Source organism: Prunus mume, linkage group LG2 (genome assembly GCF_029339155.1).
Source record: "Prunus mume cultivar Tortuosa linkage group LG2, ASM2933915v1, whole genome shotgun sequence".
NCBI lineage: Eukaryota > Viridiplantae > Streptophyta > Magnoliopsida > Rosales > Rosaceae > Prunus > Prunus mume.
The window spans coordinates 23,254,058-23,532,214 of NC_142699.1; the positions used below are offsets into that span (position 1 = coordinate 23,254,058).

Sequence of the window (278,157 nt, forward strand, 5' to 3'; positions counted from 1 at the left end):
TATGAAATACCAAGCTTTGTCCTTTTCGACAAAAGGAAAGGGAGCCCGAAGGAGCACGTCAACCATTTCATTGATGCCTTGGGACCACATGCTGGTGATTATAATCTCTGGCTTAAATTTTTTCGAAAAGCCTTACCAATCATGCTTGTACATGGTACATGAGGTTGACACCAGGCTCTATTTGTTCTCGGGAAGATTTGGCAAGCAGGTTCTCTAAGAAATACTTCCAATATGAAGAAAGAGTTACTACCATTCAACTTAACAACATTCATCAAAAACAGGGGGAAGATCCTGTGGACTTTGTGCGTAGGTTCTGGGACCTATCTCTGGATTGCTATGATGAGAAAGATGAAGAGGCGCTCGTCAAAATTTGCATTAGTAACATCGTGGCAGATTACAGAGTTTATTTGGAAAATATTGGCATTACCCAATTTTCTCGGCTGCTGACAGTAGTGAGGAAAACAAGCATTTCAGTCAAACTAAATGGGCAGGAAGCTTGGAAGGGTGAAGAGGAAGAACGTCACTCGGAGGCTTTATTTGATCAGCAAGATTATCGAGAGACTGCTGCCGTAACCTCTCACAAGAGCCGCAAATCACTCTTTGATTAGTGGGGTCATGAGTTGCATGCAAGTAGATCAGCAGCTGTGGCTCTGTTAAATAATTCTACAGAGCATAGCAGCCTAGTACAACACATGCCAAATACATGCCAACATAAACCATAAGCTTTCATGCTATTGCAAGTCATGCACGCTCCTTGGTCCTTTCATACTTGGGGGCTTAATTTGATAGGGGTATTTATCAATGCAAAATGGCTCAAAACCTTACTACTGAGTTGCTTTTGCACCTATCCTTTTGTTTTTGGTTTTTCAAATTTATTTCAAAGATGAACTCCTTTTGTGTTTTCACCATATGCTTTCACAACTTTGGTAGAATGCACCACCATTATTGCATGCCAATGTGTAAAATGATATTTGCAATGAGAATGGAATATTTTGGAAAAAGAAAAAAAATCTCTAGAATTCTTTCCTTACTTTTATCTTCTTCTGTTTTGCAAAACATGTTCTTTGAAAAGAAAAAAGAAAATAGACAAGCAAACTTCCCTTTAAAAAGCTAAGCCTCTCAATAGTAACCATGTCAAGCAAAGTCACTTGAATGGGGTCCCGAACCATCAACAAGCATCATGCTTAAGCAAAAAATAGCATAAGGCACGAGAAACCGATCTATTCCAAAGAAGCACGCAATCTTGAGGTGTAATAACCCAAACCCAAAATTAATATTTAATTATTAATTTATTTGAGAAAAAGACAAAAATATCCCTAGAATATTTTATTAGTTTAAAAGTTGACTTTTTGACCGGGAAGGAATTTGAGGATTTTAGTTATACCGTTGTAGAGCGCGACGAAACAAGTTCGTAGACATGTAGTGGACTTAAATCGGAATTGTAACGAAGGAGTTACGATCAAAAGAAGTTCAGTGGCATAATCGTAAATATTTCGAAGTTCAGATTTTATAAACCCAGATTTTTCTGGTTTTCGGGGAGGACAAGCCGACTTTGGGAGCTGTTTTCTCTCAGCTCCGACCTCCGATTCAGGCAAGACCAGTGCCAGACGAACCACCAAACATCCCTCTTCCAACTTCAGCCCTTCGCTACCTCTATCTGCCGCCATAGTCGCCGGAAACAGTCGCGAAACAGGCGGTGTTCGACAGTTTTTTTGTAAACTTTCGCCGGCTCCGTTCTCCGTCATCCGGCCACCATTTCCGGTGATCCAGGTATGGAAACTCATCTATTTCTCGAGCCCTAGCTGCTGGTCGGGTAGGATTTCACAAATTTCTAGCGTAGATAACTCGATCTTGGATCCAAAGTTTAGCCAAATTTTGGGTTGAGATTCGGCCACTTCCGGCCAGTTTTTGGGGTAGGTTCAAGAACAAAAGTGGCTCCAAATAGGGTGTTTTACCTAGGATAGGAGTCTTGAGCCGAGATGTTGAGATTTTTCGGGCGTTATCGCTTTAGGCACCACGCGCTGCCGGCGCGTGGGCAGCACGTGAGCAGTAGGGTGGAGACCACAGTCAGTCCTAGAGTGATCTCCTAGTCCTCACGAGCGTGTGGGATTTTGCGGATCTTAATTCGGATATCGTTTGAACCCCAAACGGATCTCGCATCTGTGCGATTTCCGGGTTCAATACGTTTGAACCGTTGGATCGTAGTTAATTCCAAGTATGTTAATCTAGACTTTCCCGGATCGTATGATATTTGACAGATCGTAAAACGGAGTCCCGGATACTCCAGAAATGTCAGCCCTAGAGTGAGGTTCTGATAAAACAAACCGATTCTGGTCGGAGCAGAGGAAAGAACTACGTGTGGCTTGATCCTCGAAAGGTGCGTAGGCGACCTACGATTATCAGTGCGATCCGAATCGAGTCCCTTAGTTGTATTCTTGTTTTGACATTTTAGTCATTTACGACCCACGTTTACAGGTGTCGATTTAAGCGAGTTTCGACCGGATTCCAAAGTAGAAATTGGGTCAGTCGTTTCAATTGGTATCGAGCATTAGGTTAACTTCCTGTAGACACTGCATTACTTATGCATCCGTATTTTCAGAATTGCTGGACAATTATTTGGTTGTTTTATTCCAATTGTTATTTTATTATGTTATTTTATTTTATTGCATTGGTGTGACTGAGAAAATAGATATCCAGAAGGATTTGAAAAATTTGTTGAGGTTGAAAAACTTGTTATACATGTTATTATATGCTTATATGTCGAGAACTGAGGTTTAGCAAGATCAGTATTTAATTATCGGTTTATTCATCACCTTTATATTTGTTCATGTGATTAATTGTGTTGTAAGGGTATAAATTTTTTATTGGAATGATATGCTCAAGAGAGTAAGGTGGTTAACCAACTAGCTAAGTAATTGATGCATAGATTCAAGGGGTTGAAAAGGAAGAAATTTAATTTTTGGTTTTCATCAGATTTTGGTGTGTGTATATATATATATATGGATATATTTTATGTTCAGTGGAAAACCAGTTTATTGAAAGTTTATGTAAATAACAGATTATGGTTTTCAAACCCACCATAGGATACCCCCAGTTGCCTTGAGACAGTTATTTTGCTCCACGAGTTCGGGGTGAACTGTGTGATGCCGATGTCTGATCGATTATTTTGCCCCACGAGTTCGGGGCGTCGGCCGTGTGGTGCGGTTTGCGGCTCGGATTGAGAGGTGTCTCCGAGACTGCCGATTCGGATCAGCCGACTACGGTCCCTGAATCCGCCATTTGCGGCTCGGGTTGACTTTGTGTCACCGAGACCTGCCAGGAATTGATTATCGGAATTGACGGATCAGATATGAGGGTATGCCTAGGTGGAGAGAATTTTAGTTTTGAGATGCTTTTAAACTAAATTAAGGATTTTATACAGTTACCACTATTTGCTTCAGTATCACAATTGTTTTACAAGCACTATATATATATATATATATATATATATACACATATATGTTTATTTATAAATCTTAAGTGAGGTCGATATAAAGATATTCAAAGCTTGCCTATTTTCTCTTAATCCAGTTTGTTTTAATTTATCTATGACTTTAATTGTTATTATTGGATATGATATTAAATATGTTGCCCCACGAATCTTACAGTTATCCAGACCGTGAGAGCGAATTGCGAATCATGTTGACCAGATGTCTCCTGAGTCCAGCCAGAATTACAGAACATGATGAGTTATACATTCAGTATTTTTCAGTAGAATTATTATTTGATAAGTCATGCATGAATAAGAATGCACAAGTTAGCATGTTGAATTGCCAGAGTATCTTTGTTGATCAAGAAGTTGAGATGAATTTTATTAGCAGATTGATTTATTTGAATTGTTGTGGCCTGAGGCCAAAATATTATGATGCTTGATTATTTGGATATGATTTAATGCATGCTTTGGCAGATGAGTTATATAAATATATATCCTTGTTTTACTATATTTTGGGAATGCTCATTTGAGGAGGCTCACGAATTTTCGGTAGAAGTCGCACTTGCATTTCATTAATTATAATTAAGAAGGCCAAATTAGTCTTTTGTGCCCAACATTAGCAGTGTCGATATTCAGAGGGAAAAATGGGTTTTAGCTGATTATCAGATTAAGGCAGCAGAGTTTTAAGTCTATCGAAATTCATAAATTAGCAGATCTTTTGAGTTTTATATTTCCTTAAGCCAGGTATTCAGATATAAATATGTGGCCTCAGATTTTATTGATTACCCTATAGATACTGATTCTTGAGATGCAAGTAGTGAGTACGGTACTAGAGGGACAGACTTGAGAACCCCGAGTAACAGATGTAGACTTAGTACCCATCATTCGAAAAGGTGAGGGTAGACAGATATAAATAGGTTGCTCTCGGATTTTATTATTTGAATTATAGATGCAGATACTCAGACTTATAGTTGCAAACGCAGTAGCAGTTGTGGGTCCAAGACCCTCACTCCTCTCCGTTAGAGGGAAAGTAAATTTCGAGGACAAAATTTTTGTAAGGGGGGTAGATTGTAATAACCCAAACCCAAAATTAATATTTAATTATTAATTTATTTGAGAAAAAGACAAAAATATCCCTAGAATATTTTATTAGTTTAAAAGTTGACTTTTTGACCGGGAAGAAATTTGAGGATTTTAGTTGTACTGTTGCGTAAAGCGTGAAAACGAGTTCGTAGACATGTAGTGGACTCAAATCGGAATTGTAACGAAGGAGTTACGATCCAAAGAAGTTCAGTGGTATAACCGTAAATATTTGAAGTTCAGATTTTGTAAACCCAGATTTTTCTGGTTTCGGGAGGACAAGCCGACTTTGGGAGCTGTTTTCTCTCAGCTCCGACCTCCGATTCAGGCAAGACCAGTGCGACGAACCACCAAACACCCCTCTTCCAACTTCAGCCCTTCGCGCCTTTATCTGCCGTCATAGTCGCTGGAAGCGATCGCGAAACAGCGGTGTTCGGCGTTTTTGTAAATTTTAGCGGCTCGTTCTCCGTCATCCGGCCACCATTTCCGGTTATCCAGGTATGGAAACTCATCTATTTCTCAAGCCCTAGCTGCTGGTCGGGTAGTATTTCACAAATTTCTAGCGTAGATAACTCGATCTTGGATCCGAGTTTAGCCAAATTTCGGGTTGAGATTCCGATTTTGGGTAGGTCCAAGAACAAAGTGGCTCCAAATAGGGTGTTTTACCTAGGATAGGAGTCTTGAGCTGAGATGTTGAGATTTTTCCGGTGAAGCGTTATCGCTTTAGGCACCACGCGCTGCCGGCTCGTGGGCAGCACGTGAGCAGTAGGGTGGAGACCACAATCAGTCCTAGAATGATCTCCTAGTCCTCATGAGCGCGTGGAATTTTGCGGATCTTAATTCGGATATCGTTTGAACCCCAAACGGATCTCGCCTCTTGTGCGATTGGGTTCAATACGTTTGAACCGTTGGATCGTATAGTATTTGACAGATCGTAAACGGAGTCCCAAATACTCAGAAATGTCAGCCCTAGGTGAGGTTTACATAAAACAAACCATTCTGGTCCGGAGCAGAGGAGAGAACTACGTGTGGCTTGATCCCTCGAAAGTGCGTAGGCGACCTACGATTGTCGTGCAACCACGAATCGAGTCCTCGGTTGTATTCTGTTTTCAAGACATTTTAGTCATTTACAACCCACGTTTACTGTGTCGGTTTAAGCGGGTTTCGACCGGATTCCAAAGTGGAAATTGGGTCAGTCGTTTCATGAGGTCTTTGGAACAACATCCGGGAGTTTTATAAAACCTTGGTAAGAATCATGCACACGCTAGTCTGGCCCTTTTAAGGAAGGCAAGAAGCTGCTTTTCAAACCCAGAGGCTAGATAAACCATGCAAAAGAAACTTTAGAAATTCCGCTCCTGTCGAAATTTTGGCAGCATATATCTTATTTTTAAGGATATCCAACCTGTCAGAAAATCTCAAACAGTTCACAAAGACAAATTTTGCCAACCAAACTATATATATATATGAGACATGCGAATTACAACCTGCCTTCAGCATTCAAAAAATTAATACAAGCTTCAATGGTTCAATGCCAAATTACAAAGTCATAACAACGTAGTCGTTAGAATGTCAAAAGAAAAAAAAAACTACAGTCAAAGCACGATAAAACTATACATGCTAAAGATCCATGCATCCTATAGTCTCAAAGGAAACAGAACCATGCGTTGATTTCATGCTATGAGTAACACCGCCATCAAAGAAGGCTTTAAACACCATGAAGGAATTGTCCCAATCTTGCCAAGACATGCTTTTCTCCGATAAATGCCCCACGGAGGTGGAAGCATCACCGTCCTTATGGATGTCATCAATAATCTCACCACGAGGCAGCACTACTGGAAACTGTAGAGAGGTGCCGGCAGCTATGTCGGGTGTGCCTAGGCAAGGAGAAGTTGGAGGCAGCACTGCTGGAAATTGTGGAGAGGTGCCGGCAGCTATGTCGGGTGTGCCCAGAGCAAAGAGAAGTTGGAGGCGTGCTGGGAAGGCTGCGAAGAGGTGCGGGCAGTGTATCAGTGTCCCAAGGGGAGGGGAAGGAAGCGTATCCTCTGCCCCTTGTGAGATGCTCTTGATCTAAAAGAAAAGAAGGAGTTCAAACAAATATGCAATTTTTGACCCAAGTTCGTGACAAGCAAAGTTCTCATTCTGTGAGTCAATAAACATGACAAGCAAATTCTCTTTCGGAACAAAAATCAAGCATTGCAAGACATGCATTCTTACTTCTCGGAACCGAGAAGAAAGTCTATAATTAATCAAGCATATGTTCACAAGGGGAGTAAGCCTAGGCCATGCACCAGTCTATGCTTATTTCTGGAACATTCAAATTGGCAGAGTTACTTACCAAAAGATTAAAGCAGAAGCCCCAAATATCCAAGTTAAAGGTTGGAGATTTGAAGGTTCTAGCAGCAGAAACATCAAGGTTTCCAGCACCTACCCCACCTATGCCTGAGACATGTGCACCTGCACACAAAAAAAAACAAAAAACAAAAAAACAGAGGTGCCATAAGCATATTTTCTTCCATTCTTCTAGCTCCTACTCTACAAGCAAAGAATTTTTGGCACTTTCCTTATTTCAAATCTTCTTAGCCCCTGTCCTATTTCAAACATCATGCTAGTGTATATGCTCATTAACCCCCAAAGCTCAATTTATCCTTGCAACAATTCAACAAACTCATTACATCCGTGAAAGTAACCAAAAACTCACCTTTATTCTATCAAGTTCCCAGCAAATCAGTAAGAAAATGACATTCCTCATGCTTTGGAACCTCTCAATCAAGCCTGAAAAAGAAACAAGGGAGTACGTTGACCAGATTAGGTCTTTGGAAAGGAACTCGAAGCGAAAATGGGGTGCCGGAAGCGTAATCACTATTGAAGCATAATTTTTTCCAAAGACAAGTTGCAAGCAGCCAAGACTCACTTACATGTTATCAAAATCCTAGAAAATTAGACTTCTCATGCTTTATCATTCTTTGGAGCTTCTAAACAAGAGACTGCGTTAGCCAAAATCATACGCCGGAAAGGTACTTATACACAAAGGAAGGCGCTGGAAGCATAAATTTCTCAAAGTGCAAGCAAACTCATCTATCAAGCATTAGACAAAATTCATAGGGCGTGATACCAATCCACATACCAAGAAATTTCATTTCATTCAAGCATTCCAAGCAATTCGGGCATTTCAAGCAAATTGAAGAACTCATGCTCTTACGACAATACCATTCCACTTCATGCTCTCACGACAATATTGCTCAAGAACATGCTCTAGAAATACTCAGATCAGCACTCAATGCCAACAGAAAGAACATGCTAAATTCCCAAGCAAAAGCAACATGCCAAGCAAAACTTATACACAAGCTTTCCAACCATCTTAGCTAGAATATCCCACCTTTAGAAAATCACTATAAATCAAGCTTACAACCAACAAATCCCAGACTTTCTAGATTAGAACTAGACATATCAAGCTTCATTTTCCCAAAATTTCGTTGCATTTCGAGCTAGGGAAGCATGTCAAACAGATTTCTAAGACAACCCATGTATCAGAAACTGTACAGCTCCAGCACCTTAACCCTTACTTTGAAATTCCACCGAAAATTCATTTTTTCTTCAAGTGATGCAAAACCAATTCCAACATAACCATTGAGAAGTCCATTTTTATGTCTCAAAAGCTCCAACTCAGATTCGAAAAGAAACATTTCAAAAGTTCAAAAAGCAGCAAGCTACTTTGAGATATTTTGACAAACACTTGGCATGCATACCCAAGTGAGCTTGTATAACTCTTGCTTATCACCAAGCTAGAATCCTAGATCAAAAGCTCAACCTTAGAATTCGATTTCTAGATCACAAATTCTGGGAAATACAGAGGAACTCAAGCATTCAAGCATAGAAGACAAGCATGCAACAAAGGCATCAACATCAACTCATGAACATGCTTTAGAAAAATGGAGGCAGAGAGCACTAGAATGGGTGGATGATCCTCAATTTTGGATATGTTATAAACAACATAATTTCAAGAAAATTTTGTTAAGCAAGCGTAATCATATGAGCATCATAAGTTAAAGACACATGCAGAAGAAAAATCTGCAAAAACTCACCAGCCATGGATGAATGCAGAAGTTGCAAACCAGCTTTGAGGTATCAGAAAAATTCAAAAAATTCTGCAAATTTTACTGGCTATAGTACTCAAACAGATGAACAACTTTGATCAAGGAATTATTCGAGCTTCCGAAATATAACTTATGTACTGATGCACAATACCCACGGGTTTGAGTCTTGAAAAAGAAGAAGAAAGAAGAGAATGAGAGAAAATCATAAAATAAAGCACATCATGCCAAGTTTAGCCTTTTCATATACAAAAAAGAGGTCAGAGCAAGATTAAAGTAAGAAGAGGAAAAGGGAGAAACCCATACCAACAGTTTTGTTCTCACGGAAATTGGCACCCTTCCAGCAACTCGAGCAAATCAAAGAAAAGGGAATCCCAAAGATTAGTGCGAGCCCTTCCTTGCTAGCACCCACATTGTAAGCACTCACGTTGCTGCAATAACAAAATAGGTCAAAAGAGGGTTTGATGCTTGACTACCAAAACAAAGGGCAATATTCATGGATGAAGGGAACCCAGCAAATTCCTCAATAAAGCCAAGAGAAAGCTAGAGAAGGGACATACCTTGCTAAAATCCCAACGGGTGACTTTGAATATACCAAGAAGGGAGCGAAATTGAGAATAATAGAGGAAAACCCACACAAAGGGTCCCTTCCAGCAACGGCAGAAGGGCTTCTTTGAAGGGAGAAGGGCTGAAGGGTTTGAAATCGACTTGGGCTCTTTTCCCAGTGGAGGCAGATGCTTTCCACTTGATCTTACTCCCTCACTCAGTTTTGAGCTAGGGGAACAAGGGAAAATGAAGAAAAGAAAAGTAGGAAGAAGTTGGGTCTGGTGCAAGAAAAGGGAAGAAAGAAAGAAAATAATAAAAAAGAAAGGAAGAAGGCGTTTGGCGTTGGGAAACTGCAAATAACATGGGAATAATTATGACACGCCGTCATTTTGCACGCGGGAAGAAGAGAAGTTCTCTACAAATACAGATCTGATTTTTTGGGTCGGGTTTAATTATTCGGCCCATTCCAGCACCTGTCCTGTTTCAAATATCCTTCCAACACCTGCCATATTTTCAAACATCCTTCCAACACATGCCCTATTTCAAACACCTTGCCAACACCTGCTCTATTTCAAATATCCTTCCAGTACATGCCAATGTCAAGCATCCAAGCATACAAGCCAAAATCAAGCATACACGCCAATGCCAAGTATCAAGCCAAAATCAAGCATACATGCCAATGCTAAGCATCAAGCCAAATACCAAATATACAAGTCAAAGCCAATCATGCAAGCCAAAATCAAGCATACATAACTAATATTAGATACACAAGTCAATGCAACTCTTGCAAACCACAATCATGCAAAATCAAGCCTCTCTAGTCACTCAAGCAAATAAATCACTCAAGCAAATAAATCATGCAAGCTAAGTAGTTATCTTGGGCTAATCCATCAAGCATTTTCTTCTATATCATGCCACAAAATAGGTCAACTATTGTAACTTTAGTAAGTGACCTCCAAAATTACAGTGTCTAGGAAAATTCTTCAAGGCAACACCCTCGGTGTTTAAGAAGGATTAGGTTTTAAGCGGGACCATTGGACCCTTCCAACCTTCCCGGAAAAGATCTGGCTGTAATTTCAGAGACCCTTAATTGGTCATCCTTGAGCTGCTCCTAAACTCATGCCATGCCATGCCATTGCAATTTATTTTGGGCTGAAAATTCATTATTCGGACCATTTCAATACACATTCATGGCCCCAATAATCAAGGGGGCTAATGTTGAGGCCCAAAAAAGTCCACGGTTGGGCCCAAATAAGTTTTCGGTCCAATACGCTACTGTATTAAGAAAAATCACATATCTGAGTACACGAAGGCTCGTCATATACGAGTCACACCACACGCGCCATGCCAAATAAATAATTCGTCATGTTAGGAATCGAGATTAAGATTATAAAATGCATTATCTTCACAAATCCATGCAAATTATCCCGTCAAGCATAACAATTGAAAGCATGCCAAGCAATATGCCATGCCAAGTAGGAAATCATTATTATACACCCAACCACGCTACAAGTCTAAGTGGGCTCAAGCCACTCGAATGCCCGGGGCTTGCTTGAGTGGGTTGTGGTATGGATGGTAATAAATCAACATGAGGCCCATTGATGGGCCGAGAAATGGAAAGTTTTGGGTTGCTTGGGACCCTCGAGACTCAAACTCATTTCTTAGGTCCAAACATGTTGGTGAGTACAAGAGAGAAAAGTAGCCCAATAGCCCAAGCAAAATAACCTAACCAAAAATAACCCAACCAAAAATAAGCCCAATCAAAATAGCTTATTGACTCAACTAAAAAGCCCAAACGTTTTAAATAGCCTACTTGCTTGATAAACCATCTTGGCCTATACAACTACAATAATAAGCTACAAAGGCACCAGGACCTAGCTAGAGGAACAAAAGCCACGAAGGGGAGGTCTGGAGGTTCCAGCACATGGAAGGAGCAGGTTCCAAGCAAGAAACATTCAAAGTACCAAAGAATATTAGCTTGCGAGCTGCCAGAAGCACCCTTTGAACCAGCATGTATATTCAATTCATTCCTCATCAGACCTAGCCTTGGAAGAGGAAAGAAAAGAAGGAAGAAAGATGGCTGAAAATAGGAGTCTGAAACAGCCGCGTGAAAGGGGGCCTTGAGCTCCAAAAAAATCCTTAATTTTGTGCAAATGGGCAGAGAAGATTTCACCAAAAAAGGATGATTGAAGGGATGAAGGGAGAAAGGAAGGGAAAGACTTGACAAAATGGGATGGAAGCCATTAGGGTTCTTGGGAAGTGATGGTTTCCAACTGCTATAAATTGAGGCATCTTCAACCCAACGAAATCAACCCACATCTATAGAGCAAGCTTCATCTCTCACCATGAAATCTCTGCAATTTTGTGTCATATTCCTCCATCTCCTCCCACTTTCCATTCTGCCATGCCATTCTATAGTCTGACATAGCTTTTGTCAGGCTGCTGGAAACTTACCCAAACTACCAAATACTTCACCATTAGCCACAACTCAGACCCAGAGAGCAAGCTTTCTCTCTAACTAACAAAAACCCAGCAATCTCGTGCACTTTGTTCATCTTCTTCTCCATTTTGCTCTTCAGCATTCTTTGGAAGAACTCTGCTCTTCATTTTCCCTTTCCTAGCCAAATCTCTTACAAAACTTCTCCTTCCTTACCCTAACACTTCCTTTTCCCTCAAAGCAAGCCTAAATTTTCTCTTAGTGCTAAACTCATGTTGATTTTGCTCCCATGCCACATGCCACTCACGCTGAGCTTGAGAGTTTATTTGTAAGCATGAAGAAATTACCTGTAAGCTGCCATTATTTTGGTTGGTGAAGGTAACCAAAATACTTCCTAAGGCTCTACTGCCCTTTCGAGGTATTTTGGGACTTAATTTTCGAACTCAGGCAAAGGGGACAATTTCATCATCTGCCCTTTTACGATGCCCAGCCCATTTGCAGCTGCTGGAGGAAAAAGTCCCCTACAATAACGTGATTGTAGGTATGGCTTTCAGCTAAAAGGGTTGGTTATGTAAGTACTTGGATGTACACTGATATATTAATTAAACAGTTAAGTGCATAATTTCATGGCGTGATATTCAATTATATAGCAGGTTGAAATCAAAGTAAAGAACAATTCTAGAATTTCATTGTTGGTTTCACTTTGAATATTTATGTATTATCTTAATTATGATTCATGGTAAAAAAAATTAGCAAATTATTATTTTCTTTTAAAATAATTTAAATGTTTTTTTTTTAGAGGGTTATTGATTTCAATGGTCCCCCAACTATTGCTCCAGTATCATTTTGGTCCACCAACTAAATTTTTCATATCAATGGTACTTCAAATCTTCATTTGGTATTAAATTAGTCCTTAATTTTGCCGTTAAATTCAAGGGCGATGATTCGGGCAGTACCCTCAAAACCAAACGAATTCCTAATTAGTCTTCGTTTTCTTCTCTTTTTAGGGCAATGCCCTCAAAAAGAAAACCAAAAAATCTTAGACTGATGAACTATACATGCTAACTAGATTTCAACTGTCCTACTTGAGAGAAGACATGTTTAATGTCCAGATGGTTCAAAAATATTCCCCAAAAAAACAATAAAGCTTAGAATCTCTTGGAAACCTTTAAACATATTGAACTTGTGAGGGTTTAGAGAGCGGTTTCTGGTTGTGTTCTTCATTCCTTTCACCATCTGATTCAACAGACAGAGAGAGGGGGAAGAGATAGAGAGGAGGGAGGAGACAAAGAGAAAAGATGCTGGGGTGGGCTGCGATAGGTTGGGGTTGGTGGCTGTCGAATCATCAAATAGAAAGAAAGAGGGAGAGGTTGGAATGCCCTGAAAAGAAGGTTTTGCCCTTCAATTTCACAGAATAGTTGACAGACTTTGACTGCAGGACGATTTTGATACCAAATTAAGAGTTGAAGGACCATTGAAATGAAAATTTTAGTTAGTGCATCACAATGATACTGGAGCAATAGTTGGGGGACCATTGAAATCAATAACCCTAAAAAAATTATAATAAATAACATAAGAGAGAAAAAAAGTAGTCAAAAAGGAAAGGAAACCTTCAGAACACTCAATCTCCACCCAACCCCACGACGTCTAATTTGCATCCGTTTATGTTTCAGTCATTGTAGAAAGATATGAATTCTACAAAAGCATTTGGAGGGAGATGCTAAATTGCTATGCCTTCCTTACAGAGCAAGGGACATGTGGTTTAATTGATTAGGTATAGAATACAAAAGCTATTGGGGGGAGATGCCAAATTGCTCTGCCTTCCTTGCAAAGCAAGGGACATGTGGTTGAATTGATTAGCTTCGCAATGTGTGCATATTAGCCCCCCAAAGCTGCCACCAAATTAATTTCTGTGATCCAAGGTTTTGCACCATCCTGACTTGACCAATAAGGTTCAGTTAGAAAAGCTTTTGACCTTCGGATCCTTACTTTTAAATTGGTACTCTTTCTTTTTCAAGTTTGTTTGTTTGTTTGCACAAAACCAGTTCTAGTCAATTTCAAAAATAACACAGGCATTTAGATTTAGGTGCCTCGGTTTTAGATGATTGAGAGTTAATAACAACTAAATTATGAAATGCTGACATGAACAGAAGTCAAAGTGCCTTAATTAAAATTTAAAACTTAAAATTATTTAATAATAATAAATAAATAAATAAGAAAGGAAAAATTCAAATTTTTTGAAAAATAGCACTTGGGATGAATTAGACAATGAGTAGAGTGTTGTCGGAGGAGAAAAAGAGATGCTAGGGAGAAGGAAATTGAGAGAGAATAGGATGTGGCTCGATTAGAATGTATTAATATCATTGACCTGTAATGCCCCATTTTATAAGAAGAGGTATTTGGCTTCTTCTTTTTTTTTTCTTTTTTTCCGGGAGAGGTTTTGTGCTCTAAACAGCAGCACTATTATACATATATATGGGCATATGGGCCGGGCTTAAATGGGTGGGTTGGGCTGGGCCTTCTTGGGCTCAAATGAGCCGGCCGTACGGGCCTAGCTGAGGTTTACACACCCAAGCCGAAGCCTAGCCCACTAAACAATAAGTCGGGCCAGCACAAGTGCCATAACGAGTTGGGCCGGGCTTTTTCTCGATGGGCCGGGCAGGCCCCCATCGGCCCATGAGCCCATGGGCCAAATGATAACTCCTAATTTTATACGTTAGTTTCCACTTTCCTATATTTTATACGTTATTTTTCAAATAATAGGACATTTTTAATAGGGTTTGAATTACATAAAATAAAATAAATAAATAGAAGGAAATAAAGAGGATAACACATGTGGGTTTGAATTTATTTCTAGTCTTTCTTTTATTGGAAGAAATGATGATTTTGGCCAAAAGTCACATGTGGGTTAAATTCATTAGGTATAGAATACAATTGCTTCCATTTTCTTTGTTGTATTGGAAGAATTATGATTTTGGCCAAGTGTCACATGTGGGTTAAATTGATTAGGTATAGAATACAAAAGTAATTGGAGGGAGATGCCAAATTGCCCTGCCTTCCTTGCAGAGCAAGGGACATGTGGTTGAATTGATTAGCTTCGCAATGTGTGCATATTAGCCCTCTAAAGCTGCCACCAAATTAATTTCCATGATCCAAGGTTTTGCACCATCCTGGCTTGACCAATAAGGTTCAGTTAGAAAAGTTTTTGACCTTCGGATCATTACTTTTAAATTTCTACTCCTTTTTTTTTCAAGTTTGTTTGTTTGTTTGCACAAAACCAGTTCTAGTCAATTTCAAAAATAACACGGGCATTTAGATTTAGGTGCCTCAGTTTTAGATGATTAAGACTTAATAACAATTAAATTATGAAATGCTTACGTGAACAAAAGTCAAAGTGCCTTAATTAAAATTAAAAAATTAAAAATGTTTAATAATAATAGAAAAGAAGGGAAAAATTCTAATTTTTTGAAAAATAGCACTTGGGATGAATTAGACAGTGAGAAGAGTGTTGTTGGAGGAGAGAAAAATAGGCAAGGGAGAAGAGAGTTGAGAGAGAATAGGATGCAGCTAGGTTAGAATGTATTAATGTCATTGACCTGTAATGCCTCATTTTATAAAAGAAGTCTTGGGGCTTTTTTTTTTTTCCCCAGAGAGGTATTGGACTCTAAACAGCAACACTATTATACATATATATAACGGCCCATGGGCTGGGCATTGATGGGCGGGTCGGGCTTCCCCTTCTTCGATTCAAATGGACCAAGCTAGGCTTTAGACACCCAAGCCCAAGCCTAGCCCACTGAACAATGGGCGAGGCCAGCCCATGGCCTATAATGAATCGGGCTGACCTTTTTCTCAATGGGCCATGCAGGCCCCCATCAGCCCATGAGCCCATAAGCCAAATGATGACCCCTAATTTATATTTTAGTTTCCAATTTCATATATTTTATACTTTATTTTTCAAATAATATGACATTTTTAATAATGGGGTTTGAATTCCATTTAAAAAAAAAAACAAGGAAATAAAGAGGATAACACATGTGGATTTGAATTTATTTTTAGTCTTTCTTGTATTGGAAGAAATGATGATTTTGGCCAAAAGTCACATATGGCTTAAATTGATTAGCTATAGAATACAATTGCTTCCATTTTCTTTGTTGTATTGGAAGAATTTCTGATTTTGGCCAAGTGTCACATGTGGGTTAAATTGATTAGGTATAGAATACAAAAGCAATTGGAGGGAGATGCCAAATTGCTCTGCCTCCTTGCAGAGCAAGAGACATGTGGTTGAATTGATTAGCTTCGCAATGTGTGCACATTAGCCCTCCAAAGCTGCCACCAAATTAATTTCCGTGATCCAAGGTTTTGCACCATCCTGGCTTGACCAATAAGGTTTAGTTAGAAAAGCTTTTGACCTTCGGATCATTACTTTTAAATTTATACTCTTTTTTTTTTTCAAGTTTGTTTGTTTGTTTGCACAAAATCAGTTCTAGTCAATTTCAAAAATAATGCAGGCATTTAGATTTAAGTGCCTTAGTTTTAGATGATTGAGACTTAATAACAACTAAATTATGAAATACTGACATGCACAAAAGTCAAAGTGCCTTAATTAAAATTTAAAAATTAAAATTGTTTAATAATAATAGAAAAGAAGGGAAAAATTCTAAGTTTTTGAAAAATAGCACTTAGGATAAATTAGAGAGTGAGAAGAGTGTTGTTGGAGGAGAGAAAGAGATGCGAGGGAGAAGGAAATTGAGAGAGAAGCGGCTAGGTTAGAATGTATTAATGCCATTGACCTGTAATGCCTCATTTTATAAAAGAAGTCTTGGGCTTCTTTTTTTTTTCCTAGAGAGGTATTGGACTCTAAACAACAACACTATTATACATATATATACGGGCCCATGGGCTTGGCCTTCTTCGGTTCAAATGGACCGAGCTGGGTTTTAGACACCCAAGCCCAAGCCTAGCCCACTGAACAATGGGCGAGGCCAGCCCATGGCCTATAACGAGTCGGGCCGACCTTTTTCTCAATGGGCCGTGCAGGCCCCCATCAGCCCATGAGCCCATAAGCCAAATGATAACCCCTAATTTTATATTTTCGTTTCCAATTTCATATATTTTATACTTTATTTTTCAAATAATATGACATTTTTAATGGGGTTTGAATTCCATAAAAAAAAACAAGGAAATAAAGAGGATAACACATGTGGATTTGAATTTATTTCTAGTCTTTCTTGTATTGGAAGAAATGATGATTTTGGCCAAAAGTCACATTTTGCTTAAATTGATTAGCTATAGAATACAATTGCTTCCCTTTTCTTTGTTGTATTGGAAGAATTTCTGATTTTGGCCAAGTGTCACATGTGGGTTAAATTGATTAGGTATAGAATACAGAAGCAATTGGAGGGAGATGCCAAATTGCTCTGCCTCCTTGCAGAGCAAGAGACATGTGGTTGAATTGATTAGCTTCGCAATGTGTGCACATTAGCCCTCCAAAGCTGCCACCAAATTAATTTTTGTGATCCAAGGTTTTGCACCATCCTGGCTTGACCAATAAGGTTTAGTTAGAAAAGCTTTTGACCTTCAGATCATTACTTTTAAATTTATACTCTTTTTTTTTTTTCAAGTTTGTTTGTTTGTTTGCACAAAATCAATTCTAGTCAATTTCAAAAATAATGCAGGCATTTAGATTTAAGTGCCTTAGTTTTAGATGATTGAGACTTAATAACAACTAAATTATTAAATACTGACATGAACAAAAGTCAAAGTGCCTTAATTAAAATTTAAAAATTAAAAATGTTTAATAATAATAGAAAAGAATGGAAAAATTCTAATTTTTTGAAAAATAGCACTTAGGATGAATTAGAGAGTGAGAAGAGTGTTGTTGGAGGAGAGAAAGAGATGCGAGGGAGAAGAAATTGAGAGAGAAGCGGCTAGGTTAGAATGTATTAATGTCATTGACCTGTAATGCCTCATTTTATAAAAAGAAGTTTTGGGCTTTTTTTTTTTTTTTTTTTGCCAAAGAGGTATTGGACTCTAAACAACAACACTATTATACATATATACGGGCCTATGGGCTGGGCATTGATGGGCCGGTCGGGCTTGACTTTCTTGGGCTCAAATAGGCTGAGTTGGGCTTTAGACACTTGAGCCCAAACCTAGTCCACTGAATAATGGGCGAGGCCAGCCCATGGCCTATAACGAGTCGGGCCGAGCTTTTTCTCGATGGGTCGTGCAAGCCCTTATCAGCCCAGAGCCCATAGGCCAAATGATGACCCATAATTTTATATGTTAGTTTCCACTTTCATATGTTTTATATGTTATTTTTCAAATAATATGACATTTTTAATAAGGTTTGAATTCCATAAAAAAAACAAGGAAATAAAGAGGATAACACATGGGGGTTTGAATTTTTTTCTAGTCTTTCTTGTATTGGAAGAATTGATGATTTTGGCCAAAAGTCACATTTGGTAAAATTGCTTCCCTTTTCTTTGTTGTATTGGAAGAATTTATGATTTTGGCCAAGTATCACATGTGGGTTAAATTGATTAGGTATAGAATTCAAAAGCAATTGGAGGGAGATGCCAAATTGTTCTACCTTCCTTGCAGAGCAAGGGACATGTGGTTGAATTGATTAGCTTCGCAATGTGTGTATATTTGCCCTCTAAAGCTGCCACCAAATTAATTTCCATGATCCAAGGTTTTGCACCGTCCTGGCTGGACCAATAAGGTTCAGTTAAAAAAGCTTTTGACCTCTCGATCATTACTTTTAAATTACTACTTTTTTTTTTCAAGTTTGTTTCTTTATTTGCACAAAACCAGTTCTAGTCAATTTCAAAAATAATTGGGGCATTTAGATTTAGGTGCCTCAGTTTTAGATGATTGAGACTTAAGAACAACTAAATTATGAAATGTTGACATGAACAAAAATCAAAGTGCCTTTATTAAAATTAAAAATTAAAAATGTTTAATAATCATAGAAAAGAAGGGAAGAATTCTAATTTTTTGAAATAGCACTTGGGATGAAATGGTCCCTGTGCTTTATCTCATCGGCCAATTTAGTCCCCGAGTTATCAATTTGGCTAATTTAGTCCCTGTGTGTGTATATTTTAGCAAATGTGGTCCTTTTCGTCAAAATTCTATTGAAACTAAAGAAAAATAAATTAAATTGAATATAAATATTCAAATTCAAATAATAATAAAAACTTAATTATTAAAAACCATGCTCTTCCATTCTGTAGCAAAGAAAGTTATTGAGTCAATCGTATTTTCTTGCTATAATTATCTTCCTTCTCCACCACGAGCACACAATGTGTACTTTTTGGGGTTGAAGTGGGTGTAGTGAGAGTGGCTATGAGTTTAGGAGATGATTGAGGTTTGAGCATGAAATTAAGGGTGGCAAATATTTTTATATTAATTCCATTTTTAGATTGAATTTGAATATTTAATAATTAATTACAATTTTTTAAAATATATATTTTTTTTCAATTTTAACAAAATTTTGACGGAAATGATCACATTTGCTAATATATACAAACACAGGGACTAAATTGGCCAAATTGATAACGCGGAGATTAAATTGGCCGATGAGATAAAATATAGGGACCATTTTGACATTTAAGCCAAAAAGTTTTAGTTATGTGGGCCCACTGGCGGACCTACACATGAGCAAGGAGGTTCAGCTGCACCTCCTCGTCGAAAAACCCTTTGGGGCGGTCGGAATTTCTCCCTCTGCTGGTGTCCACCATGTGTTCAATTAAATGTCTGAAAAAGACTTTGTAATATTCAATTTCATTTCTACTTCACATAAACTTGTTGTCTCCCAAAATTCCCTTAATGGTGTATCTCTATTAAATGAATATCCATGAACTTTAATCCCCTTTATTTGGCATCTATCCTTTCTTAGTTTCTCAACTTATAATTTAATTTTGTTTTATGCAGATTTCACATTTATTTATTCAAAGTTTCTCTCTTCTCTATTGACTAATGTAGATGGGTTAATGGACTCCTTGTACTTGGATTTCCCTCACATACTTTTAGCCTTTAAAATGTTGCCCATTTCCTAAAAATTTTCTAAGTCAGCCAATGTGTGGGCCTATGTTAGTATGACACGGAATAAGTGCCATATATGTGAAACCATAGTATCACAACTAATTAATAAACCTTGGAAAACGATGGTGTGGATCCCCTGGAAAAATTGCTTTGTTTATGGAATTTGGATGATTAGTTTGTTGCTTACTAATGGCATAACGTATCTCACATGCAAGTTTAATTTGCTGGTTTGTCTCATCACCGGACAACACATCCCTTCTCAGCCTTGCTACGTGGCAGCAAATGGGGGCCGCTGACCCGACTCATACCGTAATTATGCAAATTTAAGGAAGTTACCGTTGCATTGGCCCGCCTGACGGTGCCCAAAAATTTAAAAAACTAGCCGTTGCAATTGCACTACTTTCGTTGATTTTCTCAATCCCCAAGTCTCTTTCTTCAGCCTCCACATCCCAAGAAACGTACAAACCGCTTTTTGATTGGAAAGTTCACAATTTTTCTTTCCTGCCTATTGGAATTGGATAGAATCCTTACTGGGTTTAGTGTGATGGCTTCAAGAACTGCGACCAAAGACATTATCACTCTGCGTGGTTCCGCGGCTATCGTCAGCGAGTTCTTCGGTAATTTTATTGTCTGTTGGATTTGATTGTCATTTGTCTTTGTTGGGCTTTGTTCGGTTTCTAAGAAATCTTTCGCTGATGTCTGTATTTCGTATTTCTATGCAATTCCTCTTTCAGGATATTCAGCGAACAGGTAATGATCACACGGGATCTTGATCTTTGTTCTTGTTCTTTATGTTATCTTTTGGGGGTTTTCCCCTTTTGGCGATTTACTTCTTGGATCTTGAAATTAATTGTGGTTGGATACATGGGTTTTTCTCTTTTAGCATTCTGTACAATAGAGGAGTGTATCCTGAAGAAAGCTTTGTAAAGGTGAAGAAATATGGGCTGCCCATGTTGCTTACTCAAGATGAAGGCCTCAAATCCTTCATCGCCAACCTAACTGCTCAGCTTTCTGGTAAGTAATACCTATTTAGGGTTTTATCGTTTGGGGTCTGTTTTGTGTCTAATTCTTAATTTAACAACTCAACTTTGAAAGTATGAAACGATTTATTCATCTGCACCAAATACAATTACATGGGTTGATTGAAATATGTTGTTCTTGGGTGACTGATATTTTATATTCTTCAATCTTGTAAAGAATGGCTGGAATCTGGCAAGTTACAGAGAGTTGTTCTGGTCATACTGAGCAAGGCGACTAATGAGGTTCTAGAGAGGTGGAACTTCAGCATTGAGACTGACAATGAGGTCGTTGAGAAGGGGTAATTCAATTCAACTTTGGATTTTTTTAACTGTGTCCCTCATGTTGCATACAGTTATCAAATTTTCAATTCTTTTCTAAATCTCTTCTCACTGTTTTGTTTGGTTTGATTGAAGGGAGTCGAGGCAAAAGAGTGACAAGGAAATCATGAGGGAGATTCAAGCAATCATGAGGCAGATTGCTTCAAGCATTACTTACTTGCCGTGCCTTGATGAAGCCTGTAAGAGCACACTCATTCACCCAATTGAAAAAAAAATGGTTATTTCTTTGACCTTGGTGTTTGTCATGTTCATGTGTTCTGTCCTATTGTTTGCTTTAGGTGTGTTTGATGTTTTGGCATACACGGATAAAGATCTTGCAGTCCCATTCACTTGGGTTGAAAGTGACCCCAAACTGATTGCAAATCCACAAATTGTGAAATTGCATTCCTTTGACACCAAGGCAAGTTCCAGAAATTGAATCCCATTTATTTAATCCATTTAGAAATCTCTTTACCATAAAAAGGGGAAATGGGTTTGTTTGGCTGCTGACTATATTTTTGTTTGCTGATCATGCAGATTCACAAGGTTGACACTCTAGTGTCCTACAAGAATGACGAATGGGATGAGCAGTAGCGGAAGGAGAGGAGAGGCGATATCCATGTTTGCTTGACTTTTGGAACTGTGAATGTTTAATTCACATTTGGTTAGAAAAACTAGTTGGAAAGAGAATGATGACTTGCCTTTTCCGTCTTGGTGTTTGCTACCATTGGATGTTGTATAATTTGTATGTGGTGGGAGGAACTTGTGTTTGAGTTGTGTTCATTTCATATAAGACAACTATCTGGCAGTTTTCATATATAAGGGATCTTGTAGTTTCCGTATTCTTCAAAATGCACCACATAGATCACTTAATTCGCACGAATAACAATGCTTAAAAACAGAGATATCTGCAACTGTTTGATTATTTATAAGGAAATTAATGGACTTAAAACATTTTAAATGGTTTGATGTTGAGATTTAACCCCTCAAATAAGGGCTTCACTCCAAACTCCTCATTGTAGAAGCTCTTGATACTTCAAGATCATTTATGCATTCATTCACCATAATGTTCGGCCAAATAAAATGAGGAGGCCTCACGCATGTGCCAATTGGTTTTATTTTTTATTTTTTATTTTATTCTTAGAATTAAGTAAAGATAATATAGGTAGTTATGTTCCATAAAAGTAGAATTTATTATCTTATTTTGTTTTTATTTTTATTTTTTTTAAATATGCAAAAACGTGAATTTACTATTTTATCCTCATTTAATTAATAATTTCAATTCTTTAACCAATGGCATTTTCTGGTATTTTAAATGTTTCACCATTCTCTGTTTTTTGCTTTATATATAGATAATGTTCGGCCAAATAAAATGGGCTGCCTCAGTTTGGGCTAGGAGAGTAGAACCAAGTTTGGGCTAGCATGAAACCCTAAAGTTGACAAAAGAAAAAATATTTTGGCATGAAAAATCTGACTCCCTTTCCCTCTTGGAGTAAGTGGAATGGAATCACTCCCATTCCCTTTAGCAAACATGCCCTAAGACTCAACCATGGTCCCTCACCAGCAGAAGAAAAATAATACAGCGCCAAAATTAGTGGTAGAGAAACGGAAAATTCCATCATTTTGGTCAAATCAGTGCACACAAAAGATACATTGAAATTAATAGAAAATAAAATGTTTAATCTGTCCAAAAATGAAGCATGGCAGAAACAAGAGAATCACGTATTTACACCCAAACGTAATTACTAGAAAAGGATATTTTTAATCTGTCCAAAAATGAATTGTAGAAGGCTTGAAACTTCTTTATATTTTGAAAAGTACATATTTACAAACATCAAAGTCCAGGCCAGTATGTGCAATATTAAAATCTGTGCCCGAGTGCTTTGTCCTTGTCCTTGTTCTACCATAACATAAAGTGCAGCATTAAACATGACTTAACAATATGGATCATCCGCACTTACATTAAGAAGGAAACATGATAAAGATCTGGTTCCCTCAACTCACACCACGGTATATTGCACCAGGTCGAAGATCATCCATATTTTCAATATTTCTGTACCCATCAAACTCCCTCAGACATGACCACCCCCGGCGGGTCAGAAAATCACGATAATCATCTTCAGTGTAGAAAATCTTCTCCTCTGTATGTACTGGTATATGGTCTGACTCATCATAGAGGCACACTTTGATGGCCACCCCTGAAATTAGGACTCTAGCATCAAGTTTTCATTATAAAAGGGGGAGCAGAACATCATTAATTTTTATGAAAATTCTATTAAATACTGTGAATAACATTTGCTACTTTTGTACCACTTTTTCATTTAGCTGATGTCAAAGGAACGTTTTAAATCATTATGGCCATTACGAAACCTATACCTTCATCAAGATGAAGGGTGTAATTCCCCAGAGGCATGTCCCTGTCAAGACTGCGGACTATCTGGTCTTCATCCTCCAACCAGAAGGCACGTTTTGTTCTCAACCTAAAAGCAGACTTAATTGCCTCCTTAATGGCATCGGCAGTTCCATCAATACCAATCCTTCTAGTATAATCACCCCAAGTGACTAATATGACTCTACCACATGATTGACCCTCCCCACCTGCCCAAAAGGCGAAAATAATTTAAAATAAGTGAACCATCTTACCACTGACTCATATCTGAGTAAGAAAAATGAAGATTTGAGTGCTACTCATCCGTACAAAAAATTTGGAGCATAAACACTCAAGACACATGTTGAGAAAATTTCACAACTACAATTCAATTTAGTTTTCTTACCATTTCCAGGGTTTCTCTCCAATTCCAAGGTGGAACTCCACTCGCTGTAACTGCATCAGCTGCAGTTATGGCAAGAGGATGACCATCATGATCCAAACGTCGTTCCAGATTGAGCGTCGGCCTCCCACTAGCTGTACACCAAGGAACTTAAGAGAGGACAGACACCTCTTTGAAAGAAATTGACTTTTAAAAAAATATGATGAAGCAGAATATAGAAGTAACATGCAGAAGAGTTCATATTATCCTATTTTGCCTTACTCCTTGCACTTCAAGAACTTAGCATTTCCGGCCAAAAGGAAAGTAAAAAACAGAATTGGTAATTGAATCATGAATTCTATCTATTATGCTAATATCCAACATTAGCCTTGAGATCAGCTATTTGAGATGCTTGTACCTGAATAAATTGTTCATTCCTCAAAAGATGACAAGTAATAAGTAATCATATTCTAACAGATTCTAACAGTGGTCATGAGTTATCAGGCAAACTAATAATTAGGTGATCAAATGGCATAAACATTTACCAGAATACAAAAATTCAGATTACATTAACAATACCTTCAACAGGTGCAAAAGAAATGCTTGCATCTTCAATACCTGCATGAGCAGAAAATCAGTCAAATGGTTGTTCTAATGTTATCAACACAACATAGATAAAGGATGGGTGGGGCAGAAGGACGTCACTTATGAAACTAGGAGACAAGAAAGCAGCATTTTCAAAATAAAAAGACTGGAGAACAATAATGCACTGCCCAAGTGAAGGAAAAGAAAAGAATGACTTGGAACATAAAAGGACATTCAAGTGAATCATGTACGAGAATCCCCATGCAGCATTTGATGCATAGGGAACGGGGACGGAACACTTCCTTCTAACAAGTGGCTGAGAGTTAGCAAGCAACCTTGGCCTCTTGGCAGGAGGTTCGCTGCACTGTAATAATAATTGGGCCATGAGAGACCTTATGGCAGGGGTCACCTGCACTGCAGCCCACCCCAAATTAGACACAAAATGGAAGAAACCTCTACGAAATTAAGGGAAGAAGGGCAGGGGGGAGGAAAACCCTCTAAGAACCAGTCCACCCAGGCCCCCCCATCCCTAACCTTCCCCCACCACAAGGTCAGGGCCTACCCCGAATTGCACTGCTGGTTGTTCCTGATAGGAACATTAAAATAGCATAACTTAACTGCTAAGTATCCCCATGGTCAGTTGCAAAAGATAAACATGACAGGTTTTCTCCTAACTCCAAGACATGTGTAGTTATTTGATAAAATATGCACAATGCACTGCAGAAAACGTAACAGGAAACGGTTTTTATACAGTCTATAATGTGTCAGGAAAGACTGCCAGAGTACCATGAGAGGGGGAAAAATAACTAAGTCACAAAATAGTGTAACTACACATGAAAACTTCCTCTGTATAAGATTTGTTTTGTACGAAGCCATATCATCGATATTTTACAAAATACTATGCAACTCTCATGCATATTCAACACTCTATAAAACCTAGCATATGACATCTCCATAATCAACAATTATAAGCAAAAGGACAAATTCAATGCTTTACCACATTAAGCTAGTACCTTATCCATCTTTTATTATATCATGCAATTGCAAATGGAGTACATTTCCAAAACAAGACCACTTGACAATCCAAAAATTCTTTCTTGCTTCTTCTCTCATCTTTCCGTTCATTTAAGTTAAGCACTAGATTTAGGGAGACAATTACTATTAAGTGCATTTCCAGTCTCAACATAAGTCTGCAACTGAGAAGAAATTGACTATTCACTAGGTTCCACTAATCCGTTAATCACCATCCACAGGTTTATAAGATCATGACCCTAAGCCTACCCCAACTAGTATTCTAGATATCTAAGCAAGCAATAGGTCTGCAACATCCTCAAAAGTAACTTACCGTACGGTCCTGTTTTCCAGATAACATCAGATTACTTATTGAGATTTTTGTATCTTTTATTTATCTTTAACCACACTCCAAGATGTTCCTGTAGATTTATCATATCTGTGTCTAAACTAAATGTCATTACTGCAGGAAGCACTCAAATCAGCAGTTTGAAGAGGATGACTTTATTAAGGTAAAAAGGACTAGAAGTTTCCTCAGTCCTCAATGATCAATTGTTACAAACCTTTTATACTCCAAATCCCAAATAATACCCATTTCCAGATACAGAAACATTTATAAATTCAAAATACTAAATGAAACCCTCTAAATTTAGCTTCTAATACATTATTATGGTACCAATCTCTTTTTCAGGGAAACAGGTAAGACTACAAAAATGGAAAACTAATGAAGACCAACATATACATAAAAGGTAGGCAATCATATTTTAGTCAGAAACCAAAAATCCAGAAAAAGCAAATACCTTTGTCCGAGAATTGCATAAAAGAATCAACCTTTGGAGGTGTGGGACTTTTGTACTGCGCGTTCTTGTTTCGCTCCTTCAAAATCTCCTCAATCTCCTTGTAATATGACATCTTAGCTGACCCACTTCCTCTGTCATGGTGCTTAGCCTTTTTGAACTCTTTAAGCAAGTTTCTCCACTTGTCGGTGCACATAGTAGGAGACCGATCGAACCCTTTCTCTCTCATCTTAGCCGAAATCTGCTCCCACAAGTGCTTGTTAGACTTGGAAGTGTTAAACAAACCGTCCATTTCACGGCGCAGAGCTATCAAACTCCGAGTCTCGTCTTGGACCCAAGTCTCGGCTCGCTTCTTCGGGGCCTTAACTTCATGGTCCTCGCCGCTGCTGTCCCCCAAAAGCATCTGCTGCTGCTGCTGCTGTGGTTGATGGTTGGGGTGATGAGTTTGAGATTGAGAGAGGTCGTCATTGGAAACCACCTCAATCATCATGTCTCGGCTGCCTTCCTCTTTGTAAAAATCGATTGCTCGAGGCTTTTCCGACAAGTACATGGTGGTTGGTGACTGGGTGTTGAAATTGAGAAACTGGGTTTACTCAAAATTGGGTCTTTAAATCCGTTGGGCGCGCGCTAGAGAGAGAGAGACTGAGACTGAGTTTGATTAGAAGGGGATGAGGTTCAAGAAGAAAGTGAGGGTCTCCATGAGCAGCAGCAGCAAGCCCATTATTAGAAGGTCTCTTGTGCTTTCTTCAGCGAGAAAGAGATGGAGATTTGGGCCTTGCTTAGGATTATTGCCTCCCTTTTTGCAGACGGAAGTTTGGGTTTTTAGCTGAGACAGAGAGCTAGAGAGAGAGAGCGTGAAGTAAAAGCTTTGCTTGTTATTAGCGAAGAAAGGAGAATGAACTCAGCTGGAACTCTCTCTCTCTCTCTTCTCTCTCTTCCACTGTGGTTAATGGGCTTTTATAGTTAGTTACTTATACTCAAAGTTCCACACGCTAAACGCTGCGTTTGGCAGCCGTTTTATACTTTTATAGTATCCTGTCAGACGACGACGTTTTGAAGTAGCTATAAAATACGTTTCATCTTGTAAAATGAAATGTTATCATTTGCTACCCCGCCTTCTCTCTCTCTCTCTCTCTCTCTCTCTGGGAGTAGGCAAAACCCTAGTAATGGTTGCCAGAAATTTGTGATAGATGAAGCTCCTTCAAATTTCTTCCTCTCATTCCATTGCTTCTCTTAAATGTCTCCATGGAAGGGTGCCCTCTCATAATATCAAACCAGCTTCTGCTTCCTTTGCAACTCACAAAGTCGGAGTCTTTAATTCAAGCCCTCTCTCAGGTATAAAATCAAACACCTTTGGTCTCAATTTTCCCCCCCATTTTTGAACCAAGGCATGCCAATGATGTGGGTTTTGTCACTCAAATTGAATTGGGTAAACTTAATATTGAGGCCTAAAGTTGTACGTTTGGGTTTTCTTTGTTTCCTCATTGAGCTGAGCCATCTGCAATTTTTTGTGTTCGAGCGTTTTGCCACCCGCATAGGGTTGGCATAATGCAGTGAGTAGGAAAAGCATTGAATTTTAAGTTCCTTCTTTGATAGAAGGATCAATACTTGTCCTGAAGGAGGAAGAATAGAATATGCTTCCCTTTGAGTTTTTGATTAAGGACAAGATCACTGCCTGTTTGTGTAATGTTATGTGTCCAACGGCTATTTTGCATTGTTTGTTAATTTTGTAAACAAATATCTCAATATTTTGCATATAAAAATTTAAGGAAGTTTCTTCAACTTGACTTTCAAGCAGTGTGTGGCTTTTGCAGGACCTCTCGTCCAAACAAAGTGGCCATGGGCGCCATTGTCATATCAGCAACGAGCAATATCTGCTGCACCAGATTCTGCAGCTTTCACCAGAAAGCTGTAGAATTTCTATCTTCAAGGAAAATAGGTGCAAATGTGATTGTGAGACCTTTTTCCACATGCACCTCACCGGTGATCTCTCCAATTTTCCCTCTTGTCATGCGTCCCCCATCGTCCTTAGTGATGGCCACCCAGATTTCACCATCTGATGCTCCCCAACGATCAGAGGAGTGGTTTGCTCTACGAAGGGACAAGCTCACGACAAGCACCTTCAGCACTGCCTTGGGATTTTGGAAAGGGAGCCGTCGGCCGGAGCTTTGGCATGAGAAGGTATTTGAATCAGAGAAACAAATTGTGGAAGCTTCTAAAAGAGCCATGGAATGGGGCGTACTCAATGAAGAAGTGGCCATCGGCAAGTACAAAAGCATCACAGGTCGTGAAGTGAATTCATACGGATTTGCAACCCACACAGAGGAGCGACTTGGTTGGGTTGGTGCCTCCCCTGATGGTCTTCTTGATGGTCTTATCGATTGCTTTCAAGGCGGTGGGATACTGGAAGTGAAGTGTCCATATAACAAGGGCAAACCTGAGAAGGGTCTGCCCTGGTCAACTATGCCGTTCTATTACATGCCTCAGGTGCAGGGTCAAATGGAGATAATGGACAGAGAGTGGGTTGATCTGTATTGCTGGACACCAAACGGAAGCACTATATTCCGTGTGTGCAGGGACCGTAGTTACTGGAACTTGATGCATGGAATTTTAAGGGAATTTTGGTGGGAAAATGTGATTCCTGCAAGGGAAGCTCTGTTGTTGGGGAAGGAAGAAGAGGCCAAGCAATATATCCCAACTTCTACACACAAGCAAACAGGGCTTGCAATTGTTAAGAGCTTGAAGTTAGCCAGTGAGGCCAAGTTGTTGTGTAGAGAAATTGCAGGTCACGTTGAATTTTTCTAGTGATGATGAGCCTCAAAGTTAAAGGATGAGTAAAGCTTACCCTTATCTTGTTGCCCCTTCCCTTGAGGCTTAGATTGTAGTCCATTGGTTCCCAATGTATTTGTCAATTGAATTAGATCGCATGGTGTATTTATACAGTTCGAATATTTGGATGCATAATATATACTTTTGATCTGAATGGCTATAACTTACAGGGCTTGGCATGGCATGCATATACATTTTAGCCTTGACTTGACTGCTCGTTGCCTCCTGTGAGACTTGGTCAACAAGAGGTTACTTACCAAAATAACCAACTTTAAACCAAATTTATCCCATCCAAAAAGGAAAAAAGACCGAATCTCTTACTCTAGTCAAATAAAGGACATAACCAAATTAAGAATCGAAGTTGGTTCGAGAAACATCGAGCTACATAATAAGTAAAAGACCGTTAGAGAAATTTCTAAACTTGTTCATCAGAAATAACTAACTTCGGCCAAACCTGTCCTTTCACTGAAATTTTAAGGAAAAGCAGATTTGGACCTTAAAATAAGCAAATAACCCTTTTGCCAAAGCTTTGCATCTAAAAGAAGTTCCAAACCAAGAAACGCAGAAGAGAAGAAAAGAAAAGAAAGAGGACATGGATTCTGGTATGTCCTGGGCTGATCAATGGGATAACAACCCCGACCCACCACCACCGGGATCATCAGAGAATGACAAGAAGAAGGGCAAGGATGGATCAAAGAGCAGTTTCGGGAAGGCAATTTTAAGCTTCAAGTGGGTGGAAAAGCTCCGGAAGAAATCTGCGAAAGAATCAGATTCATAGAACACTACATGTGTCGAACAATGTAGCCTCTTCCATCTCCTTGCAGCAAAAATATGCCACTAATAACCAGTTTAATCCCAATTGTCTTCATTTACTGTTGCACTTTTATAGCTGCATTTGTCACCTCAACATTGATTTAATAAATTTTAAATTTACAGTTTGCTCATTTATTCCTTCACATGGTACATAATTATCAAGAAGCCAGATGAGAGAGGGCAAGATTTGGTTAACGATTCGTCAAAAGAAATGTACTCATAATGAAGATTTGCAGGAACCAAAATGCCACTGGCAAGAGAATCTGATAGCAGAGTTAGCACACGAAAGAAATGCGAGCATATAATCATTGTCTTTGATGTGCTGGGACTTGGACCATGCATGCCATGAATGTCTCTCATTCTCAGCACAGCAGATTTCTGAAGTGCTAAAGAGAGGGGCATTGAAAACGTGACTTATGATTTATGATGATGACTTGATAACTTTAAAACCACTTTTTTTCCGAAGTTTGCATTCTCGTTTCTAAAAAGAGGCTTTGAAGGAGGAAGATGGAGTTTTTGTTTTTGTTTTTTTTTTTTTCTAAGAACCTTTCAATAAAAATGACTGCCCATCAGGTCAGGACTCAGGACAGACAAACATGCACCATCCACTTCAAAGTTGAACAGTCACAAAACATACTTATCTGCCATGCTTTGCAGAATAAAGTCGAGGAATGAAGTCAAAATCATTCCTTAAATAACTCTATTGAGACCTATCTGTCAATCCCACAATACAAATACTAGATCAACAAGGCAAGGAACTTGTGGTCTGATTGAATGATAAAGTCTTAAATAGGTGACTGCACGTGTGCTCAAAAAGTTTATGCAATGGCTTTGTCCACTTGAAATTAAAAGCATAAATTGATTATCAAGTACATTTTACAACATTCAGATGCATCCAAAGAAGCATACATAACTTCTGCTCAATGCACACAGTTTTAACTGCCAGAAACCATAACTGAAACCAACAAAACCCTCCTCGAACGAAATAACATGGTACAATTCCCATTTGAAAATAATACAATTCCCATTTGAAATGAACTAAGTGTTTCCATTGAAGGAAACATTCACAGCTACATCCATGGCGCTAAGGAAGAACGAAGCCACGAAATGACATTAAAAATATCAGTGTATATAAGCCAGGTGGAAGAGGTGCGGTCCTCTGCATGGGGCTTTAACCCAAATAGTAAGTCACAGAAGACACTGCCACTAGAACAGCAATCTTCATAAACCGCTGCACAGCTGGAACACTGATCGATAGACATAATTCATCGCATGACTGGAATAATCAACACAACCCCGCTTCAAGGCAGTATATGAGTGCTTCCACGGGCCAGCAAAGAGTTTATGGAGCACGATGGCAAATGCATAGTACAACAAATAAGTCACCTTCCCACTTTGCTCTTTACAATTAGTTACTCCTATTGTTGAATGTGCTGGTAGGCTACCTCACATCTGAGTCAAATGCAAACAAACTTCACAGCCTAATATTCACAGGCGAATCACCCAACAAACTCATAAAACTTTTATTTGTGCCAGAGCCAACAAAAAGAATCACCATTAACAAAACTTCATGCCCCGGATGATGGATGCAGAACTTTGCTGATAATGATCCTTCATCCCTCAAATTTCCATCTCCTTTGTTTTTATTTTTTACAATATTTTTTTTTTCTATTCATCATGAAGCAATAGCAGTGGGCTCAGAGCTTCAGATGAGATTCAAACAACCAAAGTTGAAGTCAACCAATAGGGCTAGACCCAACAAAGTCACTTGACCAAGTGATACGAGGTACAGGAACCATAATCTTAAAGTTTGTCATGATTTTTCTTGGTCAGATGCCCTAGTTACCACTTGCAATTTTCTCATCCATAACATGAAACCAGCAAATCTACAAAACCAACAGTATCTAGCCATGTTGACCAAAGCCATAATTCTGTTCATGGAGAATGATAGACTTGGATGGACCATACTTTCTATCCTGCCTCTCTTGAGACTTGTGCCTCTTCCCACAATCTGAGCAAAGCTTTTCCAGACAAAATGTTTCCTCATACTCATCATCAGTAATGCACCGACCACACTGAACACACCTCCCTATGCAAAGTGTGCAAGCCCTGCATACCTGAGTTGGATGTCTTTTCCCAGGACAAACCTCAGCAGGGCAATCATAAACCAGCCTCAGGTTCTGACATCTAGGGCACATTTCAATATCAATGTCGCTATCATCATCATTGGGCAGATAAAAGTTCCCTCTGTGATAAAAATGTGGCTTTCGGGGATTCTGCTTCATTTGGCTATCAGTGCCCAACAAAAATTTCAGCTCTTCAAAATGCTGCTGTGTCACACCATAGAGTCCACCAATTCGTAAATGCTTCAGATCTTGTGCACCCTTAGACTTGAAAGCCTTTAAGTTATTCACAATGCCCTCAATGCTGAGTTTGGTACACCCAGGCACACTCAACTGCATAAATGAAGGAAATGTTTAGGAAGGTCATTGAATGAACAAAACCATTATGTGGAACTAGAAGAAAGTACTCCATTCTCATAAAGAATGATAGAGTGAATTGAGCAGCAAAAATGAGGTTCTGGATTTAGGCATAAGAAAACCTGAGCTACCAAAAAAATTCAGTGCCAGAATGGCTAATGGGGTTTCAAACCATAAGGAGCAAGATACAGAAAAAGAATGGGAGAGAAAATAGAAAATAAAAACACAACCCAAAACTGTCGTCAGAGCATTAGGATAGTATGCTACTTCTTGGTTTGTTCCATTTAATAACTGCTAAGCCAAACGCAAATTAGCACCAAGATCTTAGTTTGGTGTATCTTCCATGCATGTCTTGTAACAACTCCATTTAATCTAGTCATGAACAGATGACTCAAAACATTAAAAAATGAGATTTAAACTTCAAATCCAGAATAGGGATGGGGAAAAAGTAAACCTCAGCTAGGGATTTATTCAATTTAGTTTATTTCAAGCTTACTATCATATTGGGGTTAAGATATGACACTGTCAACAAGAAATGAGTGGATCTCTATTCCTGACTGTACATTCATGTAGATGTAGAATGCAGGCACATTTGCTTGAAAATATAACTAACCATTGGTTAAAAAGTGTATCACATCCATTGGTAAAAGACAAACTTGCAGGCAAAAGATACCACGACCTATCATCTGGACAACTTGCGAGAGCAATTACTCTAAATTAAGTATTACGCATAGCAAAAACTACAATTCCAACTTCATCAACACAAAGAACAGAGGATAACCAACTCTAGGCGGTCTAAGCTGCATTTTATAGATAAAATAAAATATAAAATATCTCAGCAACAAACTGTATACAGAAAGTCACTTTGAGCACAAAGACCATGAAGTCTAAGGTAGAACATTAATAACAAAAAATGATTTCTTTAAGAGAAATGTGGTCTGGAAAAATATACTTCCTATAAAGAGACAATAATTAATCAAAACACTGACAACAGTTAAGGTAAAACGGACCAAACATTTAGGAGTCAGTCCATAAGCCAACAATGATAAAAGTCATACTAACCTTGGTTAGCCTAGGATTACTTTCAAGCACACGCTTCAGACCATCATCAGTGATCTTAGAGCACTCCACCAGGCTCAAGCACTGCAGACTTCGTTGAGCCCTGTTGGTTAACTGCAAAAGAATATCATCGGTAATCTTCTCATTCAATGGTTGATCTATGTGAATACTTCTCCACAAAAGGGGGTCACCGTGAACAGTAGAACGGAGAGACCTGCAAACTTTTCCGACAACAAAGAGATCCCGTACACCCAGATAACCAAGGGCAAACATCAAAGCACAAGGAGGAGTTCCTCCATCTCCATCTTCATCAGTTAAAATATCATTTCCATCCTGAAACTCTACATTTTTCTGATTGGAAAACCCACAACTTTCGTTGCCAAAATGCAAAATGTCAGCCACAGCACAAGCTGATCCAAAACCACCATGGCAGGAGGCATCGCCAACTCCCTTCTCTTTTGAACACCCAGCAAATCCATTTGCTACATTAGACTTGTGTTCAACCCCAATATTCCCAGGGAAAGCGTGGAACCTCATAGCATTATTCCAAAAAAAATTCAATCCTGCAAAAAGTTCATAATTACCATTACTTGTCCCCACATGGTGCCTTCCGTAACCACCATAGTCCACTTCCAAATCCTCAAGCCAGCCTGATATCGCCGTAAACGTGGTACTCATATCCATGCCGAAAGGGTCCGAAGGCAAAAGATCAAGAATGTCATTTGAAACTGGGTCCTGTAAGCCGCCCTTATCACATCTATCAAAGAAATCTTCCACTTGCCTGTTCGAATGCCATGGCCTACCGAAACCATCTCCATTCCTTTCTGGCATACCCTCCACGAGGCACCCATTGGCAATCCTCATTGGTGAAACCAAATTGTCCTCAGACAGATGTCCGGGAAAGATTGGTCGATAGGAAAAATTCAAGGCCATTGAATATACACCACAACCCAATTTCTCTACTATACACAAACCCTAGATATCCTAAACACTTTTTCTCAATCTCTCTCTCTTTTTTTTTTTTTTGGTTGGTTTTCTCTGGAAAGAAACAAGGGGAAGATCTAACAAGCAAACCCTCAATTTCTGATGGCAAACTAAAACGACGCCCAAAAATTTCACGGAGTTTCTTGAGAAGAACCTAAAAGCAGCTAGAAGGAAACGAAAATGAAAACAAAGGTACCGAAATTTATCTACAGGATAAGAATCAAAGAATTTACTCTTTTTTTAATTTTTTTTACTCAACTAACCTAGGGTTTATACGAAACAAGGAAAACAAATATTGAATATAGAACAGATCAAAGTAGCAATATTTTAACAGAATGAAAGCAGAAATTGATAATACGAGGGATAATCAAATGAATCAAAAACGAATCGAAACAATTACCACAACCCTAATTTGCACATACGAACGCAATCGACAAAGCCAAGCCTCTTGGTACGGAACCCTCACAGAAGAAGAAGAAAAAGATAAAAACTTTTTGTTCGATTCGACGGGAACTCTAGTGTTTAAGAGATTTTGGTCTTTTCCTGAGGTGGGAATCGATCCGAATAGAGGACGAGCGCTTGTCGATCGAGTTCAGGGAGAGAAACACAGAGGGAAAGGGAGAGAGATAGAGGGAGGACGAGAGGGAGACGAGGACGAGAAACGCCGAGAAAATTGAATAAAACTAAAGAAATAGTAAAAGCCCGAGAAAAATATTGAAAAAAGAGAGATAAAGTGAAGGGTAACGGTGAATTGTCCAATTTAGGACAGAGGGACGTGGGGAGAAGGACACGTGTCGGTTATGGCGGGAGAATAAATTCTTGTTGTTTCGCTCTGATTCTGAAGAGCACAAGCCACAAGAGCCTTCCTCGCCCATTTTAAAGCCTCTCCCCCCTACCCTTTAAATTAACTTTTAACTAAATTAATCACTCATTTTTTATTTTTTTTTAATACAAGCGATATTGTGATATTCTAACACAGGACTGTGGTTAGGGGCGGAACTAAATTGATACATATGGGAGGGCCAATTAGCATAATTTTTCAACCATTTGTGAATTATTACATATTATATATTTTCTTTCAGACAAACGACATTGGCGGGATAGAAAATCAAACCTAAAAAACTTTGCCTCTATGAGTCAAAAAGTAATGTTGTTAGTCACATGAGCTAAAAACTATTGTTTCTTAATCTATTCGTTTGTTTTGTAGGATTTAGATTTGAACTTGGACTTGTATTTGTGGCCGTCTAATCTCGATCGTGTGGAGGGTAAATGGGTCATTGTGGGTTTACGGTTTGGTGGGTGAGTGTGAGTTGGAGAGGGAAGGTGGAGGAGGTTGTGTATGTTTGGGAATGCGTTGGTAGAGTTGTGTTTGGATCTTTGTGTCCAAGCGGTCAGGGTTTGGTGACGTGTGACCCGGACCCACTTTTACGCGTGGTAGATTTGATTGGGCCTCGTTGGCTTTAGGATATAATCCGAATCCGACTTCTTTCACAAGTTTTTTTCTTCTTCCTTTTTTCCCCTTGGTCATATAACCCCTTTCGCAAGTCCTTTTCTCTTCTGGGTCATAAATAACCCCTTCCACAAGGTTTTTTGCTTCTTTTTTTTTCATAACCCCTTTCAGAAGTTTTTTTCTTCTTTTGAGCAAACCCCTTCTAGAAGTTAGGAGGTTTTTTTATTTTATTTTTAAAAACCATTTTCTCTGTTAATTAATTTGTTTGTTTCTTTATTTATTCCTGCGGTATTTTTTTAATGAATTCGGATCCGTTGCTCTCATAGGTGGCGTTTGAAAATAAAGTACACGCTAAACAACTTAGTTGTATATGGTCTAACCAGATATAACTAACTACGTTGGGTTTTGTATAAATTAAAAAAATTTGAGAAAGGGTTTTGTATAAATAAAAAAATTTGAGAAAGGGTTTTGTATAATTAAAATGAGAATCTTCATGTGAAATGTGGTATACAATGTGGTACGTGTATTATTACTCAGATCAACGTGTTCTAGGAGGTTTTGAGCCAAGATCAAAGGGACTGTACAGATATTATTTTTTTGGTTGATTGGTCATTATGATTGATCTTCAGTTAAAAGAGCAAAAATTAAAGCATATAAATAAATACAGAATATTTTATTCTCAAGCAAACAGAACACAGTGCATGAAGCCCAAGTGCCAAGAATTCTTCATAACTTGGTGGAGTTCTCAAAGAAGATGCTCCTCTTCTCCACGCATCTCTCAAGGAAATCCATAGATACAAGGCATCTCACATTTTATGCCAATAAACAAGTCCATTCTCCGTTGAAGCACCAAAAATGCTTCTGTCATTTCTGGTACATTCACACGGCATATAACGCATGAGAGAGAGAGAGAGAGAGAGAGTTGGAATAAACAAGATAAATTATCAATAGAACAGCCGAATTTCAGAGTCAAAGTCTGAAACAATTTCACTACCAAACTATTTCGTTTTTTATTGTCTTGAATCAGAAGTAAGCAGCAAATACGCCGAACATTAACTACCAAATCTCAGTTTAGTCACTAGGGAACCAAAATTAAATCATCTAAAATTCTGCAACATTTAGAAAGAGAAACCAACCAAAAACTTGGATCCTTTTAAGCTAGTTCCTAGACTTTTTTCTCGACTTAGATGAAGAGGGCTTGGATTGCTCTGCAACTGCATTCTGAGAGGCTCCTTTGGTGGTAGTTGCTTGGTTTGATTTTGAATTTGAAGTGTTGGATGTGGCACCAGCTTCATGTTTATCTCTAGCTACGGAACCCTGAGAGCCTCTTACCTGAGCCGCTCTCTTATCCTTTCTCTTAGGCCTGTAGCTTGACCTTTCTCTCTTGGGGAGCCACCTTTCTGGATCTGGTGGTGGCCCTGGGTTTGTAGGGTCAAACCCTTTAGGATACTTTGGCTTTCTCTTTCTCTTTTTCTTTGACTTGGCCTTACTCTTCCCCTCTTCATATGTCTCAGTGATCCTAACATGAGAAATTCCCTCATCATGTTTAGCCCCAGATGTCTTCTCCAAACTATTCACATTGACAGCCTTCAAACCTGGTAAAGGTTTCAGCTTCTTTTCATAAGCTTCTGCTTTCTTAACATCCACACGAGCAACTGTAGTTACAAGCCCAACCAATGCTTCCACACTTCCATGGCTTTTCACAAGCTCCTCATATAGACGGGCAGCATCCTCTTCTCGGCCATGCCTGAGCTTGAAGGAAGCAGCCTCTTGCATTAAAACACTAAGTTTGTTGTCCTCAGTCATGGCATTTGACCACCAGTTGATTGCAGCATCAAGCACGGCAGCTGCACCATCAATGTCGCCGGCACGCTCTTTAAGAGACACAAGAGTAGCAACAGTCGCAGGCATGTGCTGGATATCAGGTATCTTAGCAAGGGACTCAGCTGCAATATGAGGATGGCCAGCAGCAGCTGCAACCTGTGCCCTCGCCAGGAGAACAACCTTGGACTTGTCAGGAAACTTCTCTGAAAACTGCCCTAAAATGTCTTCAGCTTTCCCAGCCTTGTTTTCTCTTACAAAAACTGCAGCCTGAAGTAATGCAGGCGTCACACTGTCAGGAAACATGTCTGGCAGTGCAGCAACAAGTTCTCGAGCCTGGAAATTTTCAGCAATAAATAGATGTCAGCAAGGGGAGCTGGGGCACCCACAACGGCTTACTTTTGTTATATATTCACTGTATAGTACTTGAAAAACATAAAGAGCTAACAGAAAGACCTGATCCATTTTATTTGCATGGAGAAGTAAAAGGACCCGATTCACATATATTGATTCTCTTTGTTTTGAAAAAAGCTTCAAGTCTACTCCAGGAGCAAGATGGAAGTTTTGTTTGTCTTTTTCTCTTAGTCGATCAAATTTCCTTAGGCCATCAGAAACATCTCTTGGACCTCTCAAAGCAATGAGGTTGTTGACTGCCACAGCGATTGATAACTCATCTGCCAGATCTTGTTTAATAACATCCGTGTAAGCTTCAATGGCCTCTTGTTTGTGCCCAAGAAGCTGTTGGAAGAAGCTAATTTGCATTAATGGCTATTGAATTTTCAACTTTGCAACAAGTACAGAAATGAGTACAAAATTACCTGCTGAACATAAGCCAACTGGACAGCTATCGGCGCCAATTCATTTTCTATTTCGTCTTCAGGGAAGTTATCAGAGACCATTGTTTCCTGGCCAATTCTGAGAAACCAAGTGCATTACTTCCACCAGTTCATTCTCACTTTAACACGAGTTTTTTTAGCAGAATAGGTGAGATGGCATAAATACAAATATAGGGTGCTTAGTAATAAACTGATTTGTGGTTTTAAGGACACCGTTAAAGGGTGATGTCAAACTAACGTACAAAAACAATTGATGAGGAAGGGCATAATCAACATTTGAACATAAATTATGTATTTATAAAGGGCTTAGTGGAGAAAAAACAAGATCCACACAGCAAACCTTAAGCAGTTGTGATGCTAGGTTGAGTTGAGAGGATAAGTTTGTATGCCTTAATGCTGTCTAGTAAATCCATTGGGCTAAATTTTTCATTAAGAGATAGTCTTTATAAAATAAAAATAATAATAAAAGTCAAATAAATGAAAAAAAATTATGCCCACCCAAAAGTTTAAAATGTTGCAATAAAAATTAAAGAGTGAGAAATAATAGTAATAAACATAAAACAGACCCGTTACTTCCTGAAAATATCTCCTCAGTAAGTAGAATATGACTTGATTTGTATCATCAATTTCAATAAACAAAAATGGCATATTACCTTCTGGCTACAAGCAGGAGCTGTTCAGCATCTGTGTACTTATTCAGTTCAATGAGAGAACAGGCAGTGTTGTATGCCAGCTCAAAGCTGTTATTTGCTTTAACCCCAAGTTTGTCCATCATGCGTTTCACTTCAGAAGCCCTCCCAGCTGCAACCAAACCAGCTACAGAATTTACCTCTACAGACTCAATCTTGGGCTTCGGAAGGTTCTGATATATATCAATGCAAGCATCCATCTTGTTTAAGCGAAATAATATCTGGGATTCTAATAGCATGGTTGCAGAACTTCTCTCTTGGCTTTTCAAGGACTGAAGAGCTTCATCTAACTTGTTTTGTCTGTATAAGCAGTATGCCTATTTAGGAATATAAAAAGTAGAAAAGAACATTAATGAGAGACATCATGTATGTATTTACAGAATTATACACAAGTAACATGCAACCAGGACCATTGGATAAATTCGATAATGGAAATCCCTCAGATAAGTGGGATGCATCATGTAACATTGTTTTTATCGGAATAACTACTTATTGAGTAAGAGAGCAGCCATTTAATAATGTGAAAAACAGAAGAAGAAGAAGAAAAATAGACAAACATGCTAATTGGTATTCAACTTTGAATAAATTCCTTTTAGTAAAAACAATTGCAAATCATGCATCACAAGAAAGCACAAATCTAAGAACAGAAACACTCATACTTAATTGCTGGGAAATATTCAATCTCCCAACTGTCCAGCAATAAAAAAAACACTGAACCTGCAACCGTCAGAAGAGGACTTACATTTATTCAACTCAACTGAACAAAGCACCAACCCACATCTTGTAAGCATACATAACCTGCCGTTATTTTACTTTACTTCCTAAATATTTCGGCACATGAGAATGTCTTTAGAAAGTTAGAATTGTGATAATTTTGTTGAGCATGCATAACCTGCCGTTATTTTACTTTATTTCCTAAACATTTTGGCACACGAGAATGTCTTTAGAAAGTTCGAATTGTGATAATTTTGTTGCGCATACATAACCTGCCGTTATTTTACTTTATTTCCTAAACATTTCGGACCAAGGTACAAGTAGTCATCATGCAAACAAAACAGAATTGCAGCTCAACAAAATAATCACAATTCTAACTTTCTAAAGACATTCTCGTGTGAAATCTGAACCAGACCTCGATTAATATTCTCATGCACATTCACACAACTGCACCCCTGAAAATTTATAACTTACGAGAGTTTTTGTCATATCATTACGATAATTGTCCGAATAATACAATGCAGCGAAAGTGTCTCAATAATAAACCAACATTTACACACAAAAATATGCATAAAGATATACAGCTAACTGCTACGGAGTGGTTGAGGTTACTAAACCTCGAAGAATCTGAAATCCGCAGGAGGACTCTTAGAAGATCGAATTGTGAAAAGGGCGCCATCAACGTCATCGGCCTTGACCAAGGCCACGACCTTGCACCGAAGCGCGTCCTCATCGCCACGAGAAATTGAGAGAACTGCGATTCATTTCGAAAATCAAAATTCAGTAATTTAATGAACAATGAAATTTCAAAATTCGGGGGAAAATACGAAATTAAATTAACCTTGATCTGCAACTCTGACGGCTTCTTCGAATTCGGATCGCTCGATGTGCCTATTAAGAGAAGCGAAAAGATCTTCGAGTGAAGGCGGAGGCGGCTGCGGCGCGGGGGCCTTCTGCTTGTCTCTGGCTCTTGGAGGCATGGATTTTCTCGCTGGCCAAACAGAAGAGGGAAAGGTGTGCGGATGTGAAGAGAGGTTTCGGCTGAGTTTTGGTTTCGACTACACTCGACTGCTCTTTGCAGGTGAGGTTCCCAGCGGGTCGGGTATGGCCCAAATAAACTAACCCTTTCCAGATGAGGAAGGGAGAGTTAGCCTTTAGGCCCAATTTGAGGTGACTATCTGCGAACAACACGGGCCCGTGTAAGAGTTCATTTTTTGAATGGAAAAACTACATGAACTTGGACCAAAATAGAAACCGATCTTTTACGGAATTACACTTATGTTGTCTTCCACTTATAATGATTTAATATGAAATTTTGACGAAATTATAAATTGTTATATAACTAAAGTAAATTTGTAGAGAGAAATAAGGAGTACCGGAAGACAATAGAAATTCTATATATACTAAAACCTAATCCAACTAATCACTGTAGCTAAACACAGTAATTTTACGAAAGTGCTTTTATTTTTAACTATTAAACCAGCTCTTTCTCTTCTCTTGCACAGTAAAATCACGGTTTTGCTATTGGCTGATTGTTTTGTGTTTTCCTCGTTTTGCCCCCTCATTCCTTCGGATCTAACTATGTAGTTGTTTCTTCTTGAGAGGCGTTTGGTTCAATTTCAACTAGCTGGTTCGACAGCTTCAAGGGTAAAGATGGAAGAGCTAGGTTGGTTCTTCGATGTCTACTTCTAGAGGCTTCGACTTTTTACAGAGCCATTTGCCCAGACCATTAGTTTTGGTTTCCATTGTTCACCGACTTCCTTTCCTTCTTCTTTTTCTATTCGAAGATCAATCTCCATCTAAACTCATCTCCGTCTACTACTCGTTTGGTCTTAGCCTCTAATCTTTCATCCGTGTTTTCTTAATCCCCTGCTTCTATGATTAGTTCTTTTATCTTAACTCTATTGAATTTGATTTTCATTCATTGTCTTTTTCCTTTTTTATTATTGGGGTTTTTGTCAATCTATGAGTTAATAATCATGTTATTTGAGTTTATCAATTATGTTGTTTGGTAATTTTTTTTAAAAAAAAAGCTTTCTAACCATAAACCCTCTAATATCTGAGTATGTTGTTGAATCTTTTAGGTGTCTTGCCAAGGTTAATTTTAGGGTAGAGCAATAGATTAAAACATCTTAGCATGTTGTTGAATGTTTTGAATGTTTTGAGTTATTGAGCTTTGATGACTGTTGTTAGAATACAGATTCGAACTCCTATGTTTTTGTGAATGCATGCAAATATAAAATAAGTCTAATGACGTTGATGACTGATGGTGAGAGAAAAACATAGGAGAATAGTATCTGTATAGAGTTCTTTTTTTCATTGAAATTATATTTGGATATGTGGTAGGATTGATTTTTGATTCAATTAATGAACTAAGTATGTGTTATATTAAAATTTTCACTATGGTTATGAACCAGACATCTTCAGGCTTTAGTAATTTTTTTAAAAGAAAATTTATGAAATTCGCATGTTATTTTTTTTGTTAACCAAACTTTTGTCATGTGCATTGTCTTTAATTTTTATATACTATCATGGCTAAATGTTGAGAATAGTATATGTATAGAGTTCTTTTTTTTCATTAAAATTATTATTTGGATATGTTGTAGGATTGATTTTTTATTGAATTGATGAACTAAGTATGTGTTATATTAAAAATTTGGTTATGAACCAGACATCTTCAAGCTTTAGTAATTTTTTTAAAGAAAACTTATGAACTTCGCATGTTATTTTTTTTGTTAACCAAACTTCTATAATGTGCATTGTCTTTAATTCTTATATACTATCATGGCTGAATGTTAAATGATTTACTCTGTTTCATACATTGGGATTGCCCGTTTTATCATATAGTTGTGACATGTCAAATGTAAGTTTATCAGTTTCTAATTTCTAAAGGCAGAAGTTATGCTGCATGGTAAATTTGTAGTTCAACTGTTTCATTTTTGTTTTTGAGTTTTTGGAAGTCATTGTTTAGACTATTGTTTATGGAAAGTTTGATGATTTGCAGCATTTGTGATTACAGACAATTAAAGCACCATGATTTTCATTTATAGTTTTGTTTTTCGTTTTTCCTTTGTATTTTGTAAAAATTGATTTTAGTTAGAAATCTTGATTTCCATTTTAAAAGGGCTGTTCTAGAAAATACAAAATTGAAAACCCATTTGAGTCTTTCCAGATGCTGTCATTCTTGGTGTGCCCAAATGGTATACTCTTGAACTTATTGGAATGTTTATGGTCAGGGCATGCATTCTTCTGTTAGATCGGGTTACTGTGGACTTGATTTTGTAGAAGGCAAAATGTGTACTGTTGACTATTAAATAATAAGTCTAATTTGAGTTATTTAATGAGTGGAGTCCAATGTTTTCTTGATTCATTAATAAAAGCCAAAATAAGAAGCAAATATATGTAATGAGTGGAGTCAAATGTTCTTAACGTTAATTGAATTTTACCAAGATTCTCATAATGTTCAAATATGGATTGATTTGAGATTGGGAGTCTTGCACACTAGGTGGTCCAAACCGCCAAGGAGATTAGTTCCTATGAAATTAGGTCAACGGCCAGTATATGAATAAGGTTCAAAGTCAATGCTCTATATAGTTGTTTACACATGGAATCAAGTTAATTGCTTGATAGAATAATAGATATTTGTGATTATGAAGTTGTTTACACAAAACTAAATTCATGTTGCTTCCGTAGGCTGGGCTTCCCCAATTTTTTTAAAAATCACTTATCACCTCAAATAAGCAATACCAAACGGGCACTTAGTCTTCTCTTTAGTCTTCTTAGTTGCACTAAATTCATGTTGGTGTTAATAATAGCTAGAAATTCCTAGCATTGTTTAGCATTGTTATAAATAATCAGTCTAAGTGAAGGATTGTTGTATGAAATTTGGTAAACAAATATCTATAAATTAGCTTCACAGTTTCTTAGGTTTCATTTAATTTGGTATTTCTTTTTGTATGATATATTTCTCTTAGGGCGTGTCAAATGGTAAAGCTACAAGTAAACCATCTATTCCATGACATAATGCAATAGACTTATTCCAAAACATGAGTCTATTGTTTTGATTGCGTGTTTTAGTGTTCACATTCACGTCATTTTTAAACTATATATCCCTAATTGATTATAATTCCTAATATTTTTAATTAGCTGAAATTTTTATGATGAGTTATTGGATGAATGTTGATGATTTTGTTTGTGGATAATGATTTATTGGATTGGATTAATATTGATGATTTTGTGTGTGGATAATGATTTGTTGGATTAGGTGACTATATATGATTATTTGATTTGTTGGAATTTAGGGTTTATGATTTGTTGATTAAATTTTATGATGGACTTCTTTTCCTCTCTCTATTTGTGCATTTGTCTTAATTAAATTTGTTTCTAAAAAAATGATTTGTTGATTAATTGGGACTATTTGGTTCAATTAATTCATGTGTATGACAGAAAAGGTTGGGAGCTGCATTTGGAGTCTCATTTATTTAGCTTGCGAGCTTGATTTACTTCCCCAGGTTTTCATTCTAGTCCCTCTCAATCTCTGATTTTAATCTATTGGTTTGGAAAAGCTCATATTCAAGTAATTTTTAAACTCTAAATCCCTAATTAATGATAATGCCTAATATTTTTAGTTAGTTGAAATTTTTAATGAGTTATTATACGAATGTTGATGATTTTGTTTGTGGAGTTTTTGTTGAACTGGACATTCAATCCAAATATAATTCAATCATTTCTTTATTTCACAGCTTGGATACACCAAAAAGCAAGGGACTAGACATTTTGATTATGTTGTCATTTTCGAGGTATAAAAACTCATCCAATTCATTGTTTTGTTAAATTAAGCATTATTAGTCATCTTAGTCAATTGATTTTAATTATTTTCTAAGATTTTATTTTTTATTTTTATCGATTGTGCTTGCGTACAAGTTATTTAGAAGTAATCTTTATTCTGTTGATTGATACAAGTTGAATATGCTTTGATGCTAAATTTTTTCCCCTCTTTTAAATGTTTTCCCTTTGGTGTTCTCATTTAACATTTTATCTAAATCATTAATCTGGTGAGCTTGGTTGATTATAAATTTTGAGTTAAATATCTCAATTATACATATCAGTTTAACAAGGCTTTATATTAGTATATATATACTGTTTAATCATTATGAAACGAAGTTGGTTGTCCGATAAAATAATAGACATCTATAATTGTTATATTATATTTTAATTTTTATCCTTCTACAATTGTGTCTTTCTACAAATATATTTTGATCAAATAAAAATTAGTATCGCTGCTTTGTAATCATGATGCAGTGATATAAAACAATTTCTAAGTATGTATTTTCTTTATAATATGTATGCATGTATGTAAATACACACACACATATACATATGTATGTATTATTTTATGTTTTTGTTTCTCCCCATTATACCAATTTATATACAAGTTCTTTACCTATTCAATTATTTGTTTTTTTCCGAAGAAATTGATTAGGATTTGAGTATTTTGATTGTTTTCCACATGGTTAAAGCCTACAAGTTTTGAGTCTAAGGCAAGAAAGAGAAGAAGGAAAAGAAGGAGAAGAAGAAAGATGGAGGAGGAGATGATGGTTAAACTGATGATGAAAAAAACAGATGAAAAGGGAATAGGAGGAGAGCATGTGTTTTGTAGAAATGAATATTTAGCAGAAGAATATATTCTCTTTCTCGCCTAAATTGATTTATTTGTCGTTTTAATGATAGCTTTAAATGATACATCTTTAAGAACAACTTATTATTGTAATTACTAAATTGCTAATGTTTCGAATTACTTAAACTTTATTTATAAATTTTAAGTGATGTATAAAGTTAAATACTTTTGCTTTATCAATTTGATTATTTGGACTGAAAACTAGTAACAAAAATTGTTTCATTTTGAATAATATATTTTTAATTTTTTATATTCCGTATTTTAATAAATTATCTATGAATTACATTGCTTTCATGGATTCAATCATATTGAAAATAGTATTAAACAATTTTATTTAAATTAAGATATACATGTATATATGTTAGGTGAGTAAATTAATTTTTTACAACTTTTAATTTCAGTTTGAGTTCTTTTTGCTATAAAATTTCTTCTTAAAGACCATTTTTTTGGGGTTTTGTTTTCCATTTAATCCTTTTTAAACAATTGTTAAAACAAAAGAGGATCTCACTTTTATTCATTATAATTTAAGATAATAACAAAAGATTCATAAGTGGGCTTCTTTTTTTCTTTGTCTATATGTCATAATAAATTTTACTATATACTATCAAATTTAACATTTACTCAACATATATGAATTACACAATGACATATCACTTTGTTAACAAATATTAGTTAATACACGTTTAACATCAAATTTGCATATATGCCTATAAAATTGTTTATTTTAGAGAAAATCTTTTTTCTTAATCTTCCACATTTTAATAGATTTATTATTTGCTTATATTAGTTTGTTATTACAAATGTCAATCATTTTTCTCATAATTTTTCTAAACACAGATACTTTTATATATCTACAAAAACAATCATTCATTCTAATATATATCATGTCTTTATATAATATTCCAATTTATCATCTTTTTTTCTTAATGCTTATTTATTTAATTCATGTTATTCTCCTTTTTGTTCAAATACAAAACCAAAATCATTTTTATCAAATAATTATCCAAATTTCGTATTTTTCTTTATTGTTTTAACTTAATTTTGTTCTCCTACTTGTGTATTTTAGGTTGTTGTTCTCATCCTGCTTTTGCATACGTGTTGCTACAAGTGCTTAATAATTTCTCTCATTACATGTTAGTATTTTCTAACTTTTTAAAAAACTGTGCATAACATTTATAACTAATTGATTAGCAAATATTATATCATTTGAAGATTCGCTGCATTCTTAGATTTTAAATGTTATTAATAATGTGAAATATTATATATATATATATATATATCTTTCTAGACATCAACCAATTTTTGGGAAATTGAAATCTTCGTTCATGATGTCGAAGAGAACTAGAAATACCACGAAAAAACAAATCATACAGGAACCTCATAATCTCATCATTTCAAATTATATACAAGTCTCAAATAAAAATGTTTATCATATTGATGATAAACATCCAAGTGAGAACATTCATATCACCAGCCATCAAAACATTTCTCAAGCTGATAACAAAAGACAAAAATGTGTTGGAAATACATCATCTATCAATGTGAATACAATTGAAACAACAACAGATGAAATTGAATTTCATCATTTTAATCAAATGAGTAAAGGTCAAGCGATCTTTCAAAGAAATAAGCAAGGTGGGTGTTTCCCTTTGCTCCAAATTTTTCTACTAAACTCGAACTCCATTATTCTATTACTAATAACCTGCATTTATGTTTTCTATTCTCTTCATTCTACATTTTTCCCCTCTATAGGAATAATTCAAGAATATGCGGATTTTGGAGAGAAGAATCATAAGTGCATTTATTGTGGTGCACTTTTTTGGTTAAAAGAATCCATTAAACAAAGATCAAAAAACAATGAGCCTTTCTTTACTCTTCGTTGCCAACAAGGAAAAATTAAACTTCAAAGTCCAAAACCAACACCCTGTTTTTTAGAAAATTTGCTTGATCCTAATAAAGGGCAAAAAAGTGTATTATTCAGAGAAAATATTAGGGTTTACAATTCTATGTTTGCATTTACTTCAATGGGAGCCAAAGTTGATAAATCAATTAACTATGGATCAACCCCTTATTATTTCCAAAATCAGTGGTCAAGCTCATCATTTAAGGGGTTCTTTACTACCTCCTGAAGGTCAATGTCCTAAATTTGCCCAGCCGTATATATATAATACCCATAATGAGGTCATGAATCACCTTGATGTAGTTAATTGTAATATAAAAAAAAATGAAAAGCGTGATCAAAACATTGTGTAAGGTTTGATTCAAATGTTTGATCAAACAAATGAATTGGTTCAACTTTTTCGAACAATTAGATATAAATTTAAAGAAGGCTCTCTTCCTCCTCTAAAAATCACATTGTTAGGCAGACAATCTAATGATAGCAAACAATATGAACACAACATGTGATGAAATTGGTGGTTTAATAGTGGGAGATATAGGCCTTTTTGATTCAAATAGAGATATTGTAATAGAATTTAAAAATGGAGAGTTAAAACGTGTGACAAAATTAAATCCGAAATTCATGTCTTTACAATATCCTCTTCTTTTTCCTTTTGGTGAAGATGGGTATACACCTAGTTTAAAATGGTATTGTACAAGCCATGAATTTAAACGAAGAAGAATTCCTATGAGAGCTTTTATAGCTTATCAAATACAAGAAAAAATGTTTCAATTAGATACATTATTAAAATGTGGAATATTGTTCCAACAATTTTTAGTAGACACTTAAGCAACACTTAAAGAAGATCGATTAAATTATATTAGGAAAAAAAATATTAAGAAGTGAGGTTTATAAAGGCATTTATAATGATGCAAATAACATAGGTCGAAGAGTGATATTGCCTAGCTCATTATTGGAAGTGCTAGATACATGCTTAACAATTATCAAGATGATATGGCAATTTGTAGAAAATATGGAAATCCTGATTTATTTATAACTTTCACCTACAATGTCAAATGGCCTGAAATTGTAAGAAAGTTTAATACAAAACATACAAACAAAAAGATTGGCCTGATATAGTTTCAAGATTATTTAAAATAAAATGATATGAAGTAGGTAAATTTTAAAAACACACCATTTATACTCCTCTCCATTTTTATCATTTTATTAAATGATAAAACTAACTAAGAATTTTTTCCCTTTTCTCACCCAATCAACAACAGATATTTGTACTGTCGAATTCCAAAAAAAAGGATTGCCACATGCTCACATGTTGATCAGGTTGAAACAAAATTATAAATGTTATTTAGCAGTTAATATAGATTCTATCATTTCTGTTGAATTACCAAACAAAACTATAGATTATGCTATTTATGATATTGTTGCTCAATTTATGATCCATGGTCTATGACAAATAAATCCTAATTGTCCATGCATGCGAGAAAGCAAAGTGTTCTAAATCTTTTCCCAAACAATATAAAAGCAAAATAATTTTTGAAACAAATGGTTACCCTGTATATAGACATCGTGACGCCCCAACAAAATTTGTGATAAAAAATGGAATTCAAATTGATAATAGTTTTGCAATACCTTACAATTCTAAATTACTGCTTAGATACAACGCTCATATAAATGTTGAATCTTGTTGTCAATCAATGCTTATAAAATATCTTTTCAAATATAATAAACAAAGGTTCAGATAGAGCTAGAGTAGTTTTCCAAGAGAACCAACAACATGAAATACTAGTCTATCTAAATTGTAGATACATATCTCCATATGAAGCTGTTTGGAGGTTGTTTCAATATCCTATTCATTTTAGAAGACCCTTAGTTGAACGATTACCAATACATTTACCTTTAGAACAAAATATTATTTTCAATGGTGATCAATTACTTCATTCAATTGTTAACCAAAAATAAATATTAAATATACAATGTTAATAAGTTGGTTTGAAGCTAATAAAACTTTCTGTGAAGCACGAACATTAACTTATGCAGAATTCCTTTCAAAAATTTGTGTGGGATTCTTGCACTAAGATGTGGAAGCCTAGAAGAAAAAAAAAAAAAAAAAAAGATCCCTTGGTAGAATAGCTTATGTACATCCTGCATTTGGTGAATTATATTATTTAAGAATGCTTTTGAATTTGCAAAAAGAGGCCTTTCACTTTAATGACCTAAAAACTGTTAATGGGATCATATAACCATCATACCAAGCTGCATGGAAATCCCTAGGTTTGTTAGGAGATGATAAAAAGTGAATTGAAGCCTTAGCAAATGTTGTATACACAGCCACATGTCCTCAATTAAGACAATTATTTGTCACAATCATTTTATTTTGTGATGTAGGAAATCCTCAAATTCTTTTCGACACTTATTGGCAAAATATGTCTGACGACATTTTACACAAATTACGACAAACTTTCTCAATGCCAAATCTAATTGTATCTTCCAGCTCTTAAAAAAAGCATCACTTTCCTATGCCTGATGAATATAAAATGCTAGAATTTAGAAATAAATTGCTTAGAGAATAATTAAATTATGATTGTAATAATTTAGAAAAAGAACACTCAATTTTAGTTACATAACTCAACGAAGGTCAAAAAGATGTATATCATTGTGTTATAAAAACTGTTGAAGAAAAAATGTCAGGCCTTTTTTTTGTCCATGGTCATGGAGGAACAAGAAAAACTTTTCTATGACATACTATAATAAGTAAAATTCGATCCCAAAAAATATTGTTTTAGCTGTTGCTTCAACAGGAATAGCATCATTATTATTACCTGGTGGCAGAACAGTTAACTCTAGATTTAAAATTCCCTTAATTGTTAACAATTGCTCAACATGTCAAATAAAAAAAGGAACTCATCTTGCCAAATTAATTGAAAAAGCCGCTTTAATTGTTTGGGATGAAGCTCCTATGAATCACAAACATTGTTTTGAAGTATTAGATAAATCACTTTATGATATTTTATCACATATAAATCCTTTAGATAACAATGTTCTATTTGGTGGCAAACCTTTATTATTAGGTAGTGATTTCAGACAAATATTACTGGTTATTCTAGGAGGAACAAGAGAAGAAATAATATATGCCTCTCTCAATAGTTCTTATTTATGGCATTTTTAAAAAATATTCCATTTAAAAGAAAATATGAGACTATCTAAAAAATGAATTAAACACTGAAGAAAAACAAAAAATAAATGATTTTGCTATGTGGATTCTACGTATCGGTAATGGTCAAATTGTTGATATAGATGATCCAAATGATAAAGATGCGTCTTGGATTGAAATTCCTCAAGATTTGCTTATTCATTCATACACACATCCTATTCATTCCATTTTTTTTAGCAACATACCCAAATTTTGAAAGAAATTTCAACAATTTTGCTTATTTAAGAGAACGAGCTATTGTAACACCTTGAAACACAACTGTAACTGAAATAAATAACTATGCAATTGATTTATTACCTAGACAAGAGCGCATTTATTTAAGCTCAGATTCTTTTATGCTCATCGTCTGAAAATTCTGAATACCTTTCCATTTTATATCTTGCATAATTTTTATACAAACTTGAATTCAATGGTTTACCTTCATATTATTTAGCTTTAAAAATAGGAATGCCTATCATGCTATTGAGAAACTTAAATCAATCTTCAGGTTTGTGTAATGGAACACGATTAGTTATCGAAGCAAAAATACTTGCTGGTAGTAACATTGGTCACAAAGTTTTCATACCTCGAATAAGCCTTACAGCAACTGAAAACAAATGGCCTTTTATTTTTAAAAGGTGCCAATTCCCAATTAGACCGTGTTACACAATGACAATAAATAAAAGTCAAGGTCAATCATTGAAACAAGTTAGACTATATCTTTCTCAACCTGTATTTACTCATGGACAACTTTATGTTGCATTATCCAGGGTTGCATCAAGGCAATGTCTTAAAATTCTAATAGAAAATAATAAAGAAGCGCCAAATAATTACACTAAAAATATAGTGTATAAAGATGTTCTTCAAAATTTACAATGAGGTTCGAATTTTGATATATCCATAATTAAACATTTTTATATTTTTTTCCCATTACTTTTAATAAATATATACATACATTTTTATGCTAACAAAAAATAATTTTTTTTTTTTTTTTGCAGATTATTGTTTTTGCTATATTAACAAATTTCTTTAAATATTTTTTAGGACACTCCCATTTTATGCATAGCAGTTATTACGCGGTTTGACACATGTAACAGCTGGTGGTATAAAGCATGCCCATCTTGCTTTAAACAACTTGGAACTACTGCCCACCATAATGAATTCTTGTGCCCAAAACACAATAATCAAATTCCTCTCCCGTGGTAATACAAATCTCAACGATTAGTTTCATTTTATTTTTTCATAAAGTTTAAACACAATTATTTTAAATTATTAAAATATTACATAAATTTTATATACAGGTTCAAAGTGAGCTTAGTGCTTGAAGATTCAACTCACGAAACCAATGCAATCATAATTGGAAGAGTAGCAGAACAATTGTTTAGAATTTCTTGCAATGAATTGGTTGTTCAAAGAGGTTTTACCAACCAACAACAATTGTCAGATGCAATTCTGCAAACAAGATGACAATTCAAAAAATTTCAACTTCGATTTGGGAGCATGAGAAGTGATTCCAACAAAAATGATCTACTCATTCAAGCAATCTTCGACGACACAATGCCACTTCTTGAACCAACATCGCAATCATCTAACAAAAGTTTGGCTACACATGACAAAGAAAACATTGCTACCCAAATGGTTCCACCCATTACCCTGTTTCTCTCAAAGCAAATTCCAAGTGCATCTTCCACAAGCTCAACTGATGCTTCTATAACAGAGGCTACCCCAATTTTTTAGATATAAAGATGCTGTCAAAAGAGCTCTATTTACCTTTCGCCCATTAAAAAAAAAACCAACAACGTTAGAATTTATACAACAATTAACTCCTTTATATCAATATTTACTCATTTTCTAACATTTACCAATATATTTCTTTTTCTTCCATTTAGCATTTCTCTAAGTCATGTTCGAACCAAAAACAAATCTGAAGAAATTGTTGCTACAAAAAGCATGAAGGAAATTGTATCAGATTATGATTTACCAATCATTGGCTTAAAGAAGAAAACAAGTGAAGACAGTTTGGCAACCATTTCTCCTACCCCGAGATTAGAGTTTGTATTCTCTCTTTTACGATTCACTCATCTCATTTAAATACATATTACGTGCATAATATTCAATTATTCATATCTTCATTCTTCACTCAACCTTTATATATTAAATTGCAACAAATTGTGTTGAATTTGACAAAATCATCATTTTTCTGATATTCTGATTGATGCTTTGTTTTAATATTGTGTTCCTTTGAATTAAGGTATTATAAGATTATCTCTACTTATTATATAGGTCTAAAAACCATTTAAACCACTATTGAATTACATATAAATGAAATTTTTGCATGTTGAATGTTTGGGAATACTACTAAATTGTTATATTTACAGGTGAATTTTTTTAGGAAATGTCTGTTTTTTAAGGGGAGGCTCTGCCTATTTTTTAGCATAAATGTGAAACCTTTAAGTAATTTTAACTTTAATTAAAGGCAGAAGACATTTTAGTCATATGTACTTAACACATAAAAGAATTAAAAGCTTAAACATTATATTTACATCATTTTCTTCAATTTTTCTTCAATACATCCAACCATAATTATTTTACCTCTTTTCAATTTTTCCTTTAGATGAACATAGAATTTAAAATATGTTTACTTTGTGTTACTTCAATTGGAAAACCATCTACAACTTGCTCATTAGTTCTCTTACTCCAACATTAAAGTTTGTATTCTCTCTTTTACAATTTACTAATCTCATTAAAATACATATTACATACATAATATTTAATTATTCATATCTTAAAAGAAAAGAAAAACATTGCGTTCTTATTTAATTTCGTTACTTTGTGTTTCTTCGATTGGAAAACCATTTATAACTTTCTTATTAAATTATATTATTCTTGTTTATACATAATTAGATGTTTATGATTATTGTCCTAACTCAATTTTCCCCATTCATCAACATTAACACTTGCTATTTTCCCACTTTTTTATAATAGGGTCAAGACCTCCATCAAAGAGAAGAAAAGTCATGAAGAAATTGCCAAACAAAACTCACTCAATTAAACAACATGTTGCTCAAAACTATCCAAATTTTGCTATTTTGATAGTTGTTTCCCATTATTAACATCTCAATGTATATACAAACATGTCTACTATTTTAACATAACAAGCAGCTTGTAAAATATGTTATTACTTCCTTTTTTTGCCACTTATACTTCCTTAGTTAAGCATAATGCTACAAATTAAATCTCATTGTATATATAAACAATCTTATTTTGTCGACGTAATTTCAAAACCCGCAACATCGCGTGGGCTTTTTTGCTAGTTAGTCTCTAAGCTTGTTCTATCCATCTTTGATAAGCACCTATTAGATATTTAACCCACAAATTATAACTACTAATTACAATAATAAGAGTATAAGTTACAAACATGAAAATGTGAAAATAATGGGTGTTATGGTGGTCATCCACATTTTCATATATTTATAACACTCCCCCTTAGATGTCTAACATACAATGACATAGTTGCCTCATTAAAAACCTTGCTCAGAAAACCTAGTGAGACAAAACCTAAGTTAAGAGAAAAAAAGTACAACATTCTTCTGGATCATTAATATAGTGTTGGACGCGCTTATGTTGCCTTGTTAAAACCTTGTTAGGAAAAACCCGGTGGGACAAAAACCTAGTCAAAGGAAAATGAGTACAACACATATGTCACGTAAGTAGAAAATTGTTGAATGCTCCCCCTGATGAATTACTCGCATGATGACCACAAACGTGAATTATTTGAAGATACAACACAAACGATATTGATATCTCATTTTCCTCATGCTGAGCAAGTTTTGGTAATGCTTGTATAAATTTTTTTTCAATATCATCATTGGTGTGTCTTTCCTTTGAATCTCTGTTGAGGTTAAAGTAATACAAAAAATATCTAGATTACTTTCACAAATCCTTTCACATTGACAATTCTCAAAATAACATCATATTCTATAATATCATCAAAATAATAATATAAGCAAATTCATAATTTACTGTTACGAGGACAAGAGTATAAAAATTGCACGATGTAATAAGCTATTCATATAAACTTTTGTATATTATACTAACATATCATAGGCTTTTCCAGAGACCTAAAAATTATGATAACTTCTTTAAAAATTTGAACACGTTGCAATGATATTGAAATTGAATTCGAATTCATAACTCAATCAAAGTACTCACTCCAACAATTATACCATTTTCATTTCATATAAAATTGAGTACATACATTGAGCTTCAGGCTCATTAAGGCATGTTTGGTATTTGATTTGAGTCCAATTTTATAAACTAAAAAATAGATTTTAAATTCGAAGGCCAAAAACTCGTTTGGTAAGCCCATTTAAAAAAACCCAATCCCAAAACAAACTTAAAAAGACCCTTATTATTAAAAACAAAACAAATGCTTTTTTCTTGAATTCTTTTTTCTCGCGTCATTCACTGCTGGTTCGCTCTGCGCTACTGGTTTCTCACTCAAACATCAAGCTTCCATGGGAGAAGCTTGAAGCTCGCTTGCTCCCTCTCTCTCTATCTCTCTCTTCGTCTCTCTCTCTCTCTCTCTCTATCTCTACCTCTCTCCTCCTCTCTCTCATCAGTTCAAACCCTAGAATTTGGGGATTTCCAAATCAAAGATTAGTTTTCTTTTTCTATTCCTTTTGTCTTTTGATTTTTTGAATTTTTACGGATAGCTGGGTTTTGTTTGTTGGTAATGTGAGCTTTTGTTTAAATTTGATAATGGGTTCCTTTTGTCTGGTAAATAGAACCACCTTACTTATGGATACCAAGGGCTTTCAAGGTTGAGAGGTAAAAAGACAAAGAAATCTCTGGGGTTGAAGCTGAAAATGGAGATTGTAGTGGATCCAAAGATCTCAGCCGTTGTAGCAAGGTTTGACGACAATCATCTCTCTTTCTCATTTTACAATTTGTTTGGTTGCTCAGAACATTTTACAATCTCTCTTTCTCATTTTATTTTTATTCTGTATCTTGTTCTTTGATTTTATACTCAGACATATACTTATGGATGGGCAGATTGCTTCTGAATTGTTCTCCATTTCTTCTATTTTACTCTCTTGTGAAACACTTAAACCACTGTTATGTTTTGTCATGGAAAGTAATTAAAAGTTAAGTCTCATTTTGATCATTGTGTATCCTCAACTATGCGCTTATTGATGTGTTGATACTGTTCAGTTACCACTATATCATGGAATCAAGCCCAATTGAATGATAAACATTTTCTGCTGTGGTACTATAGAAATTGCATTTTTACCCAAAAATGTTTATTATTGTGAAACACATGGTCTTCTTCAGAGTCTTCGACTTATTGACATTTGAAGATGAAGATAAGAGGTGCCACGTTGAAACAAATCAAATCGGAAATCTGGATAGTTGCTCCTTGACTGACATGTGTCACTCAAAAATCATATTCGAAAAGTTTTTAATATTCCTTCAGGATAAGAGTGTCACGTGGACACAAAATCTTATCAGAAATCTTGGTAAATGCTTATCAACGTACACATTTTATATATGGAATATTGTCTCTAAATAGTAGTTTAATTAAATTAAACAATACATAGTTGTGGAATGTATGGGTTGTGCCATAGTTTTTCTCAAAATAATGAAATATGAAGGGCCCTAAAATATAGCCCTGCATGACTAGAAATGGAAAATTTTAACCCTACACTATTCTTTAAAAAATTACTATTTTGGAGGGCTAAATTTATAGCCATGTACTGCATTTAGCCATATGACTAGAGATGACATTACATGATTGAATAAGAACTGAGGAAATTCTAGTCCTCCATTAGTTGTATAAGAATTGAGATTCTTAAGTCTCTCACTTGACCTCACAAAGATTGGTGACATGAAATATCACGTTGATATTGATCTTTGCTCCTTAATGAAAATCTTGGATTTATGATAAATAACAAAATACAATTGAAATATTGTAAGTAGATAGACAAGATAGATGTTTATACTAAAAATGTCAATTTCTTTGTAAAATATCAAATTTCACATGCATTAGATATCTAAACGAAAATAAAAATAAAATAATTATTATATGTTTGGAATCTTGTTTTCAGCTTTTTTGTTGTTGATGCACTTCTTTCCATTTGTCAAAGCCTATGTAACAAGAGTTCTGTATTTGTGATATATAAGAGGAAACTTTTCTATTTCTCTAAGATGGAAAAACAAAATATCAAGTGGTTAGAGGCTCGTGCTGATAGCATAACGTGTTATAACTAAGGGAATTAGTAGAGAGAAATGAGGAGTAGGAAGACAATAGAAATTAGTCTCTAAACTTGTTCCATTCATCTTTGATAAGCACCTATTTATAGGCTTACAACTATAGGTACTTAACCCACAAATTATAGCTACTAATTACAACAATAAGAGCATAAGTTACAAACATGAAAGATGGAGATAATGGGTGTTATGGTGGTCATCTACATTCTCATATATTTATAACATAAATGAAATAGTTCTATTATTAGTATTGCTTCAATTACCTTCGATTTTGATAAAATTCTTTTTTCTACTTTAAATTTTTTTTTGACATAGCTACTCATTTTACGATATCAAAAATTTGAAAGTTAATATCTAAAATTTAAGCTAAAAACTTGTGCTTAATGAAAATTTGACATCAATAGAATAACTCAACTCATTATAAATTGTCTCTTTATCATGTATTAGATGGTTGACACACATCATATTTGTATAAACATAACATATATATGTAAAGAACTTATAACTCAAATAGTTAATATATACTTAGATACTTAACATGTATGTATGTAGACTAAATCATGTGCTAGCTCTAATTATGTTGTTTAGAGCTGAGCTACTATGTGAATTATGAAAATGTGATTCTTCCACTCCCTTACCTACAAGTCTACCATCATTCACTAAGCTTTCAATTCATGGCCATCACAATTGCAATAACCCTATCCTAAATTAATAGTTAATTATTAATTTATTCTAGTAAAAGACTAGTATACCTCCTAGAATATTTTAATGGTTTAAAAGTTAACTTTTTATTCGGGAAGGAATTTGGGGATTTCAGTTACACCGTTGCGTAAAGCGCAGTGAGATGAGTCCATAGACACATAGTGGGCTCAAATTCGAGTTGTACTGAGGGAGATACGATCAATTTACGTTGAGGGGCAAAATAGTAATTTGTCATGTCATATATTTTAAAACTAACTTCTCTCTCTCTCTCTCTCTTTCCCCCCCGGTGCGACCCAGCCCCTCCCCCATTCTCAGTTCAGCCAGTGACTTTCAAGAGCCACCGCAGCCACCACATGCCATAGTTGGCCATGAGATCGAACGCAAACGGACGACCACCCCCTCCTCTTCCCTTCCTGGCTTCATTCTCCATACTTCGGCCACCAATTCTGACGAGTGAGGCCACTTCCGGCCACTTTTTGGGGTAGGTCCAAGAACAAAAGTGACTCTAAATAGGGTGTTACACATAAGGTAAGAGTTTTGAGCCGTGATCTGGAGATTTTTCTGGCGAAGAGTTATCGCTTTAGACATCACGCGCTGCCGGCGCGTGGCGGCGCGTGGGCAGCAGGGTGGAGACTACAATCAGTCCCAGAATAATCCTTTAGTCCTCACGAGCGCGTAGGACTTTGCGGATCTTAATTCGGATAACGTTTGAACCCCGAACATATCTCGCCTAGTGTGTAATTTCCTGGTTCAGTATGTTTAAGCCGTTGGATCGTAATCATGTTTAGATATGTTGACTCAGGTAATTCCAGCATCGTATAATAGTTGTCGGATTGTAAAATGGAGTTCCAGATATTTTAGAAACGCCAGCCCTAGAGCTAGGTTTACAGTAAACAAGTCCGGACCGAAAGGAGTTATCTAAATTCTGTTATGGGATGAGCAGATAGTTAGTTTTAGGTTGCGGCCCTGATAGAAGCTGTATCTCCAAGGCCTCCCAGTTTGCAGATAAGGAACAGAGGAAAGAACTACGTGTGGCTTGATCCTTTAGTAAGGGTACGTAGGCAGCTTACAGTTATAAAGTGCAGCCACGAGTCAGAGCCTTTGAGTTTGTGTTATTGTTTTTCAGGGCATTTTGGTCATTTTTTACCCACACCCACCAGTGTGTCGTTATAAACAGGGTTCGGCCCGGATTACAAAGTGGAATTTGGGTCAGGTCATTTCAACAATTCTTGATAACTTTACTACATATTTACCTACTTACCTCTACCAACTCTTATATTTGTAGTTTCACCTAATCAAAAAATCTACACCCATCCTCAACAACAACAAAAACCGAAATCATATTTATAATTAATAGTCACTGGAGGCTACATTAAGAGGTCAAAGTGTCCACGTATTTTTCTTTTCCGTTGGTTATAAATATCTCAACCTAACTTTTACGAAATAAATATACGTTGAACTTGATATTATCTATGAAGTTATTAAGATAACAACTGAACCCTAAGCTACAAACCCCACAAATATCCCATGTATACAAAATGATATAGAAACCTTTTTGGTCACTCGATTTTATATGAAAAATCAATTTGGTCACTCATAAATTTTTTTAGCCAAATTGATCATTGTGCTTCTTAAAGTTTATAATTTATAAACATTCTTTTATTTTCCGTTAATTCTATTAAGTGCAGTTTTTTATTTCTATTTTTTTAGGAAGCATGTTTAGTCTTCTTATTCTAACTCAATGAGTTAAGGCATATTGTGCTATTAGGGTTTAACAAATTGGTTAGAAATCTTATGTTGAAATCGAAATTGTGAGGCATAAGGTCATAGATTGGATGCTATATTGAAGTATAAATCGATTGAGTAGGAACAACATTATGACTTCGAATGGCAAGAAGAAGTAATTAAGGGGATAGAGCACCAAAATATATTCATAAATTGTTGATTTCATTTTAATTTGGTTTTGATTTTTTATTTTCCTTATAATTTAGATTCAACTATGTCCCCCAATTTGTTAAACCCTAATAGCACAATATATTGTTGAGTTAGAGGAACAAGACTGAAGAGGTTTCCAAAAAAAAAAATAATAATAATAACTGCACTTAACGGAATGTCTATAAATTGTAAACTTTGGGAAACACAGTGACCAATTTGGCTAAAAAAATTTCTTATTAACCAAATTAAATTTTCATGTAAAATCCAGTAACCAAAAAAGTATTTAACCCTACAGAAAAAGTAATTTATTGTTAAATATAATTAAGAATGTTGATTGAAAAATTTAAATTTGGACCAAAATTGGGTTTTGAAAAAATATGTGCCGGTCCAGACATACCTTAGGGCCCAAGCCCACTTCAATTAAATAATCCCCAAATTGAAGCAATCAAGGGCCGAGATAACGATGGACCTTGATTGCGCCATTGATAAGGATAGACCTCCAACAAATTTTAAAATTTTGAATTCAATAAATGCAATTTATCGTACGCTTCCTGCTCATAAAAAAAGTGGCCAATTGCCTCTCTTTTCCGCCTATGATAAATTCCCAAATTTCCCTCCCTCGCAATTGCTGGTTGGTGAGAGAGAAAAGAAACAAACTTGAGCAAAGAGAATGACGGAAAGTCAAGGAAACAGCGAAAAAATGTCCAAACAGAAGCGGGAACGTAGCCTGCTAGCCGTCAGCGGAGCCGCTGCTCTGCTCGTTCTCGCTATTAACCTCGGAATCAACGCCTTCAACTCCCACAGGAAGAACAGGAAGAACAAAGGTTTGTTCATTACTTATTTGATTTTCTTTTCACTTTAAGACAAACAAACAGTCTTATTCGCTCACTGTAGTTGTTAGTTCTTCTTTCGATTTTTGTCTTCACTTGTGTTTATGTAAGTTGCAGATCTTCAGGGCTCTAAGGTTCGAGTTAATCTATCGGCATCCGAGATTTTAAAATTGGCGGACCGAATCATTACCAAGTCGAAGGAGGTGCACGATGCGGTTGCTTCAATTCCACTCGACAAGGTTGTAAGCAATTCACACAGTAGCTTTTGCATTTGAATTTTTTAGACTAATTTGGCTTGTAATGTTCTTTAAGTTTTTAATTTCTCAAATTCAATTTAGAGAATAGTGCAGTTCGTAAAATTAATGCTTTTGGTGAATTAGCATATTAAGAATGTATATTTGTGTTGGAAAACTATCATTAATTTTTTTAAATTATTATTTGAGCTAATTTTAATAACAGTTACATTTTACAGGTTACATATATGAATGTTATTTCACCTCTAGCAGATTTAGAAGCGCAACAATTTCCACTTGTCCAGTCTTGTGTGTTTCCAAAGATGGTAACCACTTCTGATGATGTCCACAAAGCAAGCGCTGAAGCAGAGCGGAGAATAGATACCCATCTTCTGGCTTGCAGGTACGATTAATTTTTGGGTGATGATCTCTAATTCTCAAGTAACTTGAACTTTGTATAGAGTATTGTTGGCTTTAACATGCATATCATCTGCAATGAGATTGAATTGAACTAGAAATCTATTTTGAAGATCTTTAAAGAATTATGGAAATAAATAACACATCTTTATTTACTAAAACTGAACAGCAAGCGTGAAGATGTATACCGTGTCGTCAAAGCTTTTGCTGCTAGAGGGGAGTGGGTGAATGCTGAAGCAAAGAACTATACTCAGGCCTTGGTAAGGACTAAGGAGTAAGAATGCTTTTGCAGTATTCCTATGGGTCTTTCTCTTTCTCAGTCTCTTATATTTACTTGAAAATTTGTAGATATTATTTTAATTACTATTTTTTTGAGAAGGGATAGGGGGTGGATGGGTGGGTATATATCGCTGTTGTCTTGATAATGTCACTCTAGGTTCTCTTTTTGGTAAATGCTGGATGTTGATTCTTTCCTGATCAGTGACAGATGAGAGACTTTGAACGCAATGGTTTGAATCTTACCTTAACTAAGAGAGAGGAAATGCAGCGCGTGAGAATCCAAATCGATGAGCTAAGCTTGCAATATATCCAAAATCTAACTGAGGATAGTACTTTCCTTCTCTTCGCTGAGACTGAGTTGGCTGGGTTACCGCCAGAGTTTCTCAAGGTGTAATATTCTTCACTCATTTATTTTTCAAGCTAGCCTTCCTGGAATGCTACTTTATGCTAGTTTACTTGGGCTGCAGTTATGGTTAAACTTTCAACATATTTCTTTTCGATTTATATAGTTTCTGGTAACCGTGTAACTTATCTATACTTTGTGTAACTACGTTTATAAATTTATTCCAATACACGGGCAAATCATTGTAAGTAAAATGTGAATAAGCTCGTTATAATTGGAGTACATTGTCTCTAAATAAATCACTGAACATTTACAAAAATGTTGCATTTGTAAAATAAATTTATTCATGTGCAGAGCTTAGACAAAGTTACAGATGGTAAATTCAAGGTGACCCTGAAAAGTCATCACGTGGGAGCAGTACTGGAACTTTGTGAGGTATGATCTGCTGAGTTCATATTGAAGGCAATGCATTATTACTGAAATTTTCACCCCAAACATCAGTGACATTTTTGTCAAGATTGACATTTAGTTTGTTGTGTTATTCAATAACTTCAGAATCACTACTAATGTCTTTGAAAAATTCATTTGGAGCATTTTTGAAGGTTGGAACAACAAGGAGGATGGTAGCAGTGGCATATGGAAAGAGGTGTGGAGAAGTCAATCTTTCAATCTTAGAAGATTTGGTAAATCATTTTTATTTTCTTCCCCTGATTATTGTACTTCCTATTAGATCTAATGAAAAACTTAATTTAACAGTTATCCATTAATTAAACTCCAAATTGTCTATTTTTAACAGTCTTTTTAGAAATTCAGTTCCCTTGGTCAACGGATAATTCTCTTTAGCCCCAGCCGCCGCCCCCAAAAAAAAATCATATCTTTCGAAGTATTTGTAATTTTTAAATAAGTGACATGGTTTTTTTTTTCAATTATAAAAACTAAATATGTTCTTATTTGCTCCTTAAAAAAGTCTTTTGTAGTTAATATTCTATTTATAATTGTTTTTCTTTGTCTCCTAATGTACCTCACTAGTGTTATGTTATGAATTATGATGAAGTATATACAAGTCAGTTGACTCTGATATTTTGTTGGTTAGGTCCAACTGCGCCATAAATTTGCTCGGTTACTTGGCTATTCAAGTTATGCTGACTGTGCAGTTGATCTTAGAATGGCAAAAACACCATCAAAGGTTTGTATGGCGTTGCATTTTTCTTATGATATTCAAGTGTTTTGCTCTGAATTTCATGACCTGATAGGTTGGTCAACTGGGGATATTTTAACTCCTTCTTAATAATCAATTAGAGTTAGTGTAATAACAATGGAAACAATGAGAGATGCTGTCTTCTTTTTTGGCCTGATTGATAAGAGATGAACTGTTTAAGAGGTTATTTCTGGTGGCCCTCAAGATAAATTATTATTTTTGCCATTTGCCTCTTCTCCACCAAGCTCATAAGCCTAGGGAAAATTATATTCTAAGAAAGATGTATCGTGCTTTCTTTTATTTTCTTCTGAAAAGATGTATGAGGTCCATTCTTTTGTTGCTGCATGCTCTTTAGAATTGCGAGGGGCCTCAGGCCCTACTTACTGACAGTGACGAATGATATTGACTAATTAGGGAAATTCAAGTCGGTCTTCATGAGGCTAATTGGTTGTTTTGATCCTTAATCTTTCTGATATGACCCTGCTTTAAAATTGTATCATACTTTCTGCTCTTTTTCCCAGTTAAAATATATTATGTCAAGCAGCTTTGTAGGCATATTTGGGATAATTTTGTTTATTGCACTGGGACCATCTTACCATTTAGGTCCATTTGCACACAATTGTTTCTTGTAGCTCATACTTGTGAGGGTGACTATTTAGGTTTTTGAGTTCTTAGAGGACATCTCAAATAGCTTGACCGATTCGGCTACCATGGAGCTTTCCATGTTGAAAGATTTGAAGGTTAGAATACCTTTTGTATTCCCAATGCTTTGGTTTATTTCATTCTTTTCCCAATGATTTGGTTTATTTCGTGGCTGATTGTTTTTTGTCTAATGTGGTACCAGAGAAAAGAGGAAGGAGACCATCCGTTTGGAATTGAGGATCTGCTATACTATGTGAAGAAGGCTGAAGCACAGCAGTTTAATGTGGACTTTGGAGCTCTTAAGCAATACTTTCCAGTAAATTTGGTTCTATCCGGGGTCTTCAAGATAGTGCAAGACCTTTTTGGTAATTATTCATGATACTTTAATATTTCCCATACACTTATTCACATTATGAATTATATAGTGATAGTGGAACTGCTATTTTTATTTCTGCAGGTTTAAGATTTGAGGAAATGACAGATGCTGAGGTTTGGCATTCTGATGTTTGTGTATACTCAGTTTTTGACTTAAGTTCTGGTGAACTTTTGGGTCATTTCTACCTTGATATGTACAAAAGGTTGAAGGATGACTTCTTTTAAAGATTTAGCTCTTCCTTTATGTTATTTTCTTTGAGTCACGAACAAATGGGTTTATGTTTTCTGTTAACAGGGAAGGAAAATATAATCATACCTGTGTGGTGGCTCTTCAAAATGGTGCATTATCATCCAATGGATCACGTCAGGTTGTGTTTTCAATTTGTGACTTAAATATTATTTGTGTAATATAAGGTTTGCTGTCAGATGGAAATTAATGTTTAATAACTGTAGTATAAGATACATATAATTGCTTTCGGTAATATAAGTTGAGTGACCTACTCTCTTTGAGGTAATAATAGAAACCTCTTTGAGTGTAAAGTTCCAATTTTGATCTCATTTGCATGTGATCCTTTGCATTTATTCCTTTTGCGCTCAAATGAAAGTAGCTCTGGTTATTTTAAGTTCAGATATTTAATTATCTTATTGACATAGAGAATCATGTGTGGATGGATTGTTACCTTACCATTTCATTTTTTGTAATTAGATTCCCGTGGTGTTAATGATAGCTCAACTACAAAAGGATGTTAGTGGTCATCCTGCATTACTGAGATTCTCCGAAGTTGTGGATCTTTTCCATGAGTTTGGCCATGTGGTATGTTGTATTTCATCATTCACATTTTCAATAATTATCAAAACTTGCAATATCCTTTTCTGTCTGTTATTTTGTTTATGGAATAATACACATGGTAATATAAATAAATCGTTGCAATTCAAAATGCTGCACCTTAGTTACCTCACCTTCATCCTTTATTAGTCCCATCTTTACTAACTGAAAACGGAAAATTAGTCTTTTCTAGGCTTTAAAAGACTTTAAATGGGGCAGTAACTGCATACTTTTAGGGTGGATGTCATAGGAAAGATGGCTACGCCTGAATGATAAGAACTGCATTACTGAGATCTAGAGATCTAGAGATTAAGGTCTTTGGCAGTACCTTCCACAACGTTCTCCATGAGTAGGATTGTAGTGAAATGGGAACTTTGAGAGCAATGGCTTTGCCCTTATGGGGAATGCCTGGTGGTAAAGTCCACATTGGATCAGTCCTAAATTTAAGCTTGGGTGGTGTCCTTTAATTGGCTAGCAGCAAGAATATAAAAAACTGCATATGCCTCCACTTGCCCTATGAAAGATGCATGAAATAATAACAGCCACTAACATGCAACCTGCATATTTGAGAAGACCCATTAGCCAAATCAGAAGATGAATAAGTTAAGGGCCTCTAAGATTTTTTGAATAAGTTAATTGAGTGTGGTCTCAATGATGCCATACTTGAACCTTCCCTAATTTTTACTTTTATTTTTATGTTGGTTTAATGAATGGATATCCTTTTAAGTTTCCAATAACGACTATCGAGGTGATGTTTAGATAATTGGGATGAACTCCTGTTAGCTAATTGATCAGAGAAACAGATTTAGTCTGGAATATTATTCTTCTTGGGATGTTATATAATTTTGGCAGTTAATAAAGTTTTCTAGTGTGATATGTTTCCCATAACTAACAGTTTCTTTTGTGAAATATGAACCTTTAGGTCCAACATATATGCAATCGTGCATCATTTGCCAGATTTTCTGGGCTGGGTTTTGATCAAGATTTTGTGGAGGTTCCTGCTCTGGTGCTAGAGAACTGGTAATTATTGAATTATGGATCATAGTGTTCCCTTTTATGAGGACACATGGCCTAAATCAATGCTTCTTAACTGTGTACAATTTCAGGTGTTACGAAAGCTTCACTTTGAAGTTGATATCTGGCTTCCATCAGGTGACACATGCTTTATTATGATTATTATTTAAATTTAAGTAGTAAATGCTCCCAAAATCAATGTGCTCTTTTCTTTCTCTCTCCTCAAGTGAAACCTCTCATATTTTCATTAACATGTTTACTTTTGGTTTTATCCTTATTATGGGCAGTTATTGTTGATGTCATGTCTAATGTAAATACTCTAAAAAAATATAGTTGTTTTTAAGAGATATAAGATGAGTTAAATTGCTAATTACTATTGAATTTACATGCAGGATATAACAAAACCTATCAAAGATGAAATGTGCAAAGCCATTAAAAGATGGCGGTGTTCCTTCTCTGCACTCAAGATGAGGCAAGAAATTCTTTATAGTAAGTCCTGTTACTATTTCTACACTTCATTGATTCTTTGAAGAATCATCTTTAAGGCTGTCTTTGTTTCATAGGATTTGCAGACATTTTTTTCCCTGGAAAATATTTGTTGTTAGAACTTTTGCTTTTTGATTTGTGTTGATTTGGATTTCTTGGAGTTGGTTTTAAAAAGAAATCACTGTAGACAACTGATTCTTAGTTATACTTTTAATTTTTAAAAGCTCTGCTTCCTAAGGGCCCGTTTGATAACCATTTCAATTTTAGTTTTCATTTTTCATTTTTGTGCTAGAGTATAGGGGAAAATGAGAGTGAGAATGTGAGTCAAGATGAGATTGAGAGAGAGAGGGGAGGATGAGAAGGAGTCACAAAAGTGAAAACAAAAACTTACAAGTGAAAACAATTCCAAATAGATTTCAGTTTTGAATTTTTGTTTTCACTTTTGTTACTCATCCCTCCCATCCTCCACTCGCATGTTCACTCTCAATCCCATCTCCACTCTCATTCTCACTTCCATTCTCCCTCTTTTTCCTCTGTACTCCAGCACAAAAAATGAAAACCAAAAACTGAAATTGAAATGGTTATCAAACGGGCCCTAAGTTTCTCATAGTTATATTAATAGCCGTTGTTTTGAAACTGGACTGGTGATCAATGGATAAGGCTATTGCCTAATAATTGTTGACACTATTTGTATGTTAAAATTGATGCCAAGGTATGTTACGTGAGACTGCTGTTCTTTCTGGGAAACGTACAATGCTGGAATGTTGAATTATCATTTAGATGTTGGTAAAGCAGACATTTCGATTTATCATGTACAGAACTGAAAAACATCTATTTTGTCAGGTCTTTTTGATCAAATTATACATTCTGCTGAAAATGTTGACATTGTTGAGTTATTCAAGCATCTTCATCCAAGGGTATGTGGTTGTTTCCAGTAATTCATTCCCTTATGAAGTTGCATTTTGGGGTATTATTAACACTCTGTTTCCTCAGATCTTGTTAGGTTTGCCAATGTTAGAGGATGTCAATCCTGCTTCACGTTTTCCATGTAGCGCCATTGGTCATGAAGCTGCTTGTTACAGTCGTATTTGGAGTGAGGTTTGTCACCCATCCCTTATTGGAAAAAGTCAAACAACAGATCCCTGTTCTTTAGATTCCCAAGTTTGCAATGACAATCGTTGTTATATGCAATAGTTTCTCAATTATTATGTTTGCAGGATATCATTGTAATAATCTGTGATTCTGTGACAATCAGTGCTGATGCCTTGAATGTTACATGCAGGTTTTTGCGGCTGATATATTTGCCTCAAAGTTTCATGACAGTTATTTGAACCAATATGTTGGCATGCAGTTCAGGAACAAGGTAAAGAATTTGCTCAATAGAAAGTAGTGTTGCCATAATAGTATCCATGCATTTCGACGTGTAGTCTTAAGGTGTGTCGATTTAGGTTTTACTTCCCATGCTCTTCATAATTCATATGGGACAATGGCATACTTTTTTGTCTCCGTCAGAAATGTTTTGCAACAGTCTACTCACGTCAAATTTTGTTCATTTCTCTATTTATTTATATTGAAGTGTTCTCTTTGTAGGTTTTGGCCCCAGGAGGAGCAAAGGAACCAATTGAAGTTTTAACTAGCTTTCTTGGGAGAGAACCATCAACTCAAGCTTTTATTGAGAGCAAATCCCAATACAGATTGTGATGCAGACAGAACTTCCCATAGTTACAACCACATTCTCCGATAATAGCACTCCTCAGCGTCTTGCGATTTTGGTTGCCGGTAATGTCATCAATTTCTCATGCTTAATCAGCAGACAAGGTTTCGTGCTCAAAATGGTAACACCTCTTGTGTTTCTTGGTAGTATTCGCAACTTTTATAGCAGCACCGAGTTTTTATATATATATTGAGATTAGGGCTAGACTTTGCAGTGCAGGTTCCTTAAGAACATTGCAATTTTGGTAGCTCTGGAGAAGCTAGCAAGTTTCGTTGTAATTATTCTTCTCTCTCTTCTTTTAATCTTCTTGTTTAAGTGACGACCCCTTCCTGTTCATACATAATAAATTATTTGCATGTTTGAGGTGTTCGCGTTACATTTTTGACATAAGCTTCAGTGATTTTACTTTGCATTATAAAAAACATTAAAGATGGACCATATAGTTTTATAAATAGTATTTTTGGATGGAGGAAAATGAATGGAAATGTAAAAGAAAAATAAGTTTTCTAATGTACGTTATTTCCCACTACAATCCAAACAAAAAGGGAAAGAAAAAAAAATCCAGTACAGTTTGATAAAAACTTGCGAGCAATTTCTGACCAATCTAGAATATCTTGTGCTATGACGTTTGACTTAGTGTTCCACGATGAGTTGAAGATTGAATATTTCCCGGCCGCTATTTTTTTCTCCCTTCACGTAAGGTACCCTACCCTGGTCGCAGCCTCGTCGCGTTATGAAATCGTATGGCAATAATTTTTTGGTATTTTATTATCTTACCAATATTCTTCTGCTACTTACGTGGACATTTATTTTAACATATTAAATTCACACTACATTGGATGCTATGAATTGAATCGAACCGAAAGCTCTTTTGGGAAGCAATTATTCTAAACGACTACACTAACGGGTCCTTTGCAACATCTTGTGGAAATTGCATATATATAAACCTCCGTTTTTGTGTTAACATAAATAAACATAGATAAAGTGGCCATGGCCACCTTATGAAGGCAAAACAATAGAAGGGCTTTTTGTTTATTTTTAATTTAGGACTTGGGAGAGATTCGAATATGAGCTTTCTTCCAACATTGTGAAATAGTATTGAACTAATAGTTAAATTGATCATTTCGTGTTTCGCTTCTTGATTAATCAACACCGGTTATCCATGATATTTAGATTTGGGAAAATTCGAATTTGAGTGTTTTTCCGTCAAAATGAAATACTACTAAACTGATTGTTAAAGTAGAAACTGAATGTCACTAAATTAAATAATTACCACGAGCTTAGGTTTAATTCAAAATTCACATTTCGCGAAATGTATCGATTATTCTGGGCCGAATATACAAGTCATACCTCACAAGGCCCACCCAAACAAGAAACTCGTCTCTTTTCCCAACCCGAAAGGGAAAGAGTTTGAAGGAAAGACCAGGTGTAGCATAGAAACGATGTCGGTTTGGAGATTGACGTATTAAAGCTACGGGCTGGTCCTCGTCGTGGTTGTTGGGTTCCTTCCCGTGGGTGTTTCGGTTTTGACTTGACTTTTCCAAAGAGCCCAGAAGGGAGTAGAAAACCAGAAAGAGAGAGAGAGAGAAATTGACCGAAAGTTTCCGGGGCAAAAGAATAACTGAAAAAAATCACGAGAAGAAAATAATAAACAACAAATAATTTCTGAGTCAACAAACTACAACGAGAATAAAGGATAACAAAGGCCGAGTCTTTCCTTCGTAACTCGTAAGTATTATCGAACCCTTCTCTTCATTGTTCCCATCTGGGTTTCCCTTTGCTCATCTTGATCATCTCCTCTGCTCTGTTGCATGTGCTTTTGCTTTTTTGCGAATTTAAAAATTGTTCACGAGCACTTCATTATATTTAGTTTATCAATATAGTTTTTGAACGTTGGGAAGGAGAATAATGTGGTGAATATACCTCTAATTTTCCTCTCTTTTTATCTTTTCCTCTTTTGATTTGAAAGAACAGAGAAGGGAGTTGGGATTCGTGGATTAAATTCAGAAAGCTGCTGCTGATTTTTTTAGTTTAGAGTGACTTTAGGCATCTGGGTTTTCAATTTTTGAGCAAAAAGTTCAATTTTTTGTGGGTGAAAAGCGAAGAGATTTGTGGGGTGTTTTTCTTTTTCCTATCAAGGGCACAAAGCTGAAGGGAGGGTTATCTTTTCGGTGGTTGAGATTGGGTAACTTAGAGCTTGGTCTGATCTGTGTGTTAGATAAGTTAGTTGGAGTTTTCGGATGAGAGGGGGGTATATGGCCCCCTTTGTTGCTTTGTTTTCAGAGAAACAGGCGTAAAACGAACTTCTGTATGGTCTCAGATTATAATTATATACGCAAGTGTTGCTCTTGAAATCGGGTTCTCATTAGACCCAAGAGTGTTTTTGCGAATTGTTTCGGAACCTAAGGTAGTGGTGTTGTGCTTTTAGGGGCGGCATTTTGTTTGTTTGTATGAATTATGTTCAAACAGATACTAAGTAAGCTTCCCCGGAAGTCTTCTAAGAATTCTGAAAGTCGTGATGGAAGCCATACAATGTATTCGAATCCTCCCAACACTTCAAGAAGCAGTGATTTCGGGACCAGTAAGTCTGGCAATTTGGTTACATCTTTCCCAGCCGGAAATCCTGTTTCAGATGTGGGGAAAAGTTATGGCAACAAGAATGTGAGGGGTGCAAATTTGAAGCCGAATGGCTTTGTGCTCTCTTCTTCTTATGAAGCATTGCCTGGATTTAGAGATGTTCCCAATTCTGAGAAGCAGAGCTTATTCATTAAAAAGCTGAACTTGTGCTGTGTTGTATTTGACTTCACTGACCCAACAAAGCATCTGAAAGAAAAGGAGATCAAGCGACAGACACTGTTAGAGCTGGTGGATTATGTGACTTCAGCAAATGGTAAATTTACAGAAACTGTTATGCAAGAAATTGCAAAAATGGTATCCACAAATTTATTTAGGTCGTTCACCCCGCAGCCACGTGAGAATAAACTTGTAGAAGGCTTTGATTTGGAAGAGGATGAACCTTCAATGGATCCTGCATGGCCTCACTTGCAATTAGTGTACGAGTTTTTGTTAAGGTTTGTCGCATCACCTGAGACCGATGCAAAATTAGCTAAAAGATATGTTGATCACTCGTTCATTCTCAAGTTGCTTGATCTTTTTGACTCCGAAGATCCTAGAGAAAGGGAGTATTTGAAAACAATTCTGCACCGAGTTTATGGAAAATTTATGGTGCATCGCCCATTCATCAGGAAGGCTATTAACAACATCTTTTATCGTTTCATCTTTGAGACTGAGAAGCATAACGGGATTTCTGAACTCCTAGAAATTTTGGGCAGTATTATAAATGGGTTTGCTCTACCACTGAAAGAAGAGCATAAATTGTTCCTTGTTCGAGCTCTAATCCCCCTGCATAAGCCAAAATGCCTAGCTATGTACCATCAACAATTATCTTACTCCATTATACAATTTGTAGAGAAAGATTGCAAGCTTGCTGATACTGTCATAAGGGGTTTACTGAAGTACTGGCCGATCACTAATAGTTCAAAGGAAGTATTGTTCCTAAGTGAGTTAGAGGAAGTTTTAGAAGCAACTCAGCCATCTGAATTCCAGCGCTGCATGGTTCCCTTGTTTCGCCAGATTGCTCATTGTCTAAACAGTTCTCACTTTCAGGTAGCGGGTTCTTTCTTTATAACTTGCTTTTGTTCTGCAACATGAATGATATTCAAGTTCTGCTGTTATTTCATTACAATGGGAAGAGTTCTCTGCATCATTGTTTTTCTTGTCCATGTTGACTGTGATACATACTAAGCACACTTGTGTTAATGTTCTTTTCTCTTTCCATCTTTGGTTAGTAAGTTTAAAAATCTCGTTAATCCAAATTGTTCTGTAGTTATAGCTTAGGTTCCCATTTTGTGGGTGATCCATTTATACTTGTCTTTCCATGTATGTTGTTTTTAGTTGAGGGCTTCTCTAACTTTATTTTTCTTTCTTAAATGTTGCTTTACTAAATTTCCGATTAAGCCATCTGAACCTTGGGTCCTGTCTACCAGCCAGAAAAAGAAAAAGACCCTGAAATCTCTTCTATTTGGATTTTTCTGTTCTCTTTTGTTAGTCCTTTCCTTTATTGTCATTTTAATTTTAGGACTTTCGTCGGGAATTTTCAAGTTTCTTGTTTACTCAGTTTGGAGGAGAATGTTCGAGTTCTTTCTCAGTTCTAGCAGCAATTGGTTGTTGAAGATGAGGACTCATTTTTTATGCTCCACCGCGTTGGGGTAGATCAAAGATTGAAATAAGATAACATAAGATAATGACTAAAATGCAGTGCACAGCCAACTTTATGACTGATAGTGCAGTTTAATCATTATAGTCAATGGTTTGTTAATGCATGGGAGGTGCAAATTAAGTCTGTATAAAGTTAGGAAGAAAGTTAGAATATCATAAGAGTTTAAAGCTCAGTCTTTGTAATATCTTATAGATCCCAAGGGTCAAAGTTCGTCCTGCAGTACTTGATTAGTCTCTGTTTTTACACAAATGGTTTTAGGATTTTAATTATGACAACGAGTGTGCCTGTTGAGAGGATCTTAAGATAATGTCTTGGAAAATTTGGGGGCTTGTTGGATTTTCCATTTTTGTAACATTGAATATTTTTTAAAACGTTTAGGGAACATTTTAAATATCTACTGGGTTCTACTTTTTTTCCTGAGTCTTTCAAGATTAGTTTCACGATGTTCTCACTTAAAAAGTAGCGTCACTGTTGATCCCATTTAGTAGCAATGTGGAATTCAAATTCCCATCAATTTTTTTAGTTCGTCGTCTTGAGGAAATAGTTATGTATTAAACGAATTGTGGCTTATCAGGAAAAAAAAAATGCTACAGGAATTGTGAAAATGTTCCATGAACAATAAGGTGCTCAATCTCTTTTTTCTAGACTATATTACTCTATATAACCAAATGTTCAACACAAAATAGAACTGAAGTGAACTTATGAAATGGTTATGCATATGAATTCTCTTTGCAGTGGATGACTAACTGTCAAATGTATTTTAACCAAATATTCTCGGGAGGTTTTATACCAGCCAATTGTATTGAAGTTTGACACTAGTCTGTATGAAGTTAAGCCTATTCACTTGTATTGGGAGCCCTCCAGACCGAAACATTCACTTTTTTGTTTTGTGAAATAAGTAGAGTTCTTTGCCAGTTGATTATTTATGTTTTCGTGATCATGTTTTCTCTTTAAGAAAATAGCTTCCTCCCTTTGCAGCTTTTGATTCTTGAATCTAATGCAATCAATTCTTGTTGTGCCAGGTGGCAGAGAGAGCTTTATTTTTATGGAACAACGATCACATTGAGAACTTAATCAGACAGAATCGTAAAGTTATACTGCCCATTATCTTCCCTGCATTGGAGAAAAATGCTAGAAACCATTGGAATCAGGCTGTCCATAGCTTGACCTTAAATGTCCACAAAATCTTCCAAGATCTTGATCCAGAGCTGTACAAGGAATGCTTACTCCAGTTTGAGGAAGACGAGTCAAAGGAGGAAGAGGTTAAAGCACGACGCAATGCCACGTGGAGACGTTTGGAAGAAATTGCTGCAAAGAAAGCTGCAAGCAACGAACCTGTGCTTGTTTTCGGCAAAGCACCTCCCCGCTCTAGTTGAGTTTAGCTGAAGAAAGTTGACCATTCAATGACATCAAATTTTTTTCTCTGATCGAAATGGGATTGGTAATACTACTGGCAAAATTGTTCAGGTGGTGGACTGCTCGTACTTTGTTGATTGCTCGCTTCTACTGAATATTCCAACATCATATGCATGTATGTTGTAGTTGTAGCTAGGAAAAGGTTCTGGCAGATGACCACGTAGTCCAACAAACATTCTGCCTCGTTTGTTTCTTGTATTATTATTTCATAGCTGTTCTTTTGCTTAAAATGATATACAGATATGCAATTCTACCACCCCTAGACTAGTGTATGCAACAGCAGGACACAAAGTTTTGACAATGTTCTCCTTCTTTCAGCTTCAACAAGAGATGATGGACAACAGAAAACTCCCATCAACCTAGGCCTAGCTTAGCTTGTTCACAGCCGGTTTGTTGTCTGTCTCTCTTCGTTGAACCTGAACATCCTTGGGGCTTAGACGCCAAACGTTCACTTTGTGGACTCTTTATGTATATTAATTTTTAAGGTTTTTAACCTTGATCAACTTGTCTAACTCACGTGTGTTAATATTTAATCTAGTTAACGAAATTTTTTTTTTTTGAATTTTTTGTGTGCTACGTCATTATTTAACGGATTGGGATACCTAGTACTAAATTGAAATTACCTTCGATAAAATAAATAAATAAATAAAACCTCAAATAACGACTGGGAAGCATCCAGACAAAAATAGAAAAACACAGAGACTCTGATTCTGGTTCGATGGGTTGGCAGTGAGTTGGCGACTTTGATGTTGCTCAAATGTTCTGTGGGGAAAATTCTCCCTTTAACGTTGGGTAGAAGCTTAATACTATTGAATGCGTCAATCAAAACACAAAGAACCAAACAATATCTACAAAGACATACATATGATACGGCACACATTCTCTCTCTCTCTCTCCCTCCAAGTCCAACTTGTGTTTAACAAAATAATGTCTTGAGTTGAACCTGCTTACTGGGATTGGACAGAGAAGGGGAGGGAGAGCTTTGGCTTGTTTACCTTTTTGCTTTTTTGCCAACTTTTGTTTTTTTTTTCTTTTACCTTCTCTCTCATAGGCTTAATATAATATGATAGGGATTATGAAATTGTGAAGGTTCTGTTCTTCAGGGCTGTTCTGGTCAGCTTGTCTCGTTCCTCTCTCTCTCTCTCTCTCTCTCTCTCTCTCTCTCTGACCCAAAATTGAATAAAGAACAAAAGAAAAAAGCTCTTTGCCTTTTTTCCTCTGCTTAGACTCCTGCTTCTGTAAGTATACAAATTCATCTATTTTCTTTATTTTATTATAATCTCAGATTACTTCATTATCCTTTTGCTTTTTGCTGGCACCCTCTTCGATTTTTCTTTTATGAATCACTTTGCCCTTTTGAGTTTTTTGTTGGTAATGATAAGGAATTCTATATCTTTGTGTTTTAGATCGCATCCAGATCGTGTCAGCCAGTGAGCCAATTGGGTAGCTGCTGATTTGGTAAATACAGTCTTCAAGCTGTCCTTAACTGGAAGAAGATTGAAGACAAGAGCTTCTGGTGTATATATTCTACTTTGGGAAGTTGTTATTGATCTTTGACTTGAGGGTGCCAGTTTCTGCTTCTGGGTTTCTAAGTTTGACTCTCAAGGTGTCAAATTCTTCTACTTTACTGAGATTGCTACAGATATTTAGCGATTCTGAAATTCTTAGAAGAGAATGATATATGAAAACAAGAGTTTTGCTTCCCTTGATTATTGATTCCGGGATTACTTTATCTTCATATGGAAATGGGTGTCTCTATCTGGATTTTTGATTTCTTATAATATCGATTTTGTTGTTCATTGTTTTGAAATGGGTTGTATGTATCTGGGTTTTGACTCTGTTATTTGAGGAATCAATTGGGTTCTACTTTGAAGGAGCTTCCACCCACAACTGGGCTTGACTGGATTTGTGTTTGAGGCCATTTCTTTTTCAAATCATGATCAAGCAGATACTTGGTAAGCTTCCACGGAAGCCATCTAAGTCAGCTGAGAATCGTGAGTTTGGGGGTTCATCTGCCTCTTCATTAAGTTCAAGAAGCAGTGATGTAGTAAGTAATAGGCCAATTAACTCAAACAGCCTACCTCTGTTGGGTCTTGATTCTGCTTCAAATTTAGGATATAGCCATGGAAGTAAGCTCCCTCAACTTGTAAATTCAAATTTAAACGGAAGTTCTGCTACTGCTTCTTATCAAGCGTTGCCAGCATTTAGGGATGTACCAAGCTCTGAGAAGCAGAACTTGTTTATGAAAAAACTGAACTTGTGTTGCGTAGTGTTTGACTTCACTGACCCAACAAAACATCTGAGAGAAAAAGACATCAAGCGGCAGACGTTGCTAGAGCTGGTAGATTATGTTACTTCTGCAAATGGAAAATTTACTGAAACTGTCGTGCAAGAGGTTATAAAAGTGGTAACTGTGAATTTGTTCAGGTCGTTCTCTCCGCAGCCCCGTGAGAACAAGGTTTTGGAAGCATTTGATTTGGAGGAGGAGGAGCCCTTGATGGACCCTGCATGGTCACACTTACAGATTGTGTATGAATTTCTTCTGAGGTTTGTTGCATCGCCCGAGACAGATGCAAAGTTGGCTAAGAGGTACATTGACCAGTCTTTCGTACTCAAAGTATTGGATCTCTTTGATTCTGAGGATCCTAGGGAAAGGGAGTATTTGAAAACAATTCTGCATCGCATCTATGGAAAGTTTATGGTGCATCGCCCATTCATTAGGAAGGCAATCAACAATATATTTTTCCGATTTATTTTTGAAACAGAAAAGCATAATGGGATTGCTGAGCTTTTAGAGGTTTTGGGCAGTATAATCAATGGATTTGCTCTTCCACTTAAAGAAGAACACAAACTCTTCCTTGTTCAGGTTCTGATCCCCCTTCACAAACCAAAATGCTTACAAATGTACCATCAGCAGTTGTCCTACTGCATCTCACAGTTTGTGGAGAAAGATTGCAAGCTTGCAGATACTATTATAAGAGGCTTATTAAAGTACTGGCCAATCACAAATAGTTCAAAGGAAGTCATGTTCCTAAGTGAGCTGGAGGAAATTTTAGAAGCAACTCAGCCAGCAGAGTTTCAAAGATGTATGGTACCCCTCTTCCGCCAACTATCTCGTTGCTTGAGCAGTTCACATTTTCAGGTAGTGAGCTGTGTCTTCATCTAATTTAATGTTTCTTTGCGCTTCGCATAATCAGACTTTCCAAGTCTTTAGCTCTTTCCTCAGTAAGTAAATTTAGTCTAATTCTGGAAACATGTCTTCGTTGTATTTAAGAAATAGTTATTGAAGAGAGTAAAAGAGGTGGGGAGAACCAATCTCTCTCTTCCTCTTGCGCTCTAAAAGGTTTTGCATCTCACCTTTCATTAGATCTGATAAGTATTGTCTGCTATCTGGTTTGTTTTTACCTTTTTATAGACCATTAGTCATTATTATTGTAATTCCATCCATATTCGAGTACCAGGTACTTCTTCTGAATTCTTTTCTTGGACAATGTTATAGTTTTAGAAAGGTTATGCTCACAATTAATGCTTCTTTTCACTTTGATATAGTTTTCAGTACAGATAAAATGTTTCTTTGGCACAGACGCATATCTATATGTTTCTAATGAAAATTCTAAATAGTGACTGCTATATATAACTGATCGCTGTTGCTGGATTGCATTGCTTAGCAGTTATCTTATTATCACTTGGATGATTTTGACTGATGGTAGTGGCATAGAGGATCAAATGCTATTATGCTGCTGACCCCCTAGTTGGAGATGCTGAATAATTATGCATGTCTGAGGTCAAACCATTTAATTGGATTAACTGTTCACTCTTGTGTATGTCAAATGTCAAGCAATGTTTGGAAAATCATTTGGCATATTGATTGAATCTAGGAATTAGCATCTATTACTATTTCGTCGTTGCCTTTCATTTACTGAATTCCAGTTTTCTATATGAAATCCTGATCCGGTATATACTCAGATTACGATCCTAGTTTTACTTGTGATAACAACACATTCCCTACCTATCCTGACCAAAAACCTTGAGCTGACTGATGCGTGCTTTTATAGGTGGCAGAGAGGGCATTGTACTTATGGAACAATGATCACATTGAGAACTTAATCAAACAAAACCGTAAAGTCATAGTACCCATCATCTTTCCAGCCTTGGAGAAGAATGGTCGCTACCACTGGAACCAAGTGGCCCGGAGCTTGACATTAAATGTCCGTAAAATCTACTCTGATGTTGATCCTGAGCTATTTGAGGAGTGTTTGCTCAAATTTCAGGAAGATGAAGCAAATATGGAGGAGATTAAAACAAAACATGAAACCACCTGGAAGCGCTTAGAAGAGAGTGCTGCTTCTAATGCTGTTAGCAGTGGAGCAGTTGTTCACCGCTTGAACCCAATTGAAACATCTTCAAACTAATGATAGAGGGATATATTCATGTAGTTCGAAGGTCTTGTGTTTCTTTTTTACTGCTTTTTGGCTCGTTTGGGAGGGAGCATTGCGTGGTTGTGTGCATTGAGAGGTTGAACACTATTAGATAGTTGTCCATACACTTTTCTGTTTGTCCCTCTATTTTTGGCTCTTTTCACCCTAACGTTCAAGAGAAACTCTGCACAGCAATGAAGTTCGTGATTCTGGAATTTGCACAGATACCATATGCTGGAAACAACAAAACAGGAGTTAGAAGCTGCATTACGCATTGAGGATGGCGAACATAGAGCTATGGTTGATGGTTATAAGGGTTAACATGAAAGAAGCTACAAAATACAGGTAATTTTATCCACTTGGAGTTTATTTAATTGGTTTGAAGTACTTACTAAACTACTTAGTTTCGTTTCTGTTTGTGTATGTATTATAATATCTAAACAATCCGTTTGTGTTTGAATTTTTTGAATATATTGATATACTTCTGAATGCCTTTTGTTGGAATGAATGTTCTTAATTGGTTTGCTTTGGGTTTTATCTTCCTAAGCAAATGATTCCAAAATACTAGATAACAATGACTCTGCCTTCGTGTCATTCTAATCTATTTCAAAGTTGAAAATGAATGAAGCAATTCCATTAAAGTTATAATAAGTACTAGGAAAGAGAGCAGGGTCTCCAAGGCACGCATGTGCCAAAGACGGTAGAGAAACTACTTGAACCATAGGACTAGACTACTAAAGAAACTAGTAACGTAATCCTAAGAGCTTGATGCCAGGAAACAATATTCCAGAAGCTCATGATCAGATTTAGCCATATCTTCTACTAAAGAAACTAGTTATGCAGTCCTAAGAGCCTTTTGCCAGGTGACAAAACTCCAGAAGCTCATGATCACATTCCAATTTAGCCATATCTTCTTCTTCCAAGGTCATCCATGCCTCTATACCATCGCTAGAGCTACTACTCATCAATATGACAACATTTTTAATGGGCACATTGCTAATGCATGCCCAGACGGGTTTTCCCCATCCAAAATCAGTGTTATAAAATGGAAACCTAACCCAACTGCTGAACCTGTAAAACTCAACTTCTCCTTGAGAGACCAACTCACTTGTTTCTTTTAGAGGCTCGCAAGCGTGTGAAAACCCATCCTCACCGTGAAGTTTCCTCACATAATCATCATTGATCTTCCTTATTACTTTTCTTAATTGAACCACAAAATCATGCAGCTCTATATTTCTTTCATCTTTCATTATGGATGCAAGAGCAAACCGCCAGATATTACCAAAAGAATGCTCTGGCAAAGGTGGAGCCATTCTTTCCCTTAAATTCACCTCATGGGATATCGCCATTGATGGCCTACCCTTACCAGATGTACCATTTTTTGTATTCATGCTAAACTTACATATGAGGGCTGTCACAGCTTCCACACGAGTAGGAGCATGGTCGTCCATGCCCAAACCCTTGGATGCTTTGACTTTCATCCTGGCTAAACTGGAAGCATCAAACACAAATCTCTTTGTCACAATCTTTTCTCTCTTAATCAAATTGGATGGCATGAAAATTTGCTTGTCCCTAGGTGGAAAGATGGTGGCTGAATTTAGGGAGGGAATGATGTTTTCAACAACACCACGTGATCTTGTAGCCCATGCAACGAGGAAAGAAGACAGTGTTGCACTGTCTGCAATCTTGTGTGAAATGCAGATTCCGACACCCATACCACCAGAGTCAAAGAAATTTAACTGGACAGCCATGGCTGCAACCGCCTTGTCTGTTCTAATATTGTAGGGATCAAGTGGAAGAAGTTGTTGCACTAAATTCATATCTGGACTTTTTAGTATCTCAGAGAGCTGAATGTTTAGCTCTAGCTCTTGTGAAGACAACATCCCCATCTTCACAATCCACATATGTATTGCCCTCAATCCTTCCAGCGGTAGAAATAGGTCAGGGTTTCTGATAAAGATTTCTTCAGCTTATGAAAAATTGGAGCTGAATAGAAAAGAACGACGGGCACATAAAATATAGGAGATATCTGATCTAGCAGAGAGAGTCTGTAGCTCTTAAGGTGGTGTGGGGTTGGAATTGATGGTTTGCAGTAATCTTTAGAGACTATCTCAATCTTCATCTTCATTTTCACTTTCTCTGTAGGAAATGCAGGTCTAAAGAAATTAACAATCTATTACAGAGGCTGTGTGTATATATATATATCTCTGAAGCTTTAACAAATTAGAGCTGGACTAACTAATTGCAGCAAGATTAACTGATTACAGCCAAGCTTAACAAATAGACCTATCTGTTGCACCAGTTCAACCATATTTAACTTTGAGTTTGAGATATGTGGAAACTTGTCTAAGCTATCTAGAAGCTTTAGCTGGTCATCCACACATGGCGTAGGTTAACCATACGCATATGTAAATCATGTATGTTATACCACTACGTACGCCTACTGCTTGTGTTTAATTTTTATTTTTAATGCTTAATAAGTCTTTAGTTATACCACTACGTACGCCTACTGCTTGTGTTTATTTTTTATTTTTTAAAATCAATGCTACCACCAAAGGTTGTATTATTTTAGTCCTAGTTTCCAGCTAATCAAATCAAACACACCCTCATTTCCCCTTGTCTCTTTGCAACACCCAGCGACTCCCTAAAGAAACCCCAAAGATTCCTTGTTTGGCCTTTATAGTTTTGGCCTCCCCCCCTGATATAGAATATATTTTTCTTTCGTCCTTAATTTTAGTTAATTAGGATCATCCTTTCACTTTCAAGTGTTCAACTTTATACTGTACAGAAATTTGAATAAATGACAATAATTCATGTGGTCCAGCCACATTATTGCCAGTGAATTTCAAGGTCACTTTATTAGTTTGCATCCTCATCATCTAAGATTTGTGATTTTAAATCTTTGCAATTTTATGACGACCATGGAAGTTGAAATTATATCCAGAGAAACCATCAAACCTTTCACTTCAACTTCACCACACAATAGAACATACAACCTTTCTTTCCTCGAACAGGTTAATCCTCGAACTTATGTTCCAGTTGTTTACTTCTATCCCAAGGAGGCCTCTGAGACACCTGATTTCTTGACTGGTGGTGATAAATCCAACCAGCTCAAGAAATCTCTATCAGAAACGCTAGCGAAATACTACCCTTTTGCCGGTAGGATCAGAGATAGAGTCTCCATTGACTGCAATGATGATGGAGTCACATTTGTAGAAGCAAGAATAAAAAACATTGAGCTATCTGAGATTCTTGAGCACCCTAAAGATGAGGTGCTGGACCTGTTATTTACAGACAATCTGCAGTGGAATGACGATTCGAATATCAACGTCCTCTTGGCTGTACAAGTAAGCTTCTTTGACTGTGGTGGGATGGCAGTTGGCATCTGCATGTCACATAAGATTGCTGATACCTCCACCATGATCAACTTCATTAACGACTGGGCAGCGGTGGCCCGTAATAACAAAAAATGTGATCAATATGTACCATCTCCTGAGTTCATCTCAGCAACTGTCTTTCCCCGATGTGATCTGCCACTGTCGCCAGAAGCCATGATTGAGAAAAGCAATTGTGTGACCAAAAGATTTGTCTTTGATGCAACAAAGATCGCTGCCCTCAAAGCCATAGTCACGGAAAAATTGCAAAACCCCACAAGAGTTGAGGCTGTGACTGCTTTTATACATAGCCGTGCCATTTCTGCATTGAGATCAACTTCCGGGTCGTCCTCAAACCCAACCACTTTCATCCAGACAGTGAACCTCCGCGCTAGAATGGTCCCTCCATTGCCACAAAGCTCTGCAGGCAGCATGATTTGGTTCTTTACCGTGTCCACAGCTGAGGACAGTGTGGTTGAGTTGCATGATCTCGTGGGTCAAATGAAGCAGAGAAAGACCAAGTTTTGTGACACGTATGTCAGAAAGTTTCGTGCAAAAGATCAATGGCCTTCCATCTTTAAAGAGTGTATCCAAGAATCAAGGAAACCATTTTCTAAAGGGAATTTGGTCATATATAGATGCAGCAGCTGGTGCAGATTCCCAGTGTATGAAGCTGACTTTGGTTGGGGAAAGCCAATTTGGGTCACTATTGCTAGCTGTGCCATGAAGAATGCTGTTTTCATGATTGATACAAGGGATGGCGAAGGGATTGAAGCTTATGTGAACTTGGAAAAGCAGGAATTGGATGTGTTTGAGCGTGATGCAGAGCTTCTTGCTTTCGCTTCTTTGAATCCGAGTGTCATTTGAACTCCATCCGAGCTTCAAATCTTTGTGTGAGTGTCATTTGAACTCCATCCGAGCTTCAAATCTTTGTGTGCGTTGTGTTTGTTTTTATAAATGTTCTTGAATGTATTTTTCCACTCTAATGATGTCGAAAAATAAATATGAGGCTTTGAAACAAGATACCCTAATATAAAAAAGCAAGCTATTTGAAAACATTTCAAGTATAGTTGTATTTTCATGTAAAATCAGAGGAATATATTTAACCCCCTCCCCTTTCTTTTTCTTTTTCATAACATTAGCCCAAATTTGAAGCCTCTCATATTTTGCAGTGCACATTTGGGTTCATGTGAAACTTTTGTGTATTTTACTCACATGAACAATTGATGGTTATATTTCTTAACCTCTATAACCAAAGCCGGAAATTTATTTGGGGCCTGAGTTTGAAAAAAATATGAACTTTATTGATGAATTAGATGGATCATGCACCAACAAATTGGCAACTTTGTCGTACATAATTTTTCACGACACTTCCATGAAACAAACTTGTGTCCTACATTCTCCAATCAAACAGATCCAGAGCCGAGTCGCATAATCCGTTTTTCAGTCTCGAATCTGTGGGTCTGAGAAGAATTTGTTGATGGTAGGCATGATCTGGGGGGTTTTGTTGCGAACATATTTCCTCAGTCGATGTTCTGCATATCTCTCCCCCTCTGCATGGTTATCAAGCACCCCAGCAGCTCTCTTCTCCTTGTTAACCCTGAAAAACCATATTCAAATTTAGGCTAAATGCAGATAAGCATGCGCTTTTATTCTTAACCCTTTTTTTTTTGTAGATGCCTGTGATTTTAATACTCTTAGGTCTCGTTTGGTAGGTAGGATAAGTAGTAAGATTGGATTAACTTAACCCAATACTCTGTGTGGTGGTCACAAGTGAACGTGGATAGGATAAAAGACAATCCCACCATAATACTATTATGTGCATTTTTGTAGGATAATTTATCCTTATCAAGAATGTGGAATACATAATCTCACTACTCTAACCTCTTGACCTTGGATCCAAGACGGGAGCCGTGACACAAACCGATAACACTAGTGTTAATAAATGATATTAATTATACTTTCCAATCAATCCAATCTTACTTTCTAATCCAATCCAACCCAATCTTAATTACCATTGCCAAACATGGCCTAAAGATTTATTTACTCATGGAATTGCAGTGAAATTTGATTTTTCATATACCTGACTTCAGGGTTGGTGTAGATGTTTCTAACAAGCTGCATGCCACAGATTCCAACAGCTACACCAACTGCAACAAATAGTGGATACACCTACACATCCAGGCAAAAATAGCCTTTATGTGATTAGCCCATAATTCGAGGGTTAATTAAACCTTGCACTACAAGTCATATAAAAGGCAGCGCAACAAGCACACCCTACATTCATAGACATTCATCACACAAACCCTTTTGTTCCCTTCTTCTTTTGAGGCCAAAACAACATGAAAACATGTCATTCATGAATCATGATCATGACCCTTTGTCTCTTACTTTCTCTCAGTTTCTCACCAACCAAACAGAAAGAAAAACTTTTGATAAAAACAACCACAGAAAAATATAATTTAAATAAAATTAAAATTATAAATAAAATTTAAAATTTTGAAAAAAAAAAGAAAGTGGGGTGGGGGCAGGGAGAAAGAAGGAAAGTAAAAGTACCTCTGGCTTTAACCATCTGGAGGAAGCCATGCTGAATCTGTGGAATAAAACAAAGAGAAGAAAATAGAAGATGAATCTTCTTCTTCTTCTTCTCTAGGAGGAGGACTGAGAGAGAGAGAGGGAGAGAGAGACAGGCTAAACAGGGCAAGTTTTTTCACAATCATGAGCTCTGTATTTATTGCAGGCACTAATTACCCGAATTTAGACTTCAACAAAAATGGAAGGTTGAGCGTGTACGGAAAATGAAGAAAAACAAGGCCTATCATCCAATGTTTGAGACCATTTTGGGCATAAAATTTCTTTTTTTGTTGGAAGAGATCATTTTGTGCATAATTACTTTTTTTTTTCTGTGGCCTTTCTAATTTCAGTGAAATGTGTAACGCTAATGTGATTATTTTTGCTTGCTGACCAAAAACATTGTTTTCAGACGGATCTGATTATTAGGGTAATAACGGGTCCGTTTGGATGAAGGAAAATATCTTAGAATTTAATTAAAAATTGTTAATTTAAAAGGAGAAACTGACAATTCTCTTGTTTAACAACTTAAGCACGGAATTTATTAAATGACATGCGGAAAAAATCGTGAAAATTTGGCAATCAAATTCCTAAGTTTAATTTCCACCAAAATATGCGTCACTTTGAAATTTTCTGTCATTTATAAAATTCGACATAAATAAATCCAAATACTAAAATTTTCAATTGCCAGAAATTGAAATAATGAAAATCTAAATTTTATCATTTTAGAATTTAAGTAATTTTCAATTCTTTCATCCAAACGGAGGGTTGTTAGGTGTCAAGGATAACAAAGTTTGTATATCAGACATCTAATGTCATTATTTATATGTTTTTAATCATAAATATATATTTGATGTATTTCATTTTAGGGAAATTACTTGGGTCCTTAATTAATTAAACATATCAACTACAAATTAATTAAACAATATTGGACTTGATATCTAATCAGTACATATGACATATATGCTTATCTTATAATCAAAGCAAGACATTATTTCACATATAAAATAATAAGTTGTTTAAAGATGAAAAGTTGAAGTGGACTTTGTAGAGTTTGACACTTAGTTTGGATGTTTGATTGATTAATGTTTTCAAATAGTTCATCATTTCTTGCCTCTAATTATATTTTTAATGTTTATAATTTGAATTATCTAGTGAACAAATTAAATGGATTGATTCTTGGGCGAATTAATAATTTTACTAAATGGGCCTTGACAATGAAGGATAACAAAGTTTGTATATCAGTCTTAAAAAAGATGGAACGGGCTTCAAATGGAACGGCCCAATTCCCACATAGGCCAAAAAAAACCCTCTAGCCCAGCTCAAACAAATCTAATCTGTCAATGATGAAGATCTAAATATCGCAAGTATTGCATATGTAGATTAAGTCAATTGGCCAATACAATGTGTTTGGTGTCCGTCCTCTTGTACTCGAGTTGAATCCATTTTCTCCTACATTAATTCTGAATATTGTTTCGTTTTTAAAAATAAAAATCACAAATACTCGCTAAACCCAACCCAAATGAATAACTCTCTCATGTTTTGCGTCTCTTTTTTCTTAATTAGTCTTTTTCTTTTTCTGGTAAATATTTCTAGAGTTATTAATGCTTAGTTATAATTAACCATTTTTCAGTGCTAATTTATTGAAGACGAAGAGCAAGAATTGAAATATTATAATTAAGAAACGTCGATCTAAATTAAGTAAATCATGAGAATCTCTCTATCAACTTCTATTCCATCACTCTATCCATGTAAGTTATGATGAGTTGGGCAATCGGAGGAACCTAAGAGCTCATTGGTCAAACATAGACAAAACAAGACAAATTTATAATCGGATTGGAGGAGCACGAGTGCGAACAAACTTGAAACAATGTCAGTCTAACATGTCCAGCTTACTCTTCCGTATTGTTTTTCTCGCTTCAGTTCAATCTTTGTTCGGTCGGCTGCAAATGTTTCTTTATTTTTAAAGAATTATGGCATCTGGGCTTGACTTTATGCATCTTTTATTTTATTTTTTTATTTTATATAGTTGTAGAAAATAGAAAGAGAAGCCACCAGATCTGAACTAGTTTTTAATCAGAGCCACTGACAAGATTGGATCACTGTGCTGTCTGTACTCAACGTGGTTTCCGCTGTCATCGTGCACGCTTGATTTTTAATTTTGTAACATATATATATATATATATATATATATTTTTCTGAGACAGACATCCGAAAGTTATTATCGTAAAGACGTCATATATTTTGTCTAACCTTTCTTGCTTTTCTGTCTATTTACAATAGTATTCGCACGATAATAACGTACGGACGTCCGAATAAGAGAATAACTATATATATATATATATTTTTTTTTTTTTGGAAAAAATATTTATGTTTTTTGGAGCATAATTTAGGGGGCGTTTGGTATCCTATTTAAATAGGGAACTCAAAAACTTTGTTTTTTCTTAAAAACAAGGAGTTCTCAAATCTATTTTATGATTCAAAAAAATTTTTGGTATGCAACGTGAAAACTGTTTTCAAATCTTAAAAATTTGAAAACTTGTGGGTTATTAGAAAAAAACTGAAAAAACAGATATTTTTTGTTTTTAATAATTAAAGTGTTTTTTAATTGTTTTTGAGTTTGAGTTTTTAAAAATAGAGCTACCAAACAAGTTTTTTTTATTTTAGACTCAAATTCTATTTTTAAATTTAAAAAGTTGAATTCAAGTTGTATACGAAACAATCCCTTAATTTCTTTGTTGTTCTTCAGCCTCTCGTTTCATTTTATGCATATATAGATATATACTAAAAAGTTGTGGCTGTTGTTGACTTTCCTGAAATTATTTGAAAAAAGCGGACCATCAATAATATTTCATGCTTCTTGGCGTTGCCTGGTCTGGTGGTTGGTGACTTCATGTTTTCATGCACGCCTGTCCATCATATATTAATTTGGCTATTTTATTTGGTTGAATTCCATAATTTTATTATTATTATTTCATGAATAATTGACAGCGCGATTGTAGCATTGCCCATGCATGATGGGATAATGTCAAACTTTTTCCCACTTTATTTGTACGGACCCCAAAGAAAACGGTGCAAGGTGAAATTGATCTTCAAATTTGGGTTGTTTGAGTTGATGTTGGAAATGAAGAGTGGATAGAAACTGCTAACAATTATTTTTGGTGCTATTGGATGAGTGAGACACATTTCTTGTTTGTGGTCAATAACAATTTGGTCACTATATTATAAAAGTTGACAAAAAACAACCACAAAGCTGCAAGTCTTTACATTATTTTTTTAGAGGCAAGTAATAATTGGGTCATTATATTTTAAAAATTGACACCAAAAACAAAAAACAGCCACAAAGTTTCAAGTCTTTACATTATGTTTTGCTTACATAGACTGTAACGCCCTCAACCCAATTTAATCATTTTATTCAATTCGATTCAATTTATTTAATTGTGAAATTACAATTTTGCCTTTAGCGTAGGGTCACATTAGTCACCTTTCGATCCGTAAGGATTTTTGGAATTTGAGTCGCACCGTTGCATAGAGCTCATCGATACGAATTCGTAGACACGTTGTGATCAACGGAAGTGTAGTGGCACAACCGTAATTTTTTCAAAGTTGGATTTTTAAAAACTAGGTCAGCTCTCCCCTACGCATTTCTCTCTCCTCCCCTAATCCATATACTTGAAAAATAATCATAATAATATTAAATAATAACAAATAATAACTCTTAAAGATCCCATATCTCATTATCCCAAATTAAATCAATTTTCAACCAAAACTCATTTATGCAACAAATTTCATATTAGGAGAACGAAGTACACTTAAAATCAAACGTCCACTTATTACTAATAATCATAGCCGAGACCCAAGACTTACTTTCACAACTCATCAATCAAGTATATCAAGTTCATCCACTTCATAACTTCAATTATCCAACTAATATACAAGAATTTCGTATGATACTATAAAACAATCTCATAATCCCTACATAATCAACATAGCTCAAAAAACAGTCAAGACTCGTTAATAAGGTTGTTCTAGTATTCCTCGAAGGGTGAAACTACCTCAGAAGACTTATAGTTAACCGAGGGGTCAAACTGTCCAAACTTGGTAAACCGAACTCACGGGGCCCACGACCTCCAATTTCCAATCCGAAAGTTCCTACTAGTTCAACAAGGTTTATTATACATGTCCTGCAAGTTTTGTCCGAATCGAACGGTTGGATAGCTCGCGATCACACGATCGAACGGTTATCATTTAACACAAATATTAAGTCATTGAATCGGAATATCCGAGACTCCGATTCACGATCCGTGAATTCCTACACGATCCTAGAGATGCCTAGATCAACATATGTTGAAATGAAGTTGATCCAACTGTCCGATCATATCGAACCCAGATAATATCTAATATGCGATATCTGATCGACAATCAAACAATAACCAAATTTAAGTCTGAGTATACCGTCGTGCTCAAGATGGAATTTTTTTAGGACTTAAGGATTAGCCACAAAGTGGCCCACACGCCGCCATACTTCTCGACAGCGCGTAGGTGTCCAAAGCGATTCCGGCGATTAGAAAATCTCCAAACTGTCTGTCAAGACTTATACCTACAAGATCATGACATTGAGTGGAACAACTTTTGTTTTTGGACCAACCCCAAAAGGTGGCCGAAATCGCAAGCCGAAAATAGGCCAGATTTCAATCACTAAATTGACAACCATAACGCAAAAATCGATCCTAAACAACCCAACCAACAACTAGAACATATTGAGAGGATGAATAAGCATACCTAAATAAAACAAATTGATAGCTGGAAACGTCTGAACGAGCTTTGAAAATTATTGGTTAAAATCGGCCGGATTTTTGTAGTTTGTCGGCGATACCCGCAGTTCCAGTGGCAAGGAAAGGTTGGGATGGAGAGAGGAGTGGCGGTTAGTTGAGTCTTATCACGCCCAACCGGAGGGTTGGTGGAAACTCTGTGCCCGGTGCGTGAGAAAATAAATACTTGAAGAAAATAAAAAGAAGTCGAAACATGGGTTTAAAATAAACTTTTCTTATAAAAATAGCTCCAAAATCTTACAACTTTACAAGAAATAAATAAAGCTCTATAATTCTCATCTAATTCAGCCTCAACTGGTTTAGTTCTTGACTTGCCCACTAATTCATTTGAAAAATTAAACAGGGTGAGGAATGAGCAACCACCGCTTAGTAGGGACATGAGACCTTACCATAGTAAATTGATATAATTAAATTAAGTGACATGCAATCACACAGCCAAATATCACATTAATAATAATAATAATGCATGACTGCTCTTCATCTATTCCCGTTAATTCATATAACTGGACAAGCAGACCTGCACGTCCCATACCATACATATACTACTTGATCCCGAATACCCATTTATATGAACTAACACTCATTTCAATCATCCCATAATTCCTCTTTTGTTAGTCATCTTGTGTACACCATTAATCTCCAAGCCCAAATCACCCAATCAACAATTATACCGCCGATTTCCTAGTCTACTAGGCTCGCATGGACTTGGTCCCTACAATGGTCAGACTCAACTACACAAAAGATCCTTCACATTACCCTATTTTTCATACTTTCTTTATCAACCTAAGAATTTCAACCATCACTGATAACATATGATTATGTCAATATTAATAAAATGATTTAATGATAATTAACAACACTTAAACACCCAATATCAATAATAATATCATGTATAATATATTGCTCATGAAATTTAATTAGATCAATCTTTGTAAAAGGTCACTAAGAAACCCCTACCTTAAATCCAAAGCTATTGTATAACTCCCAGTTGTAAGTCCAAACACCTCGAGTTCCTTCAACGAATTTCTTGTTCTACACCTTCTAATATTTCTCCTCTTCTTTCCTCTCTCTCTCTATTGCTTTCTATCATGCATTACCATGCATGCTGTTTAAAACAAGTTAAGGGAATTGGTTCCTATTTATATTTGTAAAAGACGGCAACTTGATGGTTTGTGATTGGTGGAGTGTAGGTTTGATGATATGCTTGACTTCCTAGATTATCCTACTTTCTTCTTATGCCAACAGCTCATGCTTTAACCAAAAGCTTAGTCATCTAGGTAAAAGCTTAGTCATCTAAGTTTACACCTGTGAAGAAACTAGAGTGGTAAGTTTCCTCTATGTAAATATCTTTGTATGTGGCATCACTTAAATCAAACAAGTAGGTATTCTTTTACAATAGTACTATTCCTAATAATTTATCATAAAAGTAACAATTATGTGGCCAGATAACTATACATATACATATTAAAAATACAGGGTTTCACACGTACCGGCCTTGTGGCCAATGGCGGTCGGAAACGAAAGCGGTGGCACAAAAGGTCGTTGGTTATCTGATTGGGGCGGTTTGTCGCGTGTCTTTGGAGAGGGGGGGGAGAGAGAGAGAGAGAGAGAGAGAGAGAGAGTTTCTTATCTTTATTAAACCTTTTTCGAATTATTTATGATTTTTCCACTACGTTTCTTTTGATCGTAACTTCTTTATTACAACTCCGATTTGAGCTTACTATGTGTCTACAGACTAATCTCGGCACGATCTACGTCATAGTAGCATTCATTTCCTCAAAATCCTTCTAGATTAAAAAGTGACCAAAATACCAGTACCCAGGGGCAAAATTGTAATTTCATAAATTATTAAATTACTTTAATTAATGAATAATTAAATTTTGGGTTGGGGTTTTATATGACCCACCCAAATTTTCTTGTCAAAAACCAGCCTAACGCCACCGATTTAGAGAAGAAGATCCGGCCAAAACTATCGTCGACATTAGCGACTTTTTCGGCCACCTCTGGTCGCGCCACCACTTGTTTTGGGGCGATAGTTCCAGTCAAAATCTTTTGGTTCTGGTTTCGATTTGGCTAGCTCCGGCCACTTTTTGGCCGTGGTCCAAGAACAAAAAATGCTCCCATTGTTAGTTTGAATTGTTTGGTACAAGTTTTTTTTAGGTGATTTGAGAAATTTCTATCGCCGAAAATTTCTCAAGCCACCCACGCACTGCCATCGCGTGTGGTGGAGTGAGCCATGGAATGGTAGCCCATTATCTTTCAATTTGATCCCTTTGTCACCCCAAGCATGATGGTATGCTCGGATTCAAATTTGGTTACCGTATGACAGTCGAATGGATTTACGCCTATTAGGCGATATCTTCGTTGAATATGTTTGGACCGTTAGATTGGCTTCATTCCAACTATGTTGTTCTTTGTACCTCTAGGATCGTATAGGAACTCATGAATCGAAGAATCGGAGTCTCAAATACTCTGAATCAATAATTGTAGGGTTAGATAAACTGGTGGTCGTCCGATTGTGCGATTAAGAGTGATCTGACTGCTCGATCAAGACCAAACTTGTAGAATGTGCTTAGTAGACTTTGTTGAACCCGTAGAAACTTTCAGATCAGAAATTGGAGGTTGTGGTTGACTAAATTAGGGAAGTTCGACCATTATGTTGATCGAGAGTCTTTCGAGGTTATTCCACCTTTTGAAACGCGCAGTTGGACCTTTGAAACTCCCCGTTCATTGTAAACACACTTGAAGTCCCGAGAAAACTAGGAGTTTGTTATAAAGTTCGTGTTCAAAGTGCTTTATTTAATCCAGTCCTTGTGTTCTTCAATAGGTACTTAGGCTCAGCACGCTCAGCAAGCAGGACCCTCACAGCTTTGAACTGTGAGTGGACTTTGTTTTTTAATAATCATTATTTTCAAAGGTGGAATACTATGCATATATATATATATATTGGGATATTTTTGACTGTTGAAACTTTAATATTGTTTTAATATTATTTTATGGTATTTTATGGAATCATTTGTATGTTTTTGGGATACTTGAAGGTTGTGTTTATTTTGGGTTGACTTATTTTTATCTTGAGAGCTATTGTCTATACTTTGATTATGTATAATTTGGTATTTGTGTTTTGGACACAAGTGATGTCCGGTTGTCTAGAGATACGTGTTGGGTACATGGGATTGTTGGAAAATGGTTATGGAATGGGATTTGGGTTGTGGTTTATGTTAATTTGGAGTGCTTTTGGCATTACCTTATGCACCTCCCCAACACTTGGATACTTGGACTAGATACTTGGAAACATTGGATACTTGGATATGTCAGAACACGGGCACCTTTGACATGGTGTTTCGTAGACCTTTAGGAGGTTAGTCTGCGAGCGTAGACCTTGTCACAGGCGCATGAGTATTGAGGATTCTGCTGTGCGTGCTGGTGAGCTCAGTTCCCCGGTTGGACGGCTCATTCCCTAGCCACATGATCAATTGAGAATTCTTCCATGTGGTCTAGTCAAACAATCCCCTGATACAAGTTTGGTAGTGATCATACATATATATATATATATACCTTTATTCTTATTTATTGGTGAGGATCTTTCCTTGCTCGCTGTGCCAACGGACACGCGTTTTGGGTAAGAGTGGTTTGAAAAAAAAGGAAAAGTTTTGAGTAGGTTTGGGTATTAGTATACCATTACGGGATATGGGTTTTACCTTGGTTTTAAATTGACTATATATTTATATATCGGTTTTGAATGCATGTTTTGGCATCGTTTTCTAAAACTGCAGGGTTAGTACGTTGATTATAACTATGTTGAAACTTGTTTTGTCCACTAACAATTTTATGTTTTGCGCCCCCCAGGCAATAACTTGATCTGAGCCAAGCAACCGAGCCAAGATTCGCACTTCCGCGCCCTGAACTTCTGTAGGGCAACTTCTATTTGTTTTGTTTTTCGTTAAACGTTTGTTTCTGTTGTAAACTGAAATTTCCTTAGAATTGCTCTTTTATCACCCATGTTTGCGTTGGATGTAAGGCCAAAGGCCTATTTTGTAAATTGTGTGCCTTTGTTTTGTGCATGATGCTGGTTTGGAACTTTTTTACTATGTTTTGACAGGTTGAAATTTTGGGAAAAGTCCTTTTTTCAGAAAAGACTCTATTGAAATTTATCTAGAAATTCTCAACCCTATTTTCCCTTGTTTTTGGAGAAAATGATGTTGTTAGTAAGTGGGCCTAGCATCGGTTTGATGTCAGAAAAACTGCAGGGTTCTTCACGGATTCAAAGGAATTTGGGGCGATTCTTGTCATAGACGTTAGATTAATCACGTAGGTTAATAAGCGTCACATGGACAACGTTTTATAATAGCAATAAACTTAATAATCAGACGAAAGAACGAGAAAATTAGTAACTTCAAATTTCCTTTTTACTAATTCAATAAAAACAATGGTCAAACCAGGGACGTACCCATGTTAAAACTAAAGGTATGTTTGATAACCATTTCAATTTTATGTTTTAGTTTTCATTTTTTGTGCTAGAGTATAAAGGAAAAGGAGGGAGAATGAAAGTGAGAATGAAAGTGGAGATGAGATTGAGAAGAGAGGATGAGAGGGAGGAGTGACAAAAGTGAAAACAAATACTAAAAACTAAAATCTATTTCAAATTGTTTTCACTTTGGTTAGTCCTCCCTCTCATCCTCCCATCGCATCCCCTCTCTCAATCTCATCCTCACTCTCATTGTCTTCTAACTCTAGCACAAAAAATGAAAACTAAAATATATAATTGAAATGGTTATCAAACGAGCTCTAACATGAGCCCATGTGAATTTTTTTTTTCCTTTTTTGTTCATATAGTTAGTATATATGTTTTAAAATTTGCTCAATCCAAAATCGAATAGTTCAACTCTATGTAAATTTAGCCCACCTCATTTTGAAAATACTGGGTCAACTACATGCGAATATGAACCAAAATAAAAACCATATTTATTGGTTGGTTGACTCATTTATTAGTATATTGATTATTCTAACCTTTCTATTTTGGGTTAATTACATTTTTGGTCATTGAGGTTTGGCTCGAAATCATATTTGATCACTGCAAGGGCGGAACCAGAATTTTTTTTACGGGTGGGCTAGGTAAAATTTTAAATTTTAAATCTAATTATTATTTTAATTAAAAAACTTACAGTTTCTGCAGTTTTTAATAAATAAAAGTATAATTAATTCATATAAATCATAGTTTCATTAAGTAATTTCTAATAAGCTTTATCATAAAGAAAAAAATACATATTAAATGCAATAACAAAAAATACATATTATCAAAATGAATATATGAATAGGTTGTGTGCTCTTTTACTTGCTTGATTATGATGTTAAATCTAATGTTTGCAGTTGGAATATATCTTTTTTTTCCGCATCAATTGAATAAGCTTCACAAATGCAAAGTGCAAAAATATAAATAATTAGATTAAGATATTGTGCCCTTTTTAAAACCCTTTTCCCACCAAAAGGTAGGAGAGAAAAGAATATTTTATTAAACACCGCAAAAAAGAGAAAAAGAATAAAAATAGATTGAAAACAAATAATATTTCCCTCTTCTGGAGGTCTAGCAGTAAAAGAGAAAAAAGAAAGGAAAAAAAAGTCTTGTGGAAAGAAGCAAACAATCTAACATGTTGCTTACACGTTTATAGATATGGGTTTTGATGATCTACTTGTGGAGGGAAGCAAACAATAATAAAACCAACCAGACTGGAGCATATAGATATAGGTTTATTTTTGTCTTCAAAACCTATTGGGCTACAGCCCACCGTAGTCGTGGTGTAGTTCAGCCCTTGGATCACTGTGGTTTCAATTTTCCTGATTTGGTCACCGTATTTGCAATAGTTAACAAATTAAGTCCAATGCCTAAATTTTGTCGGTTTGTTTGATTAACAAATTAAGTTCCTGTGCAACAAACAGGAGTAAAGACCACACCCGCACACGCCGGGGTAGGGGTTAGGCGTGTGTTGGTTAAAAGCCCTATGATGCCTAAGTTAGTTCGATTAGATCTTTAAAAAACAATAGCTAAAAAAGAGTACGGAACTTTCTCTCATGGGGAGAGCTGGGGTGACCGGAGCCGTATATGGTGGCACTTGGCCATGTGGGAGAGAGGAGAGTGGTGAGGCCAGCGACTAAGGATGTCGTTGGCTAGGAGAGGGAGAGAGGTTTTGGGGGTTTTTGCAATTGAGTTTTAGATTACCTTTTGTGTTTTGTGACCATGTATTTATAGGGCTCAAGCCATCTATGGTTTTTCAAAGAATATCTTCCTATTTGGAAGGAAGATATTCTTTACTCAAAATATAGAAATTGAGTCAATTAGGGATTTGATTGGGATCAAATCACTAATTGATGATAATATCCTAAATTGGTGATTATATTCCCAAATAAAGATAACATCCCTATTTTTAGTATCAATTTATTGGCCAAATAAATGAGCTCAATTAATCGACCTACGAGATATTTTTCTTGTCCACGTGGCACCTCATGATTAGAAGCCGTATTATTTACTCCCACAAACAACACAATGTTCATTTATTCTCAATCCTTAATCCTTTATGTTTCAATAATTTGGTTGTTCAAATTGCTATTGTTGATATTGGGTTGATCATCAAGTTCGTAATTAGGTTTTTTTTTTCTTGTGTTATTGGATTGAATTTTACAACAATTGAAGTTTCTCAAATGCTTGCGGAGCCATGGCGAGAGTGTGAGGAGAGCATTGGAGATCTGAATAATTTTTTTAAATTTTTTTTTATAAAATATTTAATTTGTACATTTAAGTTAATAATTTTGAAATTAATATTAGAAATTAAACAAACTGAAAGAATTGAGGCATTAGACTGAATTTGTTAACTACTCCAAATACAATGACCAAATCAGAAACATTAATCACAGTGATCAAATTTGATTTCGAGCCAACCCCCAATGACCTTAAATGTAATTAAATCTTCTTTTTTTTTTTTTTTTTTTTGGTGATGTATTGATTGTTCTAACTTGAAATGAATTGCTGCTCACGCCATAAGACTAGGTGTCATTTGAGAAAGTTTAAAGGTCCGTTCTTATTGTAATGGTTGTGAGTTAAGAATTCATATGTGAATTTTATTAGTCACTTGGCACATAGTATGTGACCGAAATTAGTTGATACATCATCTACTGGTCAGCCATGACAAAACCACATCTCATATTCTTCTATGGGGCTACATCTAGAATTCTGTCTTTTTGAAGTGTATTCCAAGTTTTCAAATTCAACTTTGACATAAATTGTTGTAGAAATTCGACTTCATATTATTATGTCACTCAATAAAATTTTATTTTTGTTACATGCCGTGATATATAATCTAAATATATTTTGTAAATAAAATAAGTCAGTTAATCAAGATAGTGAACATATTTTTTTATATTAAAATTTGAATATTCTTAATTAAATTAATTTATAGTAATTTAAGCCAATCGATCGTGTAAAAAAAATATAAGCGTGCATGTTTTATTGTCAAATTTTTTACTAAACTTACACGAGATTTGAGTAAAACATTAAAAATAAAAATAAAAATAAAAATAAAAAAAGGGGGGGGGGGGGGAAAGTATAGAACTATCTAGAACATTGCGAAGAAATATATTTTACCCTAGGTAGATTTTGACCGGTACTAGCTCAAGCTCACGCCAAGCCCTTTATTGGGCCAACGTCAAACCTATTCTCTTCTTTCAGAAGCCCAAACCAATTTCACCACGTCTCTCACCTACTACCGGATCTGGGTCCGAATATTCTCCAGAACGCAAAAGTGCGAACCCCATCACACTCATGCACGTCACGTGCCCCTCGAACCACCTTGCTCTCCACGCACTCCCTTAAATGCGTGATCTCCTATGGTAAATCCGCTCGTGACCCCACCCGCGAGCAGGCGGTTCATAGTAAATCTGCGGCTAATACAAAGCCCTAAACATAATCAGCGGCTCCGGATTGACTTTCTTTTTACACAAGAAAAACCGCAACCACCCATTGGTTTTACGATTCTAGACATTTTTCTCTATATATAAACACCTCCATCACTCTCTCTCTCACACTACCGTCTACAACCCTCAATCAGTCTTTCTCTGCCTCTTTTATCTCCACCTAATTCTCTGTTTTTTTCGCTCTCTACAATCGCCATGGGTATTTCTCTCAATTATTGGATTCGCCATTTTTGCTATAGATCTTGTATTTTCATTTCATTTTTTTTCGATTTGTTTTTGTTTTTTGACTTTTTTTTTTCTCTTGTTCTTGTTAATATCGATCAGGATCTGACAAGAAGATCAAGATCGGAATCAACGGTAATGATCCGATCCTTCTCTTTTTCTGTTCACTGTTTAGGTTTTTGGTTGATTCATCTCGGATTTGAGGTTATTTTGTGGTAAATGATCTGTAAATTGATTGAGTGAAAATATTGAAATGGTTTAGGGTTCGGAAGAATCGGTCGTTTGGTTGCTAGAGTTGCTCTTCAGAGAGATGATGTTGAGCTCGTTGCTGTTAACGATCCCTTCATCACCACCGACTACATGGTCAGTATATGTTTCCGTGGGATTTATGTTAGTGTATTTGGTTTTGAAGTTTGGACTCAATTAGTGATGTATGTGGTTATGGTTGTTTTTAGACCTATATGTTCAAGTATGACACCGTTCACGGCCCATGGAAGCACCATGAGCTCAAGGTCAAGGACTCCAAGACCCTTCTTTTTGGCGAGAAGCCCGTCGCTGTTTTTGGGATCAGGTACTCTTTTATCTATGATTCTTAAGTTGTTGAACTTATCTGTGAACCCATCATGTTGCTTTGGCAGTTTGGTACAGTGTGGGCTAAGAGATTCAAAATGTGGGCTAAGGGATTCAAATCTAAGTTGTGTTTTGTTTTATTTTTTTACAGGAACCCAGAGGAGATCCCATGGGGCGAGGCCGGTGCTGATTTCATTGTGGAGTCCACTGGAGTTTTCACTGACAAGGACAAAGCTGCTTTCCACTTGAAGGTAAATTTCGTTTTATTAGTTTTGTGATTTTCTTGCATTGACCAATGAAGTATGCTTTCATTCAAGAAAATAGCATGTGAAGTTTATGTTGGTTGTCAGAATTGGCCATATAGTGATTGCATCTTATTAATTGAATCTGAATCTATAGGCATTTGGAATTCGTAATGTGTATTTGTTAATTGATCTTACTTCTATGATAGGCATTTGGAATTCTTAATGTGTATCTGTGTATTGATCTTATATCTATGATAGGCTTTTGGAACTCTGATGTATTACCTTTTATTTAATTTGGGTCCACTTGTATTGTTTCCTTGAGCTACCGTGGTTGCTTATCTAATGATTGTGTCTTGTAGGGTACAACTTATTGAATTTATTTGGGTAATTTTCAAATATGTACTTTTTAGTTTAGTTGGATTGAATTGTTTTGTTTTCATGTCCAGGGTGGTGCCAAGAAGGTTATCATCTCTGCCCCAAGTAAGGATGCTCCCATGTTTGTTGTGGGTGTCAATGAGAAGGAATACAAGCCAGACATTGACATTCTTTCTAATGCTAGCTGCACTACCAACTGCCTTGCTCCCCTTGCCAAGGTTTGAGTCTGTTTATTTCTGTTGCTGCTTACTGATTTGCGATATCAGTGAATGTTTGTAATTTACATAATTTTACTTCTCAATTGTCCATAGGTTATCAATGACAGATTTGGAATCATTGAGGGTCTTATGACTACAGTGCACTCCATCACTGGTGAGATTTAGCTTTGAACTCTACAAAGTTTGAAATACATGTTTTGAAACTAAGCGAAGTTGGTTTTACCTTTTCATGATTCAGCCACCCAGAAAACTGTTGATGGCCCATCATCAAAGGACTGGAGGGGTGGACGTGCTGCTTCCTTCAACATCATTCCTAGCAGCACTGGCGCTGCCAAGGTAATTGATGACATATTTAATGACACTTTTATCTATCACAAGCTCTCTTTTTTAAGTAGCTTACAGTGCTCTCGTTTCTTTAGCTGTCTTGATTAATGTATTTTTGCGTTGTGTCATGTGAAGGCAGTTGGAAAGGTGCTGCCACAACTTAATGGAAAATTGACCGGTATGGCCTTCCGTGTGCCAACTGTTGATGTTTCAGTTGTTGACCTGACTGTCAGGATTGAGAAGAAGGCAACATATGAGCAGATCAAAGCTGCCATCAAGTAAGCTCTGTTTTTTTATTCCTTCTTGTTTTGCTCTGTAATTGGTATTGTTATTGGCTATATCCATCCATGTAACCTTGTGTTTTTGTTAGTTCTAATTTTTATCTTTAATTCTGTGATGATCAGGGAGGAGTCCGAGGGCAAGCTTAAGGGCATCTTGGGTTACACTGAAGATGATGTTGTCTCCACTGACTTCATTGGTGACAGCAGGTAATATGAGTGTTAGGACTCATATTGCATTTTAGTTTTGTTCCAGTGCTTTATGCATACCATGAATTTAGCTAATTTGATGTCTGGTGCTTTTGTAGGTCAAGCATTTTTGATGCCAAGGCTGGAATTGCATTGAACGATAACTTTGTCAAGCTTGTGTCGTGGTACGATAACGAGTGGGGTTACAGGTAATTTCATCGCCCTCTTGCTAACTTGCTGCTTATATATTTAGGCTTGCTTTCGCCCTGTACTGACATCTTATTTCAAATGTTTTCGTTGCAGTTCTCGTGTGGTTGACTTGATCGTGCACGTAGCATCCACTCTCTAAATCCTGGATGGACGAGATCGAAGGCTTTGTGTTTTTGGTTGAGTCTAGGGTGTTTTTAGGTGTTATGGTTTGGAGCTATGAATAAGAAGTCTTTATCTTGTGCTCTCTGCGAGTTAAATCTGTCCAGGTTGTCTATTTTTTGATGTTCGACATTTCAGTTTATCATGAAGACCCCCCCCTTTTTGCTGATTTAAATTAAACATGACATTGTACTTTAGTTTTCCAAGTATGATATTATAAGCAAAGGTTATGGGGTTGCCAATGCCATAAGGATGTGTTCAAGTTGCGTCCGTTTCTTCCTTGGTTCTTTATATGATATCCGCCATCACTCTTTGGTTATTTTATTCGAGAATCACTCTGGTACAGGTGACCTGAATGAACTACTGGTTGAACACCCACAAAAATGTTGAGGAATCCAGTCTGCTCTGTGGCCGCCAAATGTTTGAGCATATGTTGCCCTAATTTTTCAGACCGGTGTGGCCGCCAAATGCTTGAGCATATGTTGCCCTAATTTTTCAGACCGTGATATAAATTCATCAAGTTTTATATAGTACCAAATTAATTTCTTTATAAGCGTCTTGCAATGTTGTATCAATTAGCTGCCTTGGCTGTTAAATCAATGGGCCGCAACAGAAACAGGCAGGTGCAGAGCTGTCTTGGCTGGCTGAGTCATTTTGTAGTTCCGTTTGATTCAACAGTTAAGATATAGGGTCGTACCATTTTGATTCAACAGTTAAAATATAGGGCCGTAAATAACCCTCACTACAGAATTCTCATGGCCTGTTGATATACTTTGACTAATTCCTTGGTGCTAAGTTAATACATTCCACAATCCAAAGGGTGAAAAACCCCTGCACATGAAGAATTTGTATGCTTTCTTATATGCATTGCATTGCAAGAATTTAAAACCATGCTGCTAATGAAACTTAGTGGGGCCTTGGCGTTTTTAAAAATGTTGTTTTGTTTTTTTGTTTGGTTTTGTTTTTGTGAATACAAGCTATTATCTAAATTATAAAGAGGGGATGTTTCTCACACTACCACGATGCTATTTATGAAATTCGAACTTGAGACTACTAAGAACAATCTGAACCGAGGCAATATTTCAGAATTCACCTTTTTTTTTATTGGGCTAGACTATGTTGACTTTAATTTTACATTTTTAATTTATTATATTTACCAAGACCCCTTAGGGATGCTTTGCACTTGTCGTTCTTCTTGTCTTCAATCTTTGACTGTTTGATGAATGCAATGCAACACGTTGAAGATGCAGCGTCATATGACCGTGCTCCCCCCATGTTCCATCTGATAAATAAACAAAGATGGATTATATGTGGAGCTTCATTTCTCATTAGAGAATATCAGTTCTCGTGATCCAATGAATGAATGAATCAAGTTTGATGAAACCAAGAAGAACATGGTGGCAAAGCACTCTCTGTCTCTATCTACCACCAGTACTACTGACTGTCTGCACTCTGCACTACGCCTACGAGGCACAACGCCCACAATCAAAAGCCAAGGCCATGTGCAACCTGTTTGTGCAAATAATCTCACGGGAGAATATTCGCTTCTAGATCCTTCAACCTTCGATCTTCCTTCTCTCTCTCCTCGATTCCCTGTAAAGATTGGAGTAAATAGACCACACCCGGGTGTTGGCCAAAGGCCCTCCGATGCCTAAGTTAGTTCGAGTGTTTGTAGGAAAACAATAGCTAAGCAAAGTACGGAGTAGTGTTTATGTAGGGTGTGAACCGGGCGGCCGGAGCCGTGTGTGGTGGCCGGAGCCGTGTGGAGAAAATATGGAGAGTGGAGAGGGAGAAAGAGAGAGTTTCGGGTATTTTTCTCGGGTATTAGGAGTAGGTTTAGATGTACCTTGAATGATAAATGAAGTCATCTATTTATAGGAGCCTCGGGGCTAGGGTTTCGTAGAGAATATGCTGAGTTTATTCTCTACCCAAATTCGTAGGGATCAAGTTGGACTGAGATAATATCTAATTAAATGATATTATCTCTTTTTATGGAGATAATATATGAGATAATGACATTATCTTCTCTTTATTAGGATAATATCTTAATTAATGATATTATCTTATTAAATAAAGATAATATCATGTTAATTAAGATATTTATCCCAATTAATTAATTGGCCAGATAAACTGGTTCAATTAATTAATTAAAAGAGATAATCTTCTTTTCCACGTGGCGAGCTGTGATTGGAGACGAAAATATCTGCTCCACAAATGCCCCCACCTTCTGCGTGACACGTGTGGCATGTAGGAGATGAAATTATTTTTTTCGGGCTCTCCAACTGAGTTTGGGCTTTCTTCTGTGAGTTGGACTCCTTTTGCATATCGGATTCTCAATTGGTGTAGGCTTCTGACTGTTGTTGGAGTTGGATTCCCAGTAGGAAAGAGCTTGAGATTCCTTCTTGACCCGGGTTGTCCAACTTGTATAAATACAGGGCTTCTCTTCACTCTTTCTTACATTGCAAACTTAACTTCTCTACTTTCTAGCTTGAGAAAGATCTTGGAGAATTTTGTACTGCTTGTCGAAGAGAGGAGTTGCCGTGCATCCCAAAGTAAGTCGAGCACGTAAATTTTTCTTCGTCTTCTCTTTTTCAAGGCGAGGACCAGTTGGGTGGGACTAGGCTGGTTGTCGCCGTGATCGGCCAAAGACGATTAGTCGGCGGTGACCGCCGGCGACGATCGGGAGAAAGTTGGTGGATGCCCCCTGCTAAGGATGTCGATAGATGGAAGCAGGATGGTTCGAGCCTTGATGATCTGCCTGCTGGACATGAGGAGTGTTTTGCTAAACTCCCTAAAAGAGGAAGGCTGATGTCAAGTCTTCGAGAGCTCAAGCCTGATGAGTTTGGAGATCGTGATATGCTCCGTAAAGTAGTCTGTGCGCGATCTAGCTCACTTGTTGAGAGGCAAAGAGATGCGGATGCTCCTTTTTGAAATTCGAGTCGTTTGTACTAGTCGAAGATTGGAAGTCGATCTGGGCAGTCTGCTCATCCATCCAACCATCATGTTTCAACTGTTGAGTCACGAGCAATCAAGCGTGGAGTTGATTCGACGTCGCAAATTCCTTTGGAAGTGAGGTTGGCGGAGGCTAGGAAAGCAAGAGAGTCATCTGCCCGAACGAAAGGTCCTTCTGCAACCGGCTGATCCAAAGGTTGAAAAATCTAGCCTGCAGGATGCAGCGTGTCCGATCTGCTAAAGATGAAATTTCTATCAAGTCCATCCTCTTGTCTTTGGTGGTTGACCAAATCCGTCAGGCGATCTTGGTGCTTTCTCAAGTCTTTCTTTGGAAAAACAAAGGAAGCAACATTTCTTCTCCTTCAAAAGGAGGTGGGGCAGACGTTGAGGATCGTGCAGGTGGAGGCCGAGAGTGTGGTGATCGACAGACTGAAGTGGCTGCAGATCGGGATCTCCTGCTGGCGTCTCGGAATAGATGAAGACTTCTTTATCTCTTTTTAGCTTTTGTAGTCTGCTTTCTCATTTAGAGTAATTGGTCTTGCCTGATCGTCTTCTTTTTGTTGAACTTTGGCCAGTTGGTCACTTTACTAAGGAAATTTCAGTTATTTTTTCAACTTCAATTTGCATAGTGTCTTGTGAACTGCTTGAGTGCTTCTGGGTTGAGGCATGTTTTGCCTACGTCCGGAGACGTGCCAATGAGGGTGGCCCGTTTGGCCTATGTCCGAGACGTGTCGATGAGAGTGACCCATTTGGCCTACGTCCGGAGACGTGTCGATGAAAGTGACCCGTTTGGCCTACGTCCCAAGACGTGTCGATGTGTGTGACCCGTTTGGTCTACGTCCGGAGACATGTCGATGATAGTGGCTCGTTTGGCCTACGTCTGGGGACGTGTCAATGATAGTGGCCCGTTTGGCCTACGTCCGGAAGACGTGTCGATGTGTGACCCGTTTGGCCTACGTCCGGAGACGTGTCGATGATAGTGGCCCGTTTGACCTACGCCCGGGGACGTGTCGATGTGTATGACCCGTTTGGCCTACGTCCGGGCGTGTCGATGAGTGTGGCCCATTTGGCCTACGCCCGAGACGTGTCGATGAGTGACCCGTTGGCCTACGTCCCAAGACGTGTCGATGATAGTGGCCCGTTTGGCCTACGTCCGGGGACGTGTCGATGTGTATGGCGACCCGTTTGGCCTACGTCCGGAGACGTGTCGATGTGTGTGGCCCGTTTGGCCTACGTCCGGAGACGTGTCGATGATGGTGACCCGTTTGGCCTACGTCCGAAGACGTGTCGATGTGTATGACCCGTTTGGCCTACGTCCGGAGACGTGTCGATGTGTGTGGCTCGTTTGGCCTACGTCCGGAGACGTGTCGATGATGGTGACCCGTTTGGCCTACGTCCGAAGACGTGTCGATGAGTCCATGAGTAACATCAAAAGTAACTTGTCTTCAATGAAGGTGAGGAAGGCTTGGTCGCCTGCTTAGAGCCGAGCTGATAGGTGAAGAGCTTCATGGATAGTACCCTTGGAGGTGATGGGTATTTCATTGTCTTAGAACTTCCTTCTATTGAAAGATGATGAAAGGTTCGTCTTCCACAACTTGGTAGCTAGTGACGGCTTAAGAGACGGAAGCCGCCTGCTTGATCTTTCTCTTTTGCCCTGGTGGTCGGTTCGGGCTTTTGAGTCAGCTAGGATCGTGTTGATCCATATGACCTTTTTCGTTGAGGTTCATCGTTAGCTGCGTCACAATCCTTGATTTGCTGGATAGCCCTCCTTGCGATGAATTCGTGCAATGGCCGTCTCTGACTAGATCTTCAAGGTGCCTTTTCCAGGCGAAATAGTCGTTTGTGTAATGACCATGCCCTTCATGGAATGTGCAGTATCTACTGGTATCCTTCTTGGTTGGGTTTCCCTTTAAAGGCGATGGTTTCTTCAACCAAGGCATGTCTTTTACTTGGGCCAAGATCTGGTGTATCGGGATAGTGAACTTGGTGTAGCTCTCCGCTGCTGAAGCACCTCCACGAGGCGTGATCTACGCTTGCCGTTCTCTTGGCTTACTGCTCGGCTACTTGATCACCCTTCTTCGTGGCGATCGGTCGTCGTCCCATAATGCGTAGCGCTCTGCTATAGCGAAGACTTCTACCAGTGTTTGGCGAGGATAGATGGTCAGCTCGCGATACACTCACATTCAGTTGGCAACCCTCTCTTGAAGGCAGAGGACGCAATTTGGTCATCACATCCGACAATGTTTGCCCTCTCCGCTTTGAACCTCTTGATGTAGTCTCGCAGGGATTCAATGGACTTCTTGTGCAGGTTGAACAGATGGTCGGATTCTTCTTGATTGACCGATAAGAAGTGTATTCTTTAGTGAAGACATAAGCAAGCTCCTTGGCTGCTGATCGACCCAGATGGCGGGTGTGGAACGATCCTGAGCTGCTCCTTGCAAAGTCATTGCAAACACCTTGCACATTAGCGCGTCTTCGGCTTTGTAGAGGATCATAAGGCTCTTAAAATGCTTCAGATGGTTTTCGGGATCGGAATCGCCTTTGAAGCATGTAAAAGAGGGCGTTGAGAATCGTTTGGGAGCAGCCTGCTCGATTTCAAGGTGAAAGGAGTAGAGATCGCTTGGTCCATCTCCTTACGTAGTGCATCCTCGAGGTTCCCGCTAGTCTTTAAGTCTCGAAGTCGGTCATTCACAAGCTTCTCAACGTCTTCGCGCGCATTGCGGTTGATCACGCTGGCGACTTTTGCGATTCGAGCGTGTCGATTGACCTCCTCGTTGGTCCGCGTGGTCGGTCCTCTCGTCCACGCCTAGGAGGCGTGTTGGTGGACTGCGCTTGCGGGATTTTCTGCGCTTGGGCGGCGTGGAGTGCCTCTCTTCACGATCCTCATTACGATGGTTACCGGGTTGACCTCCGGGCTTAGCCTTTCGTGAATATTTCTCTGCGAGTGGGCAGCGGAGCGCCTATCTTCACGATCCTCATTGCGGTGATTGTCAGTTTGATCTCCTTGGGAGCCTAGCCTTTGAAGCACATTTCCCTGCGGGCCCAAAGGCGAGCACGGACGTCAAGTCGTGGGCCTAGCCTTTCGCACGTTGCTTTGCGTGTGGCTTGCAAATGCTTGCGACATGTCGGCAAGCTGATCACGTGGTTGTGCATCGCCTTGTCTGCTCACTCCTGCTCGACCCGCTTGGTGCCCGTTGAGCTGCCCACCGATGCGTTCGTCTATTCTTCTTTCTTCGCCTGGTTGTCCAAGGCCAAGATTTTGAGCCATGCTTATTTGATTAATGAGCTGCCTCATAAGAGCATTTTGGTCATCCATTCTCTGAGCTAGCTGGTCGACTCTCAGGTTGAGATCTGCTTGACTTTGTGGATCGGGAGGAGAGAAGCGTGTGGAGCCCAATTGCACACGGCCTAGGGTTTCATTAGACGTGTACCCGAGAGTGTGCGTTGAGCGTGGAGGTAATGGAGGGAACGCTTGCAGTTGCTCCAAGACCGGGCCTAAATCGGTGGTGGTAACGAGCCCACCTTGATGGGAGGGTCCACCATGTTCGGCGGCAGTGCCACGGAGGTTGCTAGATCCGGTTGCGGGTCCGGTAGGTGGCACGGTGGCGAGAGGTGGTGGTGCCACCATGTCGATCGCGGGATCGTGGGTGGAATGGCTTTGGGCCATCTCGGATCGAGCCACGGCGGTTTTGCTTCTAGTGCGTTTGCTTCCAACCATGGTTGTTTGGAAGGCTTCGGTAGATTGGAAAATAGGAGGAACGGATTCCTTGAGCACGCGTTGAGTATAACTCGTGCTCTCAATGAAAGCACCAAATGTTTGTGCAAATAATCTCACGGGAGAATATTCGCTTCTAGATCCTTCAACCTTCGATCTTCCTTCTCTCTCTTCCTCGATTCCTGTAAAACAGATTGAGTAAATAGACCACACCCGGGGTGTTGGCCAAAGGCCCTCCGATGCCTAAGTTAGTTCGAGTGTTTGTAGGAAAACAATAGCTAAGCAAAGGGTACGGAGTAGTGTTTATGTAGGGTGTGAACCAGGCGGGGAGCCGTGTGTGGTGGCGGCCGTGTGGAGAAAATATGGAGAGTGGAGAGGAGAAAGAGAGAGTTTGGGTATTTTTCTCGGGTATTAGGAGTAGGTTTAGATGTACCTTGAATGATAAATGAAGTCATCTATTTATAGGAGCCTCGGGGCTGGGTTTAATAGAGAATATGCTTGAGTTTATTCTCTACCCAAATTAAATAGGGATCAAGTTGGACTGAGATAATATCTAATTAAATGATATTATCTCTTTTTATGGAGATAATATATGAGATAATGACATTATCTTCTCTTTATTAGGATAATATCTTAATTAATGATATTATCTTATTAAATAAAGATAATATCATGTTAATTAAGATATTTATCCCAATTAATTAATTGGCCAGATAAACTGGTTCAATTAATTAATTAAAATAGATAATCTTCTTTTCCACGTGGCGAGCTGTGATTGGAGACGAAAATATCTGCTCCCACACAACCACCATGGACCACGTCGTACCCAACCATTCTACCTAATTAAGTGTAGCTTTGATTAATTGAGTTGTTAGTGACAACACGTGCCTCTTTACTTATTTCACTGACCACTGTCTGTCTGCTATTACTTATTAATTGAGTTGTTAGTGACAACAAGTCCCATAATTACACAATAGAGACCATATTATGTGTTTCTCTTCAACCATAAGCAACACTTATCTTATGAGTTGACAGACAATGTTTTCGTCATCACTTTATGTTACATTACATGAAAAAAGAGCCGAACTTAAACGTAAAGTGACAAACAAACTATCTTAACTAACTGATTTATAATTTCAAAGATCGGATTCCATCGTAGAGGAGGATCCCACTAATTTCAACCCAACTTCCCATTTATGCACCCAGATAATTAGGTCACGCCTACCATAGTATGTAGTCCCACAAAATTAACCTTTTTTTTTTCTCTCCCTTTAAATTGGGGTCTCTTTGTCACAAGTCTACAGTCTATTTCACCAATTCCTAAAAAAGAAAAAGAAAATTACTTTAGAAAAAATCAATGGACTTGAGATCCTAACTCAACCGCCACCGCCGGTCCCTTGATTTTTGTCCCTCTTTTTCCTTGTGAAGTAGCTAAAAAATCCCATTAAAATTTCATCAAAACTGTGAACCTCATAGTTTGGTCCGTCACCACCAGTCTCCAACGTAATATTATAAAACTCTTTTATCTCATTTCACTATCAAATCTACTTTGCTCTCACGGACCAAACGAATCTTTATCATTCTATGCTTTGTCTCTAACTTTCCCTCCACCATATAAAATACCCTCCAAAAATCTGATAATCAAGTAGCCATTTTCCTTTTGTTATCTTCTAAATGTTGCTTCCTCTTTACATTCACTCATTCTACTGTTCCTTTTATTCTCTTCCTAAAAGGCTAAAAGGCTGAGAGTCCCCTGTTTATCTCTTTATTTGTTTGCATAATAGCTTCATCTGGGCATATAAAAAATGACTCTTATTGCTTACTCTTCACCTTCCAATCCTCCAATCCCCATTTCTTAGCATCAAATCTGTTGGGTTTCATCTAAAACTTTATGTCATTCTCAATTTCTCATATGATGGGTGATGGGTCAGTTTTCCCATCTGTTGTAGACTTCTCTATTAATTGAATGTTTTTGGTTTAAGAGTTCAGTTACACTGATTCTTATATCTTCATTCCAAGAAAAAGCCTCACTCTTTTAGCTTTTCAACAATTTTCCCATTTAAGAGAACAAGTTCCCATTTTTGCCTTTCTGGCCCTTTCCACTTTCACTTCATGTATCATCTCTGATTTTTTGTTATTGTTATTTTGCTTGATGGTATAATTTGAAAGCTTTGTGCTTGACTGAGTTCTTGTGAAACTTGTTGTTTTAAGTCAATTTCAGGGTTAAAATGCCTCCCTCATACTTCCCTCTTAGATGGGAGAGCACTGGAGACCAGTGGTGGTATGCATCACCTATTGATTGGGCAGCAGCCAATGGCCTATATGATTTAGTCAGTGAGCTTCTTCACCTTGACACCAACCTCCTCATCAAGCTGACCTCTCTTCGCCGAATTCGGCGCCTTGAAACTGTCTGGGATGACGAGGCTCAATTTGATGATGTTGCAAAATGCCGCTCTCAAGTTGCCAAGAGACTCCTCCATGAGTGCCAAGCACAGAGGGGCCACAACTCTCTGATCAGGGCTGGCTATGGTGGCTGGCTTCTGTACACTGCTGCCTCAGCTGGGGATGTGGGTTTTGTCAAAGAGTTGCTAGAAAGAGATCCTCTTCTTGTTTTTGGAGAAGGAGAGTATGGTGTCACTGACATCTTTTATGCTGCAGCCAGGAGCAAGAACTCTGAGGTTTTTAGGCTCTTGTTTGATTTCTCAGTCTCCCCAAGGTTTAGTCTTAGCAATGGAGAAGTGGAAGAACGGTTGGGTGATATTACTTCAGATTTCAAGTGGGAAATGATGAACCGTGCGGTTCATGCTGCTGCTAGAGGTGGGAATTTGGAGATATTGAGGGATCTCCTTGGGGATTGTGAAGATGTTTTGGCTTACAGGGATGCTCAGGGATCTACTATTTTGCATACAGCCTCTGGCAGAGGGCAGGTTGAGGTGAGGCTCTTGTGTTATATGCTTGTTAGATGCTTCATGTATACAGCTATTCAAACATGCTAGTTGCTTCAGAACAATCTTTTCATTGCTTAGATTTCAGTTACTCTCTTATCGTTTCTTAGAATATTGATGCAATTGAAGGTATTGCAGATCTGATACTCAGTCATTCATGAATTGTGGGGGGCTTAATTAAGAAAGATTTTTAGAAGATGGAAGATTTCTTGCTCACTTATTTTTTATTACTTGAATTTATGTGAGTGCCTGTGTTTTGAGTTATAGTACTGACATTTTTTGGTTGCTCTTTTCATTTGAAAGAGCATATAAAAGGGAGTGAGCACCGATTGACCTAAATTCTAGATAAACAGTTATGTGGTTAGTTGCTTGCTTGGCCTTAACGTCCACTCGTAAATAGTTGGATTTATGATGGTGATGGCCGCTCACTAAATTTAATGGCCTCACAGGCACTGCAACTTGACTGAAGTACTCGTTTTCTTGCTTGGTTAAATTTGAACCTAAGATATATCATTCTTCTGTTGATGATCAAGCAGATAATTGTTGATAACCGTAATTTTCAAATTATCCTTTCGAACATTGAACTACTACTTATAATGTTAAGTTTGATCATTCTTTATGCAGGTGGTTGAGTATCTAATAGCATTCTTTGATATCATCACCATTGTAGATAATCAAGGGAACACAGCTTTACACGTGGCAGCTTATAGGGGTCACTTAGCTGTGGTGGAGGTCCTAATTCGTGCATCTCCCTCATTAACCTCTTTATCAAACAACTATGGTGATACCTTTCTACATTTGGCAGTTGCTGGTTTCCGAAGCCCCGGTTTCCGGAGGCTGGACAAACAGATCGAGCTCACTAAGCAATTAGTATGTGGTAATATTGTGAACACGCAGGACATTATTAATGTTAGGAACAATGATGGACGAACCGCTCTTCACATGGCTGTAATTGAGAACGTTCAATGTAATTTGGTGGAACTCCTCATGACTGCTCCATCAATTGATTTGAACATCCGTGATTCTGATGGTATGACCCCACTAGATATTCTCAAGCGAAGGCCAAAGTCAGCATCTTCTGAACTTCTGATCAAGCAATTGATTTCAGCTGGAGGGATCTCCAAGTGTCAAGATCATAAAGCCAGGAGTGCCCTTGTTTCCCATTTGAAAATGCAGGGTATTGGGAACAGTCCTGGGACCTCCTTCAGAATTCCTGATGCAGAGATATTCTTATACGCAGGCATTGACAATGCTTCTGATGCCAGTTGTGAACAGTCAAGTGTGCAATTCTCAGGCGAGCTAAATCAGTTTGGCTCAGCCAACTCAGTAAACAATAAGAAGTCAGGTTCTGTAAATTATGCAGCAAGGCGCCTTAAGTTTCTCCTTCAATGGCCTAGGAGGAAAGAAAAAAAGGAATCTATCAGAGACTTAGGAGATGGTGATTCTTCGGAGTCATTTAGTCCATGTATAGATTTGGACGACAATCCAATCCCACTTCGGCAGATGTATTCGAAATCTTCCTCCCTTCCAAACAACAAAAGGACGCTTTCTGTCAGGAGTTTTCTTCCAAGCCCATACACTAAGATGAAATTTACTGCTGGTCTAACACATGGTGTAATTCAGGCAAAGCCTCATTTAGCTTTTCCAGCTCATTCATTTTCAGGTCCTCTGTCAAGGTCATCTATGTCTTCACCTACTTTCATTGACAAAGAGAAGAGTGTTGACATTCTAGGACCCTCTTGCTCAAATGGGAAAGCGCCACAAGTGAACTTCAAACAGAGTGAGTTCAACAAGAAGATAATAAACCAATATTTGTGTGTTGGCGCGCAAGGCCTGGACACGGAAGAATCAATTAGCTGCGCATGGTCAAATCAGAGTTACAAACATTCCACTTCTCTAGTTGCTTGATCAGACTGTACAAATGAGTTGGTTGGTGTTCTTCCTTAGACCTATAGATTTAATAGAATTATGGTGAGTTCTCAAAAAGTTTTTTTCTTTATAGATATGGTTTCTTTCTTTCTTTATCCTTTTCTCCCCTCTTTAGATCACATGTTTTATAATATCTGTGAAGTATATGCATAGTTGCATACAAGGTGTAAAAGCTGTCTGAATAATGTTAAAAAAATGCTATGAAAGGGATGTGTGTTTGGCGTATTTGTAAACCCCAATACCTCTTGTGTTGTATGAATTTTGGCCCTTGCACACTGGTTGTATGATTGTTGAGTCAGCTAAGTTTAAATTTATGCTTCATAGTGATCAAATGGTTTCCCCTATCTTCTCTGGTTAGCCTTCACAAGTGACTTCCAGATGACCAATTTATCTTTGTTGAAAAATTGACATAAAAAAAGCTACTTAGTTTTGGCACAACCAAGTGTTTAGGTTCGTTAGGCTTTGAAAATCCCATCATAAAACTACAGAGGGCCATAAAATGCTTACATGGTTGCAATTTTCCTGTTCTCACTGCTGTTCTTGTTGTTCTTTTCATCTTTTATAAGTCTTTTCATGCCAACTTGTGGTTAGAAATGTGAAGCGTTTCTTTGTCATTCATGCCTCTTTGAACCTTTGATATCCGCTAACAATTGCAATCTGATATACCAACTACCATTGTATATAATCGACTTCAAACTTAGATTGGCTTGAAATTGATGTTCATACACACAATGATGTGGTTAGGTGTGGCTTGAATTGTACTGTCCACTAATTTTATTTCTTATTTTGCTTGGACATGTTCTCATACTCGATACGCCAGCCACAATGCATGCATGCCTTCTTTATAGAAATGCTTGGTATCCTGATCCTCACAATCAGGAATTTGATGCAAGAAAAAGCTTGGTATAGGAAATTTTTGACCAAAAGGACAACAAGCAACTCATGTGCCATTTGAGATGGGCTGACTTCGTTCTTTCCTATTATGACATTCTCAAGTCAGGACCACACGCTTCTCCTATTTTTCCAAATTCAGTTATCCAAATTTCTAAGTTACAAACAGGAACTTTTAAAAGTAGGAGATTGCAGTGTTAATGTGGGCCTAATCATACGCTCACTCTCGACATGACTTGTGGACATGCGAGCATAAAATTTAACTTCGGATTAACAAAATTATCTAAGTATATCCTAACTTCAGACTCTCAATCACGTGTACATAGTAACATAAAAATGGTTAGGATTACGTTAGATAAAGGATTCGATCTATCCAAAAAAGATAACCTAATAAATAAATAAAATATGAACATAAAAAGAAATGCTACTAATAAGCTAGCGAGTAGATATAGGAAGCCTTGAAATGAGATAATGGTGGGAGCCATGTCTTAAAGACAAGAACATGAGTCTCCATGGGACCTTGGTCGAAGGGTCTAAGGTCTCCCCTTGGTCTTTGGAGACGTCAACGTTTGTTACTTGGGGTTGGCTTTAATGTATCAAGACATGGAATCCCGCCATGCTCGGTTTTATTTTTACCAAGCTGAATCTTTGAATCCGTACAAGTTCTCCCCACTCACAATTTTACAGATGACACCTCGGGAGGTAACAAGTAAAGCAAGTTTGTTGATCTTAAGAGTGAGATAATAGGGGCTTGGTGGTAATTTAACCCGTGTTACAGCTCAACTCCGCTAAATGGATGGATGGCTTTCCTATCCTAGAGTACAAAAGAGAAACTGAAACTTACTAACTTGGCCAACTTTGCTAATTTTGGCTTTCTTTCATGTCTCCAACAACAAATATAAGGTGATGGCTTTGGGTGAGTTTACAGGCCAATTGCTTGCTCTTCACTATTTGCTTTTGCCCTTCTTTAAATCTGTTTAGTTTTGTTGAAGCCTAGAAAGAAAAGAAAAAAATGGTTCAAGCAAGGGATGTTGAAGATGCCGCAGCCAGGCAGAAGCAGATTGATGATTGGCTTCCCATCACTTCTGCTAGGAATGCCAAATGGTGGTACTCTGCTTTCCACAATGTCACTGCCATGGTGGGGGCTGGTGTCCTCAGCCTTCCTTACGCCATGTCAGAACTTGGATGGTATGTACATGATATATTTATTTACATATGCATGTGTTTGCTTCATTTCATGACTTTCATCCCTATAATTTGCTTCATTTCATGGCAGAACTTGGATGGTTTTGTTTTTGTTTTTTATTTTTTATTTTCTGGGAAAATTATAGGGGTCCTGGTGTGGCTATTATGATTCTGTCATGGATCATCACCCTATACACACTGTGGCAAATGGTTGAGATGCATGAAATGGTGCCCGGGAAGCGGTTTGATAGGTACCATGAGCTGGGGCAGCATGCCTTTGGAGAGAAGCTGGGGCTGTGGATTGTGGTACCCCAACAGCTAGTTGTGGAAGTTGGTGTCAACATAGTGTATATGGTCACAGGAGGAAAATCACTGGAGAAGTTCCATGATGTGATTTGTCCAAGTTGCAAAACAATCAAGACCTCCTACTGGATTATGATTTTTGCTTCTTCCCACTTTGTTCTCTCCCATCTCCCCAACTTCAACGCCATCTCTGGTATCTCACTGGCTGCAGCAGTCATGTCCTTGAGGTAATTCATTTCTTCAAGTCAATGAACCGTCACCACAATTGTATACATGGAACTTTTGTCCTTGAGGTAATGCTAGAGATATCAACTATAAAACATATCCCCAAAATATTTAGACACCGGCACACGATCATTTGGTAACTAAAATTGGAAATTTTGTTTGTGACTTTAGTATAATCGATTATCTGATTTCTTACTTACAATTTTTGTCTTGGGGATGGATCATATGCAGTTACTCAACAATTGCATGGGGTGCTGCTTTACACAAGGGGGTTGAACCAAACGTGGACTACAGCTACAAAGCTAAAACCAATTCTGGAGCTGTCTTTAACTTCTTCAGTGGGTTGGGAGACGTAGCATTTGCCTACGCTGGTCACAATGTGGTTTTGGAGATCCAAGCAACCATTCCCTCTACCCCGGAGAAGCCTTCCAAGGGTCCCATGTGGAAAGGAGTGATTGTGGCATACATTGTGGTGGCTTTGTGCTACTTCCCTGTTTGTTTTGTTGGCTACTGGGTTTACGGAAACAAAATTGAAGACAACATCCTCATCTCATTAGATAAACCCGTTTGGCTAATTGCAACTGCTAACATGTTTGTTGTGGTCCATGTCATTGGAAGCTACCAAGTGTTTGCAATGGGAGTGTTTGACATGATTGAAACTTTTCTGGTCAAGAAGATGAACTTCACGCCTTCTTTCGCCCTTCGATTTGTTACTCGCACTACATACGTTGGTAAGTCCATTAATGGAGTGAACTTTGTTCAATTTCCATGCCAATAATTCAGTACTGATCATAGTTTGTTCTTAATCTGCAGCATTTACCATGATCATTGGTATAGCCATCCCTTTCTTCAGTGGCCTTCTGGGATTCTTTGGGGGATTTGCTTTCGCCCCAACCACATATTTCGTAAGCAAATTAAAAGATTCATTGCTCTGCATCATGTGTGCTGTTTATACAATCTAAGTCTAAAGATCCAAATTGAGCTTAACTTTGTAATGGTTCTTTAAAATTTGCAGCTTCCCTGCGTCATGTGGCTTTCCATCTACAAACCGAAACGATTCAGTCTATCTTGGTGCATAAACTGGGTATGTTGCGCTGGTTTCGCTTCGATTAATTTCCTCTAGCTATGATCTTTAGGCTCATTCACAATGCTGACCTTTCTTTTTTCTTCTTCATTCAAACATTTCAGCTATGCATTATTCTTGGTGTTACGTTGATGATTTTAGCACCCATTGGAGCCCTAAGGAATATCATTCTGCAAGCAAAAACCTACAAATTCTTCTCATGAACTACTAGTTTATATATGCAACAAGAGGTCATCTTAATATATTCAAGCTCAAAAGTAGATGATCATGTTGATAAGGCCATCATCACAGCAGTTGGCATTGGAAGTTTGACTTTTGTACCTCCAAGGAACATGATAGGATATGACTCATGTGGGCTTCCTAGAGCTGTTGCAGAATAATTATGGCTAAACACGTCAGTAGCATTGTTAACTTTATTATTATTTATTTAATACGAATTAGTAGTCTGTGTAAACACAATAAGAAAAGGGATCAGATTAGTTGAACTGCAAATATTATTGAATATGGTAGGAAAAGTTGTTGCATGTGAGAGAGGAATAAATCGGTTCTTTCTTTCCCCTTGATAATTGTTGTTGCCACAATCAACTCTACTTATTTGGTTGTTCTTCATCTCTCAAAAGAAGAGGAGAAATTGGAATACGTAAAGTTTTTTTTTTTTTTTTTTTTTCATGATACAAGCCAGATTGAGGGAGAGAGATATTCGAATACAAACCTCGAGTGCAAAGTAACTGCATTTAAACGCTTAAGCTACAAATTAAAGTTTATTGAGTACAAGTTTTTACAAATTTGAGTAAGAACATGGAGGGTGTCCAAATCAATATGAATCAAATTATAACCTAAGAGGATAAGAATCCAACTTTTGCCTTGGATGTCATGTTTAAAGGGATTTTTGTAGAAATGTCCCCTGAACTTATACGTCAATTTCAATTTGTTACCTTAAAGAAAAATTTAAGCAAAATGTCACCTTAAGTTTTCAAAATCCATGATTTGTTGCCTGACTTTAACATCATCCAATTTTTCATCCATTTTGAAGGGGATTGTAGTCTTTCCAATATGTAAACCCTCTTTTTTTATATAATCACTCTTGCTTGGAAAGACTAAAATACCCTTCAAAATGGATGGAAAATTGGATGATGTTGAAGTCAGGTGACAAATCATGCATTTTGAAAACTTAAGTGACATTTTGCTTAAATTTTTCTTTAAAATGACAAATTAAAACTAATGTATAAGTTCACGTGACGATTCTACAATTATCCCCATGTTTATATAATGGAGAGTAAATTAAAGAATAGTCTGTATGGTTTGGGCGTAATATTTTGGGCTTGGGCCCCAACCGAAACCCAAAAACAATAAGTCCGAAATGAAACGACACGTCGTTTATAGATCACATGCGGTTACGCAGCGTTGGAATCCACAAATAGAAAGAGGGCAGTATAGGAAATGCAGAATGGTTACCCACCAAAATCTCAACTCTTCCCGCCAATTCCCGGCAACTCTCAAAAGTGGCAGCTTCTGAAACCCTAGAGGGATAGAGTGAACCAGAGCGCCACATGGAAGACGAAATCAAAGCGGAGTTCAACAACAGTGGTTTCACTTTCGACAAAGAAAAGGAAATACTTCAAAAATGTAAGATCTTTCGCCTTCTGTTCCCAATTTGAACTTCATCGCTATTTACAAATGAGTGTATATTGATGCCACAATTTTCGATTAGGCGCCACATTCTGCATAAATTTCAAACTCACTCCTGCGGATCTCGTTTCAAGCTGGGAGATTTACTACCTCAACAGGTTTTTTATCATCCTCCCCCTTTGTTTTATCTTGAATACATTTACCCTTATATTGCTTACAGAAAAAACCAAAAACTTAAAATTCATTTGCGTTTTTTACTAAAACGTTTAAAATAATTCAATTTTGTGTTTGAGTATAGTTCTTAACTTTAATTTTTAGCTTATTTTCTTGGGTGTATTTTTTCTTTTATGGCCATCGGAGAGAGGGATTAGTTTTGTGTATAGACCTTTGTTGCCAATTATTATCTGGTTTGAAATAGGATTTTGTGGCAGGCAAATAAACGGAACTGTGGTAGAAGATGCCGAAATGGATGGGTTTTTAGGGTATTTGCAAAGTCAGCAGAAAGTTGCCATCGATGAAAAGGAACTCGATCTGCATATCTACTCAAGCAGAGATGTGGACATGTAAGCACAATATATGATTTTGAGCTTTTTTGAATGGGAGCTTATCCAGTAGGGATTTTATGTTAAGGATTTCTAATTGCAGCCATCCATTAGATGTGTTAGTGGGTTACATATTCCATACATGCAATCCAATGGATAGGTTTAGAAATCCTTAACTAATCCTGAACATAAAATCCTTAATGGAGCATTTCCCTTTTTGTATATAATAATTGTTCATTTGTGGTGGCATAAATGTTGACTAGTTTCAGAAATTCAGTATTTGATGAGAAACCATGTGCAGGATTTTGAATGATGAAGATGAAGATATAAGGGAAGACGTTCTTGGCACTCCACCACCATTCAAATCTCAGAACCATTACTCAGAGCCATCTGACTCAACACCGCAAGCAATTGGGAACATTTCTTCTGGGAAACCATCGAAACTCGCAACTCCTTTTGGACAACGAACAGACAAGTTGGTTGTGAAGTTTAGCATCAATAACAAGCCAAATACAGAGAATGGGGAAAAAGAAGATGATAATGAGAATCATGAGGATGATGACATTATCAGGAAGGTTAAGCCTGGAAAGAGGTGTTCTTTAATAATCCATGGTTCAGGTCCTGAAATAGGCTGTCGGTTTATGTATGATAGGACTGAAGATAGGGTAAGGAAAACTTAAGAAAGTATGTTGATCTTCACCTCCATATATATTCTCCACTAACTTAAGCTTTTGGTGATTTAGTTTAATGCACTTGAAAACCGAATTAGTAAGTATGCAACTGCACTGGTTTCATCTGGGCAGTATGAGGAACCGCTGGATCCTACAGTTTCTTCTCAGGTATGGTACCTGCACCCTCTTCCCCTGGTAGGAAGATTTTTCGGCAACTCAATCTCCTCCAAGTCACTCTGAGACTAGTTATGATCTAATCTTATTATGTTTCAGAAAATCATATTTACTGTTGGCATGATCTATTGTGATGGAGAGGGCCATTTGAACGAGAAGTCCACCTTGTTGCAAAGCAGGTAGAAATTCCTGGATTTTCCTATATACTCTTCATGTGAACAGTTTACTAACAGGCCTACTGGCTAGTATTCTTCCTGTTTTGTCAATGATATGTCAGTAGACTGAGAACATTCATGACTACACCTTCGAACATGATATCGATCTGTGAAGGGCTTGAAAAATGGTTTTTACTTAAGTTTAGCTAGTGAACAATATTGTCTCAGGATCTTAGCCTTCTTTAAGGCAATGCTTAGGCCCAGGTTGGGCTCCACAGTTATTCTGTTAGGGCTGAAACAGGCCTAAGCATCATTGTTCACTCTCTTGAAAACTGCTGGTTATATATTGTTATTCTTTAGATAAACATTTTTTTTCCTTTCAATCTTTGACAGCGCAGAGCATTCTGGAGGCCAGCGTGTTCGTATAGAATTACAAAACTTGAGCCAGTTTTCAATCTTTCCAGGCCAGGTATGGAACATGAAAAAATAGAACCATGGTCTGTTCCAAATGTTGAAATAGTGTTCCGATTCTAAATTCTGACATGGAAGGACTGCATTCCTGCAGCTAGTAGGTATCGAAGGGATCAATCCTAGTGGACACTGCTTTATTGCTTCAAAACTGGTAGATTCAATCCCTTTGCCTATTGCTGATGATGCAAACTTGCCTCCTGCAAAAAGGCAAGCTTTGGATCAGGAGATTTTGTCAGATGGTGTGTCCGGTACACAACCAGAACTATCAGTGGTGTGTAAGCTTGTAGCCTGTGTTACTTCGTGCGAGTAAACTGTAGATATTATTATAAATTTTTTTCTTTTATGCGAAGCTTATGTTATTTGTCAGTCAACATCAGTGTAGTACTGTCCAATACACCACAGAATCATTTATCATACAAGACTTCGACCTGAGTTGGAAAGCAATATTTAAATGTGAATATGGAGAACCTAAGAGTAGGCTGTCTAGTGATGATTTTTAATGGAGGCTATATAATTTAGAAATGTTTTAAGGACTCCGGTGCCACACTGCTGTACAATTAAAAGATTACTAAGCTGGAGGCTTAATGGATAAGAACGACTTAAAAATACTTGAAAATATTAGCTTTCTGACTAGAGAAATTGTTCATTAACTGAAGAGGCAGAGGAGTTGGGTTGCTAACTGAGATAGTTGAAGCAAGGCAGCGTACTTTCCTAGATTTCTGGACACAAGCAAAAAATGGAAAAAAAATCAGGTTTATGTATATGATGTTATATATAGTACTTGCTCATTGCTAATATGAAATCAATGTGTGGAATGATTGAACTTTTCACAATTCCATGCAAATCTCTGATCCCCTTTGGTAACCTATAATTTTGTATTTCAACAGATCATCGCATCAGGCCCTTTTACCACAACAGACAACTTATTGTTTGAGCCTCTAAGAGAGCTGCTAGCATATGCAAGCAAAACGCTGCCCCAGTTGCTTATATTGGTAAGTATCTACTTTTCTTCAATTGAATTTTTCTTTTAAAAAATTTAACTGCTTGAACCATTTATGTTGCTTACGTATTGATGTTGTTTTTCTCAGCTAGGACCATTTATTGATTCTGAACATCCAGAAATTAAGAAAGGAACTGTGGACAGGAGCTTTGATGAAATTTTCCGTTCTGAGATTCTTAGAAGGGTATGTACTTAAAGGGTTGTGTAATTGTCGCTCTGAAGAACTATATAGATCGATTCAGTCTTCATGCCTTTTTCCATGTTATCTTTCTTTCAGTTGCAAGATCATGTCGAATACATGGGTTCACATGCACGCGTTGTTCTTGTACCATCTATACGGGATGCTAACCATGACTTTGTTTTCCCTCAGGTAATACTACTTTTGAATCAAGTAAATATAGGATATATCTGCTCAATTTCCTTACACTTCATTGAGATGATAAATTAAGATCATATGTTTTTCTTGGTTGTGCAGCCTGCTTTTGATATTCATCCAGCTAATCTCAGGCATCAGGTACATGTTTGTGGATTTCGAGCTTTCATCTTTCAAACTGGTGAGCAACTCCTAAATAAATTTATTTTCTACCGTTATGCTTACGAAGTGATTTTACATGTTCTTACTCAGATAACCAGTCTCACAAATCCAGGGATTTTCGAGGCAAATCAGGTAACAAACGGCTCTTGTCCTGAAATTATGACTACCTTTGTAACTTTTCCGAAATGAGTTTTGATGTTAGAATTATCAATTTGTTGGTGCCAAGATTTTATTAATATAAAAAGCTTTGGATTCCAATGTAGAAGGCACATTCAGTTTGGTCAACAAAGATGGTGGATTATAAAACAAATGGTTTATACTTAACCCCACGAGTTTAATTGAGCTCCATCTTGACCAGTTCACAACTTTTTGGTTTCAGGTCAAGATAGGTTGCTGCTCTGTGGATATTCTCAAACACCTTAGTGGAGAGGAGATCTCGCGTAATCCAAAGGATGGAAAACTCAGTGATCGCATGAGTAGACTTGCAAACCATATACTTAGCCAGCGCAGGCACGCTCTAATTTCTTAATACGTCTATATGGTCAGAGGTGCTCTACTATCTAAAATTCTAAACATACTCTATAATTTTTGGGACAGCTTTTATCCTCTATATCCACCAGCAGAAGGCATTCCATTGGATTTTTCGCTTGCTCCAGAAGCTCTAAACATCTCGTTGATCCCAGATATTCTCATCTTACCCTCTGACATGAAGCATTTTGTGAAGGTAAATGGTCATACCAACTTCAAGCTAAAGCAATTGTAATAAGATCATAAAGAAAGGTGCCTGTCACCCCAATAAAGAATGGGTTTTAAATTTTGTGACTTTGGCATATTAAAACCAAGTTGATGTCGTTACCAATAGATGTTAACAGAAATTTGACTTTGGGTCCAGGTACTGCCCCTTGGTGAAAGAGGTGAAGAGAAAGAGCAGGTTAAATGCATTTGCGTCAATCCGGGAAGACTGGCCAAGGGAGAAGGAGGAGGTACTTTCGTCGAGCTTAACTACTATGGTAATCCTGACACAAGCAATGCTTCGATCACAGGCATATAAACAACATCGGATTTCTTTAACTTGCTGCGTATACATTCAAGAACGATCCGGTAAGCGGCCTGTAGCATAGAAGTTTAGGATCAAAATGATCCTAAGTTAAAATTTATTGTATTCAATGAACAATAAGTTTCGAAAGCTCCATAGGCTGCCGTATTAAGTGGATTACCATCTCATTTGTGTAAAAGGGAGATAGATTTCTCTGTATTAGGTTTGGTTCGATGTCAATACATGGTCATCATTTATATTCTCTATAATGAAAGATAGTGATGATTGGTGCAAATGTCAATCAGACTCACTGTGTTAGGCCCCCAAAAAAGAATCGAACTCATTTTTGGAAACCAATGAGTTGATGTGAGACCCCTCAATGTGAAGTTTGGAACCTTCTCCATAAATGAAAACACCAATAAGTGAAGAAGACAGCAGCCTGTCTAATGGTTACATGAGTAATAATACAAAGACATAGATGAATCTTATCTTGGAAATTTGAACATTATACAACCCCATTTATAATTTTACAAAAAAAAAAAAAGGGTTAAAAAAAGGTTAAAAAAGGTTTAAAAAAGAAAAGGCATCACACTTGTTCTACGTCTCTTTCTTCTGCACTTTGTTTCTGTGCCAATCGATCCAAAGATTCAAAACCCACAATATGCTAAGGCCGATGGCAATTAAAATCACAACCATCCAAGAAACCCATGCCCATCTGGGAATTTTGGGTTCAGCTGCCCCACTTGCATAAAACAACCCCAACTTGAACATGAACAGTGGTCCAAGAAACCCTCTGAAGACACTGTAAAAAACATAAAAGCGAGGAGACAAGAAGTCGTACAATTTGGCAGCAGCCGGTGAATCAGCCCTGCGATAACTTGCAAGGGTCCAAACGTTCTGGCAGCCACTTGTAATTTCAGCAAGAAAGAGAAGCACAAGGATAGCGTAGGCCCCATGATGAACCACGTAACGACAAGTCGTAAACACGTAGAGTGTGGCTAAATGGTGGAGGATGAACAGGACATCACTGGGGAAGAAGAATAAATAGTGAAGGAGGTCAAGGAAGAAGTAAGCTATGCTGAATTCAAGTATGGTGTTTTGGAAAGTGTCGTTGGGAGAGGCAAAGGTGGGGGCTTTGTGGCTGTGAAGGATTGAGTAGATGGATATAATGGCTGCTGTAGGGCCATGAGCTAGAGAGATTAGGCAGCTTGAAGCTTCTGGTCTGTGTTTTGGACCCCAGTTGCGGAAAACCACAAAATAAGCAAAGAGATAGATGAGCAGAAATATGGAGAAGAAGGCTGGAAGTGTTGGGATGCCAAGAATTGAATTCTCCATGAAAATTAACAGCTACAGAGAGAGAGAGAGAGAGAGAGAGAGAGATTGTATGCAGAAATCAAGGTTCAAACTTAGAAATTATTGGGCTCCAAAAGAGAATGGGGAAACTAGATTCTGTTTAACCACATACACACAGATTCTGAACTGAGGAGATGGAAGGAAGGTTACCTGCTTTTTGAAGCTGAGTGTGAGAGCTTTAAAGTGAGGGGTAGGGGAAAAGTAGATTGAAAATCTCGTGTGGATCGGTACTACGGTATTAATAAATGAAATCTTGTATTTGTATATTAGAGTCGTTTCGAATATTGGTTTACCAAAAAGTTGGTAAATACAGGATTATACTTGAGTTCACATTCCCGGTATATTAGAGTAGTTTAAAATATCGATCCAAAAAAAAAAATGTTAGTGTATCATACCCATTCATTGCACTCGAGTTCCCATCCATTTGTATATTAGAGTAATTTAGAAGGACGTACTGTCAAAGAAAAAGAAATTAAAGTCCTAGTCCTGATTATACTATGTAGTCTCATAACGTAAGACTATTCTTCTTGATGTGATGATGACCAAAAAGGGCCAACATGCAAAAACAAATTACAAACACATGCCAATGATCAAAACAAGGGAAGGGAGACTATTCATTCTGAAAGTGAATAAACGAAGGCTGCGAGGGTATTTTATATTTCGTTGCTTGTAAGGCTTTGCCGCCTTTGCTTGACTTGAGAAGATATACATGTCCATGTTTCGTGGTGGAATCGTGTGGTGGGATATTCGGATATGAAATTTGGAACCCTCCTGCACTGCACCTAATAATTCTATGCTTGCAAGGAAGAACTTGCATCTATTTTATGGAATTATCCAATGACTTGATCAAATATTCCGGCCTTTATTTTTCTTTTTTCGCTTTTCCAAATGGCTACACAAGGCTTTAGGGCCCAATCCCAATCCCATACAGGAAAAATTAGAGGGAACATATTCGCCAAAATCGAGTCATTCTACTATGATATGACCCTTAGATGAGGTCATATCTCTTAACCGTTGATTAAATGTTTGATTTGATCCAACCGCTAACCAATTTGATCGAACGATTAAGAGATAGGGCCTAAGGCCCTCACCGTAGAATTCTTGCACTAGAATATGCAACTAGGCTAGTTTTTGTGATCCAAAAATGTCCTTCATGCATCTCTTGTCCTTTTACAAGGAAAACATGACAAACTAAAGAATTTTTGTGGATTATGATGTTTGAGAGAGGAAAAAGAAAGGAGAGGCCACAATTATAACAACATTTAAGACCTCAACTAAGAATTAAATCCAACAACAACCAAGGACGGCCAAAATACAAGTGCAAGAATGTACATATTCAGTCCTATCCTGACCCATACATCACTGTACAAATGACTTAACTAGTTCATATTGAGCTCCACGGAAGGAGATATATTAGGGTAAAATTTTACGAGCCCCAAAAACAATGACAACACTTTGACCAAGTATACTTGGAACAAAAAATTTGACCCAAGAAATACATCACATCTATATTGAGTATTTCCACGGAATTATTGGTTCAACTATTTTTTTTCTAAAAATAAATGACAGTCTAAACTACAAGGAGAATGAGAGTTTCTTATACACATACTACCAATGTTCCCATGTATGTGTCATGGGAGTTCAATCTGAGACCACTAGCCTGCAAGGCCCTTTTACACTGGACTTGAAGGGTACCAATCTTCAACTCCAAACATTACTACATTTTGTTGTAATTCTTCTAGTGAATTCAAATTGTAACGGCACTCTCTAGAGAATGGCGTGCATGACATGGTAGCTAGCAAACGAGCTTTTAGGGCCCAATACCATACCGGAAAAAGCAAAAGGGAACATAATCTCTATAATTCATAAAGCGTAAATTCTCAACCATCCATCATGTACTGAGTTCCAATGGAACCCACAAACTACAAATCAATGGATGGTTAACAGATCAGCAGTTTAACTCGACTGAAAACTGCACTTCTATTTTAGCAAACACATTCCACAAACAGGTCATTTTACAGAGCTCTTTTTACTAGTGTCACTACCAAGCTAAACTGAAATTCTATCAAAACTTGCTGAAGAATTTATTGTTGAATTAACTTGAAGAAAATTACTTGTAACATGATGATGGGCTTTCACATAATCTGTCTGTCATATCCCATTAGAATCCGGCGATTCCATTTCATACTCAACTTGAAGCTTAGCCGTTCTAATCCACATCTTGGGGTCAGCAGTGTAGTAGACCTACATCACCATACCTCCATCAATGGTGAGCACCTGCAAAAAAAGGTGAGTTATGGTCACCGATGCAAAAAATGGAAAAGCAGGTTGTCTCAAATGATACACGGTGAAAGACTGGGAAGACCAAGGTAATGACATTGACACCAACTCATTATAACATGCCTTGATATATAAATTGCAATGAAAGGTTTCTAACATAATAGTTTGTGGTTACCCATGAACTGCCATGAGCAAAAAATAAAGCTCCTTGATACAAAGCATAGTTACCACAAAACACACTGCTACCCTCATGCTTTGTAGTGTGAGGTCATTCATCCAAAACATGATACACTTTCATTTGAATATGCTAGTTTTGGTGATCCAAAATTATACCTCATGTATTTCTTGCAATTATCACTTTTTAAGGAAACATGATATGTTGATAAGAAAATAATTTTAGATTACGATGTTTGAAAGAAAAAAATAATAAAAAAATAAAGAAGAGAGGCTAAACTATTAAAACATTTAACTTCGTCACAATCAAACTTTAAAGTTAAGCAGTCAATGAAAGTTGAATTTGAGTCCACGTCAAACCCACGATTCATGTTCAGGGTAGGTGCATATACTGCATTTCTATTCCTATTTCACTGACCATAACAATTCACACTTCAGGTAACTATAAGACAAGTACACAAAGCTCAACAATTAATTCAAAAACAAACTAGAATATTAAATTAGTTAGGAAAATGAAACCTGTCCAGTCATGTAACTGGCTGCAGGACTAAGGGCCAAGAATTCCACCAGTCCAGCAACTTCTTCAGGTTGGCCATATCTTCCTGTAATCACAGCCAGTATGAAATCAATTTAGCAAATTATTATCAAATATACTTGGGAAGCTATTTGATTTGAAAGAGTAGAACTTCCCCCAGGCTCACCTAAGGGGATGGTCTCTAAAATTTTCTTCTCAATGTCATCCCCTAGCTTGGCAGTCATGTCTGATGCAATAAATCCCGGGGCAACAGCATTAACCTGAAGGAAATCCATTGTTTATGACTCCATCAACTACTATCAATACCTTCTGGGACGAGTCTGATCACTAGCACAAAAATCAAATTTTAGGACACTCACATTGATGTGTCTGCTTGAATACTCCTTGGCAACAGCCTTTGTCAGGCCAATTACTCCTGCTTTTGCAGCACTATAGTTGGCTTGTCCAACATTTCCAACTAGGCCAACAACCGATGCTATATTGATTATCCTTCCCTGAAAAAAGCATCATCCAACTAATATTAGATATTAGACTAAAGGGTGGGAATACAACTTTTTGAAAGGAATGGTATTTACCTTCTTCTTCTTCATCATAATTTTAGCTGCTGCCTGAAAAAGTGAAATTTCTCAGTTCTGCGTAGTAGTCAAGTAACATTGCCATGAAAATTCAAAATTCATAAACACACACCTGGGTACATAGAAATACACCAGTAAGATTTAAATCGATGACCTCCTGCCATTGTTGTTTCTTCATTCTCATCAATAGACCATCCCTAGTAATTCCTGAAACCATGGTAGAAAGTTAGGAGGACCGAATATGAAATTGGAAAATCACATCCAAAGAAAAATAAAAAGGAGCAAGTGAAACTTGCAATAACCACCTGCATTATTTATCAATACATCAACAGTTCCCCAAGCATCAACCGCCTACAAATGTAAAATCATGAAACATATTAAACTAGCATGATCTGATGTAATTTTTTTATGAGAAGGGACCATTTGCTCACAGTTTTGAGCATGGCTTCAACATCTTCTTCCTTCGAAACATCTCCTCCAAAAGTAAGAGCTTGTCCACCGAATGCCTCAATCTGCAAGTAAAAACATAATCAAATACACATACAAACTATCTCTATCACTAATAAAAGCATGATATACGAACTCAGTCTGAATGACAAGTCAGTGAGGCACATTAATATGATTTGCATAGATGATTTAATTGTACCTCTTTGGAAACCTCCTCTGCCTCCTTTGACGACCTTGCGTAATTAACAAGGACCTGCATGCGGCAACATCAATTCATCCATTATCAACAAAACCAGAAATGAAGAATTTTGCACTATTGACTGTGGGGAGTCTAGGACTGACTGACCGACCTTGCAACCAGCTTTGCCCAAAGACAGAGCAATGGCTTTGCCAATGCCCCTAGAAGCTCCGGTCACTACCACCACAGGACCCTCCACTTTTGGTGCTGCTCCTGTGCTTGCTTGTTCAACCGTGGCCACCTGAGCCCTCACCTGACCTGCATGTGACACCATGATCACCATCAAATCACACCACACCTCTCAATTCAATTCAATTTACTTGCATAACATAACCAATCAGGCTAATCTACTACATTCAAATCCAAAAGCATCTCAAGACAAAACGAATCGTTTCGATCATTAATTCAAACTGAAGTACCGGAGCTGCTCTTGGATCTGTACTTCAGGCCAATGCTCCGACCCGATCCGATTGTGCTACCAACTGGGGCCCATTGCTTGAAATGGCAGGCTCTGGAATCGCCAGGAGCTCTGAATTTATCGGCGGATTTAAAAGCGACGACGTTTGATGCGGCGACGGAAGCCATGGAGCTCGGGGCAGTGGGCGAGCCAAGAGAGTTGATAAATGCGAAGGGAGAAAATGAAGCCAGAAATGGGAAGAAAGTCGCTTGACTTTTATACAACGGAAACGAAACAAACAAAGAAATTCAAATGCTTTTGCTGTGTGTAGGTGTTTTCTGTGCTGCGGCCTTGGAAACTCCGGAGACTGTTGAAATGGCGATGGAAACGAAGTGTCCAGAGTGTGGGCCTGGGACTTTGTGAGCTGTTTTACAAGGGGGCTGCATTTGCTTTTAATTACCATGCAGGTGCAGCCGTTAATGACAGTGTTGTCGATAATAGGGGTAGGATTGTGATATTGAGAACATTGAGGACCTGTTTTTGAGATTTTGAAGTTGATGGGCAGGAAATTTAGGTGAGTCAGCTCAACCGTAACCCGACCCAGTTTTATGAAAATTTGCACTGCCAATTGTTTGTGGTTTGGGCTTTCGCTCTAAAACGAGCCGCCTGGGTCATTATTCGACCGTGGACCGAATTTGGTCCAAGAACTAGCCCAACACCTGGTGATGCCCTTTATTAGTGCTACCAATTGATTTTCGTTTACAGTTAAAGTTATGGTTGGTATTAAGATTTAGATTGAATTATGAGATAAAATTGAATTGCATGATTACATTGGATTAGAAATTATAAATAAACTTTACTGGGACTAGTGTTTGTGTCTTGGGTCCCTGATTTGAAGTATGTACGAAGGTTGAAGTAACGAGATTATGCATTACACCTATTCCATAGAATAAATTATCCTACAAAAATACACATAATCAGATTATCTTTTATCCTATCTAAATTCATTCTGGATCACCAAACATAGCATAACCTTGCTAGATTGGAACCCAATTCAAGATTTAAATACATCTATTTTGGACGGGAATGGATTAACGAGAGTGCTGTTTCCAAGCCCGTCTTATTTCCCCGTTCTCCTTTTATATTTCCACTCTCCACCAGATTAAAATTAATTTCAATGGAAAATCTTTATGTTGACCACCCCCATTGTCCCAAAAATACCACCATTACTGACATTCTTCATTCTTCTCACTCCCTTTCTTCTTGACATTAAAGTCACAGATTATGTCTTCAAGTCTAATTGGCAAAATAGAAAGAAAAAAAAATTGAACTCGATAACAAATCCACAATGTACAATTAGAACGATCATGGAGCTTCACGATGAGCTTCATGATGCTAAAATGGCAAAGGTTGGATGGAAGCATCTCATATATCTGAAAACTTATGCCCTTTTCAGTGCTGGTTTCGGTTTCCTCTTGGAGTTGTTCTTGGGACGAATCTTCACAAAAGCCTTCTCCAAATCCTAAACAGATGAAAAAAAGAAAGTTAGAGAGTGTCTGCGCGTAAGGACCTTGCATCTACATGAGAGCAAGGAGATAGGTTACCCCCTAAGTTGCAATGACATAGCATCAGCATCAAAACACGTATAGAGCATCGATGTCTCACCAAAACCAGAGGTAATTCAATAAACACAAATTATTATTGATGTAAAAAAAATTCCAATTTCAGTTATGATATAATCATGCAGAAAAGAAAAATAATAACACACAAGCTTCTCCACTGCGAATAAAGAGAGGAAGCGTACTGACTTCAGCCTGCGATCTCAGAACTTTAATTTCATCTTTCCAACGCTAGAGGACCTAAAAACTACTTTGCTTTTACATCTGTAGAGGAAAATCTATTATGTCAACTGATTTCAGGATGCTAATAACTATATGATCCAAGAATTTCTGAAAAGTTGAAAACCTAAATTACCAGGAAAACTAGTAGCAAACCCATGACACAAACTTCAGTGAACCAAAACCTCGTCTCCGTCCATGTGATACAAATGACTAGCATATTAGTTAGATCCCTATGCAAATTTTTGTATGTGAAATGACATGAGGAACTAAATGTGGCCTGCTTTCACAAGACTTCAACCAAACTGGATTTCGGTAACAAATCTCGTGCTAGAGGGAATCATAGAACAAATATAAATTCATGACAAGAACGTCAATAGCTGCTTCACAATATGACTGTGAAGGGGGCTTATACATGTAGCGATAAAGTGCTTGCGTGATCTGATCTCCCATAAACATCATTGAAAATATTCTAGTAGTGCCAATTGGATGGAGTGCATAGAGAAGTAGTCTATGATGCAAAGCATGTATTGCAATTTACCTGAATTGTATCTTCTTCAGGCTTCTTCTTGGACCAAAGATCCTCCAAATTGTAGTACGCTCTAGCCTTCTCATCAAGAGCATGAACTATAACTTTGCCTAAATAAATGAAGAAAGCCACTATAAAAATCCAAAAAGAAAATTAAAAACGATAAACTAGCCAATATCAATAAGGCATTGTATTACCAGAGTCAATGACAATCCACTTTCCTCCCTCTTGCCCTTCCACACTGGGAAGCACTAGCCGCTGAGCTCCTTTCTGCTTTTGCTTAGACTGTAAACAAATATAATCATTATCGGATGGTGATCAAGCTCATCATCCATAACCAAGACAATGGTAGACTAGTCAATCACCAAGAAGCAATGTTTTTAAATACTCAAGCAAAAAAAAAATTTGAAAGAACAAAAAAGTGCACATTCCCCTTTCCCGGAAAACAAACAGATGACCAGTCAATCGGCATTCAATACAAGACCTCAACTTCTACCCTCTTCCGTTTCCCTCCGATTCTCGGAAACCAAACACAAACTCGAAGCTATTGAAAACAAAAGAAATGGGACCTGCCTTGTAAATTAGGGCTTGAGCAATGTTCTTGACGTGCCATGCGGACTTTCCGGTGGCGAGAACCATGAAATCGGCCCATTCACAGAGGTCGTTTGCTGGAATGACCTTGACGTCGTCCGCCTTGACGTCGCTGAGAACCTTCTCGACCTCTTGGAGATCAAGAAGGCCTCTGTTGGCGGATGAGGAGAAGGCGCGCTCCAGAACAGGAAACCCTAGCTTCCATTGTTGAAGGATAGATGAAGAAGGTGAAGAGTAGAGAGAGAGTGACCGGGATCGTAGAGCCGCCAACATGAGATCGCGCCTATCGGAAAAGTTGCACTGATACTGAGAGTGGTAGCGGTCGTGCGTTTCAGGGTTTCCCATTTACGACATTGTAGAACGATAGTGGCGCCAAACGGCGCCGTGCCGTGACGCGGGCTTCCAGAAGCATCTTTAAAGGTAAAACGCAGCGTTTGGGAGAGGTTAGAATGGTTGGTAGAAATATATAAAGTAAAACAGTAACAGGAAGGTAGATGTCAACGACAGAGCATGAACATCAAGCTCACGTGTGCTTGAAAGGGAAAGTGAAGATTTTTTTGGTTGAACTGGGGGTTTTGGTGGCATCGGGAATAGGTTACCAAATCTATTGATTTATGCCTTAAAATATTGTTGATTAATGTGTATGTTTTTCAAAGGCCAAAAAGTTCATATTATTTTATTTTCAGTAAATCAAATTCAAGGATAATGGAAACGAGGCCTATTTATTTAGCTGTTGGGCCCTTATGCCCCCTCCTTCAAGCTTATGGCTACGAATATGGATCCCAATTTAATTAAGAATAATAATAATCATGATCCATTATGAATGATTAATGAATAACGACGATGATCATTGATGAATCATTTAGCGTGTGTCCTACTCGACTTAAACATGAATATCAACTTACAATTGCACGTATAGTTATTTCAATTAGTGGTATTAGAGTCGACGATTCAAATAAACAAAGCATAATACATAATTATTACTTATTTAAACTTTATAATATATTTATTTCTAACAAGGGGTCGAGCGATATTCTACAGTATGATTATACTGTTCTAATCAATTGACTTAATTGATATAAGAAACTTCGAGAACAAAGCACTCTAAATATATACATACTCAATATTTCAATGTGATGTTGGTGTACATTAGTTAGGATTCGTGTTTAATTATTTCGATGATTCGATCTTATATATAAACCTACTTGTTCTATAACAGTAGTAGTATAGTACACAACACAACCCACTTAAATTCCTAATAGAATACCCCCAAATTACAGCTGTATACTACCAAATGATATGTCTGCATCTCCTTATCTTTGTGGGGAAGTTGAATGTATTGTATGTATGTCATTGCCAAATTACCAAAATAATCCCCAATAAAAAAAACACACACACATTTATTATTATTCTAAGTTTACTAGTTCAATGCGTTGTTCCTTCGAGTGATATGAGGTACGAAGATTAATGACAAAAATATATTCCACACAAATATAAACAATGCATTCACTTGTATTAAATTACTAGTTTCTTATTGTTTTATTTAATACTTTTTTAACGACGACAGGAGACAAAATTGCATTACCTCTCTCCACGGTTTTAATTTGCATATTGTTTTTTCTTCATAAATATTTAACTTTGTTTTGGATGGGTTGCTGCTAGGACAAACAAGTTTTTGGCTTAAAATATTTACAAAAATTTGCTGTTATGAAAGACATGTTGAAAGCAATACATGGATTTTTTTTATTTTTTATTCTAATTTTAAATAGTTATGATTACAGTGAAGCCTTCTAAGTTATCTCCATCACCTACCAATTAAAACGACATAATTTATGCATCTTTCCATTAGTACACAAATCCATGATTAGCTTGGTTGTTATAACTTATATCATTTATGGGCTTTTTCCATCGCTGTCCCACTTATTTATTTAGTGTATAATAATAATAATAATAATAATAATAATACCTTATTGACACCCATAGATGATCTTCCCTCTCATAGTCGTACTCGGGGGGAAAGTTTACTACGTGTACTTCTTGTATTGTCCAGGCCAATAATGTCCAAACATTGTTTTATCCAACATAAACCAAGATTTTTATTATATCCAATGTGATTATAATTTGTTAATCATGAGAGAGGGTTTCAAAACTTCTGGTTGATTATGAGAGGAAATAGACAAACAACTACTATGAGACAACGAATGAGGGGTAGGGATAAAAAAAAAACTTATGTTGTTGTACTACTCATTTTCTCTCCTTTCGTCTCATGTTATTTCATCTTTTTTATATGTATCTGAGGTATTTATTTGACTAACGACAAGAATCGAAAACAATTATTATTCTAAACGATTCGAAATTAGATATTAGAGCACACATTTGATTGTTTATTTAAAAAAGTTAGAGAGTAAAGGAAGTGTGAAATAAGTATTATTATTACTTATTTTTAAAAGAAATATAGTACTATTTGGTATTGGTGAAAAATGATATGCATAAATCCATGAGAATAGTGCAAGGTGTCAAACTACCTGCAGAGATTTGGTAAGTTACTGGTGCTGCCAATGTTTTGTTGATGTGCATATTGAAGGGATGTACAGTTTTCTATTCTTTTTTCTCTTCTTGTTATTATTTCTTCTTGAATTGTATAGCCTGTCTCTCGTGCTTGAATTTTGGATGGTATTGGCTATTTTAGTGCTATTTTTGTATACATTTATGGTGCTTATTATTTTTTTAATAAAGCATCTATTCCAAAAACAAAAATACAGATTTGGTAAGAAAATTTAATTGTTTTTATATGGTGAGAATAAATTTAAATAATTTTGTTCGGTTCTATTATTTGATTTGAATACATTTTATGGCCATTAAACTCATCATTTCTTCCCCAGAAAAAACGCATAATTTGATATCGCGCTGCATTCACACCAAAAAAATAATAAATGTACTGCTCCAAATCCACCTCTTAATGCATCTGCCCAGCCGCATACTACACTGGAAAAGAAACATCCCACCAAGAAAGAAACTAATAGCCAATCCAACTAATCTTTAATTTCGCATGGAAATATTATTTATATTTTTCGTTTAAACATATCCATCAGATAAATACGAGAAATCTTCATAAATTTGATGGTAACCAATTTACTAAAAATTATTAAAATGATCCAACTCACACCCCCACATTATTCGATCCCTTCCCCTGTATGTGAGAATAGTTTAGAATATCGCTTTGTAAAAATAAAGTTTATACATTTGAAGTTTTTATCATGGTAATTATGATATTCCAAATCACCTAAATATAGTAGTTGGAGTAATTTAAAATATTACATTTTGCATCTGAGTTCGATTCTCATCATCCTACATAAATAGTAATTTAGAATATTACTTTGTCAGAAAGAAAAAAAAAATATTTAAACGCACGAAAATAGTAATCATTATTTTTTGTTTGATACGATTTTCATTATATTTTTTTAAAACTAAATAAATATAATTAAAAAATCTGACTATTTAAGTTATTTTATAAATGATTTGCATTATTTTCCATCACCTTTATAACCTTTACTCTAATTTCTTTCTATTTTTAAGTAGAGAAATAAAAATACAAAATCCATACGAAACGAGTGTTCTTATAAATAAATACATGAAAAACAAAAGAATGAAAACGAGAGGTTAAGATAAGTAGACAATACTTACTATAACGGCAGTGGCACGGTCGTAAAAATTAAGAAGAAGAGAAAAGTGCAATTGACAGAAAGAAAAACAGGAAAAAAAAGAAAAGAAAAGAAAGGAAAGGAAATATTTGATGAGCAAAGAGAAACTGAGAAGCAAAGAAAATGAAAGCTTGTTGTGGAGGAAAGAAGCAAATCTAGACGACAACAAAAGCCAGTTTAAACTCCCCAATTTCACTTTCTCTCCGCATCAAATTTTCTCCGAGGAGAGAGAATGCTAGAAAATTGTCGCTTCTTTCGCACCGATCCACTACAGCTTTAGCTTCCGATCCGTACACCCAGACAAAGCAATTAATGATTTAGATCCGACTGTCTGATACAACATTCGTCGCGTTGCGATTGGAATCTTCGAGCTCTGTGGTTCAGCTTCGGAGTTTTCGGGATCGCAGTTGCTGCTCATACACTGGGTTTGGTTGAAGCCATTTTTGTCTCTGTAAGCCAAGCAGACTGAAACTACTTTCGCCGAAATGGTGATTTTTGGCTTGTAATTTCGACTTCAATGGAGGTTTAGAGTGGCCAGTGGGGGCTGAATTGGAGTTTGAATTAGGTTTTGTTTTGCTCTTGTGGCGCCGTCTCTGCTTTTGTGTCTTCAAATGGCAGCATCTAGGGTTTCGGGGTTGTGCTGCACGATGAAGATCTTTATTTGATTAGATTACATACGTGGACGTTGAGCCTCTGCATTGCGAATGGTACGGTTGTTTCAGTTGCTACATTAATTTATGCAATTTTTTTTTAATGCATTTTAACAAAAGATTTCGGCTTTGAGTTGACTTGGGCTTACTACGCATGTATGCTTCCCATTGGTATTAAGTCGCTGGTGTTGAAATTCAATTAATTTGAAGCAATTCGCGTAGACGCGAATCAGAAAGGAGTTTGGTTTCTGAAGTGAAACTGGGAAAGTGATTGTGGGCATAATTTATTTTCATTGTGAGTAGTAGCTAGCTAGCTAGATGTATATGATGGGCTATTGCTTCAATTTGCATTGTATGGAGAGTTTGGGCTGGCGGTTTTGAGTTTGTAGCTTTTGGTGGTGAGAGATGCCTCCTTCGCCGGCAATGAGATGCTCTCCCGGACGAGAGCCGAGAGGGAACCATCACAGACGAGGTCGCAGTTTTGAGAGTGGAATTTTTTTGAAAGAGAAGGATGAAGATCTTGCCTTATTCAATGAAATGCAGACGCGAGAAAAAGAGGATTTCTTGCTTCAGTCGTCAGATGATCTCGAAGACACATTTGGTAAGATGACATTTATTTATGATTTTATAGGAGGTGGAGAGTTCAGGATTTTGTCTCTGACTAACAGGGCTTCTTGTCTATTTTCAATATTACAGCTACAAAATTGAGGCAATTTTCGGATTTGAAGCTCGGAATCGCCATTCCTACACGTGGAGAGAGTAGTGACCTGCTTAATGTGGAGGGGGAGAAAAATGACTATGACTGGTGAATTATACTTTTTCTTTTTTCTGATTTCTTAAGTTATTGTTGCTGTATTACTAATTTTATGACGTTCTTTGCATTCTGAAGGACTAAAAACATGATTAGATTGCATCTAGGAACAATTTTCATGTGTTATACAATTTGAAAGGGTATATGTTTTACATTTTAAAATCATGATTCACCAAAACCAAGGTTGTAAGACAAGTGTCCTGCCTGTAAAACTGGGAATTGTTATGTTATGTAGACGACAATAATTTACTTTTTTGGATGACAAAGAAAGCAGAAGTTTTTATGTTTTTTTTTGGATGACAAACAATTTTAAATAACAATATGCACTCCTCGTGTGCAAGATAATAGAGGAGTGTGGGAAGTGATTTTCTGAGTGCCAAATCATCTCTAAGAGGGTTTGTCTATTTAATGTATATTTTGATTTATCTGAGAATTTAAGCTTTTCTGTCCAAAAGCTGCAAAATGTCATTGCCTGAAATTGTCCATTTATTCACAGAGCAAGAACTGAACGGTCATTATGTTATGAGAAATGCGTTGCATTTTGTTCTTTTCATGATACTTTTCAGTGTCCGCCCTGTTTGTCCCTTTTTATTGATGGAATGATCTGGTGTTTAAATGTCAGGTTATTAACGCCTCCCGACACCCCTCTTTTTCCTTCCTTGGATAATGAGCCGCCACCAGTTAATGCACCACAGAGGGGCAGACCTCGAAGTCAACCTATTACTATATCAAGATCATCCACGGTAGGGAGTCAAATCACTTTTATGGGATTTGATTATGCTTGGTTTCTGAAATATTTCCTTAAAAGATTATGCTGAGATCTTAATTTTCCTTATACTCTACATCATACTTGCTTCATTTGCAGATGGAGAAGAGTTACCGAAGTAGCAGGGGTAGTGCTAGTCCTAATCGCTTAAGTCCATCTCCTCGTTCTGGGAATAGTTCATTTCAGTCAAGGGGAAGGCCGTCACCTGTACGTCATTCCAGTCCAACCCCAAGTCTACGGCCTGCTACTCCATCACGGAGACCATCTACTCCATCACAGAGACCTTCTACTCCTCCAAGTAAATCCCCAACACCTGCTCCGAGGTCTCTACCCCTACACCACGGAGAATGAGCACTGGGTCCAGTAGTACTGTGGCCTCACCGGGGATAAGAGGAACTTCTCCGGTAAAGACAAGTCGAGGGAACTCTGCTTCACCAAAAATAAGAGCATGGCAAACAAATATTCCAGGCTTCTCCTCTGATGCACCTCCCAACCTTCGTACTTCTCTTGCTGATCGACCTGCAACATATGTGAGGGGTTCCTCACCAGCATCTAGAAATGGTAGGGACCATTCCTCCAACTACAGAAGGCAATCAATGTCTCCAACTGCTTCTAGAAGTGTTAGTTCATCTCATAGTCATGATCGAGATCCATTTAGTTTGCACAGCAAATGTTCTTTAGCATCTTCTGGTGATGATGATGTAGACTCTCTGCAATCTCTTCCTGTGGGTAGTTTAGACCGATCAACTTCAAGAAGAGTTGCTGCTTTCTCAAACAACAGAGCTGTGGCCTTCTCAAAAAGACCAGCCAAAATGGTGTCCTCATCTTCTGCTCCAAAAAGAACCTTTGATTCTGCTCTTCGACAAATGGTACTTAATGATCTAGTGCATTTAATTGATCCTTTATGATAAGATATTTCTTGTGTCATCTAATGAGAGGAAATTAATTTATAATAACTTAGCCCTTTAATTATTTAGAATTGTCAAAATTGTTGTCTGCAAATGCATTCTCTTGCTTGTTCAATTCACTGTCTTTGTGGTGTGTTTCTTTCCTATTTCAAGTAATGACAATCACATTGGGTTTAACTGAAATTATAAAAAATGCCAAAAACAGGAAGTGTACTGAATTATTATAAGTTCCTTCTCTCTTCGTATTTTTATTAGGTATTTATTATGGTCTAGTGTTTTTCAATGAAATGTAGAGCATTGAAATCCTATAATTATTAAATATGTTACATTTTGCACTTCCCTCATTATGATTTATCTGTTCATTCGTTGTAGGTTTTCACATTTCATAGAATTAATGCCTTCCAATGTCTGTGCAGGATCACCGTAAAAGTCCTCAGATGTTTAGGCCACTCTTATCTAGTGTTCCCAGTAGCACCTTCTATGTTGGAAAAGCAAGTTCTGTGCATCGTCCTCTGATTTCCAGGAACTCCTCAGTCACAACTAGCAGCAATGCAAGTTCTGATCTAGGTACTAGTGTTGCACCTGATACGGAAGGGAGTGATCACAACCAGGATGATATGGCCAGTGAATCTGAGAAAGTGCCATACTCTGATGTTCATGAAGAGGTATTTGGCTTTGATAAGATGGACGCAGTAAATGAAGACACCAGGCATGATATCCATGATGGGCCACATGACCTTCATCAGGGTGACTTCAATAGAGGCACTGCAGTGGAGGGTGGAGCTGCTCACTCTGAAGATTATGGTCGCCCCAATGTCATCATGGATGTCAGTCCAACCTCAGAAGATTCTCATGTTAAGGGTGATTTTTCAGAAATTGATAGTCTCGAAGACATGGAACCTTGTCCTAAATGTGGTCGCAGATTTTATGTTTCGGATCAGGCGGAAAGGAACACTAGATTTTGTCCAGAGTGCAGTAGGGAAGATAAACTTCTGAGTGTCCTTATTCCGGAGATAACCGTAGTTCCTGAACACTCCACACCTTTGTCTGTAAAAAATTTGGAAGAAGAAAAGCTTTTGGATGCAATGGAAACCATGATGTTTGTGCCTGGATCTCCACAAGTTTCTGATTTGGGGAAACCACAGAGTTCCCAGGGTGAAGAGAATGTTGATCCAGGCCAAACTATCTGCAGTGAGAAATTCCCTAATTGTTTACAGGAAAAATCTCTTGTAAGACCAGTGGTAGAGGGAGTTGAGGATGGGCTAGCTAACCAGCAAGAGGTGGACTCACAGACTGTTGGTTGTGGGCTGCCTAATAGTGACATTGGGGTTCAGAATTTGAATCATTCTAACAACTATCGAAATATGAGGGTTGACATTTCAGAAGGTGCAGGCATTTCCATACTTCTGAAGAGGACAAGCAGTAGCAAAGGGGCAGTTGTTCAGGGCAGGACTTTCACAGCCACTACCATACCTTATGAGGATCTGTCATATGCTAGAGATAGTTCAAACAGTATGAGAAGCTCCATTGGCCATGGTAGTTTCTCTGCATCATCTTCAGTTGATTTCGGTTCAGCTAGACAAACTGAGACTCGTGTGCAGCGACAGTTAAGTGGCAAGAAGTCAGACATGGAGAATCACAGACATGACACCAATATAAAACCCCAAAGCATTGCCTCATCTTCCTATGGAGATTCAAACCATGCTCACCAAGCGCTAGGTCTTTCATCAAACACACATGATGATGATATTGAGGTTGCTGGGGGAATTTTGGAATGTGATGTTGCAGAGGTGACTCACATAACATCGCAAGAACGCTTGCTAGCTTCAGAATGTACAGACGCAGATGCTACTACTACTTCTACCAGGACAACTGTTGGTGAGGAAGATGATACCGAGTTCAATTCTAGCAGTAGAAGAGTTGATACTTCTAACTCAGAGTTGTCGAGCCATGCAGTTAGCTCTCCATTAGAAGACAATTGGGTAGCAAAATTTCCAATTTGTGAAAATGGTGCTTCAAATGAGCACGGTGAAGAATTGCAAAACAATGCAAGGAGTTCCACAGATGTAGAAGTTGCAACTCCAGAGCCATCATTCAAGGAGGAAAACACCAATCTCGACAGTACTGTTGACGGACTGGATGTTGAAGAGATTGCTACTCACAGCTCTTTGGTTACAGTATCAGTATCAGAAATAGAAACTGAAAAATGTCATCAGAATTACCCTTATTCACTCAACGATGATGCTCCCCTTGAATCAAGGAGCACCTTGGAGGAATTTCAGGAGCCTTCAGTTCCAATTCCTTCTGACAGTGATCTGACATCTTCTGTTCCAGAGACCAACAACACTACTAATGCATATGGCATCCTAGGTATGATTTATGATTTGCATTGAAATTTTTTTTTTGGCTAGTTAAGAGTTCAACAAACTCTTTTTTTTTTTTTTTTTTTTTTTTTTTTGTTTTTTGTGAGGATGAGTATCATGTGGTGTTCATGATTTAGTAATTTTCTATGACTATTTTGTTGTCCCTCATGCTATCTGACCCTCATCTTTTCCAGTTGTTGAAAGAAGCATCATATCCTGACCACCTTATACTCCATTATGCATTATGTTTCTCTCATTTTTGTATTGTGCTAATTCTCAGTTTTGAGATGGAATTAGAGTGATTAGCTGACAAGATCTCTATGTTTTTTTTAGAAGAGGAATCAACAGTAATGGTTGAGTGTCGAGGTCGAAGCAAGACAAAAAGCCTGACACTAGAAGAGGCAACAGATACAATACTCTTCTGCAGCTCCCTTGTCCATGATCTGGCCTACGAGGCCGCAGCCATAGCAATGGAAAAGGAAAGCCCAGTCGCCTTAGAAGGTTTGCAGCCTACAATTACAATATTGGGGAAGTCCAATCCTGAGAGAAAGGAACCACGTGGCAGAACTGGTGGTCGACGTACTTCAAAACCTCGAAAGAGCAGGCAAAAGTGGGTGGAAACAGATGCCGAACCCCCTGTTAGTAAGACTGAGAACGATGAGAATGTTGACAAGTCTATGCAACGCAATGTAGGGCTTCCTAACAAGGTAGACGGCATGAAGCCTCCAAACTGGAATCCAAGTGCAACTGCACTATAATGTGAAAAGTATTCATTGAAATCCTGCTTAAAGTGGCCGCCGTGCATTTTGACCGCTCCCTCCCTTCCGTGGTTCAGTTCGGCCTCTAAGGAGGAGATGGTCCTGAGTTCTTGTATTTTAAGGGTTTTATGTTTGAAGGGGCTGTTTGGGGTAGTTGGCAATTGTTTCTGTTGGTTGGTTGCAATATATTTGTAAGAATCCACGGTGTTTTGATGACGTAATTGTAAAGTTCTCCCTTGTCATTGGGCTGATAATGGTGAGAGGCATTGGAGGGGTTTGTGTTTGCCTCCACTTCCCACATTCTCTTGTTATTGAATCAGTGATTCCGATTCCGATGTGGTTCAATTCCTCCATTTGGGGAAGTGTGTGTGTACGAGAACCCAATTCATATTCATTAAGATTGTTTCAAAAGTATACCTCGATTTTTTTTTTCAGTTTAGATTTAGTTTATTGGAGCAGGCATCAAAGAGGAGTTTTTATCAAAATTTGCCAAAATTTAACCTTCAAATTCATAAATGTCAGTTTTTTAAAATACTTTCAAATATAGCCAAAAACTCACTTAAATTGACCCAATTGCCCTCTAAATTATAACTCAATTACACCTAAAAGCTAAAACCCAAAATTACAGGAGCATAAAAACAAGATTGGCTTCGTCAACTTAATCATGCCTATGAATCCTATTATAAAAATGATAATGTAATTACCAAAAAGAAGAAGAAAAGTAACAGTCGATGTTTTCATAAATCCAAGCAATAAAAATCATCTCTGCAACTATGGCTTGATTCGTGGGTTGGTAGTTTTTTACAATAAAAAAAGTTAAAAGTCAGTTTCTTGACATAATAATTTTTAATTGAGAAAAAAAGTTGAACTTTCTTGCAAAATTTGTATCATAAATACTGCTAGTCTGCATATGATATGGGGGTTAAACTTTCTTGCAAACCATCATATGTGTTGCTGCCTTCCCTCAGCACAAGAGGTCTAGAAAATTTGCAAGGCCCTCGTTGTTCATAGACTATCTTCCCACAACACAAACTTGCCTATATTAACTTTGCTTTCCATTAAGGGTGATTGGTGAGGGGCAATGTCCTTGTGTTTGAGGGTAGGCTGGGTGGAGAGTTAGGCTTGTGCTCAGTAGCTTACGCTTGGAAGAGTATACTTTTTGGTTAGGTTTTAATTTAGAGGGCATTTGGGTCAATTTAAGTGAGTTTTTGGCTATATTTGAAAGTTTTTAAAAAAATTGACATTTATGAATTTGATGGTTAAATTTTGGCTATTTTTGATAAAAACTCCTATGTTGGTTTCTAATCCAAGGCCTTGTCTTATAATAAGTGGTCAAGAGATCCTCTCATTTAGCTTTAAGTGGTTAAGAGAATTTACTCATATAATATGATCCTAGATCTACTAGTGCTACTAAAAGAAAGGTGGAGAAAGGTGTGTCGTCTTGAGTTGTAGACGAAAGAGGTCTTATGATTTGAACCCCTGACATCTTAATTGTGTGTGTGTGTGAGAAACCCTGCTCCTCTATAGTTTAGACTATTACTTGTACTCAAAACAAAGAGAGAGAAAAGTCTATTACTTCTATACGTACCCAATGGAATGAAACTCCCCTCAAGTAAAATGGACAAAAGTATCCCATCAAAATAGGTCCTAAAATTACATAAAATGAGAAGAGCTCAAAACAGGGCGGGAAAGAAAAGTTCCACAAAATGGCGGGAAACCCATAAACATAGATAAAGGGCAGGACGTGAAACTCTTTAATCTACCATGGAATCCAGTTCAGACTCAGATGGCTCTCATATCTCCGCCACTCCGCCAAGGCACACTAAGCCCTCACGGCAACGACCACCTCGACCGCCACCACAGCCACAGCCAAAGCCTTTGGAGCCAAAACCCGAGCCAAAGTTAAAACCAAAGCCAAAGCCTGCCCTTCTACCCTCCCACAATCCATACTTAGATTCAGAGCCTCGTCCAAATCCAACCCCCTTTCCGAACCCAAAAATCCCTCTTCCGAGCCCACCCTACTCGACCCACCACCGGATCCATCTCCCCTTTTCTCCCACACCTTACCTTACCAGATATGCCGCTGGCCGTCCGATCCATCCCGTGCGATTCCCGTCGTTGATTCTGGGGATACCCTTCTCGCCCCGCAGGGTCGACACTTCTACAAGTCACCGTCGTTCTCGAAAATTCGACGAACCACCATCAATTTCGATTCTTTCGAAGACGAGGAGCCGTCGTCTTCTTCTTCAGCACCAAAGCCTCAGCCGAAGGCAGAGAATGGTGGGTCTGATTCTTCTGTGCCCGATTGGGTACAACCAGAGCCCAAGCGTGAAGTGGCTAGCTGGGTCTGGAGTTTCAGCCATAGCTGTAAAGAAACGTTTCGATTTGGTTGGAGGCAATGTGCCTTCGGTGCCTGTAAAGTTCCGAAAAAGTGGGGCTGAAGGGAACTTCGTCAAGCTCAATCTGAATCGCAGGAAACGCAAATTTGTGAACAGAAGAGGAAATAGCAGTTCATCAGGTCGTCGAAAATTTTATAGAAAGGGCAAAAGGAAATTGAAATCACATGGTGAAAATGAGGGTGAGACTGTTGGTGAAGAAGATGAGTTGGTTACAGATGCTATTGTACAACAACAGAATCGGAAGCAGGACAGTAAAAGACAGAAATTTGATTCCGAATTGTTTGAAGAGGCTGTTTCGGCGGCTCGAAATGAGCCGTCGGATGAGAACTTGGTGAAATTGTTGAGTCTAACTTATGGGTACGATTCATTCCGAGATGGGCAGCTGGAGGCGATCAAGATGGTGCTTGAAGGAAAGTCGACAATGCTTGTTTTGCCTACGGGTGCTGGCAAATCGTTGTGTTATCAGTTGCCCTCCATAATTTTACCTGGGGTTACTTTGGTTGTTAGTCCATTGATTGCATTGATGATTGACCAGCTGAAGCAGTTGCCTCATATGATTCGTGGTGGTCTTTTGAGTAGCAGTCAGGTATGTCATGCTCTCTCTCTCATTGCCCAAATGCAAATATATGTGTAATTTGATTCTTTTTGTTTTTGTAGAGACCTGAAGAAGCCTCTGAGACAATTAGGCTGCTTCAACAAGGGGCCATAAAGGTTGGTATATCAACCTTTGTAAGAGTAATTTGTCTGCATTACTGATTAATTGTCATAATCATATGCATGCTTAAATGTTTTGTTGCTACATTCGTCTTTCATGGATACAGAATGTGTTTTACCTTTAGTGCTCATAAAGTGTACAAGTTATTTCTATTTGGCCTGTTTCTGGAGAGCTAAGGTTTGATGTGTTGTACTGCAGGTGCTTTTAGTTTCGCCAGAGAGGTTTTTGAATGCAGAATTTCTATCCATATTTTCCGCCACCACAGTTATATCTCTTGTTGTGGTGGATGAAGCTCATTGTATTTCTGAATGGTGAGTGAATAGTGATGGTTGCAGAAACTGTTGTCTTCTTGATTTTAGTTGTCTTAATACATGTTTTTTGTAGTTTGGTAATTAGTCCTCACCCTTCCAGCTCAATTTCATATCTTATTACATGTGATTCCCCTTAAATACTTAATTTTGAAGGTTTTTCCAGGTCACATAATTTCCGTCCCTCATTTATGAGGCTTAGAGCATCTTTGCTTCGTGCCAAGCTCAATGTCAACTGCATTCTTGCAATGACAGCTACTGCCACAGCCACGACTTTGGGTTCTGTGATGTCAGCTTTAGAGATTCCTCCAACCAATCTCATTCAAAAAGCCATACTGAGGGATAATTTACAACTGTCAGTGTCGTTGAGCAGAAATAGGTAAGTCTGAGTGCTCCTTACTCCCCCTTTGTTTTATCAGTTTTCTTACACAATTAACTAAATTTGTTATGAATAAATAGAATGAAAGATCTGCTGATGTTGATCAAGTCTACTTCATTCACGGATGTTCAGAGCGTCATTATCTACTGCAAGTTTCAGGTACACAGTGTCATTCAAATGTCAGTGTTTTGTTGAGATGTTTTAAAACACTGTATATTGGGTAGTCTTAAGGCGTTTTCAAAGATACCATTTTCAACAAGATTAGGTAGTTCTGTAAATTTGCCCCTCTTTCTTCCCTCTTTCTTGTATGAGGGAATGCTCAAACTTCAGATTGTCATGCTACGTGCCCCTAAATATGTTGTGGTGGGATTATAATACTGTTAAACTACTGGCGGCTGAGGATCACTATCACTTTTTTCAAGAATATACATTCTTTCTTAATACTCGTTTAGTGTGGATGAATATAGTCCTACGTTCTTGACACTGAGTGGAAAATATTCCTTGCATTCTAATTTTGCAGTTTGAAACTGAAATGATAAGCCGATACTTATGCGATAATAATATCTCTGCAAAGGTCAGTTTTCCATATTTCATAGTTGCATGAATTATAACTTGTATGTAACTCTTGGTGAGGAATGGTAAAATCTGACCACATTGTAAAATGCTATTCAGAGTTACCACAGTGGCATCCCTGCAAAAGATCGTAGTCGTGTGCAGGAGTTGTTTTTCACTGACAAGATTCGTGTGGTAAGAATATTACCCTGCTCATGCTGTAATCCTGTATTATGCTCTTTTCATTATGTTATGGATATGTTTCTTTTTCCTTTATTTTTTTATATGTAGCAAACTGAAACTTTCGGATTCTTGGATGATTGACTTGTATGTTTTCATGGAAGGTTGTTGCAACTGTGGCCTTTGGCATGGGCCTTGACAAGAGGGATATTGGTGCTGTAAGAGAAACTATACTCTTTAACTTTTTTTCCTTTTCTGGAAATACTCATGATTAGGGTTGCTCATCGAATTATATTCACTTGAATTGTAACCTGAGAAAGGCAACAGTTGGTGTCTGTACTGAACAGCATATTAAACTTTGCAGTGCATGGATGGGTAGGTCGATTAAGTGTGGCTTGTGCTCCTAGCTTCTTAGAAAGTCCATAGAAAATGTCTGGTAGTTCCACCCCAAAAAGAGAGTCAAGGCCTTTTAGTAGACACTCTAGTCATTAGCGTGCCTGCATAAACACATGTGCACATGTTTACTTCATGATGGCATATATCTGCATATATGCTTGCTGGCTTATTGTTTAGAAATCATTTCTGGAAGTCCTAATTGCATCTTTTTCAGGTGATTCATTACACCTTGCCGGAAAGCTTGGAGGAGTATGTTCAGGTGGAACTTTTTTCTAAACCACTGAATGGTTAAAAGATGTTCTTTATCTCAGAATTTGTTAACAAATGAATGATAAAATTATGTAGGAGATCGGACGTGCTGGACGGGATGGGAGGTTGTCCTATTGCCATCTTTATTTTGATGAGGATACATATTTCAAACTTCGCAGTCTTATGTATAGGTAGTTAAATATGATTACATCTTCTATTAACTTCGGTTTTTCAAAGGCTTTCATAGGTTTAAAAGTGGTTCACAACTTTACTGTATTGTGTTCTCAGTGATGGTGTGGATGAATATGTGGTGAACAAATTCCTCTGTCAAGTATTCACCAGTGATGAAAGCTTGCATGGGAAAATTTGTTCGTTGGTTAAAGAAACTGCATCCCGCAAGTTTGATATGAAAGAAGAGGTCCTTCCTGCTACTGTTGCTGTTCAGTATTCTGAATTTTGATGTCGAGTCATGATAGTAGAATCACTTACAAGGAGTTTCAGAAGCTGTGTACTAAGATATTCTGTTCCTGGTATTTGTTTTGGCAGGTGATGCTCACACTTCTAACACAGTTGGAGTTGGGTGAAGTGCGGTATTTGCATATACTTCCAGAGTTAAATGTAACATGCACTTTGAATTTTCATAAGGTAGGTAGCAAATACGTTTTGAGGTTTCTGTTTCCTCATGATTTAACTTTGAGCTAAATGCTACAAGATTGACCTCTTGATGATTGAATATTGCGGTACTTGCATGAATGCAGACATCCCCAGTTTTGCTTGCTGGAAATGATTCTGTTGTTGCTGCAATTCTGAAAAAGTGAGTATGATTAGTGGTTTTGATTGCACAAAGAAATTGAATGACTTTTCATGAAGAAACAAGTGGTGAACCAAATTATGCTTGATGAGATTTGTCAGGTCTGAGACTAAGCAAGGACAATATGTGTTTGACATACCGACTGTGGCAAATAGCATTGGAGTTACAGCTACCATCCTATCAAACCATTTACAGAATTTAAAGGTTTGAATACTTTGAAAGAAAATCTTATGTTGAGAAAAATTAACTATTTGAGTTGAAAGCATAAAAAGGGGAAGGCTGAATGGGGTTATGGCATGTACTATTTTTGCTTTCATTTGTATATTTCCCCTGTTTGATTGGTAAGATTTGTCCCAACCCTATCCCACCCATGATATCTTTTAAAAGAGAAGCCAATTGTCTCATATGCTTCACTTGACTTGTCCGAAGTTTATGGAATGCTTATAGTTACAGATTGGGCCTTTGATAAGTTACCATGAATTATTATCTTCTAAAGGTGGAAAAAGCACTGTGTTATCATCCCCCCATGTATCTATACCATGGTGCTCATGTAACCTCTCTTTTTTCCTTTTGATATTATTTTAGTTGAAAGGAGAAGTAACATATGAAGTGAAGGACCAAGCCTACTGTTATACAATTGTTGAAGTCCCTGCAGATCTTTGTTCTCTATCAGCACATCTTACAAAATGGTTATCAGAGGTGGAAAGTTGCAAGGTAAATGATGATATGCTATCAGATTAAAGGTGTTTCTCAATTCCAATACACATTCTACCATAAACGACAGTGAGGAGGAGGGAAGTATAAATAAAATCATATAAGCCATCCCTTACAGCTGCTGTTCAGTAGCAATGGTCATAAACAAGTGCTTTTTCTTGTTCATATCCGTAAGGAACCAGTTCGAACTGATGCTAAAGTGGGCCTATTGGTAAACCCATATATGAAAATGGTATCAGCTCTTGGTTGTTAGAACCCTGTTGATGGGCTGTTGTGGGTTCTTTTAACTTTTGTGCGTGTTCAATGTGCATGCCTGCATTTTCTCTGTACTAATGATTTGTTATCTGCTTTTTATTTAGGTGCGGAAGTTGGACACAATGTTTAATGCGGCAGTCTTTGCTGTTAATTCTTGTGAGAAGGTGCAAGGTTGTTGTGATGCCCAGCACACACTATGCTTGCAAAGGAATATTTTGGAATATTTCAATGAAGATGATAATTTTGAAGTCCCTAATAAGATGGGTAAAGACAGGTTGGTATGATGACTTGATGACATTTGGCTGTTGAAACTTAAAAATCGTTTTAAATGCCCATATGCTTAATTTGTGCATGAAAAGTTTTGCGTTTCTAACTCGCTTGTCCATATGCTTAATTTATGGCATGAAGATTTCTTTTTCTAACTCGCTATGTACTGATATCATTATCATTTACATGTGCAGCCGATTTTTGCGAGCAGATATAAAAGTAAGAACCTACATATTTGATTAGATCCTAAACTCGAGGCAGCTCATGCTTGGCAGTTCTAATGCGTTGGCTCTTCTTGGAATGACAGGTCTTTCTGCAGAGCAATTCACAGGCCAAATTCACCCCCAGAGCTGTTGCAAGGATAATGCATGGCATTGCAAGCCCATCCTATCCTTCCACATTCTGGTCTAAAACTCACTTCTGGTATGTAAACAAAACTGAATCTCGGAATTGTATTCATTTGATTTGTAGGGTTGGACACCATTTAAAGTGTTTGAGCCACGTGCTTGGCAATGTGCTTTTCTATGGTTTCAAGTACTTCTCATGAATTTTTTTTGGAGCTTAATATGCTAATTCTGTATTACAGGGGAAGATATACAAATATAGACTTCCAGGTGGTAATCGAAGCAGCAAAGGCAGAATTGATCAATTTTGTGAGGAAAGATGCAGTGTAGCTTCTTAGAGTCAGGCATGCTGTCTTGTATAGCAATCAAGAGGATGGCAATTGAAGGTAAAAGATAGAAACTGTCATATGCTAAAATATTGTCAATATACTGCCACCAACTAATTTTTCACTGTGAGCAAAGAAAGATGTGGTCCATTTTCTGTTTATTATTGCAGTTTGGAATCAGATAAACAAAATTTCTCAACTCTAGGGCTCCAGGAACACAGTTATACCATTAGTAGGTAAGCAGCAACCTGCTCCTCTCTCTCTCTCTCTCTCTCTCTCTCTCTCATCCTTGTTGTCACAGGAATGGCAAAGCCCAAATCTACATGAACACAAAGAATAAGGGTTTATTAAGGGCGGGCCATATAAGGTTACAAAGATTCAAAGCTCGGAATGGGAAGGATCTGAACTCAGGCAGTTGGTTGAGTGGAAGAATATCGATGGCTTTGATATGCAAAAAAGTACAAAGCAACGTAAACTATGCAATTAAGTTTTAATAATGGTCGGTTTACGAGTCATTATCTGAAAGGTGAAAGTTTGCTCTAATTGGATTATGACAGAAGTGAATTGGACGTCTTGTCGCTTGCCACGACAGCGATTTACTATAAGACGCTACTGCTGGAGAAATTTCATGAGTTTTTGTAAAGTAATATGTTACAAATATTAGTTACATGTGCAAAGTTTACAGATAATCCATCCAACTTGGTCCATTTGGAGATAATTAAGCCATAGAGAAAAAAAATGGCCATGGAAAAAAAAAACCAAAATTTTCAAGTCTTAGGGATTGGAACCCTTTTGGATTGCTTGCACAACTCAAACAATCATTCATTCATTCATGGTAAATTTTCTTTCTTCTTAGGGATTGGAACCCATTTGGAAGACGTGCACAACTCAAACAATCATTCATTCGTATGGTAAATATTCAATCTTTCTTAGGGATTGGAATCCGTTTGGAAGACTTGCACAACTCAAACACCCATTCATTCATGGCAAAATTTTTGAAGTACAAAGAGATAAAAAAGAGAGGAAAAAAGGCAAAGGGAAGCCGTAATAATATGCCACAATTGGGGGTATATTCTAGCAAAGTTTAGAAGAAGAGGCATATTCAGTTAAAAGACTAGAGGCAAGGACCGTTAGTTATGAGAAAGCTAGAAGCAGCAAGCAACAAAATACATCAACAAGAGACGACCAAAAACCATAGCTGCGATGGCTCATAATACTCATAGCTGGTAGTACCAAGAAAGAAGAAGGAACCCACCTCCTCTGCTCTGACCACTTTTGCTTGTTTTCAAACATAACGACACCAAAAGGCTCAATATCGTAGATCGTTGTAAAATCAGTCGGTCCTTATCATCACGTCAAGCTCTTCCTCTCTCCTTCTCTCCCTCTCTCCCTCCTCCTTCCTTCTCCTACGCGTACAATCAAACAATCTATCAAGTGTCAGATTGGGTTTTGATTTTTCTGTTTACCCTTTTGAATTTACAATCTCGTTCGAATTCAACCAAGAAAAAGGCGATGGTTGAGGTGGCGGCATCTTCGACATCGTCGTCTTCAATCTTCACCAACTACCCTCTTCTCTCTGCTGTTGTAGCTTTCGCCATTGCCCAATTCATCAAGTTCTTCACCTCCTGGTACTTGTCTATCTCTTTTTTACACAATTCTTCGGATTTGGATCTTGCCCAATTCATCAATTCAAGATTTTTGTAATGCATGTTTGCTTTGCTTCATAGTTCTTGTTTCTGATTGACTTTTTCAATGTACCCAGAGAAATGGGTTGAATTGAATTGTACCATGCATAGCTTTTGCTAACTAGCATTTGCCCAGATCTTGATTCTTGGGGTGAAAAATGAAATCAATTCACTATTCTTTTCTTTTTAATATTTATATATAAATTTAGAAGGTCCTTTAATCAAAACAACAATAAGCCTTAAAAAATTTGCCAACCACACAATGCAATATCATATTTGAATGAGTGTTGGGTGAATTTCATAGCTAGGAGTCTACATATTGGCTACATTTTTTGATTCAATGGCCATTTGAATCTATGAGATGGTATAGGAAGGAAAATGAACTTCTGTAGAGCATTTCTTTAGGGGTACTTGTTCTTTCCTTTTGTGACAAGTCTCAAGAGTAGAGATGTTCTTGATCATTTAGGATTGTTGACTATTAGTTTATCCTAAGAGTTCTTAAACCTTGATAGATTTGCAGGTACAAGGAAAGACGATGGGATTTCAAGCAACTTGTTGGATCAGGCGGAATGCCGTCTTCTCATTCTGCGACTGTTACTGCGGTTGCTGCAGCCATTGGGTTCCAAGAAGGCGTTGGAGGACCAATCTTTGCAATTGGATTGATCTTAGCATGTGTTGTAAGATCCCTCTCTTCTTTGTTTAGCAATTTGCAGATAACATTTGGGCTTACATTTTTTAATTTTTTAATTTATTTACTTTTTCAAAGTCTGAAGACATCATTTCGGTTTACATTAAATCTTATATTCATCTTGGATAATGATTATACAATGATAATTCAATACTGTCTCAGACTGCAGCCAGCTGAAATGTGTGTATTCAGAGACTTGAAACGTTTTAAATAAATTGATAATGGTTTATTGTTCTCATGTTATTTACAATGCACATGTCATGAGGAGATCTCTAATGTAGAAAATTTGGTGGCAGGTGATGTATGATGCAACTGGTGTGAGATTACAGGCTGGACGCCAAGCAGAGGTTTGATGTTTGATGTTTTTGCTTCTCCTGGTTCTCTTTTAGCCCCTTCCCACCCTTTTCTTTATTCTCTTGAGTTTCTGTGTCAACACTTTGTCTAAGAATTAACTTCAGAGAAACCTTGATGTTTGACGACCTTGCTTTTATCATGTTCTTCACATAATTCAGCTTCATCGTATCCTATTAAATTTTAGTTGATTTGGTTATGTATGTACTCTCATTGGATATGAATATTCTTCAGGTTTTGAATCAAATTGTGTATGAACTTCCTGCCGAACATCCTCTGGCAGAGAGCAGACCACTACGTGAACTTCTTGGCCACACACCCCCTCAGGTTCTCTATTAGTTTTTTACCTGTCAAATTGTTTAATGGATACAGATTGTGTATCTATCAGTATTGGAAACCTAGAACTTTGATAAAATAAACCTTTTTTCTTATGATGATTGTTGTTCCCAATTGACAGGTTATTGTTGGTGGGTTGCTTGGAATCGTCACAGCAGTCATTGGCTACTTGATTACTGTAACAATCAGTCATACATGATGCTGGAATGGTTTACATCCACATAGATAGTGATACAATATAGCAGCATCCCTTGGTGCCTCATCTGTTATACCTTTGGATTGCAAATTGCAGATCCATCATACGCGGTATTTTCTGACTGCGAATACAGTTCTTCTTGTCTATAATTCATTAGACTGCGTCCATTTGTATAAACACAAAACATTTGTAAGATGTAATTTGATTGATTCAGTATCTTTTGTGATAAAAACGGTCTTGTTGAGACGATTTGTACCATGCTGAGTTTAATAAAGATGCCATATTTTACTTTGGTACTACTACATCTAAAGTCCCATTTTTGTTTTTGTAATCCAAGCAAGGCATAAAGTAGGGATTACTTTTATCATGCTTGTACGCTTTTGAACTTGTCAAAGGATGCACACGGACGACTTGGCAACGGTTGCCCATCTTTCATTCATTCTACTGCTTCAAAAGCAATATCTCCGCCTAACATCTCAATGGCAATGACTTTTGCATGATGCCTCATGCAGTGCCCAAGATTCAGTTTAGATAATACTTTCAAGCATGTGTGTGCATCCCGGAAGACGTCAGGACGTAACCAATTCACTGTCCATAATTCATATGGTGGTATTTTTTCCATATCTGGTCCATAATTCATTGTCTGGTCTTAATGGAGCTTCTAATTGTCCTTGCACCAATTTGATCGATTATATTATGTTGGAGTTTTCCTCAGTCGGGCCCTCTTATTGAATCTCAGTTCCTCCTTTACAACTTGTATCAATAATGTGTGCTTGTGCGGGGGAGTGAGAATTCAAAAGAATTTACTTGGTAACAAAGTGACATATACACAAGAACACAGTCCATTACAAGATGTCTCATGTTACGACAAACCTAATATGGAACAAGTAATATCCTGTCAATGGTCTATAAAGTACATTACTCACATCAAGACCACTTTTATTTCAATACTGCATTGAGTATACGGCCCCCTCTTTGGCTAGTATGTCGGGAAGAAGACAGCTCCTTCCAACCCAAAACAGCATTCCAATAACAAATGAATAAAAAATGAAAACTAAGAATTATGTCATCGATCAGCTTACAGATCTCTCCTATTATGCAGTTTTATGCCCAAAGTAGCAGAAAAAACCCTTTCATTTCTGTTATGGGATCCCCAACAACCCCAGACTTCACACGCCAAGCAACATGCTCATCAGGCCGAACTAGGATGGCTCCCTTGTCAGTCATTTGACAGAGATCCCACCATGATGATGGATTCGATGACTTTTTAACTTCCACAACATCTATGTAATTCTCCCAGGGCGTCAATAATGCCTTACTTCCTGCTTCAACTTGTTTAACACTACCAGCAGGCCACAAGACGCAAACCCTCGCAGAAACTTTGAATTCCTCGGCGACTTTGAATGCAGCATGAGCAAGATGGTAGGACGAGTCTGTTGGTGCTATGATGAGGAGAAACTCAATTTTGTCTCCAGGTATAAGATCCAGTGTAGAAATAGTAACCTACATTAGTATGACAGTTAAGATGAATAAACATTGGAAATATAGTTTGTTTCAAAGCAGTTTGGTACTTTGGCAAAAATATGGGTTACTTCATGTTTTTACTTGCACAGTGAACTAAAACATTTAAGGCTTCCTGGTTTCTGGAGCCACAACCCACTGATGTAGACAAATTTAATGATAGCCAAAAGAAAACCGTTGGACAACACAAGCCAGAACATCTCCAGGCCAGCAGACATTTATCATGTAAATATTGAAAGAAAACAATAGCAACATACCTCACTTGAGGAATTTGACAATATCGCCACATTCATGTGGGGTAGCCTTGAACCTGGATCTACAGAAGGAACATAGTCCCTCCGGCGACCAGTAGGTCCTTCTGGAGCACCCAGTGCATCATCAGTATCAGGAATAAGTGCACCTTCTAGGTACCTAAATTGACAGCCTAGAATTAGACATGTACATATGTGCTTCTTTAGTTGTTGAAGAATTTATCAAATTGATAAACCAATTGACAAGCTTTCATACAGTTGCAGAAGCAGTTATGTCTAACTAGTTTGAGAATCACGTCTGATATGTGTGATACCTGAAACCAAGATCCTCTGCTGGGAACTGGAGTTGGAGACTCTTTCCTTCTTCAAATATCTGTCTTAGATTCGCAAGCCTTGATGATCCAAGTGGGTTTTTTTCATTCAAAAGAGATTCCGATAGTTGTGCACGACCTATAGTGAAAATTCCATTCAAAATGGCCCTCTGTAGTCCAGATGGTAAGATGGAACCAACCCCCTCATTTATGACTTGATGTACTGCAAATCAAGAAGGAAAGTAATGGCCACATGTCTCTAACAAACAAGGAAAGCAGCTCACCATGCAAAATGCTATAGTAGATTGGTTTACCAGAGTTTGCAACAGTTGGATCAAGACCAAGTGCTGCTGGAACAGTCATGGCTGCTTTAAAGTTCTGAATGCTAAGTTCTGTATTGAAAATGGCAATCTGACAAGAGGCATAGTATGAAGATTAAAATCCATTCTAATTTCCAAAAAAAGTTATAAATATAAGTGAAGAAGAAAAAACCAATACCGGCCTACGTTCTGTTTCATAAGTATGAAGTATTGAAGATGGTGCAATACCCTTCACTACAGAAGCTATTTTCCAAGCAAGATTATGAGAATCTTGAATTCCAGTATTCATTCCTGGACAAATCACATGAAAGGACAAAAACACATTTGCATGATAAACATCTGGAGAGTTTCCCTAATCTGCATAACAAAAGCAAACTACTAACCAAATCCTCCAGCAGGAGGGAATCGATGGGCAGCATCACCAGCAAGTATTATTCGGTTTCCACAACTTATGAACTTCTCAGCAACTTCAGCATGCATCACCCATGGTTTTATGTCAATCACATTTATGTCACTTAGCTCTCGACCAACCAACTTGAAGATTAATTCCTCACATATCTACGACAAGTAAATCCTTATGAGCAAGTACCCACAATGAAGAAGCTTCTTATTAAGGCCTCAAATGTAAGAAAATGCCTTCAATTTAGTGGAAACAATCATGAGACTGCATAGAACAATTTCCATAAAATTAACTTATCTACAATGCATAGCAAATATACCTCGGGACTGAAATCTTCAAGGTTTTGCTGAGGTGGATAAAATGGAATCTGCAAGATGATGAGAGACAATCCATGTAATTGCACATTTATATCACCAAACAAATTCCAAGAGACTTTTAAAGCCAGCAATACCTGCAAAACAAACTCCCCTTGCTTGAGATCATGAGCGACAAGGACACCTATAGCTTCAGTATTGAAGATAAAAAACAGCATGCCGGGTCTCTCGCTGAGCAAGTACTTCCCAAGATCCCTGCTAGAGAAATGGACACTCACAAGCTTCTGCAAGTCCCTCTTACCTCTCATATCTATTCCAGCCAGCTTACGTACAGTACTTCCAGCACCATCTGTACCAACAACGATATTACATCTGATATTCCTCTCCATACGTTTCCCATCTTTGAGAAAAGATGCAGTCACAGAAATAAAATCATCATTGGCTTTAATGGAAACACACTCATGCCCCATTAATAGTTGCCTTTCCTGAAAAGGCCTATGGCTAAGGCCTTCCAACTCGTTAGACATACATAACTTGAAGCTGAGATTTTCAAGCTGCTTAAGTAGTAAACTAATTAGCTTGTACTGCGAGAAGTGTGCGACAGAGGCCGGGCTGACAACTTGCTCAAAATCTGATGATAAAGTGAAACCGGAATGAAACTGCTAAAATACCAAATCCTAAAGCATATTCATACATTAAACAGTCTACTTATGAAATGTTTGAAAATATTGCACACACGGGCATGTCATCATTGTATTGGAATATCTTAAATAGTTAAAATGTCTTGTTGTCTAATCTCAAAGTTGCATAAGACTTAAATGCTGTGTGCTAACTGGGAAAAGAATGGAAGAATAAAGAGTTCAATTGCACCTTGGGGTTGCATATGGTCCACTGACCCAAGAATTGAACCATAGAGCGAAGTGCAATATATGAACTTCCTCCATAAATCTACTGGTGGTTGAGACCTCTGAATCTCTTCTGCCAGGCCATCCAATTTACGGAACACCTAATAATTTACAAGTTGAAATGAAGCTTGAATTCCTTCAAATAAGTCATTTAATTAGATCTTCCAAACATGAAAATCAACCTCCATGGACCGATTGTTGATGAAGTGTGCCTGCGGATGTTTTGAGAAAGTTTTGCTTTTCTCCAAAACTGAACATTTGATCCCTATAAAATAATAATGATACATGATGATTAATAATCGAGAACTTATTCCAACTTCCATCAGGAATAAGAACAACTTACAACCAATAGGTGGATATTAAATCATAAACTGCAATATATAAATCAAGCAAACAAGAGCTAGTACGTTTCATCAGAGAACGTTGATTGCCCCAAAAAAAAAAGTTCTTAACTTCCGACAAGAAATTTCAGATTTTAAAACCTTACACTACCTTAACACATGCACCATCACATTCTATAAAACCTCCGCTCAAACACCACTCCTCCAGTAATGTCAAGCATGAATATTAATTAACTAGCACACTGAAATTTCCAACTTACTGCTCCCTTTGTTGACAATTTGATCATAAGAATTTATTTATTTATTTAAAAAAAAATAACAAAGTATCTTTGAAGGTGAAAACAAATGCCAAGTACAAGCATTCTAAACTTCCTTCTTCCCTCCCAAACTTTCTTTCTAGGCAACAAGCAAGGCCAGAGGACTTTAAAAAATGTTGGGTTAGAAAAAGAACATACCTAGATTTGTTAAAAGTATAGACAGAACAAGACCCACAGGTCCTGCACCTACTATCAGAACCGGAAGCACCGTATCATCGCCATTGTTGAATACCTTGGAGTCCGATAAGGCTCTTCTATGTATGTAGCCAGGTGGGCATGCTTGCATTCTGGCATTAGCTTTGTGTAGACCGCAAAACCTCTTGAACAACCTTGAAACCGCCATAACCCAGCAGCTGAGCTTGAAACGAAGTTTAGAGAATGGTCACTGAAGTATGGAACAAGAAAAAGTGAAGCAGTAGTTGTTGGTTGGTTGGCTGGCTGGCTTGGGCCTTGGTGGCATGGACTGGAACAAATATTTTGGGCTAAGGTTAGCTCTTAAATAGTTGGGCCTCGGCCTGGTATATTTTGAAATACATACACAAAATGGGCTCCTCTCAATTGCCCATTAGGGTGAATCTTTGGGTGTTGCATAAACAAATGTTAGGTTCATGAAAAATGGCGGTGACAATTCGAAAAATTCGAAATTTAATAAGAAAAGTTTAGAATTCCAAGCGTACCTATGAAGCTGTATGGCGTCGTGTTCTTCAGTTCCTCTCGAAGCACACTGTTTTTAGGTCAAGCGCAACTTTTGAACTGTGAAGTGCGGTGGTGCCAAAAAATATGACATGTTAGGCATATACCTCCAAAGAGCAACCATAGTCCTGACCCTCACCGGCCTTCCACTTCTTCTCATCTTCCTTCTACCGTAACTTCACATTTAGAGGGGTGGCTGGATTCACTGGATTGGCGTGGGGATCATGAGAGAGAGAGAGAGAGAGAGGGTGGCTGGATTTGCCAGAGGAGGAGGGGGACTGGGTTCGCCAGAGGAGGAGGGGGTGGGGAGCGTGCGGACAAGGAGAGGGGCAGGGTTTAAAATATATATATATATATATATATATTTGTTAATTTCTCTTTTTTTATACCTCATCAGCATTTAACCATTTAACCATACAGTCAATCTAACGGACATTGTGAATTAGTCAGATTTTAAAACGTTGGGTATTAAATTGATGAAATTGAAACTTTATGGTCCATTTCAATACAACACCTAAACTTTGATGAAGTAAAATGTGGTTAGTTAAAAAAAACAATGGTGACAATTATGCTATTAAATAATGACCACCTAAAATTAATTTTATAATAAGATGAGTCACCTATCAAACATATGATGTAAATGCAACTCGGAAAGTTTGTAACTTCTTAACTGTTGCAATTTCCATTTCAGCTAATAGTTCAACACACTCTTTATTCTTTAGTCAGGAGTCTTAAAGCACAATGAATTTTACTCATTGAACTAATAGATTTTATGTTACGTCAATTTGAACTTATTCGATTTGTTCAATTACAACCTTGAAAATGTAGTGGCATTCTCTTGTGGATCCAAATAGCCTAGGCATAAAATGGTGTGTTTTTCCAAATCTTAGTTGCTTAATAGCATCTTCAAGGGAGATGTCAAATGCAAAATATTAAATTTAAATTTGATGGCTTATGTGGCAATTTGATACTTTGAAAAAATTTAACTCTACCAAAAATGTCAAATATTATTGTATTATATTTTTAAAAGCAAATGGGACCCATATGACGCATCAAGTTTTAAAAAAGAGTAAATAATAGTGAGGTTCATGATTAAAAAAATATTAAAATAACATTTGGCATCAAGCTTTTTGATATGTTATTTTTAACATATCTCTTTCCACCTTCAAATTTATGTAGAATTTGACTACTCGGTTAGAGCAATTTTAACTTTTGATTTTTACTATTTCTTTGTGTAGCAATTTGACATATTAGTTGGAGATGCCCTAAAATGAAGGCCCCAATCATCCAAATTGTTTATGGAACAAAATGACAAAATAAGAAAGTGTGGGGTGTGGAATTTAATAATCCCAACAGATTGGATTATTGAACTTTTCTCACAATGCTTGCTAACATGACAGCATGTGATTTATTTGCCAATTTGCCACTGCTTTGCTTGCTTGACTTATTAAACGGCACTATCTATGACGTCCATACAATCATTTATTAACCAATTGGCTCAGACTTGCAGAAGCTCTTCTTCACCTCACCCATGGCCACGTGAAAGCCACAGAGCCCAGACATTGCATCTGAGGGGACTGACACTCTTGTTCATCTTGACCGTTCACGTGTCACCACCTCAAACACTCGATCAGCTAGTTACCGTTTCAAAGGACAACCGTATTTCGAAACCTTTTTACACTCTCTAGGGACTAGAGCAGTTACAATATTTTTCTGTGGGTTGCTGAAACTCTTCCCAAGAATACTTGGTGAAAATGTAACTTGTAAATTTGTAAGCAACTTACCTGTTGTTAGTGTTGTGCCAGTTTTCTCAGTGATAAAGTTCACAAATTCCCATGTAAATGGTTTTACTATTGCTGCCATTTGTAGGAGTTTCATGTTTCAATCATGTATTTCTTTTAAGTATTTTTAATGTTAGAGTGGATCTGAACTTCATTTGTAAATTCTGCAGGTCACAAAATTCCATGTGTATAATAAAGGTATATTATTCTCCCAAGACAAGGTTTCTTCTGCAAAACCCATCTGTCAATGGTTGTTCTGTGTTGAAATTCAACCTAAATTCTCTGTTGAATCTTTTTTACAGCTGGGTCATCTGTACATTATATTGCATCACTTAACTAGCCATCTGCGTTACTTTTGACCTTTGGGTTTGGGATGCTTTCATTTTCAGGCTACTCGGTGCTTAAAGTTTTTAACTTTGGAGATTAGTTGGCATTGTGGATAAATCCCAGATGGGTCCTGGGTCCCTTGCTGCTGCAGTGTTGGAAAGTTCAGATTTTTCTGGGTTTTTGCCGGGTACCATTAATTTTTGTTGATGTAACAATTTTGTCCGTTGCATTTAATTACTTCTAAGCTAGGCCATATAATTTCTCTGTTTAATGGGTAGGAAGATCATTAGGTGTCTCATGTGCTTCATCATGTTACTCATGTATGCTGAAGAATAGTTATCCGTCAAGCTACATAGTTCCCAGTAGGCTTGTATAAAGAGCTTGTTTTTGTTGAGGAATTATTGGGGATGGTTTTGTCTCCCAGATTTGTTTTAGCATGAAGTTAGAGAACTAAGGTAATTACAAAGATAGGATTTTGGTCCACGTTGGTTTGCTGATAGAATCTCTACTTCTGTGCAATTGCAGACAGAAAAAAGAAAAAGAAGAAAGAAAGAAATAAAGAAAGAAAGAAAGAAGAGGAAGATTGCGTTGAACATGGTTGTGTGGAATGGAGTTCTGGTTTAGTGGTTATAGAGTTGTCTTGTGTGGCCCATGTGAGTGAGAGTGAGTGAGAGATTTGTTTGAGCAAGAATGAGATCCGTAGAGGATAAGGAGTGCTATAACAACCATGGACCAACTCAGGAGATTTCTAGCAGCAGTTCTATAAATTTTGAGTTTCACAAAGCAAATGGAGCTAGCCGTACCCCTCGTCATCAAACAGCCTTAGGCAAACCAACGCCATCAAAATGGGATGATGCACAAAAATGGCTAGTGGGGCTGTCAAGAGGACCAGACAAAAACCAATCCAAAACCAAGCCCAGAAACTCAAATGCAGATGACTTGAGACTCATAGCCCCTGTGCCACAGCAGGAGCAGGACTATTCAAGTGGAGAGGATGATGGGGTAGAAGATCAAGAAGAAGAAGAAGAAGAAGAAGAAGAGGATGGATGTGATAGCTCTGCAAGGCCAAATCAATATGATGTGGAGACCAAGAAAGTGGACTGTGATGACTCAGTTTGGAGAAGCAACAAACCAATGGAAAACTCAACAGCAGCTATGAGATCTTTATGTTTGAGGGACATGGGAACAGAAATGACCCCCATTGCAAGCCAAGAGCCTTCGAGAACTGCCACCCCTATTAGAGCCACAACTCCGGCGGCACGGAGCCCTATATCTTCAGGATCCTCCACCCCAGTAAGGCCATGCCAACATGGGATGCTAGCTAGTCAGGGCTATCAAAAATCCACTGATGGCAGAAGTAGTCATGAGGCCAAGTCTTGTGGGAGAGGGAGTGGTGCAGCCAAAAGGTATGTAGAAGAATCAAATGCTTGCAAGAGTATGCCTGAAAACCAGAACTCATATCAAGCTAGGAAACCAAGTCCCCTAGAAACTCGAGCAATGGCTTGGGATGAGGCAGAACGTGCTAAATATATGGCAAGGTGAGAGGTTACTGATATTCTTTTCCCCGGCAAGTTATAATCAGTTGCAATTAATTATATATGCAGCACTTCAGTATTGTTTACTCAAATGTTAGGATTTATTGGGCCAAGTTTGCTTACATAGGCCATCTGAGGCCTTAAACTTTCAATTATAGCTAGCTGGGTACATCTTAAATTTGTATTGTTGTGTAGGTATAAACGCGAAGAGGTCAGAATACAAGCCTGGGAAAATCATGAGAAGAGGAAAGCTGAGATGGAAATGAGAAAAATGGAGGTACTGATTCTCTAGATTATGTTATTTATATTTTCAGAATATTTCCATTTACTCTCATTTGTTTAGATCCTAGATTTTGTATTGTGAGTCTTTAAGTCAGTTTGTTTGCTACACATGTTTGCTGGTACCTAGTAGCCAAGAAATTCAAGCTTCTCCAAAGTGCAAAAAGAACCAAGCATCAGCTCAGATTGCTTTTCATGAAAAGAAAAAAAAAATACAGATCCAAATCAGTGTCTTGGGCTTCATAACGATGAAAATCTAGCACTGGCATGAATCCCTTTTTTCCCGAATCACTTATCCTTGTACCAATTCATACTGAAATTCATGCCTTCTTGGTGTTATGACCACAAACTCATGAAAATGGTGGCAAAGATGCCCAACCATTTTCCTATCTATATTATTAACTTCAAAGTAGGACATAACAATGGCTTTGCAGTTTATATATTAACTGCAAATCAATGCCTCCCCGGATGCTATATGGAAGTGTGATTGCAAATGCTCAGACTGCCACAACAATATCAACAAGTTTGTCCAAATAACACCAAAAGCAATTAGCTCTGGTTCACAGATATGGAATCCAATGCAATAGCATTCTTAGAGCCTTCTGACATGTTGTTTGCTTTATTATTAGGTGAAAGCTGAGAGAATGAAAGCTCGGGGTCAAGAAAAGTTAACGAATAAACTTGCCGCGACTAGAAGAATAGCTGAAGAAAAGAGGGCTAATGCAGAGGCCAAACTCAATGAAAAAGCTTTAAGAACTTCAGAAAAGGCAGATTACATAAGGAGGACTGGCCATTTGCCTTCTACATTCTCATTCAAGCTGCCTTCTCTTTGCTGGTAGCAATATCTTTAGTACATGTACTAGTTCTTTTTCTTTTTCTGCCACTTATTGAATATGTAATTGAGCCTTGTGGATCTATTGTGGAGTTTATGATATTTGTTAACTGTTTGAAAAATGCATTTAAGGGAAGGGGTAAGTTCCTAAAATAATTTGTGAACACCCACCCTATTCACAAATACCTCTTTTACTCTCTTTTTTAATTTTTTAACATTAGTTTCTTATATATGAGTATGTGAACCCTTCGGCCCCAAAATGCTCCATTTCCTACCACTGGGCAAAAATCTAAGAAAGTTGTATGTCTGTATTCTTTACTATAGGGCCAAACATGTAACTTGCTGTCATCATGATTCATGTGGAACGATGATTCCTTCCATAAACCAATATCATGGTTTTCGGATTGTGTTTGGAGAATATTATGGTGGCGTGGCTCCATAGATGGGAATATAGCAAGTCGAATTTGGTTGAAAAGGATTGAACGAAATGGAGACAAGCTAATTATTACTGGCATTTTCCTGCCAACTATTTTGACTAGGGCGAAATGTTTGGCTTTAAAATGTAACTAAGAGCAACATTTAGTTGTGACGACAATAGAAACGTTTATCTCACTGCTTGTAGCCTAAGAGCATTGCCACCAGAGGGCCCAAGGGGGCAAACCCAAAAACATGTTTCCAGCAACAATAATCTGCTCGGGCAAACAGTGGAGCCCACAAACCCGGCAAGCCTGAGCTGGCGTCGAAAATTTAAATTTTTGCGCGTGCAATACACGCACCGGTTTAAAAAATTTGACGCTACTGATGCCCGGTAGGATTACACGTGTCGCTCATTGGGCCATCCGATCCGCTTTTAAACTTATCCAACGGCAGCCATTTTTCGCGAATAAAAATCGAAACAGTAACCCCAACGGCTCTATGACACGTGGAAGCTCTGGCGCTCCGATTGGTTTTTTCCAAAGAATCCAACGGCGGACAATTTTTGGCAAAAAAAATCGAAAAAAAAGGAAAAATTTAAAAAAATACGAAAAAAATACTGAATTTTTTTTCTATAAATACCAACCAATACTCTTCACTTTTAACACCAACTCTTCATACATTTTCTTCTCATTCTACTATTTTTCACTTTGTAGTCAAATTTTTTTCACTTTCAAGTTGTTTTTTTCTCTCTTTCAAGTTGTTTTTTTCTCTTTCAAGTTATGGGTTCTTCTAGTGAAACCGGTGGAGGAGCATGGAGCATGACGGAAGATATTAGCTTGTGTGAGGCTTGGCTCCAAGTTAGTCATTGTCCCGTAACGGGCAATGAGATCAAATTCTGTCATATGTGGAAAAAAATTCATCAGGAATTTTGTGAAAGGGTAATTGGTTCGACCCGTACGGATCAAGCATTATCTAGTAGGTGGAAAATTCTTAATAAAGAGTTGGGAAAGTGGAGAGATGCCTTGACAAAAGCGATGAACAACCATAGAAGCGGGCAAAACCTTAGCAGTGAGGTAAATTATTTGTAATTTTTTTCTTTATTAATTTCTATGTCATATTATATTTTATTTAAATGTTTCTTGCAATTTATATATTATGTTAATATTTCTTGTATTTCCAATATTAATATGAATGTTTCTTGCAATATTTATATTTTGTTTTGCATTTCTAATAAATGGTTAAAGTTTCTTGAGTTTCCATTAATTTTTTTAATACTTGTTGCATTGCTAATATTTTTTTTTACGTGAATAGTACCCGCCCTAGGGCTCCCCTTGCCATGGCAAGGGGCTAACTGGTGGAAGTGCTCTAATAGCCTCAATGATAGAGCACTTTAGCCTCTTATTCATGCAAGAGTTCAACTTTCAATCGCGTCCTCCGCCTAACGAATCTCACAAAACATTAAGAATGTTGAAACAGATGATAGGATGGTTAGATTGGAAGATGAAGATTCATGTGACCTATGATAACTCTTATTTTGAAAATCATTATGGTCGATGGACAGAGCATGGGTTAAATGCATTTGATGAAATCCAACTCGACTTCCCCATGGACTAAAATTAGGGCCGTCTATGAGATTTTGAGTGCCCTGTGCAAAACTTAAATTGAAGCCTCACATAATCTAATACGAAAATACTATAAATAAAAATTTGCCATAACTTAATGTCATAAACAATTTTTTTATAACTAAATGTCACCATCAATAAATATGTAATGACAATTAGAAATCAAACTCATTAAAATTTAAATGTTTCCATTTGATAAAGTTAAATGTCAATTCCTCAATTTTTCTCAATAAGGCAAATAGATTGACTTCAATGAGAATCGAACTCTGGCGCTTCTGTTAAGTGAATATGCGTTGGAGCCAACTCCACCAGACACGCTCTTATGCAAATATTTAGCACGCTACACTATATATACAATTCCTATAATATTAATATATAATATAAATAAATTTTTTTTTGGGGCCCTCAAGAATCGGGGGCCCTGTGCGGTGGCGCCACTTGCACCAATAATCCAAGATTAGATAGAAATACAATGCTTAGAAAGCATATGAATTACCATATGAGATGATTAGTCAGTTCGCTAAAAATGGAGAAACCTAAGACATAAAAAGGTGTAAAATCCCAAAAAAGGAAATGAAGAAGTCCTCTCTAGGTTTCAGTGGGATTATTGATAGCTAAGAGCATCCACAATCATGCTCCTTAATTTTTAGTTAAAATTTATATTAAAATACTAGAAAGCTATTTTAGGAGCTCCTTATAAAATTTCAAAGCTCCTCAATTCCAACCATACTCACTAGTTTAAGGAATCATAAATGATTTATTATTATTTTTAGTTTAGCATAAATAGTCCCTCTTCATATAATAATAATAATAATAAATACTTAGTATTAAATAAATACTTAAAATAGGATTAAAGTAAAGCAACATATTCATTTCTCTCTCCTCAGATTTAGAGGCTTCTAGATGTCTCCCTATTTTAGGAGGGGAGCATTTTTGCTTACCACTTTAACCCAAGGAGTATGCTCACTATCCTTTTCAACACTTGACACGTGTTCACAAAAATAATTGTTGTTACATAAATCAAAGTAAAAAGTTAACTATGGTTATGCATGTAGACACGTGTCAAGTATTAAGAAGGGTAGTGAGCATACACCTTGAGTTAAAGTGGTAAGCAAACATATTTCCATTTTAGGAGTTGGATGGGGAGCATGGTTGAAGGTAAATTTTCTCATTTCATCCTTAAATTTTATCTAAGGAGGTGGTTTAGGCTCAGTTTGACATTGTTGTATTGTGAAAATAATTGCTGTCAGATTTGTTGTGAGAGAAAGCAATTTAGCATTTGGTAAACATTTTGTTATAAGTGATGTTTATACAATAATCAGTTTTTGAGTATTTGATTTTTTTTTTTGGGTGAAAGTGTTGTGAGTTGTGTAATGACTAAAAATAGCATATGTTGAAATGACTTTTCTATTCAAGTGTTTGGTAAAAGGAAAAGCATTTTCACATTATCTTTTTTTTTTTTTTGGTATTAAATATGTTTCGTCACACTCTAAAATTTATTTTAATTACAAAATAAATAAATTATTCCATTAAAAATAAATATATTGTCAATAATATGGTTATAACAAAAATGAAGCTTGTCATAAACAAGCAATCATATACTTTTCTAAGTAGATGAACTCATTAAACTTTAGGCTATATGATTTCTCAATGCCTCAATTTCTTGTGTTACATACATGACCATCTTCTTGTTGTGCATCAACCTCTCTCTCTCTCTCTCTCTCTCTCTCTCTCTCTCTCAATCTCTTCACCTTGAACACTATTTATGAAAGGACCTGACCCAAATTCCACTTTGGAATCTAAGCCGAACCCTGTGCGTGTCCGACATTTGGCGAATGCCGGGCACAAATGACCAAACTGTCCCTTTAACTAAAAACCAGTTTTCTAGCAGCTAGACTTCTACCGAAAATTCGGCAGAGTCTCCTAGTAAATTGAACATTTCCCAAAAGTTTCCACCCATCAACAAACATTTATAAACGTATCTCAATCGTTCAGCATGCACTCAAAGATATTTAAGAAATCAAATAACATAATGCTCTGGCCTCCAGTTTCCATAAGTCGAATAAATCATTTTGTTAACCACATTCAAATCAATTCTTATAACATCCCCAGAACAGTGTTAGATTTCCTAATAACTTAACTTGTAACAACCCAAACCTAATTAATATTTAACTATTAATTTATTAAGGGAAAAAGGATACTTTTGCCCTCAGACTATTTTAGTAAAGGAAAACTTGACTTTTTGACCGGAGACGAATTTGGAAATTTTGTTTACACTGTTGCGTAGTGTAACACCCCGACTCCAAATTTATTGACCATTTTAATTTATTTAAGTGAAATTACGAAATTGCCCTCGGGATAGGGGTAATTTGGTCATTTCTTATCCGAAAGGAATTTGGAAATTTTGACTATACTGTCGCATAGAGCACAGCGAGATGAGTCCGTAGAGACGTAGTAGGCTTAAATCGGAGTTGTAACGCAGAAGTTACGAGCAAAACATCACCAGTGGCAAAATCGTAAATATTTTGAAAAGGGTTTGTTAAAAGTCAGAAATAATCCTCAGCTCTCTCTCTCTCTCTCTCTCTCTCTCTCTCTCTCTCTCTCTCTCTCTCTCTCTCTCCACGCTTTTGGCCGTTAGCTCATCCGGCCACCAAAGTTGATGGTACCAAAATGGCCACCGCTCATCTTCCTACCCCAGTCCCGCCAGCCGTGATTTCGCCAAAAACGAGGAGAAAAGCTCGCTTTGATGAAACTTCGGCCGTTCTCCGTCGTCCGCCATCGATTCCGGCAAGTGAGGTATGGTTTCTCACCTATTTTCCGAGCTCTAGCTGCCTGTTGGGTAGGAATTGATCAATTTGTAGTGTAGGCAACCCGATTTATGAATTGGGTTTCGACCGAATTCGAGAGAGATTCCGCAACTTCCGGTCAGTTTTTGGGGTATGCCCAAGAACAAAAGTGCTCCAAATTGGGTTTTACACCTAGGATAGGAAGCTTGGCTGGCGGTTTGGAGTTTTTCGGCCGTCGGAAATTACTCAAGGCACCCATGCGCTGCTGGCGCGTGTGGCGGCACGTGGGCTAGGAAAATGGACCAGCTTGAGGTTCTAAAATGATCTCCTGGTTCTCACGAGCGCATAGGATTTTGCGGATCTCAATTTGGATATCGTTAGAGTCCCGAACGGATATCGCATATCGCGCATTATCCGGGTTCGCTAGGTTTGGACCGTTGGATGGTCTTGAGTTTGTTATAGATTAATTTGGACATCCTTAGGATCGTGTAGGATTCAACGGATCGTAAAACGGAGTCCTGGATACTCCGGAAATGCCAACCCTAGGGTTAGGATTTTAGTAACGTCTGATCGTGCGATCGTGAGTGATCCGACCGTCCAATCTGGACCAAATTTGCAGAACGTGTGTCCTAGACCTTGTAGAACCTATAGGGACTGTCAGATTGAAATTGGAGGTCGTGGGCCCCGCGGGCCCAGTTGACCAAGGTTGGGTAGTTTGACCTAGGTTGACCGTGAGACTTCCTAGATAGTGTTACCTTCCTAGGAAGATTAAAATGGCCGCGGTGACAGGCCTTGATTGTATGTTGGTTATGTGGGATTAGGATATCAATTTATGGTGATTAATTGGGGAGGTTTATCAGATGCTTTATTGGTTGAGATGTTTACAGTATTAGAAAATTATTATATATATTTTATGTGGGGATATAAAAGTATTGGAGTGCTATACGCACTACCCTAGGTACCCTCAGGATATTGATGATACTGTAAGTACCACCATATGTGTGTTGTGAGGTCGCACGTGTCGTAGGAGTAGCCGGCGTGTTGACAGACCTCATACGAGGACGGGTGCGTCCCGTTGTATGAGGGATTATGTGATGTCCTTGTGAGGTCTCACGTGTCGAGGAGTAGCCGGCGTGTTGATGCAGACCCCATACGTGGCCGGGTGCGTCCCGACGTATGAGAGGAGATATGATTGTGTGCGGGCTGGTGAGAATGTAGCCAGGCCCAAAGTTGAGGTCGCACGTGTCGTAGGAGTAGCCGGCATGTTGATGACCCCATACATGGCCGGGTGCGTCCCGATGTATGAGGGGAGATATGATTGTGTGCGGGCTGGTGAGAATGTAGCTAGGCCCAAAGTTGAGGTCACACGTGTCGTAGGAGTAGCCAACAGTGTTGATGCACCCCATACGAGGCCAAAGGCCCGTTGTATGAGGGGATTATGTGATGTGCTTGTGAGGTTGCACGTGTCGTAAGAGTAGCCGGCGTGTTGATAGACCCCATACGAGACCAGGCGTCCTGTCGTATGAGGGGATTATGTGATATGTTGATGAGTTCCCACGTGTCGCAGGTTTATCCGGCGTGCGGATAGGCCCAATACTTGACTTTGGATGTTCCGGCGTATGGGGAGATGTTGAGTTGTGATTAAGAGGAAAAAGGGTTTTAGGGAAAGAACTATGTGTGGCTTATCCTCGTAAAGGGTAATGAGCACCTGGTTACTAGGTGCAGCCGCAGGTTAAACCTCACTTAGGTTGTGTTGTGAGGCTAGTTCTGGAACTTTGTTGAATTGAGGCTTGTCCCGTGGACTAAGTGAGTGAGGGTGTGCATAAATAAATTTTGAATTTGTTATATGCATGTTTGATGCATTAGGTTATTTTAAAAACATTGTGGGCAGTTATGCTAGAATCATTTGAAGGTCGGAGGCCATTTATGTAAATTGCATGAGATTATATTGTGTGTGCTGCCGGTTGGGTTATAAAATGTGTTTTATGCAGGTGAAAATTTTGGGAAATGTTCAATTTATAGGAGAGACTCTGCCAAAATTTCGGCAGAAAGTCTCGTGCCCTTAATCGTCTTTGGTAAAAGAGGACATAGTTTTAAGGAGTGAACCCGGCGTGGGTGTGGTGGGGTTTCCGCAGATTCGCCTCTCGGGTTCCAGGAAATTCGGGCGGTCGTGTCACGTAGAGCGCTACTGAAACGAGTCCGTAGACACGTAGTGGACTCGATTTGGAGTTATAACGAAGAAAATACGGTCAAAATACTTCAAGGGGCAAAATGGTAATTTTGGAGACCAGGATTTTTTAACAACCGACTTTCTCTCTCCGCCTCGATCTTCTTCCTCGCGACACACCCTCCTGCTTCAACTCACCACCTTCTCTCCTCCATAACCACCGCCACCGTGAACCACCGCCACGAGACCGGATCCGTTTGAATACATCCTTCCGCCATCACTTCGACCACCTCGGTCATCACCGACCTCGAGCTCGCCGGAAATTGGAGAAAAACCCGCCGGTTTTAATCGATTTTCACAACCTTCGATCTCCGTCGTCCGGCTACCAAATCGACGATCAAGGTATGGATTCCTACATAATTTTCGTGACTTAGCTGCTGGTTGGGCAGGATTTTAGAAATTTCAAGCGTAGATCGTTCGATTCTCAACTTAAGTTTCTGCCGGTTTTGAGGGTAGGCGGTTTGGGATGGGCCAAGAACAAAAGTGGTTCCAAATTGGGTGTTTTACCTAAGTTAGGAATTTGGGCAAGCGGTTTGGAGTTTTTCCGGCCGCCGAAAATTTCTCAAGCCACCCAAATGTTGGCGCGTGTGGCAGCGTGGGTAGTCCGGTGGGGACCACTCTTAGATTCAGAATGATCCTCGTATTCTTACGAGCGTATAGACATTTGCGGATCTCACCATTCGACGCCGCTTGAGTGTTAAGCGGCTGTTACATACTATGCGTTATCCGAAGTTCAATAGTTTCAACCGTGGATCTTGATCACTTTTAGATATGTAGGTCACGGCTCGGATTCCAAAGTGAAATTTGTGTCGGGTCCTATCAACTTGGTATCGAGCATTAGGTTTAAGTTCCTGTAGACTTCGCACTTTGTGCATTCCATTTTATGAACATCTGCTTTTGTGATCATCATGGGCCCTAAACATGGTGGCTTCCTTAGAGGGACAGACAGTCCACTCGAGTTAGGGGACAAGATCCCGCCCGAGCAAGAGGAAATCCCCATTCTGCACCGGTGCCGAACCGCAGAGTAGTCTTTGTTGGAGGTCCATTAGGGCCGCTCCGGCCATGCCCATTATGCCGGGAGATCCCAACTTCCAGCAGACTTTGGAGTTGTTGACTCAAGCTCTATCCAGACCGGCAGTCCAGAGATCCTCCACGGGATATGCGGATCAGGCTAAGAGAATAGGGGCCAAGATTTTGATGGTGATGGTGATCCAACAGTGGCTGAGGAGTGGATAGAAAGGATGGAGCGAATCATGGAAGTGATGAGGGTTCCCCAGAATCACAGAATGGCCCTAGCCACATTCTTTTTGGTCAGAAATGCTAGACATTAGTGGGAATCAGTTAAAAGGAGATATCGGGATCCGTCGGCCATCACTTGACAATTATTTCGAGCCGCATTTGATAGTCAGTATTATTTACTGGCTTACTAGAATTTGAAAATGGAAGAGTTTCTGGAACAGGAGCGATGTGATTTGAGTATGAGAAAAAGTTCAACGAGTTGTCTAAGTACGCCTTCCATTAGTTGAGGACGGAATAAGAAATGCCGATTGTTTACGAGGGTTGAAGGCCTCCATCCAAGACATTGTGATTAGTCACGACTAACTTTGGGATTTGGTGATGTTCGTCACGATAAAGAGCAATCAAATGATGGTCGAGCGCTGGGTGAACCTCACAGAGACAGCTTTGACATGGGTGGTCCCAATGGGTCGTCCCAAGAGGGGCGATTATAACTCGGGTCATCTAGTGGCCGCAGTTATGGAGGTTTCCACCGAGCCGCGATTCTAGCGGAGGTTCCAATCGAGTGGTAGTTCGGGAGCCGCTCCGGGTAGTGCAACTAGAGGTACTGGGAAACAGTGTAGTCGACCTCTGGGCAGAAGAATCGTACTCGGTGTGCCCGGTGTGGTAGGTACCATTCAGGACTTGCCGACATGGCACCACTAGTCGCTACCACTACGGTCCACCGACATTTTCCGAGGGAGTGCCCGATGTTTCTGGTGGAGAGACTACAATTGCATCGACTCGTAGGACGGGCACTCGGCGGATCGGAGACATCTCGCTTGAGGGCCTCGCCCAAAGGTCGGAGCCCAAACCATGTTGCTAGCAGAGGTGACAATCAACAGAGGGGACGTGGTGGACGCGTTCCAGAGCCACAGCGGTGTACAGATGTCCCAACAAGAAGCACAAGCGTCCATCCGACGTGATCAGTGTATTTTACCGCTTTTTGGAGTTCCTGCTAGAGTTTTGATTGACCCCGGGGCTACGCATTCCTTTGTTACACCTAGTTTCGCCCACAAAGCTAATGTAAGACTTTCAGCCTTACGGAACAAACTAGCAATCTTTGTGCCTACAGGAGAAATTTTTAAGGTTGGCACGGTGTATCGAGATAGTATAGTGTTAGTGGGAGATGTATTTCTAGAGGTAGATTTGATTCCCTTGGAAATGGTTAACTTGGATATCATTGTTGCGTCTACCCAAGTGCAAGTAGTCACACGTAGTAATAATCTTGGAAGTCCAAGTATCGTATCCTCAAGGAGCAGGTAGGCAAATATCTGCACACAAAGAAATAATTAAACGTACCACAATAAAAGTGACAAGCAAAATGGAAAAGTAATTTGATTTGATTGTTGTGGAAAATTGAGTTTAAAAATGTAATATCAATAATGGAAATGCTGAGGCATCAAGGTTCAATTCTTTAAACAAAATATGTTTCATGCTCTTTAATCCAAATTATAACTCGACTAAAATCATCATTGAGAACTTTAACCGGAAGATAAAGAAATTAAAACCAATTTAATTTTTCAATGTAATCTTTTATTAATGATTGTTCAGAAAATGGAGTTGCTTAATATCTACTCTTTTAATTTAAAAGCATGCCAAGTCAGTTCTTAACAATGAGAAAAATATAATTGAACTCATGAAAAGATAATAGCACTTAACATCAATCAAAATAAAAGGATATGAAAATATTGAACAACAAAAATAAAAGAATTTAGCAATTCATACCGTATATTGGATTAAAGAACAATTCACAAACTTACTCAAAGAACATTCCCTTTAGCCTTAGCTAGAGTTCTAGCAACTCATTACAAAAGAAAACATAAACTAAATGGATAAAGAAATCTGTCGTAGGGGTGTCCTTGCCAAATAAGTTGATGGGTGATTTATAGTAGTCAATGAGGTGAGTGGGAAGTTAATACATTCATGGTAGGTGATGAAGGGTCTAATTGAGTGATTAATTGGATTAAACATGTGTTGATGGTGAAGAGTTAGTGGAAAAGAAATAACGGTGAGGTAAGTGGGCGTTAAATGGCTGACATAAAATAGGCTCTTTAGCTTCAACGGTTTTGTCTTCTCTTCTCCCTCTTTACTTCTCTTTATAATCACAATAATCCCACAATCAATTCTTCAATTAAATCTGCCAGCAATTCTCTTCACACCTAGCTTGAATTTGGACAAATGTATGTCTTCATCTTTTGGCTTTCCAACTTCCTACAAGATAAATTCACATAATAAGTTCACCAAATTAATATAGAAAATTCATAAATCCAGTTGGTGAGAATAAAATGTAACAACAAGTGAAATTATATTCATTAAGCCAAAATTATATCATAAAGTCTCCAAAATAATAGTAAAAAGATGTAATTTGAGACTCTCATCACAACCCCCAACCAGCTTATTGCTAGTCCCTAGCTATTCAAGTGACTAAAAGAAACTCAAATTTAAGTAAAAATGACAACAACAAAAAATAATAATAAAAAACAAAAAACAAAAAAACAAAAAAACAAATAAAACAGCTAAACCACTTTCGCGGGATACGATTGCATTTAGCGTATGCAACAAGCCTTTAAACCCTTAGGTTACCCCTAAAGGACGAGTTGTAGTCTCGTGAGGGTTTCCAAGGGATGATACCCACAAACATCAAGTATGAGGCTAGCACAATTATTCAGAAACATGAAATAAAATAAAATTTGGAAAATAATTTCAACATCTGTCACCAACAAAAAGGACAAAGCACAAAGTCCAAATTTTCAATTCATGAACAACGTTAAAAGAGAGAACACTTATTTAACATTTCAAGTTAATCCCACCTCGAAGTCCCAAATCATTTATAATTAGCTAGCAAAATTTTCACATGTTTCCTTTGGTGTAAAGTGAACCAACACAATTGAGTGGCATTAGCTAAATTCCAATCACACCACCCTTTTGATCTCAAGAGTTGTTGAACTCCCTTGCGAGAAACAAACCAAGGTTTTTATTTTTATTTTTATTTATTTTTAATATACTATTTTTTCTTTATGTGGGCTGTGCAATGCTTAGCTCCATTAAGCTTTCTAATTAACCCATATAGCGAGTGTTAGGCTAGCGACTCTCAAACCAAAAAGGCTTTAAGGCACTAGGTGTAGAGACACCCCTAAGAGCTTACTAACTCGAGTTAAAAAGGCTACGAAACTAAACTAGCCACACAAAATTATTCACACCCAGAACTTCACCGTTTGACGCAAACACTCACTGCTGATTAAGCAAGAGGCCCGGTTACTAAGTAGAAGCTTGAGTAGAACACTATTATTTCATGAACCCTTTTTTTTTTTTTTTTAATTTAAATAAAAACCAAGATGAGTCAAAAGCAAGGTCGTCCAAGTTTACCAAAGACAAAAGATTAAGCACAATTGGTTTTTAACTTTATACCCCACAAAAGGTGTTAGTGTGCTTGTGTAAATTGTCAAAGTATAACTCATGAATCATCCACTAACTAGAAATAAATGAAAAAGACACAGAAGTGGGATAATTATCATATAATTCATATGTTCTCAATCTTAAAATCATTCATGAATATCAAATAAATCTAAGTGCAATGTAATCTTGTCATAGACAAACTGTGAAAAACAAACAACATAGTGCACTAACCTCATAAACATTTTTTTTTTCTTCACACTTTTCAGTTTTTTTAATATTTTCTTTTTTTACAATTTAAATAAATGACGAAAATAAACAAAAACAAAATACAAAAACAAAACCAAACCAAAAAACAAAAACAAAAACAAAAATGAAAGGAAAACTAACATGTTGCAACAAGAAAATAATACAATAAACACATCTTCTCCACCCCCAACCAAAGATTGACATTGTCCTCAATGTTTAAACATATAAGCATAATAAAAAGAAGAGGGTAGCATTACCTGAGAATTGACATCCAAAGTGAAAGCCTGCAACGTGTTAGTGTAAAAACAAAACAAAAAAAACAGAAATGTCGATTTTTTTTTTTTTATTTATTTTTATAGCAAGTGAACAAAAATTTCTAAACTAATTATATACAACAGATGGACTAAGGGAAGTCCAATCAATCCTGGTAAACAGGTTCGTTCAAAGAAACTGTCTCATCTTCTGGAACACATCTCCTAAGTAAGGTTTAAGTCGTTGGCCATTAACCTTAAAAATATTTCCATTCTTGGGATCCTCAACTTCAACAGTCCCATATGGGAAAACTTTTTTAACAATGAAAGGCCCTGTCCATTTAGTTCTTAATTTTCCAGGAAACAAATGAAGTCTAGAATTATACAAAAGAACAAGTTGAGAAGGCTCAAAATTTTTCCTCAAAATATTTTTATCATGAAAAACTTTAGTACGTTCTTTGTAAATTCGTGAGTTCTCATATGCATCATTCCTGATTTCCTCAAGTTCATTCAATTGGAGTTTTCTCAAGGTACCTGCATCTCCAAGACTAAAGTTAAACAATTTGATAGCCCAATATGCTTTATGTTCTAATTCAACAGGTAAATGACAAGGTTTACCATAAACTAGCCTATATGGAGACATACCAAGAGGTGATTTGTATGCAGTACGGTATGCCCACAAGGCATCAGTTAGTCTCAATGACCAATCCTTCCGGGTTGGATTCACCGTCTTTTCCAAAATTTGCTTGATTTCCCTGTTTGCAAGTTCTGCTTGGCCATTTGTCTGTGGATGGTATGGAGTGGAAATCTTATGGGTTATCCCATATTTTTTCATCAAAGCTTCAAATGGTCGGTTGCAAAAATGCGATCCTCCATCACTGATGATCGCTCTAGGAATACCAAACCTGGACAATACATTTTCTTTCAAAAATTTCAAAACAGTTTTATGATCATTCTTCCGACATGGTATGGCCTCAATCCATTTTGAAACATAATCCACAGCAACAAGGATATATAAGTAACCAAAAGATGGAGGAAAAGGACCCATAAAATCAATGCCCCAACAGTCAAAAATTTCAATAATTAAAATTGGGTTAAGAGGCATCATATTACGTCGAGTAATTTTTCCCAACTTTTGACAACTTGGACAAGTTTTGCAAAATTCATACACATCTTTAAAAAGTCTAGGCCAATAAAAACCACATTGAAGAATTTTGGCCGAAGTCTTTTTGGAAGAAAAGTGACCTCCACAAGCCTCAGAATGACAAAAAGATATGACACTAAATATTTCATCATCAGGAACACATCTACGGATTACCTGGTCGGGACAATATTTGAAGAGATACGGGTCATCCCAAAAGAATTTTCTCACCTCAACCATAAATTTCTTTTTATCTTGTGAGGTCCAATGAGGTGGAATAAGACCTGTAGCAAGAAAATTCACAATGTTAGCAAACCATGGTAATGTAGAAACACTAAACAATTGTTCATCAGGAAATGAATCTTTTATAGGCAAATATTCATAAGGCTCCTCAAAAGATATCCTAGAAAGATGGTCTGCAACAACATTCTCCACTCCTTTCTTGTCCTTGATTGTAAGATCAAATTCTTGGAGAAGCAAAATCCATCTAATCAATCGTGATTTGGCTTCCTTCTTTGTCAATAAATACTTCAAGGCCGAATGATCTGTAAAAACAACAATTTGTGAGCCCAAAATATATGACCTAAACATTTCCAAGGCAAAAACTACAGCAAGCAATTCTTTTTCAGTTGTAGTGTAATTTTTCTGTGCACTATTCAAAGTTCTGCTTGCGTAGCAGATGACAACAGGCTTCTTGTCTTTTCTTTGGCCTAGCACTGCACCAATAGCACCATCACTAGCATCACACATTATTTCAAACGGCATGGACCAATCTGGGGGCTGCATTACAGGAGTTGATGTTAGCATTTTAATCAATTTCTCAAATGCTTCTTGACATGCATAATTCCAATCAAATTTAGCATCTTTCTCCAAGAGATTATTCAATGGCCTTGCAATTGCACTAAAATTTTGTATGAATCTTGATAAAAACCTGCATGTCCTAAAAAAGATCTAATATCTTTAACAGTTTTAGGAATAGGCAGATTAGCAATTAAATCAATTTTTGACTTATCTACTTCAATTCCTTTGTGAGAAACAATGTGTCCAAGTACTATGCCAGATGTGACCATGAATTGGCATTTCTCCCAGTTAAGCACCAAATTTTTCTCCTTACACCTGATAAGAACATTCTCCAAGTTAGATAAACAATCAGAAAATGAATCACCAAACACAGTAATATCATCCATGAAAACTTCTAAATATTTTTCTACCATGTCACTAAATATGCTTATCATGCAACGTTGGAATGTAGCTGGTGCATTGCAAAGACCAAAAGGCATTTTTCTAAAAGCGAAAGTTCCAAATGGGCAAGTAAAAGTTGTTTTTTCTTGATCTTCTAATGAAATCTCAATTTGATAATATCCTGAATAACCATCTAAAAAACAATAATACATATGCCCTGCAACTCTTTCCAAAATTTGGTCAAGAAATGGTAAAGGAAAATGATCCTTTCTTGTGACTGAGTTCAATTTACGATAATCAATACACATTCTCCATCCAGTAGTGACCCTAGTTGGTACCATTTCTCCATTATCATTTTCAACTACTGTGACTCCTGATTTTTTTGGAACAACCTGTGTAGGACTTACCCATTTGCTATCAGAAATTGGATATATGATACCTGCATCCCAAAGTTTAAGTACTTCTTTTTGCACAACTTCTTTCATTGTTGGGTTAAGTCTACGTTGAGCCTGCCTAACTGGTTTAGCATCTTCTTCAAGAAAAATTTTGTGTGTGCAAACCAAAGGACTAATACCTTTAATATCAGATAAAGTCCATCCAATAGCAGTCCTATGATCTTTCAAAACTTTAAGTAACATACCTTCATGCAAAAGCTCTAGTTTAGAAGATATTACCACAGGATAGGTCTCATCTTCTCCCAGAAAAGCATATTTAAGTCCAGCAGGAAGAGGCTTCAATTCACACTTTGGGGCTTCTTCTCTTGATGATTTTGTCACTCACAGTTGGCAGCTCCTCATATTTTGGTATCCAACCATTATGTTCTTGTACCTGCGCAGAATCCAACAAAGAACAAAGATATTGTACTTCAAAATCTTGTGCAAAATTACAATCCCCATTTACTAAACAAATTTGCAATGGATCAGAAGGAAAAGAAGAATTAAAGCAATTTTGAACAATCGTCTCGATCATGTAAACTTCTTTGTCATCTTCATTGTTTGCTGGCTGCTTGCATATGTTGAATATGTTGAGCTCCAATGTCATGTTCCCAAATGATAGTTGCATAAGTCCATTCCTGCAATTTATATGAGCATTAGATGTAGCAAGAAATGGTCTTCCAAGAATAACAGGAATTTGAGAATTAGAATACACAACTGGTTCAGTATCCAAAACTATAAAATCAACTGGAAAATAAAATTTGTCTACCTGAACCAGCACATCTTCCACCATACCTCTTGGGATTTTGACTGAACGGTCAGCCAATTGCAATGTTATTGAGGTGGGTTTTAATTCACCAAGACCCAATTGCTTATAAACCGAGTAAGGCAACAAATTAACACTAGCACCCAAATCCAATAAAGCTTGTTCAATGATAAAATTTCCAATAATACAAGAAATTGTGGGACAACCTGGATCTTTGTACTTGGGTGGAGTATTAGTTTGAAGAATTGCACTTACATTTTCAGTTAAAAATGCGGTCTTATCAACATTGTGCTTTCTTTTGATAGTGCATAAATCCTTTAAAAATTTTGAATATGAAGGAATTTGTTTTATAGCATCCAAAAGAGGTATATTGATTTTCACTTGTTTAAAAACCTCCAAAATTTCAGGATTTTGATTTTTCTTTCCAACCTTAAGTGCTTGTGGGAATGGAGCAGGAAAAGGGCACTTAACAATTTCAGAATCATTATTTTCTTTTTCATTATTTTTGGATTTTTCTGAATTCTTTTTATTTTCAACTGTTACTAAATCATCTTTCCCAATTATTTTTCCACTACGAAGAGTAGTGACAGCCTTCACATATTCATGCTTATTTTCATTCAAAGAAGAAGAAGAAGAAGAAGGGGTATTTACCTCTAACTGTGCATGTGGATTAGGTTGGACTTGAGAAGGAAATTTACCCTTTTCCTGAATTGACAGTGAAGAAGTGAGTTTGGAAAGAGTGCTCTTAATCTCACCAATGTCTTGTGCATTCTTTTGATTTGTGGCAGTTTGGCTTTGTATGAATTGCTTCATAACATCTTCCAAATTTGATGACGATGATTGCCCTTCCACCTGTGGAGAATAATAAAAAGAATTAGATTTTTGTTGAGGCACATTATTATTAGTATTATTTCTCCAACTGAAATTTGGGTGGTTTCTCCATCCTGGATTATAAGTTTCAGAAAAAGTGGATGGTTTTTTAAATTGATTCACAAAGTTTGCTTGATCATGCAACATTTCTCTGAAAGCTGGAAGTGTTGGACACTCTTTTGTTACATGTCCCATGACCCCGCAAACTTCACAAATCTCAAAAATTTCTTGACTTGCAATTGAATTAACTTTTTGAGGCAATTTTGATTTTAGAGTTTCAACTTCCCTAGCCATTGTTGCCAATTGAGCTTTGAGACTATCTTCCTCCTTAAGGTGATAAATACCGCCGCTAGAAGGATTAATGGAAGACTTTGCCTTTTGGGAATTAGGCTCAAATGTGTTGGGAGTGCTCCAAATCTGAGATTTCTCTGCAATTTCATCAAGAAAATCAAAAGCATCTTCAGGATCTTTATACATAAAATTTCCATTGCACATCATCTCAATAAATTGTCGATCTTTAGGTGTTAAACCATCATAAAAATGACTTACCACCCTCCATCTTTCAAAACCATGGTGAGGACATAACATTAACAAATCTTTAAATCTTTCCCAAGCTTGAGGTAAAGACTCAGTATCTTTTTGAGAAAATGTGGTCATCTGTCTTTTCAAAGAATTTGTCTTTTGAATTGGGAAAAATTTCTTGAAAAATTCAGTTTGCATTTCAAGCCATGTTCCAATTGTTCTTGGCCTTAGAGAATAAAGCCAAGTTTTCGCTTTATCTTTCAGTGAAAATGGAAAAAGTTTTAGCAAAACTGTATCAAGCCTACACCCTTGTGTTGGAAAAGTTCCACAAACTTCCTCAAACTCACGCACATGTGAATATGGATTTTCAGATTCCATTCCATGAAAAGTTGGTAAAAGTTGTATCATGCCCGGTTTAAAATCAAAAGTTTGACCATTCAACGGAAAAATGATGCAAGATGGCACACTTGTACGAGCAAGATGCAAATAATCATGTAATGTCCTAACAAGTGGATTCTCATCATTATGAACACTATGATTCTCATCATTATGAACACTATGATTATCTTCATCATTTTGGGGGCCTTCCAATGCATTATTATTATTATTATTCTCAGCCATTTGTGATGAAATTTGGTCAAATTGAGGTTTCTTTGCAAATCTACCAAACCGATCACGATATCTCATAAACAAAATAAAGAAGTAACAAATAAATAAATAAAATCTAAACTAATTTTTTTAAATTTTTTAATATTAAAAAAACTAAGACAAAAACAAACAAAAATAAAAACAGAAATGAAAAATTGAGTTTGATAAGCCTTACCGAATTAGCTTTGGAAACTAAAACCGCAAACCTTAACAATGAATTTCCTTGTGCTACTTTTCGCTTCATCTCCCCGGCAACGGCGCCAAAAACTTGTTGCGTCTACCCAAGTGCAAGTAGTCACACGTAGTAATAATCTTGGAAGTCCAAGTATCGTATCCTCAAGGAGCAGGTAGGCAAATATCTGCACACAAAGAAATAATTAAACGTACCACAATAAAAGTGACAAGCAAAATGGAAAAGTAATTTGATTTGATTGTTGTGGAAAATTGAGTTTAAAAATGTAATATCAATAATGGAAATGCTGAGGCATCAAGGTTCAATTCTTTAAACAAAATATGTTTCATGCTCTTTAATCCAAATTATAACTCGACTAAAATCATCATTGAGAACTTTAACCGGAAGATAAAGAAATTAAAACCAATTTAATTTTTCAATGTAATCTTTTATTAATGATTGTTCAGAAAATGGAGTTGCTTAATATCTACTCTTTTAATTTAAAAGCATGCCAAGTCAGTTCTTAACAATGAGAAAAATATAATTGAACTCATGAAAAGATAATAGCACTTAACATCAATCAAAATAAAAGGATATGAAAATATTGAACAACAAAAATAAAAGAATTTAGCAATTCATAACGTATATTGGATTAAAAACAATTCACAAACTTACTCAAAGAACATTCCCTTTAGCCTTAGCTAGAGTTCTAGCAACTCATTACAAAAGAAAACATAAACTAAATGGATAAAGAAATCTGTCGTAGGGGTGTCCTTGCCAAATAAGTTGATGGGTGATTTATAGTAGTCAATGAGGTGAGTGGGAAGTTAATACATTCATGGTAGGTGATGAAGGGTCTAATTGAGTGATTAATTGGATTAAACATGTGTTGATGGTGAAGAGTTAGTGGAAAAGAAATAACGGTGAGGTAAGTGGGCGTTAAATGGCTGACATAAAATAGGCTCTTTAGCTTCAACGGTTTTGTCTTCTCTTCTCCCTCTTTACTTCTCTTTATAATCACAATAATCCCACAATCAATTCTTCAATTAAATATGCCAGCAATTCTCTTCACACCTAGCTTGAACTTGGACAAATGTATGTCTTCATCTTTTGGCTTTCCAACTTCCTACGGAAGATAAATTCACCTAATAAGTTCACCAAATTAATATAGAAAATTCATAAATCCAGTTGGTGAGAATAAAATGTAACAACAAGTGAAATTATATTCATTAAGCCAAAATTATATCATAAAGTCTCCAAAATAATAGTAAAAAGATGTAATTTGAGACTCTCATCAGTCATTCTAGGGATGGATTGGTTAGCCAGACATCATGCCTCAGAGATTGCTTCCAAAAGAGGTTGTTTTCGTAGTCCCGACGACCTGAAGTGACATTTTATGGTGAGCACAGAGTGCTTCCATCTTGCCTCATCTCAGCTGTGACTACAAAACGGTTTCTTAGAAAAGGGTGCTCAGGATATTTAGCACATGTGATTGATACCAGAGATAAGGGGCTGAGATTGGAAGATGTTCCAGTGGTACAAGAGTTTCGGATGTATTTCCTGAGGATCTTCCTAGGCTACCTCCTCACCGGGAGATTGAGTTCACCATTGAGCTCGTTCTAGGAACGAATCCTATCTCTCAATCACTATATAGAATGGCACCAGCAGAATTGAGGGAATTAAAGATTCAGTTGCAGGAGCTGGTAGATAAAGGTTTTATCCGACCTAGTTTTTCACCTTGGGGCGCTCCAGTGTTATTTGTTAAGAAGAAGGATGGAACCATGAGGTTATGTATTGACTACAGACAGTTGAACAAGGTCACAGTGCTAAATAAATATCATTTGCCTCGCATTGATGATTTGTTCGACCAGTTAAAGGGTGCCAGGATATTCTCTAAGATTGATCTGAGATCCGGGTATCATCGATTACGGATTAGAAAAGAGGATGTGCCTAAGACAGCTTTTCGAACGAGATATGGCACAATGACTTCTTGGTGATGCCATTTGGGTTGACGAATGCGCCAGCTGTATTTATGGATCTCATGAACAGGGTGTTCCGACGTTACTTGGACCACTTTGTGATTGTGTTCATAGACGACATTCAGTGTATTCCAAGAGTCGAAGGCACACATGAAACATTTAGAAATTGTGCTGAAGACTTTGAGGAGGAGGCAGTTGTATGCCAAATTCAGTAAATGCCAATTTTGGCTAGATAGAGTTAGTTTTTGGGGCATGTAATCTCTGCAGAAGGTATTTGTGTGGATCCCGAAGATTGAGGCAGAGGAACGCCACGACCAACCAATGTTACGAGGTACTGAAGTTTCCTTGGGTTAGCAGGGTACTATCGTCGCTTCGTGGAAGGGTTTTCTACTATAGCGGTGCCTCTTACTCGTTTGACAAGGAAATGAGTAAAGTTTGAATGGTCAGATGAATGCGAGGAGAGTTTCAATGAACTCAAGACCAGGTTGACCACCGCTCCGGCTTTAGCACTCCCAGATGATAGTGGGAACTTCGTTATCTATAGTGATGCATCCCAACAGGGACTTGGTTGTATACTAATGCAGCATGGTAGGGTGATCGCTTATGCTTCTAGGCAACTTAAGAAGCATGAGTTGAATTACCATGTTCATGATTTGGAGTTAGCTGCAATAGTTTTTGCCTTGAAGATTTGGCGACACTATCTTTATGGAGAAACATGCCGGATTTTTACGGATCACAAAAGTTTAAAGTACTTATTCACTCAGAATGAGCTAAATTTGAGGCAAAGAAGATGGCTAGAGTTGATTAAAGATTATGATTGTACTATGGAGCATCATCCGGAAAGAGCTAATGTTGTAGCTGATGCACTAAGTAGAAAATCCTCAGGATCTATAGCTTATTTCAAAGGGAGTTATATGCCAACGATGGTGGAGATGAGGAAGCTCAGAGTTGAGCTAAGTGTGGATGATCAGGGAGCATTGTTAGCTACTCTCCATGTGAGATCAGTACTAGTGGAGCAAATAGTTGCTGCCCAATCCCAGGATCCTTTGATTTGCACATTACGATTAGAAGTGGAGAATGGTGACAGAAATGATTGTTCAGTAAGAAATGACGGAGCCTTAATGGTGGGAACTAGGTTATATGTCCATAATGATCAAGCCTTAAAAAGGGAAATTCTTGAGGAGGCTCATAGTTCAACTTTTGCAATGCATCCGGGAAGCACTAAGATGTATCACACTTTGAGAGAGCATTACTGGTGGCCTTTCATGAAGAAAGAGATAGCAGAATATGTCAGTAAGTGCTTAATTTGCCAACAAGTGAAAGTGAAAGACGAAACCATCAGGGTTATTGCAACCACTTCCGATTCCTGAATGGAAGTGGGAGCATATTACTATGGATTTCGTGTTCAAGCTTCCCCGAACACAGAATAAGCATGATAGAGTTTGGGTAATAGTGGATCGACTCACTAAATCCGCTTATTTTCTACCAGTGAGAGCAAACTACACCCTAAATAAGTTGGCCAAGATCTTCATAGATGAGATAGTGAGACTTCATGGGGTGCCAGTATCTATTATTTCAGATAGAGATCCACGGTTTACTTCCCGTTTTTGGGAGAGGTTAAATGAGGCTGTTGGAACTTAATTGCGGTTTAGTATTGCATTTCACCTCCAGACATGATGGTCAATCTGAGAGGATAATTCAGACTTTAGAAGACATACTGAGAGCTTGCGCACTGCAGGGTGATTGGGATGAGAAGTTGCCACTTATGGAATTTGCCTATAATAACAGTTACCAGGCGAGTATTAAGATGTCCTCATATGATGCCTTGTATGGGAAACAGTGTAGAACTCCATTATATTGGGATGAAGTGGGTGAGAACAGATTGGAGGTGTCCGATGATGTTGAACGGACAAAGGAACAGGTGAAAATAATTAGAGAAAGACTCAAGGCAGCCCAAGACCGACAAAAGAGTTATGCGGACAATAGAAGGAAAGACCTTCAGTTTGAGGTTGGTGATTGGGTATTTCTGAAGTTATCACATTGGAAGGGCATAATGAGATTTGGAAGGCGGGGAAAGCTAAGTCATCGCTATATAGGGCCTTATAAGATCGTGGAGCGTGTCGGCCCAGTAGCTTACTGTGCTTGCTTTGCCTCGATTTTTCCCGGTTGCACGATGTGTTTATGTCTCAATGCTCCGGAAGTATATTTCTGATCCTTCTCATGTTTTGGAGGAACAACCAATAGAATTGCAAGAAGATTTGACTTATGTGGAGCAACCAGTTCATATTTTGGATTGGAAGACACAAGTATTACGATCGAGAGAGATCCCTCTTGTGAAGGTCTTGTGGAGAAGTCATACTGTGGAAGAAGCTACATGGGAACCCGAGGATCAAACGCGAACAGTACCCTTACCTCTTCGAGTGACAGGTACGTAAATTTCGAGGACAAAATTTTTTTAAGGAGGGGAGATTGTAACAACCCAAACCTAATTAATATTTAACTATTAATTTATTAAGGGAAAAAGGACACTTTTGCCCTTAGACTATTTTAGTAAAGGAAAAGTTGACCTTTTGACCGGAGATAAATTTGGAAATTTTGTTTATACCGTTGCGTAGAGCGCGACGAAACGAGTCCGTAGACACGTAGTGGACTTGATTTGGAGTTATAACGAAGAAAATACGGTCAAAATACTTCAAAGGGCAAAATGGTAATTTTGGAGACCAAGATTTTTTTAACAACCGACTTTCTCTCTCCTGCCTCACTCTTCTTCCTCGCGACACAGCCTCCCCTGTTTCAACCCGCCACCTTCTCTCCTCCATAACCACCGCCACCGTGAACCACCGGCCACGAGACCGGATCCGTTCAAACCGTCATCCTTCCCCATCACATCCCGACCACCTCGGTCATCACCAACCTCGAGCTCGTCGGAAACTAGAGAAAAACTTGCGGTTTCAATCGATTTTCACAACCTTTGATCTCCGTCGTCCAGCTACCAAATCGGACGATCAAGGTATGGATTCCAACCTATTTTTCGTGACTTAGCTACTAGTTGGGTAGGATTTTAGAAATTTCAAGCGTAGATCGTTCGATTCTCAACTTAAGTTTCAGCCGGTTTTGAGGGTAGGATTCCGGCCACTTCCGGCCACTTTTTGGGGTGGGTCCAAGAACAAAAGTGGTTCCAAATTGGGTGTTTTACCTAAGTTAGGAATTTGGGCAGGCGGTTTGGAGTTTTTCTCGCCGGAAATTTCTCAAGCTACCCAAACCGCCGGCATGTCGCGCGCATGGGCAGTCTAGCGGGGACCACTCTTAGATTCAGAATGATCCTCGTATTCTTACGAGCGTATAGAAATTTGCGAATCTCAATTCGGATGTCGTTTGAGTGTTAAGCGGACTTTTACATAGTATGCGTTATCCGGGTTCAATAGTTTCGAACCGTTGGATCGTGATCACTTTTAGATATGTTAAGCTATACCTTGCCAGGATTGTATAGGATTCGACGGATCGTGAATCGGAGTCCTGGATACTCCAAAATCGCGAACCCTAGGGTTAAGGGTTTAGAATCGTCGATCGTGTGATCGTGACGAATCTAACCGTCCGATCGAAACCAGATTCACGGGACGAATGTCCTAGGATTAAAGGAACGTAATGTGGGCATATGAATAACTTTAAATTGATGCACGCACTTCTACAAGCCGGGGGTCAGGATTTTATTTAAATATTTATACCGAGCAGTTTTATTAATATATTTTAATATGGTATTTGAATTAGGCACTCGGGCACCAGTTGACCCGCAGGAGGGACCTTCCAAGGTCCAGCGAGCTCGAACCAACTGTGAGTAGACTTTTTATTTTCATAAATGAATTTATGCAATTTAGTTTCAGTATTTGATCTTGAATAAGTTTTATTCAAAGAATATTGTTTTATAAGTGAAACATGTCCTTTAAATAATTTGATTTGCATGCTGCCGAGTGACACATCCTTTAGAGATATAGGGAAAGAGAATTTTAGTTTAAACATCGATAAATGGCTGCAGAGTTCATTAATGAAATTCAGTTATTTATCGATCTTTCAAAACTTTGCTTATTATTATTATTGTTATTTTCTAAGCCACCTTAGGTACCCAGATATACAGATGTTGCCTGCGGATATGATGATGTCCACGGACATCCAGGTTGCGTTCAGATTTTATCGATTGCCTTCGGTTTAGTCAAGGCATGCTTGATTGCCCCACGAGTTCTATGGTACCCGGACTCGTGTGGAGCGAGGACGCGGATCGGTTGACCAAGGTCCCCGAATCCTGCGAGGCTGCGACTCGGATTGACTTTGTGTCATCGAGACCTGCGAGGACGTGTCACCAATGGTGATGCGAGGGGAATTGACGGATATCAAGAATTGACGGAATTAAAAGGGTACAACTAGGTGTTAGTTTTAAACTGATTTCAGTGCTTTTAAGAGTTTAAAAAGACGACCATGAGTATGATTGACATATATTTATAAATGTATTTGTGTGCATTGATTTCAATACTATATAATGAAGAGAATGATTTAGTTTTGCATAAGCGTTTTTACAGTGGGGTTAGTATGTTCTTATGTATTTTCTAAACTTTGTTTTTGGGTCCACTCACCTTTTTATTGTTTTGCGCCCTCAGGCTGTAGACGTGTATCCGAGAGCCACCACAGGGCATTTCCCGCTTCCCGCGCTTCCCCATTTTGATGTAGGGTTCCTTGGTTCACAAGTGGTTACCTCCTTTGTAAATAAATCTGTATAATTGCTTTGATATTGCCCTAGAACGTATTTACTGTTGGAACATACTTATTTTTGTATTCTGGCAGTTGGTGTATATATTTAAATGCTTGTTGACATGTGTAAATTTTGGGAACGTTCGACTTACAGGGAGACTCTGTCGAATTTTCGATAGAAGTCGAGATTTAAAGGAAATTAAGTTTTTTTAATCAAAAGAAAGGGCAACCAAACCAATTGTGCTTGACACCGCAGTGTCGATCACGCAATGTGGTTCGGCTCGGATTCCAAAGTGAAATTTGAGTTCGGGTCTGTCATAAGTGGACTACCTTTACTACCTAACCTCGTGGTGCACCTTGTAACATCAGCCGCCTACATTGCCCTTCTTGAGGATCAAGCCACACGTAGTTCTTTCATCTAATTATGATTCGCCACTTCACTAATATCAATACTCTCTCGCAGGCCTCGGAGATATCGCTTCTATTCGGGCAGCAACCTTGCATCGCATGACTCAGGAGTCCCCTAAAGGTTCCAATATGCCTAGGACACATGTCACGGGAGTTTGGTCTCAATCGGACGGTCGGATTACCCTTGATCGCACAATTAGATAATTACTATAAACCTAGCCCTAGGGTTGGCATTTCTGGAGTAACCGGGACTCCGCTTCACAATCCGTCAAATCCTAAACGATCCTGGAATTAACTATATCAACATATCTGAAAATGACTACGATCTGGCGGCTTAAACATAGCTAACCCGGAAATCACACCCTAGGCAAGATCCGTCGTTATCTGAATTGGAATCCGCGAGTACCCACACGCTCGTGAAAACTAAGGGATTATTCTAGGATGAGTGTGGTTCCCACCATATCTGCCAACACGCCGGCAGCGTATAGTTCCTAAAGCGATAATCTTCTCTCAAAAATCTCCAAATCACGGCTCAAGACTCCTACCCTAGGTGTAACAACCTATTTGGAACCACTTTTGTTCCTGGACCTATCCCAAAAACTGGCTGGAAGTGGCCGAAATCTCGACCCGAAATTTGGCCAAACTTTGGATCCAAGATCGAGTTATCTACGCTAGAAATTCCTGAAATCCTACCCAACTAGCAGCTATGACTCGAGAAATAGATGAGTTTCCATACCTGGATCACCGGAAATGGTGGCCGGATGACGAAGAACAAATGGCTGGAAATCTCGAGCGAAACCGGCCTATTCTCGGTTCTTTCCGGTGGATTTTGATGGTTTCGACGGCGAGCTTGACGGAAGGGAAGGGGAGGCTGCTCGGTCCATTTGGGTCCAATCCGTGGCCAACCGTGGCTGTGGTGGCGGCGGTGGCTCTTGAAAGCCACCACTGAACTGAAAAATAGGGAGGGAGGGTTCTTTCGCACTTTTGAGAGAGAGAGAGAGAGAGAGAGGTTTTAAAACGGACATGGCAAATTATGATTTTGCCCCTCAACGTAATTTGATCGTATCTTTCTCGTTACAACTTGGATTTGGGCCCACTACGCGTCTACGGACTCATTTTGTCGCGCTCTACGCAACAGCGTAATCGAAATTCCCAAATTCCTTTTTGGTCAAAAAGTCAACTTTTAACCTAATAAAATATTCCAAGGGTATTCTAGTCCTTTCCTTGAATAAAATAATAATTAAGAATTAATTAAGGATCGGGTAGTTACAATTTAGGTCATCTTCACTTTCATCAAAATGACAATCACGTTTGACATGTCTTCTTATATAATTATGAAGTGTCATGGTTGCAATAACTATTTTTACTTGTTTTGCAAAAGGATAACTAGACATGTCTCTAAAATACTCTATCTTTTTTTCCATACTCCAAAAGTGCATTCAATAACACAAAGGGAAGAGTGTGCACGATTGAATACCTCTTTATGACCTATTAGTTGAATACCCCTACGAAAATCAGGAAGATGTTATCTTTCACCTTTATATGGTCCTAAGTAACCTCTCATTTGTGGGTATCCCACATATACTAGATAATATTTTCATATAAAAAAGAAATTTAATTGATTATTTACAATGTAAAAAACTTTTTTTTTGGTCGAAACAATGTAAAAAACTTCAATATAAATTATATGAATTTTTTTCTTTAGATATAAATAGTACCATTAGGAAAATTCAAACTTTGATCACGTAAAGTTGATAGAAATATCCTTGTGTCATGAGTCGTATCTTCCCATCCGACACATGCAAATATAAATTACATGTAGCCATCATATTTTTGGTAGGTATCCCCTGTCTATCAATAAATGGTCTTTGATTAGAAGGAGATACTATGACTTGCATATAAACACAATCTATAGCACCAATATAATCCTACAAGTGATAAAAAGACAAACATAATATTAATTATAACACAATAAAAACATAGGCAATTATTTAAGAGTAGTAGATGCAATAGTAATTTTGAAATGAGGCATATATCTAGAATCCTGTAGGATTTCCTTTGGAGTGTTGTTAAATGCATTTTCCAATGGTTTAATTACATCCATAGGCAAACGACATACAACATCAAGTAAGATACTAAAATATCTGCTCACAGTCTCACTAGAATGTTGAAAGACAAACTGTGGTTGCCTATTTGCACAACCATGTCCTAAGATGTTCAAGAACATCCTTAACATCTCAGCAACACTCATTCTTCTTGAACCCTTTTAATCCATGATTATTTTGCAATTCATACACAATCTTATAAATACATCTTTGTCCATCCTAAACATATTATGGCAATGATTTTCATTTCCTTGTAACACTCCTATCAACCAAGTATTTCACAAAACACTAATCGCATTTTGAAAATTCTAGTATGAACATCTTTTTTTTTAATTTTTTATTTTTTTATAAACACTGGAATGACCAACTTTTAAGCCCAACTAAAAAAATCCCAACCTTAAGTGTAATTTCATTCGTAGACAAGAACTCACCTTTTCCTTTTGAGGGCTACCAATTAGAAGAAGATTACCATCGATATTTATGCTTGTAGGCACAACTTACAATATATCAAATTAATATTATAATATGAGAGAGAGAGAGAGAGAGAGAGAGAGAGAGAGAGCACTAGTAGGAGCACTAATGCTGCCACAACTCACATCAAAATGCCATGATATTTAGAGTAGCAGTAACTATTGCATTAGAAAGGAAGACAACTATCTATTCATCATATAATGCTGTAAAATATAGAAGATTCATTTTTTCCTAATTGGCATTCAACAACTTCATAAGGGTAAGGTTTGGCAAAGCAACAAACTGGTCACAATGCAACTCCAAAAGACATTTCTCCAATGCCAAATCATAGGAAGGGTTTCCATTAGAGAGGATTATAGTTCAGATTCCGCAAAACTTAACAAACATCAGAAAAAGTGATGGGTAGGAAAAAGGTGAACTAGTCAAATACATGCAAGAGGTCTCGTAATAGAACTAGCTAGAATCATATCTTCGCTAATGATTATATTCTAAGAGGCTTGAGATTTTCCAGAAAATCAAGGTAATGTCCAATACAAAATAGGCTAGTGCATGCAAAAAAACAAGGTAACTACGAATAAGGTACATAGAGACAGAGAAAAGAAAAAACCAAAAGGCAAGACAATAATGAAATATATATTTACAACTAAGAAGAGTAAAATAGAACTGAAGAAACAATATGCACCTTTAAGATATGCTACAACAAGGATCTCAAAGAGTAATGATACAGTCATAGAGAACAAAATAAACACCTGCACATATAAGAGGAAAAAAAATCTATGACATTCTTTTTCGTATTTTATATTGATGAAGTATGACAACATCAGTACTTACAGAACATGTCATATATATATATATATATATATGGTTGGGGGTGGGGGCTGGGTGAGTGGCAAAAAGATTTCCTACGAGTTTCCACTAGAACTACTCTCATTAATTGACCAACTCCTGTTGTTCGCAATAGTAGCTTCAAAAGGTCGTTCAAACCTTTCGTCAAACTTCTAGTGTGCACCTTTCCTCGAACTCCCTAATCAAATCACCGAAGCCCTAAAATCTAAAAATCCTTAACCCCAAACACGAAAACATGGTAGTAAAAGCAACAACAAAACACAAAGATTAATTTCAATTTTGGCTTAACAATATAAATAAAACTTCATCACAAATATAAGCACAAAATTCATCCCAAAGCAGCAATTAAAATCCTATAAATTAAAGCGAAAGGGAATAATAAAATTAGGAATAAATATATCTAATGTGTCTCTTACCTGAGTCTTGTGCCTTTGCTTCGATTGATCAAAAGAAGAAGAAGAAGAAGAAGAAGAACGAATGGAAGAGAAAAGCTATGGGAAGAGAGGGTGTGAAGATGAAGAGCACGATTGAAGAGTGAGGCCGGAGTGAGAAGAATGAGAGAGCGAGAAATTAGATTATGGTATTTTTGGAGTATGAAACTTTCATTAAATATCCAGTGCCTCCTCAATTTGATTCAGAAATTGAAAGCAGGTCCACACCTACTTCTTCTAATGGCTTTGGCTCATAGTAATTTATTATGTTTTTTTTTTTGGTAAATACCACAAGGTGTCCTTACACCGAAAGGTGAGATTAATCCCCTCTGGTTTGGCTTGCCACAAAGTACTTCCAACGGGTTTGAACTCTTGTCATTGATGCACCAGAAGCTCGCCAGTTAGATGTGATAGTTTGCCAACAGTATCACACCTTGTGATTGCTCATAGCAACTCTTTAACAAAAGTGATTTTCAACCCTTTTACCAAACGGGCTTGGACTTCAAAAAATTTCAAAAAATCACTTATGGCTCTAAATAAGAAATGCCAAATGGGTACTTAGGGAGTCTATTGTAGATACTCTGTCCATGATATTTTCAATAGAAAAATATTGAAAAATAAAAAAAATTGCCAAAGAGCGTCTAAAATGCTTACCAAAAAAGAAAACGAAAACATGACATGGAGTCAGTGAACCGATATTTAGCAATTTCATTAAAATAATTTAAACTAATTAAAAAAAACAAAATAAAAGTAGCGAAACCAAAATTTCGCGAACCCAAAAGCCCAATCCGATCTCAAACACACGCACTCTTTCCGTCTCCGTCTTCGTTCGAGGGCTTTCTTTCGCTTACAATCGGCGCTCGCCGCCTCTCTCTCTCTCTCTCTCTCTCTCTCTCACGTACCTTTTAGCAGTATCAACCAATCTATTTCAAACCCTAATTCCCACAGCTATACCTATATTTTTCAATTTCTTGTTTCAATTTCTGGGGTTTCATTTCCCAATTTTAATCGAATAATCTCCGAAGCTGCATAGCTCGTGAATCGAAGAAGTGCATGTTAGTCTTTACTGCTTTCTTGTTTTAATCTCGTTTTGTTTTTAGATCTGAGTCTGTTTGGACTTAGGGTTACGTATTGATTTTCGTCGAAGTTTGTAACTTTGCAATTGAAATATTGGGGAATTAGTCGGGCTGATTTTGTGGGGGTTTAGGGTTAGGGTTTTATAGCTGACTTGAATTGGGATAAGGACTCCTTATTCTGTGGTTCTCTAGAGCTCGGATATATAAATATATGGCCACTGGAAGACATGGGGGTTATCGCGATAATGAGTTCAGGGACCGGGAGTCCAATTTTGACTTGCCAAGGAGGGATTTCGCTACAGCTAAGGAGGACTACGAACGGATGAGGAACGGAAATCGTGATGGTGAAAGGGGTCAAGGTAGGGATTTGAGAGATAGAATTAGGGTTAGGCAGAAGGATATAAAGGAGAGGAATGGTGGGTATCGCTCCTCTTCGAGCAGCAGCGGTGGTGGGGCTGGTAGTCGTGGGCCTAAGCAAAGTGGGTTTTCTGTTAGGGCCTTGGACAGGGAACCTGGTGAATTGTCGAGTGAGAGTGGGTCTGATGATGCTATTGAATCTGCATCGCAGGTCAGAGAAAATGTGGTTTCAAAGGTCGTAGAGAATGGAACTGAGTCTCCGAAAGAGAGGAAAAGGAAGTATTCGCCCATTGTCTGGGATAGAGATGACAACAAAGGAATGAGTAATTCGTCAAAAACTAGGATTACCACTGCGCTGACAGCTCTTCCTCCTCCACCGCCGCCGTCTAGGGTATTTCATCAGTCTCCTAATGTTATTTCAGATAGCAGTGTACAAATATCTTCAGTTAAAATTGTTGAGGTCGATAATATACAGTCTTCTTCTCCAGTTAAGCCTCCTGTGGAACATGGGTCTGTTAGCAATGGTGTATTGGAGTCTCCAGTAGGGCTATCTTCACAAAGGCAGCAATGGGGTGATGATCATGAAGCAGAGCAGCTAGAAGATGAAGAATATGTCCCGACCCGGAATATATCATCTTCAAGATGGGCAGCGGGAAATAATTCTCCTGGTGATGAAGGAGAAATTTTAGGGAACGAGCAAATGCCTAAAAGGAGGAAGAAAATTCCGCTTGCAGGGTCAGTAGAAGATGGAGTACGCAACAATTCGTTGACACCTGAGTCTGGGGAGCTTAAGAGAGATGGGTCTGAACGAGTCAGAGCGAGGTCATCCGAATCTGAAGAACAGGATGCCCATACTAGGTCTTCCAGTAGGAATGATTACCCTGATAATGACTCAGAGAGGGATGACTACATGGATACTGACAAGGAATATGGTAATAATGACTCCAGTGTTAGTCAGTCAGATACAGATTCTGAGGATAACAATAACTCTCGTGAGACCTCAGAACCTGCAGCTCCTCCACAAAGAAGCGTAAACATGCTTCAGGGCTGTAGAAGTGTTGACGAGTTTGAGAGACTAAACAAGATAGATGAAGGCACTTATGGTGTTGTATATAGAGCCATGGATAAGAAAACTGGAGAAATTGTGGCCTTGAAGAAGGTAAAGATGGAGAAGGAAAGAGAAGGTTTTCCCTTGACTTCTCTTAGGGAAATAAACATTCTTCTTTCTTTTCATCACCCATCAATTGTCGATGTGAAGGAAGTGGTGGTGGGGAGTAACCTTGATAGTATTTTTATGGTGATGGAGTACATGGAACATGATCTTAAAGCACTAATGGAGACAAAGAAGGAGCCATTCAGTCAGAGTGAAGTTAAATGCCTTATGCTCCAGTTATTGGAAGGTGTCAAATATCTTCATGATAATTGGGTGCTTCATCGGGATTTGAAGACATCGAACCTGCTTTTGAATAATCGTGGTGAGTTGAAAATATGTGACTTTGGATTGTCTCGTCAGTATGGGAGTCCTTTGAAACCGTATACTCATTTGGTGGTTACTCTTTGGTACAGGTGAGTTGCAATATCCCCTTCTGGTCTGCATTGCTATTTATAGCTGATCATATGATTTTAGTGTTCATATCATCCTTAAAATGTTTTATGTTTACCCGTTTAACCTATTACTTCCACTTTGACTGTATATTGATTTGTGGCTTTGCTGGTTTTCCATTTTTATTAAATTAAATTCGTTTTAATTTCAAGTAGTTGGATGCATACTTTTTTGTAAATTAGCTTGTTACTCCTGGTATCTCTCTTTGAATTTTGAGTTTGATGTTATCTCTGTTTCCAACTCAATTATGTTGGTCATGTTGGTTTTAATGTGATAACAACTGTTGACCTCTCTTTATCCCTACCTCCCTTTGCCTGGTGTGCATGTGCTTCTGTGTGTTGTATGTAGATTCATGCTTTTTCTATATCGGCAGAAGATTTAGTCACTATCCTCATTCAATGCAGGGCACCTGAACTCCTGTTGGGAGCAAAAGAATATTCAACGGCAATCGATATGTGGTCACTTGGTTGTATAATGGCTGAACTATTATCGAAGGAGCCACTTTTCAATGGGAAAACGGAATTTGATCAACTTGACAAGGTAAGTTAATTTTTGTTGATGCTTGTTTACACTCTTGCTCATTCACATACTTGTGGATTTATTTATTTATATTCACTAACTCTATAATCACTGCAGATTTTTAGAATCCTTGGCACACCAAATGAGACTATCTGGCCTGGATATTCCAAGCTTCCTGGAGTCAAGGTCAACTTTGTTAAGCACCCGTAAGTATGAATATATTTGTGAACTAATTCCCAACTTCGATTATGACATCATGGTGTTCTTATTCTTGCCTGTTTTCCCAGGCTTCCAGCTTTGGGTGATTCTGGTCTGGCTATCTGGCCTCCATTGGTGATGCTTTCAGATGCTAAGAATTTTCGTTTATGTATTAACTACTGACCTGTTTTCTTCAGGTATAACCTTTTGCGCAAGAAGTTCCCAGCTACATCATTTACTGGATCTCCAGTTCTTTCTGATGCTGGATTCAATTTGTTGAACAAGCTTTTAACTTATGACCCTGAGGAGGTGAGTTTGCTATCTAGACTTGCCTTATTTTGCTATTATTGGTATAGTTTACTTATACATGTACTGTATTTTATACAGAGAATTACAGCTGCAGATGCTCTGAATCACGAGTGGTTTCGTGAAGTTCCTCTTCCCAAATCGAAGGAGTTCATGCCCACATTTCCTGCTCATCATGCTCAAGACAGGTATCTTGACCTCTAATGTTGCAAACAATTCCCACCTGTAGTATTGCTTCTGGTTCCATTTTCCTGCATTTAACAAATTTATCCATGTTGTAAACAGGCGCACACGGAGAATATTGAAGAGTCCTGATCCCTTGGAAGAGCAACGTAGAAAGGAATTGCAGCAAGGGGAAATAGGAACTGGTGGTGTGTTTGGCTAGTAGATATGAATCAGTGATCAGTGGCCTTGATACGCAGTTGGACATGGCTGAGGTGAGAGACATGCATTGAACGGAAGTTGCAAACATTCTATGTCAGACGATCATATGTGCTCTTTTTTAGCAGGCAATTCTTTGTGATTTGGGCAGAGATTTGTATTTTTTTTATGGCTCCTGTCAACCAGATTTGTTGCAGGTTAACTTTGTTCTTCATCTTTGATCATCGTATAGAATTGCATCTATGACCCTGCTTTCATTGCGAGGTGTGGCATAATTGCCTTTTCTTTTAAAAAGAGAATCAGTTTCAGCTGAAACTTGTGTATGTAACATATTTTCCTTGGCACATTGTAAACAGTTCTCCTTTGGTTTTCAATATTAGCACTGTCAATTATATTAGAATATATTTAATATTCACATTGTGTTTGCAAGAGACGGTTGGTGTGGAGTGGAGGGGGCGTTCTTTGCTTTTCGTTGATGAAGAATTTGACAATTACCATATTATTTTTTAAAGGTAATCTGTTAATTTGATATCTGTGGGATGTTATGAGGGATGAAGATTTTAACCCATAAGGGTGTATTTAATTTCAATTTAGATGTTGGAGCATACACTAATATAATGCGGTCTAACCTCAATTATGTCAATAATGCAAATCTTTGTTGTGTCATAACTAACTCCTTGCATAAATGTGAAGGATTAGGTGAATCTTTGTAGAGCTGCGATGAATATGTTATCTTAGTAGCATCCATGAAATATACCATATATCCGTTTAAAACTTTTGTTTTTTGAGAGGGCAAATATGTCTCTTCAGTAGCACTGCTTGGAAATTAAAAGTCCTCAAAAGGAAAAGGGGGACAAAAGAAAACCAAATTTGCTGCTTTCTTTAATCACTGGTTTGAGTCAGTGAACCTGATAATGCGTTCTTGATTTAGTGTTCAAACGTTGTGTTAAAGTAAGCTCGTTATACCTGGAACTGAAGTGCTTACTAAGGTTAATTTGAAGGGCACAAGCTGTAACCTTTGCCATTTTCTTTTTCATCTGTGCCATGGTAGGAATTCAGATATCAGATATGAACTTGATGCTTACTTAAGGAGGGGGTGATTCTTCTGTTTGCAAAATTTTAGTAAGTTCATAGTGAATTGATCTTTATTATATGGCTATGCTGTGTTGGTATAGCGGTCCATCCTTTATTTTCAGTGGCCTCGTCAGCTGTGTCTTAGTGGTTATCGGTATTTTCCCTCCATCAATACGTGTGGGCATGAAAAATGATTGACTTTGTCCATTTGTTGTCTTCTTTTGCTTCTGGTGTGCATGAAGAATCAACATTTCACTAGTTCTAGAATTGTTTATGACATATATCTGCGTATGTCACTGCAGTATCAAAGCAAGCAGGTTGAGGAGGTTTCCTGCACTTCCAGGAATTTATAACACTTCAATTAGTTGTTCCTACAGGCTCACTAGAGGTACTATGCAAACCTTGGTTTGTTTAGATTTTGGTCTTATCTTCTTGGGATCTTCTTGGTTTTTTATGGGAATGATTCTTGATGGCATTTAGTGTTTGCTTTTTTTTTTCTTCTTCTTTTGTTCCAGAAGAATGTTTTAAGAAATGCATTAAAGGGAGGAAAAAAAAAAAACTCTGGTCTCAGTTCCTGAACAGTTTACATTCTAAAGTTGACAAAATGGCAGGTGCATGTTGTGGCCCATTTAAGATGCTGCCTGTTTGTTCATGTAATTGAATAAAAATCAATTCTAGTTAAAAACTGAATGCATGCATTTTGAAATGTGAAGTGATACTGGTGATATACAACATGCTTTTCCATCTAGAAATTGCTTTTGTATATTTTTTTGGTTTCCCGTACTTTTTAGAGGACATAACTGAGGTTTTGGATAGATGGTCTGTTTCTGGTCCAAATTCGTCCATACAAGGAACATTACTTCTCTGTCACTTGAGATTAGAAATTTGCAGAGTGTAAAATTGTCTAGAACCAGAATAGCTTGATTTGTACATCGTGGGAGTCAAATATACCGAACAATTTAAAATGATTCAGTTCTGTAAAAGTTTGGATATCTGATTGTCATTTGATCATGGAATTAGCAAAGAACAGCTGCTTGCATGAATGGATATTGCTTCTGTATTACTGAAGGGGCATGGAGGGCTGGGTACTTTTTAAAGGCTCCTGCATGTATCTGTTGGAACGTGTAGTTTGATTTAGATACACATCTCGTTGAAAACATTGAGTTTCTTCAAGTGTTCTTTGTCCGTATGTTTTTTCTAATTATAAATATGTATCAATCTTGATTCTTGCAAATTCCGAAAATGGTGTTGCTCATTTGGTGGTGTGAAGATGAATGCGAAATTACTAATTTGTACCTTAATGTGGATTATTAGTTTATAAGGACCTTGTAGAGATACAATGTAAAGTTTGTAATCTTGTATAAATATCATGTGTCTGGGGCTGGGTTTATGGAATTTTTTTCTCCTATAGTGGACAGGAAGATCCTCATATTTTGATATCTGGTTATTGTTGCTTATGTGTGGCATAATTCTATAATAGGCATGGCTGGAGTGGGATGGGTTGCTTGGAGATGGAATATAGTATAGTGTCAGCTTCCCATTTACTTAACCAAATAGAATCCGAGAAGATTCAGTAAGCCTAGGTGGGATATAGAAAATACTTTGCCATATGCTTTGTGCAGGTGGTGACTGATGATATTCAACCAGCACACTTTTGACGTTAAGGTCATAGTACAAATGTGAGTTAAAGGAGGTTGCTGATGGCTGATGAATTCCCCCAAACATCAAACGATCTGCCTACGTGCGACAAAATTCTGTTCCATGTACTTTAAAATGTCAGGTTTCTTTTGCACGTTGCATTAATGTATTGATCATGTAATTTGTCTCGGTCCATTCCAGATATTTTATGGTTGATTTCTATGCTGTATTCTGTGTCAAGCGGCAATGAAACCTTGTTAGCCCGTGCCATAACTCATGTTCTTGTACATCCATGATAACACTGGCTGATTTGGGAAAGTAGCACTGAGATATTTTCCTTTTGACATTGTTGGAAAGTAGCAATAGATTAGGACAGTAAAGTTTTTCTCATAGATGAGTGAACTGTCGGAACCTGGGATGCTAAAAGACCTTGTTTCTGTTTTGGGATATAGTTCGAAATGCTTAATGATGCAATCTCTGTTAGGAGGGAAGTTGATGGCTTTGAGCCTTGCAAGTGCACTGTGGTATACAAGCCATGCATGTATGATGTTTAAGATATCTTTAATAAAATTTTCAAGATCCAAGTGATTTTGGTTTATGGTTATTCTGCAAGACAGCCTCTGAATCGGCTTGGCCTTTCCTTTTAGCAATGGACTTGTGCACCCATTTTTTTCTCAAAGGGAAGGGTGTCTTCCCCGGCAGATATTGTGATCTCAATATTCGTCTTGTTTTCATATGCATGTTATAACTCGAAGTACCTAGTTATTTTCCTTGTGCCAAAAATGGATATTATCATGTGGTTGAAAGGCGGTGAAATATCCATATTTCGGAACATGAAAAATCAATTCTGAGTCGGCATTTTATTTGTATCAAGAGCGCTTGGTGGTGTGCCCGGAACATATAAAAATTTCTTGTGGTGAAGGGCTTTCTTTCAATTGAAAAATTAGTAAAAGGACGAGTGGTTTTACAACTTAAAAAATAAAAATGAATAAATGAATGGAAGACAGGGTTTGACATTCAATACAACAACTCAAACATGGTTGCTGCTCAATCAACTTGAATTCTATTGCTGTTTCGGTATATGTAAAAGAAGCACGAATTTACAACAAACAAGTTTCTTCCTATTTTTCTCTGGCTGTTGGACTTGTATTCGGAAACAAGGTGGACACTTTTGAGAACTGCATCGTTATGCAAGCTCCTCCCAACAGATGTCATGGGGAAATAATCGAAGAGATGAAATTGCAAACTGAAACAGATCAACAATCAAACTGAAACAGATCAACAATCGCAGCCGTAAACCTTGAATATCTTGTTCGCAGGTTGATTCCTGATGTCATTGTGGTCGGAAAAGAGTGGCGCTTATTAAGTTGACGAAAAAACTAGTGTCTTTCCGAGCACAAAGGTGATCAAAGATAGTTCGATGAAAAAGATGGTGTTGAGGAGGCCTCTATCGACTGTCCATCCAAATATTGTGATCCCCCCATAATTAGTTTGCAAATACATCACTGCATTGGAGAATAAAGGGATAGAGCATGAGACAAAGGACAACCCACAGAAGCCAACTACGTGAAAATGAACAAAAAAAACACCTATATGACATGCAGCAAATGATACAACACTAAAAGTGCCTCCTGTTCAAACATGAAAAAGATAAACAGAGTCCTTGAAATTTCGAAGTTTGAAAACATTTGAACTAAAATGTCCACTGATTAGCTGATGGAAGAAAATCCCATGACTTAAGGCAAGAGTTCATTTTTGCAGGACAAGCCAACAACACGTTTCGTAACTAACAAAGCGAAATCTGAGGCTTATTCACTAAACAATCTCACTGTGACCAAACTATACATCAACATTTTATTTGAGAGTTTTTAACACATGATCCATAATCAAATGATGTCAAATTGAAGTGAAGGAAAGTAGCTAGCCTTTTGCTTCCCTCTGTATTCATATGCATTTGTGAGTTGATTTATCTCTCGTTATAATATTGTCTCATGTAGATCATAGCATTAAAGGAAACATAAGCCAATTTTTATTCTTATAAGTTGAAGAATGTTACCAAAAGCTTGTCTCCTGTGATACGAGGACATATATGAAGCCAGCTGTGTATTTGTAGGCATTGCAACATAATCCACTGATTCCAGATCACTCTCAGAGTAACTAATATGCAGTGAGTTCAATGTGTTGGCAGCCTCCAAGTTCTGCGCACTGTTTGAATTTCTGTTTTGAGATGTCTCATTAGAACTGCATGTTACTAATGCATGCCATCTACTGGCAACTGATGCTATGCCTTGGGCTCTATGGGAAATTCTGGTCGCCGCATGCAGAGAAAGACTAAAGCCGACAACCTGAACAATTGTAGAGACCTGGAAATTTGGGGCAAAAAAGGGAAGGAAATTCAATGCATTGAACTTAATTACTGCAGAATGTACTGAGAAGCAAATACACAAAAAGCACGAAACTCACTGCAAAATCACCGCCGTTTATTAAAGTGATTTTTCCACTGTATCCTGTGGTCTCAAATAGAGTCACAAACTGGCTTGCTGTGACAACTAAGAACTGCAAAACAAGGAAGATCCGGAACCTGTGGCTTATTTTAGAGAGATGATACCGCAGACGAATATGCTCCTCCATAAAGATCAACACATCAGATTCCCTTTCCAAGAGCCTCGCGTAATCATCAAAGTGGATAACTTGCAAATTGCAGACCAGGTGAAACAAAATGCTGGCTGTTAGAGTGATTGTACTCACATAGGCCCATGACAGAACCAAAGCTAATAAAATAGCAACTGACACCCCCCATGAATCGTGAAGGACATAGATCATGCGGACAACCTCACGTACAGTCTTCAGAAGAAAACATGGCAGTGCCCACCAAACGAGCAAGCGTAAAGAACCCTGTGAAGATATGGTATCCAGGGAAATTCTGAGCATAGTAAATTACTGGAAACTTCTGGCCAAAAATGTCTAGACGGTTTAAAATAAACAAACGAAATAGTTAACTGACGACAATGAATCTATACTCGATAAGTCTTTTCAATATTTGCAGGCCGCAGTTAGTGAAAGAAAGTAAGTTACTTGTTGAATGGATAACAGAAAGGTGAATGTGCTATGCCTATGGACATTGATGAACAAATATAAAATTGAGAGAACACGAAAACGAAAGACTTCAGTTATGCTTTCTGCAGGTTTCGAAGTAGAAAGGAAGGATGCTGAATTTTGGTAAGTACATTATGTTGCATACCATGTAACCCTCCCATTACAGAGTTGTATAAATAATAATTACTCATCACAGCCAAAAGGTGACAACTTTAGCTCACATTCAAGACCATAAATTTGAATTACCAAATTTTACACAACTATGAAACTGCCCATAAGATCACATTTGGGATTGATATATATGAAGCAAAGCACAGACAACCTCTTCATAACACAATCATCAAGCAAACCAATTTAAATAAGCAGCAGCGGGAAGAAATATATCAAACACTAAACGATCTTACCTTTATCTGCTTAATGTAATCGTTTCGAAATCGCAACATATGGCCGCTATAGCGGTCGACAAAGAGGAACCTCCGAAGACCATACTTTCGAAGATTGTGAGAGAGGCAGAGCAAAGACACCGTGGCAAGACACGCCTGCGAGCCGACGATAACGAGCTCGAAACTTTTTATCTGATACTTCGCGCAATCCGAGCAGTTGAAGAGCTCAACAGCAAGCACTGGAAGCAACACACCTATGAGCACAAGAGCAGTCCAAGACATGGCAAGGCTTAAGAAAGAAGATTGACTGAAACCCAATAAAGTGAGAAAGGTTTCTAGCCATTGAAGGGTTTGGTCCAATTGGGTATCTTTGTATCCTTCTTCTAGTCCTTGGCGGTGGTTGTTGTTATTAGAATCAAGAAGAGGGGTGTTTTGGGCTGGTGGCTCCTCTGTTTTTAAACCAGGATTAGCCATGAACAACTTAGAGCTTAATTGGGGAGACGAAAGTTGAGATTTTGATGGGTTTGGAACTAAAATGGTAGCAACCCAGTGGAGATTTTCGTGCTATAAGTAGGAAAGTTTATAAACCATTGACATGTTCAGCCTGTCAGATTGAGAATCAGATCAGTCAGATCAAACCCAGGGTTCAAGTTTTTTAAGTCCCTTTCCCTTTCGTTCAGGAAGCAACTTATCAATCAGATCACCGAACGTAACAATAATATTTTTTTTAAAAGACTGCAACGTATGCCAACTAGACCAAAAGAATCGTTTGAACCGAAGGCTCGTTATTGAATTTGAGCCGTTGGATCATTGGGGGGAAGAAATAGTATATTCATAACCGTAGGATTTCGGTGACTTTTTTCCCGGTGAAGGTTTTTTCTTTTTGGCCAATATACTTACCTGGAGACCTGGGAATTGGAATATCTTTCCTACTTTTTGCCATCTCGAATTCTTTATTGTGAAGAGAAAATGATGAATGAGTATGAGTGACAGGTATCGGAAACAAAATGACTCATTACAAAGTGTCGGATCTGTAATCTGACTGCGCTTTGTTTATGCGACACTCGGATGCAAATACATAAAACCAAATTTGTTATTCAGATTCTTAAACCACAAACCTTGTCCAATTCCAAGTCTTTGGGTTCCCGCCAAATATAAACTTGTTTCTGTTTCCATAGGCCTATTTGAGCTGAGCCAATCCTGGCAGCACGCACAAGAGCAATCACTGACCCAACCCATGTGAAACTAATAAGCAAGATTAGGCCGTTTTGATTGGGGTTTAAGTGTAATAATTCGTGGGTTAGGGAGGTGGAATGGTTTTGTTTAGTGAGTTGGAGTGTCATGATTGAGAGAGTGATGTTTTTCTTTTTTGGGTTACATGATGAGATAGTGATAATTTTGTATAAGTGGAGGACGGTGTAATTGTAAATAGGGAAAGAGAGTTCTCATGGAAGAAATGTTTACTTATACGGAATGATGATATCATAAATTAGGAAGTCATAAATTGGAAATAGAATGAATACATATGAGATCAACGACTCTCCTAAATGAATCTAATTTCTAATTTTTCCGGTATTAATTTTTGAATTTTAATGTAGAACTTGCATAAGTTTTTCGTTTCCTTATATGAATAATTTCAATAATGTACACAACTATCTCGAAGACATAATTTCCATGTTTTTTTTAATTATTATCTAAAATATATGAATTTCGTTAATCGAAAGCATTGTTACATACCATTTTAAACAAGTAAACATGCGAATATATATGATAATGTATATCCTTTTCCATGAAGTTTTGAACTCACGTTGCTTACGGATGGACTCTTCTTTTATTTTAATTAACAGACTATGACCTATGCTTGTGTTTAGCTTTTGTCTTTTAGGTCCTGACACACCCCCCCACATTTCCATTCTTAAATAACAAGTTGTCACTAGAGCCACCAAAGGAATTAACAAAAGTAACTAGAGTTAATTAACTTGTATTAAATCATGACAATGCCTCACTAGTATAATTTTGTTTCGAACATTAATTATAATTTGAAAGCCTTCTTCACGAGTGAGGCAAAAACGTCTTGTTGTTTGCCTTTAGCTAAGCTCCACCACACATCTCAGCTAACATTTTGGGAAAGCAAAAGCTATGCATGAGTAAATGATATGATAGGATCCCCAAAATATATACAAAGAATCTTTTGACGAGATTAGGTCACACTGTTATATACAACATTTCTTTATGTGATTCACAAGTTATGTGTTATCCTCTAGGAAGTTATTAAGCTGTTTGTTATAAAGGTTTGACTTTGACTAGTTTGGATTAAATTTAGGGTCAATTTAGGATTGATGTTATTTTAAAAAAAAGTTATTTATGCTGTGCTTTGAAAATAATTAGCTGTAAAGTAAAGCAGCTCTATGTTTGGTAAACAATATTTTTAAAGTGTTGTTAGTACAACAAGTTGTGTCAAAACCGTTTGGTAAATTTTAATATGAATCTGTTGTAATTGTGAATAACGACTAAAATAATAGACATGATGTTGAAAATTTTATGCACTAATCATGTGGTGGTAGTAGTGGTGATGGAGGTGGTGGTGAAAGAGATGGTGGTGAAGGTGGTAGTGAAAGAGGTGGTAGTGGTGGTGATGAATGTGGAGGTAGTAGGGATGTCAGTAGTGGAGGTGGAGGTGGTGGTGTAGATGGTGGATGTTGAGGAGGAGGAGGTGGCGGTGGCGGCATCATGGTAGTGGTGGTTGTGGTGGAGGAGGAGGTGGTTGTTGTGGTTGTGGTGGTGGTGGTAGAGGTAGTGAAGGTCATGGTGGAGGTGGCAAAGTTGGATGTGGAGATAGAGGTGATGTCATTTTTAAAAATTGATGATGGAATTTTGGAAATTAAAAAAATTCATTAAAGGCTCATCTCTGCTTTTTTCAAAAGTATCTTTGAAAAACAACCCATAACCTATTTTTAAAAGCTGCTGTCAAAAGTACTTTTAAAATAATAGGATGTTTTAGATTTACCAAACACTTTAAACTGCTTAATTTTAAAGGAAAGTGAGTTTTTGGCCAAAAAAAGCAATCCCAAACAGGTATTTAGTCCCATGTTTATTTCATCTAATCCTAGTTTAAAATAAGATTGCTAATATCGGGCCCAACAAAAATACCTCCTTAAAGCATCTCTAACCGATATGTTAAATTGCCACATGGATAAGAAATGACAAAAATTGAAAGTTAAAGTTGCTCCAACCGAGTAGTTAAATCCTACATAAATTTGAAGGCCGGAAGAGATATGTCAAAAATAACATATGAAAAAGCTTGATATCAAATATTTTTTTAGTCATAGACCCCACTATCATTCACTCTATTTTAAAACTTTATGCATCATATGGCTCCCATTTACTTTTAAAAATATAATAAAATAATATGATATTTGGCACTTTTGATGGAGTTAAATTTTTTTCAAAATGTCAAATTGCCACATAAGCCATCAAATTCAAATTTAACATTTTGCATTTGACATCTCCCTTGGAAATGCTATTAGGAGAGGGACTAATAAACCCATGTGGAAATGGAGGATTAACTAGTTCCATGCGAATAATGTTACTCTTACCACATTTGTATACCACATCTTTATACCATCTTATGTGGCAGCTGCAGTGGACATCCACATCAATTAAAATTATTTAATATTTTCTTTTATTTTATATTTATTTTAGTATTTATTTTTCTAATTGCCTTAATTAAAATACACTTCATTGATTTAATTGATGTGACATATAAAATGGACACGCCACATCACATGGTATAGAAATGTGAAATAAAAATGTGGTAAGTGTAGCATTACTCGTTCCATGCTCACCAATATATAAGATGCATATATATATATATATGTAGTAATAATAATAACAACATATATTATTATAAATACCCATATACATTATATTATATTATACATATATACACATATATTATAATATATATAGACAATATATATATATATAATATGTATATAATGAGTTTTTGACCGAAATGGTCCCCCAATTATTGCTCAAGTTTCATTTTGGTCAACGAACCAAATTTTCATTTCAATAGTCCTCCAACTCTCCATTTAGTATCAAAACGGTCCTATCGTCAAAATCTATCAATTGTTCCATGAAATGAAGGGGCAAAACTATCTTTTTTGGGGAAAACTACCTAAAAAATGAACGAAACTAAAAAGAAGCTAAAAGAAACTATAAATTAAAATATAAAATATAAAAACTAAACTAAACTAAAAAGAAACTGTACCCAAATATCACCCCATCCCAACCCCTAACCACCAGCTCCCCCACTCCCCTTCCCTCTCCGTCTGCCTCCACCTTTCTATTATCTTTGATTCATTTGCTCTCATTTAAAATAAAATAAAAAGTTTTATTGTGGGAATGGGATTTGGTTATGGGGGTGGGGTATGTGCAGCCCACCTCCTTGTCCTCTCTTTCTTCGTCTTCTTGGAGTTAGTTGTGGAAGATCAATCCTAGTAATCTTAGCAATCTCAGTAATCCGAAGCTTTGGGATACCCAAGCCTAGAAGAGAGATTTTGTATGAGGCAAGGCCATTTAAAACCATAATGGATACCAACATTAAATGAGTAATGCTACACTTACCACATTTGTATACCACATTCTCATACCACCTTATGTGGCATATGAAGTGGACAACCACATCAATTAAAAAATGTCAATAAATCATAAAAGAAAAGAAAATGTTAAATTAATTTAATTGATGTGGTTGTCCACCTCATCTGCCATATAAGGTAGTATGAGAATGTGATATACAAAATGTGGTAAGAGTAGCATTATTCATATTAAATATGTGGATTGCTTTCTCAGCTACATTCATTCTGTCTCATTTGAGAAGAAATTTGATAGCTTCTTAAATGGACATGTGGCAAGATAAAGATGGTCAGCCTTCTTATTTTCAAAATCAAGATTTGTAGCCATTGGGGGTGGCTCGGGGAGGGAATAGAGAGCAGAGAGAAGAGAGAGAGAGAGCGACGATTTTGTCCCTCGATTTCATGGAACAATTGACAAACTTTGACTGTAGGACCGTTTTGATACTAATTGAAGAGTTTGAGGACTATTGAAATTAAATTTTTTTGTGAATGGACCAAAATGAAATTTGAGCAATAATTAAGGGAACATTTCAGTCAATAACCCGTATATAATTTATGTATAATATATATAATATATAGGGTTATTTACTAAATGGTCCTCAAATTTATACCCGAGTTGCACTTTGGTCCCTCAACTAAATTATTTGTTCAAACTATCCACCAACTCTATATTAATTGGTGAATTGGTCATACCATTACATTCTGTCAATGTTGCCTTCAAATATAGGGGTAAAACAGTCCAGTTAAATAAAATACTAAATAAATTAAAAACTAAAAATCAAAAGAAAAAGACCTCCCTCCCTCTCCCACCTCCCAGTCCCTAACCCCACAACCATCGCCCCAACGCCCCATCTTCTCTTCCCCGCACCCTACCCTCTCTTCCCCTCCCTCCCTGTCCCTTCCTCCTTTCTCCCTCTATCTCTCTCTTTCCCGTTTCTCTCTTTAAACAAACCTAGACCCTGTAGGTGGTAGTGGTTGTATGGTGATGGAGTTACATGTTTGAAACTACCCACTCAAAGACCTGCAAAGAGGAGTGTGAGGCTGTTGCAGACCCACGAGGAAGAGAGGGACACAGAGAGAATGAGGTTTGGTGGGCAGTTTTTTTTGGGTAACTTTTTTTGCTGTTGTTTTAATTTTTTTGGTCGTTTTTAATTAATTTTAAAAACAAAGAAAATATTGTATTAATTTTTAACCATATATTTTATTTTTTTAGCTGTCAAAAGTCTTATTTACCCTCCCCCCCACAAACATAGCATGTGCTACTCACATGACTAAATTTAACAGAAAATGTAACGATATGACCAATTCGCCGATTAATAAAGAATTGGGGGACCATTTGAACGAATAATTTAGTTGAGGGATCAAAATACAACTCGAGTATAAATTTGAGGACCATTTGAGTAAATAACCCTAATATATATAATATAATATACATATATACATTTATATTATTATTATGTAATATACATATGTGTATATATGTAATATATTATACCCATGTATATATTATAATATACATCTATACACGTATATATTATATATGTATGATATATGTACAATTATTCTTTAATTCGAATGTCCGCACGTTATTATCATACAGATGCCATTATAAACAGGAAATGATAGTAGAAAATAATGACGTCTTGTAATAACGTACAAACATATGCATATGAAAATTTATGTATACACGTATATACATATATATATATACATTCTTTAATAAGATTTATGCATAAACTGCGACTTTTCTATTATATCTGTTTCTTAACTGTATATGCTAATCCTTTCTGGTTCTAGACCCCTTCTGGTATCAGAGCCGTAAGAGTTGTGAGAATTCTGTCTAAGTTGCAACTCATCCAACCCAAGTGGCTGGTTTTGGATTTCTGAGTTGAAGTTCTTGGTTTCTTCTTTTCTTTCTTTTATCCTTCAAGCCCCTTTTTGGTTTTCTCCCTTAAGGTCTGACCCGTGAGTCCTTTTTCCAGTCGATAAGTCCCAGGAGAGGCACGAAGTGGTGGGCAGGAGACAGAGAGCTAGGGAGGTCACTAATAGGTTTCTTTTAGGATAAACAGCAAGTTTAGAGGATACTATTTATCTTCTTCTTCACTCATCCAACCCCATACACTTGAACAGTATGAGTCGTCTCTTTAGAACGAATTCTTGTAGTTCTAGCAGCTCTAGAACCACTATAGGTCGCCTACCTGAGATAGTAAATGAAGAACAATTTGAGTATAATTCTAATAATGATAATGAACAACTAGATTTTAGAGACTGGAATATACCTAAAGTACCTGATAAAAATATATATAGGAAAAAATGGTCATTGAGTACATTTAATACAACTACACATGTAAAGACAGTAGAACAAGTATATGCTTTAAGTAAAGAACATGAGTCTTGTCAATTGCTCAATCTAGATGCCATTAAGAAACATAAACATGACGGTAATAATTTCTTGCATATTGGTCTTGTTCAAGTTGCTGCTAAACCTTTAACCAGACTAGGATTACAAGCTTCTATTTTACTTTGTTTACGTGATGCTAGATTTACAGTATTTAATGATTCTGTGCTTGGTATGATTGAGTCAAGTCTCTGCAATGGTCCAGTTCATTTTGATTGTTATCCTAATTTTACAATAAGTCTGAATGATCCCCATATTCTTAAAACTTTAACTCTAAATATTAAGACTTCCGGTTATAATGTTTTGCCAGGTACCCAACCTATAGCTTTGATTTATAGAATATATTATAAAGTCACAGGTACAAATATGAATTTTCAAGCCCTGAATAAGAGTCCTAGAGATCACACATTATTAATACAAAGTCGTACGCCCGATGCTAATATAAGTATCCCTCATACAATTAAATGGTCTGAGATTAATTTGCCTAGAGATTGGACTTTAGTTACTGAGTCTCAACCTGCACCTATACAGCGTAGTTTAAATAACTTAGATTACATACAACAATATTTAGATGGCACTGTTAAAATTAATTTTGGTAATCAACCTAAGTCTAATGTTCATATACAACAATTACCGACACCTAGTCCTTCTAAAAGGCATGAACCTGCTAGAAATTCATCTGCTTCTTCCTCAATACAAGAAAGAGACTTAGAAATAGAAAGAGCCTTAATTGATTTAAAACTGGAATCCTTAAGAAAAAAGGCCCAAGTAAGCCATCCCTGCTACACTCCACCTACACATGAATCTAAGCCTGAGTCTCCTCCTACATCGCCTACTCAATCTGATTTTTTAGCCAGTGAAATAGCTGCAACCCATATGTATGACATAGATAAACAATTAAGTGTCCTCAAAAGAACTGAGTCGTTTAAAATTAATTGGAAAGCTCTAGATAAACATTTGCATGACCCTGCTAATAAATCTAGAAGAGAGATATATCACCAAATTGTTCCTGATGCAAATGTAAGACAAACAATATTCACTGAATGGAAAACTTATATGAGATCTGAGAAAAAAGAGATATTTTATCTTGATTTTGTAGAAAGTCGGTATAGCCCTACTGAGTTAAAAACAATAACTAAAGAAAAATGGGTAAAGTTAGACCAATCTGAAGTCATATCTAGTCATCCTCCTATAGAAACTATTATGTTTAAACATGGATCCAGAACTGTTGTTGCAAGCCCTTTTAAAATTGCAGACCAGTCTGATGAGCCTAATAAGCGTATCATTGAACAAAATAATTATACAAATCAAAGTCTGATTACCATAGGAAAACAATTAGACAAAATAGAAACTAAAATAGATAAGTCTTTAATAGATAAGTCTTTACCTGTTGAATCTAAACTTAAGTCTACAGACAAACCCTTAGTTCAATTTCCCGATTTACAGTCTAAGTCTGCTCTTAAGACGCCCTCTACAATAGAAAAGATAGAAGAAATGCTTAAAGAACTTAACGGCCAAACCTGAGAAATCTGGCCTTAAAGTTATAGGAACAGCCATCCCCTTAGATACCCAGTCAGAAACTGAATCCGAGTCAAATACAGATTCTATAGACACAAGCAATATTTCGAAACTAGAAAATGCATTTAAAAATCTAGAATTGGAATCTGAATTAAAAGTACAGAAATTAACTAATCATGTTAGCCTAACTAAAAATTGGTATCCTAAGCCTACACCACCTGATATCCAATTTGAAGAAAGAAACAATCTGAGTCAATTTTCTGTCTCTCCTGATAAATTATATGAATGGAATATAGATGGCTTATCTGAGCAAGAAATTATGAATAAATTAACTCACATGTCTATGGTTGCTAATAGTTATAGTACTAATCACAATTTAAGACAGTCTGAGATAATTCCTTTATTAGAAACTGGTTTTATAGGAACCCTAAGATCATGGTGGGATAAGCATTTAACTGATGAATCTCGTAATAGTATTAAACATGCAGTAAAATTAGATACATAAGGTCTTCCCTTGTTTGATGAAAATATAGGTCAAGGTATAGAAGATGGTGTTAATACCTTACTTTATACAATAATTGAACACTTTATAGGAACTCCGAGTCATACACAGTCTAGAATTCATGATCAATTAAGCAATCTAAGATGCCCTCAATTAAGCGATTTTAGATGGTATAAGGATGTTTTTATTTCCCGAGTAATGCTAAGAGAAGATAGTAATCAAGCCTTTTGGAAAGAAAAGTTTATTAATGGATTACCTAATTTATTTGCTCATAAAATTAGAACTGTCTTAAGCAATGAGTTAGGCCACATAGATTACGATAATTTGACATATGGAAATATAATTAGTACAATTAATCAAGAAGGAATGAAAATGTGTATTGATATGAAAATTAATAAGCAAATACAGTCTGAAAGAAAATCTGCAAAATATGAGCTAGGCAAATTTTTGTGAACAATATGGACTCTTTACTCCTCCCTCTAGGAAAAACAAATATAAGTCTTCTAGTCATCTTCGTAAAAAACGTCATTATAAACGTAAGAATCATTCTTATCATTCTAATGATGAATTCTACAAGAAAAAGTCTCGCTTTAAGAAAAGACGGTCAAATAAGCCTAAGGGAAAGAACTTTAAGAAAAACTTTAAGAAAAGAACCGACATGAGTAAAGTAAAATGTTATAAGTGTCAGAAATTCGGACACTATGCTAATAAGTGTAAAGTTAAAGATACTATCAAACAATTACAGATCACGGATGCAGATAAAGACAAATTAATTAAAGTTCTTGAGTTAAGAGATTCTGAGTCAGGTGATCTAACCATGGTAAGCGATTCTGAGTCATCCAACTATGAGTCTTCTGATTCCTACCTGAGTTCACCAAACATTCAAATAGGTTGTAAAGATAAATGTTGTAATACTCTTAAGTCTGTTTCTGTTTTAACTAAGCAAGAAGAGCAAGAAGAATTGCTAATTGATCTGATTAGTAAAATAGAACACCCTGAGTTGAAATCTGAATATTTAAAGAAATTTAGAAAAATTATAGCTCATACAGATACAACTCAACCCTCTTCCTCTACTATAAGTCTAAATACTACCTTAGAAAGGTTTCATAGGAAAAAAGAGGTCTCTTTGCATGATTTACATTCTGAAGTGAAAACGGTAAAAAAGGAAATAATTGAATTAAAACAATTAAGTTATAAATTACAGGCTGAAAATTATGACATCCGACATAGTTTAAATTCCTTATTGGAAAAAGAGCTGTCTAAAACTGATAGTCAACCAAGTAGTCCTACCCATTCTGAAGGAAATGAGGAATCTGGTCAAGCCGTTAATTTAATTAATCATGTTCCTTTCAGAAAATGGTACTCTAAAGTCAATATAATTATTAAGGATTTTGAATTAGAAACTATTGCTTTGTTTGATTCTGGTGCTGATCTTAATTGCATAAAGGAAGGATTAGTTCCTACTAAATATTATACAAAATCTGCAGAATCCCTAAGCACTGCATCTGGAAAAATGCTACACTTAAATTATGAAATCCCTAAAGCCCATGTTTGCCAGAACAAGATCTGCTTTAAAACTTCGTTTGTTTTAATTAAAAACATAACTGATAAAGTCATTTTAGGATTACCCTTTATAAGCCTTTTATACCCTTTGCAAGTTGAATTTGATGGAGTTGTTTCGAACCATTTAGGAGAACAAGTTAAATTTGATTTTCTTACTCGTTCTGAATTACATGAGCTGAAAACTGCAAAGAAAAATATTAATGCTGTAACTACTTCTTTAATTCTTGATAAATCGAACCAAATTAAACATCTACAGGATGAGGTAAAATCTAAAAGAATTGAGTCTCAATTAAGTACTCCTAGCATGCATGTTCAAATTCAGGAATTTGAGAAAAAATTGATTGCTGAAATATGTTCTGATTTACCTACTGCTTTTTGGCATAGAAAGAATCATATTGTAAGTCTGCCTTATATAAAGAATTTTTCTGAGAAAAATATACCTACTAAAGCTCGCCCTATTCAAATGAGTCATGAAATATTAGAATTTTGTAAAAATGAGATAAATGACTTATTATAGAAAAATATAATTAGACGAAGTAAGTCTCCTTGGTCTTGTCCCGCTTTTTATGTCCAGAAAAATGCTGAGTTAGAAAGAGGATCACCTAGGTTAGTTATTAATTATAAACCTCTTAATACTGTTCTTGAATGGATTAGATATCCTATACCTAATAAAAGAGATTTAATTAATCGCCTAAGCAAAGCTATTATATTTTCTAAGTTTGATTTGAAAAGTGGATTTTGGCAAATACAAATTACTGAGTCTGATCGGTATAAAACTGCTTTTGTAACTCCCTTTGGTCATTATGAGTGGAATGTCATGCCTTTTGGTCTTAAGAATGCTCCTAGTGAATTCCAAAATATAATGAATGAAATTTTTAATCCTTACAGTCAATTTTCTATTGTTTATATTGATGATGTGCTTATATTTTCTGAGTCCATAGAACAGCATTGGAAACACTTGCATAAGTTTCTACATATCATAAAAACCAATGGTTTAGTTGTCTCTGCTAAGAAAATTAAGCTGTTTCAAACGCATATTAGATTTCTTGGATTTAATATAAGCCAATCACAAATACATCCTATAGATAGAGCCATACAATTTGCAGATAAATTTCCTGATCAGATTATTGATAAGAACCAATTACAGAGATTTTTAGGATCACTTAATTATATTTCTGATTTTTATAAAAATTTAAGGAAACAATGTAAGCCCCTATTTGATAGATTACAAACTAATCCTCCTCCTTGGTCTTCTATTCATACTGAGCTTGTTAAGCAAATCAAGAGTCATGTTAAGACACTTCCCTGTCTTGGCATTCCTACTACAGATTCATTTAAAATTGTTGAAACCGATGCTTCTGATATAGGTTATGGAGGTATTCTTAAGCAAAAAACTGATTCTATTCCTTCTGAGCAAATTGTACGTTTTCATTCTGGTACTTGGACTAAGTCGCAATATAATTATAGTACTATTAAAAAAGAAATATTAGCCATTGTATTATGTATTACTAAGTTTCAAGATGATTTATTAAATCAAAAATTTCTTATACGAGTTGATTGTAAATCCGCTAAACATGTTTTAGAAAAAGATGTTCAAAACATTGCATCAAAACAGATTTTTGCACGCTGGCAAGCACTTTTGAGCATATTTGATTTTGATATTGAATTTCTTAAAGGCAGTGAGAATTCTGTTCCTGATTTTCTTACCAGAGAGTTTTTACAGGATAAGCAATGGCCGGAAGAAAAGAAAAAGATAAACATAAAGAGCAATACAGCCAACAAATGCCCAGAATCCTCCCTGCATCATTAAGCCAAAAAACCATAAAAAATGAGCCCAGTTCATCTTCCTTTCCTAAGCTTGAGCCTTCTACAATTACTCCTTTCCCTGGTCTTCCTCCTATCCCTATAGATAATCGATTTAGCCCTTTAGGATCTACATTGAGCCAAATGAGACCTAATTACCAATATGCACTTACATCTAATTATGATCCCCTTGCTTTACCTCCTAATGCAACTCCACTTTCCTCTTCTACATTTAGACCTAAGACTTCTCCTTATGTCTCTAAAAGTACTGCTAATCTTTTCATTATTGAACCCCATGTTCCTACCTCTATAAGCCCTGCAATGCTTGCCCTGAACCATTTTCCTCCTAGATTCCATTTCATGCCTCATAGTCCATACAAGTCCCTCAAATTTTACAGAGAAATACTCCATGAGACTAAATCTGTTGATATTAATCCTATCCGAGATAAAGTTGATCCCCAGAAAATCATTTATCACTCTATATACATCTACCAGATCCTGAATCAAAAGAGTTGGGGTGCCCACCCTTATGAGCTAAGGACTCTTCCTTCTAAATTGCAATATAATTATGCTGATTATGTTGAGTCCTTTTATTACATATTTCTGCATCAAACCCCTGAATTTTCCCATTCATGGTTTATTAATTTTGATAGTAAATTTCGTTCTGAACTTCCTTACTGGTTTCTCCACTGGTGGGACACACATGGACCTAAGTCAGAAATCATTCCTGCACAAATCACTGAGCTGATTACTATATTCTCTTCTAAAGTCAAACTCCCTGAACGTGATTTATTCTTTCCTATGCCCTTACTATTTTTTATCCGCTATAAGATCCCTTGGATTATGAAATGGTCTTACAATATTAATTGGGAATCCCGTATCTTTTCTCGTCAATTTTCTGTTAAATGGTGGGATCGTTTTGAAATCCACCGTATTGCTGAGTATTTTTACAGAGATTTCCCTAAGCCACCAAAACATGAGCCTGAGACCACCTCTTCGCATTCCTCCCAGACAAATCTTTCTGTGGAAGGAAAATCCAAAGCTGAGTTACAAGATATGGCTAAGCAGCTACTCCTACAAGCCTCACAGATGCAAGATGATGATGAAGACAATGAGTCACAATCCTCTTCCAGTTGCCAGCCTCGCCAGACGAGTCCTAGTCCTGACCAACCCATGAGATGGTCTGACTATCCCCATGGTCAAGATCCTAATGAAGCCTATACTGCATATGATTTGAATTCCGACTGAGTGTTCTTTATCGGACAAAATTGAATGATGGATTATTTGATTCCCTGAGAAAGCATCTGAGTTAAAGCTGAGTCAAAAGTTGAGTTAAAGCCAAAGTTGAAGTAAAAGCATCTGAGTTAAAGAAAGTTGAAGTAAAAGCATCCGAGTTAAAGACAAGTCAAAAGTTGAGCCTTTAGTAAAAGCTAGAGCATCTGAGTAAAAGACTATTTGTAATTATTGTACTCTAGTTAATCTACCCTAGTTATTTTCCTTTCCTAAGGTTAAGATTTTCTTTTTAAGGAGGCCTTTGCCTCAGTTGTAGACAGAATGAAAAATTTAGTTTTCTTAGTTTCAAATTGTTCTCTCAGAAACGATGATCTGAAGAACAGCTGAGTGTGAGCATTGTAAGCATTCTCATAAGCCTAAGCCTATGTCTTTATAAAATTTGAAGTATTTTAAAACATATCATTATGTTCATACATTCATTATTTTTTATACATTCAATATTTGTTTATTCTTTAATAAGATTTATATATATATATTATATATGTACGGGGGCGGATCCATGACACCATATTTTTGACATTAGTTTTGACATAATTTTTGGGCCATTAGATTACTTCACTTTTAATGGCTGAGATTAAACTTGACATGGCAAGACAATATTTTTTTTTCTTTAATTAATATTTATACATTGGGATTAAAATTCTGATACCATATTAATTAAGAATTCATTCTCTCTCATCTCATTAATTATCTTTAATTAATTCATTCTCTCTCTTTCTTCTAAAGAGAATTGATAATAAAGGCACTCTACCAATTTTGCTTTGCCTGGATTTGAACTTTCTAGGTTAAGCATATTTCTTCCATTAATATATTCCACCCAAGAATATGCTTTTTTCTTCTTCTGTTTTCCTTGTCCACGTAATTGGTAACTGCTAAGAGGATTGTTCTTTTTCTTTTCTTGACAGATGAGGATTCAAATGGCGCAATCGATCAAGAAGAGATGAAAAAATGTTTTTATAAACTGGAAGTCTCTTTTACAGATGAGGAAATCAGTGATCTCTTTGAGGTATGTGATATTAATGAGGACATGGGTATCAAGTTTAATGAGTTCATTGTTCTTATTTGCCTAGTCTATCTTCTCAAGGATGACAGTAATGACGTTCACACTATATCCAAAACACAAAACTTTTATTCTACATATTCTTTTTTAGCTACCATTTGTTGCTCTTAAACAATTCATAAATAGAGCAATAAACTTGATCAAAACTTAACACTCTCACTAGAGGAGGAGGCGAGAGAGAGAAAAAAGAAGCAACGGCAGAGGAGGAGCGTTAGTTCTCTTTAGAAGAAAGAGAGAGAGGGAATTAATTAAAGATAATTAATGAGATGAGAGAGAATGAATTCTTAACTCATATGGTATCAGAATTTTAATCACAATATATAAATATTAATTAAAGAAAAAAAATATTATTTTGCCATGTCAGGTTTAATCTCAACCATTAAAAATGGAGTAATCTAATAGCCCAAAAATTGTTTCAAAACTTATGTAAAAAATATGGTGTCACAGATCCACCCACTATATATATAGGTTACATATATACAGAGAGCTTCCATTGAAGAATCTCAAATAAGCTTATTTGAAGGACACCTTGTAGGGCCCACTGCAGATTGTATTTCACTAATCCAAACCGTCTATTTTGTAAATACTCATTCAAAGATCATCTCTACAAAATCACCTGAATCCGATATCATTTGACCATTCAATTGAGTAATTGAAATTTTAGTACTTTCTTGAAGCACCATGTTCATTGATTTTGTAGGACACAATTGGATGTCGAAATGGTTTCAAATTGTCTAATTTTTTGTAAGGATGATCTATGAATGAAGACCTAAAAAATAGATGGTTTGGATCATTGGAAAAAAATTGTAGGATACCCTAAAGGCGTCCTCAAATAATTTTATTTGAGGATCCTCAATAGAAGAGACATATATATATATATATATATATAGGGTACCCTACAATTTTTTCTCAATGATCCAAACCATCTATTTTTAGGTCTTCATTCATAGATCATCCTTACAAAAAATTAGACAAATCTGAAACCGTTTGACATCCAATTGTGTCTTACAAAATCAATGAACATGGTGCTTCAAGAAAGTACTAAAATTTCAATAACTCAATTTAGTGGTCAAATGATATCAGATTCAAGTGATTTTTTGTAGAGATAATCTTTGAATGAGTATATACAAAATAGACGGTTTGGATTAGTGAAATACAATCCGGAGTGGGGCCTACAATGGGTGTCCTCAAATAAGCTTATTTGGGGATCCTCAATGGAAGCTTCCTGTATATATATTATAAAAGAATATAAAAATCTAAGTCTTAGTCCAAGCATAAACCAAACGCACGATAAGTGTTATCCAATTTAGACCAAGCCAAGCCAAGTCAAGATAGTCCCTAAACATAGTCCATCCCAAGATAGTTCTATGTAACAAACGATATATGTATAACCTCTCCTTTGAAAACCAAATTCATTAAGGGCCTGATTGGACAAGGGACTTGGGTTTTCATAGGATTTACTAGAAGGCTATAATGAGGAGTTATAGTGAGGGATTATAATGAGGGTCATTAATAGTCGTCTGATCTTGTGCATAGTTATTATTAGATGGTTGGATTGAACCCCCTGTATGAACAAAGTATCTTATTTCGCAAGCCCAAAAACGCAACTTTAGAAATTACTAAATTTTAAAGGTTTTTTAGGTTTTAGACATAAAAATTTCACTTTGATCAGAAAAAGCAAAAAGATAAAAACCAAATCTCAACTTTCAAATCAAAGATTATTGTTAGAAATTTAAAAATAAATGTTTCGTGGCGGTTTCCGGCTACCACGACGGCAGATCGAGACTGAGATGGGCTGGGACTGGAAGAGCAAAGTGTTGGTTCTAACGTGACCGGTCTTGCCTGAATCGGTTGGGAGAAATCGCCCCGGGAAGTTTGGTTCCCGAAAATTTCTGGGTTTATATAAACTGAAGTTTGAAATATTTACCAAATTTTAAGGGGTGACTTTGTAAAGCCCAAATCCCTAAATCAAAAGAGAAAGAAGAAAATAAAAGGGCAAAATGAGTAAAATCGATATAATTTTTATCGTTTACATATGGAACTATGATGAGAACTACAAATCCGACACGCACACACATCACACGTTTTAAAAACATATTAATAGTGACATTTCATACTAGATAGTGCCCCTCCTACAACTAGAAATTAGAAATCGATAGGAAAATGACGCATTCGACAAATGCCAAGTATTTGAATGAAAGGAGAAAGTAAAATGCTTATGCTATTGTCAACATACATTTGAATTTGATGGAGATAGGACATGCATGTGTTTAAAACATTTTTAAGCTTAAATTGATAATGTCACACAACTAACTAATTATGACCTTTCATATTAGACAAATGGAAGTATCCAAACCTAATTTGTATACCTCCATTTCCAATTCGAATTCTCAAACTCATCTCAAATGGCGAAGAAGGCGGATGAGCAGACTACCATTAGCAATCCCAGCAGCGCCGTTATTGATCCAAAGAGCGGGTTTTGCTCAACCACCAAGACTTTCCACAGCCTCAGGCCCAATGCCCCTCTCCCTCCCCAAACCACACCCCTCTCCGTCACCCACTACATTCTCTCCCATCTCCAACACTCTCCTCCCTCGCATTCCACTCCCGCCCTCCTCGACGCCGCCGCCGGCCTCCGAGTTCTCTATCCCGAGTTCACTCGCCGAGTCCAATCCCTAGCCTTCTCTCTCCATTCCCAACTCGGCCTCTCCCATGGCGATTGCGCCTTCATTCTCTCCCCCAACTCTCTCCACGTCCCTGTCCTCTACCTCTCTCTCTTCTCCCTCGGCGTCATCGTCTCTCCTTCCAACCCCGCCAGCTCCATTCCCGACCTTTCCCGCCAAATCCGCATCTGCAATCCCGCCGTCGCCTTCGCTACCTCCGCCACCGCTCATAAAATCCCCAATTCGCTCCGTCTCGGGACTGTTCTCCTTGACTCGGCCGAGTTCGAGTCCATGATGACGTCTCCCGCCGCCGCCGAGCCGCCTCTAGTTCAAGTGAGCCAATCGGACACCGCGACGATTCTCTACTCGTCGGGAACGACCGGGAGGGTCAAAGGAGTGGCTTTGACTCACCGGAACTGGATATCAACGTTGGCCGGCGTCTACGCGCTTCGAAGCGCCGCCGCGGCTTCTCCACAAGCCGCTGTGGCTCTCTGTACGGTGCCGTTTTTCCACGTGTACGGGATCTCGTTCTGCCTGAGGGTTTTGGCTGTGGGGGACACGCTGGCGTCGATATCGGGGAGGTTTGATTTGGAGGCGATGATGAGAGCCATCGAGCTGTTCAGAATCACCCACGTCGCCTGGGCCCCGCCGGTGGCTGTTGCCGTGGTAAAGAGCGGGGATGGGAATGAGACGGGCGGCTACGATTTGAGCTCGCTGCAAGTGATCGCCTGCGGCGGTGCTCCGCTTGCGAAGAGTGTCATCGACAAGTTGAAGAAGCGGCTCCCGAACGTACAACTGGCACAGGTCAGTGTAAAGCCACTGCATGTTCACTATTCAATATGTTGAAAGAGCTTGAAGATTTTAACGACATTGCATATGCTGTCGTGTTTTTGGGGGCCTTGTGGTGGGCTGTGGTTGTGCAGGGATATGGATTAACGGAGACAACGGCCCGAGTGTTTGGGGCAGTGGGCCCAGAAGAAACGCGAGTGGAGGGAGCCAACGGAAAGCTGATGCCCAATATTGAGGCCAAGATTGTTGAGGCTGATTCTGAGACTGGCATTGGGTTGCCTCCTCTGATGCAAGGGGAGATTTGGGTTAGAGGACCATGCATTATGAAAGGTAATGTTGGTTTTTACACAAGCGATATTGAGGTGAAGGATTTGAGTATTTGCTCTAAATTACTTGAGCTACGAGTCCCTTAAAGTAATGTTGCAGTAATCTTGATTTGCTACGAGTCCCTTAAAGTAATGTTGCAGTAATGTTGATTTGCTGCTGGAGTTTTTTTTCATTTTTAATAATGATAATTTTCTAATCTTTTAATTAATTAAATTACTGTAGGTTACGTTGGTGATGAAGAAGCCACTGCCGCAGCTTTGGACTCGGAAGGATGGTTAAAAACTGGAGACCTTTGTTATATTGATAACGATGGTTATCTATTTTTTGTTGATAGGATAAAGGAATTGATCAAGTACAAAGCCTACCAGGTTTGCTGCTTTAAACCTTGCAAATCCACCTACTAAACTAAAATTAAACATGTTTTCTGCTTTGCTTCAATGGAGTTATTTATGAAATGCTGAGTGTGTGTTGCTTATATATCTGCATTAGGTTGCCCCGGCAGAGTTGGAGCATCTGCTTCAATCCCATCCAGATATTGTTGATGCAGCTGTGATTCCGTATGTAATTTCTCCTGTCTCATACTGTCAATCAGTTAAGTATTTTTGAATGTGGCATGGCAGCTGTTTGAGCTTCTTTGTAAAACCATATTTCTGTTGCTGGCAGGTACCCTGATGAAGAAGCAGGTCAAGTACCCATGGCCTTTGTGGTGAGGAGCTCTGGAAGTTTTGTTGACGAATCGCAGGTCAAGGATTTTATTGCCAAACAGGTGACTCAGATATTCTCATGATCTGATCATACCGTACAAGGATGATTTCACCAATTTTGATCACACAATTTTGCATGAAATTATTAGGGCTACTAAAATTTTCTATGTCAATTTTAGGTTGCACCTTATAAGAAAATACGAGGAGTAGCATTCATCAATTCAATACCAAAGAGTGCACAGGGTAAAGTGATGAGGAAGGAATTAATCAAACTTGCATTATCCAAGCTGTAAACTCCAGTTTCTTTCTTCTGGTGTTACATTTAGATTTGTATACTCTAGAATGTTAATATGATTGCTGAAGCACCAAGCAAAGATTGTTCATCATTTCTAAGGTATATGCGCATACATGCCTATTTATTATTCAGTGCCGTATCAACAGATTATATTAGCCTAATAAAAAAGCTTCATAGTTTCTCAAAATTTTCATTTTATTTGGTAGTTTTCTGTTTTCATTATTGGCTATGACAAGGCAGGATGCTCTCTCTATAATAAAGACTGCAGCTTTATTCACATCTACAGTACTATATTGATCACAGATCTTTTACTACTTGTTTGATAAACAAACTACGATTGCACTCCGACCAAAAAAACCCCTAGGACTGCACAATATTTTGAATGTTTATCAAGATGCTAATACCGACCAAAGCATTAAACCAGCTACAGCAAATCAAATAGAAATACTGTTGGGGATTCCGCGGCCAGTTACCCCAGGGCCTGACGAGGGAAGCAGCAACTCGTATGGCGGAATGCCTGCCCCACTCCTATTTTTAAGATGGCTATCTCTGTTCTTTTTCTCAATGATCTTCTCTATCTCCTTTAGTCTATCAGAGAACCTATTGAACGATTTCAAAATTTCCTGATCATTGATCCAATGGGAGTGCAGAGGGTTCACCTGACCCAAGTACTCTTCATCTGGGGAGTGAGTTGAGAGTGTATCTTGTACAGCCATTACCTTGGTGGCTTGAAGTTTAGTTGCCAAGGAAGACAGGAAAGTTTGCTGTGGGTTAGAAATAAATTTCTCATAATCAGGGTCGTCTTCTTGTGGAATGAGTTTTCTCATAAGGGTAGGACGGTTTGGAACATAACCACCAAACGGGTACTGGCCAAAGTTGATGGCTGCATGTTGACCTGAAGCGACCCAAATCATTGTTGTAAGTATACCGGATAAGTCCTCTTTGGTTTTAAGTTTAGGCCACCATGGCTCGTTCCGCTTATCGTAGTGACCCTTATTCTTGATCTCACTCCACCAGTCTTGGAGCTCAACATCGGACGTGACAGAATTTGGCTCGGAGTAGTAGTGTTCCACATAGGATTCTACCCATTCTTTTATGGCAGACCATATGAGGAGGCCGTCCGCAGCATATGGATAGTCCTCAATTACAAGTCTCACGCCACTAGGAGCTGAAGGATCTTCCACAGCCATGCCTCTGAAAATGTTAACACAAGTATCAACCACTTAGTCAATTTGCTTGCTTGCCAAGGAAGGCAAAAAATTCTGGAAATAAAGACACAGCTACACTGACCCTATGACACTCATCAAAACCTTACCTTCGAATAAGATCGGCTGGTAATGCCTCCATGTCAAACCTCCACATATTCTTGTACGCTGCAGAGCTTACCTCCATGGCGTACTTTCCAGGACTAAAAGAAGCTTCAATTATTCCCCCTCCATTTATTAAACTTTGCCGTGCAAGTGCATTGATCTCTAAAGTGTAGCGCATGTGAGGGTGAAGAAGCTTGTAAAGGGGGTGCATTGAGCTAAGCTGTCTATGAGTCGCAATTATATAAGGCTCCATGCAAGCATGAGTCCTCAACCTGGTAAACACAAATTACCAACAGATTATAAGTGTAAGACATCCTAGTTTAACATGGTCAATAATTGTTTAAACGTGACGTAATGTAAACTTTGCAGATCCATATCTGTTTGTGTTTTACCAGTGATTAACTAGTTGATGGATGCCGGCATCGTTTGAGCAAACATGAGCTTTGGCCAGCTTCCAAATCCAATGCGTAGTAGCATGATGCCCATGTGTGTAAACATGCTTACTATGGGGGGATGAACTTGTTGGTGGAAGTGAAAGCTCAATAGCTATAGGCCTCATAATACCAGTAGGGGTAAAGAAGAAGACTGTCCTAGAGGCATAAGCTTTTCTCCCCGGCAACGAGTTCATCTTCTCGATAAACGGCATAAATATGTCATGGTAATCAAGTATAAACAGTCTCTTATCCTCAATAGCCTGGTAAGATAAATGTTCAGTTTAGAGAACTATAGAAAGAAAGGAATACCCTTATTCACTAAACATTTCTCATAATGCATATAGACATTAATACCTTTTCTACACTTATCCCATTGAGTTCCTGCTCTATCAATTCCTTTGTGATGGCAGATTCTGGAGGACCGTAAACAGCAGGATCTAGCTTGCTGATAATTGGAAATTCCTGTGAAATATAACCCAAATTAAGGACTTCAAACGGGCATTTCATTTAAAAGTACACAATAATTGACCACAGAATTTGTTTGTATGTTTGTTACCTTCAAAATTTCAATGTTCACTGGATTGACCCCAGCTAAAGTTTGGCGTGCAAACTCATTGTCCCGCAACCAAGCAAATCTATCCCCTGACCACACAAATTAAACACCAGGAGAAAGAAATGATATTAAAGACAAGACAAGACAAGGGGATATTTAAGGATAGAGGGAGAAGAAGTGGATTTACTTTTTATAACAGCCGGGATTTCGTATTTTAACCACCTTTCTCCAACTGTGAGAACCTCTTTCACCATGCTGCCCAAAAACAGTATCTTGCCTTCTTTTTGCTCCTCTTCTTTAATGAGGACACCATCATTATATAGGTCATCTATATCAGAGAAGGCCTTGAAAGGGATGTCTGAACTTGACAATGTAGCAGCCAGAGATGGTAGAAGATTGTGAAGCAAAGCTTTCAACCTTCCGGCTGAGAAAGTGTTTTGCTTAATTTCCTCAAAAGTTTCATCCCGAGGCACGTAAACTGGATGGGGCTTTTCAATTCTACTCTCCGAAAGAGGATCTGTTTGAATGCCATGCAAAGCAGAGCAATTAGATGTCAATGCTATAAAGTTAATGAAATATGGAAAATTGGACTGCAGCTATATAGTATGGAGAAAGAACATCATACCTGACTTTGTTGGAGGCCTGCCAGTTCTACAGCGCCTAGGATAAGGCCCTCCTCTCCACCAATGACTGGTCTAGCTAGTTCTTGATCCTTATCAGGATTTCCCAATTCATTGTAAACATCATAGTCATAAATTCTATCATGTTCCTTCCTCCTGCCTTTCCCATTACCCCGGATGCTGAGTAAGTCTTCACGCCGAAGATCTTTAAGGCCTGCCGGCGTTTGCGAAGGCAGATATGCCTATTTACAACAACATGATAATGTAAGCAAAAAATCATTCATGCAGCATGATAGAATTTAGCGGAAATCAGATATAGATATATATATATATATATATATATATGCATATGGTTTTCGTACTTGATTTTTGAAGATAATTCTACTTTCAGGATTGTCCTTGCACGAATGGATCCAAGTGTTTGCTGGGAAGAAAACGGGGCCTCCATCAAAACCATGAATGACAATCTCCAACAAGTAGAACTCTTTGCCCTGAAGATTGGTAATAAGAATTGCTCCAGGAGACCCAAAGTCAGATGGGACTGTGAAATCGGCAGCATATTCAACAATGTGTGCATAGTCCGAAGGCAATGGCCTTGGCAGCCACCCTCTCACAGCAGATTGGACACTCTTTCCTGAACTGGTAACTGAGAGAACAAACAACAAAGATTAATTACCACAGGGCCTCAGATTTGGAAATAAAATGCCAAAACAGAGCAAGTATGAAAGAGACAATCTAGCACAAACATCTTGCACACTCATCCACCCATGAAACCAAAAACTAAAAACCAAAAAGAAGCACAATCATACAAAATAATTGCTTACCCAGAAAAGAATATATAAAGTGAACTACAAAGAAGCACAAAAGTTAAAGCCTTTTAATAAGTAAAATTAAGAAACTAACTAACCAGGATCAACTTGATCACTGATGAGCTGAATCATAATTCCCTGTCCAATCCCATTAACAAAGAACTCCCACTGATCCTCAATCTTCTCTGTGATCTTCTCCTTCATCTTCTTCCTGATGGTCACCACTGCCTTCACTTGGATCCCTTCAGAAGAAGAAGGAACCAAGGACCTAGTAACGTCTTTGCTCTGCACTGGGGTTGAAGCCTCCACAGCTTTGTCTCCACCACTGATCACGGCTCTGAACTGATCCATGCCCATTAACCCTTGACCCGGAACCGAGTACACTGGCCTTTCGGACCTTGATGTAGGTCCCGGAACCGGTAACCCGCCGGTCAACGGCGACGTTTGACTTGAGAGAAGCAGTGGTGGGCTGTTTCACTGCATACATTTCTCTCTCTAACAACTCTTCACTCACAGATGATGAAGTTTAATACCTTTTGAAAAGAAAAGGAAGAGGAAGATATATAAGTAAACTTAGTGTCGGTTAAACGACGGCGTTTCTGCTTTTTCTGGCGGTTGATCTTGATGCTTTAAAGAAGAACATATCTGTCTGAGATTTTTTTAGTGGCCACTCACTAAAAGAATGGGACTTTCTGAGCTCTCATTTCATCAGTCTGCCACTCCATCATCTGGTTTCTTTCTTTCCTTTTTTTCTCTTTGTTGATGGCAACAACGGACACTCTCAGTTGATGGCGCGTGATGTCAAGCTCCAACTATAAAGAAGGGTTAGGGATATATTATGGCGTTGCTGGTTTACTCTCTCTCTCACCTTGTGGGGAGGAGAGAGAGGGAAACTGGGATTAACTTTAGCTAATCATCCAAATGAATAAGCATGGAAAATGTGATGACAAAATTTCTCGAAAAATATAGTGGGAAAGCTACGTGAAGTTGCCACGTGGCACATAGTTGGTTTGATTAGAATTATGCTTACTTGGACTTCGATTATTACTTGTCACCTAACCGTTCACTTGATTTGACTCCCTTGGGCAAATTAATTTATGCCGTACAGACATATTTAGAGAAGTTGATTGGAGTGTATGTACTCTCCACTATGTACTCGGGTTTGAATTTTCATCTCCGTAATTTAGAAATTAAATTAGAATATATGGATTTACCTACTTTTTTTTTTTTTTTTGGGTGTCAGAATATGGGTTTCTGAATTAATTGCCTAGAGGTTGGATCTGAGATATCACAGCAAATTATATCTCATTTGGTCTTAAATTTGATTTGGTGAGCTCTTTATTTCATTATGTCATCCAAAAAAGTTAATCAGTGTCATCCAAAAAAGTTCATAAAACTCGTGGTATTTCTTTTTCTAATATTAAAAGAAGTATGTAATGTGTGAATCCGCATATACAATTTTCAACTTTAAGTCAATTAAATATAATATAGGTAATTTTACTTAGCTGACATCATTGTTTAATTTAATATTCCACAGTTGTCATGTGCATGATACATTAATAATAATACTAATAATATAAAATAAACAACAACATGCATTTAGCTTATCGACGACCACAAATCTGTGGTGGTGATCTTCTTTGTAAACAAAATAACAATAATAATGAACCTATGATCTTCTGGTTCACATGTTTATTTTATAAGTTCGAGAAGAGAGATCTTATCAACGACCATAAGATAACCAGACAAAACCTACATTTTCATTATCTAATTTGATAACATATTTTATTTTTGAAAAGACAAAAAATAATAAATAAAAAACATTTTAGATATTCAGCATTTACTTGCGTGCATGACAGATACTAATATCATGTGTACCACGGCCCTCACCAACTGGCCAACATTAATTCTTCTTCATGCCAAATTCCCAAGGGGGAGGGTCAATTTTGTTTAGCTCAAAATTCCCTTGTTTAAAAAATTAAAAAAATTAAAAATTAAAAATTTTTATTTGAACACTTCACATGTGAAAGAAGGCAGAGAACTCAAGTACCCACTTGCATATGATTAACTATTTTCTTAGGCTCAACCAAATATACGCACTCAGATTCTCAGAAGATCACATGCAGGATCCGTATATCTGTCAAAGTCAGGAAGGTTCTGTTTTACACAACATGGAAGGACCAGTGTTTATGTGAGTTTTATTGGACTTGTATTATAAATTTAATGTACAAGTGGTAGAGGTTCGAATGAACTATGGAGAAGCCTAAAACATGAAGTAGTTCCGAGATAGGGGTACTGTGGTGGCTGGACTGCAGGTAAGAACCTGGCCATCTGCTGTCACCCTGTATGTCTCTGGATCAACCTCTATCTTTGGCAGCGCGTCATTGAGCTTCATGTCCAGTTTGTTGAGTTTCCTAACGTTGCCCACGGCTGCGACTGTCTTGTCAAGGCCATACAAGTCTTTAACGCAATTATCTATAGCTGCCTGCTTGCACAGGGTAAAAAAAAAAAAAGTATTGCTTATGAATCTCATATGAAAAAGTGCGTGCGTGAGAGAGAGAGAGAGAGAGAGAGAGAGAGAGAGAGAGAATCATATGCCTTGCTGACAAAAGCAATGGAGTTGGCACTACCAGCCTTGCCAAATGCACCAAACATAGGCCTCGCTATGACCTGCTTAGACATAAGGTTTTTTAAAGTAATCAAAACAAAAATCTCCCAAATTATCCTCCACCCAGCAAAAAATATCTAATCCAATCTAAGCTTCTTTCCAACCCTACTCAATATAAATCTCTAATCATGTAAAGATATACAGGTCAGCTTTTGCATGGTTGTTTGCCCATGTGAGCACCAGCACCACAAGTTTAAAATTATCATGACAAGGCAGATTGAGATCTGAGCAGGATGAGAAGATTCTGAAATTTGCATCTCTAATCAATAGGTAATATGAGAAAATAAGAATGCTGGGTATAGAAAATGCATCCTTACATAAGAATCATTGTAAAATATAAACTTTACCGGTTCAGGTGTGGGGATGCTTGCGTTTGGATCACCCATATTAGCCCATGCAATAGCACCACCCTTGACCACCATTTCTGGTTTTGCGCCAAAGAAAGATGGCTTCCATAGAACAAGATCAGCCAACTTCCCCACCTACAGAAATATATGAAGTTCATGAGAAAAACTCATAATTCCACCATCTTAGAGGCAATAATAGTGTTTATGGAATCCACCAAATGCAAGTAACCATGTATGATGTATACACATCTGAAGATGTAATTTTTTATCCACAAGAAATATATTAAAAGTTGCAGCTCAACTCGTTAACTTATATTTATTTGTCTTATTAAGTGTTCTGTTAAGAGAGGATGAATGGCAAAAAAAGCTTGAAGTGATTGATTTTGGTTTTCTGTTAAAAGTGGCATACCTCAACTGAACCAACATATTGAGAAAATCCATTAACTATTGCTGGATTTATTGTATATTTTGCGATGTATCGCTTGATCCGAAAGTTGTCATTTTCAGATCCCCTAGGTTCTATCGACCCTCTTTGTGACTTCATCTTGTCAGCAGTTTGCCAAGTTCTGCTTATCACCTGTAAAGAAAGGTTTTTACACAATCTAAGCCTTACATATGTCTGTGTGCAATGAATAGATAAAAGGTTACTACAAATAAGACGCTGGAAACACAGGCTTTTAAGTGAAGACATGAAAATGAAAATCCATGGATTGGTAAAGAGTGACAATGATGAAGCTTCTATAGTTCATTTCAATAAAGGCTTTTTTTTTTTTTTTTGGTTACAATTTCAACAAAGGCATTACAAAACAGACATATGAAGACAGGCATCTCAGTTTAGAAATTAAGAACCTCTCCAATCCGACCCATAGCCTGTGAATCAGAAGATATAATGCTAATTGCCCCCATATCATGCAAAATATCTTCTGCAGCAATTGTTTCAGCCCTTATTCTTGATTCAGCAAAAGCAACATCTTCTGGAATGTTCTTGTCCAGGTGATGGCAAACCATCTGTATGTATTGGAAATTTGAAAAACACAGTCTAAACAACTTTAGTGCATGCTGTATCAATACTTCCATTAGATTCTCATACCAGCATATCAAGATGCTCATCTATAGTATTGGAAGTGAAAGGCCGCGTGGGGTTCGTTGATGAGGGCAGGACATTCTTAACACCACATACTTTGATGATATCTGGAGCATGGCCTCCACCTGCACCTTCACTGACCCAAAAAAAAAAAACAAGGACAAACACTGAGAATTAAAATGGAAAAGGAATAAAGGAAGAAAGAGGAAAGGGAAAAGTAACAAAAACAGGTGTGCATGCCAAAGATACTCATAATCAGTGGAAGGTGCAAACTTATCAACTAGATTCGGAATATGATTTATACCTGTGGTAAGTATGGATAGTTCTTTCTTTAAAAGCACAAATTGTATCTTCCACAAATCCAGATTCATTCAAGGTGTCTGTATGGATATTAACCTATCAAGATCACAATTGATATTTGAAGATGTGAAACTCATAAGACATTCCCGCAGGCAATAGCCTATAACACATTAAAAACATTAAAGTACCTGGATGTCATATTGATCTCCCACGGTCAAACAATTGTCTATCACAGCAGGCGTAGTTCCCCAGTCCTCATGCAGTTTCAGTCCCATTGCCCCAGCCCTTACTATATCATGTAGTCCATCAGGTTTCGAACTGTTCCCCTAAAGTAAACCAAGAGTATTAAAGAAAAAAGGAAACGGTTTTAGCCATCACTTCATATTTTGTAGAATGACAGTAACAGGCTGATCCTTGAATGTGGGCAGGTAGGGACGAAAGGATACCTTCCCCGTAAAGCCAAAATTTAGAGGTAGGTCGTCAGTTGCTTGCAGCATTAACTTCATTTGTGACGGAGCTGGTGTACAAGTTGTTGCACGAGTCCCAGTAGCAGGTCCTGTTCCACCTCCTACTAAGGTTGTGATACCTACATATTTCGAAAAAGTTTTGGAAAATGGATTTTTTAAATGCTTGTTCATCTAAAATTTTGCACTATCTCGTCAGCGAGAACTTCAGATATCACAAAGTTCATCAGGACATATCAAGCACACATAGAGGATAAAAAGTATGCAAAATAAATCAACCAGCAAGTTAAATATACCGTTCAGATTCTTAAAATATTATGTAGCATACTTTGAGTTAATAGAGGAAAATCTTCAGAGAAAAAAGTGATAATGTGTTTATTATTTCAGAAGGGCAGCTTGCTTGATTTCATATGCAAAATGCTAGAACCATGTTGTGCACACATGAGCATAACAGACTGATTAAGCATCTCTTAAGTTCTAACATCAATAATGTTCAACACTAGCAACACTGATGAATGCGTTTCACTGTTGAGAATATCTCACATCAGAGATGTAAGTCTTGCATTAATAGCTTAAAAGATCTTGGGCCTCTCCACCTATTGCCAATTGGTTTTGGGTTGAATGCTCAAATTCTAATATTCACTACTCATCAAAGTCTGTCATTATATGTATCACAAGCACTTTCCAGCATAAGTGTTCCATTAAAGTAGCTCACCACTCGATATTGCTTCATAAGCTAATTGAGGGCATATGAAGTGCACGTGACAGTCTATGGCGCCTGCAGTCACAATCATTCCTTCCCCAGCGATCACCTCAGTGTTAACCTAAGTAATAAAGAAGAAGGTGCAAAGCATTATTGACTTCCTGATCAGTTTTCTTCCCAAACTTCTGTAATATGAGATGATATTTACCCCAATGGTCATATGTACACCATCCTTAACATCTGGATTGCCTGATTTTCCAATGGCAAATATATTGCCCTCTTTGATACCAATATCTGCCTTAAAGATCCCGCTATAATCAATGATCACAGCATTGGTTATAACAGTATCCAACGAATTGGCTGGTTGGTTCCCAGATGACTGGCCCATTCCGTCTCTTATAACTTTACCACCTCCAAATACAGATTCATCCCCATAAACAGTAAAGTCATTTTCAATTTCAGCAAACAAGTTGGTATCACCAAGCCGAATTTTGTCACCAGTAGTAGGGCCATACATGTTTGCATATGCCTCACGAGGAATTACCGTGGTGAAAGCTAGATCTCTTCCTGCAACACCTTCACTGCAAAATTAGTACCGAGGTAAGGCATCTCCAACTTTTCTTTCATCATCTTAGTGGACTAGCTAACTACCAAGCAATGCTATTGATCTAACAAAATAGAAGCAAATAGGCAAGAAAACATTTCTCAGGTAGAAAGCCAGACCTAGCTTTTGGTTCTTCCTCATTTCGAATTTTTCTTGCTTCTAAAGCTTCCAGGACTGCCTTTTGTTTGCCATCATCTACTGGATCATCCACAATGCCATTTCCTCCTCTGATTACTCTATTACCTCCAATACTTACAAGTGTGACATGCTTACTCTCCCCTGGCTGGCACAGCAAAACAAGCACCAGTAACGTACTTAGAATGCAGAGAGCAGATTCAGTAAAACCTGAACATATGCTAGCCCACTGAAAAGGAGCCCATAAGAAAAAAAAAGAAAAAAGAAAAGAAGATTGCTACTCTACCAACATTAAAAAAAAATTATGAATCTATGTAGCTTAGTAGCACCAATGACTTCAAACCACAGCTGGATACCATCAAAACAAGTTGCTTCAACATGCATCAATATGAAACCAAATCATAGAAATAAAAGATGATGAAGGATGACATGCCATCCTTGTTAGACTATCATTAGAAAAATATATGATAGGCAGAATATATATGTAATTGAGATGAAGTAAACAACTTTTTTAATTACTTAACATTAAAAAATTAAGAAACATATTTAACAATAAAAAACAAAACAAATGTTAACCTCAAATCTCTTGGCTGTTCCAGCTGGTATATTCAAGCGCATGCCATATGATTTCATTCGATCAAAAATCAGGGCGCGGTTGACCTCAATGAAGTGATAGTGACTGCCAACCTGAAAAAAAATTAATCATAAATCGGTTGCTTACACACACTCTAGACCAGACCCAAGAACTCTACTGACCTAAAGTAAATGAGATGTTGATTAGTTCAAATGAAGGAAAACCTTTGATACCCTTCACTAATGAAATGCTAATAGTTTGACTACAGCGCACATGACTTAAGCTACTAGAAACCAATTAAAACAGAGTATGATTACAGAAAGGGTTTCACTATTTCAAAATACTCAACCAAGCTACAGAAGACTGATTTCTGCTGTGCTCTTACCAGTAATATACTTCTGTTAGGCAATTGCAAAAGTTATACAAAGTACAGTATAAATATTCTATAGTTTACCATTATAAATTTTAGACACATATCAAGTTCAAAAGGTTTGTCATTAGAATCCTGAAGTTGAAAGAGGAACATGACAAGTACTTGATTATTAAATATATAGACAACAACCACTGACTGAAGAAATTTGGACATATGTAAATAGCCTCAACTGTATGGCCCAAAAAAAGGAAAAGAAAGTGAATCTAAACTAAATGAGAAATGATAAGTTAAAGATAAACACCTGAACTGGCCTGTCTCCTGTGTTAACAACTTTGAGGACTATTGCTTTCCTTCCATGATTAAGCACAATGGCACCGCCTCCAAAGATAACTTCACCCGGAATTTTGTTATCTTCCATTTCAGGAAACATGTCTAGTGAGGGAACTGCAGAAAATTCTTGTTTCATCAATGCCCATTTGATACTAAGTAAAGCCAATAGGTCCTAAAAGACCGCAATTTGAAACTTGCAATATAGCATCACCCTTACCAGGAAGAAAAGAATCCTTTAAAGCTAGTTCCAGATTTCCATTATCACTAGAAATTGGATCATGAATGGTAATTAACTTAGTCCCATCAGGAAAGGTCCCTTCAACCTACATTTAAATCTTACTTATTAAAAATAATTTTAGGCAGCATGTCGTGTTAGGGTACAAGACAATATGTATGAAATTTTGCAACTTTCAGCCGCAAGTAGTATGTTTCAGGCTTCTCAAAGCAACAAAGATGCAGTAAATTTGTTTCCCTAAATGGTGTACATACAACTGAATACATAGACACTATGACTACCGCACAAATGGCTGGAAAATGCAAACCGGAAGTGATAAAGATCCAGTTGTAAGGAGAGCAAATGCAAACAAACGAGCTAGAACTGGTAAATGTTGAACATTAATGAGCATAATACCTGCACCATATCCAAAAGATGTTGAACACCAGGAAGAACTTGCTTCCTGTTTGAAAAGAAAGAAGGATGTAGAGATCAATCTTGAGCAACCACACATATATTTCAAGGTACATGATATTCAACAATCTACACAATCCAGAATGAAGATTCCACATGTATATAAAATAGAGCAAATTCACAAGATTTCACTGTTCACACCATTACCTTCCCAGGAGCTGTCTCCCAATGTCCATCAAGTCTGCCACAGATTTGTCACCATCACGAACAAACTCCAAAACCTACCAAAGCATAAACATATTAGACAAAAAGAAGTTTCCTCTACAAAACCCATTACCAATCTATGATCAAATTTGAAAATTTGAACCAAAGATCAAATTTTGGAGCAAAGTGTGGAAAACACAAAGCAGCACACGCCTGTGTGGCTATGAGTGCTGCAGCTTCTGGGTGGTTGAGCCTCAAACCACGAGCAAGACGCTTCTGTGCTAGATATCCAGCATTATGCAGACTCAATTTCTCAGCTTCTCTTGGAACCACCTTCATTTTTTCCACTCCTTGTCCTTGCTTTCAAGTCAATGCCTACAGCTGACAAAGAAATGGTTTCACTTTTATACAAACATCTTATCTTTTTGGCTGTGAAATTGAAGAAACAGAGATGATAAGTTTAACGTACAGAATTATTAAACTACTGACAGAGATGACATAACTTCTTACTTATCAACGGATACGAAGATGGTGTGACTTTGTCTGTCCGATGATACTCAGATACAGCTGGGTCCCCGAGAATACCAAGCGAAGCCAATGTCTGAAATTGGGCACCTAATTATGAATTTTGTTTTATTCGAATTTTCAGAGAGTAAAAATGGAGTTGTTTTTTATTGATGTGCTGTGTCCTCAGTGTTGCAGGTGCCATATAGCTAAGCTATTTTTTTATTTTTAATCACTCAAGCTAGGCCTGATCTGAAGATAATATTCAACTATAACAAACAAAAACCCAGGACAGAAATTTTGGATCTCCTTATTAAACTATTACAAGCCTTGCCAATGAGAACCAATTTTTATGCTAAGCTCAACCACCACAGCTGTTTCTTCATGTGTTATGGTGTTGTTAATAATACAAACTATGAGGTAGACTTGCACTTGTAACTTAGTAATATTTTTGTTGCCTAATAATAAGTGAGTAAAATACTATACATGTGTGTTGATCATATCTCCGTGATATATAGATTTGATGTATATTGATCGTATCTCTATCTTATATAAATTTAACTTAATTTCAATCGTTAAAAGAGAAATGTGATCAACAATGTAGATACACAAATAGTTTTAAAGATACACAAATAATTTTAAAGTTTAATAAAACTAAGCACCACCACAAAGATATTGCAATAACCAAAGAACCAAGTCACCAATCATTCAATGCATCAGTGCTTTTGCTTTGATCACGGTTTGAGGACCAAGCAATAATTTGCTAGTGCAAATGTGCAATCTGGAAACTGAGGGGAAACTTTGTATCCAATATTGAACTCGAAAGTATGTTGAAGCCTCTCCCAACTCCACCAAGGTTCCGGCTATGGTGTTTGCTAGGAGTTCAACGATTTGTACAACATTTCTGTCTGGTAGGGCCCAATTTACCAGAGAATTGGGTTATTTTTGGCGAAGCAAGAAAGTATTTTGCAGTCCCGAGCTTGGATGTAAGAATCAAATTCAATGTTTTGTCCCACATCGGCCAGAAGAAGGACGGGAGGCCACCAAGCGTGTTATATATTAGGCCATCAAATTAGATTGGAACTCACGGAGCCACGCGGTGAGCACAGAGCGAACTATTCTTTCGCCTTTTACTAAAGAATACCGTGTGCTCGCCGCTTTTAGTGGCATACGCTTATTTTTGGAGGACACTCCTCTATCGGAGGAGAGTCCTAACAATTCTAGTACCCAAAGTTTCTCATAATTTTTGACTGATATTGAGTTTCATAATTAGTTAAATGGGTTGACTGTGTCAAAGTTGTGACCTTTACCGTAACAGTGATGATCGAAAGCGAGAAAGGAAATGGGGAAATTTCCATTTTTCAAGCTCTTAATTGTCTAATTATTAAACAACAAATGGAAAAAGAAATTTGTCTAATTATATAAGACCTTCTCCAACTCATGAGGGGCTAAACCTAAATTTTCCCCTCCTCCAAAAGTGACTATTTGGGTTTTGTCCGGACTCAAATTATTTTTTCTCCTAACCCTCCGGACTCAAATTTTAAATTCGCAACTTTATTAAATTATTTAAGAATAGTTTAAGTCTAATTTTTTTTTATGGAAAACTTTTCTTCATTTAATCTTTTAAAATAACATCATAATTTAATTGTTTGAACAATTTGACCTAAAAAAATTGAAATTTATAAATTTAATTTTATTCCAAAAATAAACACACAACATAATTGAAACACAATTTAAAGTTACTATTAGAATTTTTTTTTATTTTTTTAAATGAGAATATTTGAATTGCAACGCAACTGTGAGCTAGAATCAAGCCAGCCTGTGAGCCCAGTCTCTTTTTAGAGATACTATTAGATTATAAAAAATAAAAAAAGGAGAGTCAAATTGCAACGACTCTTTCATCTAGTGCCGACACGTGGCATGTGCTATAGACAAATGCACCAGAGTTGGTCTCAGTGTTTTTCTCATGCACATGAGCTGTGCTCACTAAATAGTTTTGGGTCTGGGCAATAAGTGGACTGGTATTTGGGTCCAAATTTGGGTTTTCCCAAATTTTGAGTCCTTTATTTTCTTGAGTTGAGAGAGGTTTTGAGAGATATTTTGGGTTTAAGTCCTTGGGTTGGAGATGGCCTAAGAGCCTTTTTAAACCTTAAGAGCATTTTCAGCAGAGTTAGCAACTCTGGTTACCCATTTTGGCATCTCCAGCAGTACCCATTTTGGCGAGAAAAACGAAATTTGTTAACTCCAACAGACTCCCTACTTGTCTCTCTATTTTGGATAACCTAATTTTGGCTTGCTACATCTAGTAAGAAGAGAGAAATTGAGCCTCTCCAAACTAGAAGCTGTGCAAGAGAGAGGGAGGAGAGAGAGACCTTTGAGAGGTCGGTGGGAGATGATTTTAAAATACTAATTAATTTTAAAATAATAAAATATTTGAGATTAGTCAAAACAGAGAACATTATTGGAGGAAACACCTCTTTAGTAGTTTGCTATAATGACTTTTTAGCTAGAATTTGGCTAAAATTTGGACTCTGCTAGAGATGTTCTTAACAATTGGAAAGAATCTGCAGAGATGGGACATAGAAGTTAGGAACCAAAAATAAATAGAGTTGAGGAATATAATGAGATTCGAGTTAAAGCAAAGAGGACATGTTGGTTCAGTTTGCCTATGAAATATATTCCAAAAAGGATGTATCCAACGCACAGAAAAGAAAATTCATGAAAAACTTCAGAAGTAACGTAGTAGAGCATCTCCAGCAGAGCTGCTATACTCTGCTCCTTAGCCATTTTGGCTAGAATGAGGGAAAAACACAGCTTCATGAAACTTGCTCTCTATTTTAGAGAACTCGAGAGAAATCAAGAGCCTGCCTCCTTTAGCTAAAAATTTGGAAACTCTCGGAGATGCTCTTAGCAACAAGCTGTCAAGTGGAAATTTTTTTACTTTTAACATCTTAAGGATTTTGAACTGGAATTGGAGGGTGCGCCAGGCCAATGCAGTAGTGCAACGCAGAGGCGACGCGCGAAGACCCCAATAGCAAGCTACTGTGATGGGCCCTCCCCTTAAAGAAATTAATTTAATATCGTGTGAGCCGATGGCCCACGTATCAGATATTAAACTGATAAGAACAGATACTACACTTGATCTTAGCCAAAAGGCCGAGAAAGGTATGATTTGTTCAGCAACTCGTTTTCGTTTTTATAAGGCATGTCAAGCTTCCCTGTTTTATGATGCTAGCGATATGGGACAAAAATACGCAAGATATGATACATTCTCTTTTCCCTGCGATCATTATTGGCATCCACACTATCGTTCCATAAATTTCAAAAGTTAACGATCTCTCTAGTGAGTTGTAAGCATAATTATCAAATTAGGTGATCCTATCAATTTTAAATCCATGGCTTATTTTCCTATATGAGACTTGTTAATCAAGATTATATATTCTGCCCATTAATCTACTTAATCAATGACGTTGATTGATGGTTATTGCCTAACAAGAGTATAATTGTCCCCTTCTTCATGCTATAACCTCTCGATACTGAAATTAAAAGTAGGAGAAATGACGAGATAACAGATAAAACAATGAGCTTAATCATACACGAGGCCGAACAGTGCTAACAAATCCTTCTCATTTGAGGAATTTTTGGTATTGTTAGTATATACAAGTGTATGTCAACAGCCAGCGTGCTCAAAATAGGCCACGCTGGGAGATTATAACAAAATACAAGTACTCCTTGGAGGCAAAAGTAACGAAAGATCCGCCATTGAGAGGTCATCTAAGCTGCAAGATCGAAGAAGAAAAAATTGAAAATACAGTAGGTCGGTGTGCTGGGCATGCCTTCCAAAAGTCCTTGATTGCAACTACGGTAGTATGGATGAGGCTGGCAATGATATGATAATAATTTGGGCGTTAGGGAGTCGGTAGCCTTAGCTTGGTTTCAGGGTGGGGGATTTGGTTAGAAAAGGGTTCCATAGTTACCAGTTGTAGCTCAAACCAGCTTTCTTTCTTTTGGTGTTAATACTCAATACCCCCACTATTTCATCAAATACAACTGGTGAATAAGCTCATTTCTTTCCTTTACGAGCAAGAAATCGTTCCCTAGCTGCTTGTATTTTACTTTCATGATCATCAGGAACTGCTGCAACAACATTCTCTGTCTTTGGCAAATCAGACATATTTTCCTCTGTGTGCTCTTCAATACAACCAATCCCACCACTGCATATAAGGAAAAAGGTTAAGGCTCAGGAATGCAACTTTGAATTAGCAACAAAATCATTTTCTACTTAGAATTGTGTTCCACGAAAACTGGCTTACCTCAGCTTGTTGATATTTATTTTATTGACTTTGTCCAAAATGGGTGTGACCCAAGCAATATTTACAGCACATACAGTACGCAAGTATGGGCGGGAAGTGGCAATGAGTTCTTGGTACACAACATAGTCTGGCAATTTTCCTTCATCATCGGGTTTTAGCACACTGGATGGATGCACCTAAAATAAGAGGTAATACAAATATAAGTGTCAGTTCTAGACTTAGAGTCCAAAAACTCACTCAAAGCTTTGACTAAATGCCCTAAGATACACCTATCCGCAATCACTTTCCTACTCAAGGTTCATACCTGTACTACTTGGGGCTTAAAACCTAAGGTTCGATACCCATTGTGATATACCATTCTCTCAGCGAGCTGATTTGCATATCCCACACACAAGGCCCTCCTCAAGTTGTGATAATCCTGTTGGCTTTCTTTCCATCTTCTGCTTGTCTGTACATCTAATGGTCCTGTTTTCCAGATATGCAATGTCTTATCAATAGAGTGAAGGCAAACAACATCATGAGAGCATAGCAAGAAGAATATTCAGGTGGTAGGTAAACAGTAACAATAAAGACCACAGACCACTGCAAGACAAAAACCTCTAGACTATAAATAAAGAACGGCAGTTGATATATTTTACTTATTTTTTTAATCCCATTTCATTTTGTTCCATAAATCAATGTATTTTGGAAATGTTACTGTATTTAGCACTCCTCAGTTAGCAAATCTATTATAACTACAAGCTCCATATGATCAAATTACAAGAAAATATTTCATTAATGTGATCAATGATCGTAAGCTCCTCAATAATGTAGCTTACTAACCTTTTGCTATTTTCTGCATGATTTGAGATAGCTGTCTCCTGACATCCTTCACAAACTTCATCCCTCTCACCTACAACCAATGAGTTCCAAAAACATAATGTGCATATATTAGAAATTAGAATCATACTGTACATGTCATTAATATGATGCATCAGAATTTTGACGAGATTCCCTCATAGTGAGAAACCAAAGTAAATTCTGAAAAATTAAAGAGAACCATGCATGACTTCTCTCTCTCAGTTGTCTACATATATCAGATGTCTTATACAGAATATAAAAGGGTACCTGCAACTGATAATCCTTGCACCAATCAATGTCATAGTTAGTTTGATGCCAGCACTCATAGATCTGTAGCAACTGGATATGATCACCCCAGCCAGAACCATCAGGAAGGTCCAAATAATCATGTTTCCTCTTCTTCTCAGTATTCTTGCTACAAATGGAGCCATGCACAACTACAATTATCTCAAATGAAATATTCATACTTCAAGGGACACATGGAAAGTGCAGAGGCATACAAATATCTTTCTAAAGTACAGACTTCATAGGTATGCAAATCTTTAACTATCTGCCGAAACGTACGTGTGCATGTGTGAGCACATTTAGTTTCACTTATTTTGAGATATGCAAGTATCTTCAAACTAAGAACACAATGCATGCTATTAACAAACTTCCACAATATGCATAGGGGCACCATCTTCTAAGAGAATTTTAATGAGTTTACCTTCGACCAGGAAGCAATGTGGTTTCTGCGGATAACATAGCAGCAACAGTCAAGGCCTGGGCTAAGCAACCGTGCTCATTTGCCTCCATTAAGGTCCTTGACAATGAAGGTTCTAGTGGAAGCTCTGCATAAAATCAAGAAAATCCTCTGCTGACTCATCAAATATCCAAGAAGGAATATGCTCAGTGTGAACACAAACATTCATATCAATAGGTAATAAATTCTAACACTGGTAACAGATATTATATGGAAAGAAAAGCGCATGCATGAATGCAATGCAAGAATGTTATGAAAACATAGATGACACTTTTATTACAATTCAACTAAGGATATGAATGATGTATAATATGTTCACCACTATAAAATAATATTTTGTTGTCCAAAATGGTAGAACTGTGCAATGAGACCAAATTTATCAAAACTACTAAAACTTGTGCAGTCTTCAAAATAATGGCAACACATAGTGAATAATATTATAACTCTTAAAAAATGGGATGTAAATCTAATACCAGCCATCGTTTTTCCAATTCTTGTGATCAATCCATTTTCATCAATAGCATCGATAAGATACAATTGCTTCAGAGCATCTTGTAAAGACTCAGCTGCGGCAAAAGCAATTGGATGTAAACAATTATATGCAATGAATGTATGCCTGAAGAGGGAAGAAACACACCGGAAAAAAAAAAAAAAAAAAACTATCTTACGGGAAGGAGAATCAAGAAAATCAAATTTGAGAATATCAATATCAGGGAGGTCCAAAGATTTCAAATAAAGAACACTTCCAGCAAGTGAAGAGCGTTGTATTTCAGGAATTGTTACATCCAGGAACTCATCCTCGTAAACCGCGGAAGGGTATAATCGATAGCACTTCCCAGGACGTGTTCTTCCTGCTCGTCCAGCACGTTGATTTGCTTGGACCCTGCAATCATATGAATCCAAAATTTATTAGAACAATAAGCAGAATCAATCATGCTTTTAAAGATAAACATTCAAGGTTATAAACCTATAAACATGACATCTTCCTTTTATTGGAATTACGGTTTAGGCCCCTTGGCCCATGCTTTTTAAACGATAACTATACATTTGTTTCTAGATCAAAATGCCACTATAAGAAGTTGATAATGCTGATTGCTTACATAGTTGGTTCAGAGTTGCAGTGTTAAAAGCTATTATGGAACACATAAACAAGGAAGGGAAAAGGCCTGGTGAACTTCAGTTTCAAATCTTTTCACATAGGAATGAAATGGATCAAGATTCAAATTACTGCTCATATGTGTTAGAAACCTTATAGCAAACTAATAATTGGTAGAGTATAATATGTGCGAATAAGGAAGATAAGAGACTATCCTTTGGAAAAACCAGGCAACACGTCCACCGTAATTGCACAAAAATAACCCAAGACCCAAAAAAAAAAGAAGCAGTAATGAATTGAAGCAAAGACAGAAATATTAACAAGCTATACGATAAAAATGGAACTACCAACTCCTTACTTGCTAATTTGAACAACATCGAGAGAATACATGCCAGTTGACGGGTTGTACTGCCGTTGCTTCACATAACCAGAATCAATAACATACCTGTGATTCACACATAATTTCTAAGTATGAGAAAACAGAGAACTGTTTAACATCATTCAATTATGGCACAACCAGAATAACTGATAGTAAATCAAACTCCATATATAGGAGGAAGAGTGAACAAACAATGTAGCAAAAATGTTTTCTTGAATTCGACCGATATCATTGCTTCCACAGAATCATTAAGTAAATTTCATCCAAGCAAAGCCCCCATTTTATATGAAGCAATATAAACCAAAAAAAAAAGGGCAGAATGAATGTGATAGATAGATAGGCATTAGTTTCTTCTCTTACACAACACCATCAACAGTCAAAGAAGTTTCAGCAATGTTTGTGGCAACAATAAATCTCCTACAATTTGGAGGTCGAGGTCCAAAAACACGTACCTGTATAGAAAAGATGAAGCATCAACCAACAAAGTATTATGAGTATAAACCCTCCAAAAATAGAACACAAATACAAAAGTCTACTTGCCTGCATTTCAGGCTGCAAAGAACCGTGAAGAGGAAGGATTATGGCATCCATGCAAGATCCTTCTTCCAGGCTTCGAACTCTATCTTCTAACTTAGATACCAACTTATCTATATCATCCTATGCAGAATCACACTTTCTTGGTCAATAGAAACATTGTGTGGAAAACCAATGTAATCAACAGTATTAATCCAAAGTAGTCACAGACTCACATGTACATAGGATGTCATAAAAGGAAAATTCAGTAAGAAAACAACATCTCACCTGCCCAGTCATGAATATTAAGACATCACCTTCCCCTTCCTTCATATGTATCTCTGTAAAAAGAGAAACTGGTTAGTTCAACCTCTTACCAACAGAAGAAGAAGAATTTGGAAACTGTTATATACTAAACTGGAAGAAAAACGTCAACTTAAAACAACAGAGAGAAGATACCACATTAATTATATAAAGATATATACAACGATGAGGCAACAAGTAAACTAAAAAGCCCAATCATACCGAGAGCTGTTGCTAAAGATGACTCAAGATAGCTGATAGGACGTTCATGACTGTACATTATTTCGACTGGAAATAACTTCCCTGGGACTCTCACTACAGGACATTCTGAAAAGAATTGTGACACTTTTTCACCATCAAGAGTTGCTGAAGTGATCAGAACCTTGAAATTTGAGGCACGCCTTTTAACCAAGCGTTTCATCAGTCCCAGCAATATGTCCCTGGTTCACAAAATGCACATTTTAAATAAACAAAGACTAGAAATTCTAAGAACACAAAACAACAATTAGTAAACCACAAAGAAAATACAGAGAGAGAGAGAGAGAGAGAGAGAGAGAGCAATGGTACGTGTTCAGGCTCCTTTCGTGAGCTTCATCAAGTATTACTACAGAGTACTGATCGAGCTCTGGATTGGAAAGACTTTCACGAAGAAGAACTCCATCAGTGAGGTACTTGATACGCGTCCTCTCTGACGTTCTATCTTCAAATCTGATGGCGTATCCAACTTCATCCCCAAGCCGGACACCAAGCTCCTGTGAAACTCGTCTGTGTACAATTTCAACAAATTTATAATAAACAACTCATTTCGAATAGTGTAAAACGCAAGATCAATTCAGAAGCCAATGAACCAAACAATGCCGGCTTTACACTATACCTGGCAACGGAGACAGCGGCGACTCGGCGAGGCTGAGTGACGCCGACGATTCCAGACTTGGTGTAGCCCCTTCTGTGAAGTATTTGAGAGAGTTGCGTGCTCTTTCCTGAACCGGTCTCTCCGATAATCACTACGACCGTGTTTTCTTCTACTGCTTTCATGATTGTCTCTTCGAATTGGAGGATTGGTAGGTCCGCCATTGATAGAATAGCCAAGCTTCAAAATTGCTGAGTGACAGGAAAGAACAGTAGGGTTTTTGAGAATTTTTTGCAAGAAAATTGAAATCAGGGTTTTAGAAAACTCAAATTGTTTTTCAACGGTTTCTTGAGAGAACACCAAACGACACCGTCTCGAAAAGTTGTTAGTTGTTTGTTTAATTGCATCCTAATTATTATCACAACTGTTTGTAATTGTGAATTACTAAACATTAATTACCCAATAATTTCAATGGAAGAGATTTCCAGAAGCTTTTAGAAAATATTGGTCTCCAGAAAAGTTTGAGTTTGCAGATTTGAATTATTCCAGTGACCATGACAATATTCCCATTCGTTTGCACCTGAGTTGAATCTCCCTCCCCGCACAGTAATTAGAATATTACTTTGCAAAAATAAAATAAAAAGTTTGAGTTTGATTATCAAAAGCTTTCCCAACATTTTTTCTTTGGTCAAATTTAAATTAGTAAACTACTTAATTGACTGAGTTTAAGACCTTTTGTGGAAAAGTTATTACTTAATTACAAAGATTTCATATTCAGAGGGGGCTGTGTAATTTCTACTTGTGGGAGTGAGTGATCTACAACGCATAAGGATAAGAAATACAACAAACAAGTACAATGAGATGAACAAAAAGCATAAAAAAACTGCTTCAATTGAACAAGAGTCTCCCATGCACAGCTTCATTCATTCATTCTTGCCAGTTTCCAAAAACAGCTTTCATTGTCACAAGCTTGATCCCTCTCACCCATAACTGAGCCATTTCAATCCCACTTTCACACACAAAATGCAGCTCCTTGTTCTTTGTGGTCACCACATGGAAGAGTCCAGGCTCATCAGTATCGAATTTCCTCCTACGATTCCATCGAAACGAATCACTAGCCCCAACCTCGGCCTTTTTGCAAATCACCTTTCTCTTACTTGACTTCCCCCACTGCAAAATCCCAACACTCCCCACCATTTTCAAGACTTTTCTATGGGGAGCTCCTTTGCCGCACTTTGTGTGCTTCTTCACATGAGTTCCACCCAACACAAGTTTTCTTGCAAGCTCATCCAATATCACATTCTCTGCATCCTTCCCAGTTCCACTTTTCCTTGCAAGCAAAAGTGCCGTCTCATGTCTTGCATTCACAATGTCACATCTAGCCTCGAAAGAAATCAAAAGCCCGCAGACCATAGCATGGCCTCCTCTTGCTGCTAACATCAATGGAGTATATCCATCAGCATCAGGAGCATTGATATCTTGCCCTCTGATTATCAATGTATGAACAAAATCAAAGTCTCCATGCTGTGCTGCCTGGTGTAGAGTGTAAAACGCAACTGGACTATCAAATTTCTTTCGAGTTGCATGTTTAACCATTAATTTTTCAAATTCTGCACCGTTTTGATTTATTTCTAATAGTTCCTTTATGTTCTGACCATGTTTGTTCTCTAGGTTCATGTCAGCCCCAGCATGGATAAGCAATTTGAAAGCTTCCAGGTAATCACCTGCTCCAGCTATCATGACAGCTGAGTTTCCATTCTCATCTTGCTCATCGAGATCAATGTCTGCTCCCTCAATCAGTTTCTTCAAAGCCTCAACATCATTTGCTCGAGTCACAAACATTAGAGGAGAGAATATTGATGTATTGCTTGATTGAACATCCTTCCCAGATCGAATCACGTCTAAAACTGCTTGTCGGAAGCCAAGAGCCCACCTAGCTGACTCTGCAATTGAGCTTGCACTATGACCAGAAGAATTGACCAGGCCAAAATCAGCACCATGTGCAGCCAAAATTTTGAGGCATTCCTGATGCTTATATCTAGCACAGATCATTAGTGCAGTTTCTCCCGATCCTGTTTGAGAGTTTACATCACAGCCATCATTAATCAGTCGTTGCAGAACCGCAGGTAATCCAAGCCGTGAAGCCAAGTGAATGGGGCAGTCAGTTTTTGAAATTGTCGTCTTAATCGGAACTTCCACATCCGCGCCACAATTCAAAAGCACATCTACTGCTCTTTCATTGTTACATAAGATGGCATGGTGAATGAGAGTCCTCCCAAAGTGAGGAATGTTAGGGGAGAGGTGTTGCAAGAGCAAGCGCAAGATAGCACCACTGGCTTCAAAGTACTCCACAGCACACCAGGTCACACTGTAAGGCTCAGCTAGTCCTGCACCCACCCGAAATTCTTCCCCGGTACTTACATCCCAGGACCAGCCCCCCAGACTCACTTTTATATCTGTTCTGACTCCAGCCTGCTATTTTGTTGCAAACATACATAACATTAGATATAAATGCATAAACAACCTCTGCTCCACCTTACAGTTTGCTTCATAGTAAAAGGTATGCATAGTATACCACGTGGAGGGTCAGTGCTAACCTGCAACAAGAGTCTGACAACAGAAATCTGCCGGCTAACAACGGCAGCAACAAGCGCATTACAGTGAACATTGGTGTATAGAGATGGGCTACAAGATTGAAGCAGCGCTCGATCAGTTGCGTCGGCATCCACCCCACACTGCCACCAATCAATAGCATCACTGTCATCAAACAAAATTATAGGTTCAACCAATTACAGAAGACACATTTTCATGATGGTAAGTTGGCAACCTTGCTTTGCTTATACTTCACAGCTATATAATGTTGTTGACATAATTTAAGGGTCATGTTTTAGGCAATCTGTAGACTGAGATTATTTCAAGTTAAACCATAGTGGATTTCAAATTAGTCTATCATGTTCAAGAGTTACCTTGATGAGCGTGTCAACTACATGGACAAAGCCTCTGCAGCAAGCAGATACAAGAGCGTGTATTGCAGCTTGAGGGCGGATCAAATCGGATCCCATGAGCATCTCGGCAGGCCTAGCCCTGCCCAAGTAGCTTGCCTCCAACAAAGCCTCCTCACATGCCTGCTGAGATGCCCCGCCATTGATAAGCACCTCCAGTATCTCCAAGTGGTCTTCTCTTACTGCTGCTGTTGTTGCATAGCCTCGAAACAGTTTTTGATTCACATTGGCTCCATAACCCTGTCACATGAAATGATAAAAAAAGAAAAGAAAAAAAAAGAAAAAGTCATTTCCATTGCTGATTTAGCTAAAAAAGAAAACACAGGTACAAATGATCAAAGATAACCCCGAGCGGGATTAATCTCACCCTCCGAGTGTGGGGACACACCGTAGTATTTACCAAAAAATAAAAAATAAGATGCAATTGAATTCATTGAACCTCATAAATGCTCGATTTTCCTCAACCTCGCGTCAGTTACAGTATATACTATGATTTCAAAATAGCAAGACCAAAAATAATTAATATTAATAATAATAATCTGACACGTCAGCATGAATGTCTAAACAAAACAAGCACCATGATGCAATTTCACATCAATTTTCCCTCATTTTCCCAAGAAACAAACACAAAATACCAATTTTTTTTTTAAATATTCACAACGGTCTAAATGAAAATTAAAAAAAATGATATTGATGGCGTTACCAGGAGCTTCCTAACAAGCGTCAAATTTCCAGAATGAGCGGCGAGGAACAAAGCAGTGACCTGCGTCTTGAACTCCTCGTACTCGACACGAACCTCGTGCGCCGACTCGCCCTGCACCACAATCTCTGTCTTCTTCGACTTCAAGCACACTGTCCCGACGAAGTTCACGTCCACGAAAGGATCGCCCAAACACTCGCACGCCGACTTCAAATCGCTGTCGTGCGAAGCGTCCACCAGGCGCTGCGAAACCTCGGCCTCGTAGTCGACCGGAAACACGTGCGCTTTGCCGGAGAGGGTTACCGCGCTCGAGTTTCGAAACACCGTCATTGGCGAAACGTTTCGTCGAATGGAAACCTCTGAAAGAGCTTCGTGGTTGGCTGGCTGGCCGGCTGGCTTTTGTGATTGTGCGTTTGCAGAGATGACTCTGTTTTGCTTGTTCAGTGTGTTGGGCTTTTGGCGTCAGAGAGAAGCTTGAGAGAGAGAGAGGGAAGACATTTGTTTGCTTGGGGGGTTGTGTAGAAGTAGAAATGTGAGCTAAATATATTTGACGTTGACTTGGTCAGAAATCAAATTGTTGTACAAGTATTTTGTTTTTGTTTTTGTTTTTTACAATGGGTTCACTGTGGGCCCCACTAATTGTGTTAAGCTAATATCAGGCCTACAAATCTTTTTAGTTTCTATCGTTTGGATTTGGGATTTGTCATTTTCTTTCTCTCTTTTGTTTTTTTGACACAATATTAGTGGCATAATTACTAGAATTTAATGGGTGAGATGATTTGTGTTTGTATTTAATCTGTTTTAGAAAAATATTATGCGTATTCCATATAATGAATGCATTTTATGAAAATGAAAAATCAAGTAGATTTAAATGAGGTGTTATGTATAGAGAAAAAGTTAAGCATATTATGATAGAGAAAATCAAAACAAAGGATCTGAATCTAATTTTTAAATCATACAAAAATGTGTTGGTATTATTATTATTATTTAAGGAGGATGAAAAAGTGATTAGTATAAAGCTTACGATTATTTTTTGTTTTGTTGAAAGTTAGGTAAAATGAATATTATAAAAATAAATAATTGACGCTTGATCAATAAAAGAGAAAGAAATTTGGCAACCAAAAACAGAAAGAAAGAAAGAAAGAAAGAAGGAAAAAGTGTTCCTTACAAATATGGAATTATAATCACCTAATCCGATTAAAATTTATGTGTATATCCAATGAACCAGATGATTAGATTTCATATATATATATATATATAAACTGATGTCTTTGTAGGCGTTACATGTGCTCTAAAATCATTTCCATTTGAACTGACTTAAAATTTGGAAATGATTTATCCAGATTCAGCCGTCAAACCAAATTCTAACTAACCAAAATTGTATTGCTTAATCGAAATGGTTTTGCAACTGGCCGAGCACAAAAAATATAAAAAAAAACATTTTTCTGATATCGTTTGAGAGAAAAATGCAGAAGTATGAATCATAAAAGCACTTATGAGAGAAGAGTTTCTTATCAAAGCAGTTCCACACGAACTTTAAGAGAAGTATTTTTTATCATAGTAATTCCAAACAAACTCTAAGTCATGCTCATGGATGTAGACTCTAATGTAAACTAAATAAAAAGTGATTATCGATACAGCCAAAGATTAGTTCTTATTTTTAACGACATAAGATCCCTTGGACTTTGCTTGTCCCACATACACATAGCGTTCAACAACTTCAACTCATCTACTGCCGGATTTAGCCTGCATTTCATGTCCTCTTGGAGTCACAATAACTCACCATTATAACATTATTGCTAACATTTTTATTTATTATATGCAATGTGGATGTTGCTTACTTGTTTTGTTTGCGCAAATCCCTATCTATCCACACAAAGTCATAACATTGGTGGCCTGCCGCTCAACCCTAATTTCTTTATTGCAGTACGTTTAATTTAGAAACAAAGGATGGCTGTGGATGGCTGCCTACTCTAATACGTACACTTGACTATGGAAAAGGGGTGTCAGCAAGTCAGCATTTCCACCTTGACAAAAGACATGAAAACCGGATGGGCTACATTGGGCAAGTTAGCATGTTGCCATGGCATGGCAGCAATATTAATTTTTCCTTTATTCCAAACAGAACTTAAACAAAAAAGATTAATCTTAAAGGTTCGTTTTGGTACTTTTAGAGTCAGTAAAATCAGGGAACCGCATTTTTGTATCATATTTCAATTTCAGGTGATGCAACAAGTGATACGTTCAAACAACATTCAGAACAATTTCACATTTTAATAAACATGATATGTACATATCAACTTACAATCATATAGATATTAGGTTAAGTAGCAGATGTGTATATTTTGACATGTACACCACCTTACCAAATTACATATCATAAAAAATGAAGGCTTTGTTTAGGAAAATTTCCAGCAAAATAATGCTCATATGGAATATAGGTGTCAAACAAGTGGTACAGGGTTGACCTGACCCGTTTAGAGTCGGCCCATTTAATAAACCGATCATGTCAAGTCCGTCCATTTAGGAAAATCACCAATCTTAGGTCATGCTTGTATCGGGCCACTAAACGGGACGAGATGAGCCCACGTCAAATTTGACTTATGTGTTGCTTCTTTTTTATCACTTCATTTAAAATGTTTTATTATTATTTATAATTATGTATATACAAACAATTTTATTATTTGTTGAAAACAGAAGCCAATAACATTATTCAATCTCACCATAAACGGTGGAACTTATATCCAGCTACCCGCGGAGCCGCTAGTCGATTATGCATGCCTGCACTGGCTATACCGGTGTGACCCTGCCATTAACGGCTTCTCTTTGATTGCAACATTTTGCATGGTGCTGCTGTTTTGGGGAAGGGGTCCTCATTGTTAGTTTTCACATGCCATTCATATTCCTCACCTAGGGAGGTATGTTGTTCGTGTGGATATCTTATTGGTTTATCCTTGGGGGATTCTTGGTCCATTGTTGGTGGCTAGTTATGAGTGCGTCGTACAACTCCTTTCTGGTACTTTCTTGTTGCCATTCGGCTCTTACTACCAGAGAAGTGGAGTGCCATTACTGCTTGCTTCACCACCACCTTACCAAACTACATGTCATTAAAAATGAAGGCTTTGTTTAGGGGAGTCTTGGACCAAATAATGCTAGTATGGAATAGAGGTGTCAAACAAGTCTTGACGGGCCAAGCTATTTAGAGTCGTCGTATTTAATAAACAGACCCGTTCATTCATGAAAATCTCCAATTTCGGCCCTGAGTGGGCTCGGGCCGTACTCGTGTCAAACCACTAAATGGGCTGAGATGTTCCCACTCCAAATTTGACTTATGTATTGCATTTTTTTTTGTGTGTGTAATTTCTTTTACCATGTCATTTAAACCCAAGACCCTAGTGGCTTATGCATGAGAGAGAGAGAGAGAGAGAGAGAGAGAGAGAAGCTGACATGCAACCACTAATGCTCAGGCTTTATCACTCAGTTTTCAAGGCTAATAATTTTTTTCTTCACAGTTCCAGTATGATAGTGGGTTGTTGTCAAAACATCCATGGAAGAAATAAAAAAAAATCACTCAAACACTTGAGTTTAGTATATAAATTTTACCTGCCCGACTTTCGAATTTTGAAATCGCCACTGGGCTCAACTTCTATATATCTCTCTATTGGCCAAGATACTCGAGGCCAACAACTAAACCCATAATTTCTTACAAATTGAAAACCCAACCCAAAATTTCATGATAAAAAAGACGTCGAGAAGTAGGTCCAAATCATGACCGTTGATCGGTGGACACAACTGAAACAGCAGAGCATCTCTACGTGTAATATCAGCTCATCACAAACGCTCACTCAATCTCAGCCGTTCATCGCCGACGTCATTAAATCGTTTTGACCATTTTGTTCGGATGGTCCATTTTGCATATCAAGGTTCGTGAACTGGAGCTCTCTCCATTTCCCACCTGAGCATTCTCTCTCTTTCTCTCTCTCAGTCTCGTTCTCGTTGATTGCCTGATTCGGCCACGCATCGAGGTTCATCTGCCGCAGTTCTTGCCATGGTAAGCAATCAATTTCTCTATCCGCCCACATCTTTTGTTGAATTTTATTTTTGAGGCTTAACATTCACTGCCCTAGGTTTCACTCTGATTCAAGCTCATTTTCATGTTTCTATCAATCCATATTTGTTTTGTATATTATTTTATTCGGAAATGTGTTCTTTAGTAGATCTTCTGTGGGTTTTTCTTCTTTTCCTCGATTTGCTATCTGATTGGTAACAGGGAAAATTGAGCAAAGGAGCTGGGAAAGGGCGAGAAAATTTAATTATGAACGGGTTTTTAAGGTATTTAATACCTGTTGGAGCTCTCCTTAGCTAAGCCCATCTTTTAATTAGGCTTGATTGAAGAAAGGTTTTGACTTTAGGTTCCAAATTGGTTGTGGGTCTTTCAGTCGACATCTTTATCATCCCCATTATCACCATTTTCTTTTTGTCTTAAAGGTGCTTTGAAATATAGTGGTGATTAGGGAATCACCTTAGGCTTCTTGGATTAATCCAATTTTTGTCTTGGGTGAGTTTTGTGTGAAACTATCTCCCAGGTCAAACGCATGTAGTTTGGTGTAGAGATAAATAATAGGGAACACAGAGATAGGTAAGATAATTCTAGAAATGCTGAATCGAAGATGTACAAGCCACATTTCAATCTTGTAGTGCGTGTGCTCGTATTGCCATCTTCATTAAATAAAGAATCTATGATAAAATAAATGTTGCGCGTAGGCCACATTTTATCGTAATATTAATGTTTCATTATGGTTGCTGTGCTGTAATTTGATGTTGGATTTTTTTGTCCATGTTTTTTGGAAGTTGTTTCATGTGAACTGTAGTTTTATTTTGATTGTTAACTCTGAAGAATACATGTTAGAGACACAGTTCACTATGGGTAAATTAACTGATCTGACTTCTTTATTGTTAATTCATAGGCACCCATCAAGGGTATTCTTTCTCTGCCGAGAGCAGCTTTAGCTCGTCATCATGGTGAGAAGTGGGGCCTAGGGTTGAGATCATTCAGCACTCAGGGTGCAACAACTGCTAATACTCCTCAACCTCCACCACCTCCCCCACCTCCAGAGAAAACCCATTTTGGTGGTTTGAAAGATGAAGACCGAATTTTTACCAACTTATATGGGTTGCATGACCCATTTCTCAAAGGTGCCATGAAACGAGGTGACTGGCACAGAACCAAAGACATAGTTATTAAAGGTGCTGATTGGATTGTCAATGAAATGAAGAAGTCTGGCCTCCGTGGACGTGGTGGTGCTGGTTTCCCATCTGGCCTCAAATGGTCTTTTATGCCAAAAGTATCTGATGGACGTCCTTCCTATCTTGTTGTCAATGCTGATGAAAGTGAACCTGGAACCTGTAAGGACAGGGAAATTATGCGCCATGATCCACACAAACTTTTAGAGGGTTGCCTGATTGCTGGCGTTGGGATGAGGGCCAGTGCTGCTTACATCTACATAAGAGGTGAATATGTGAATGAACGGATCAACCTCGAAAAGGCCAGAAAAGAAGCCTATGAAGCTGGGTTACTGGGCAAAAATGCATGTGGATCTGGTTATGATTTTGATGTTCATATCCACTTTGGTGCTGGTGCTTATATTTGTGGTGAAGAAACAGCGCTTCTGGAGAGCCTTGAAGGGAAACAGGGGAAGCCACGATTGAAGCCTCCTTTCCCTGCTAATGCAGGGTTATATGGCTGCCCCACCACTGTTACAAATGTGGAAACGGTGGCTGTTTCTCCCACCATTTTAAGGCGTGGACCAGAGTGGTTTGCCAGTTTTGGGAGAAAGAACAATGCAGGGACAAAATTGTTTTGTATTTCAGGACATGTGAACAAGCCTTGCACAGTTGAAGAGGAGATGAGCATACCCTTGAAAGAGTTATTAGAGAGGCACTGTGGAGGTGTGAGGGGTGGATGGGACAACTTGCTTGCAGTAATTCCAGGTGGTTCATCTGTTCCACTACTTACCAAGGATATATGTAATGATGTATTGATGGATTTTGATGCCCTGAAGGCTGTCCAGTCAGGATTGGGGACTGCAGCTGTTATTGTGATGGATAAATCAACTGACATTGTGGATGCAATTGCGAGGCTTTCTTACTTCTACAAGCACGAGAGTTGTGGGCAGTGCACACCATGTAGGGAAGGGACAGGATGGCTTTGGATGATCATGGAAAGAATGAAAGTCGGGAATGCAAAGTTGGAAGAGATTGACATGCTTCAGGAGGTGACCAAGCAGATTGAGGGGCACACAATCTGTGCTTTGGGGGATGCTGCTGCCTGGCCTGTGCAAGGTCTAATAAGGCATTTCAGGCCAGAGCTTGAGAGGAGGATCAGGGAGCGGGCGGAGCGGGAATTGCTGGAGGCAGCTGCTTGAGTGCTTCTCTCAGGTTGCTTCTTGTATCTATTCTGCATTCATTTCTTCATTCAATTTCCAAAAGTAAGAAACTTAAGGAGAAAAACTATACAAATAACTTCCACTTGCTGTACTTTGGAATATATTTGTTATTTTGTTGTAAGACCACCCATCAGGTGGCCTGATCTGGTTTTCTGAACCTATACACATATGTGGGTTCTCTTGGATTTAAGGAAAGAAAAGTAAAACATTAGAAGGATGTCTTATATGTTCATGTTCAGCAGTAAACTTGCTACACTGTAGTCTTTTCTGTTCTTCGTTCACTGGTTGACTGGATATATTACTTGGGAGATATCCTATGTTCTACCTTCTAACTAAGATAGTGAATTGCGGAGATCTCAATTGGCAATTTTGACGTTAATATGATCAAGTTAAGAACACTCAGAAAGATAAGTAGAAGATTAACTAGCGTTGCTGCTTCTATGTCCAGTGGACTTGATGCATCCGTCATTGTCATCTGAGTAAATTTAGATGTCATTGACAGAACTTTTCAGTGTATGTGGGGGGTAAATGTTTTCTTCTTTGATACATGAGATCACTAGGTTGCTGTCGGCTAACCCTTTGATATTTTTCTGTGGGCTAAAGCATTTATCACTTGGTCTAATAAAGGATTTTTCTGCTTTGTAGGTTAAAGCTTGTATTGGTGGAAATCATGGAATAAAATAAAATATGTACCCCAGATTTCGGGAGGATAGGTTACTCAGGCGGCAGCTGGTGGTCCAGCTGCTCGTGTTTGTTTTTAAGCTATATCAACTCTATGACCTCACTGTCCCGGAGAAACACTGATTCATTGTGGAAGTGTCTGGGCAGGATATTTATGTTGTGGTGTTTCCAGATCATATTTTCCTTACACAGTTGGAATTTTGTTAATAAATTTTGTTTTTCTTTCCCTGTTTTATGTAATGAGATTAATAAAGCACTTAGGGTAGAGTGTATAGATGGGATTGTCAACGTTTTTCTGGGTAGAGTGTATAGATGGGATTGTCAACGTTTTTCTACTGCAGCTTGAGATGATTGACCTAAAATACAGATTCATACACACACGCAATAAGCTAATGGGTGTAAACCGTGTAATTACTAATTATCACAAAGTCGAGCTTTCGGCCTTGACGGCCGTTACAGTTCTGGTCGTTGAATTGAGAAGATTGGGCTAAGGACTAGCCCAAACTCTGAGGTTCTCATGATCCCCGGCAATGTTTCATGCGTCAAACCCATTAGTCAACAGCATTCAAGAATTTCTTGACCAAAAAAATAAAGAAAAACATTCAAGAATTCACAGTAGTTGATATCTTAAGCATCCAAAATCTCCATTATCAACCCCTGGAATTTTTACCAACTACCATTTTAATCATGTTGAAATGGATGTTTTCCTACCGTTTGATAAAGAGAGAAAAACTTGATATTGATGCTTCAACCTCCCGAGTCCCGACTATACGCCATACTAGAAAACAACTCATTTAATTATAAATAATAATAAAAACGTGAGTTATAAAAGGAACAACGACGCCAAGAAATATGAACAAATTAAAATGAAACTGGTGACTCGTGCCACCATTCTAACTTGTTAGCCTTGTGTTACAATCAAAGATCAACAGATCTCGAATTCGAACAATATTATTGCCTCTGTGCCACAATCTAAAGAGAAGTTATGATTGAAGGTTTTCTAAGAACTTGTTAACTTTGTGGTACAACCAAAGGTCAGGTATTGAGTTCGATTGGCATCGAATCGGCGTAGTTTAGCCGAAAGTGAAGTGAGGCTTTACCAATTTTTTGCTTAACGGGCCAATAAATTAAGGGTACAAAGAAGATGCAGAGCCCAATAGAATGATTCAACCTGTTAGCGGGCAAAAAGAAAGGGCCCAGATCTACTTAAGCGAGAGCGACAGTTGCTTCCCCCAAAACGCGGTTATCATATATCATCCTCTTTCCTTTTCCGAACGACTTTTTATTTCCTCTTTCGTATTCTCACGCACGCACATTTTCAATTTTTCTCATTTTGACGCAACGTAGAAAAGTGAAGCAGAGACACAGAGGAAAGAAGAAGCAGTGGCCAGAACAACAGAGTCTCGTGCTTTTCTTCATTCTCTCCCACATTCCTCTCTCTCTCTCTCTCTCTCTCTCTCTCTCTCTCTCTCCGTTAACTCATTGTAAGTTCGCTCACATTTCTTTGATTCTTCCAAGCTCCGATCTTCGTTGAAGTGGCTGCAATTCCAATTGCTTGTCATTGTCTTCTTCACTCTGATTCCGATCTAATTATGAGTTCCATTTCTCTGTATCAATATTTGGACGAATAAGTCAACATTTTTTGTTTTTTGGTTGATTCACTGCTGCTGTTCTGATCACCCTTTTTGTCCGTTTCAATTTTGGCTTGTTTTGTTCGTATTTTCAAAGAACAGGTAGGCCAGAGGTTTTGTCACCGTGCGTTTGAGGCTTTTGTCAGCATTTGTTTATCAAAAGCAGCTGAATGAGTGGGGTGGGTGATTGCCCAAAAATTATTAAACCTCCCCACGTTCTATCTTGTACTCATTTTGTCTCTCATGGTCAAAATTATCTGCCCATTATTTTTCTTTTGCGTTTTGTTTGTTGTTTATTGAAATTCATCACTGTGCATTGAATCTTATTATTAAATTAAATTCATAGAATAGAGTTGAGAATTTGAAAATGTTTTTTTCTTAGTCTTTCTTTGTTCCCCTTTTATCTGATTCTGTGAAGTGTATCTATGTAAGAAGGTTTCATGGATGTAGAAGCATTGTAACTGGTCCTACCCATCAAGAGCTTTCCTGGCACTTCTCATAACAATGGTTCTGGGGATAAGAACAAAGAGCAGGAAGAGCACAGCTGTTCAGGTTGATTACCTTATCCATGTGCTGGAGATTAAACCATGGCCCTCATCTCAGGCTTTGAGATCTGTACAGTCTGTGTTGCTTCAATGGGAAAATGGTGATCAAGTTTCTGGATCCTTTACTTGTAACGTTGGAGATGGGAAGATCGAATTCGGCGAGTCTTTCACCCTTCCAGTCACTTTGTACAGGGAGAAATCAAGAAAAAGCACTGTACGTGATACTTACCAGAAGAACAACTTGGAATTTTACTTGTATGAACCTCGAAAAGACAAGGCAGTGAAAGGTCAACTGTTGGCATCAGCCGTGATAAATCTTGCAGATTATGGGATCATCATAGAAACCAGAAATGTGAGCACTCCATTGAACTGGAAGAAAAGCTTTAAGAGTTCCGCTCAACCGGTTCTTTATGTTAATGTTCAGCCATGTGTTAAACCTAGCTCCAGCTTGTCACCAAAGGGCAGCTTGTCCAGAGAAGTGTCTCTGGAGAATGATGGAACTCAATCTGTTCCAGAGTCCATGAATGATGGCAATGATGAGATTGCCTCATTTACTGATGATGATGAAGATGATGATGATGGTGTTTCCTCACATTCATCACATACTGTAACCTCCTCTGCTTTTGAGAAAACAGTCAGTTCATTACCAAGCAGCAGTGAAAAGGTATGTGGAGCTAATTTAATAAGTTTTCCTTTTTAGATTAACTTCTGTGCTTTTCTGCTCTTATAATTTTGAAAATTCCTGTGAAAGTCCTTACTCTGTGATTAGTGGTACAGAATATGATATATATATTTCTTTTTTTGTATGATTTCTCCAGTTTAAATATCCTTGCATCTAATTTATTATGTAGAAATAGGCTTATCGAATTTAATTTAATTGCAGATCCATGGCCGTACAATGAACAAACTACGTACTTTAACTTAAGATCTTCAAATACAATATCTGAGAATCCAAATCATCTGCTCATGAGTACTAGCATCATCATAATTTTCATACTCATTTGCATAGGTATGTCCAAAGAAAACTACATAATGATGTGGTTGCAATCATCCAGCCGGTTTACTTTAATATCTGGGCTACTTCTGCATCAATCAAATGGTGGACCATTATTGCAGATCATTTACTGCACTACAACAATTTCTGATACCATGATTGTGTTTGATCTGATGGGTTGCTTATCTTTGTCTAAGCGAATTCATTTGTGTATCTTCAGATTGTTTAACAGCCATATATAACTAATTGCAGAATGAATCAGAATCAACAACTGATAGCACTAGACGGCTTTATGGGGAGCCTGCCGTTGAGTCAATAGCAATATCTGCAAGCACAGGGGCAACTCCAGTGGCTAAAGCATTCAAAAACCAAAATGGAAGTTCATCTCCATCATCGTCAATAGGCTCTTCCTCCATTCTGCTGAACCCTGCAAATGATCCTGCTTCTTTGCCTAACGTTCCAAGGGAGAGCTCAATGCCAACCCTGAAAAAATCTCTCACTCCCTCTGTTCAATCATCTTCTTCATCCTTTGGCCACCAAGAAAGCCATCAAAAATCTGGTAACCACAATATTAAGGACAACAGAATTCACAAAACTCTTTCTAACAGCAGTGCCAGAATGCATGAAAATTCTCAAGTGGTTAATATTGTCAGTAACCATGCTACTGAAGGTGCATCCTCAAGCACGCCTATTCAGGAGGACACAGACTCAGTATTTGCAAGCAATGCAGATTCGCAAGCTAATCGAGAGGATGGTCATCTCCTAAAGGTGAAAGAATATTCATTTGATGACAAATTATCTTCCAGATTTTCACAAGACGCTACCAGAAAGCAAGTCAGGTTAAAGAGTGAAACTTTTACAATCGGCAGGAATACTGTTGGAGTGCAGGGCAGTAAGGTTAAAAGTAATGAATTAAAGCATGTAAAGTCTTTGCAGTTACCTTTTGTCTCAGCTCAGAACAATAGACTTCCAAGCAATAATGAGTTTGTCGAGAAGTTAAAGGAAGCTGATATTCCTGAAGATGTTCATGTTTGTGGTATGATTAGTGGAACAAGTGAAAGAGAAGAAACAACGACCAGATTTTCTGATAGTAAAGTTGACTTGGAGTCCACAATTGAATTGCTTAAGGAAGAATTGAGAGAAGCTGCTGCTGTTGAGGTTGGCCTTTACTCAGTTGCCGCTGAGCATGGGAGCTCTGCAAATAAGATTCATGCTCCTGCTCGAAGACTGTCTAGATTCTATTTAAATGCTTGCAAAGCGAGCTCTCAAGCTAAGAAGGGAAACGCAGCAAGAGCTGCTATTACTGGGTTGATTTTGGTGTCTAAAGCATGTGGAAATGATGTTCCAAGGTACTTGAAGCTAAATAAATGGAAGATCAATAATATACTGGCTATGCCTCATCGTAAAACTAATGATGTTCTAATATGCAAATCAGAGTAACCAGAATCCCTAGTAATAAGTGATCCAGAGGATACTTGACTGTCTGTTTTGGGATACAAATGACACATGAAATGGATCAGGATGCACCATAAACTGATTGGCTACATATAGTATCTTTGTCCCTATGGGCCATATATATTTTTCCCTTTTCTTTTTCCCTTAATGATCCAAATCATTTAATATGATGAGTTCTAAAAGGATGTTAAAATACTTCTCTTTTAGTTTGACAGTTTATTGTATGTGTTGTTGCCAATAAACAGGTTGACATTCTGGTTGTCGAATTCAATTGTGTTGAGAGGTATCATCAGCCAGACCTTAGGGAAACCACAAATTTCTGCTCGACCCCGGACTAAAATTAATGCTGGGGGGCTTTTATCAGCAAAGAATGGGTTTCCTCCTCACAAGGAAGAGAATGATAGGACTCTTGAAAGTTTTGATAATTGGGAAGATCCACAGATATTTATGGCCACTTTGGAAAAGTTTGAAGGTTGGATCTTCTCCCGAATTGTTGAGTCTGTATGGTGGCAGGTAAATCCATATTGTTTTCTGTTTTCTTCATTATTGTCATCATCATCTTTTTTCATTCTTTCAATACTGAGCTCTATCTACAGGAAGTTTAGATCCGAAAGTCCTTGCTATTCATGTCTGATATTGTATCTTGTTTTCCCTTCTCCAGAATATGACTCCATATATGCAGTCAGCAGCTGCCAAGGGCTCAAGCTCAAGGAAAACCTATGGAAGGAAGTATGGTTTGGGTGGTCATGAGCAGGGTAATTTTTCTATGGAGCTGTGGAAAAAGGCTTTCAAAGATGCCTGTGAAAGGCTTTGTCCTGCAAGAGCTGGTGGACATGAGTGTGGTTGCTTGCCTCTGCTGGCTCGTTTGGTATGTTTATGCATTACCATCCCTTCCTCAATGTGCACATTGAGCATTTCACTTCACCTGGAAACCCCTAAAGGTTAACATAAGAATATTGGAGCTCAACTCAGTGCACATGCTATAGGTAGCCCGAGCTATACCACCAATGTTTTAAAGAAAACATATCTAGTGTTTTATTTTATGTGTCCAACTTCCAGTAGATTCCAATACTACATTAGAGTGAGCTTTTACTATTTCAGCATGTTTCCATATGTCATTTAAAGATCTGTTGCATGATTTTGCTACTTTCGTCAAAATTTATGCATACTTGTAAATGCATGGTTTTTCAGGTAATGGAGCAGTTAGTGGATAGATTGGATGTGGCTATGTTCAATGCTATTCTTCGTGAAAATGCTGAAGAGATGCCCACAGATCCTGTGTCTGACCCCATAAGTGATTCCAAGGTTCTCCCTATTCCAGCTGGAAAGTCAAGCTTTGGGGCTGGAGCACAGCTAAAAAACGCGGTAAGTGTGACACCTAACCGTGTGAGGTAATTAGTTACAATTTTTTTTTTTGGGCCAGTAAATAGTCACGTATTCTTTTATGTATGAATAACTAGCAGTCTTGCACTCATTGATAAAAGGACTCTGCTTGTCTTCATATCCCCAGATTGGAAGCTGGTCTCGATGGCTTACTGATCTATTTGGTATAGATGATAGTGATGCTCCTGATGATGTACTGAACTCAGTGATCAAAAGCGACTAAACTGTGAAACATCCTTTAAAGCTTTCCGTCTTCTTAATGCTTTGAGTGATCTGATGATGCTTCCATTTGATATGCTTGCAGATAAATCCACCAGAAAAGAAGTAAGCACTGGGTTTGTGTACACCCCCACCCCAAAAGTTAAAATAAAGAAATCAACTGAGTTTATAATAACTCCCTGCCATTTTGTAATGATCACTGTTTCATTTATTATCTGCAGGTATGCCCTACATTTGGTGCACCACTGATCAAGAGGGTTCTTTACAATTTTGTTTCAGACGAGTTTTGCCCAGACCCAATTCCTGAAGCAGTTTTTGAGGCTCTTGATTATGAGGTAACCTAGAGGCCCTCTACTATCTCTGCAAAAAACTATTCAGCTTATATACTGCACTGCATTCCTGTTTGAATGGTGTAAGACTGATTTGCTCTGATTGATTGTTTTATTACTTTAACTGGCTATTCTCTGGAAACAAGAATCATGGAACTTGGGGTGGAAGCCCTCGTCTTTGTGGGCTTCAATTTGCATTAATCTATTTCACTTTTTATTTATTCAGGAGAATTTAGAAGCTGAAGTAGAGTCTGCTTCAAGTTTCCCATGTGCTGCAAATCCTACAGTCTATTCACCACCTCCAGCTGCTTCACTAATAGGCATTATAGGAGAGGTGGGAAGTCCAACTCTCTTGAGGAGTGGGTCATCAGTGGTTAAGAAATCATACACTAGTGATGATGAGCTTGATGAGTTGGATTCACCGATGACTGCAATCATCATAGACAATTCCCCGGTTTCTCCCAGTTCGTTGACAGCCAACTCAGTGCTGAAGTCGAAGGGTGGTCGAAAAGTTGTCAGATATCAACTCCTCCGTGAAGTTTGGAAGGATAGTGAATGATCTTCTCTTTCGTGTATGCATTTGGCGTACTTGGGGTGGGTTGTTCAGTGGTCTCTTTACTTTTCACTCTTGTACAGATTTGAGTTTGTTGTATACAACCACATGAATATTAGGGAAGTTTGTTCCAGAGGCATGGAGGCCTATTAATGTTTGAATAATGGAAGCCTTAATTTTATTTTTATGCATCCACCTAATCTAAACTGGGCAGATGCTATAAACAAAGCATGAGACACAAATTTTTTGAGGATCTTGTTTTGTGATAGTGCCCATTTCTCGAAACATTAGCTACTATAAGCAAAGAACAGGAATACAATTCAAGATGCTGAATATGACTACAGAGGCTACAGCCCCATGTATCTCTGTTCATCTTTGTTTGTACCTGCAAATAGCCACAGGGAAAAGTTATGAGACACCAAGCTAGTATTCCATAAATACGTTAGTCTGTTCATCAATTCAGGGAAATCTTTGGAATTTAGAGATATTAAGAGGCTAAAACAAGAACTATGAATGACGCCAAAAGATGAGAAGGAAACCACACACAACTAGAATATATTTTGCCAGGAAACAGATAGTAGGGAACCAAGAAATCTTACAACTTGGACTGTGCACCAGTAGCCGAACCACGCATTGTGTCGTAGTGTCCATAACCATGATATAGTACACGGATAGGGTTATCCTTACCGTACTCTTGACCATATTCAGCTATGATTTTCAGGCTACCAGAATCGCTGTCCCGCATATAAACTGTAATCGGCACCCTAGCAATGGAAAGTTATATAATAAGATAAACCTTTTGATCATTGGCAGTCTAAGTGCTTCTAAATCTTAAGCAACATAAATATATCTCTCTAACCACGAAAGGAAGATGTTAAGATCAGAGGATTACTTTAGGACATGTGAGGACATAAGCAATTCAGGTTCGCCTCCCCAAATGTGCGGTTGTCGCATCTGTACAACATACGTTTCAAAATCATCTTCAAGAAACCTGCCAATAAATTAAAAATATAAGCATTTGATTGGAAAATGAGTATAAGAAGCACAATCTGTCTCTTAGTTAGGTGCCTTTTCTACCAACTATATATAAATGAAGCAAAAGCATCATATAAAACAGGGATCCTTCAGAAGTTTACCATTCGGTGTCTGCCCTCCTTTTAATGAACTCATCTGCTACCTGTTCATACACATAATGTTTTACGTAGGAAATCCTCTGACTAAATAAAAGGAAACAATTTTTTTGGAAAAAGTAAAAGAAAAAGGAACAATTGACACAAAAAAGTACAGGGTTATTTTAAGAGAAAATTTTAATACAAGTGGTATAAAATTGAGTTCATTCTGTACTTTCGCTCTAAGCTCATCTGCGAGTTCTCTCTGAAGAGCGTCGCTTGGAGATGGCTTCCCTGCTCTTAGACAAGCACCTTGAACCACAGACCGGAACAAACATCTTCCATCTCCAGGTATGCCTGTACAAAGCAAGCATCAAGTAATTCAGTCGGTTTATAAGATCAGTGCAGCACCAACAATTACATCCCGAAAAAAGAAAGAAAAAATTTAAAAGAACCACAAAAAAGGCCCTCAGAAAGTTCTGAAACGCCATCAGTTTGAAACTTAAAAGTAGGTGATATCACAAACACACATTTGCAAATAGTATTACGGCATCAAGAATAAAATTACAAAATTATATAAGAAAAGGAGAAAAAGAAGAAGAAAGAAATAACAAACCAACCTTGGTTGTAATCCATATTATTCCATAATAATGATGAACAACAGATGGAGGGAAACTTAAATTAAATCGAAGAGAGACAAAGACCATGAAGAAAAGCATATAAGATAGTACAAGGCATTCATCTAAGTATTGATTAAGCTAGGAATAACCAAAAACCTTTATTCTTAACTTCGAAAAAAACAAACAAAACAATTCTTTGTAGAAAAAAAAAATAAAAATTTGTTACCAAGCAAATTTTCCCGTTTCGGCATCGGTTGAATTCAGAATTAAGCAGTCGAGAGAATGAGAAAAAAACACGAACTTGCTTGAGATACTCTCTAATGCCACTTATGAAAGAACAAAATGATGTACCTGCTTCTTGATTTTGATGTGCAATTGAATTTTCACCGTTGAACACAAGTGATGAAGACAGCACCACCTCCCCAGTCCACAGCTTTTCCTTTCAACCATCAAAGGAATCGAATTGGATACTTTGCTTTAATAAGTTTAAAAGTTTCAACCACCAACGGCTAGGATCCGTTACGCGCGCCCTATATCAAAGCTCGCCGTGCTTGCTAATCTTCGGACGGTGCTTGCAAATACATACTTAACACGTGTCGGCAACCCAGAGAACTCTCCCGCTGAATTGAATAGGACCCGTCCATTTCCAACTGGCGGTGCGCCGAAAAAGAAACTGCGCCCTTCCAAACATTTATTTGGATTTTACTATTATCAGGTGCCATCAAATTAGAGCCCGACACTTCTCTTTGACATAAATATGAGACCAAATCCTTGACCATTTTTTCAAGAATATGGATTCCCGGGCATCCTTGGCGTCCAAGGTTCACACAATTTCTCTTCTCACAAATATTTTAGACTTTGTATTTTATTTTGTTGATATAGGCGATATCTTTATTACTTTAAATTAATCTAAATTTATAATTTTCAGCATATTTGGTTTCAAATTTCATGTTATGTTTTCTCTGAATAAATAAATTTCTCAGGAATCAACAATTGGAATCAAAATGATCAATGCAAGACGGCGCCCGTTGCACACATGTGCGGTTTCAATCTTAGTGATATCTCACAGAGCCTTCACCATAGCCCAAGGTTTCAATGGACCCTTAGGCTTCATAGTAAAATTTGCAGCCAGAGTGGCCACATTGGGCGGACCCTTGGCCTATGTCTTGCAATACCAATGGATCACCATGGCAATCCTCTCCTTTATCGACAATCGAATTTTAGCTCTTGAAGACATGGTCGAGAGATTCTACCCTCCATCCCACATTGTGTTTAATAGGATCGACGATCTGGTTAGGGTCACCGAAACCCTACCTGGAAAATTTGATAATGTCATCAGCAAAATCCCCGCTTGCGTCAGCCATGTTTCGTTTTTGGATTGGACATTGGTTCGTGCTATTTCATCGCTGAATTTTGTGGTGGCTACATTATTGAGTTATTGGAGAATGTCGAAGGGTACAAAGGAGAAGGAGACTAAGGTTGATACAAGCAGCAAAGTTGAACGCAACAATGAACCGGGTTTTGTTCATGAAGCAGACCGGCCTAAAGAACCCTTAACCCCAAGTAATAATAATAAATGTGCAGGTGGTGATCAGATTGATAAGGATAATATTATGTCTCCTCATCACGTAGGTGTTACCAAGGGTGCTACTTACAAGGAAGTACTTCTACAGAAGGCAACAAATAAGGCAGGGGTTGAAAAAAGAGAAGAGAAAAATATTAATAACGAGGAAGAAGTGGAGAGCTCAATTGCTGATGATGATGATGAAAGTGAAACCAATTCTAAGGATGATGGGCTCCTAGAATTGTTCGAATCGGCATGGCTTATGACGTCGCCCGGAAGAAATGCAAGTAGAAACTACACGCCGCGCTCTCTTTCATTCACTTATTAACAAAACTATAGCAAACAATTCACCACTCTTTTTCATGAATAACACATTTTATAAAAGAAAACTTCAACAAAATATGCTATTCTGGGAAGAGGGCATTTATACATTTTTGCTAGTTTTGTTAATGAAAAGACAATAAATGTATTATGTTTTAGAACTTAGTGAATTTGTAAATACAAAAATGGCAGTGTGATTTGGGCGCAGCCAAAATGTAATTGTGTATATAAACCTTGGAAGTGAGTAGGATTTGCTTGTTTTAAGTAGAGAATTGAATCAGTTGGTTCTGTAATCTTTACTGAAAAATGTTGGCGTGACTTGTGAAATATTGACTTACTTTCTTTTCACACCAAGAATTCCTATTATAATTGTAATTGATTTACTTTAATTCATGATTTCCTATTGTAAATAGAAATATGAATTTATTATTTACTTGCTTATTAAAGTTCCGTTGTATTATAAATATAATCTCCTACAAGGAGAAGAATACACAGAAAATTCCCACAAACAAATATTCTCATATTAAGTTTCATATTTTAGTATGGTATCAGAGCGGATCTTGGAATTGCTGACTTTAGTTTCAAACCCCCGCTGCCGCTATGGGGGTTGATGATTTTTTCAACCTTCATGGAGATAGCACCATCGACTCCTTTCATTCTCAACCAATCATAGCCTAGTTGAGTGCCTAGGTGGCTCAGCTCCTACAGATGCAGACTTTGACCCCGAACTCGATCCTGAATTAGGATTCTATTTTGATGACCTCGAACCCGATTCTGAATTAGGATCCTATTTTGACAACCCCGACTACGACGATAACGACCCCGACCCCGACTCCGATGACAAACTCGACCCGAATTTGTCTCTGATTGAACCTAGATCTCGACTTCGATTCGACTCAAGCCCCACTCGGCTCAGATCCCGATCCTGATTCCTATTAAACCTATATCCTATGTATTTTCCGCTGCACAGATTATGACTTCTCCACTAACGATCCTGACACATGGACGAGATTACACATATTGTGGTGATCCAAGACATACTTGTGAGACTTCTTTTAAATTGCATGGCTACCCAAAATGGTGGGCTACTCTCAAAGATCGAACATAACGCGATACGACTAGTAATGATACTAGTTATGGATTCCATACTTTTGATAAGAGTGATTCCACGAGCTGGATAATTGATTCCGGTGCAACTGATCATATGATGTTTGATCCTGATGATTTTCTTAATACTACACAACCCCAACAAACTTGTATTGCTAACGCCAATGAAGTTACTTATCCTGCGACAGAGGTTGACACTGTTGCACTCTCATCCTTTCTCTCACTGTCTAATACTTTACTTGTTCCATTTTTATCCAATGAATTGATTTTGTTAGTTAGTTTACTGAACAATTGAATTGTTGTGTATTTATTTACACGAGTTTTTGTTTACTTCATGATATCACACTAAGGAGATTCTTGGTCGTGGTACTAAAAGAGGGGGGCTATATTATGTAGATAACTTCAGTCCCGACATGGCTAATAGTGTGACACATCCCTCTGATAGTAAACAAAAACAAATCTTGTTGTGGCATTGTCGATTAGAACATCCATCTTTTAGTTATATGAAGTATCTTATACCAAATTTATTCTCAGGTTTCAAGGACTCTAACTTCACATGTGGCACTTGTATTTTGGCCAAGAGTCACCGTGTTCCCTATCCGTTGAGTACGAACAAATGTACTACTTCGTTTACGTTAATTCATTCTGATGTCTGAGGACCTTCACCTATCACTGCTCCTTCTGGTGTTTGGTGATTTGTCACATTCGTAGATGATTGTACACAGATGACATGACTTTATTTGCTGAAGAATAAAAACGAAGTGTTTTCCTGTTTTCAATTCTTCCCCAAACAGATGAAAACTTAGTTCAATACTCAAATACAGATTCTTCATTCAGAAAATGGTGGAGAATTTGTCAATCATAACTTTCAGGCTTACTTCCAACCATATGAAATTATTCATGAGACGACTTATCCTCAGACACCACAACAAAATGGTGTTGCTGAATGAAAGAATCGACATCTTCTTGAAACCACCAGAGCATTTCTGATTGGCACTCATGTTCCTCGCCATCATTGGGATGATGCTATTGTCACCGCAGTTCACCTGATCATTCGTATGCCTTCTACTGTATTGACCTTTAAAACTTCCTTATAAGTGCTTGCATAACACGGGCCCCTGCTATTTGTTTTAGTGCTCACACCCTGAATCTTTGTGTGAAACCCCGTATTTATAAAATTATATAGGTTGAAGATTTAATATTTTGCCATTTAATTTATATTATATATATGTTGTTATATTCATTATATATATATGTGTGCAATTTTCACTATTAGTTTATATATATATATATATATATATATATAGAACCCATATTATTTGCATGGTAGTGTGCACGTTGAGTGATAGATTTGAATAAATCTATCTTATCATGAATTTTATTTTATTGAAACCTTAGGAGGTAAGTCTTAAAGGATATTTGGTAAGAAGCATGAGGTGGACTCATTAGCATGAGGTGTTGGATCAAGAGTTTGATAGCTAGAGTTGGTGCTACCATTCTTGCTAGGTGGCGGGACATTGCAAGATTAAAGATAACTTCAAAGTTGTTGTTATCCTATATTGTTGCCGCCAAGAGTATTAACCAATGATAGAAGGATAGTTGCCGACTTTATTCTAGTATAAATAGGAAGCTTACAAGTTGTTTTACTACTACTTCCAAAGATAACAAACATGTAATGTGAGAGAGAGAGAGAGAGAGAGAGAGAGAGAGAGAGAGAGAGAGAGAGAGAGAGAGAGAGAGAGAGAGAGAGAGATGATGATGAAATTCTTGGAGGAGATATAGGGCTTAGCTTGTATTTTCTTAAATTGGAGCAATGCTTTGGAAACGAGGTAGGGATTTCTTGAGGGTCTTTACGAAGATTGATCTAATTAAATTTCGTGAGCTCTATATTTTGTGTGCTATTATAATGGGTGTTCTTGATATTGTATAATGTTCTTGATATACTATATTTACGTATTGTGAACTATTTGAATAATGTTGGCATAATTCTGTCATGTCAATGTAATTGGTTGGAGTTGTTGGGTGAAGAAGATAATAATGGAAAAGAGGGTAATAGGAATGGTCTTTTGTGTAGTTGAGTCTAACTCTTGGCAGGTACCAGGTCTCAGGGATCCCACAGTGCACATGGTTTTTATTGGGTGATTCGGGACTGGCGAAAGGGAGTTAGACAAGATGACTAACAAAAGGGGAATTATGGGATGATTGAAATGGGTGTTAGTTCATATAAATGGGCATTCGGGACCAAGTGGTATAAGCATGGTATGGGACGTGCAGGTCTGCTTGTCCAGTTATATGAATTAACGGGAATAGAATTGAAGAGCATTCATGCATTATTATCAGTATTATTATTATTAATGTGATATTTGGTTATGTGAATGCACATCACCTAATTTAATTATATCAATCTATTGTGGTAAGGTCTCATGTCCCTACTGAGCTGTGGTTGCTCACCCCTCACCCTATTTAACTTTTCAGATGATTTAGTGGGCAAGATAAGGACTAAACCGGTTGAGGCTGAATTAGACGAGAGTAGTAGGGTTTTATTTATTTCCTGTAGAGTTGTAAGCTATTTTTATAAGAGAAGTTTAATTTTAAACCCATCTTTCGGCTTTCTTTTTAATTTTTACTTTCTCACGCACCGGGCGCGGGATTTCCACCGACCCCTGGGTCCGGGGCGTGACACTTTGGAAGTGTGGCCTTCGTTCATCTCCACAAAAATCAACATAACAAACTTGATCCTTGTGCTCTTCGTTGTGTTTTTGTGAGTTATGCCACTCATCAGAAAGGCTACCAATATTATCATCCTCCTACCCAACGTACCTATGTCACTTTGGATGTGACCTTTCTGGAATATGAGATGTTCATTCATGACCCATCATCCAATTCTACGCTTCAAGGGGAGATACGATGTGAAGAGCAGAATTGGAGCAACTTGGAAAACGAAGAAATTCACCTTTGTACAGAAATGATCAATTGTCCAAACCGCACGATCGATCGTCCCGAGTTTGGAGCACGAGATCGCTCTCTGTTGAAAAGCGATCAATCCCCATTCACAGTGATCCTCCTGACTCACCTGACCCTGCGAAAATGTTTCTAATCCAAGTCCCACACCTACAGACAATACAGAACAACGAGATGAATACCCACTTCTAACTCAACAGTACCAAGGGATCAATCTCCTGAGAATATCATTGAGGTAACTTATATATAAATATAAATTATCTTATTATTTTATAATTTGATATAATAAATATAAATCATAAATAAAACAACACTTTCCTTACCCATTGGTACAAAAACGATCGATCGTCCCGAGTCTGGAGCATGAGATCGCTCTCTGTTGAATAGCGATCAATCCCCATTCACAGTGATCCACCTGGCCCGCTGACCCCTGCGAAGATGTTTCTAATCCGAGTCCCACACCTACAGACAATATAGAACAACGAGATAAAGACCTCATTCTAACTCAACAGTACCAACAGACTAATCTCATGAGAATATACTTGAGGTAACTTATATATAAATATAAATTATTTTATTATTTTATAATTTTATATAATAAATATAAATCATAAATAAAACAACACTTTCCTTACCCGTTATGCTTTGTCTGAGATAAGAGCAAAAGGATAGACGGAAGACCTCTAATCTACTAATCAATCTACTAGCATCCTAAGCGAGTTCGCCGCCAACCATAGTAGCACCATCAGCTAAAATTTGTTACTCCCACTACACTTGTAAATTTAGATGACAAATCTATTGGATACCAATTACCTTTTAGGAAAAATCGTGGGAAGCCACCAAACTGTTATTCACCTGATATTGGCAAGACATCAAAGTATCCAATTGCGAATCATGTATCCACTGAGAAGCTATCTGAACTACTCAAGGCCTTTGTGCATCAGTTATCTGCTATTCATATCCCAACCAAGGTTGCTAAAGCATTGAAAGATCTTAAGTGGGTTCAAGCTATAAAGAAAGAGATGAAAGCTCTTGAGAAGAATTAGACTTGGACATTAGAAACTTTACCACAAGAAAAAAAGACTGTCGGATGTAGATGGGTGTTTACCATAAAACACAACGCTGATGGATTTATCGAGAGATAGAAGGCAAGACTTGTGGCGAAAGGGTACACACAGACTTATAGGTGTAGATTATGAAGAAACCTTTGCACCATTTGCAAAATTGAACACAGTTAGAGTCTTACTATCCCTCGCAACTAATTTGGATTGGCCACTATACCAGTTTGATGTAAAGAATGTTTTCCTACATGGAGAACTCACGAAAGAAGTGTATATGGACATTCCTCCTGGATATAATACTACTAAGATTAGAACAGTATGCAAATTATGAAAGGCGTTGTATGGACTGAAATAGTCACCACATGCATCGTTTGGATGGTTCACCATTGCTTATGCGATAAGCGTCGTTAGTCAATTTATGTGTCACGCCTCGGACCCGGGGGTCGGTGGAAATCCCGCGCCCGATGTGTGAGTAAAGAAAATAAAAACTAAAATAAAATACATAGAAAGCCGAAACATTTGGTTTAAAATAAACTTCTCTTATAAAAATAGCTCCAAAATTTTACAACTTTACAATTAATAAATAAAGCTCTATCACTCTCATCTAATTCAACATCAACTGGTTTATTCCTTTTCTTTCCCACTAATTCATCTGAAAAATTAAACAAGGTGAGGGGTGAGCAACCATAGCTCAGTAGGGACATGAGACCTTACCACAGTAGATTGATATAACTAAATTAAGTGACATGCAATCACACAACCAAATATCACATTAATAATAATAATGCATGAATGCTCTTCATCTACTCCCGTTAATTCATATAACTGGACAAGCAGACCTGCACGTCCTATACCATGCTTATACCACTTGGTCCCGAATGCCCATTTATATGAACTAACACTCATTTCAATCATCCCATAATTCCCCTTTTGTTAGTCATCTTGTCTAACTCCCTTTCACCAGTCCCGAATCACCTAATAAAAAATCATGTGCACTGTGGGATCCCTGAGACTTGGTACCTGCCAAAAGTTAGACTCAACTACACAAAAGACTATTTCCATTACCCTCTTTTCCATTATTATCTTCTCCACCCAACAACTCCAACCAATTACCATGACATGATACAATTATGCCAACATTATTCAAATAGTTCACAATACATAAATATCTCATATCAAGAACATTATACAATATCACACATAATATAGATCTCACGAAATTTAATTAAATCAATCTTATGTAAAGGCTCCCAAGAAATCCCTACCTCGATTCCAAAGCATTGCTCCAATTTAAGAAAATACAAGCTAAGCTCTATATCTCCTCCAAGAATTTCATCACCTCTCTCTCTCTCTCTCTCTCTCTCTCTCTCTCTCTCTCTCTGGTATTTACTTCATTTCTCTAGTTCTCATTTTTGTTATTGACAAAATAGGGGAGAGACCTTATTTATACACTTACAAAACTTGGGCATGAAGTAAGAATAGATATAGATAAGCTTAATGAATAAGGATAAATACGAATATAGGAAGATAAAATCTAACTGCTAACACGAGCTGTCAAACACACACAAGCTCTAAGCTTTAAAACAATGACACATATATTGGTGACAAGAATGAAATATGCATGTGCCTAATCCACACGTCCACTCCACCTTAAGATGATTAAACTCATATGTGTGTGTATATATATATATATAATAAAAATTACCAAGTCAATCCTTTTGTCCAAAGTTAACTTGCTCATAAAGATAAAAACAGATTTTCTTTAGCTTTTTAATACACAAGAAATATCTAAGGATTTAGAGAAAAACAAATAATATAATTTATAGTTATTCAAATGTATATATATATTTATTAATACAAATAATTATTAAAATAGCATTGTAAACGTAAAACAATACATATATATATATTTAAAAACATTTAATCTTCTTTAAAAACTTTTAAGAATATGGATTCTCACATTATGCATTCTCCGAGTGAAGACCACATGAATACAGTTCTTCGGATACTTAGATATTTGAAGTCTGCACCTTGGAAAAGGACTTATGTTCTCAAAACATGGTATTCTAAATATTGATGGTTACACAAATGTAGATTGAGCAGGAAGTATAACAGATAGAAAATCCACATCCGGTTACTTCACATTCGTGGGAGGTAATTTGGTTACATAGAGGAGCAAGAAACAGAAGGTGGTGGCATTATCTAGTGCAGAAGCCGAGTTCAAAGGTATGACCAAATGAATTTGCCATTTGGTTAAAGAGGTTGCTTATTGAATTTGGGTATAGACCTACATCTATAATGAATCTCTTTTGTGACAACAAGGTTGCAATAACTATTGCACAGAATCCAACATGATCGCACCAAACATGTTGAGGTAGATCAACACTATATCAAACAAAAACTCGATGCTAAAGTGATTCAGTCTCCTTTCATAAAGTCAGAGGATCAATTGGCAGATATTTTGACAAAGTTGATTCCAGTAAAGCATTCCACAATTCACTGGATCAGTTGGGCATTGACGACATCTATGCACCAACGTGAGCGGGAGTGTTTGTGTGACTTGTGGACCACTGACTTACTTTCCTTTCACACCAAGACTTCTTAGTATAATTGTAATTGATTTACTTTAATTCACGATTTCCTACTATAAATAGAAATAGGAATTTATTATTTACTTGCCTATTAAAGTTCCGTTGTATTATAAATATGACCTCCAACAAGGAAAAGAATACACAAAAAATTCTCACAAACAAATATTTTCATATTAAGTTTCATATTTTAGCAAGAAATGCAATGGTTGGAATTGTTCTTCGCTTGACTTTATGGTTGGAAAGGTTTCACTGTTATAATCTCCGGTTGGTACGAAAGCAAAAGATTTGATGAAGTTCTTCAAATAAAGAGAGTTTGATTTCTCAGTTGCCTTAAGCGACTGTGAACAGCAAAAACTCTTTGATTAACAAATGGATCTTAGTCTGTTGTTTGCTTCCATTATTTTCTTTCTCCCATATGTCATCTCGACCCACCTAAAACTATTAATTATTGCCAATAACTTATTCTTTGAAACAAATGGTTCATTATTGGCAATAAATTTATTGTTTAAAATCAGATTGGGTTTTGTAATGTATTATAATAAATGAATGCTCTACACGATAAAGAAAACCTGAAACTAGAAGTTAAACAACGTTGAGGTAAACAAAATCTATTCCAGATGAGCAGAAGAAAAAATGGACAACGACTGAAAGTCAATTATATATGCAATTTTTATTCCATGGCAAGAAAAATGGACACAACCTATTTGAAGGAACTTGTGAGACTATCCATGGCATGAATAGTTTTTATTCCTTGGCATGAATAGTTTTTATTCAATTTCACAACATAAGATACTTAGGTAAAAACAAATAGCTAGGAGGATATTTTATGGCACGGCCATGGCAGCAGCTCTCAGAGGTTGATTATGCCCTCTGACAAAGTGATGCCAAACTTCCTACTTCCATGTTCATGTATTTCTCGGTACTAAACTCCATCTTCAAGCTTCCTATTATTATCGAACGCGTAGTTAAGAAGTGTAAAATAATTTACCCCTATACATCAATTACAAGTTCAACATTCTCATTGCCAAGGGCAAGCCAGGACATATTCTCCTCCCACCACCAAACGGGATAAGCTCAAAGCTTCCGCCAAAGTGACAAACTCCTTCCATATCCAATCCCAAGAACCTCTCTGGGATAAATGAGGCCGGGTTGTCCCAAATGCCAGGGTCTCTGCCTATGGCCCATGCATTGACCAACACTTGTGCACCTTGGGTACAAAATACCCGCAGATTTCCAGGTCTGCTTCGGCTTTGCGGGGGAGAAGAAATGGAAGAGCTGGGTGCAGCCGAAAGGTCTCTTTGATTATTGCTTGTAAGTAAGGAAGTTGAGCAATGTCTGTTTCCTCAACTGGTTTCCCTTTCCCAATGACTTGTTCTAGCTCCTCTTGAGCTTTTGACAGTTTTTCCGGGTTGCATAGTAGCTCAGCCATTGCCCATTCCAATGTGGCTGAAGTTGTTTCTGTGGCCGCAACAAATAAATCCTATATTATTCACCAAATGGTTGATTACTTAGTCAGAAAATTAATCGGAGCTAGCATATATGTATAATAATGAACTAATAAAACTACGTACACCATCTCAACTGTCTACGTAGTAAATTCGGTCTTTAAGTCAGTTTAGATGGTATAAACAAAAACAAAAACAACCTTAATAATCACAAAAAGATACACTCTAATTAGCAATTAGTAAGTGTAGGAAAGCTACTTGCATAACTAACCAGAAACAGATGATGAGTTTCAGGAATGTCCATATCCTCATTTTTCTCTTCACTCATGTTTATAAGAGTATCCAACATATCATTGGCTGTGACATAATCATGTGATTTTCTTGTTTCCAACCTTTGGAAGATCAAGCTGTCAAAGAGGTCAATTATCTTCCGGAAGTGCTTGGTCAAACGGCGCCGTATCCCCATGGGATCAATCTTCTTAAGCACAGGAAAATAGTCAGCCAAGTTTGGTTTCCCGACCTCTTCCATGATTGCCCACACCAACTCCTTGAACTCTCTAGCCGTCTCACTTTTCGGGTCTGCTAGATCCACAGAGAAGACAGTACGTGACAGCAAATTGAGGGTAGTTATGAAAGCAGCCCTTCCAACTTCAACTGCCTTACCTTTAACCACGCTTTCGCTGACATCAGCTATGAGCTCTTGCACTTTTAGGCGACGGTTGGCTTGGTTGGCGTTGAGAACTTTGGTGGCGAACAATTGGGAGTTGCATATTCTGCGAAGGTTTCTCCATTTAGCTGAAACGGGTATGAAGGGCATGCCGTGCTTGGCATGGCTGCAGGCTTGGAGTGCATCTGCGTTCGTTCGGTTGCAAAAGAATCGGTCATAGGTTTGGAGGACTTGTTTGGCGACGATGGATGAAGAAACTACAACTGTTGTTATTTGGCCGAGTTGTAGAGTCATAATGGGGCCATAGCGTTTTGAAAGCTTGGTTAGAGAGATGTGGGGTTTGTTTCCAAGCTCTAGGAGATTTCCAATCAAAGGAAATGGCTTTGGTCCAGGTGGAAGGTTTGTGGGAATTCTTCTTGCAAATGAATATTGGAGGGCTTGGATTATGATCCAGGCAACCATAAGACATAATAGTACACAACTCAAGAAATCCATCTTTCTCTTTCTTCTTCCAGCGGTTAATTTTTGGCACAATTGTTTAGAGGACATGAGCATATTTTTTCACTTCTCATATATATCCTACATGCTAGGAGATAAACACGAAAGAGAAAAACTTAGGTGGGGACTTTTCTACCATGTGGCAAAATAGACAGTAATAATATATATCTCTTTTCTTAAAAATAAATAAATAAATAAATAAAGGGAGGAAGACTTGAACTTGCTTGGGTATAAGGGCCGGCAGGGCCCCAGGTGAACTTCTCTTCTATCTCTTGGGAAGCCTAGATGCAGCTAAAATACGAAGTGGTGGAGAATTTTTCTGCTACTGTCATGAGGGGAACCAGCTCTCAAGGAGACACAAAAATAAAAATACATAAAGTTCAGAGCCCCATCCCCATCCCCACTTGACCTCTTTTTAACCATTTTTCCTGAAAGCACCTACCAAAAAAGTCCCACTGTCCCTGTTTGAGTGTGATGCATTTTGTCATTTGGACGGCGTTGTTTGTTTCTATATGCCTTCAACTCTTTCTTTACGTTGTGGATTGAAAAAGATGGTGATTTAATTTACAAACCTCATCTAAGGCCACCACTTCGTATGGTGGATGGCGTTGTTTATCTTATCAGGTTATCTACGGCCATCCTGGTTGAGGCTCTATATATGGTCGATAGAGCCCCATTTAGAGCTCCGATGAAATATTACGGGCTCTAAAGGTATCTTTCTCACAATGGGGGACTCTATAACTGAATGTCATTCCATGTAATTATGTACTAACTGTTCAATTAGTTTATCACTGTACATCTAAACACTTACATAACCAAACCTTTAAACAGAAAGCCATACCTTGGCCAACCCTGTGCAGATAATGTGAGCAGGGAGGGTGGTGAAGAATATCATTTTAACTGTACCTCAAACATAATCCATCAATTCCAATAATGGATCGTCAATTCCCCTTGCATGACTCAGGGAGATATACTCAACCTGAGAACGCAAATAATTCGTCAATTCGCACCACGCATGTGGCCACGTGTGTGATACATCCTTGCAGAACTTGGGGGAAACGAGGTCGGCCCGAGACCACATTCCTCGCATAACTCAAGGAGATATACTTCACCTGAGAATGCAAATCCTTGCACTACACGGTTCGGGAGTCCTCGAAACTCGTGGGCGCACTGTCATACGTGTGTAGACATACTCGAAGGTAATTGAGGTGTCCGAAGATAATCCTAAGACAACCATATGTTGGAAGACATTCCAAAGGCAATTGTATGTCCGAAGACATTCCGTAGGTAACTGTATGTCCGAAGACATCAATATTTTAGAAGGCATTCAGGATATCCGAAGACATCAATATTTCCGAAGGCAACAGTATTTCCGATGGCAAGCAGGATGTCCAAGACATCAATATTTCAGAAGGCAACCGGGATGTCAGAAGAAGACATCAATATCTCCAAAGGCAACCATATATCCGAAAACAACACAATCCAGTTTAGCACATATATAAAAATAAACATGGATATATCATGCTGACAAAGTAAAAGCGATATAACAAAAATTCATAAACAATTAATAAAACTCTCATAGGAAAATACCGTTTTAAAATCAAACAACCAAACCACAAACACCTCCCAACCAAAATAGGTGCAAATCCGTTCGACTGTCAAATGATAACCAAATCCAAATTCGAACACACCGTCGTGCTCAGGACGGCAAGGGAAACAACTTAGAACTCAATAGGGCGCCACACGGTGGTCCACACCGTCACCCGGTCGGCAGCGTGGGTGTTTTGAGAAATTTCCTACAATGAGAATTTCTCGAAACTCCCTACAAACACCTATACTAATACGTTCAAACTAACAAGGGGATCAACTTTTGTTTTTGGACCACAACCAAAAATGGGTTAAAGAATTGATTTGTAAAACCTCAAAATCGATCCAAACTAAGTACATAAACAAGTAGAGCATGATGAGGGGATGAAGTTTCATACCTCACTCGATGAATTTGGCTGCTGGAATAGCCGAAAATCGCAAGAACTTTGCAGGGTGATGAACTAGGGTTTCGCTCGGTTCTAGTCCAAAGTCGCGATCAATCTTGGAGTTTCGAAGGTGGAAATGGGTATGAACGTGAAGAGGAAGAAGAGAAGAACATTTAATAGGTCGTGGCGCGGACAAATGAGAAAACACAGGCCAAAGTGGCGGTTTGTTTTCACGAAAGGGAGGGGAGAGAGAGAGAGAGAGAGAGAGAGAGAGAGAGAGAGAGGTTGGGATATTTAAATTTTAAGTTCGCAAAAATTACGGTTGTGCCACTGCATTTCCGTATATCATAACTTCTTCGTTTAAACTCCGAATTGAACATGCCGCCTATCTATGAACTCGTATTGTCGATCTCTACTCTACGTTGCCACTTAATTCCACAAATTCTTTCCGAACAAAAAATGACCAAAGTGCCCTACATCCAAGGGCAAAAATGTAATTTCATAATAAATAATCAATTGAACAGTGATTATAGGGACGGGATGTCGCACCTGCCAATAACAGTGCCATTTGAATAGTTTCTCCACTACCGAATCTATGGCCGTTGGGGTTTTTGCTACGGTGTTGATTATGTAGAGTACATAATTGGGGTTTTTTCGATTTTCAATTATCTGTTTATTATAATTATTGTATCAATTCAATTTATTCATTTATTTTGAGTTGGTTTGGGGTCTGTTCAGTAGATGTTGAGGAAGGGGTGGTGGTGGGGTGGGCTGGGGTTGAGGATGGGGTGGGGGTGGCTGTTGTTGTGGCTGGTCAAAGGAGGAGGAGGGACGGTGGTTGGGGAGGTTGAGATGAGGGTGGCAAATGGCTTTTTTTTTGTTTTTCTGTTGTTGTTGTTGTAGGATTTAAAACATTTTTACGAAGTTCATTTGAATATTAAACATGCATTTAATCAAATTAAGCGCAGCGGAAGTCTATGGTGGTTGTTTAAATTCAAAAACAAACTTCTTCCAAGTATCTTAAGCCATGAACATTGATATGTATTTCATTAATGGAAAATTCAAGAGAAATGATCAGATCTAATTACTCTTGAAGCAATTATATGAACCAATTTGTGTTTGGTCTTCTCTTGATGAATTCCTCTTTGTTGACCTCCTCTTTGATCTTGATCTTTGCTCTTTGATCTTTCTCTTCCATGTGAGCCACAAAAGCATATGGCCTCTAAGTCTCTACACCAATGGAACCTTGAGATGAGAGGAAGTATCTTGAGAATACAAGGGTGCTAGTGCAAGATTCTCAAGATTGGTTTCAATCTAAACCCTTTGAAAGATGAAAGCGTTTCACTCTTGAAAACTCCCTTTCATCTCTATTTTATCTCCCAAACTTATTTGGTTGATGTTGGATTGTGTTTGTGTGTTAATGAGCTCCTGGAAACAATTCCCATACACATTTACTTATGCATTTTTGGCCAAACCCCATTGGCCTTCCAAAATTGGGCCTTGTGACACTTAAATCATAATATTTAGGTGTCTTAAACCCTTGGGCTTGATACTCAACCATTTGGGCTTCCTGTTAACTATTACCGAGGCCCAAATATGTTTTTACCCGTAGTAAATCATCTACATCAAATCAATCAAATTGATTTCCTCATTCTCATTTGTATTACTCAAAGTTAACTATTTAAGGTGTACGATCCATTAGGTTCTAATTAGTGAGGCAGTGGGAAAACATTAGAAGTCTTTCTAATCAACTAGAATTAAAACCCCCTTTTAATTCTTCCTTTATATGGATCGATCACAATCAATCCTAGGACTTCCACGAGCCAAGAGTGACATCTGACAATATATTAAGGCTACCCAAGCTAACCAAAATAGATAAAGAACCCATTCAGTTGGAATTGCAATGCAATACGGTCCTTCTCTTATACAATGTTTGAAATCATATTAATAAGGTACAGATTGATTATGTCAAACCCCTAATATGATTTATAACTTCATGTGATTCAAAAGAACATGATTAAGAACAACTTTCTAAATCATGCTAAAAAAACTTTGGCCAAAGATTTGCTGAATCACATCTTGAAACATTCTCCTTCTTTATCGAAGGTTGAGATTCCTTATTATACATTCACATACCCCTATGATGAATTAAGAGATCCCAATAAAACTTAAGACAAATCTTTTGTGGCATGCCCTTGAGAGCTATTAAAGATTAATAACGCATCACAGGACAACCATGTGCTAATCTTGACAGTTTATCAATGCCCATTTGATAACCTTATGACTAGGAACATTTTGAGATACTACAGTTAGAGATTAAAGGTCTCCCGAATTTAATCTTCTTTAGATTACTTTATCTCT

General features: G+C 37.5%; 35 protein-coding genes, 2 long non-coding RNA genes, 3 other non-coding genes and 5 pseudogenes across 73 annotated transcripts; 25 read left to right on the forward strand and 20 right to left on the reverse strand.

The window, feature by feature from the left end:
* The first annotated feature begins 1,551 nt into the window (after positions 1-1,551).
* Positions 1,552-3,935, forward strand: LOC148919855 (uncharacterized). Its single transcript, XR_016124496.1, has 2 exons — positions 1,552-1,770; positions 3,648-3,935. It is a non-coding gene; the product is annotated as an uncharacterized LOC148919855 (long non-coding RNA).
* A 2,626-nt stretch (positions 3,936-6,561) lies between these two features.
* Positions 6,562-8,758, reverse strand: LOC107880980 (uncharacterized). Its single transcript, XR_016124474.1, has 3 exons — positions 8,635-8,758; positions 6,888-7,324; positions 6,562-6,619 (listed from the first exon to the last, which is right to left on the reverse strand). It is a non-coding gene; the product is annotated as an uncharacterized LOC107880980 (long non-coding RNA).
* An 11,333-nt stretch (positions 8,759-20,091) lies between these two features.
* Positions 20,092-21,864, forward strand: LOC103321953 (mitotic spindle checkpoint protein MAD2). The gene is made up of 7 exons (XM_008223802.2): positions 20,092-20,292; positions 20,410-20,425; positions 20,559-20,689; positions 20,873-20,993; positions 21,109-21,212; positions 21,312-21,433; positions 21,550-21,864. The coding sequence occupies exons 1-7, from the start codon at positions 20,220-20,222 to the stop codon at positions 21,604-21,606; spliced, it is 624 nt and encodes a 207-aa protein (XP_008222024.1). The 5' UTR covers positions 20,092-20,219; the 3' UTR covers positions 21,607-21,864.
* A 929-nt stretch (positions 21,865-22,793) lies between these two features.
* LOC103321954 (trihelix transcription factor GT-1-like) lies at positions 22,794-27,081 on the reverse strand. The gene is given in 6 exon segments (XM_008223805.3): positions 22,794-23,210; positions 23,389-23,610; positions 23,787-23,798; positions 23,801-23,917; positions 24,342-24,380; positions 26,159-27,081. Coding segments are annotated over 6 exon segments (1,140 nt in total). The 5' UTR covers positions 26,706-27,081; the 3' UTR covers positions 22,794-23,007.
* A 164-nt stretch (positions 27,082-27,245) lies between these two features.
* On the forward strand, positions 27,246-29,138 carry LOC103321956 (Restriction endonuclease, type II-like superfamily protein). Of its 2 annotated transcripts, none has more exons than XM_008223806.3 (2): positions 27,246-27,490; positions 27,954-29,138. In XM_008223806.3, exons 1-2 carry the CDS (start codon positions 27,346-27,348, stop codon positions 28,958-28,960), a joined length of 1,152 nt encoding a protein of 383 aa, XP_008222028.2. In that variant the 5' UTR covers positions 27,246-27,345; the 3' UTR covers positions 28,961-29,138. The 2 variants fall into 2 exon arrangements, with proteins under 2 accessions (XP_008222028.2, XP_008222029.2); XM_008223807.3 differs by having other exon boundaries at positions 27,251-27,490; positions 27,970-29,138.
* Positions 29,139-29,458: 320 nt separating this feature from the next.
* LOC103321957 (uncharacterized) lies at positions 29,459-29,919 on the forward strand. Its single transcript, XM_008223808.3, has one exon. It carries the CDS (start codon positions 29,577-29,579, stop codon positions 29,760-29,762), a length of 186 nt encoding a protein of 61 aa, XP_008222030.1. The 5' UTR covers positions 29,459-29,576; the 3' UTR covers positions 29,763-29,919.
* Positions 29,920-30,627: 708 nt separating this feature from the next.
* Positions 30,628-35,024, reverse strand: LOC103321958 (Ribonuclease inhibitor). The gene is made up of 2 exons (XM_008223809.3): positions 33,340-35,024; positions 30,628-32,253 (listed from the first exon to the last, which is right to left on the reverse strand). The coding sequence occupies exons 1-2, from the start codon at positions 34,267-34,269 to the stop codon at positions 31,702-31,704; spliced, it is 1,482 nt and encodes a 493-aa protein (XP_008222031.2). The 5' UTR covers positions 34,270-35,024; the 3' UTR covers positions 30,628-31,701.
* Positions 35,025-36,692: 1,668 nt separating this feature from the next.
* On the reverse strand, positions 36,693-40,895 carry LOC103321959 (uncharacterized). Its single transcript, XM_089045361.1, has 6 exons — positions 40,672-40,895; positions 40,448-40,584; positions 39,081-39,433; positions 38,410-38,506; positions 38,048-38,329; positions 36,693-37,927 (listed from the first exon to the last, which is right to left on the reverse strand). The coding sequence occupies exons 1-6, from the start codon at positions 40,808-40,810 to the stop codon at positions 36,929-36,931; spliced, it is 2,007 nt and encodes a 668-aa protein (XP_088901487.1). The 5' UTR covers positions 40,811-40,895; the 3' UTR covers positions 36,693-36,928.
* A 5,940-nt stretch (positions 40,896-46,835) lies between these two features.
* Positions 46,836-51,476, forward strand: LOC148919856 (uncharacterized; annotated as a pseudogene).
* An 82-nt stretch (positions 51,477-51,558) lies between these two features.
* Positions 51,559-52,064, forward strand: LOC148919857 (uncharacterized). The gene is made up of 3 exons (XM_089044463.1): positions 51,559-51,591; positions 51,642-51,799; positions 51,899-52,064. Exons 1-3 carry the CDS (start codon positions 51,559-51,561, stop codon positions 52,062-52,064), a joined length of 357 nt encoding a protein of 118 aa, XP_088900589.1.
* A 7,983-nt stretch (positions 52,065-60,047) lies between these two features.
* On the forward strand, positions 60,048-68,222 carry LOC103321960 (Zincin-like metalloproteases family protein). Its single transcript, XM_008223811.3, has 20 exons — positions 60,048-60,328; positions 60,452-60,573; positions 60,807-60,970; positions 61,154-61,244; positions 61,472-61,651; positions 61,961-62,041; positions 62,209-62,289; positions 62,700-62,792; positions 63,464-63,544; positions 63,649-63,811; positions 63,904-64,024; positions 64,117-64,189; positions 64,528-64,635; positions 65,570-65,667; positions 65,754-65,799; positions 66,054-66,150; positions 66,991-67,064; positions 67,141-67,245; positions 67,430-67,510; positions 67,738-68,222. Exons 1-20 carry the CDS (start codon positions 60,175-60,177, stop codon positions 67,846-67,848), a joined length of 2,124 nt encoding a protein of 707 aa, XP_008222033.2. The 5' UTR covers positions 60,048-60,174; the 3' UTR covers positions 67,849-68,222.
* Positions 68,223-69,389: 1,167 nt separating this feature from the next.
* Positions 69,390-73,812, forward strand: LOC103321961 (serine/threonine protein phosphatase 2A 57 kDa regulatory subunit B' theta isoform-like). 3 transcript variants are annotated; one of them, XM_008223812.2, is made up of 3 exons: positions 69,390-69,589; positions 69,831-71,527; positions 73,163-73,812. In XM_008223812.2, the coding sequence occupies exons 2-3, from the start codon at positions 70,319-70,321 to the stop codon at positions 73,514-73,516; spliced, it is 1,563 nt and encodes a 520-aa protein (XP_008222034.1). In that variant the 5' UTR covers positions 69,390-69,589; positions 69,831-70,318; the 3' UTR covers positions 73,517-73,812. The 3 variants fall into 3 exon arrangements, with proteins under 3 accessions (XP_008222034.1, XP_088901361.1, XP_016647789.1); XM_089045235.1 differs by having other exon boundaries at positions 69,836-71,527; XM_016792303.2 differs by lacking the exon at positions 69,390-69,589 and having other exon boundaries at positions 69,596-71,527.
* A 467-nt stretch (positions 73,813-74,279) lies between these two features.
* Positions 74,280-78,463, forward strand: LOC103321963 (serine/threonine protein phosphatase 2A 59 kDa regulatory subunit B' eta isoform-like). Its single transcript, XM_008223813.3, has 3 exons — positions 74,280-74,794; positions 74,963-76,698; positions 77,612-78,463. Exons 2-3 carry the CDS (start codon positions 75,493-75,495, stop codon positions 77,966-77,968), a joined length of 1,563 nt encoding a protein of 520 aa, XP_008222035.2. The 5' UTR covers positions 74,280-74,794; positions 74,963-75,492; the 3' UTR covers positions 77,969-78,463.
* Positions 78,464-78,609: 146 nt separating this feature from the next.
* LOC103321964 (akuammiline synthase 1-like) lies at positions 78,610-82,484 on the forward strand. Its single transcript, XM_008223814.3, has one exon. It carries the CDS (start codon positions 80,788-80,790, stop codon positions 82,213-82,215), a length of 1,428 nt encoding a protein of 475 aa, XP_008222036.2. The 5' UTR covers positions 78,610-80,787; the 3' UTR covers positions 82,216-82,484.
* Positions 78,820-80,102, reverse strand: LOC103322010 (limonoid 1-O-acetyltransferse-like; annotated as a pseudogene).
* Positions 82,485-82,630: 146 nt separating the features above from the next.
* Positions 82,631-84,052, reverse strand: LOC103321965 (uncharacterized). Its single transcript, XM_008223815.3, has 3 exons — positions 83,905-84,052; positions 83,432-83,520; positions 82,631-82,948 (listed from the first exon to the last, which is right to left on the reverse strand). The coding sequence occupies exons 1-3, from the start codon at positions 83,932-83,934 to the stop codon at positions 82,792-82,794; spliced, it is 276 nt and encodes a 91-aa protein (XP_008222037.1). The 5' UTR covers positions 83,935-84,052; the 3' UTR covers positions 82,631-82,791.
* A 12,591-nt stretch (positions 84,053-96,643) lies between these two features.
* LOC103321966 (glyceraldehyde-3-phosphate dehydrogenase, cytosolic) lies at positions 96,644-99,756 on the forward strand. The gene is made up of 12 exons (XM_008223817.2): positions 96,644-96,915; positions 97,041-97,073; positions 97,201-97,301; positions 97,394-97,509; positions 97,660-97,759; positions 98,200-98,346; positions 98,440-98,500; positions 98,585-98,682; positions 98,806-98,948; positions 99,075-99,158; positions 99,257-99,346; positions 99,441-99,756. The coding sequence occupies exons 1-12, from the start codon at positions 96,912-96,914 to the stop codon at positions 99,484-99,486; spliced, it is 1,023 nt and encodes a 340-aa protein (XP_008222039.1). The 5' UTR covers positions 96,644-96,911; the 3' UTR covers positions 99,487-99,756.
* Positions 99,757-107,641: 7,885 nt separating this feature from the next.
* On the forward strand, positions 107,642-111,272 carry LOC103321967 (uncharacterized). Its single transcript, XM_089044366.1, has 2 exons — positions 107,642-109,106; positions 109,743-111,272. The coding sequence occupies exons 1-2, from the start codon at positions 108,402-108,404 to the stop codon at positions 111,024-111,026; spliced, it is 1,989 nt and encodes a 662-aa protein (XP_088900492.1). The 5' UTR covers positions 107,642-108,401; the 3' UTR covers positions 111,027-111,272.
* Positions 111,273-111,409: 137 nt separating this feature from the next.
* LOC103321968 (lysine histidine transporter 2-like) lies at positions 111,410-115,388 on the forward strand. The gene is made up of 6 exons (XM_008223819.3): positions 111,410-113,126; positions 113,270-113,653; positions 113,883-114,382; positions 114,465-114,556; positions 114,667-114,735; positions 114,840-115,388. The coding sequence occupies exons 1-6, from the start codon at positions 112,951-112,953 to the stop codon at positions 114,936-114,938; spliced, it is 1,320 nt and encodes a 439-aa protein (XP_008222041.2). The 5' UTR covers positions 111,410-112,950; the 3' UTR covers positions 114,939-115,388.
* Positions 115,389-116,161: 773 nt separating this feature from the next.
* POLA2 (DNA polymerase alpha 2) lies at positions 116,162-121,243 on the forward strand. Its single transcript, XM_089045087.1, has 16 exons — positions 116,162-116,361; positions 116,447-116,522; positions 116,796-116,927; positions 117,208-117,571; positions 117,650-117,745; positions 117,851-117,930; positions 118,300-118,375; positions 118,472-118,648; positions 119,265-119,369; positions 119,466-119,561; positions 119,655-119,747; positions 119,853-119,891; positions 120,003-120,044; positions 120,292-120,422; positions 120,510-120,636; positions 120,805-121,243. The coding sequence occupies exons 1-16, from the start codon at positions 116,286-116,288 to the stop codon at positions 120,961-120,963; spliced, it is 1,869 nt and encodes a 622-aa protein (XP_088901213.1). The 5' UTR covers positions 116,162-116,285; the 3' UTR covers positions 120,964-121,243.
* An 87-nt stretch (positions 121,244-121,330) lies between these two features.
* Positions 121,331-122,427, reverse strand: LOC103321970 (TLC domain-containing protein At5g14285 pseudogene; annotated as a pseudogene).
* A 1,705-nt stretch (positions 122,428-124,132) lies between these two features.
* Positions 124,133-127,373, reverse strand: LOC103321971 (NAD(P)-binding Rossmann-fold superfamily protein). Its single transcript, XM_008223822.2, has 11 exons — positions 126,970-127,373; positions 126,663-126,808; positions 126,512-126,565; positions 126,297-126,377; positions 126,171-126,216; positions 125,978-126,072; positions 125,866-125,898; positions 125,650-125,784; positions 125,457-125,550; positions 125,275-125,357; positions 124,133-124,578 (listed from the first exon to the last, which is right to left on the reverse strand). Exons 1-11 carry the CDS (start codon positions 127,133-127,135, stop codon positions 124,546-124,548), a joined length of 966 nt encoding a protein of 321 aa, XP_008222044.2. The 5' UTR covers positions 127,136-127,373; the 3' UTR covers positions 124,133-124,545.
* An 806-nt stretch (positions 127,374-128,179) lies between these two features.
* LOC103321973 (Lojap-related protein) lies at positions 128,180-130,281 on the reverse strand. Its single transcript, XM_008223823.3, has 4 exons — positions 129,888-130,281; positions 129,512-129,599; positions 129,327-129,424; positions 128,180-128,469 (listed from the first exon to the last, which is right to left on the reverse strand). The coding sequence occupies exons 1-4, from the start codon at positions 130,248-130,250 to the stop codon at positions 128,389-128,391; spliced, it is 630 nt and encodes a 209-aa protein (XP_008222045.2). The 5' UTR covers positions 130,251-130,281; the 3' UTR covers positions 128,180-128,388.
* A 3,399-nt stretch (positions 130,282-133,680) lies between these two features.
* On the forward strand, positions 133,681-140,276 carry LOC103321974 (RUN/FYVE domain protein). Its single transcript, XM_008223824.3, is given in 8 exon segments — positions 133,681-134,857; positions 134,953-135,061; positions 135,690-135,810; positions 135,933-136,158; positions 136,161-136,702; positions 137,158-139,111; positions 139,438-139,830; positions 139,833-140,276. Coding segments are annotated over 8 exon segments (3,576 nt in total). The 5' UTR covers positions 133,681-134,661; the 3' UTR covers positions 139,868-140,276.
* A 1,291-nt stretch (positions 140,277-141,567) lies between these two features.
* Positions 141,568-148,556, forward strand: LOC103322011 (DEAD/DEAH box RNA helicase family protein). Its single transcript, XM_016791560.2, is given in 23 exon segments — positions 141,568-141,801; positions 141,804-142,200; positions 142,202-142,847; positions 142,919-142,972; positions 143,175-143,287; positions 143,451-143,663; positions 143,744-143,822; positions 144,184-144,237; positions 144,336-144,410; positions 144,560-144,613; positions 145,006-145,050; positions 145,137-145,231; positions 145,329-145,458; positions 145,587-145,685; positions 145,799-145,854; positions 145,953-146,055; positions 146,437-146,565; positions 146,925-147,094; positions 147,282-147,306; positions 147,395-147,510; positions 147,674-147,817; positions 147,928-147,993; positions 148,059-148,556. Coding segments are annotated over 21 exon segments (2,916 nt in total). The 5' UTR covers positions 141,568-141,626; the 3' UTR covers positions 147,762-147,817; positions 147,928-147,993; positions 148,059-148,556.
* A 379-nt stretch (positions 148,557-148,935) lies between these two features.
* On the forward strand, positions 148,936-151,315 carry LOC103321975 (Acid phosphatase/vanadium-dependent haloperoxidase-related protein). Its single transcript, XM_008223825.2, has 5 exons — positions 148,936-149,385; positions 149,963-150,119; positions 150,427-150,477; positions 150,716-150,808; positions 150,939-151,315. The coding sequence occupies exons 1-5, from the start codon at positions 149,270-149,272 to the stop codon at positions 151,014-151,016; spliced, it is 495 nt and encodes a 164-aa protein (XP_008222047.1). The 5' UTR covers positions 148,936-149,269; the 3' UTR covers positions 151,017-151,315.
* Positions 151,316-151,841: 526 nt separating this feature from the next.
* On the reverse strand, positions 151,842-156,512 carry EMB2421 (FAD/NAD(P)-binding oxidoreductase family protein). Its single transcript, XM_008223827.2, is given in 13 exon segments — positions 151,842-152,147; positions 152,150-152,516; positions 152,792-152,945; positions 153,100-153,319; positions 153,411-153,507; positions 153,595-153,707; positions 153,800-153,974; positions 154,136-154,183; positions 154,268-154,761; positions 155,001-155,136; positions 155,218-155,300; positions 155,832-156,156; positions 156,371-156,512. Coding segments are annotated over 12 exon segments (2,148 nt in total). The 5' UTR covers positions 156,037-156,156; positions 156,371-156,512; the 3' UTR covers positions 151,842-152,091.
* Positions 156,513-158,085: 1,573 nt separating this feature from the next.
* Positions 158,086-161,323, forward strand: LOC103321977 (Remorin family protein). 4 transcript variants are annotated; one of them, XM_089047297.1, is made up of 6 exons: positions 158,086-158,157; positions 158,338-158,365; positions 158,557-158,681; positions 159,020-160,032; positions 160,225-160,306; positions 160,938-161,323. In XM_089047297.1, exons 4-6 carry the CDS (start codon positions 159,185-159,187, stop codon positions 161,145-161,147), a joined length of 1,140 nt encoding a protein of 379 aa, XP_088903423.1. In that variant the 5' UTR covers positions 158,086-158,157; positions 158,338-158,365; positions 158,557-158,681; positions 159,020-159,184; the 3' UTR covers positions 161,148-161,323. The 4 variants fall into 4 exon arrangements, with proteins under 4 accessions (XP_088903423.1, XP_088903425.1, XP_088903424.1 ...); XM_089047299.1 differs by having other exon boundaries at positions 158,139-158,223; XM_089047298.1 differs by lacking the exon at positions 158,086-158,157 and having other exon boundaries at positions 158,234-158,365.
* A 10,274-nt stretch (positions 161,324-171,597) lies between these two features.
* LOC148919858 (uncharacterized) lies at positions 171,598-178,899 on the reverse strand. Its single transcript, XM_089044464.1, is given in 10 exon segments — positions 171,598-171,681; positions 173,370-173,396; positions 173,620-174,619; positions 174,998-175,049; positions 175,619-175,879; positions 176,327-176,460; positions 176,462-176,806; positions 176,984-177,930; positions 178,039-178,271; positions 178,746-178,899. Coding segments are annotated over 10 exon segments (3,237 nt in total).
* Positions 178,322-178,430, forward strand: LOC148919859 (small nucleolar RNA R71). Its single transcript, XR_016124823.1, has one exon. It is a non-coding gene; the product is annotated as a small nucleolar RNA R71 (small nucleolar RNA).
* Positions 178,900-187,633: 8,734 nt separating the features above from the next.
* Positions 187,634-189,532, reverse strand: LOC148919860 (uncharacterized; annotated as a pseudogene).
* Positions 189,533-190,811: 1,279 nt separating this feature from the next.
* On the forward strand, positions 190,812-197,576 carry LOC103321978 (Protein kinase superfamily protein). Of its 20 annotated transcripts, none has more exons than XR_016123943.1 (10): positions 190,827-193,077; positions 193,519-193,654; positions 193,751-193,839; positions 193,921-193,943; positions 194,029-194,140; positions 194,219-194,325; positions 194,423-194,574; positions 194,951-195,030; positions 195,895-195,980; positions 197,073-197,576. XR_016123943.1 is itself a non-coding variant. In XM_089045569.1 (6 exons), exons 1-6 carry the CDS (start codon positions 191,366-191,368, stop codon positions 194,520-194,522), a joined length of 2,256 nt encoding a protein of 751 aa, XP_088901695.1. In that variant the 5' UTR covers positions 190,812-191,365; the 3' UTR covers positions 194,523-194,920. The 20 variants fall into 20 exon arrangements, 1 of the variants encoding a protein (XP_088901695.1); XR_016123944.1 differs by having other exon boundaries at positions 197,215-197,576; XR_016123933.1 differs by lacking the exon at positions 193,921-193,943 and adding an exon at positions 195,570-195,640 and having other exon boundaries at positions 190,831-193,077; positions 196,108-197,576.
* A 616-nt stretch (positions 197,577-198,192) lies between these two features.
* On the reverse strand, positions 198,193-201,454 carry LOC103321979 (zinc finger CONSTANS-like protein (DUF3537)). The gene is made up of 4 exons (XM_008223831.2): positions 200,731-201,454; positions 199,694-200,125; positions 199,287-199,593; positions 198,193-198,735 (listed from the first exon to the last, which is right to left on the reverse strand). The coding sequence occupies exons 1-4, from the start codon at positions 201,181-201,183 to the stop codon at positions 198,593-198,595; spliced, it is 1,335 nt and encodes a 444-aa protein (XP_008222053.1). The 5' UTR covers positions 201,184-201,454; the 3' UTR covers positions 198,193-198,592.
* A 16,344-nt stretch (positions 201,455-217,798) lies between these two features.
* On the forward strand, positions 217,799-220,448 carry LOC103321980 (4-coumarate--CoA ligase-like 9). Its single transcript, XM_008223832.3, has 6 exons — positions 217,799-218,950; positions 219,070-219,265; positions 219,485-219,630; positions 219,752-219,819; positions 219,926-220,028; positions 220,146-220,448. The coding sequence occupies exons 1-6, from the start codon at positions 217,889-217,891 to the stop codon at positions 220,257-220,259; spliced, it is 1,689 nt and encodes a 562-aa protein (XP_008222054.3). The 5' UTR covers positions 217,799-217,888; the 3' UTR covers positions 220,260-220,448.
* On the reverse strand, positions 220,439-224,846 carry LOX6 (PLAT/LH2 domain-containing lipoxygenase family protein). The gene is made up of 9 exons (XM_089044766.1): positions 224,086-224,846; positions 223,541-223,824; positions 223,184-223,420; positions 222,746-223,075; positions 222,562-222,647; positions 222,360-222,467; positions 221,964-222,265; positions 221,577-221,843; positions 220,439-221,455 (listed from the first exon to the last, which is right to left on the reverse strand). The coding sequence occupies exons 4-9, from the start codon at positions 222,810-222,812 to the stop codon at positions 220,696-220,698; spliced, it is 1,590 nt and encodes a 529-aa protein (XP_088900892.1). The 5' UTR covers positions 222,813-223,075; positions 223,184-223,420; positions 223,541-223,824; positions 224,086-224,846; the 3' UTR covers positions 220,439-220,695.
* A 1,246-nt stretch (positions 224,847-226,092) lies between these two features.
* On the reverse strand, positions 226,093-233,076 carry URE (urease). Of its 3 annotated transcripts, none has more exons than XM_008223835.3 (19): positions 232,912-233,073; positions 232,615-232,782; positions 232,405-232,478; positions 232,201-232,246; positions 231,787-231,892; positions 231,541-231,683; positions 230,869-230,979; positions 230,277-230,440; positions 229,762-230,134; positions 229,566-229,674; positions 228,833-228,972; positions 228,575-228,712; positions 228,391-228,482; positions 228,093-228,222; positions 227,852-228,010; positions 227,412-227,579; positions 227,003-227,137; positions 226,586-226,657; positions 226,093-226,472 (listed from the first exon to the last, which is right to left on the reverse strand). In XM_008223835.3, exons 2-19 carry the CDS (start codon positions 232,738-232,740, stop codon positions 226,251-226,253), a joined length of 2,508 nt encoding a protein of 835 aa, XP_008222057.2. In that variant the 5' UTR covers positions 232,741-232,782; positions 232,912-233,073; the 3' UTR covers positions 226,093-226,250. The 3 variants fall into 3 exon arrangements, with proteins under 3 accessions (XP_008222057.2, XP_008222056.2, XP_088900891.1); XM_008223834.3 differs by having other exon boundaries at positions 232,871-233,071; XM_089044765.1 differs by lacking the exon at positions 226,586-226,657 and having other exon boundaries at positions 232,912-233,076.
* A 919-nt stretch (positions 233,077-233,995) lies between these two features.
* Positions 233,996-234,114, forward strand: LOC148919861 (U5 spliceosomal RNA). The gene has a single exon (XR_016124866.1). It is a non-coding gene; the product is annotated as a U5 spliceosomal RNA (small nuclear RNA).
* Positions 234,115-235,878: 1,764 nt separating this feature from the next.
* LOC148919862 (U2 spliceosomal RNA) lies at positions 235,879-236,074 on the reverse strand. Its single transcript, XR_016124879.1, has one exon. It is a non-coding gene; the product is annotated as a U2 spliceosomal RNA (small nuclear RNA).
* A 400-nt stretch (positions 236,075-236,474) lies between these two features.
* Positions 236,475-242,248, reverse strand: LOC103321984 (RNA helicase family protein). Its single transcript, XM_008223836.3, has 15 exons — positions 241,966-242,248; positions 241,659-241,856; positions 241,314-241,531; positions 241,077-241,129; positions 240,816-240,932; positions 240,636-240,727; positions 240,255-240,341; positions 239,469-239,683; positions 239,274-239,366; positions 238,765-238,888; positions 238,326-238,473; positions 238,041-238,110; positions 237,523-237,683; positions 237,219-237,394; positions 236,475-237,119 (listed from the first exon to the last, which is right to left on the reverse strand). Exons 1-15 carry the CDS (start codon positions 242,163-242,165, stop codon positions 236,969-236,971), a joined length of 2,103 nt encoding a protein of 700 aa, XP_008222058.1. The 5' UTR covers positions 242,166-242,248; the 3' UTR covers positions 236,475-236,968.
* Positions 242,249-242,661: 413 nt separating this feature from the next.
* On the reverse strand, positions 242,662-246,141 carry LOC103322013 (uncharacterized). 2 transcript variants are annotated; one of them, XM_089044369.1, is made up of 4 exons: positions 245,647-246,141; positions 244,908-245,183; positions 244,539-244,676; positions 242,662-244,413 (listed from the first exon to the last, which is right to left on the reverse strand). In XM_089044369.1, exons 1-4 carry the CDS (start codon positions 245,971-245,973, stop codon positions 242,869-242,871), a joined length of 2,286 nt encoding a protein of 761 aa, XP_088900495.1. In that variant the 5' UTR covers positions 245,974-246,141; the 3' UTR covers positions 242,662-242,868. The 2 variants fall into 2 exon arrangements, with proteins under 2 accessions (XP_088900495.1, XP_088900494.1); XM_089044368.1 differs by having other exon boundaries at positions 242,662-244,416.
* A 3,394-nt stretch (positions 246,142-249,535) lies between these two features.
* Positions 249,536-252,996, forward strand: CI51 (51 kDa subunit of complex I). The gene is made up of 3 exons (XM_008223837.3): positions 249,536-249,694; positions 250,611-252,081; positions 252,735-252,996. Exons 1-2 carry the CDS (start codon positions 249,692-249,694, stop codon positions 252,066-252,068), a joined length of 1,461 nt encoding a protein of 486 aa, XP_008222059.1. The 5' UTR covers positions 249,536-249,691; the 3' UTR covers positions 252,069-252,081; positions 252,735-252,996.
* Positions 252,997-254,044: 1,048 nt separating this feature from the next.
* LOC103321987 (uncharacterized) lies at positions 254,045-260,070 on the forward strand. The gene is given in 10 exon segments (XM_008223842.3): positions 254,045-254,254; positions 254,504-255,610; positions 256,193-257,289; positions 257,641-257,908; positions 258,057-258,263; positions 258,587-258,760; positions 258,906-258,969; positions 258,972-259,102; positions 259,219-259,332; positions 259,553-260,070. Coding segments are annotated over 9 exon segments (3,093 nt in total). The 5' UTR covers positions 254,045-254,254; positions 254,504-254,905; the 3' UTR covers positions 259,886-260,070.
* On the reverse strand, positions 260,035-261,969 carry LOC103321986 (OVARIAN TUMOR DOMAIN-containing deubiquitinating enzyme 4-like). 5 transcript variants are annotated; one of them, XM_008223841.3, is made up of 6 exons: positions 261,835-261,969; positions 261,224-261,345; positions 261,016-261,056; positions 260,772-260,870; positions 260,479-260,643; positions 260,035-260,264 (listed from the first exon to the last, which is right to left on the reverse strand). In XM_008223841.3, exons 1-6 carry the CDS (start codon positions 261,857-261,859, stop codon positions 260,249-260,251), a joined length of 468 nt encoding a protein of 155 aa, XP_008222063.2. In that variant the 5' UTR covers positions 261,860-261,969; the 3' UTR covers positions 260,035-260,248. The 5 variants fall into 5 exon arrangements, with proteins under 5 accessions (XP_008222063.2, XP_008222061.2, XP_088901378.1 ...); XM_008223839.3 differs by having other exon boundaries at positions 261,194-261,345; XM_089045252.1 differs by lacking the exon at positions 261,835-261,969 and adding an exon at positions 261,609-261,784 and having other exon boundaries at positions 261,194-261,345.
* A 97-nt stretch (positions 261,970-262,066) lies between these two features.
* On the forward strand, positions 262,067-263,866 carry LOC103321988 (uncharacterized). Its single transcript, XM_008223844.3, has 2 exons — positions 262,067-262,429; positions 262,592-263,866. The coding sequence occupies exons 1-2, from the start codon at positions 262,400-262,402 to the stop codon at positions 263,498-263,500; spliced, it is 939 nt and encodes a 312-aa protein (XP_008222066.3). The 5' UTR covers positions 262,067-262,399; the 3' UTR covers positions 263,501-263,866.
* An 8,348-nt stretch (positions 263,867-272,214) lies between these two features.
* LOC103322016 (geraniol 8-hydroxylase-like) lies at positions 272,215-274,154 on the reverse strand (annotated as a pseudogene). The gene is made up of 2 exons (XR_016123852.1): positions 272,930-274,154; positions 272,215-272,693 (listed from the first exon to the last, which is right to left on the reverse strand). The product of XR_016123852.1 is annotated as a geraniol 8-hydroxylase-like (transcript).
* Positions 274,155-278,157: the final 4,003 nt, after the last annotated feature.

What these genes read in the sequence shown, in the direction of transcription:
- LOC103321953 (XM_008223802.2), top strand. Translation starts at nt 20,220, where the DNA reads ATGGCTTCAAGAACTGCGACCAAAGACATTATCACTCTGCGTGGTTCC. An exon ending in CCTAACTGCTCAGCTTTCTG is followed by an intron (nt 20,690 to 20,872) that starts GTAAGTAATACC and finishes AATCTTGTAAAG; the next exon opens with AATGGCTGGAATCTGGCAAG. An exon ending in AATGAGGTCGTTGAGAAGGG is followed by an intron (nt 20,994 to 21,108) that starts GTAATTCAATTC and finishes GTTTGATTGAAG; the next exon opens with GGAGTCGAGGCAAAAGAGTG.
- LOC103321956 (XM_008223806.3), top strand. Translation starts at nt 27,346, where the DNA reads ATGAAGCTCCTTCAAATTTCTTCCTCTCATTCCATTGCTTCTCTTAAA. An exon ending in TAATTCAAGCCCTCTCTCAG is followed by an intron (nt 27,491 to 27,953) that starts GTATAAAATCAA and finishes ACTTTCAAGCAG; the next exon opens with TGTGTGGCTTTTGCAGGACC.
- LOC103321957 (XM_008223808.3), top strand. Translation starts at nt 29,577, where the DNA reads ATGGATTCTGGTATGTCCTGGGCTGATCAATGGGATAACAACCCCGAC.
- LOC103321958 (XM_008223809.3), bottom strand. Translation starts at nt 34,269, where the DNA reads ATGGCCTTGAATTTTTCCTATCGACCAATCTTTCCCGGACATCTGTCT. An exon ending in GTAATCCTAGGCTAACCAAG is followed by an intron (nt 32,254 to 33,339) that starts GTTAGTATGACT and finishes TCATTTATGCAG; the next exon opens with TTGAGTGTGCCTGGGTGTAC.
- LOC103321959 (XM_089045361.1), bottom strand. Translation starts at nt 40,810, where the DNA reads ATGCCTCCAAGAGCCAGAGACAAGCAGAAGGCCCCCGCGCCGCAGCCG. An exon ending in AGTTGGCTTATGTTCAGCAG is followed by an intron (nt 38,330 to 38,409) that starts GTAATTTTGTAC and finishes TTCTTCCAACAG; the next exon opens with CTTCTTGGGCACAAACAAGA. An exon ending in ATGCAAATAAAATGGATCAG is followed by an intron (nt 37,928 to 38,047) that starts GTCTTTCTGTTA and finishes GAAAATTTCCAG; the next exon opens with GCTCGAGAACTTGTTGCTGC.
- LOC148919857 (XM_089044463.1), top strand. Translation starts at nt 51,559, where the DNA reads ATGCTAACAAAAAATAATTTTTTTTTTTTTTTT. An exon ending in ATAATTTTTTTTTTTTTTTT is followed by an intron (nt 51,592 to 51,641) that starts GCAGATTATTGT and finishes AATATTTTTTAG; the next exon opens with GACACTCCCATTTTATGCAT. An exon ending in AATCAAATTCCTCTCCCGTG is followed by an intron (nt 51,800 to 51,898) that starts GTAATACAAATC and finishes TTTTATATACAG; the next exon opens with GTTCAAAGTGAGCTTAGTGC.
- LOC103321960 (XM_008223811.3), top strand. Translation starts at nt 60,175, where the DNA reads ATGACGGAAAGTCAAGGAAACAGCGAAAAAATGTCCAAACAGAAGCGG. An exon ending in ACCCATCTTCTGGCTTGCAG is followed by an intron (nt 60,971 to 61,153) that starts GTACGATTAATT and finishes AAAACTGAACAG; the next exon opens with CAAGCGTGAAGATGTATACC. An exon ending in TACCGCCAGAGTTTCTCAAG is followed by an intron (nt 61,652 to 61,960) that starts GTGTAATATTCT and finishes ATTCATGTGCAG; the next exon opens with AGCTTAGACAAAGTTACAGA.
- LOC103321961 (XM_008223812.2), top strand. Translation starts at nt 70,319, where the DNA reads ATGTTCAAACAGATACTAAGTAAGCTTCCCCGGAAGTCTTCTAAGAAT. An exon ending in TAAACAGTTCTCACTTTCAG is followed by an intron (nt 71,528 to 73,162) that starts GTAGCGGGTTCT and finishes TTGTTGTGCCAG; the next exon opens with GTGGCAGAGAGAGCTTTATT.
- LOC103321963 (XM_008223813.3), top strand. Translation starts at nt 75,493, where the DNA reads ATGATCAAGCAGATACTTGGTAAGCTTCCACGGAAGCCATCTAAGTCA. An exon ending in TGAGCAGTTCACATTTTCAG is followed by an intron (nt 76,699 to 77,611) that starts GTAGTGAGCTGT and finishes GTGCTTTTATAG; the next exon opens with GTGGCAGAGAGGGCATTGTA.
- LOC103321964 (XM_008223814.3), top strand. Translation starts at nt 80,788, where the DNA reads ATGTGGTCCAGCCACATTATTGCCAGTGAATTTCAAGGTCACTTTATT.
- LOC103321965 (XM_008223815.3), bottom strand. Translation starts at nt 83,934, where the DNA reads ATGGCTTCCTCCAGATGGTTAAAGCCAGAG. An exon ending in CCAGATGGTTAAAGCCAGAG is followed by an intron (nt 83,521 to 83,904) that starts GTACTTTTACTT and finishes CTGGATGTGTAG; the next exon opens with GTGTATCCACTATTTGTTGC. An exon ending in TACACCAACCCTGAAGTCAG is followed by an intron (nt 82,949 to 83,431) that starts GTATATGAAAAA and finishes ATGGTTTTTCAG; the next exon opens with GGTTAACAAGGAGAAGAGAG.
- LOC103321966 (XM_008223817.2), top strand. An exon ending in TCATCACCACCGACTACATG is followed by an intron (nt 97,302 to 97,393) that starts GTCAGTATATGT and finishes GGTTGTTTTTAG; the next exon opens with ACCTATATGTTCAAGTATGA. An exon ending in GTCGCTGTTTTTGGGATCAG is followed by an intron (nt 97,510 to 97,659) that starts GTACTCTTTTAT and finishes ATTTTTTTACAG; the next exon opens with GAACCCAGAGGAGATCCCAT.
- LOC103321967 (XM_089044366.1), top strand. Translation starts at nt 108,402, where the DNA reads ATGCCTCCCTCATACTTCCCTCTTAGATGGGAGAGCACTGGAGACCAG. An exon ending in CTGGCAGAGGGCAGGTTGAG is followed by an intron (nt 109,107 to 109,742) that starts GTGAGGCTCTTG and finishes TTCTTTATGCAG; the next exon opens with GTGGTTGAGTATCTAATAGC.
- LOC103321968 (XM_008223819.3), top strand. Translation starts at nt 112,951, where the DNA reads ATGGTTCAAGCAAGGGATGTTGAAGATGCCGCAGCCAGGCAGAAGCAG. An exon ending in GCCATGTCAGAACTTGGATG is followed by an intron (nt 113,127 to 113,269) that starts GTATGTACATGA and finishes GGAAAATTATAG; the next exon opens with GGGTCCTGGTGTGGCTATTA. An exon ending in TATCTTGGTGCATAAACTGG is followed by an intron (nt 114,736 to 114,839) that starts GTATGTTGCGCT and finishes CAAACATTTCAG; the next exon opens with CTATGCATTATTCTTGGTGT.
- POLA2 (XM_089045087.1), top strand. Translation starts at nt 116,286, where the DNA reads ATGGAAGACGAAATCAAAGCGGAGTTCAACAACAGTGGTTTCACTTTC. An exon ending in TGCCCCAGTTGCTTATATTG is followed by an intron (nt 119,370 to 119,465) that starts GTAAGTATCTAC and finishes TGTTTTTCTCAG; the next exon opens with CTAGGACCATTTATTGATTC. An exon ending in ATGACTTTGTTTTCCCTCAG is followed by an intron (nt 119,748 to 119,852) that starts GTAATACTACTT and finishes TTGGTTGTGCAG; the next exon opens with CCTGCTTTTGATATTCATCC.
- LOC103321971 (XM_008223822.2), bottom strand. Translation starts at nt 127,135, where the DNA reads ATGGCTTCCGTCGCCGCATCAAACGTCGTCGCTTTTAAATCCGCCGAT. An exon ending in CAGATCCAAGAGCAGCTCCG is followed by an intron (nt 126,809 to 126,969) that starts GTACTTCAGTTT and finishes TGTCACATGCAG; the next exon opens with GTCAGGTGAGGGCTCAGGTG. An exon ending in TGTATTGATAAATAATGCAG is followed by an intron (nt 126,073 to 126,170) that starts GTGGTTATTGCA and finishes CCATGGTTTCAG; the next exon opens with GAATTACTAGGGATGGTCTA.
- LOC103321973 (XM_008223823.3), bottom strand. Translation starts at nt 130,250, where the DNA reads ATGGGAAACCCTGAAACGCACGACCGCTACCACTCTCAGTATCAGTGC. An exon ending in CTCAAGCCCTAATTTACAAG is followed by an intron (nt 129,600 to 129,887) that starts GCAGGTCCCATT and finishes ATTTGTTTACAG; the next exon opens with TCTAAGCAAAAGCAGAAAGG. An exon ending in CTGAAGAAGATACAATTCAG is followed by an intron (nt 128,470 to 129,326) that starts GTAAATTGCAAT and finishes TCATCTGTTTAG; the next exon opens with GATTTGGAGAAGGCTTTTGT.
- LOC103321975 (XM_008223825.2), top strand. Translation starts at nt 149,270, where the DNA reads ATGGTTGAGGTGGCGGCATCTTCGACATCGTCGTCTTCAATCTTCACC. An exon ending in GATTGATCTTAGCATGTGTT is followed by an intron (nt 150,120 to 150,426) that starts GTAAGATCCCTC and finishes ATTTGGTGGCAG; the next exon opens with GTGATGTATGATGCAACTGG. An exon ending in AGGCTGGACGCCAAGCAGAG is followed by an intron (nt 150,478 to 150,715) that starts GTTTGATGTTTG and finishes AATATTCTTCAG; the next exon opens with GTTTTGAATCAAATTGTGTA.
- LOC103321977 (XM_089047297.1), top strand. Translation starts at nt 159,185, where the DNA reads ATGAGATCCGTAGAGGATAAGGAGTGCTATAACAACCATGGACCAACT. An exon ending in CGTGCTAAATATATGGCAAG is followed by an intron (nt 160,033 to 160,224) that starts GTGAGAGGTTAC and finishes ATTGTTGTGTAG; the next exon opens with GTATAAACGCGAAGAGGTCA. An exon ending in TGGAAATGAGAAAAATGGAG is followed by an intron (nt 160,307 to 160,937) that starts GTACTGATTCTC and finishes CTTTATTATTAG; the next exon opens with GTGAAAGCTGAGAGAATGAA.
- LOC103321978 (XM_089045569.1), top strand. Translation starts at nt 191,366, where the DNA reads ATGGCCACTGGAAGACATGGGGGTTATCGCGATAATGAGTTCAGGGAC. An exon ending in GTGGTTACTCTTTGGTACAG is followed by an intron (nt 193,078 to 193,518) that starts GTGAGTTGCAAT and finishes CATTCAATGCAG; the next exon opens with GGCACCTGAACTCCTGTTGG. An exon ending in TAACTTATGACCCTGAGGAG is followed by an intron (nt 194,141 to 194,218) that starts GTGAGTTTGCTA and finishes TATTTTATACAG; the next exon opens with AGAATTACAGCTGCAGATGC.
- LOC103321979 (XM_008223831.2), bottom strand. Translation starts at nt 201,183, where the DNA reads ATGGCTAATCCTGGTTTAAAAACAGAGGAGCCACCAGCCCAAAACACC. An exon ending in TAAACGGCGGTGATTTTGCA is followed by an intron (nt 199,594 to 199,693) that starts GTGAGTTTCGTG and finishes CCAAATTTCCAG; the next exon opens with GTCTCTACAATTGTTCAGGT. An exon ending in TCACAGGAGACAAGCTTTTG is followed by an intron (nt 198,736 to 199,286) that starts GTAACATTCTTC and finishes TCTCCAATGCAG; the next exon opens with TGATGTATTTGCAAACTAAT.
- LOC103321980 (XM_008223832.3), top strand. Translation starts at nt 217,889, where the DNA reads ATGGCGAAGAAGGCGGATGAGCAGACTACCATTAGCAATCCCAGCAGC. An exon ending in TCAAGTACAAAGCCTACCAG is followed by an intron (nt 219,631 to 219,751) that starts GTTTGCTGCTTT and finishes TATCTGCATTAG; the next exon opens with GTTGCCCCGGCAGAGTTGGA. An exon ending in GTTGATGCAGCTGTGATTCC is followed by an intron (nt 219,820 to 219,925) that starts GTATGTAATTTC and finishes TGTTGCTGGCAG; the next exon opens with GTACCCTGATGAAGAAGCAG.
- LOX6 (XM_089044766.1), bottom strand. Translation starts at nt 222,812, where the DNA reads ATGGTGAAAGAGGTTCTCACAGTTGGAGAAAGGTGGTTAAAATACGAA. An exon ending in AATCCCGGCTGTTATAAAAA is followed by an intron (nt 222,648 to 222,745) that starts GTAAATCCACTT and finishes TTGTGTGGTCAG; the next exon opens with GGGATAGATTTGCTTGGTTG. An exon ending in CCAGCCGATCTTATTCGAAG is followed by an intron (nt 221,456 to 221,576) that starts GTAAGGTTTTGA and finishes TAACATTTTCAG; the next exon opens with AGGCATGGCTGTGGAAGATC.
- URE (XM_008223835.3), bottom strand. Translation starts at nt 232,740, where the DNA reads ATGAAGGTGGTTCCAAGAGAAGCTGAGAAATTGAGTCTGCATAATGCT. An exon ending in AAAGGATTCTTTTCTTCCTG is followed by an intron (nt 231,684 to 231,786) that starts GTAAGGGTGATG and finishes AATTTTCTGCAG; the next exon opens with TTCCCTCACTAGACATGTTT. An exon ending in ATGAGCATCTTGATATGCTG is followed by an intron (nt 228,011 to 228,092) that starts GTATGAGAATCT and finishes CAATACATACAG; the next exon opens with ATGGTTTGCCATCACCTGGA.
- LOC103321984 (XM_008223836.3), bottom strand. Translation starts at nt 242,165, where the DNA reads ATGGCGGACCTACCAATCCTCCAATTCGAAGAGACAATCATGAAAGCA. An exon ending in GCCGCTGTCTCCGTTGCCAG is followed by an intron (nt 241,857 to 241,965) that starts GTATAGTGTAAA and finishes AATTGTACACAG; the next exon opens with ACGAGTTTCACAGGAGCTTG. An exon ending in TTAAGCCCCAAGTAGTACAG is followed by an intron (nt 237,395 to 237,522) that starts GTATGAACCTTG and finishes CTCTTATTTTAG; the next exon opens with GTGCATCCATCCAGTGTGCT.
- LOC103322013 (XM_089044368.1), bottom strand. Translation starts at nt 245,973, where the DNA reads ATGACGGTGTTTCGAAACTCGAGCGCGGTAACCCTCTCCGGCAAAGCG. An exon ending in TAGTTGACACGCTCATCAAG is followed by an intron (nt 244,677 to 244,907) that starts GTAACTCTTGAA and finishes GATTGGTGGCAG; the next exon opens with TGTGGGGTGGATGCCGACGC. An exon ending in TTGTCAGACTCTTGTTGCAG is followed by an intron (nt 244,417 to 244,538) that starts GTTAGCACTGAC and finishes GCAACAAAATAG; the next exon opens with CAGGCTGGAGTCAGAACAGA.
- LOC103321986 (XM_008223839.3), bottom strand. Translation starts at nt 261,859, where the DNA reads ATGCCGAAACGGGAAAATTTGCTTG. An exon ending in AGGAGGGCAGACACCGAATG is followed by an intron (nt 260,871 to 261,015) that starts GTAAACTTCTGA and finishes ATTTATTGGCAG; the next exon opens with GTTTCTTGAAGATGATTTTG. An exon ending in ATGTCCTCACATGTCCTAAA is followed by an intron (nt 260,644 to 260,771) that starts GTAATCCTCTGA and finishes TTCCATTGCTAG; the next exon opens with GGTGCCGATTACAGTTTATA.
- LOC103321988 (XM_008223844.3), top strand. Translation starts at nt 262,400, where the DNA reads ATGGATTCCCGGGCATCCTTGGCGTCCAAG. An exon ending in GGGCATCCTTGGCGTCCAAG is followed by an intron (nt 262,430 to 262,591) that starts GTTCACACAATT and finishes TAAATTTCTCAG; the next exon opens with GAATCAACAATTGGAATCAA.